The sequence below is a fragment of the Harpia harpyja genome, chromosome 15 (genome assembly GCF_026419915.1).
Source record: "Harpia harpyja isolate bHarHar1 chromosome 15, bHarHar1 primary haplotype, whole genome shotgun sequence".
NCBI lineage: Eukaryota > Metazoa > Chordata > Aves > Accipitriformes > Accipitridae > Harpia > Harpia harpyja.
In genome coordinates, this window is record NC_068954.1 from 16276184 (window position 1) to 16534988 (window position 258805).

General features: G+C 42.6%; 4 protein-coding genes and 1 long non-coding RNA gene across 6 annotated transcripts; 3 read left to right on the forward strand and 2 right to left on the reverse strand.

The window, feature by feature from the left end:
• Positions 1-14933: 14933 nt before the first annotated feature.
• On the reverse strand, positions 14934-17456 carry KCNF1 (potassium voltage-gated channel modifier subfamily F member 1). The gene has a single exon (XM_052809584.1). The coding sequence runs from the start codon at positions 16762-16764 to the stop codon at positions 15301-15303; it is 1464 nt and encodes a 487-aa protein (XP_052665544.1). The 5' UTR covers positions 16765-17456; the 3' UTR covers positions 14934-15300.
• Positions 17457-103244: 85788 nt separating this feature from the next.
• On the forward strand, positions 103245-118297 carry PDIA6 (protein disulfide isomerase family A member 6). Its single transcript, XM_052809503.1, has 13 exons — positions 103245-103345; positions 106235-106376; positions 107583-107640; positions 108414-108540; positions 109040-109146; positions 110580-110713; positions 111137-111251; positions 112192-112332; positions 113513-113597; positions 113691-113763; positions 114843-115001; positions 116985-117081; positions 117821-118297. The coding sequence occupies exons 1-13, from the start codon at positions 103312-103314 to the stop codon at positions 117887-117889; spliced, it is 1341 nt and encodes a 446-aa protein (XP_052665463.1). The 5' UTR covers positions 103245-103311; the 3' UTR covers positions 117890-118297.
• Positions 118298-119368: 1071 nt separating this feature from the next.
• ATP6V1C2 (ATPase H+ transporting V1 subunit C2) lies at positions 119369-140449 on the reverse strand. Its single transcript, XM_052809504.1, has 13 exons — positions 140345-140449; positions 140031-140188; positions 138398-138465; positions 133011-133096; positions 128193-128287; positions 127419-127510; positions 124307-124405; positions 123149-123217; positions 122040-122132; positions 121521-121614; positions 121114-121211; positions 120581-120710; positions 119369-119761 (listed from the first exon to the last, which is right to left on the reverse strand). Exons 2-13 carry the CDS (start codon positions 140157-140159, stop codon positions 119666-119668), a joined length of 1149 nt encoding a protein of 382 aa, XP_052665464.1. The 5' UTR covers positions 140160-140188; positions 140345-140449; the 3' UTR covers positions 119369-119665.
• LOC128151821 (uncharacterized) lies at positions 140110-144476 on the forward strand. Its single transcript, XR_008238472.1, has 3 exons — positions 140110-140207; positions 140292-140907; positions 143498-144476. It is a non-coding gene; the product is annotated as an uncharacterized LOC128151821 (long non-coding RNA).
• A 2263-nt stretch (positions 144477-146739) lies between these two features.
• NOL10 (nucleolar protein 10) lies at positions 146740-201723 on the forward strand. 2 transcript variants are annotated; one of them, XM_052809391.1, is made up of 21 exons: positions 146740-146845; positions 147341-147386; positions 148155-148253; positions 149051-149128; positions 150981-151018; positions 154838-154974; positions 155717-155782; positions 157231-157291; positions 157807-157892; positions 158239-158317; positions 159534-159683; positions 162005-162071; positions 168284-168336; positions 187243-187369; positions 188858-188937; positions 189108-189206; positions 189848-189937; positions 191682-191855; positions 192251-192498; positions 197841-197943; positions 201295-201723. In XM_052809391.1, exons 1-21 carry the CDS (start codon positions 146780-146782, stop codon positions 201412-201414), a joined length of 2067 nt encoding a protein of 688 aa, XP_052665351.1. In that variant the 5' UTR covers positions 146740-146779; the 3' UTR covers positions 201415-201723. The 2 variants fall into 2 exon arrangements, with proteins under 2 accessions (XP_052665351.1, XP_052665352.1); XM_052809392.1 differs by lacking the exon at positions 149051-149128 and having other exon boundaries at positions 146744-146845.
• Positions 201724-258805: the final 57082 nt, after the last annotated feature.

Here is a 258805-nt window from a genome sequence, read left to right on the forward strand (position 1 = left end):
AGTCACTGCGCTGCAGCTTTGATGTTTCTGTTCTTCCTAGTGACACATCAATGATGGTATCTTTTCTGCAATATAACACCATACCAGGCAATCTGATGGAGGGATAAGTTCACGGCATTTTAGTACCCAACTGGCACCAAGTGTTAATGCTGTTTTGACAGTAGTAAAATCTGTGTCTGTCACTCCATCTGTAATAAATGGGAGATGAAGTCACACCGTTTCTATGCAGGGGCACAGAGAGGACTAGAGAACTTGATGCTAAGCATATGTGTGGCACTAAACATCATGGAACTACACCATTACTTGAGCTTCATCTGATTCATCTTATGATAAAAAATGAGCATGCAATAATGGAATAAGTGTTTGCAAATATTTTGCCACTGAATTTAAATCACAGATTTACTTCAATAATAAACATAGGAGTGCATCTTGATAGGTTGTTAGTTGAATTGTGTGGGTGGTTAGTCTTTTATTTTTATTCAGATGATTCGGTGAAATCACGTGATTTAGTTATTTTGTCTGTAGTAGAATACTGAACTCAGTCATCAGCTATACCAAGCGATCTTCACTCCTATTGAAATCATAGGACAATAACATCAGAATTATTATGAGTTTTGTTTGTTCAATTTAAATATGCATGAGAAGCTGTCCAGAGAATGATAGGCAAGACAACACTTTAGTTAAAATGTTAAGAAAAAAGGACTTTGCAGAGTCAGAAGCAATCTTTAAGCATTGTAACAGAGTAAAATCGGGTGCTGAGTTAGTTTATGAAAATACCGTTTATCAGTCAGAAGTCAGTTAATGATTTCTGAAAGGCTTGATCTAGTCTCATCAGCTGGAAAGCATTAACCACACTGTTCCCAGTCATTGTGGAAAGAGCCTTGAATTTACATTTCGAAAATAGGAGGTGACAGCACAGTTTCTAATGCTGTCTCCTTCCACATGAGGGACTGAGGATCCGAAGCTCCAGGCTCTTCAGGGTGGCGGAACAAAAAGGGGAGCTGTGCTGAGGAATGATTGCTTTGTCAGGATTACAGGCTGCAGTCAAGGCTGGAGGAACTGCCTGAGTGTCGCTTGCATTTTGGAGAATGGTCACCATTCTGCTCCCATGGTTGTTTCTGTTTCAGTGCCAGAACACATGGCCCATTTCTGATTTTTATCTCATTTTCAACTGACACAACTGGCACAAGTCCTCTTTTGATCTGTGAGATCAGAAACAGATGTTGGGTATATTAGCTTTGTGATTTGGGGCAGGATTTACAGGCACTCCAGCAGTCAGATCCAGGTACCCCCGGATCTAAACCAGAAAGGTCATGACATCATGCCTGTGTCACAGACTGTGAGACCATCTGTTTAAGGTACTTTTATTTATATGTAATAGAATTTTTTTAACCAAGCAGCAAGGGAGAAACTCATTCTATGACTCTTTTACAAAAGAAGACTATTCACCTGTGATTTTTTTTTAGAAGAAGACCATTCACCAGCTGTGCCCTCAGCAAAGTCCTCTGCACCTCACCACAGGACTTTTACAAACTCAGGAAGCAGACAGCAGACGTACAGGTTGAGGTCAGGGTTAAGACTCCCAAGTACTGATGTCTGTATGTGCGCTGTTTCAGTTCCCTCTAGAGTCAGTGGAGATCTAGTCAATGCCAACACTGGAGCCTAGCATGCAACTGAAGTTGCATGGAACATGCTCAAGCAGACACAAGGGGTGGGATTCACTTGCCCAAACAGAGACATCTAGTGTGGGTTCAGGTGCTATGAAGCACTTTCCTTGGTCTGCATGCATTTCAGAAAGGTTCATGTGTATATTTACCCTCCCTTGCAGATGTCTCAAACACCTTAACCTGTCTGGATAAGGTCCTGGACAGCCTGCTCCAACTGACCCTTCTTGAGCAGAGGGATTGGACTAGGTGATTTCAAAAGGTCTCTTCCAACCTAAATGATACTGTGGTCTCAGCTGGCAATAGATGCCAGCACACTGGGTGCCTGAAAGTTGCTGCTCTGCCGAAATCTCTGTAGGCTCCAATGACAGTGCTGCCTCCAGCTCAATTCACCTGAGGATGCTTAGGAGTCTAGTACCCCATGAGATGCCCTACACCTGCCTGGGACTGGCAGATACAGAGCAGCACTTATGGGAAATATGCACCCTTTCTGTGGCAGGCCAGGTGGGACACCCTCATCATCTCAGGTACACTGGATACTAACGTTTGAGTGACTGACTTCTCAATGGTCATGTCTTTTGGAATATTATGTAGCCAAGAGTCCAGATGGCAAAGTCTGCCCATCCAAAATGAGTTGCTTCCATGGTAAGATAACTCCTTGCTATTATATTATGCATCTACTTTGAGTATGCTTCACTTCTGCATTTTATGCATTTGTCTGTTACTTTAACAAGCCCTCAGCTACCTGGAGTTTCCTTGCTCTGCTGGTATTTGATCAAGTCATCTCTAAACCATTTCTTGGGCAAACTAAAAAAAGACTATTAATTTTCTTTTTTTCATTTAAGGCAGATTTTTCATACCTTAATTCATTCCTGCAGCACTTACTATAACAGTTGTTGAGTCTTTAAAACCATGCACGGTGGTATACCTCCTCTCCACCCTACTACTTAGTAACTGTAGCATTGCACCAGCCATCACATACCACATTGTGAGAGAATTGTCCTGCTTCAGTTGTCCTGCCCAGTAACTCATCTCAACTCTAAGTGTCTTTCACAATCACATATCCAGGCTCTCATTCTGTAAGCATAAACAGCCTGTGTGCAAACCTTGCATTCAAATGTACTCAAATGGATGATGCTTAAATGAGACCAATTTACCACACATTTGTTTCTTGTTCTGTCTTTATCAGTTTTCACCAGAAAATAATTTACTTTGATTTGTGTTTGCATTTTTGTTGCAGTCTCTGACAGCAACAGTGGGGCTTTTTTCCAGCTCATTGGTGGACACTGATTAGCAAAGCAGGACAGTGAAAAGCCTTGAAGTGTTTTAGTAGCATTTTGTGACCAAAAAAACCCCCCTAGACCCGAACAGGTTTGAGTTGCTTTTCATTCATCTTTGAGTTACATTAAGGGACACTTCATTAAGTACTAAAGACTTGGAAGATCCCTCTCATGCCAGAGCATGTGGCTTACTGGGATGGTGGGTGCCTTTTGTTACTGTATTGGGTTTGTGTGGCAAGGTTTTGGTAGCGGGGGGGGTTACATGGGTGGCTTCTGTGAGAAGCTGCTAGAAGTTCCCTTATGTCCAACAGAGCCAATGTCAGCCAGCTCCAAGATGGACCTGCCGCTGGCCAGGGCTGAGCCCATCAGTGTCGGTGGTAGCGCCTCTGGGAGAACAGGTTTAAGAAGGGAAAAAAAAAGGTGCTGCAGCACAGAAATGGCAGCCAGAGAGAGGAGTGAGAACATGCGAGAGAAACAGCCCTGCAGACCCCCAGGTCAGTGCAGAAGGAGGGGAGGAGGTGCTCCAGGTGCCGGAGCAGAGATTCCCCTGCAGCCCGTGGGGAAGACCATGGTGAGGCAGGCTGTCCCCCTGCAGCCCAGGGAGGTCCACGGGGGAGCAGATCTCCACCTGCAGCCCGGGGAGGACCCCACGCCAGAGCAGGGGGATGCCCAAAGGGGGCTGTGACCCCGTGGGAAGCCCGCGCTGGAGCAGGCTCCTGGCAGGACCTGCGGCCCCATGGAGAGAGGAGCCCACGCTGGAGCAGGTTTGCTGGCAGGACTGGTGACCCCGTGGGGGACCCACGCTGGGGGAGTCTGTGCCTGAAGGACTGCAGCCCGTGGAAGGGACCCACACTGGAGCAGTTCGTGAAGGACTGCAGCCTGTGGGAAGGACCCACGTTGGAGAAGTTCATGGAGGACTGTCTCCCATGGGAGGGACCCCACGCTGGAGCAGGGGAAGAGTGAGGAGTCCTGCCCCTGAGGAGGAAGGAGCAGCAGAGACAACGTGTGATGAGCTGATGGCAACCCCCATTCCCCATGCCCCTGCGCCACTTGAGGGGAGGAGGTAGAGAAAATCAGGAGTGAAGCTGTGCCCAGGAAGAAGGGGGAGTGGGGGAAAGGTGTTTTAAGATTTGTTTTTATTTCTCATTACCCTACTCTGGTTTGATTGGTAATAAATTAAGTTGATTTTCCCCAAGTCAAGTCTGTTTTGCCCGTGATGGTAATTGCTGAGTGATATCTCCTTGTCCTTATCTCAACCCACGAGCCTTTTGTTGTTTTCTCTCTCCTGTCCAGTTGAGGAGGGCAGTGATACAGCGGCTGTGTGGTGCTTAGTTGCTGGCTGGGGTTAAACCACAACAGTTACGTGGATCAGAATGAGGCAGATGAGCTAGCAATTGAATGCTGGTGATCTTTCACTGAAGTAACTACCATTTTGCATTTAATCATAGCAGTGCTATTGTCTGAACAGGAGAGAAAGCAGTAGAATCAAATGAAGGATGAAAAGAGCTATTTTCATTTTAGCCTCTGTTTAAAAATGAAGCAGTACCCAGAGACACTCATCCCAAATACCCATCACCCTCCCTATTTGGCTATTCAGTGGGAATCCATCTCATTTTCTTGTGCAAAACATCCTCTAACAAACCCACAGTGCAGCACAGGGAAGTCCCTCATACATTCCCTGAGCAGAAGACAAGCTGCAGCACTGGGCTGCAGGTTGGGATCCTTGTGTAAAACCTTGCTGTAAGGTACATGTCAGTCCTGCAGCCTACTGCCAAGGTCCTTTGCTGCACCTACCGCAGCTGGAAGTGGCCTCTTCCCATCACAGGACTGATGTACAGAGACATCCTTAACGTTTTGTTGCAGCTGCTATGATTACAGAGCATCATGTGTCTTGAATTGATATAACAGTGAATTAGGTTGAAATCTAGGATTTTAGATTAGTTTGTTGCACTGCACTTCTAATTGCAGACTGCCCAAGAATCAGCAGTGTTGGACTGCTCCATAATGTGTTTGCCTTGCTACTCAAAATCCAATTTTTTAGTCTACAACATGTACCAATTTCGATGAGCAAGCTAAACCCGGAAACATCAGAAGGGAGCATACCAGCAAACTATCTCCCTCTCCCCCACCTCTTTGTTGTCACTGTAATCTCATTTACCCTGGAACAGTAAGAAATGTAGAGGAACCCAGTTAGCTTGCTTTATTTCCCTTGGTGGATGTGACAGAGCTGCTCACAACCTATTGAGCTGCTCTAACATATGTGCGGATTTCAGCAAACAGCCAGTTTACTTACAAATAGTTGCAACTTCTCTAGTCATGTTGAATAAGACTTTATTGTCTTCTCTCTAAAAATCCTGAAAATTGAGAGCTATGAGCTTTTTCAGGGTGGCACACGTTATTATATGACAGGCTTAGCCAGCATAGCCGAGTGTTACTGTTACACCTAGAATTATAGAATCATAGGGTTGTTTAGGTTGGAAAAGACCTTTAAGATCATCGAGTCCAACCGTCAACCCAACACCACCATGCCCTGCAAGTCTCAGTCCTGGACCCAAACATTGTCACACTGGGACTGTCTACAACCCTATGACTAAAAAAGTATTCCCCTCCAAAAACCCCTTTGGCATCACTTGGATTTAGCTGAGGGAAGGATGTTGTCTCCTAGGCTGGTCTATTCACCTATTACAATGTCTCTTCTACTTGGAGCCTCGTATTTGTGCAATGGTGGTTTTCTGTATAGGGAGTAGGAAGGGACACACCTCTTCGGGGCAATGTCAGACACAACAACCTTTTGCCACCCACCTGCTCACTGCAAACCAATTCTTAGAAGGCAGCCAGATGACTGGAGGGAAGAAGAGAGACTTGGGTGCCTCACCTGGCCACCCTTAGGTAGCTGAGCCAAGAACTGCTCCGGCAGCCTGCATACATTCCCTCCAGCCAGCTCCTAGCTGCTCACTGAGGACATTTATACTCTCTTTACACTTTTTTTCCAACTTAGAAATGTTTTGCAGTCACTTTGTGCAGACAATTCACATCAGATATGGGAGCAGCTCACTTTAATGCATCTTTGAGTTGCTCAGGTCTCATGTGAACAGTCTTGACGGTAAGAGCCCCAGCACAAGGCAGACAATAACCGCTCCAGTGTGCAAGGATGAAGTCCAGCTGGCAACCGATGTTCATTCCTCCAGCCAAGGCAGTATGAATGTGCCCTATGTGAGTCACAGCAGGGATGATGTCGTACAGCAGCAATTAATTTGCTCCTAAGGCAAATGGGCCCAAATGGTAAAGGCTTTTGCAAATGGAATTTACTGTTCCAATGCAAATAACTAACTGGCAAACAACCACTCCAGCCTGAAAGCCCGGCCAGCAATTGGTTGACATTTGTGCTGCAGAGAGTTTACAGATTCCCCGTAAGTTGGATAGGAGCTGTGTTTTGCAGCAACAGCTGATTTATTACTGTGACAACCAGTAGAAATAGAAGGACCTGCTGGCAGGCAAGGATATGGTTTCTTCCTCTGCAAACAAGCAAGAGGTGTCCAGCTGGCCAGTGGCCATTCCCAAGCAAAAGCCCAGGAGAGGATGCAGGTTTTATCTCCTCTCTGCTTGAGTTTTGCCTGCTAAATAGTGAAGGAGTTAGGGTTTTTTTATAATGTACCAAAACACATTTGTATTTGGTAATGTTTCTACAAAGTGAGTAAGTCGGGGGGATGCAAAGGTCAGGAAATATCTTCTAGATATTTAACTTCTCAAGCAATAGGATGACACTTTATCTGTTATTCATGAACCGAAAATCATTCTCATTTATGTTGCAGCAGCCCCTGTAGGGACCAATCAAGGTCCCATTGTGCTGATGCCTGATTGGTGGCCGTGAGCAGAAAATTGCTGGTGCCTGCTTGGATGCAGTTCAGAAACATCCATTTTTTGCCATGTAAGGTTTAATGTGAGCACATTCTGATCAGCAAAGCATGCAAGCACACGTTTAAAGCAATCTCTCTCCAGAAAAATGTTTCAGAGTGTTTCAGTCCTCTTGAAGAGAGGGGAATTTAAACGTGTGAAAACGTTCAGCTAAATCAGACAGGGCTGCTGCACATGGACCTTGCATCTTTTGAGTGTTCCACATATAAGAGAGAGTTTTCTTTTGATGCATAGAGAGGTTTTGGGGGGTGGTTGGCCAACATGTCCAAATGAAGTCTTGAGCCAGTGTGTTTTCTCTCCTGGGCATGTTCTAAGCCTGCCCCAGTGAACTGACACAGTGCAGAGAGCTGCAACTAGTGGGAATGCACTAGTCATCTGCAAGTGTGTCAGGTGTGTAAGCAGCAAGGGAGATGAATCGTTTCCATTTTCTGAAACAGAACAATGAAGTGTAATAGACTGAAGTTAAGGTATGAAAAATGAGGCTGAATGAAAAGAAAAATATGCCAGTGACAAGAGCTGTCCAATTATGGAGTAAATCGTGATGGAACAAGGGAAGAAACCAAAATGGCATGTAGTATTTCATGGTGGTTAATCTGGCATAGACTAAGACAGAAGGGTGAATTCTTCACTGGTTGATAATGGACAAGCTGAGACATCAGGGATATGAGAAGTTAAAATCAATGTATAACAATGAATACATCATTTATGTGAATACAGCAAAGAATATTTGTGGTATACCATTTTTGCTGTAAAAATAATATATAAGAAAACCCAACATTGACCAACAGCTAGCTACAGCTACTTCATATTCTGGGTATTGTGTAAAATTGCCATATCTTACTATGCTAGTAAGCCTACAAAACACTGACTTTGTAAAGCTGATAACTGTAATGCAGTGGAAACATTATTTGGGATCAGTGGAGTGCATTGTAGTGATAAAGAATTTCCCTGTAATGCTGTTATAGTAATTGAAGCTGCAGTTTGTCTCCTGCACAGCAAAGCAGGCTGAGGCTGCCAGAAGGTTTTCTAAAACTTCCTTTTGCAGCGCAGAGCAATTTGCTGCCTTCGTCCAGTGATTGCTCACCTGAGTTTCCACCACTTTGTGAGCTCTAACACAGGATTTGTGAGCTCTAACACAGGCTCTAATGAATAGAGGTAATTTTCATTTTTTAAGACATTTAACTGCTACGGAGTGTACAGCTTACTTCCTTATAAAATAGGGAATCACATTTTGTGCTTAAACCAAAAAACAAAGCACTAGGGTCTGCCTTTGGGTGCTTCATTTTCATTGAAATCAGTAGAGTGATGCTCTGAAAATAACAATATTTTTGTAGGCATATACAACATAGGACATGCGACATCCTTTTAAGATGTCCCTTCCTTTCTGCTTCTATTGTATATCTTTAACTGAGCAGGATGATTTAACAGTACTTGACTCTCAGCATGTTAAAAAGATATTCAAGGCTCCCCTTACATGGGAAGACAAAAAGCAGCCTTAAGACGCTGGCAGCTTTCTCATCTACATATGAAAGCAACAAGAAAAGAAACAATTAAATGGCACGGCTTCTTCTGGAGCTCTCAGACCTTTCTATCATCTTCATTTTCCTCTCAGAGATTTACGTGAGCCTGCCTTGTGCATTAGCCTGGCTCACTTGGCTGCATCATTCCCCCCAACACTCCTAAGGCAGGCAGAGCTCCCACTGAATTCAAGCCTAATATGGTTCATTGCAGGAAGAGAAACTAATTGCAGTTTTAGTGGGATAGCTCCGGCTGAAGCAAGTAAATTTAATATACATTGCCCTGAGTTGACTTTCACACTAGTGCTATGTTGCTGCAACTTTTGGTGAAGGTTGATTTACATGAGGCAGTGCAGAACTTATTCCTCACATCATTAAGGACCATCTGTCTCAAAGGGAAAGTGTCTCCTGAAAGCTGGTGTGGAAGGAAATGTTGATATTCGCGAATGGACAGTCTAGGCAAAATGCAGTAATATTTGAATGGACAGCAAGCTAGATCCTCAGAAACCTGGTTGGGTAGCAAGTGCGATCTCCTGTGTGTGTGCCTGGTAATGGTCCTACCTGTGTAAGTAAGAAATTGTGAGGTTTGTCAGTGGTTATAGGACTGATGGCTGTGTTGACAGGGAGGAGGGAGGAAGCACTTCTGCCTAGCATAATTCACAGGGGACGCTGTTCTATTTGTTTTAGCACATCTGGCAATGCAGATGTGTCTGGAAGAGGGTTGGGGGTGGGGGGATGTGTCTTTCAGTATGGTTAATTGTTCATTGATATCTCTTAACCCTTACTTTTATGGACACTTGAATGCTCTGTTTCAACAAACACCTGTTTGTCACTCATCCAGTCTCAGGTGAGCGTTTGGGGTAGTTATTTGAAAAATCAGTATAGATTGACAGAATACCTCAGACTGAAAACAACATGGTCTTGGTTTCTCCTCTTAAGTGTTTTTATTAGGTAGAATCAAATAGCACATTAGGCAAAAAGAAAACTGCCTAAAGGGTTACTGAAACAGCATCACTGCCAGCTTCAGCTGCAAAAAGGACCTTAGCAATGAGTGCCCTTAGCACTGACGGGGACAAATGGGCTGTGCTGCACTGTCCTCGGCCCTCCTCCTGTTTAAAAGGAGCTGCCTCCACATGTTCATGTTCCCCCAACCCATGCACACACCAGAGAGGACATTTCAATTAACTCTGTGTGGCAGGTGCCATACCTGCAGCAAGGGGCAACTCTCCTGCACACATCACAGCACACAATAGTGGTATTCTAGTATTTCCCTGAATTGCGTTTGTGTGGCAAGGTTGTGGTAGCGTGAGGGTTACATGGGTGGCTTCTGTGAGAAGCTGCTAGAAGTTCCCTTATGTCCAACAGAGCCAATGTCAGCCAGCTCCAAGATGGACCTGCCGCTGGCCAGGGCTGAGCCCATCAGTGTCGGTGGTAGCGCCTCTGGGAGAACAGGTTTAAGAAGGGAAAAAAAAAGGTGCTGCAGCACAGAAATGGCAGCCAGAGAGAGGAGTGAGAACATGCGAGAGAAACAGCCCTGCAGACCCCCAGGTCAGTGCAGAAGGAGGGGGAGGAGGTGCTCCAGGCGCCGGAGCAGAGATTCCCCTGCAGCCCGTGGGGAAGACCATGGTGAGGCAGGCTGTCCCCCTGCAGCCCAGGGAGGTCCACGGGGGAGCAGATCTCCACCTGCAGCCCGGGGAGGACCCCACGCCAGAGCAGGGGGATGCCCAAAGGGGGCTGTGACCCCGTGGGAAGCCCGCGCTGGAGCAGGCTCCTGGCAGGACCTGCGGCCCCATGGAGAGAGGAGCCCACGCTGGAGCAGGTTTGCTGGCAGGACTGGTGACCCCGTGGGGGACCCACGCTGGGGGAGTCTGTGCCTGAAGGACTGCAGCCCGTGGAAGGGACCCACACTGGAGCAGTTCGTGAAGGACTGCAGCCTGTGGGAAGGACCCACGTTGGAGAAGTTCATGGAGGACTGTCTCCCATGGGAGGGACCCCATGCTGGAGCAGGGGAAGAGTGAGGAGTCCTGCCCCTGAGGAGGAAGGAGCAGCAGAGACAATGTGTGATGAGCTGACCCCAACCCCCATTCCCCGACCCCCGGCGCCACTGTGCAGGGGGGTAGGTAGAGAATCCGGGAGTGAAGCTGTGCCCAGGAAGAAGGGAGGGGTGGAGGGAAGGTGTTTTGAGATTTGGTTTTATTTCTTATTACCCTATTCTGGTTGATTGGCACTAAATTAAGTTAATTTTCCCCAAGTCGAGTCTGTTTTGCCCGTGACGGTAATTGGTTGAGTGATCTCTCCCTGTCCTTATCTTGACCCACAAGCCTTTCGTTGTATTTTCTCTCCCCTGTCCAGCTGAGGAGGGGAGTGATAGAGCGGCTTTGGTGGGCACCTGGTGTCCAGCCAGGGTCAGCGCACCACATTCCCACAATTTTAATTATTTTTTTTAAAGTGTCTTCAAATCATATATGTATGGCAGTCCAGCAATAAAAACCTAGCTGTAGATGGCTGTTTCTGCCTGAATCTGAAGCTGTCTCCAAAGCCAAGGTGGCTGTGACATACCAGCCAGAGTGTGGCATGAGTTGACATGTTACATGCCTATCACTTCCCCCAGACTAATGCTGTGTGTCACTATCTACTGCAGCCATCTCCCACACTTCTAAAAGCAATTTCCACTCTATTGAGTTCTACCCTTTATGGTGTCCAGGAAGCTAGAAACAGGCTTCATTTTACCTACAGTCTTAGAAATTGCCACCAATGTACCTTTGGGTGAGTTATTAAATTAAGGCTATTGAATCAGATTCTGCTGGCAGCTATTCGATGTCAAACCTGGACTAATCCCAAATTTACAGCTGAAGTTGATGTTAGGAACTAAAAGTCGGTCCCTTCAAGTTTTAATTCTGTACATTGCAGGCTGTATTAAAGGTTCAAAGTTTTCTAGAAGCAGCCAGGGCTGGCTGCATAGGGCAGACGTCCTACAGGATAACTTCTCAATAGGGTATTTGGACATGCTCACTGTGCTCTGAAATTTCCTGCACAGTGAACCGAGGAGATTCTGTGTGAGAAGGGTTGTCAACTAAAAGTTTAGTAGCTCTGTTTTTTTCTCCATAATTCTGCTCAATGGGTTTTCTATAGAAGAAAGTACTACATTTTCTTCCCAGAGCTGTCAGTTTCGTATGAGAAGGGTGACACATTTCCTTCACACAACTGGGAGTCCAAAGAGGAGTATTTGAGTAGCAGGGGTATCAGGAGAGATCCAGGAGGTTTATGCAGATTTTTCTGCATTTGGACATTTTCAGGCCGTTCCAGTCCTGGTTCCCAGGTGAAGGGTATTAAATACCAGGGGCAGGGCTCCCCCAAGAGACAGTTGCGTTACAGAGCTTCCCATGTGCTGCAGTTATTGGGGAAGCTCGATGCAGTGGCTGATGCTGTTTCTGTGAGTCTGGAGATGGGCTCACTGGGAATGCGTCCCATTCATTAATTCAATTGTACCAACTCAGCCAAAGTGTCCACAAAGTGCTCAGGAAGAGCCAGACGTGGGGAAGTCACTGGTGGGTTGGAGGGGTGCAGCCTGTGCCCACCTCACCCAGAGCACAGGAATAAGACTTGCACCAAGCATGGTGCAGTTTCCCCCTTGAAAAGACTTCAGGGCCTGTCCTAGCTTTGGAATTGAGAAAGTCCTGTGTCTAAGAGTGGGGGACCTCGACTCAGCCAGAGTCTTTGGTTGGTGTCGCTTCTTCTCTGCGAAGGGACTGCACTAAACACTCCCCTTCCACCCCTCAGCCTTCCAGTCTTTTAAGTCCTTTTCTTTTTTTAGATTAACTTGTAATAAAGGAAAATCAGCTATTCTGGGTTGTGCAGAGTATTAAAAAAAATTGAAAATAAACGTTCCCTAGCTCACTCTATCCCTTAAGGGGCACAGCCTTCCCTCCAGACCTCATATCAAAGCCAGTGGTTTATGGTAGTTTCTTGGTCTGTGAGAGGTGTTTCCCCTGGGGCCCCAGAAAGCCTCTTGCTTTCTACCATCAGGGTTGTAGCTGTGTAAGGCCCCCCTGCTCCTCTCCAGTCCCGCCATGTGCTGCAGGCTGCCAGGCTGCTCTGTCTCTCCATCACTGCCCACATCTCCCCTTGCTCCTGCAGGGTTCCCACACCTCCAGCAAGGCAAACATGCAGGGATCCATCCTGCCCATCCACAGCCTTTTAAGAACATATAACTTACAGCAACGAATCCAACAAATACGGTCCCTAGTGCAGCAAACCACATGGAGCCTGGCTTGAGACCAGCCTGGGCTGGAGTGGCACCAAGGTTGTCTCAAAGCTCTTTCCATACTGACATAGCATAGACAGACCCCTGTGCTCAAAAGCATAACTCATGGGAGAGATTAGCCCATAAAATTATTTCTGATAAAAGAGGCTTATTTTTATTTAATGTCATGTTAAATAAATTGCAAAGCGCAGCAGTGAGGATTTAGTACTTGCGGTGCTAACCATATTACTTAGCATTTATACAGTGATTTCCTCATTCAGGAAAGCTCTTTTGCTAACTTAATTCACCCTCAGCCACCCTCTGCACGTCATGAGGGAAGTCAGGAATATTTAATATCCCTGCTGATAGGTAAGGCATATGGCTGGAACTGGCACAGCTTTGTTACTTTTGCTCTTCTCCCACCCTCAGCATCCCACCCGAGTTGATTTTTGATGGCCGCAGCCCATACTTGTGTTCTGGAAGTCGTCAGCAGTGCAAGGGGCATGATCCTGTCCCTTTGGTGAGAGCCAGCTACGGTTCTGGCCGGGCAGCCAGCAGGAGCGGAGCTGAGACTGGTGGCAAGCAAGGAACAGGTCTCAGCAGACAAGAAGGATTGACAGAGCAGGTCTAGAGGCTGAGAGCTGGGACCTGGGATGCAGAGGGGAGGATGGGGGTGAAGGGATGCTTGGGCTGAGGAGGTCACTCGGATGGGCTGTTGGCCTTAGGCAGGAAAGAATATGGGACAAAGGCTGGCAGAAGGATTCTGGTACAGAAAGGTTTAGAGGTTGCTTTGAATTATCTTACCTGATGGGGGTATGTAAGGCAGGACATGGTAACGGGGTTGTGGAAGAGGACAGTAGGTCTGGCACGGGGCTGGGGCATGGGGATACAGTGTAGGTGTCCCTGGGGTGGGCAACGTGGGGTGTGAGGGGTAGTGCCGGGAAAGGGCTTCAGCCTGCGGGAGCTGGGGGTTGATTTCTGTGTCAGGAGACCCGCAGACAGAGGGAGCAGCTGCCCATCTCCGCACACCTGCCTCACCTCTACACACCATCACTGCTCCCTGCTCCCTGCAGGACAGGGCTCTTCCCACCAGCGGACACATACCCCTTTGCCAGGGGCAAACAAGGTGCCGAGGGAGAGCACAGAGCCCACCCCTCAGCTCGGTGCCCCTCCAGTCACTGCTCCTGTGGGGTGGAAGCCACAGCCCCATCGCTTGCCCAAGTCCCAGGAAAAGAGTCCCAAGGACCTGCGTGGGGGTCTTGGGCACGAGGTGCCTGGGGACGGATCGTGGCCCGTGCTGCTGTGTTTCATCTGGGCAAGGGGCTGCTCAGCACAAAAGGGAAAAAATAAGGACAGCTACTCTAGCCCTTTAATCATTTGGGATCCTACTTTTAACATATGTAAATACATCTGTGTGCCAGTTCTCCCCTCCCCTTTGAGCTGGCGTACCTCCTAGTTTCAATGGATTTCTCTGGTAGAGACCAGACCCACATATTGCAGTCATTATGCGAGCCAAAGTAATGCTCACATAGACGGCACTTACTTTTGGAAAGGATAATAGCTACACACTGGTGTTGATTAATATGCTGATTAATGAATAAGATACTGATTAGTGCCTACTACTTCTGTAAACTGACATTTACAAAACCAAGCAGTTATTGTAGGGGTGGGATGTGCTTTTTTTCAAAAAAATAACCTAGTATTATGTTCATTCAGATAGATATTTTTACCATAAATCAATTGGAGATTATACTATTTTTACTGAAACTTTCTCTACACTTACTTTCAAAGAGTTAAAGTTTCTTATTTAGAAGTAATCAATCTAACTCCCCTATAAACTTCTCTTGCTTTAATAGTGAATTAAAAATGCTATGAGTTAACTTACAGTTTCAAAAATTACTTGATTATAAACACTTCCTGAAAGATTCCTGCATATATAAATTATTATGTTGTAATTAAAAGCTAGAAGAAATATTTTTTTTTAATTTGCTCCTTAAAATACATTAATTCTGTTCTATATCTCTGCCCCAAAAACAGCTTCATGTCCCATTGAAAATTATATTCTTTCTGGAAAGAGGAACAGATACCTATCCAAATAGTTGGCCCCAGATTACATTTTACAAAACCAAAACCATTCATTGACTTTAATACTCTGCATATGGTATATGCTCATACTTCCAGTATCTCTAGGCTGAAACTGCTCATAACGTTTTGCTGTAAACCTGAATCTAATATGAGTGAGAGGCTGCTTTAATTTTTTAAGGAGCAGTTCTCCTAGCTGCAAAGGCATTGAAGACAGCCCGGAAGACACAAATCTGTGCGATGCTGCTCTTTATTGTCACAGGTACAGAATTCTGATGTGGCAATGCTGCACATTCAAGTTATCAAACATTTACCGATCAGGAAAGACTTTTCAGTCTCTAAAATGGTTACAAATGGTTTTTGTCGGAATGCACTCATTATAAGCAGTCTGATCTCAGTGGAGTCCTACTATTTTATTTTGGGTAATAACAGCAAAGTCTTACCAACTGTTGATGGAGATACCATGGGGTTAATTTATATTCACGTTGGAAAAGCAAAGCAGTGCTCCCTCCCAACTCTGACAGAACCCGTGAGTCTTTTCAATAGTTGATTGTCAGGTTGTCCTGATCTATAGCTCAGCGCTGACAACAGCTCACAGTTTATTTGCAGCTTTGAAGCCTGGTCCTATAGTGTTTCTCTTCTGACAGGAGATGAATAAAGGTGTCACTGTGGGAGACTTTTAGCCGGCTGCTGTAAAAAGGACCCTCCTTGCCTTCCCTCGCAAGATCCTCTAGTTCACTTTTGGAGCTTGTGGCTTTCCCCTCGGCTGAGTTTAGCTCCATCAGCTCCAATTCATGCTTGGCAGCTGTTTCTAAAACTCTCTGTTTGTTATAATACCTGACAAAGTTGTTAATGATGGGATGGATGGGAAGGGCAATTGCTATCACCCCGCAAAGAAAACTGATGGCAGCATTCAATTTTCCTAGAGTTGTTTTAGGGTATATGTCTCCATATCCAACCGTGGTCATGGTAATGATTGCCCACCAAAATGACTGAGGGATGCTTTTAAATAAAGTTTCAGGGTGACTTTGCTCCATGGTATAACCCAGGGCAGAAAAGACAAAGATTCCAACAGCTAAGTACATGAGGAGCAGCCCAAGCTCCTTAAAGCTGCGTTTCAGGGCATACGTTAGAGTCTGGAGCCCCGAGGAGTGCCGTGCAAGCTTGAAAATCCTCGCGATCCTCATGATGCGCAGTGCCTGGACAGCCTGCTGGACGTTGCTCAGCTCCATGAGCTTGGCTCCCAAGTGGGTCAAGGTCAGGCTGACATAGAAAGGAAGTATTGCTAGCACATCGACAATGTTCATGAAAGAGACCGCAAAGTGGAGTTTGTTGGGAGAGGAGATTAGCCTCAGCACATACTCCATGGTAAACCAGCCTATACAGGCTGTCTCTATGCTGTCCAGGGTCGGGTGCTCTATACGGTTCCCCTCCGCATCTACAACCTGCAGGTCTGGGATGGTCCCCACACACATCACGATGGAGGAGATCAAAATAAACAGAAAGGACAGAACAGCTATCACTCGAGCTGGGTAAGACGACTCTGGCTTCTCCAGAAATTTCCAGATGTATTTTTGGCACCTTTTCCAGCGACTTTCTGAGGCATCAACTCCCAAGTCATCCAGAATCAGTTGCACCCTTCGGGCTATTTCTTCCAGTTCTTCCTTCTTTTCACTTAGATGAGTTTTGCAGCAGTCATCCAAAAATTTCAGATCCACTTTCCAAAATTCCATTTCATTCTTGAAACATATGGGGCATATTCCTTTCTTCATGTGAATTTCTCCAAAGTAGTACACATCAATAATGCATTTGAAAGCATCTGGATCTCTGTCAAAGTAAAACTCTCTCTTTCCAGGATCATAGTCATCACAGAGGGAGAATATGCTATCGTATCCCCCCGATAAACAGTTGATCAGCTCTGCCAGCCGTGTTTCTGGGTATTGATTCAGGTTACCTCCGTAGAACACCTGCCTTACCCCACCGACATTGACTACAATCTCCGCTTCTTCAGTTTTTTCTGATCCGTCAGTGTCCACATCTGGAAACCTAGAGTCACCTGCCATTTTAATTGGATTGGATTTTATTTGATTTTTAGCCTATTGTTTGGTTACAAAGCCTTGTGGTTTTAATTTCTCATGAAAGCAAATCAGCACCAAGTCAGCTCTATTACAAATGTTACCAAACTGACCGGAGTCGTGGTGGGAAAGGTTACAGAAATAAACCTGCGGTCAGGAAAGCCTCGTGAGGTATGCAACAAGCTGCAGGGAAAAGACAAGTCATCGGGCTGCTGTGCCTGCAAGCAGGATGTTAGAAAGCTCCAGCAGATATGAAAGAGAAGAAACCATTTAATAAAACTCACCCCTCTTTTCAGTGCTCGAGAGTCTTTTCAGGTCCCATTCTCTCTCTAAAATTGATATTTATTCACAGGTTGGAAGTCACGGCAGAGAAATAAATCCTGTGCTCTGATTAATGCAATGTGCAGTGAGTGACAGTTCTCAGAGAGACAATCAGCAGGGTGAGCCCACAGAAAACTGTTGCGGTTTCTCTCTTCGATTCCACAGATTTCCCTAGAAAGCTGCTTTTGAATTTTGTTTCTCTGTCCGTTTTCTTTTTACTTTAAGGTCTTCCAGAGTTTGTCTGCTGACTCTTGCACACAGTCAGTCGGTGCAAGCGTGCAGAGGAGAAACTTGTGCTTGTTTTCCCTTTGCTGTTTCCCAACACAATAGGGAGCCCAGGCTGCGAGGAGTCCTTTCCAAACTCTACCCTCTTCTGGTGAAACCCAGCAAAGCACCAGCTACGCAGAAAACACAGCTCAGCTATTTATACACCTGCCTAGCTGTAAAGTAACGTGTTTCTTATACCGCCATGCACTTTAACGATTTTTAAAAACATTTTTTTTAAATCAAATACAAAACATAATCGTGTATAAAGTCATTCAGAGCCGCAGAAAGACACCCAAACATTCCTCTGATGGCAGAAGCCAGAGGAAAAAATACTGTGGTTTGGAATAAATGCACGACAGTAATCATGCTCTCAGCGGGACTGGAGTAAGTCTAGAGTAATTCTCTTTCAGGACATTGAGTTACTGTAGATTTGTACTGCTGTCATTGAGAACCAAGCAGAGACAATGAATTTTTTGTTGCAGCTGTGGAGCAAAACTTTCCCTGCACTCTCTGCACATTTCCCAAAGTTCTGCGTCCTCAGTTTTAGCCATGTTTTCTTGATCTGCAGTCAACTGACCCTGATGAGGCTTTCAGTAGTTTACATCTAGGATGATTTCTCAGTGAATGCTACTTACCAGCAGTAGTGCTTTGTACTACATCCAGCACTTAACAAGTAGAATAACAAGCATTTCCGTTTAACTTTTGTTTTCTTCAAATTCCGGGATGTGATGGACATTTGTTCCCTGGACCCTTACATGCAGGAAGGCCTACCACTGTGCTCTTAAATTCTTAAATCTGACTATACAGTTCATTTTAATGGGTCCTGAGGGCTCTGATCCAGCAAAACCCACAGTTAATAAGTTAACTGTTTCTGATCACAGCAGAATGATCTATACCAGCAGGGTTTGATCTTTTCCAATTTACTGGCTTCTGAAAAGCTTCTAAGTGGAGGGGAATAGAGAGGGGCAAATCCAACTGACAATTTTCTTCTTTAGGCTTGTGTCCATCCTGGGAGAAAGGTGAGAGCTGTGATGTGCCTGCTGTCCTCGTGCTTGTGTCACCCAGCAAGGGGGACCCTGGCGAGTACACTGTGCTCCATTTCCACTCCCTTGATGGAAACCTATGGGGGATTAGTACAAGGTTGTGCACCAGACCTCATCTTGACATGGAGCATGCATATAGCCTCACATACCTTATGAATACCCCTTGGAGATAGTTCATGACACTTGGGGGTGTACAAAGCCATGAGTTAAAATCACTGATGCAGCCCCCTCCCAGACCTTCCAATGACCTTCCTTGTCCCTGAGCTCTTGCATGATTGAGCAGAGTGAAAATATGAGAGGAAAGAGGTGAATTCGTAATAGAGGAAGACTTGCATGAAAGCCATGAAACAGAGGAACACAGTCCTTTCTCTTTGTGTGTCACATACATCCATGCACAAATTTGTAATGCAAAAGCTGAAGCCAAGGGAAGTGGGTTCTTGCTGCTCTGTTATAGTCACCGAGTAAATGTAACACCCAGTCTCACAGGGAGCAATAAGCTGTGCATGAACCATAGCTTCATAATCTTCTTCAAATGCCTGGGCTGTGTCACTCATATCCTCGCTGCAGAACAGTACGGAGGGCAAGGAACAGTAACTGCAGGGGCTGGTTGCCTTATTCAAGTGACAGTCCCAGGAAAAGAGTAATATCTATTAGTCTACACCTGAGTCACACTGTTAATCTCTGGAGGCCAGTGTCACCTTCACATGTTCCTGAGGGTACTGCACAGTGTGGGTATAATACAAGATGTCCCTTGAATTTTTTTGCAGGCACATATAAGGTTACTGAGACTTGCAAACTTCTTGGGACAAGCAACATGCCTTGGAGATCTGGAAAAAACCCAGGTTTCATGGGTTCAGCAATAAATATTTACCCCCCTTGGGACTTCCTTGCCCACTAACATTAATGGTTTAGCTTGATTCTAGCACAATAAATGTTAAGATGTCAATAGCAGTGACATGCTTGCACAGGGGAAAATGCAGACGGGATTACTGACTACCAGTTCTTGCAAAACAAAGTGGGAAAGTTAGGTTTAACATGTTGTCAGGCTGCATCAGCATAGGGAAAAGAGTTCTTTGGGTTTAAATCCTCAGATTTAACCATCTCAGACACCTACTCTCTTTGATCAATGATTCACTGCAGTGACCTTTTGGCTTTTCTCCAGGTAATGATAAGAAATCAATGTATGGTCCAGCATGACAGATACAGAAATCACCACCTTCATTTCCAAAAACGCTTTTCTCCCCCCCCGTAATTTTACAGAACAAACACCTACAAAATAGGCACATGGGTTTAGTATGTACCTTGTTTAGTCTGAAAGGTGAAATCAGCTCCTCTCAAATGATAAATCTCAGCACATTCTCGGAAGGTTGGGAAGAAACTATTTTTGAAATGGCAGATCAGTCCTTATAAAGACTTTACTTAGTGCCGCTGCTAAAATCCTTGTGCTTTATGCTCCCTTGTCTTGCACCTTTTCAGAGTTCTTTACACCTTTCAGTGTGCCTGTCAAATGTTAGAGATCTGGTAGCATTTTAAATCCACTTTGACAAATGTAAATGATCCAAAGAAGGGTCAGGGAAAATCATAATGAATTAAAACCTTGGGTTTTAGCTGAAAAGAGTGAGACAGGCTCACTTGATGAATGGTTTTCGTCAGACATATTGCAGAGCAGCAAACAACAGGAGCGGAATGAATAATTTGCAGCAAATAATTTATTTCACTAATTTAATTTTTCATCCATGAAAAGAAAGCTTCTCTAGTCTAAAAATTTCAATAGATAATTGTTGCCCTGTAACTCATTTATATGTAGTTTGCTGCAATTATTAGGCCTTCTAAATTCAACTTCTGTTGATTTATCTGGGCTGGGCAAACAGGTCAAGCCGTGTTCTGTGTCTGCTGGAAGTGATGCATGCTGGCAATCGAATTCCTACAGACCAAACAAGAAAGAGGGAGGGGGTTTCTTTCTGTGTCAGTGCCTTGGCTCAGAGAACTACATGTGGATTTGAGCTGACAAATGTGTTACATTTTGGTTTGTGGTTCAGACTGGCTCCTTTGGGGAGGAGGAGGATGCTCAGCCAGACCTCATGCCCCGCAGCCCGAGGGAAGGACTCCCGGGTTGCTGGGCACCCACCCGCCAAGGGCAGCCCCAGTCCCCACACGGATGCCCAGGATCTCCCAGTGGGGCTCAGGACCCCACGGGGCTTGGTCCACAAGGTGTAGGTGGAGCTTGAATATGGCTCCCCAGTGGCATCAGGCCCCACATGAGGGATGCGGGTGGCACAGAGCGCCCACAGCTCACTGCCCGGGGACCTGCAGTGACAGCAGTGCTTGGAGGATGCTGGAGCTGCAGGTTTGGCTCCCTCGTTTGCCAGGTTTTGGGAAAGGACCTTCACCACTGGGTGGCTTTGTGCCAGTCTGGGAAGGGGGATTGCTCCTCTCGAGCTGTAGTCTGGATCATACTGCACTCCCGAAGCCCAGCCAGCACCTCCGCCCTCCTGGCTGATGCACCCAGCTGCTCCCCACAGAGCTGTGGGCAGTAGTGGTGCGTGAAGGGGCGTGAATGGGTTAGGAGCCAGCCCTAGGGAGATAAGATCGGACTCCATGTGGAGAGGGGTGTTTAATGCAGAGGCAGGAGTCAGGCAGCCTCTCCGCAAGCAGGCTGCGGTGTAGTCAGCCCCCCGCACTGAGCACAGCCTTGCTTTCAGTGCCGGGGACCATGGCGGCACCTTTGGCCTCTCTCTCCTCCTGGACCCTACAAAGTGTTTAGTGCTGTGTCTACATGTGCAAGCCCAAGAGAGTTTAGGGACCTGACTATGACTGTCCAAGCAAGAAACAGTTAGAGTATGTCTGGCACAGATCTGGCCCACACTGACCAGCTAACACGGACATTTCCCAGCCATCACGTGGCCATCAGACACCATTCCCAACAAGCAGTGTGCAGGCAGCCACCTGTACTGGAGACTAAAAGACTTCCTAGACCAGATGGAGACCAGTTGCCAGTTGACCTCAGTGCCCAGAAACATCCTGGGGCACATGTAAAACTGGTCTAGGCTGTACCGAGTTGTGCTGAGTCACCTGCTGCCGCAGGGCACCTGCTTTTTAGGTACTATGATTTCTCTGTTGTACACTGTTGTGTGGCCCTCAGAACTAACAGCAGGCTTGGAGGGATGGTGGCTCCGACTCAGTGTAACCCCCTCACACACTTCTTCTGCTATGTCGTATCTGTCTTTTAAATGACACTTGCAAGACCAGAACTGTGATGGATCCAGCAAAAGATCTCAGCATCTAACACACAACTTATTTTCAGGTAGATGCAGACTATGGAAAGCCACTCAAGACAAGAACATGTGATGAAAATGTACTATAGAAAAGTCAATCAGAGACCTAAAGGAGGATGGGGAATGGAAATATCTTATTCTTCCTCCTTTCCTCGGGGCATTGTGGGGATAAAGCTTGCAGCCAGCTGCATGGGGACTGCATCAGCAGCTGATAGCACAAGGTTCTGTGTGGAAGAAACGCCATATAATTACTTCGTGCCAATCACAAGAAATGGGAGGCAGATAATCTGGAAGAAAGAGAAGCAATGAATGATGACATTGTGGCTTCAGAAAGAGCACGTCATCCAGAGCAGCTACGCTGATTACTTTACCACAGCCAGCTTTAGTAAAAGGAGCAGGAAAGACTTTGCTGTAAGACTCCTTCAGGGTTTCCAAATCTAAGGCGGCTTCTAGTATTTAGCGAGACAATCTCACAATCCCACTGGAAGATCCAGCACACTCTCTTTGGCAAATTAATCCAGCTACTGTGCTGTTTTACCCTTTGTAGCTCAATATTGCAAATTCATTTTCAAATCATACCTTCTTTTATCCTTATAACTTGCTCTGCAATAAAGCTGGCTGTTTTGACACTCCCAGCATGGATGTGGGGCCACTGCCGTAGCACCAGCACCAACCCCACACACCTCCCCAGTGGATCTGAAGGGCAACAGTGCATGTTGACTTGCTCTCGTGGACTGTAGCACGAGGGTGTGGGGGGGAGATGTGTGTTGTGGGCACTCACTGTCAAAAGGAAACCTTCCTGATGCGCATGGTAGCAGCTCATGGTCTCAGCACTGATGCATGTCTTGTGTATGTAGCCATGAGCTAATGGAGGGAGTCTGAGCCTCAGCATGAAACATGTTCATCGCTCACAGCTTGTTATTTCTGGCAATGGGCGAGTCTTTCAAATCCCTTGATGTGGGAAAAGAAGGGTTCATCAAATGCAGAGCGAGTGAAACAAAATCTCTACATTTTTTAATACATCTCCATGTTTTGTGTGATGTTTTCTCAATACGTTAGGCTTCAGATTGCTATGTCAAAAGCAAGAAGTTATCCGAACTGAGATGGGTATCTGGACTGTACCAGATAACTTCACCTTGTGAATCTGGTTTTATGTGTCTCTATCTCCAGCATATTTATGTATTTCTCCATGACTATTATTTCAGATCAGACAAGTCCTTTCCCAGTTTATTTTCCCCTCTCTTAGTTACTTTGGTTCCTTTTTCAAGTTCAAAATTTATACATAGTCAGACACTTTATTTTAGCAGATCTTTTAATTAATTCCCTATTAAGACACTGGTAATAGCTTGCTGTAAATTTTAATAGGCCTTGCTTTCCATTTGACATTAATGAGTCTATTTTCCCATACAATTAAGCCTGCATTAAGTGACCACTCAGGGGACCAGCCAAATCTCTGATTTAATGTAAATGGCTTTAAATAAATAAGACGCACCCTCCACTGCAAGCAGCTAACAGCTGAGTTCAAATTAAGCATATCAGGGAGTCATGAAGAAGACGGGAGTTGGAGATGCTGTGAAAGTTTTAAGGACCTTGCCTTGTTTACAGTCACTGTGTTTTGAGGAAGGACTGGAAGTCTGCTTCCTGCCCTTAAACACTGTCATCAAAAGCTTTCAGCTAATATTTCTCCCTTTGAATATTGTTGCACGTACAAAGAAAAGAGAAAAACTAGGTGACAAAACTTCTTACAGTTGCAGAGACAATGACTTAAAAATTAAGAATTGCACAGCTAATGTTTTGCTGGCATTGAGTATGGCAACAGTCCAAAAAATTGCATGTGTACATGTAATTAGGGGCTGTATCATAATGAATATGCACAAGGTGGTTGAATGCAGTTTGCATGGGTGACCTCAGCTCTGGCATTTCTCAGCTTCTGAGTGTCTGGCTCTGCAAACCCACTGGTGACTTTTATCATGACTTGCTCTATATACTTTCTCTCAGGACCCCTGTCGCACTGGTGCTGCTGCCCAGCAGCATCCCTAGAGCAGCCTCGCCAAGTCGAGCGAGGGAGTCCCGGACATTGACAAAGAGATGTAGATGGTACTAGGGTGAGTGCAAGAGGGGTCCTGGTAGTGGCACTGGTGAAGTGACCGGGCTGGCCTTCCTAAGGGTGGACATTCCCATCGCTACTGAATTGTATCTGTCCCAATAATTAACTTGAAGGAAAGACCAAGACGACACCAGCAGAGAGGGAGATGGCAATGAGCAGACTGTTTGCTAAGTTTTGGCAGCCAAGACATGAAGCCACTTTCTAAGCCTGCTTGGGGAGAGATTTTTAATGTGTTATAATGTGTCTTAATGTGTTTCCTTTAAAAAAACCCCAACAATGCAGCCCTCTACTGTGTTTGGAGTTGGAATAATGATTAATAATACTCTGTACAAACTATTGTTCCTAGTTCTTTGAAAGGAGAGCATGTGTAGTAATTTAGCGTGTACCTTCTCACAATAGAAGAGATTTCCATATGAACTAATATTTTTACTGTGGGCAATCAAAATAAGGAATATAATCAAATAATTCACAGTAAACATGGTCAAAAGCACTCCTATATGGGTGCTGAAAGAAGCTGAAAAAGTATGAAGTATTTTCTAGTGCGAAAAAGCTGTAAAGAAAACCAGCGGAAAAAAACCACAGAAAACATTTCATCAGTGTGCTGAAACAGTAATAAAAAATAAAATGCTTTCATTGATCCTAGAAAACATTGTAACACTGAGGAAAATACAGGCTTCAGCAGAGCCTGCAATTCTCACAGGCTTTTGTAAATATAATTTTCCTTCTTTCGGTGAGTGGTACAGGACAAAAGAGAGGAAGGTGTGTAGGCAGTAGCAGAGGCAGAGTTCATATCTTCACAAATATGAAATTACCCATGCCGTACCCACAGAGGAGTCCTGTGGACATTTGACTTCATTAAATCCTGCAGGACTGAGGGTTGTGGGATGATGCCCCGGGCACCTCGCTGACGCCTGCCTCCCGCAGCCTGCGGGCTCTTGGGGCTTTCTCCCTCCATCCCCTGTGGAGAGGTGATGGTCGCAGTCCTGGCTGTGGCCAGGAAGGCAGTTAGGGGCTGGAGGAGGTGGTGTTCGCTGGCCAGCATCCTGCTTGCACAGCTGGCATTGAGTCGAAGCATTAAAGCATACAAATTTGGGGTGGTGAAAGTCATTTTTTATCAGGGAACCTTTGCATTGTAGATCAGGCAGAGAGGAAAATCAGACTTTGTTTCCTGCAGTGCCCTAATCACGGCTTTGAGAAGTGATGAGGACCATGTTCTTACCCTTGCTGCCTTTGAAAAAGAAGTCCAAATCTCTGTGTGATCCTACCTTGAAAAACTGGTTTCAGTATCTCCATTTTTTCCTGTGTTCTTTAGCTTTGCTTAGCAAAAATGTTTGCTGAATTCAAGTGGCATTGACAAAGAGTTTTAAGTCAATCAAAACTACATTCTCTGGAGGACAAATGATGTGTCAGAAATAATTTCCTGGCCCTACTCTGGATCTGTTGTCCACCATTGGGCAAGTTGTTTACCTTCTTGCTACTTTTCTTAAGCTGTCTGGCAACACATCATATTTCTTAACAGATTACAAACAAGTCAAATCAAAAAACATTTTTAATTTGGCAAACAGATTACAAATAAGCTTTTACATTATCTGAATGGCTCTAAAGCTAACCCACACGTTTCTAAGTGATTTGTCTAGACAATGGGTGAGTCAAGCCTTTTATCCATTCTGTTTTATACAATAATCGGTTCTGCTCAGTCAAGATTTCATTTTACTTTACCAAATTGAATGCCTTTCATTACTATGTGCTGTTTAATTTAACATTGTGTTGACATTTTGCATACTAATTCACTTTGCTCAGGGTAGAGTCATAAGCCTGTTCGAACAACACGATACGTAAAACACAGATTCATTGTATGTACTAGTAGTGTCCTTAAAACGAGATTACAGAATCCAAGATATCCCATTCAGAAAAAAAATAGGCTAAGAAGATGAAAGGAAGTTCAGTGATGAATGGGAAACGCCGCTGCTGAGATCTATCTTTGTTACCATTCTGTGGCATTTTCAATTGTTCTGTCCTAATGAGTAATGAGGACTTCATCGCTTTTGCTAAGCTTCACTGCAAATCGCTGCTGTGATGAACACAGGTTAATCCCAGGACAGGCAGGGGCTCCCAGTTCTGCAATGGGAAGATTTCAACCATCCTCTGTAGTTACAAGGGATTCTCTTGGGTGACCTTGAGAAAGGTGTCCCTGCCTATGCCAGCAATGATGTTAGAACTACCCTTAATGGAAAACATCTCTCACGTGCTCTAGCCCCAGTTCTAACTCATCAATCCTCTCTAATCTTTTCTTTAGGCTTCTGTGCACAGTTAGTGAGGCTATGCAGTAGCAGAGTGTACAGCTGAAAGACTAACCACCCACCTGGTCGGGATATCCACAGTGATGTTTTGTCACAAATCACTGGGACATGTGCCACGAATGAGCATAAAAACTCCTATCCTGACCAAAAGTTTGTGAGTACACTAAAGGTCAGGGTAGAAACCACGGTACCTCCTGCTCTTCAAATCTAAAATCTTGCCCAGTTATGCTAAATACTCTAGGATTTAGCTAGTCTTATGAAAAATAGCTAGTCTTATAAAAAAGAGCTGAAATCTCTAAGCAATTTCTCCAGATTTCCTTCAGTTTGCAGCAAGCGTAGATACTATCATACATTTGGAGTCAGGGGCTAGTTGCAAACATCCCCATAAATGTGACCAGAATACATAATTATCAGTTCATATGCATCCAAATGGTAGGGGAATTAATTACCTATATTTGGGAATGGGCTTTGCAGCTTATGGATGAGGTTTTAAAAGCAGCTGGCAATGTCTTATCATAGGAGGTTTACCTTTGGCTTATTTGAGAACAGAGCTGGGTACAGGAACAGTAGCACCATAAATATTCTAAATAATCTATCAATAAACAATACATGACTAGATTCTTCCCTCATATTGGTCTTAAACTGGTAGTACACCAAAGGCAAAATCAGGTACTGCATGTTTTGTATATTTTGCAATAAATTCCTAATACATATGCATGAAGAAATAAATGATCACACCGCATAACTGGGGAGCTACAACCCTGCTCCCCAGCTTCATGGTCTGATTGAGATTTCTGTTTCAGAGCTTGTGACAGATCATTTACTAATCAACCATTTACTGTTTGTTCTTCACTCATCTCTTGAAGTCTACTTTTTCCTTGATAGGATTGATTAATATTAATTAATTCTAACTAGACCTGTCCAGAATACAGAATATTTTCCAGGAATTTCTGATATCCTGACATTTTGTTGAGATGCAGGAGGAAGAAAAAAGTAATCTGTATTTTAAAATTTTGCTTGCAACAGCATGTCAAACAAATCTAAATATAGGACATCCAAATCTTTAGTTTAGCAACACTGAAATTTTACATTGTGAAAACGTTTATACACTGTATACTAAATATTACATCCTAATATTGTGTTATAAATACAATGCTGTTAGTGCAATACAAAGCCAAAATAAAAAGAATTGAAATGACAAACCACAATTAAACACTTTAGCTACACAGATAAGTATATTTTGACACTATGAAAACAGTTTGTTTCAACATGAGGATATATCTCAATTAAGTGTTTTTATTTCACATTTTGGCAACTTTCAATATAACTGAACTGCATTTATCTGACATCAATCTCTTCTGCCAAAAAAATTATCGGTTCTATTTCCAGTGTACAACACCAGCAATTCTAACACTCATGAGATTCTTCACATTTCTTTGCCAGACCCTTTCTTAGAAATTAGAAATGACAGATGGGATTTGTGAGAGAAAAGGATACTTTCTGTACATACAGCCCAAGGGCAAGAGAAAAAGTCAACATCCTCCGCACGGATTTTTACTAGGTATTGCCTTTGTTTTCTCTGTAGCCTCTCTCATCTTATTAAGCCTGAATCCTCTTCAATTGCTCTCCATGCGTGCATTTTTCAAAAGGAAAGAATGTCCTTAATAAAACCTTTGGGAAGCCCAGGGGTGTGATGAAAGTGCTCTTTACATTAATCAAACAGTAACAAAGCTGATCCATCCACCACGCAGGGACTCAGATCTCAAAAGCAGCCGAAAGTCTGTAAAACACCAATGAAGAGAATTTATTTTGTGTCAGTATACGAATGTAATGAAAACCAGAATTAGGATCTTATAAAAAAATCTTTCACTGTTCCAACCAAAACTAGTTTCTAACTGCAGCACTGCAGTATCAATACCTAATATTTACAGTATGCAAATGATACAATTGTAAGCCCAGAACAAAAACAGAGATACCTCGCACATGACACATCTCTATATGTTAAAACACCTTGTACATTAATTTATTTTTTACGGGAACATCTGAATTTCATCTTCTAGAAACTGATTCCTTCTGCAGAACCATAGCAGAATGGTCCACCACCCCTGCATATCAGTTTAATAATGTGTATCAGGCTTCGATCGTATTTAAAACTCCTTCTGCATTCATTCCTCAATGCACATTTTGACTCTTAGCTATTTGAATACTGCTGTTAATTCCTCAGGTTTTTTTCTTTTCCAAATTTGACTGTGAAGAAATTGGCATTTGCTGGTTTTTGGACTAAAATCCAATATTCCATCAAAATGGGTGATTTTTGACAAACTTATAAAATATGTAATTGTTGCAGACACATAGTGGAAAATTTTGTTCTTTAACTGAGTTATTTTTTAAGCTAGCAACAATCCTGCTCTATTCCACAAGAATTCTGTATTGGGTTACTCGCTGATGATAGTAAGTTGGTTTTCAAAGGATGCCAAAGCTTCCAAATCAGCATTTCAAAAAGCAGGTAAACATTCTGTAGACTGTGAGTGCAGAATATAAACACAAATGGGTCCAGACAGTGATTCACCTTGACTTGCTGCATATGTCAAATAACTGAGAAAGTGATTTTTCCCTTGTATGCTTACCATAAACTCATTACAAAGACTTCTCTCAACTTAATTTAAATGCAGAAAATTATTGTAGTCATTTTGTTCTTTTTCCTGCTTACAAATTGCTTGCAAGCTGATCCTGGTTTTCTTCAAATATATTCACTATCTCTACTTATTATCTATCAGTATTACTATTATGCACACAGGTACCACTGAATCCTTTTTTTCAGGTAGTTGGGAAATTATTCCAGCAATGAGCAAGAAGCAGCCAAGAATGAATAGTGATCAAGAGCAGGGACAGAGCATTCATATGCTGATACCTTTTATCCACATTGTTACCTGTAATATTTTTTGCATGAATTAATTACAACCATTTCTTCATCTTGTAAACAAAAGCCATGTGAGTGTGTGTCTGCAAGTAGTAAAGCAAAGGGGAGATGTATGGATGATTCCAGTGGCTCTTTGGAGTCAAATAAATGTGGATGAATAAATATTCCCAAGACCAGCACTGATACTACATATTTTAGAGTTGTTGAGTCATTAGAAATTCCAGGTCATGAGGATAAATGTGAAAACACCCATCTGACGTTGCCCCTGGGACAGCACAGTACCCTTGAGGATGCAGCCTGCCTCTCACTTGTCGCTGGGCTCGTGATCCAGTCCTGCAGGGTCTAGCTCCGCAAGGACTCGTGTTTTACTACTGTTCCCCATTTAAAAGAGATGTCTCATGTCACTATGATGGGCAGAAATTAGCATCAGGGCCTATATTCTGTGGCACAATGATGCTGTGTCTCAGATTGCCGCAGCTGCTCTGCACACTCATGGAACAAGTCCACCTCTGCTCCAGAAGGAAACAGAAATCACTGTTTTCCTCTTATAAATAGGAAGGATGGAAGCAGAAAGGAGACTCAGCCCAATATTGTGCAGGTCCTTTGACCCCACCTAGAGCCCAAACCAGGTCTGCTGCTGAACTCACCATTCCCCTCCCCATCCATCACTCAGGTGAGCATCTCCTTTCTCCCCAACCTTCCCCGAAGGTTCTCAGCAAAAGTCGTCACAGCTGCCTGGGAAAGGAAAAATCAGCAAAACAAACACTGCTCTCACACATCTCTTACCTGTCTTCCCACGTGCAGTGCACACTAGGGAAAGGATTCTTCTTTTGTTGGATTTGGAAAGTTTTTTACTTTTTAAAATGTAAGGCTTGATATTTACTATCAGCTGTGGGATGTTTCAGTTGAACAAAATAGGGTTTTTGTTGGGGCTCTATAAATAACCTTGTCGATTAAGTGAAAAACATGAAGCATACGTTTTATCCTTCCCCAAATATGTACACTTCTTAACATTAGGTGAACAACTTTATCCTATCTGGAATTAGCACAGCATTTCCTATTGTGTGTGTGGTCTCTGGTGTAGAAAAATAGGAAATAAAAGTTAGTTAGAAGAGATTTATTTTTCCAGATTAAGCTTGAAAAGTTTTTCTCCCCTAAAAATAGAAATCCATTTATTTGGTAATTGCTTTATTTATTTTTCTCAAGTTACATGCTGTAATCATAGCAGTATTTTGGAAGGAAATCTGGTGGTATGCAGACATTAGCATAATAATGTAGCTTTATTTCCTAAATCCTCTCTGAAAATTCAGGTGTTATAGTCTCAGCATTTCTACGGCATTATAAATTCCCCAAGAGCACCACAGGGTTTCATACCCATCTATCTTTCTGCAGGGACTCAAAATCCTGCCAAAGTAGGAACTGAGTAGTGAAAATATTTCCCTTTTCCTGTTTCATGGTCTCTAGTTTTGGCCCCCTCAACCTGCTTCCCCTTGTTGAATGAACTTACACTGATTTAAAGCTGAGAGGATGCACTGCAGAAGAATCCAGATAATGAGCTCGACTACACTACATAGTTTTACCACTATCCATTCTAGTTAGGAATTTTTTAGCCACATTGATATACTACCACCACTCCAAGTTTGAGCAGAGATACTCCAATATAAAGCTGCTTATTACCAGGATGACTTGACCTTCTCACACAGCAAATATTCTTTTATACTAATACAACTGCAGAAGGGGAGCAGCAGGGTCATTTGTAGTACCAACTTTTAATCTTGGAAAATGCTGCTTGATGACCAGTTATTAAATCTCTCTGTAATAAAGAAAAACTAATGTGATGGCACCTTATTTTTTGACATGAATTGGGATTTGCTCGTAAGTGCAGCTATTTAGATTGCAAACTCAGCACTTGGGTAGAGCATCTGCCAGATCACCCTCCCTACCACCACAGCGCTTGCTCAGAGTCAAGCACAGTAACAGCTACTTAAAGTAGCACATGGGTTAAATACGCTGAGTTTTTCTGGCTCACTCATGGCAGAATCTCCTTTTGGTACTTTCCTAGCTCTCATTCCAGGTGGACCCAAATAGTGGTGGATGTACCAGTTCTGCGCTCAGGCGTGCTCTCACTGCCCTCCTGCATGCCAAGGACATGAATTACCTAGGCAGGCCTGCAACTCTGGCTTCCGCATCCTACTCCATATTGTGTGAAGGTACCAAATTTGCATGCTTTGGCTTGAGGACCAAACATTGCAAGTGATAGCAAAGTCTCCAAAGAAAATAGTTGGGGACAGAGGATGGAAGGAACAAGAAGAGTGAGGAGCTGACAGCTGTCTGCAGCCTCACCATGCCATTAGTATACAAAAAAACACCCATTCATTTTGTCTTATCTGCCAGCCCCAGCTTTATAGTCTCTGGAAGCCAGAGGAAGGGATCAATAGACATTTGCTGACAACTGAGATTCTGTTTTAATCCACCAACAAATGTCTATGTTTTGGCAGCAGAGGATTTTATACAGGTCTGAAATCATAAAGAGAAGGCGAGCTAGCCCTTTACAGGACTTATGGTTTAAACAGCAGAAATACTGCTTGCTTCATAGCAGACTTCCAGTTTCCACTGGCAAAGTCCACCCTGGTGACCCAGACACAACTGGCTGAAAGAAATTTATTCTGCATGTAGGCTTGTAAAGAGAGGTGATGTCATTTATTAGCACAAATTACATGCTTGAAGAAAACAAATAAGCTTTCAAGGACATAAAGTACCTTCTAAATCTAGTAGCCAATGCATGATGAATTGTGTGTTTGTAAACACCACTTGGAGCCTGGATGTTGAAGTTACTGTGTAGAAATACCAGTAGTTTTAAGAAGTTTACGGTAAAGCAGTATCCAAAAGCCAATGAATTCACATGAATTCATGCCTATGCTGTGTTCATTTGGTTCTCTTTAGGGGCAAGTACACAGCAAATTTCTATCAGTCCTACATCAGGAGGAAACTGCTAATAACTAAAAGAAAACCTTAGCCAGAGAAAATCATTGGTTATGTGTGTCCAAAGCATCTGGCTACATTTGTGATAAAGAGATGACGTTCCAAGCAAGAATGAGCAGAAAAAATAAAAACTATCTCAAGTCTTTAGACCAGTCCCTTAATGAACCTACCTCATCCCTCCTGTACTCTAAAACCTTTGATTCTAACCAAAATGGCAAGCGAACATAGTCAACTCAGCTTCACAGTCAAGCTATGGACAACAACACTTGATGAAACCATTTAAGATGATCACCCAAACTGCTGGACCTATTTTATTCAGCTGTCTCTTACAGCTGTGTTTTGTGCCTGTGTGTTTATAGGGCATCAGTCACTGTGATATTGTGGGCTGGCTGAACACCAAAGACAAGGAGTATTTGAAATAGGTATTTCCATTAAAATGAAAAGTTGTTTTGTTTGTCCTCCCAGCTGGCTCTCAGTCTGCCTCAGTTGTAATACCTATGCTTTACCTCCTGGGCTTCAGTTATATTATAGATTTTTTTTTTTTGCTAGACTTTTTAGGTTCCCAGGCATATTGCCATTTTCTGTTATTTACATTTACACAAAAGCCTCTATAAAAACCTCATTCTCCAATCTTAACACTCCTTTGGGCTGTATGAGAACTTTCATTCCAAATTTCTCATTTCAGTAAAGGTACTACACAAAAGCTGTTGAATTATTTAGAACTATATGTAACTGGTATAAATTCTCTAGGCTCTGTCTAGTTTAATTAAAGGTAAATCCCAGCAGACATTGTAATTACAATGAGAGAGTAAACACAAAAAGTTAAAGACCTGTAAATGGAAGATAAATAAAAAAAAAAAACCTTCTGGAGATAACTGTTCCCCTACATTTATATCAAAGCATTCACTGGTGGGTTACCTAAATTCTTGCTGTTAATTTAGAACAACCTATGCTATTACATGCAGGACCGATCTTTATGACGATATAGCAGGAGTAGATGGTTAATTCACGGCTAGCTTGTCAGAGTAACAAATTCAGCGAGTTACTGTTTCTCTGGTGCCTGGTGTCCCTGTGGCATAAAAGCTGGAAGTACCTGCCTTAGGAAGTATTCTCCATTTGGCTGTGTTGCAGCTGGGAAAGATCCTGCCCCAGGATTACAGCAATGACCCTGCCAGATCCAAGACATGTAGACATCTCAGTTTGGGATGTTTTGTCTCAGACTGAATCCCACCACCTTTGTTAGTGTCAAGAGGGACTGCAGGACTTTCCTGTGCAATTGGCCAGGGACTGGGGGGAATATTTACATCCCAAAGCACAGAAGCCAGAGAACCGTGTGAGGCACAGCTGACTGTGAAGAACAGCTACGAGTGTTACCATCAGAAAACTCAACTGAACAAATAAAACTTCTAACAACTGCCATAAGCAGGTGTTAGAATGAGGATCTCTTGGAAAATGTAAAGCAAATGTTACCTACAGTATGCCGACTGAAATGAAATATCTAGTCATGAGCACTCTTTGGCTAAGTCTACCATGAGATAGAGTTGGGTAACTACTGAAAGCAGTTACTCAGGAACTTTACCCTTTTATCTTTGATAATGTGACTTTTGATCCCGTTTCCTGGGATGTTTGCATGTGTGATGGCTTATCCATTCAGCTCCTGTGCGAACCTAGACCAACGGGAAGAGTTGCCTTCTTCCAGTGTCATTCATGCAGGTGTCAATAGTATGGCAGAACTGAATGAGCACTCAGCCATGGGTGGAACCAGGCCACCTTCACAAAATGAAATTCATTTGGGGCTAGGCAGGGCCTTCTCATGCTGCCTTGAGAAGATGGCATAGAGGCCTCATGATCCCAAAGTAGCCTGGGAAAGCAATATTCGTACCCTGTTTCTCTGCTGGCAGGATGAGGGAATGGATTCTGTGTTGATTTATGTCCACAGCAAAGCACAGTGGCCTTCTTTTCCAAATCCGGTGTCACGCTCTGAGTGGAAGTTGGGTGAAGCATTGCCAACTCATCTGACCATCTCTCACTTGTATTGAGTTTCAGGCAGAAGGACTTGGTTCACTTGTCCACACATAGGCACCTGGAGCCATTTTAGATTCTCTGTTGTATTCTGCTTGACTTCCAGCTGCCAGAAAGGCACAGATCTCCCAATGGCCCTGTGTCATCCTAGCCAACCCCATGCCAGTATCTCAGATGTCCTTGGGCTCCTCTATGCTGGCAGTAGAAGTGGCCCCCAGTTTAGAAAGGTTAGGTATTCCGTAAGAGGACAGAAACCCTACTGAGTAGCTTAAGTGATCTTTTATAAAGCTGCAGTTCCAAATTCTTGATATTAGAAGCATTAAACAGCATTCAGGCTAACCCACTGTTGAAAGCTCAGGAGCTAAAGTATAAATGGATTTGCCCAAAATATTTATTAGATTATTTCAAATTTATAAAAACTCTATGAAATGAACCTATTTAGGAGCAGTTTACAAGCAGAGTGAGGCATCCATTTCCTGATGCCTTGGAAAGAAGAGTACTCAGAAAGAAGACCGTAGAAGAGGAACAGAATCACAGGTCATGTCTCAGTGGTTTGTGAAAAAAAAAAAAAAATCGAGTGGTGTATTTCCTTCTTTTAAGGATGCTATTGCCCTACAAGGTGCAAGATTTGGCCTGGTGGGCAAGACTACTGCTAAGATCCTCAGACTTGTAATGAAGAAGAGAATTCCCCACGCACTGAAATTTTGGATCTGTGTTTGTGGTAACCAAGTGATAATGGATGTAAGCAAGATTTGGAATACACTGAATAACTGAAATGAATGCAGAATGGATTGTTGCTGTCCATTGACAATTTAGTTATAATTTAAGCAATCAGGCAGGGACGAAGGGCAGGACTGGAACTCAAGAGACCCCCTTCATACAGGGGATATGTATCCATCATTTTGGAGCAATATTTGACAACACAAAATACATTTTTCACAGGCTGCTTTCTCCCCATCTGAAGAATGAAGTAAATGACATTTCTTCATCTCAGCTGTTGCCTTGGGATGTATCAGAGACAGGGTCCTTGGGACACAGGCTAAAATTGTTTGGGTTATTTATTAGAGTCTGGTTTTTAGTGGTAGTTAGAGCTAAAAAAAAGCTGTGCTTTTTGAAGTGTGATTTTTGGGGAGTTAATGTTTTCTTTTGAAAGTCAGTAATTCTGCAATAATAACTATTTTTATCTGAACTAATGCTACAAGTCAGTCCTATTGACCAGAGCTATGAATTGTTCTAGCAATCACTAGCATTGAAATTCTGGCTATCTATTATCACCCATACTAGTACTAGAATGAGCATGTGAACTCACATCCATTTGCATAGTAGTGACCCTTAACTGTATGGTGTCGCACCATTGTGTTGGACACAAACATGGCAGCTAGTGTTTTCAAATACATGTACTTAAAGGCAGATATCTAAAATCCTTATCTAGACAGACAGAGCAACAATCCAATTCCAAGTAGTCTGCCATTGACAGTTCCTGTACTAATTAGGACATCAGTCTGCTTTTACCAGACTGCCAAAATACAAAGTTAAGTGTGCAGTTTCACATACTTGGGTATCAAGACTTTGGCTTCTGCAAGTCTGATTTCTTTCTATGCAAGTAAATAGCTTTACCTCTTTTGTAACTTTATGTAAGTATTAAGAGGTACAAGGAAAATAAAGGTGCAAAGCTCATGCTTAAAGAGCTAGATGACTAGCGTGTCTATCCTGATAGCTTTTTAAAATCACATATAAACACTTCCCCATCCAGTTTTCCTGTCTGCATTAGTATATTTATGTTTAAACTTAAGTATCTGCATTTGTAAATACACATGTTCTCTCATCTTGTAGAAGTGCTGGAAATGTTCCCATACATTGCAGAGGAATACAGTATGTGGGTGGCAATTTTCTCCAAACATTTTATCAGGCAAATTTCAGACAGCTTGGATTACAGATTTTCTTACCTAGCTAAAAAAGAACAATAGTGCGATTAAAGCTATCAAAAGATAATAGCTGATACCTACAGAGCTAGAGAGGGCTGAGAAGGTGGAAGAAAAATGGTTCTGGTTTAGGCAACTGAGCCTAATCCTGTAATGCGCTGAGCTATCCCAGCTCTTCTTTCAGTAGTGGAAAGAGCTCAGCACCTTGCAGCCTAGACTGGCTGTGGTAAATGAGCATAAATTTCAATTACTGGTACCTGATCACTAAGACATGGCTGGCTGCAACAAGTCTAGGGAATGGCCCTGGGTTAGCAGTCTCAGAAACTCAGGCTTTATCTATACAAGGAAAGTAAGGGAAACACGCTGGGTGCAGACAGGTTGGAGATGGCTCTCCCCACAGATCCACATCTCCGCAAGGGCAGGTACGGAGCAACTCAGCTGGTTGCATGGCCTGAGACCAGCCCAGCTACGTCAACCTGAGCACTGAGCAGCTTTTGCATGAGCTGGTACATCCGCACGGCCCAACGCAGCATGGACTCGCCTTTCGGTTTGTGGTTCTCTGTGACATTCTCCTCTCACATTGATCTACTGCCAGTAATGGAAATACAGATAGAAGTGGTTCACCCATGATCACAAAGGACAGTAGTCAAGATCATAAAAGAAAGTAATGAGAAGAACTAAATCCCAATCCCCTGGGCCTCTGGCTTAACCAAGAGGTGGCCCTATTTCTAACATGTTCTTGTTACTATTCATTAATAAAGATATAGAAGACACCCAGTTATCAGATGTATTAGTGAAGAGTGAAGAAGTCACAAATTTTCCAGTAAGGCTGGTATGAAAGAAATTGCCTTTGTTGGTGTTTTATGACAAAGGAATTATCAAACAGGTAAAAATAGCTTCCTGTATTGGATTATTAAAATAAGAGGTCTGAGGAAGTGGGGGCATGGAGTAAAAATATTAACTGCGAATAGAACTTGATCAAGAAGGAAAGGAAAAAGCCCTGCGGTATTTTTCAGCTAGTAAAGCCATTATACACCTCAGCCTAGTAACAGCTTGTACGTAGCTTCTCAAATTCTGCAGTTAAAACTAGGAGCTTAGTGCAGTTTCTTGCATAAAAGCATCTAGCATTCTTTGAGATGACCAAGGGTACTCCTCTTGGTTCAGTCCAGAAGGACCTAGGTCTTGGGTCTCTGTCACACCTACGACCCATGCGTAGGTCTCAGACATCCCCAGGCACCTCAAAGGGCACTCGATGCCAATGTCTGGCAACGGAGTGCGGCCCTAAGAATGGACCTGGAAGATCCTTCTTCCAGCTCTGCTACAAATTTCCTGCGGTGCTTGGGTTAAACTCCTAAGCTAATTCCTATAAAGACACTCAGTTTCCATTGACTTCTGTGGGAACATTGATTCTTAAAGAAGAAGAGGTGCCTATTATGGGATTCAGCCAGCCTAATTTACATACCTTATCTGGGCCTGCATTTTAGATGCCTAGTGAATCAGTCCTCCAGAAATCCAGGCAGACAGGATCTTCCTTTGAAGACATCTCACCACTGACTCTATAGGAAATATCAGATCTTTTTTTAGGATGACTGGTTTGCTTTGGTATTTAAAATGTAGCACATTAGATGTCTGCAGTTAGATAGACTGGATTTCATAGTTTTGGTACGTGGATGTGAACTGTATAATTTAAGTTTTTAAAAAACAAGATGCACAGACTTTGTGGTTAACTTGTACATGCATTTCCAAGCAGGATGTACCTAACTATGGAAGCTGTATGTCCAAATGTCCACTTGAGAAAATGCAATCTTTTGGCTGTGCAGATACCCAGATTATAGGAAAAAGGGCAGGGAGTGGATTTTATGGCAGACCATTGAAGCTGTTGACATTAAGTTACATCATCTGTTTAACTGATATAATATTCACATGATCTAATTGCAAGATAAACCAATGTTTAGGAAATAGACACATCTTAAGATAGAAAGTGAGCTATTAACTGCAAACTATTACTGTAATTTAAAAGCACCATCTGTGTTCATCAAAATAATTAATTTTTTTTCTTCTATGATCCTAATTCAGAAAAATTAGGTATGCTTCTGTGTCTGATGGAAGCAACATGAAATTTTCAGTGTGTAAAATGATCTGTTCATGAGCAAAAAGCAGACTAAAAGTGCAGCAGAAATGATTCAGTGAGTTAGACCAAGTAACAAATACATCTGAGAGAACCATGATCTTCTTCCTGGAACATACAGAAACAAGATGGAATTCAACAAATAAATTTCCCAGTGTGAACTGGTCTCCTAGCTGTACTTGAAAGTTCAAAAAAGACTAAAGTCTAAGCAATACTACCTCACCAAAATGTTCTCCAACACTGCAGTAAACATAGGTGAAAGATTTGGACATTTTATTCTCCATTCTCATATTAAAAGTGGTTGTTCAGCCTATGCAAATACACTACTCTTCAAAATTTGTGAGTGGGATTCATCTCACCTAGCTTTAGACATTTGCAATCTCAACAGCTACATCTGAGCCCATCGCCTTTGGCTCACTTTGCACTCAAAGGAGAGCCATAGGTAATCTAGGGTGCAATTCAGCTGTCCTATTTAGGAGGCCTAATTTTAGGTTAAGATGAATCACATTTCAGAATTGTCTACGTCTCTCCATCGACTGGAATGGGAGCTCAGATGTGAAATTTCTGCCTCTTATTTTTTCTCAGTGAACACCGCTTTAGAAACTCTGAATCTTAATGCTCACAGACTTGATTTTATGCTGTGTAAAAAGGGAGAAAAATAAAGTTGAAAAAAAAAAAAAGAAAGAAATCTTAAGGGGGCTGGAACAACTTCAGAAGACTAAAGGCAACTTTGAACCTGTCTGGATCAAAAGATAAGCTGGCATTTAGTATCACACTGACAGAAAAGGGAATTCCACCTGAAGAGCCCTTGGATGGGATTAGTTTATGCAAAGGCTTCTCAGTCATCAGGGAAGCTCCCCCCATCACCACACAGTAGCTCTCTGAGCTCCCAGGACTGCTGGGAGCAATTTCGCCTTCTTTCTGCATCGGTGTCAGCGACAGGCATTTCGGATGAGGCATCAGCTGAACGGGAAAACAAAGGGCATAAATAATCAAAGCCCTTCAGGAGCTTGCTTTACAACTTTCCCATAGATCTTTTTAAATTCTTCAGTCTAATTACACTGGCCCAATTTTGCCCCCAAGTTGCTCCTATGTTGAACACATCTAAATAAAAGGAGAACTAGGCATATTCTGCTTAAGCTTTTTCATGGATGAGTTTTGCATTTTTCTGTTCTTCAGGTACACACTACAGAGGAATATTCTGAATAGAAGAGAAGGGCTGACCATGCTCCTACAGCTGCTGCATGCTGTACCCACCTCTGTGTGTGGAAGGTGGGGGAGATGGGTGATGCTCCATAGCTGGGACTGAGGGAGAACTAAGCATGGCAGAAGTACTGAGTGTAGGCTCTCCTGTGGCCAAAAACAGTTGAAATGGCAACAGAACCTAATCAAATCCTTTTCTGGATGGGAATGAGGCTAAAGAATAGCTTACTGTCCATGCAAAAAACTGGAAAACCCAGAAATTGCATAACTAAGAGTATTCTTAGGCTACAAGTAAGCAGCACTAGTGTCCTGTTGCTGACCGATTTGTTTCTAAGCAGCAGCTCTGCTCCTGTCTTTACCAGACTATGTCCTTTTTGTGAGAAATGGGCAAGTATGATTGAGTTTTACAAACCAAGGCGTGTATTTGCATTGGCTGTCAGTGCTGTAGTTCTAGCTTTTCTGCCTGTAGCTGTTGAATGCACGGCCTGGTGTGAAAAATGGATACTGCAACCGCAGTCAGGGGAACTGAGTCCCTTCCAGGAATAAGCCCAGCCCAAGGAACAGCAAAGAAACACTTGACCATCTCAGCAAGGAAAACGTTGTCCCTGTGCTTTTCATTCTTTTTCAGCCAAAACATACAAAAACTTTGTTTTTCTGATACATAAAGTACAACTATCAGTGATAAATGCCATTCCACCTATCTTCTTTCCATCTTATCTTCTAAATGATCTATTCTATTTTATGACCCCCAATTACAAGTTCCTGTTATTCTTTGAATTGCTGTAAAAGTGAGCAGTCTCCATATGTTCAGAGCAGCTTGCAATTAGCATACCCTGAACTTAGAAACTGCAGTCTATTGAAAATATGGACATATTAAAGCATAGCATCTGGAAACCTGCATATGTTCATCTCGCTCAAGGGGCTTCAGGTGCCAGGGTCAGAGACTCCTTGCTATCCCAGAAAAGAGCTTATATGCATCACCACTCAGCTGCAGAACTTCAGAGAATCTTTATACTTTCTTGGAAAATATTATATTATTTCACACTTACCTTTTACACTGTTTTCACATTAAAAAGATAAAAAATGAAGACATTTTTTAAAAAAACTAAGGTTTGCTATGTTATAACCACTCAGGTGGATTTCTCAGTTAGAGTTACAGCCACAGCACCAATAAAACTACGAAGATATGAATATGAAAGTTTTAATCCAAATTCAGATGTATTTTGCTATGCCTGTTGTCTCATTTTGTGAAGTTTCCATCAAACCAAGGGCCTGCTGAAGAGCCATTTCTGCTTAAATGCATTTTTGTTCTATCCCATAAAAAGTGTAAGGAGTAATGCTTTCGCAGGAATATGAAGTAGAGATGAAGATTGGGCTTATATCTCTTCTAAAAATGAAAACTCCTGAAATGGACCACATAGTTTTCCTCTTTATATAGCTGTCAAGGCAAAGACAGCTCTCTGTTTTATCCAGATTCCCATTTGAACAAATGTGCTGCACTAGCTGAGGGCTGTTTTCCATTTTAATAGCAAATATTCTGTCGATAACAACCTTGTACATGAAACGGGAGCTTTTCGATATATGTTATATTAATCAAAGTAATTGAAGCACAAAAATTACTGCTAACAGGTAGACACAGGGCAATAGATTCTAGCAGATGCTTTTTGTAAGTGGTGCTTCTGAAGTAAAAAAATTTCAATGATCCATATTGCTGTGTACAAGACTTAAAAGCAATATTAGGTGACAACAAATTCAGCTCAGTGCCTTCACTTGGCTATCTGAGGAATGAATTTGGCCCAAAGGCTGGGATTCAGCTCCACATTTAGACACCTCCACTGTAAGAGCAGGTGTTCATAGGGAGGGCAGGTGGCTAAACACTGTAGTCAGTAGAGATTCAGGATAGCTGCATCATGCCCATGGCCCAAGCTGGTACAAAAAATGAGCTAAGAAAGATCTGCTCCTTTCTGCTTATAGCTGCTGAGGCCAGGAGGGTATCCCAGAGCATCTCAAACAGCTCTCAAAACCTATGTTTAGGCAAACGAATATTGTTTCTTAGTCAACAGAGTCAGTGATGCTTGACTGAGCAGATGCATGTGTCCACTTTAGGATGGGATGAGTCACCCTCTAGATTCCTTTGAAGGTTTTGAGTAGATCTCCGTTGATTATAGTGGGATCTTACACACCTAGCATATAGGAAGATATCTATATTAAAGATGCCTACATGTATGCATCTGAAGTCAGTTAAATTAGTCCATATATCTTTCCTCTAAATACAGAGAAAGCTTACCTCATTCGCTAAAACTGGATACCTGATACATGAACAGCCAATACAGTAGTCAAACCCCACAATCTAAGCTTGCCATATACTTTCCAGTTGAACATAACCATCCATTATATCAGGCACACTTCATGTAGAAAAGAGAAATAAGAACATTGTTATACTCTAGTGAAAATATAATGGAAATACTGTCTCGTACCAGAGCAAGCTTGGTTCAAAAATCCAGAAGTTGATTCAACCCTCATGTCTCTGCTGGTACCAGGAGTCTGAATTTTTGGTTTAGAGATAAAACTGGGAAAAAAATGTGTCCAAATGCCGTTAATATATTTGTTAGTAGTAGGTCGATTTTCTAGATGTTATTCTATAATAATCATGGTTCCATTGTGCTAGACAAAACATAGGTGTGTAATCAAACTTTCTTTTGATCATAATATAGCTATTGCCAGACTTTTTGTTATTATGAAATACCTCCAGAAGAGTAGTCTTCTTCATGTGATTTTCACCACTGAAGATAATCAGGAAAACCTGGAAGATCTGTTATCTGACATCTTGACTTGAATTACTCCCCACATACTGCATTCACTCTCTCATAGACCTGACCGACTAAGACTATTTTTATCTGGATGTTAAAAATTTGATGGAGTGCCCAAGAAGGTCTGTTTTCTCAGAAGGTTTGGCAGTTGCAATTAGTTGGACCTCAATGACTCTGCAGTCTGCTGTTTACAAACAAGCAGTCTGAGTGGCAACATGTATTCTCCATACCCCACATATCTTGGTAAAATCATTCCAGTCTTTCTTCGCAATCTTCAGCAATACTTCTCTGATGCTTCAGCTGCACTCTTTCCACGTCATAAATATTTTGACAACATCCTTTAGAGTATCTCAGCCTCAAATCTCAGTCAGATTTGTCTGTCATTTACAGGCACATTTGGCTCATTTGCTTATAATGAGTAGATTGGGTGCTTTCAGGAACAGGTGTCGTTAGAAAATACCAGTATGACCAGAAAGCAGAGAGAAGACAGAGAAGGAACATGAAAGACAGGATTGAAGTAAATCATATCAAGACAGCTATGGAGACCTCTCCACTCTTTCTCAGAAAAAAGTGAAGTCAGGAGAAAAGTGACAAAATTGAGAGGCAGAAAATTTAAAACTGGCTAGAGCTGTTTTTTCCTCTAGTTTCTAAGTAATTGCTGAAAGATGCTCTTTACATGTTTTTCCATGTTATCTCTATTATGTGTCTGGTCCTCAATGCAGAGGTGGTTTCCCATCCATTCGGAAAGTGGATTGCATCCTGCAGGCACCCTTTGCAAAAGACAGTTAAAAAAATGGGTTAGTTTGGTTTAGATATCCATATGTTTAGTAAAATATTACATGTCATTCAGGAAAAGAATTGTCAATAATAATTAAGAAGATGCTTCATCAGCAAACAGAAGAATAAGCAATAAGGACATCTTTACAAATGCCTAGTGCTGACTGATATGAGAGATGGTTTATACTACTGCATAAGTAATACCTGTTTTTGCTTCTTATTGCTGTTCACTGGCAGAACAGCCAGTGGCACGCCAAAGAAAGAGGAGAGAAAAAACCACTTAGAAACGATTCTCTGGAGTCTGCAGCCATCCACTTCACTAAGGAATAACTCATCTGAGAGTACAAAACATTCCTGCTCCTTGCGTCATTACTGCAGATACTAATGGAGTTATAAGTCTTTGCTATATATCCATTTTCCAGTATGGGGTCATTGCTTTTTCTGGGCAATGACAATGTGTTTTGAAATTAAAAAAAGAAAACACTTTCTCTCTTGACTGCTTGCTGAAAATGTAACAGAAGGCTAGATTTTGTGCTCACTTCTATAGGGAAGTAAGTAAAACCAAAATGCTACTCCCCTGTATTTTCTGCACCAGTGATCAAGCTCCTGGGCAGTGAAACACAAAAATTTGCAAGGTTACCTATTGCTTATCCATTCTCAGAACAGGAAAGAGGGTGCAATACAGAACAGACAGAGCACTGAATCCATGCTTTGACTCCTCACCCTAAGACATGCACCAGCAAAAGCCAGATTTATTTTCTGTACAATATATTTATTCCCTCTGCTTCCTGTAACAAGGAGGAACTATGATTTCATGCATCAAAGGGAATGACAATAGCTCCAGGGCCATAGATCTGATGTTTTGCCCCTGATCTGTGCTACGTCTGAGGTCTGAATCTAGCTCATCGTGATGGGTTTGCCGTTGTCAGAAACGCTGACCGTGCAGTGTCTCCCTCTACTCTCCACTTTTACGAGCCAAGTTTAAGCAACAAAAATATTAAGAGGAAACAATTTATCCCAATAACTTAAAGGTTAATATACGTACATATGAATGCTGGGTGTCACATGCTGTCAGTAACTTTTTATCTCAATTCAAAAATGATTGATTGCACTAACCCAGTTGTTGAATTGCATTAATATCCCCAAGAAAAAAAACAGATATATTCAGGATATTGTAACTGTGAGACTTTGGAAACTAGAATAAAGGAATTTACAAGATTTTTGAGAGGGACAAGCCTATGAGTTGACCTGAGCTACCTAAATTTTAGACATATATTTACATTCACATATAGATACAGATGTAGAGCAAATTACCCGTGAGTACAAAATGCTTTCCTATCTCCAGCATGATGATCGGACAGATAATGATAGATTCATATTCGGGGAGGGGGAGAAAAAAGAGGTGGTGGAACTGAACACACAGAGTAAATATGTCATATGTGTAATTAATATACAACACTAAAATATGGAGTTGTATTTTATATCACATTCTGCATGAAAACAATGCTGATTGATAGCAAAAAAAACCCAATGTAAGTTTACTAAAAAATATGAACACCATGTCCTAAGAAATTTTAAGTTTAAAAAAGTTTTAAAAATTAGTTATTTTCATTTCCATATTCAGTATGATTAAACTAGTCACAAATAAGCATTGACCCACTGCTAACACAGATCTGAGCCAATGACTGCCATGTATTGGATGCATCATACATACATGTTACACAGACTGTGACAACCAAATGCACACTGTAACACAACCTAGAGAAAAAACTCTCTTCTTTAGCAGTGATGCTAGGAAAGGCTTCTGCAAGCAAACTAAGACTATCAAAATTATCTACCTCATAGCAATCAATATTTCTATATTTAGATCTCTGAATCAATTAATTTGTCCATTTGTTTAGCAAATCAATACAGAGAATGATATATTTTGAATTATAACAAAAAGTTCAGCACTGGAGATAGTAGCCTAATCTTTAGGATACAAAAATATATCAGTTAATCTGAAGATGTGAATGAAATATATGAAAATAGCATTCCATGAGCCTGAACTCTTCTCTTTTTAAATGAGTCAAACAGTAACAGTGCAGCTTCCCACAGTTACCATATTATTATTATGATTTGTTTTGCTATCGCTGAAGATGTGTTTCAGCTACACAAACTACAACAAAGACATAGTTCTGTTCCAGAAAGATTACAACGTCTGACACAAAGACACAAAGACATGGGGAAGACATGATTTCCTGGAATTAACAAATGAGGAAAACAGTTTGACTTTTATTAAATCACTTAATGGGATGAAACCATAATTCACGGATCAGACCCCTCCCGATCTCAGTCTGTGGGACCACCAGAGAGTGGGTTTCAATCATAGTCTTCTCTACTGTCATGCCAGTATCAGTCTGATGGAAAAAGGAGGGTGCTTATGAGGGAGCTTCCGTGAAAGAGCTGTACAGAGATAGGGCTAAAATTAGCGACCACCCTCCCAGCCCCGAGGCAAACTCTCATGTCCATGTTTCTTCTTGGACCTGCTGTGGATCCCCACCCGGCAGCATTGCACTGTCCTGCCCGCTGCTGCTCAGTGTGCTGGCTCACCCATGCACCCCGGGGAAGGAAAATTTCCCACAACAGAGTTTTGGTCAAAACAACCGTGATGGGAATGATCCTTCCAAAGGCATGAAGGAAATATTGACCAGTGACATTGTGAAATATAGCCAGGGACTATAGTGGAATGTACCAAAAACTACTGAGACTGATTTAAGGATGAGGGGTCTTTTTATGGGTTTTACAGTATTTTGGCCCTTAGGACTCATGTTTTGAACTCTTCTCTGAAATCACCTTCCTCCCCCTCTTTATTTCATATATCAAAAGCAAACAGCTCTCACAATCCCCTAGCTCCTGAAACCAGGATTGAAAAATGCCACTTCTGAGGGTCACATGGAAAAGCAGTAGCCATGCCAAAGCAGCTCTGGAGAGCTATTGATCCATCCTAAAATAAATGTCCGAGGTAGGCAGATGAGATCTCCTCCTAAAAGTACGTCCACTAACTCTACAAATTGCTCAGTAGCTACCTGGGCTAGACCCCTATGTTTTAGAAGGACAAAGTTGGGTTGGAGGAATCCCACCTCCAATTTCACTAGAAAATACAAATATTCTCAGAGTTTACACAAACAGTGAGACCAGGTAAATCCTGCACCTTTGCACAATATTAACATGCGATTTTTTTGACTTTTGCTTAAAAACAAAAATATTGCTTAAACATTTGCACCTGCCCACCACACACAGAGAAACACTCAGTCTCTGGAGTGCCATTACCACCACTATTTTTTTTAATGGGAGAGCGGGCCAGGTCGGGAGAAACACAGCGGACAACAGTGGTTATTCAGCTTTCTCTTTTTCTAAACATGTGCGAAATAAGACAGTCATTTCACAAGCCTATTCTGTGCCTTAATAAATACTATGTGATTTGAAATTTTAGCACTTATGCATGCGAAGGTTGGTTGAAGGAGATAGTCACATGTGGGGCTTGATTATAGTGTTTTATCACTCAGCCGAACATCTAATGTTTAGCACAGTAGTTTGAGTGCTTCTTTTCATGTCATAACAAAGGTTGCCCTCAGATAGTAATTACAGCCTTCCTAATAAAAGGAAAGGCGGTTTGGAACTGCCTGAAAAGTTCAGAAGCTAGAGATGAAGTTTGGAGAAAGAGTTTGCCATCATTTTGCATGTGGCAGGTAGTTTGCTGCCTGAGCTGCTGTGCAGCAACGTGGCAGATTTGCCTTGAAAACATTTCCTCAAAGCTGGAGACATTAAAAAAAAAAACTAGCTGGGGAAAAAGAAAGTCTCCAGGATTACAAAAAAAATCACAGCAAAGTTAATGGCTCTGTAAAAAATGTACAAAACCAGTTTGAAGAATCACTATATGATCTTTTAAAAGCACAGAAAGGCGTAGTGAAATGAAGATGCAGAGCAGAGCATATTCAGTGGAGTATATTCAGAGCAAAGCCGCCGCCACTGGCTTCAGTGGTTAAGCATTCATAGCTTTGCCCAGGAGTAATATGTGCCAATATGGGTTATATTTTCTAGTAACATTTCTGAATGCATTTTATCGGGGCTGTCATGAACTGCTGATTGTGTATGTCTCTGCTTTTGTACTTACAGCATAGCAATTAGGTTGATCAAAGCAATTTGGGGGGGGGGGGTTTAATGCAGTTTAGGGCACTAAACCACAGATATGCATCTCTCTTTCTTCTGTCTTTGAAAATTCCAGGTGAATTTTATTTCTGATCTTTTGAATTTCTCTTTTTCTGTTCTGACTTTCAAAACTATTTATCAGTCGTCAGCAACCTCATTAGCAAATGACTTATAAATTGCAGCGTAGGGATCTGCTAGCTTTACCTTTGTAGCTTCCGAGGCATTCTCTTTCATTTTTAAACTAACAGTGGAATTAACACTTTTAAGGCCTCAAATTTTATCATCTGCTTCACAGTTGGAGAGGACTGTCCATGTATAATTTTTATTTTCAGTACATTTATAAGTACGAGTTTTCCTATTTCCCTTAGCTGGGTAATAACTTACTCTATTTTTTGCTGCCCATCTCCTTTCCCTATAGACATCAAGTGACTAAATATGCTTTTCCAGCCTCTATTACTGTGCAGGCTCCTTTCTATTTTCCATGGGTTTGCATCCACCTTTTTCTGGATTGCAGCGGTGTCTTCAAATTAGGGTGTCAGATTTTGACATATTTCTATAAGAATAAACAGGATTTTCATTTTCTGTGGTGTCTAGACAGTAACACTATGCCATGGCAGGTACTACTTGATCATAAAATTGGATCTTCCTACCCTTTTCAAAAACATGCCTTCCTTCATGCACAGCCTCCACGTCTCCTGCTAAATAAAGCTGTGTGGTTCTGCACTAAACTGGTTAGCCCTTACAACTTTATTAATTTATGTGGTCACAGAGATATTTTGACACCCTTCAGGAAATCTGAAGACTGTTTGCTTTTTGCTGTTGAGGCTGAAATATTCACCCTTCTGTTATTAGGTAGCAGATGAAAGGTACTTTCAGATGCTTTGAACCAGTGAAGAATGTACCATAGGAAACATCCACAGGGGAAGAACGAAGGGAGGAATATAGGCTGCCCCATCAGAAACAGCATAAGGCGAAGCCTGCTAGTGAGCAATGCACAACATTTTTCTTGTACATTCTTGAGCCAGCAAGAGCTCGTGTGTGTCTCCTTATCCATGCTGATAGCACATGTTCCCAGCTGCCAGACTGGGAGGGAGGGAGAGAAGAATAGCTGATACATTGAATTTCTGCCATCTGGGAGAACAGGGATAAGCAGGAAAAGCGGAGCCTTCCTCTCAACTTTGCAGCAGCCTGTTTTCAGGTGTTACTGGTATTATGGTTTGGGAAGCTCTGGCCTTCAGATATGCACAGACACACATATATGTATGCATCTCTTCATGTGTAAAGTCCTGAAGATACTCAGCTCAGCTGATAATTGCTGGGCAGTTTGGGACAAGTGCAGAAGTCCATCCCCACCACCACCACTGTGTTCTTGCAGTCTCCAGACATGGGGTGGCAAGTTTAGGGGGAAGAAAACGAGAACAGACTATGCAGCAGATTGCTGCTTGCAGCCTATAACATTATAGATGTGTGGTCTAGCAGAGGCTTTGTTTTTGCTGCACTGTGGTGAGTGTTGTTCATGTTTGGGCACAGCCGCTTGCCTTTAGTTGTTGGCACAGGTAACTTCTGGGTTTCAAGCTGCTCGCTGCAGTGGTACCCTCTGTGCCTTCCTTGGGCTCTGATCCCGGTGGCTGCCCCTGCCAGCATCTCACTGGCTGAAAAGCAGCTGTCTGCTTGGTAGAGGTGGCCCATACCTGCTCAGGTGACACACAGGCTGACACGGTACAGCCACAGACCACTGCGCACTCCCTGCCTGACCGCAGGCATCGTCCAAGGTACTGCTCTGCATTCATGTCACTTTTACGAAGATTTTATTTTGTATTATCCCATGCCCTTCCCAGTTACCAATCACCTTTCCTGACAATTTGGAAATACATTTATATGCGTGCATACACATACATGTTTGTACATACCAGACGTTGAGATGCTGCTGGGGGGTTTCTTCACAGATACTTCTCTACCACCTCTGCAGATCTTCTGCCCAACAGCTGATGAAGGCACATGGCCGCATGACAGGGTACATGCATTCCTGCTGCTCTGATGGTTTTTTCTCGCCTGTGCCCCCACATCAACTCTCAGAGGGGCCCCAGGCCCTCAGGCAGTGCAGAATGTTGAGGTGGCACCTAGCAGTGTCTCACACATCTGGAGTGACTCTATCTGTCTCATGCCAAGGTGGAGCATGCTCATTTTATGTGGAGATGGGCTGACATGCTGCGGTGTCTGCAGTAGTTGGTGATGTGATTTAATGACTTAAAGAAATCCCTCCACTTGTGTATTCCCATGTTAATGTGGAATCTGACTAATCCATAAGCATTTGCTGGCTTAGGAAGTCCTCTCCCTGACCATCATGTGAAGGACTGGACATCAGAAACCTAGCTGGCTTAGGGTCATCTTCGCAGCAATTAAATCATTCACCTCCGACATAATTTCTGAGCAGTAACTTGGGTTTTTGGACAGGATAGATATGAGAAAAGAGAAGAGGACCCAATTATTTTACTGCTGTCCTTGTGCCTGATGAAATATCTCATGTGCAAGAGGTTATTCACCAGTGCTGTATATTTAGTCCTACCTGGAATGATGAACATCCAAACAGGATCATAAATAAGCCCTCTGTTTTTATAGCAAGGTCACATTGGTGGGGCTTTGCCATCTCTGACAAATTCAGCAGCTGTTGGAAGGGCTTTGCTGGGAAGCCCTGCAAATCTGCCTCGGGCAGCAAGTGGCAAATTCCGCTCTGCAGAAAAGAGGGGCACAAGACATTCAGGACTTGCAGCTGTTTTGTCCCACGGGTTTTGTTCAGTCTCATGGAGTGCTTCTCACATATTCAGGCTCAGATTCATCCTCCCTGGAGGCAGGTGCTAAGCCCAGGTACTTCAGTGAGGAGCACGGTCACCTCTGGTGCCTCTGTGGTCAGTGGAAGGAGGTGGGTGCCCTGGGGACAGCACAGATCTCAGCGACTTGGACCACCTGGTGCTGCTGGTCCCTCTCTGCCCATCGTGAGGAAGCCCCTCCAGGGACAGCTAGCTCAGCAAGGGGAGATGAACATGTGACAAGCACTCAGTTCTGATAATCCTACTTGTCTAGTCATGCCAGAGATCATCTCAACACCATACTGAAATAGCTTCTGAAATAAATCTGAGTTCATCATGGATAAGGGTGTTATGATAAGGAGCATCACAGAAGCACTTTTCTATGAGCCCAGCATCTGGTTTTTATACTCCTTAGGCACTACACAATTCAAGTCCGGAGTGACATTTGTGCTTATGGCAAAGAGTTATTAATACACATCTTAGTTTGTCCACGTACGGCTCGTGCCAGTCAACCTGGCACTCCCTGGCTCTGAGCTGCCAGGGACGTGGCATCAGTGCCCCCCATTAACAGAGACAAACTGAGAGCTGCTGGGAGCATCTGGCCCCTGCCCATCTGTCCACAGCCAGTTTTCTCAGCCCTTGTTTCCTTGCCATTTCTTCTGATACAATGGTATTATAATGGCACAGAAAACATCTCTTCTAATGCTTGGAAAAGTACATGGGAATGTTTCTTTTAAAGCCTGCAGGCTTCAGGGCACCCTATTGCTATTAACATTTTGTACTATCTTTGACCAAAGCTGTTTCTGAAGCATGTAGCACAGCAGATACGTGGTGCACATGTGACAGGGCTATGTGTGAAATATTTGACAGAGACAAGGTGAGTCAGGTTTGTTTTATAGACCATGAAAGAGGGGGCTGAACTCATGCTGTGCCGTCAATTTTGTCGATTCGCCATTACGGAGTCACTCCTGGAGGCCGTCCAAGCCTGAGCGGAAGCTCTCGGGAAGGACAGAAAATTGGCAAGTGCCAGATGATAAATCTTTTAAGCTCCCGTTGCCTGGCCCACTGCCAGCGCAATGTCCCCGGGTGAGCGCGACCGCCGCTGGAGTTTGGGGCTGGGGAGCAGCGCAGCTCCAGCATCCCATCCAAGCGGAGAGTTATGGAGTGAAAATGCAGAAAGCGTTAAAAGCTACAAACCAGGCTGTTGTTGTCATGATGACCCAAAAGCATCATGGTAAAAATCAGGACCTTTTCATTCTGGGAAGAGGAGCCCGATTTTTGTGAATGTATTAAGTGCTGGGTACTGGCTGCAGAAGGGAAACATCTCCAAGGAATAACCGTGGGGATCAGTTCTTCAGGAAAAGAGAGGCTGACACCCACCACCAAAATTGTTTTCTACCAATAAGTCCTCCCCTTTAAGACAAGCAGTTGGTAAAAAAATTTGTGGCCATTAGGAGAAACAGCTGATGATGTCTAGTGTTTCTTTGCCTCCTGCTTGCATTTAAGGAAGGTGTGGGCTCCTCTTTCCTAGGCACAGCAGGGACCATACGGCGACTGTCTGCTCCTCCTTTTAAGTGCCCTTCAGCCAGTGCTCAGTCTGAAAAGCACACCAGGATTTTTCTCAAGGGCTCTCTCCCCAACAGCCTGTGCTGCAGTCTGGAGCAGCTTGGCTGTCTCCTCTGGTCCGTTCTGCCTCTCCCCCCGCAGCATGTGCACATCACAAAACCAGCCCCTGCCTGCCCGTGGCTTTGTGTCCACAGTGCCAGACCCCCGGGGTCGGGGTGGGAGCTACCAGAGTTTAACTGTTCCTTGCAACTCCCTAAAATAGAGGAGGGCGGGCACACGATTTACAGTAATTTATAAACAGCATACACCACGTCAGGAGAGGACCAGGAGGATGCTGTACACATAAAATAAACTGCAAAGCTTTGGTAAGTGGAAGAAAGAGATCCCTTAGAGACTTCATTTATCCTTTCTCCTCCAGACTGTGCTGTACACGTACAATTGCCTCCACTGACAAGACTTACATTTTGGATTCAGGTGTGTGCTAGCAGCAATGCACTTTACAATGAAAATAATGGGTTCAGACCCACCACATGAGTCCATTATAAAGCAGGAAAGGGATTATATAAACCTTGGTTTGCTCTGGCAATAAATTCTGCATTACTACCAGCTTGTTTTACCCTAAATATTTCTCTTATTCCTGTAGCATTGGTACTGATAAGCACACAAACCATAAAGTCATCCTATGCTTCCAACTTCTTACACAGCTGCCTTTTTAGATATCTAAGCCAGCGATCTCAGGAAATTTCAGTGTTCCTTGAAAAACATTGAATCTACAGATAAGAAAGGATTTTTCTCAGAGATAAGACAAGTATCTGTGGTCTGCTGCAATTAACAAATACCTTGGAAAAACGTTTCCAGCCAGTGTGAGGATCATTCACTTTCATCAACGTGACATTTCTATGTGACAGAGTGGAGGGTCGGGAAACCCACCGTATTTGGGCACCATAAAGAGCCCACCCACAGCATCAGGGTGTTACAGGTACTGCTCAGAAACAGCCCTGGAAGGGGGGTGCCCCAAAGCCAGAGAAGCTTTTCCCACATGGTTTTCCTGTCTCTTCTTTGCACATTACACAGATATAGGTGTCATTACCCATTCAGGGATGCATGATAAAAATAGTAAACATGAAAATGCACCTTTTAGAAGATGAACTAAAATCTTAGGATAAAATACCTTTTAAATATCATTGTCTGCTTGGGGTTTTTCTAAATTCCAACATACTTGCTGGTTTCCAAAAGCAGCTTTCCCATGTTCATTGATTAATAACTGTCGTTCTTTATGTCTTCTGTCAGACTGACAGCCTCAATATGAAAGCGCCATTATAAAAGTCACATATCCATTTGCCTAACTTTATCCATCAGGATGCCTGTTTAAAGCAGGGCTACTGCTTTAAATGCTAAATATTTTCCACTAAGTTTCATGGGGATGCTATAAGAGAATGGAAATATTGAATACAAATTTACTGGAACAGAAAACCAGCAGTGGTTTGGAAACTGCGCTTGCACTATTTGGTGGAATTTCAAAGAAAGCCAATTTCACTTGTTTTAATGTTTACATAGGTTTTGCCCCCCCTTCCTGGCATCCATTCCTGGCATGATGGCTCCCATCATTAGGATCTTCCAGTCATTCCCAACCTTCTCTCTCCTGCAGGCCACGTGCTGAGGACACAAAATCTTGGAGCAGCTCAGGTAGCTGGTGATTGCACCGACTGCACCATCTTAGTACATTGCTACAAAACGGTGCTGGAAGAGCTCTTGAGAGCATCAAATCCAAGTCCCTGCCTGCAGGAGCAGCAGATACCCACAAATGCTTTCTGACAGATGCTAGTCCAACAGGTTTCTAAGCTCCAGTGAGGGGAAACCGCAGCCTCTCTAGCCAAACTGCTACCTCGCTTAGCTCTTCTTATCCCTGGGAAGTTTTTCCTAGTGTTTAGCCTGTATCTCCCTTGCTGCAGTTTAAGCCCATTAAGAAGAATTTATAAGCAAATGGAAAGCATCTCATAATTTATCCTCTAGAGGAGAAAGTAATAAATTATTGGAATGACCTTTAGGGCTTCTCTGTTACATATACATGATCCCAGCCTCAGCTTAATACTCAAGAGCCACTCCAGTTTCCCAGAGCCAACGCTCCTGGCTCTTGAAATGCTGTAACGCTGCTGCTTGCTGCACTCCTGAGGCAGCTCTAGGAATTTAGAGGAGTCCGTTGGAGCTCAGCGGGGGTAAGCGGGGCCGCTGGGCTCAGCTGGGGAGGTGTCTAAGGCCACTGTGCCCAGCACACACTGAGGTCATTTAAAAAAAGAAGAAAAAAAAGTCAGAGTGGGACAGACAGCTGCATCTGCTCTCCCGGTGGCTTCTCTGTGCCATGATGCTGTGCCACAGCCCAGGGACCAGCTCACGCTGTCTCCATGACACAGGTTGTCTGTAGCCCTTCCATCATGCCACACTCAGATTTTGTCTCCCTCCTCTGACACTGCCCTTTTTGGTCTTTTCTCCAGCTGCCGTCTCTCCCTTAGCAGCACAGAAGCTGGGGGTGCTGGGGAAGCCCTCGGCAGGAACATTTCTGCTGATCTCCACAAGAGACATCTTCCTGTTGCTTCTGTACTTGGATGTGCTGTGAATGCCCCTTCTTGCCCCAAACCCATCACCACAAGCTGTCACCACTGTTTTCAATGGGATCAAGCCGTGGCTTTCACTACTGCAGTTACCACAGTGAGGAACGCAGCAGATCCTTAATCTGATTAAAACCAAACCACCAGGCAAAAATCAGAAACAAATTGCCTCTTGTGACTAAAATCACGAATCAGGCTAACTACTTTGGGCTGACTAATTTTGGTGTCTTAACACAGATACTTGGCTCCAGTGTGGTGGCGGAAACAGGACAGGGGGGTTGCCCGATGAAAGAGCTCAGAAGGAGACAAACAAGCTGCTGCCAAGCTGACAGTGAAGGAGGGAGCCAGGGGATACGCGAACCAGGCCCAAGACATGCAAATTCCTGCCCGGTCCTACTGATTCAGAGCCGCACACTTGGTGTCTCCCCGTGCCCACGGCATGGAGGCACTCGGCAATGGCACCGCTGGCTGCCTCAGGGTAACACCCCTGCAGTCAGCACACTCGCATGGGAGGTCAATAAGTTCAGCTGAATCTTACCCTGAAAGTCCCTGTTTTTCTCCAGTTGCCTCCAGGAGGTGTTACATTGCAGATCTCCGCAGGACTGAGAGAATTACACTTTCAGAGGTGATGGGACAGGGAGCCCAAAAGGGCAACAAATAGGCAATGCTCTGCTGAGAGTTTTGCTGCTGCTGTGCCCCAAGTGCCCCAAGCTTTAGCAATTTCCCTTTTCACTTCTGCATACAACAGAAGCCCCAGCTATGGGCAGCCCTCACTCATCTTTTCTGGGCAATCCTACAGGATATAGGCACCATCCCTGATCACCAGCAGAAGCAGCGGCCAAGACTATAACCATCAGAGGTGGAAAAACGTTCATCACTTTTTGTGATATAGGTTAAACCCTCTAGAAATCCTTTTCATAATTAGGCTAAGGACTAAGACTGCTGCCAAGGAGGAACAAGCCTCAGCCACTACATTTAGGAGGCACATTCCAGGGCCAGGCACTTGTTTGCAGGCATCAATCAAGTGCTGAGTTTTCCCTCAAAGTATTAGGATACCTTAAAGGTAGTAGATGTAAAGCAGTTCTAAAAACAGTAGTGGGATGTTTTGGTTTCCATGTGCAGTGGTGGCTGAATGTCAGATATAGTGTGATCTAGCATTTTTCCCTGATGCAGGTTAACATAATCTTTGACTTGGAGGTTCTTTGTTAATTTGCAGGTCTTCAGGTGGCTAAGTTGAATCTCCTTCTCTTCCTCCAGGGTGTGGCAGATGTGGAGTTCATGTTATAGCTGAAGCTAGACCTTTAACTACAGTACTGAGATGTGATTTTGGGTGCAGCTGGTGTCACAGTTCATCTCCTGCTTAGGTGCTACCCAGTGGAAATTCGGCAGTTTAGCAGCCCCATTTTCCACAGAGAGCCTGGTGTACCTGCTCTGCCAGGCACAAAAGGTGGATGAGGTCTCAGGGTGAACAAGGAATCTTCAAAGCTGCATAGAACCAGACATGCAGGTCACGGCATTTCTAGCAGACCAACATCAGCCCAGCATGACTATCCAACATCTGTCCGTCTTCATCTTGGAGTAACAGTGCTTCATCAGTGGAAAACTCAGATATCCAGTAAGTCCAAAGCACCAGGAGGAAGAAATTCGTTGGGCTGTAGTGCATGATGTAGCAAATGCTCCTCAGTCTATATCACCCCCCTATCCAGACTTTAAAAAATAGTATTAATTTTAGCTCTACCCTTATGCTGCATTTATTGAGGAGCCGGGACTTGTGGAACACTTTTTGTTCTGTTTATTCCCATCTTCTCATTAAAAATTGAAGCTAGGCTGCACACTAGAATTAAGTGTGTTGCTCTGAAAGGCCAAATCCTGCTCTCTTTTCTGGCAGTGACAAAATTCCCATTAGTTTTATTGGCACAGTACTGAGCCCTAAAGCTAAAAGTAGCTCCATGAGTGACAGAACCATTGCATTCAAAATGAAATGCTCCTCCTAATGCAGAGCTGGGTTTCTTTCTTTGCTGTGATTAGTGAAAAATAATGATGATCTCTGCAGATGCCACCCCTGCAGGTCTGTGCCTTCCCCCCAAACCCTTCTGTGACTTGGATTGCTTGGCCACCACCACAGAAATGCCAATAAGCTGACAGTGGCACATCCAGGCCGCAGGCAGTTGGGTTACGCGGTGAAGGAGGTGGCCACAAGGTCAGCTCAAAGTCTGGGTGCGTAGCAAGAAGGTATATAAAGGACTCCTCTTACCAGCAGTCCTAGGATATGGAGGATGTTTCTTTCAAATTGCAAGAGATGGCAAGATTTACAGTGCATTTTCTGGTTATTTCATGCTATTTTTCTTTTAAAATCAGCTTCATCTACCCAGCTAAATCTTGAGGAAAGAAATACATTGTTTTCTTTCCAGATGAACTGTTTGATCAGTTCGGGGAAAAAAGTCATCACTCCGTGATGACTTTTATGAGTCTGTCATGTACCTTGTAATTTAGTGTCTCTCGGAAGGACCCAGCTGATGAAATAGAGAGACTGCATAGGAGTGTCAGCTTGCACTTCTAAAGAAAAGGTTGGAAAAGAACTTTAAAAATACAAATAAAGTTTAAGCTTAAAAGTAGAAACCTGAAAGTTAAACAAAACAAATAGCAATGGACTATCTAAAAATGATCTCATGCTTTTTAAAAAAAATCTCTTGATTTTGGAGCCACAGGTGTGATTTTTGATGCTTGTAAATCATGGTCATGCAAATACAATATTCATAGCATCTGCTTGTCAGTAGCATTGGCTTTTTGTTAAACACTCATATATTCATGTTCTTCCCCCCGGCAAATATGCAGATGTGATAACGTGTGCTAAAAGTAGTAATCCAAGGGTTTGTGTTACGTGCTGCATTTAGCTATGGCAGGACAGCTGACTGGACAGAAAGTCCTGGACAACAAAGCCTGCTCCCTTTGAAGCTGGCACCTTAGTACAGCTGTTTTCATCTCCTTCCTGCTAAGCTTTTTGATGGCTGTAGCTCTTGGACCAGATGAGGGCATGAGCAGTCAGACCCCCTCCAGCATGCACCACAACACTGTGGTACTCCTCCACACGGTCCTCGTGCAAAGCTACACCTGGGAAAACAAATCTCCCTCTCTTCTCTCGCTTGGGGCATTGCTTGGGCTGCAGACTAACCTGCAGACTAAGACCAGGTAGTCAAAACCTACAGCCAGTACCTCATCCCTGTTTGCAGGCTTGTTTACGCCATGATTCTGTGCAAAGAACTGCTTGAAACCTACTGGTAAGGTCTAGCCCCGGAGAAGGCTTTCAAATATCTAATTATCTCATTTAAACCTCCTTCTAAAATACTTTATTCCTAAATTATGAAGAGGTTTAATAACAACTTTCAGCTTCATTAACTGTTTTATATTACCAGAATTAAGAATAACCACAAAAATCTTGATTAATTGCCCAGCAGTGTTGTCTGACACAGAGTAAGGTTTACACCAGTGTTAAAGTGTTTCTGAGAAATTGAATTTTTACCATGCAACGTAAGGCTGACATGAAGTCAACGTCTAGTTTGTGAAAATACAGAAAACCCATCCCATGTTGTATTCCTCCTTTTCTGCAAAATTTCACAGAGCAGCATTTTGGCTAAAGAGCGCAGTGATGTGTTCAGCTAAAAGACAACCTTTTAAAACTATGTGAAAACTGCAGCTTGGCAGTATTTCACACATATCTATCCAAGGTCAGAATTTAACCTAATAGCCATGTTTTGTTAACAAGTAGCTATTCTTCTGATGTGGAAATAGCATTAGATGCATTTGCATAGTGTTTAAAACATAGCAGTGCGAGTGATTGCCACATATGTGATTTCTAAAGCTTTTTGTTACTGCCCGTCACCTCTGCATTTTGAGATGTTCAACACAATTTGGACTCCTCAAATGGTCTGCTTTACATGCAGGAACTTTTCATACTCAAAAGCCTCACTCCAGTCAACATGCATTTGCGGTGCTTGAGGAATAGAAAATGAGTAAATAATGTACTGCCAGTTACCATTTAGTCAAACTGACCGATCCATTTAAGACTGGGAGTGACTTTCAAAGACACCAGCACAGTATTAATGTTGAGATTTTAAGACATTTTCTTTGACAAGAAAATGAAGATAAAAGTAGCAAGATGTCAAAATGCATGAATTGTGAATGACTATTTAATATTCCAGTGAAGCGACGTATGAATAAAGACAAGGGCGCCTTGCTGCTAAAAATAACCCCTTGTTTTTAATGTTGATCTGCAGCTGTAATGAGAGTGTTCAGCATTTTTCAAGTCTATCAATTTTTAAATCTAGCAGGTTATGTTAACCTGAGAGAAGAAAAACTTGCTCTGACTTTTAGACAATATGGGGTTTTCTTCTAACTTAGCTCTGATTTTGGAAACAGAGTATATCCCCAAACCAAAGGCAAACCAAAGGCAAGCTATCACCTTGGTATTATGCAAAGCATGAAATCACATCGCAGTGAAGAGAGCCCCTGGGAGATAAAAAAGTACTTAGTGTCAGGACTACTTCAAACAGTGTAGGATCATCATCCCGCTCTATTGTACAAGTGGGCTTTCACATGTAAATCTGCTATGATTAAATTAATATTTGTGAGCTTAACTCTGATCCTTTCTCCCTTGCTCTAATGAAGGACTAGTTCCATTGAAGCCAAAGGAATTGCACGCATGTGACTGAACCCAGAATTAGGATCCATACATGGTTTGGATGATTTTTATGTTTTGGGGGGCTTTTTTGAACCTGCCCTCCCAAAGCCCTCCCTTCTTCCACGGAAGCCCCTGACAACATTCAAAGGGGGCTTAAAGTGAATTTACCAATGGGAAAAACATGCATTTATACTTGGACTCTGTGGGAGAAAGACCCTCTTCTCTCGGGAGCAAAGAATGTAGCAAATGTCATATTTCTAACAGGACATCGCCATTTCATAAGTTTTTGGCACAAGTTGGCATAGCGTCCAAATACATTTGCCACTGATAAGTAGCCTGTTTCAGAAGTTTTAAAAAAAGAAAGATGTTAGGCAATGAAAAGAGAGAGAGGAATACAACACAGAATGAGGGAAAAAAGAAAAGAAGGGAACTGTGATATTTTGTTTGAATGACAAGTAAATTTTCTGTGTCTTCACTGCAAGAAAAAAGAAGGTTTTGTGACTGAGAGGCATTTCAAAGGATCTGTCACAGCACAAAATCTTAGCGGAGACAAGGCACAGGTCCCTGGTACAGCTAGTCAAGGCAAGCTTTATATCTTTATCTCACAAGTTACAGTGAGAGAAAAACCACAGTGCCTTGTTTCTGCAAAGGCTGCGTGTTAACATAGCTATCTTGATGTCAAAGAACATTTTGCTTTTCCATAAGAATAGCTATGAGACCAAATGCTTTTAAGCATTCAAGCAGAATACCCATCTACATTATTTTTATAGGCTCAGGATTTACCAAGCAGATACTTCAGAACACAAACTTGGCCTGCAGGCTAGGGATGAAGTGGGGGTTTTGTGGCAAGTTCATATTTGTACAGTTCTTGTCCTATCTTCTCCAGCATGGAGCAACTGTTCACAGCCCTAAAAAAGATGCAGGAAATGTACTGTCTTGCCAGTTAAATCTCATTTATTCTTTCGGTTCTTTTTTCTTCACACCCTATCACTTTTCCAGCACCTATGCTGTAGCTCTGTAAACAAACATGACAAAAAGGCTTTCATACCCAGGCCTAGAGAAAGTAAGTTAATAGATGTAATTATATATAATTATACATAATATTGACTAGACTTAATTCCAGAGCGTAGCAATGTCAGAAAAAGAACACATGACCGGTTCAAGATAAGCACTATATCACAGAATCACTGCATGGCTGAGGTTGAAAGGGACCTTGGGTGGTCACTTGGTCCTGCCCCTCTGCTCAAGCAGGACCACCCAGACACAATTGCCCAGGACCATGTCCAGACGGCTTTCAATTATCTCCAAGGATGGAGACTCTACAGCTGCCCTCAGCAACCTGTGCCAGTGCTGGGTCACCCTCACAGTGACATGGAGATAGCTCATTCTGGAGAAGCATGTATTGGCCCTGGGGTCAAAAGACAACTTCTGCTTCCAAAAGGCTGTTCAGACCCACTGGAACCACAGTGACAGCTGTGATGGAGTTTTTTATGACGAGTGGACTTATTCCTAGTGTCCGCTGCGAATTTTGGATCTGCAGGCATCAAACTGGTCAGCAGACACCTATATCTAGGGAAATGAGTGAATTTTTTATCCTGTATTGTATGTCCACAGCTATTACTGTGCAAGAGTCTTAGCTGTCCTGGGAAGCTTCAAATTCCCATAGGTTTAGATAACTGAACCCACTCTAGATCTACTTCAACTATAAAGGCTGCTTAGGCACTTTAGACTCCTGTAGCTACAGATATGCAGACACATTAACGTAGTTATCTCAGCCTTGATCTGAAACCCATCCCATCTCTGTTCACTTCTAAGTAAATGATTATTATTGACTACTCCACACCTGAGTGACTTACATTTCTGGCACTGACATAAAAATAAAATTCTACTGTTGAGAGTTTTTAAAGGAAACACAAATTTAGTTTAGTCTCAGCTCTTTTACCTCTTCTTATGATCAAATGAGGAACTTCAGAAAACTGAATTGCAATGGTGTGTTTTCTAGATGCAAGTTTAGAGTAAACAGGGCTGCAGCTTAGGTAGTTATTAGCTTAGGTGATTCCCTGACACATGTTACTAATTACTGAAGGTGGAATTGGCTAAAGCCCCCATATGCTATGCAGATTTCTTACTAATCCCATTTTGGGTTCTCTGTAGCATTCCCTGGGCCAGCCAATTCAATGTTAAATGCTCCTGCATCTAGCTTATTATTGAATCTAGATTTACTCCTCTCAAAGCAGGGTCTACCTTGGCAAAACCATTGTGGACCACTGTATTATACCCTGCCATGCCACATTACATCCTATTGACCCTACTGTCTGCTGGGACGTAGCATGACATGTGCCACAGCTTAGTGAAGAACTAAACCACAGGGTCCATGTCCTGCCCTGCAGGTTATGAGGGGTTTACATGAGGAACTCTGCAGCCACTGAAACAGTGGCAGTTGCTGAGCAGAAACAGAGATACTATTTGTGTGCATTTTTGGAGAAACGGAGGTACGGGGCGCTCAGCTTTCATTGCAGAAGGGCTAAGAAGGAGAGCCTGGCAATAGTGTTTGATAGGTGGTTTGAGGCAATGCAAGCTTTGATTCCCTAGAAATTCCCACTGCGGCTCAGCACACGATGCTGGGACCAGCAGCCAGCTTGCCCATCCAACACCTGACATCATTGTCACACAAACGGTGTTAGACAAGGTCCAGCATGTCCCACATACCCATACTGCAGAGGGCCCCTTGCTCGTACCTGGACCACCCCTCTTCTCCTCAAGTCCAGTGGATGTGTGGGTGCAAGGGGCAAGCTGGGGCGAAGCATGGGCTCTGGCTGGCATGCAAGGACATAGGAGGTGCACTCAGTGGGCTGATACTTCACCCCTCATCTGTCTCTCAGAAATTTCATCCACTTAAACATTTCAGCAAAGTTTTGCCTTACTAAAATAAGCAGATGTCTTCAGTGTTTATTTCTTGCCACTGCCAAATGTTTTAATACCATCTTTCTGTTTTAAGTGAGCTAAGGAGCTTATTTAGCCCTAATCAAATAACTGCAGGTTTCCCAGACGCAGAAAAGCTAAAATTCAGTGGTTTCAGGCCATCCACAGAAACATCAACAAAATCTGAATATCTTATTATTGAAATGATTGATTTTATCTGAATGTCACTTCCCTGCATGTTAATTTTGATCTGGTTAGGAAAGTGAGCAGTTATTGAGGCTATTAAGCAAATGTTCCCTGAATCAAAACAATAGGCTAATTACTTTTAGAAGCATATGGCTTTTATTATGCATTAATTAGTTACTAATTCACCCATCCTGCATTTTAATATTCAGCTAGCAAGCTCAGATTGGTTTTACAGAAACTTTTGTGTTTTCCCAAATTGAGACCTCTACTGAAGAGTTCCAAACAGTAAATAAATATTTCATGAGATCTTGGGAAAAGCATCCTATTTTATACTTTTTAAAGAAAACAGTTTATTAAACAGCAGAATAAAATCGGGAACTGAACTGTGTTCTCTTAAAACCCAGCCTGGAGCCTCGGGAAAAAAAGATGTTGCTTTAACACATAGTGTAATTTGCTGGTGTCAGAAGTGGAAGGGCTGCAAGAGCCTCAAGCCAGCTAACTCCAATTGCTTCCCCCTGCGAAGGGCATGCAGTCACTGGTGACTCGCAGGGTGCATGCAAAAGAAATGAGCCATGTCTGTAACCGGGAGGAAGAGTAGGTGGAAGGGGGCAGGAGGTTAAAAGGGAAATCCTGTCTCTCTACATCTATGGGAAGAAACCAGAGCTATGGGGCTGCAAAAATCAAAGGGAGAAGCTGGGTCTGGTGAAGCAGAGGAGTGGATGGCTAGGAAGGAGTAACAATCCCCATTTGCTTTTGTAGGAAGACACTGTGTTCATTGTTAGAGAAATGCAGCCGTAAATTTTCTTGCCATTGTCACATAAAAGCTTGACAACAGTGGTAACGATATCGAAATCTTTATGGTTGTAATTTTTTTATAAACTTAGGGAGCAAAAGATAAGTAATTGATGTAAATCGCTTGGGTAAGTAACTCTTGACAAGGCAATGGAATAGAAGGAACAAATTGACCTAAAACTAGAAACCAGAAACTTTAGTGGGCTGGTTGCCCAAGAAGCTTGGCTATACCGCATGAAAACATTCCCTTTAGGTGAACTTAACTAATTATAATACGAAGACCACATCTCTAGAAGTTAGGATTCCCGCCTCCACCTGAAGACCCTCACCCACTGAGCTTGCGCAGTAAAATTATAAGACACTGCACCTTTAAATGAAGACAAGGCACTATACACCAATCAGCTTTAAAATATGGAATTATGGGCACCAGTAAAAGGTTGATAAACAATGAGTATGATAATTACGCTAATTTACAATGTATAAATGAATTACCGTTTTAGTGCTGGATGTGCTAGCTTTGCGGGGATACCTCCTAGCACCCTTTTCTGCACAGAACCAGCAATAAATAGCTAGTACCTTGACTCTGTGTGTTATTGGCTTGCACACTGGGTGAATGATCCCACAAGTTTTGGTACAACAGTAAGGGGCACGTGATTAATAAACCCTGACATTTTGTAGGGACTCAAGCTCCCCAAAACCTCCCGCTGTAGCTTCTCCACTGGCAAACAGTTAATTCCAGAAAGAGTTCAGCAGCAATAGGAGAAAATGCAGCTCACGTCTCCAGGTACCTGTGGTAACTCTCACCAGGAATAAAAGGCAGGAGATGACAACACCCAGGTCCAGAGGAGGGCTGGGTGACACAAGTCCCTCTCAGCACGGCACACGGAGGCAGCTCCGCTGCCTCTGCTGCACCGTGGGGCAGCGGCCCCCACTGTGGGGCTGGCAACAGCGCTTGTGTAGGGCATCCTCTTCTTCTCCGTCACGGGGACGTGGGCCACGGTCTCGCCCCAAAGCAGCCTCACAGATGTGACCTGCTCCATCTGCAAAGCTGACCGCCAACATATGGACCACCCCTCCCTGCTCCACAGGGCCGGTGTCTCTCCAGAGCTGTGCTTGCCGCAGTCATGTGGCACTGAGGAACTGCCTTGGACATTTATTACAAGGGAAGAAGAATGAGATCTAATGAACCAAAATACAGAATTTAGGATAAAGCCAGCTAATAACTTGGGAAACCTGACAATGATATTTTGTCCCTGTTATGGAGCCTTGAGGATCATTTATTTCTTTATTTTTAATGTGTGCTTTGTACTATGTGTTCCTCTCTCAGAGGTGATTTAAATCGTAGCAGGTGTTTCCCTTTAATAAAGTGGTATTGAAATCTCCTCAAGCCACTTTGCAAAGTTTCTGGTTACAGATTTTTAGGGATTGTGAACATTATGTTCCTGTGTCATCTCCTCAGACCAGGATGTTTGATAAATCACAGCTGCAACTTTTTGTCTTTTTATTTTTTCCTGAAGCCTAATGGAAGGTTGCTGGAGTCCCCGAAAGATCACAGGCAGCAGGGAGAAGCAAAGTGCTTTGTCAGCAGAACTGTCAGAGGCACCCCAGTGTCATTTCTGTGCCCAGCCACCGCCAGCACTGCTGACTGGCACCAGAGGTGGTCGATGCAGAGGACAAGTGCTACATACCTGAATCGTATGCTTAAAGTTGCACAGATGCTTAAGAACTTGCTATATTGGGACTTCTCCCTCGAGGGTGCAGTGCCATGTGATGAGTCCTTCAGTTCAGGCAAGTCCTGCCCAAATTCCAGCTGCAGCATCCCGTCCACCGCCTCTGTCAGAGGTTGCCCCCTCGGTTACACCAACTCAACATTTGTGTGATCACACTGTAAGTCGGATCTCTGAAACTATCTAGTTCTTCAGAAGTACTTTTTGGGGTGATGTCCCCTCACAGATGTGGGCCGTGCAAAAGAAGGGCATCCCTTAATACATCCACCTAAACCCCAGGGATTTTGTGAATGCTGAAACTCCAGCTCCTCTCTAGTCAATGGAGAGAACCAGCACCTCCAAAGGGAGATCCAGCCCCATGCTTTGGGATGAGTCAACCTCTGGAGATGCCTGCTTCTCTCCACCGACATATCCAGCATGATTGGTGTACACTGATAGCTAACCAAGGCTTTTGGAGAGGGAACAGAGGATGGAGCTGCACCCAGTAACAGACTGTGAGCCATTCAGTCTGATGTTTGTATGACTTCTTCAGATGTTGTCACAGGGATAACCTTGGTCATCTTTAAGGGCAAAAATCTCAGCTGCAGCTCTACAGCCATAGAAGATCCTGTCTCCAGCAGAAAGCGGCCTACAGCCTGTGACTGGGGTGTATTGGGTTTGTGTGGCAAGGTTTTGGTAGCGGGAGGGGTTACACAGGTGGCTTCTGTGAGAAGCTGCTGGAAGCTTCCCCTATGTCCGACAGAGCCAATGCCAGCCGGCTCTAAGACGGACCCACTGCCGGCCGAAGCTGAGCCCATCAGTGACAGTGGTAGTGCCTCTGGGAGAACAGGTTTAAGAAGGGAAAAAAGTTGCAGCAGGCACAGAAACAGCAGCCAGAGAGAGGAGTGAGAACATGTGAGAGAAACAGCCCTGCAGACCCCCAGGTCAGTGCAGAAGGAGGGGAGGAGGTGCTCCAGGCGCCGGAGCAGAGATTCCCCTGCAGCCCGTGGGGAAGACCATGGTGAGGCAGGCTGTCCCCCTGCAGCCCAGGGAGGTCCACGGTGGAGCAGATCTCCACCTGCAGCCTGGGGAGGACCCCACGCCAGAGCAGGGGGATGCCCGAAGGAGGCTGTGACCCCGTGGGAAGCCCGCGCTGGAGCAGGCTCCTGGCAGGACCTGCAGACCTGTGGAGAGAGGAGCCCACGCTGGAGCAGGTTTGCTGGCAGGACTGGTGACCCCATGGGGGACCCACGCTGGGGGAGTCTGTGCCTGAAGGACTGCAGCCCGTGGAAGGGACCCACGTTGGAGAAGTTCATGGAGGACTGTCTCCCATGGGAGGGACCCCACGCTGGAGCAGGGGAAGAGTGAGGAGTCCTGCCCCTGAGGAGGAAGGAGCAGCAGAGACAATGTGCGAGGAACTGGTCGTAACCCCCATCCCTGTCCCCCTGCACCGCTGGGCGGGGGGGTAGGTAGAGAATCCGGGAGTGAAGCTGTGCCCAGGAAGAAGGGAGGGGTGGAGGGAAGGTGTTTTGAGATTTGGTTTTATTTCTTATTACCCTATTCTGGTTGATTGGCACTAAATTAAGTTAATTTTCCCCAAGTCGAGTCTGTTTTGCCCGTGACGGTAATTGGTTGAGTGATCTCTCCCTGTCCTTATCTTGACCCACAAGCCTTTCGTTGTATTTTCTCTCCCCTGTCCAGCTGAGGAGGGGAGTGATAGAGCGGCTTTGGTGGGCACCTGGTGTCCAGCCAGGGTCAACCCACCACACTGGGGAAAGGTGTCTGGCACTAATGCAGCCCAGACACATTGTGTGGTGCAGGAGGTGGGTGTCTTACTGTGCTCTGCTGATAGTGCTGCCTCTAGGTCCCTCTCCTTCAGTTGAAGATACCTAAGAACAGGAGTCTCTTCAGCAAAGGATGCCCCCATTCCAGCATTCACAAATTGTTCCACGTCAGAACAAGGGACAGCTTTTTGAAATTTCCCAAGAAAAAGAATATTGTATTTGGGATCAGTGGAAAAAACTATACCTCTTCAAATTTTATATTGTGGGAAAATTGCTACATACTTAATAGGAAATATGTGTGCTATTAAAATGAACATTTCAGTCTAGTAGTCTAGCCTGCAGTCTAGTATCCTAATACACTGATAAAGTTGCAATGAGGAGTTTCGGCTTCTCCTCATTGAAAATATTAGAGAAATTGATTTGTTCCCATGAAACATTGTTTCAATTAAACAGCATTTTTCATTGCAAGCTGGTTCTTCAAGAATTTTCAGGCAGCTCTATGACAAAAAGGGTGTATGAATTACAGATGCTGCTGCTGGTCTGAATTTGTCTCCTATATAAACACATTTCCTGTACCATGCTGCATTTGCAGATAAATCCTTTTTCCCAACATAAAAAAGGGAGAAAAAAATTCAGATTAAGAGAGATGATTTTAATGTTAGAACTGTTAGAAAATAGATTGATGTGTTGTCAGAGTGAAAAAGAGACCCAGAGAGTGAAAGCTAGGGCTGAAAATGTCAGACTTAAAATAAATCTAGCCAGGCAAGTTGAATTTCAAATTGTTCCATAATGCTACAGTGACACTCTGAGCAATAATTAAGTTCTCTATTGTTTGCATTCAGTGAAGAATCTTTTAATATCCTGCAATTTATCATTCTAAAACTTAACAGCAATGTAATTCTCTCCATTCTAAATAGAGCTGTAATTGTTAAAGAAATGGTAAAATGCATTAGTAATTCACCCCAAACTGCTGGCATCATTATTCTTGGGACATGGTTTGGTAATTTGTTGATGAGATATTGAGATTGCTTCATTAGGAGGCAAAATTTGAAGGATTACTAAACACTGAGCAGAAGAGAGACCCTCAGGCCTTCTGATGAGGAGGTTTGGGGTCTCTTTGCTCTGCCTCCTTCGGACACTGGGTGTTTCAGGGTCGCGGTGTGCTCTTGGTTACACTGGCGCACAACTATGTTTATTTTAGCAGGGTTATCCCAAGCGCATGCTGGTGTAACTAAGAGCAGAACTGGTCCCTTGCAGCAGCATACCGACTGGTTGCACACCACGAGCCGCTCGTGCTCTGTGCTGTTTGGAGCTTGCTACCCAAACTGCGCAGGTGAGATCAGCGACTCTCCGTTGTGGTGAGGCAGCTGGTGGGATGGAGTCCCCCCCCCCATCTTTAGCCACCTAAAGGTTAAATCCTTAGTCAAGGGTCCCCAGGGAGTCACATGCTGAACTTCCATGAGGTTATTCTGTTGCACTTAAATATCTGAAACATCACTAATTTCACAAACACACATCTGAAAACTGAATAAAGAATGAATAAGATGTGTCATAAAGTAGCAAATGCCAAGTTAAACAGTAACGCTATCCACAAGCCAAAGGACAAGATGATTTTGGTTATTTTTACTTCTAATTTCAAGTTAATTTTTAAGTTTTAAGTTTTAAATTTTAAGTTTGCCCCAAAGCTTACAACTTAGGTCTTAGGACTCCAACATAACGCTACAGCACTTCTTCAAAGCAGAAGATACTTGAGTTAAACAGCTGCTGACAATTTCTAATTCAGTTGTTTTGGATCAGGAGAGAAGGTCATCATCTCTAAGGCAAACCATTCTTTCACTGCTAAAATTCATTCTCTCTTAATGCATACAGATGAGGCATGTCATTTTAAGCCTCCTCAGAGGAGCAGATCTCCTTCATCGTCCCCTTACCAAGCTTCATCAGTTTCTGCTGCAGAGACCTGCCGGCAGTTTTTGTTCATGGACCACCATGCAGTGTCCATTGCATCAGGAGGCACTTTTTAAGCTGTTCCACTAGGATGCAGGTAGTCTAGATACACAAACCTTTAAGCTGAGAACTAAATGCATCCTCTGCAGGATGGGCTGGTGAATGACCACGTGATGCCAAGTATCCCAGAACAAGGCAGGGAAAAAAATGTGAGGATGTCAAAATCAGGAAGAGCTGCTGCCTCCCAGATGTAAAAGATGGAGGCAACCCACTGATGTATAAGGCAGGGGCTCCTTCCGAGTTCCCACAGTGTTATTTCTTCCTCAGAAAGTGGATGCATGCAAGCAGTGGCCCACAGACCCATTTCACACCGTGGGGAGCCAAGCCAGAGGCTCTTCAGAGGCGAAAGCTGCAGGATGCCTGTCCTCAGGAGGGCCCCCGTTGTGAAGGCTGATCTCTGGACAGGCAGCGCGCAGGAGAACGGGAGCCACAATGCTGGCATCACACAGCACATCACACACTGCTCCTCTCCTGGGCATGAAATGGTCTATAGGCAAACTTCCATCTCGAAAGACATGGCCTTCAGAAAGCACCTGTGTGCGGAGAGGTGGTGGAAGAGAAAAATCATGGAGCGATGAGTGGTGCAGGCAGCTGCCCAAACCTGAGATATGTAAAAACATGGACTCTGGAGACATGGTTAAGAAAAAACATAATCTTGTTTAGCACAGGGTTCAGTGAGTTGCAGACAAGGGTCTTTGCTTTCCTCACTTGGGAAGGAGAACATAAAAGAACTGAACTTCCCACAACGAAGCAGCAAAGAATTACTTTGCCTTATTACCCTGTCACCTTCCTCTCCCCCTCAGCCCTCATGAGTCATCACTCATCCCAGCGTCAGTGTCACTGATCTGATAATGAAAACCACATTCTGCTGTTGGGGTAAGCCCAAGACGGCAGTCCTCAATGGACCAAGTTCTCCTCTGAGCCAGGTAGGAAGAGCAGGGAATGAGCAAACAGCTCCGAGCACCCCTGGCTCTCCTCCTTGGCCCTGGTTTGGCATGGCCAATGTGCAGGCAGAGAAACCAAGGGCAGCAGCTATCCAGGGTGACTGCAATGCCAGGATGCAGGAAAACCAAGGAAAGGCAGGTAACACTAAAGAAACTGTACGAGGATGCAGGGTTTTTTTTCCTCTAAACTCCCTGATATCCAGACTCTTTGGGCACTATGCTTCCAAACTCAAGCTCCCATTTCTAAGCCATTTTACTCATTTCTATGATTTTTTTTCCAGGAGAGAATCTGGTATTGTAGAAAAAAACAAGGAATGCTCCTAGGATTTTGAGTTCTTTCTCTTTAATTCCACAGAAGTTACCAGAGACACTAATGAATGAGACCAGGGACTCTAATCATTATTATTATTCTTCTTTCTCATTATTGTGTCTTAAAATATGGAGTGCACCCATACTTGTTATAAACCTTCAGCTGTTCCTAACTAACCATACAGTTTAAGGACACAAGCAGAACACATGGATAAGAAGTGATTTCCCCCCATACATTTGCAGTACCACAGGTTTCTGAATCTCAGCAGTATCAGAAAGCTAACTATTCTACCAGTTTCAAAAGCTGATTTATTACTGTCTCAGAAAGAGAAGCAGCATAGTTAAAAATGCACAGTAATTTGCTGCTCTTACAATCAATCAACCACAGCCAGCACTGGCTGTTCATGAGCCTGCCCGCTGCACCAGCTCCAGGATTGCTGGCTGCGATCTCATCAGCCTGGAGACAAGCGTGAACATTGCCAGCCGGTGTCCCCATGGAGTTTGCAAAGATCAAGCTAAGAGTGTCTGGTAACTCAGAGGCAAGCAGAGAAGTATTTAACACTTTCTTAGTATCTTTCAGAGATGCACAGATGAACTGGAGGTTGAAACCCTGCAAAAAAAAGGGCAGCTGGGAGCTGTTAAGATGAGAAGAGCTTGACTTCAGAGGACCAAGGGAACTGTCTTTGTTGCGAGTGACTCACAGAAGGAGCTGGGGAAAGGAGGGAGGGTTTCTGCTGTTCTTGTTTAACCCAGGTGATGTGGGTTAAGCCAGTGCTCCAGTGCTGTGCAGCATTGCCCAGCCACCACCACTGTGAATCCCTGGTCCCCAAGGTCACAGAGACCATATTTCCTAGTGCTCCTTCATTCCAAGGGGACATTTGAAATAAGGGACCACACTCATCATGGCTTTCTGCGCATGAAGATACTGAGTTCTGTTAGCAGGAACAGTCACTTGGTATCTAACATAGGTCACAAATGTCGTTAACCCTCAAGCCCAAACTGTAGATCACCTAAGCAAGAAGCCCTCAGATGACAGGCTGAAACCATGAAGATACTTTTAACCAGGACAGTCTGCCAACCATGATATAGTACGTAGTGCTGTTTCATGGCTGTCTTCTCTTAACCTGCCTTCCCAACAAAGACATTGTCAAATCCTTTGCAAAATGGGGTCCGTTTTCTTTGACTTCATCTGTATTGATGAACCAAACAATGCTAGAGGCCCTTTTCTACCCCTAAGGTCAACAGACACAGTTGGTTGGCATTTTTATTATTAAAAAAATGTGCTGTGACCACATCCCAGTTGCCTACTGGGAGAAGTTCCTGGCTCATGCTACTTTTCAGACCATGCCCAGGAATCCTTTTGGAGAGTTCTAGTTGGTCTGGGATTAAATCACACCATGTTTTTCAGTGTAAACCCATAAATGATCAAGTTTAAGGGCCTGTGCCTACTTAATTTAATAGTCTAGAGGTCTAGTGTAAACCTGTGAAATCTTCATGCTCAGTGGGAGTTTTGCTACAAAAGCACTAAGAACTACTCTGGTAAGAGATCATTTAGTGTTTTAGAAAGTTGCAAAAAATCCAAAACATAGAATGTAAAACCCTTCTCTACACTTTTTCAGTGTGAGCCTCATCAAATCTGTAGCAGTTACCCTATCCTTTACTCTAAAACGAGTTTACTGTGAAATAATGGTCTTGGAGTCATCTTTCCGTATTGTGAGAAGCCACTGAACACAGGGACACAGGAGTCTTCACAAATAGTCAAAACTAGCTAATGAGTTGTCCCTATGCAGTCTAGGGACAAAAGCCTCATATGGCAGCATTCCCCAAAAGTGGGGAAAAAGAAAAAGGAAGAGGAAATTTTAAATATTATTGTGCATTCTCAAGGAAATTTTAAAATATGGAAAATTTAAGGGAGGTATACTGTTGATTTTTCTTGGTTTAGTCTTTTGCTGGATTTATAGAAGTTATTGGTTAATGCATAATATTCTCTGCATAGGTACCAAAGCACCGTGGTGATGGCTGTGACATAGGAGCCAAGATAAGGAAAATGAATTTGAGGCTGTGGCAGACTGAAAGGTCTGTTAATCTGCAGGAAAATGATATCCTTGCTAAAATAAGTATCGTAACCATGACATCCTTGCTACAGGGATAACATTATCCATCCTTCCATGAACCTGCAGGATAGCTAAAAACCTTCAGGGCAGACATACTTCTCTATTCAGCTCCAGCTTTTAGAATATTTGTGTATAATAACCAAATAGTTATGGGTCAACTCTCAACAAAACACCCAATCAGTGTCACAACTGCATTTGTATTACCTCAGAACAATCTCCCCAAAAGCACATCCTCACTTACAACTATAGGAGATATTTCTCTAAACCGCAGCAACTTGAATGCATCATCTCATTCATCTCTGTATTCCTGATGAATTAAGTCTAGACTACCAGTCAGGGGGTGGGGGAGAATCTGCCTCATGCAATTATCCACATTTAAAAAGTGAGTGCAGACATTGGGACTAAACAGCAGGAAAAGGCTCTTACTCAGACTATGCAATAAAGGGCAATCACATTTGTGATCTGAGTTTCTTGTCTCTAACTTCATGAGTCAGCTTTGCCATTACTATTACCAGACAGACCAATGGAAATATTTTGAGTAGCTCACTTCTTCACTTTATGATGAATTGGACACGCCCCACCCCGTCCGTCCGTCTGTCCGTCCCCAAAAAAAAGATGTATGCTTAATTTGATTAGCTACTAGATGAGGTTTCAGGTTTTGCCCATGCAGGTGGTATTACAGCTATCCAATTTTAAGCAGAGTTTATAAGGGGCTCGACTCTTAACTCTGCTACATTAGTACCAGCTAGTGATGGATGTGGTTTTGTTGGGAGCATTTAGATTTGCCACATTATCATTGCTGCAGATCCAGCCAGGCTCAATTTACAGATTCTGTTTGTCCTTAGGAAAGCTACACTAAGTGTGCTGAGCAAGAGGTTGGAATATTCAAAAAACATTTCCCCGGAGTGTGAGTGAGTGGCTATTTGGCAGGTATGAAACTGGCAGCCTGGGAGCCAAAGTCTGTAAAAGTTTTGAAACTAAATGTTCTCTCATCCCTCAGATTTCCAGGAGTGCTTTCACACACAGCCACGAATGGAAAATATTTTGCAAAGGAGTACAGGAATAGTGAAAAAAACCCCTACCACAGTGTTCATCCTACTTTTATTAAGTAGAAGTGTTACCCTGCAAGGATTGGATTCCGTTCTCATCCTTACTTTGCACCATGAAATGCTATGACTTCTGTGATGCTCTCTTGACTTCCATGATGATCCCCACAACTTATGTCCTAACCCAAGTCCCTATGATTTAATAGCAATGTTTCCACTAACTTCAATGGAGCCATTACAGAGACCAATGTAATAAGCAAAACTGAGACTTCAAAGCCTGTATTTAATTTAGTGTCTTAATAACTTTTCTTTGCTGTGGAAACTGAGGACAAAGATCTCAGTCTATCAAATAAAATCTTCCTTTAGCATTTCTCTGCCAAACCAAAATCAAACAGTCCAGTTTAATCAATGAAAAGCAGACTGAGGGGAGTGGTTAAAACAAATAACTTATAGACATTCATCTTCTACAACTTAAAGAAACGGGAAAGCATACGGTGTTAAGCGGTGCGGTGAATGCTTTGGCAGATATTCTAGAAGGGATAGTAAAGCAGGGAAGGAGACAGCAAAACATGAATACCACATATAAATGTTTGGTGTTGCACTTTATTTAGAATGAACCAGCTCTTAAAACACAGTTTCTTGACATCAATTTTATTTGAAAGTTTTTAGCACTTCTCATAACAGGTCTTTTTTTTTAATGCAGTTAAGTAACTATATTGCACAAATCCCTAGGAGAGCTGAAAAATAGCAATGTCTGGACTGAGTCATTAAAACCATTTTATTGTCTGTGCCTTGTAATGTCTTTCTGCTGGCCTGAAACCCCAGGTATCTCAGCAGCTCAATCACAGCAGCTTTACACAACTACTGTAAGCTGCTGCAGGCCCCTTGGCTGTCCAGCAAGAAGTTACCACCAAAGGAACTTGCTCCTGAGGCATTACAAGAGCTCACTGCACATGAGCTTAACTAAGGGTGCTAAAACCTGCTAGGATGTAAAACAAAACACTTGCAGGCTCAGAGTAAATTGCACTGTCTATGCTGATAACAGGGCAGGTTGTACAATGTGCATGATCCCTACAGCAGATTGCTGTTAAAAATGGCACACCAAGTGCTGGCAGTTATGTAAAGCACTGCACAGCGGGAATTAAGTAGGGAGGACAAAGTTGGGCTGGTTCATCCCTTCTCCCATGTTCTTTGAAGCTGCAAAAGCTGTCCCTGGGGGTCACCACAGCCAGAACATCACGTTGTCTCACAAGATGGGAAAGCCCCTTTTCTACATTCCTTGGGAAAGAGATGTTTGATCCAAATGACTAGAGGTACATGTGTTCCCACATCACTTGGGACACAACTAATGTTCTTACATGCATTTTGGAGACATCCCATTCACGAGACAATCTGATAAAACTCTGCAATGTGCTGTGAAACCCTTCACAGAAATCATCACTACCAGCTCCCAAAGGAGTGTTTGCTATCAGCATCACCTCAGCCACCGCAGCTCCCACAAGGAGCTTGGCGCAACCAAAAGGGTGGTCAGGAGAAAGCCTGGCAGCCTATGAGTACTGCAAGAGGGATTTTACCAAGTTTTCACACAAGGATGGAGGAGAAGCATTTCCACCATTTCTCCACTTGCACAGCTGTGCAGGGATTGGTACATCTGGCCTCATGTCTTGGAGCAAACTTCTTGCCCTCACGTATGCCTTGAACGGAAACCATTTGCTCAAATCCAAAGAAAAAAATTTGGTCTTCCGTTTCTATGTATCTGTGAATAACAGAGGAGACCTATACACTGTATGTTTTGCCTGCTTCATATGTCATCCTACCACATGGCTGGCTCAAAGACCTGGTCAGAAATAGAAGTGGAAAAAAACAGACAGGTATAAGACAGCTATAAATAAGTCACACTGAGGCAGAGAACAGCAACCCGACCATTGGTTAGAAAGATACTATTTTCAGCTGCCAGCTATAATTAAATAACTTGTTTTCCTAAGGCAGAAGATCACAAGCTTCCTCTACAGAAAAAAGGTTTTGGTTTCTAATTAAGTTGCCAAGGAGCTGCTCTCACAGCCAAGCCTGAGAGATCTTGAGCTTGTGGGGTCTCTCTGAGGCGGTTAGATATGTCCACATTTCATGAGAAAAACTATATACTTTAATGAAGACTTAAGTGGGCAGCCTTTTAGACATTTCACCTCTTTTCTCTTCTTGCTGTGTATCTTCCTTATAGTTATTTGAGTAGAGATGCTTTGAATTACCGTGGTCTGGTCTACCGTGAGTCACTCTCTCCCAGAAGGCATTTTCCCAGCGGCGAGGAGCTCACCAGGAGCGCAGGTGAAGGTCAGGACCCCAAGGTGGCCGGAGGGGCATGGGAGGAAAGAGAGTTGGGATTGGAGTCAGGGAGGAGCACAAGTGGAGGTCCATCCATGGAAGGGCCTCTCGCGTCGCCCGTCCTGCTGGGACCAGCTCTCCTCTGCAGCATCACCCACCACCCAGGGCAGCCACCCTGCATCTCCCTGTCACCTCCTCTCTCCAAGGATCAGGAGCCCATGGGCACCCCTGGACAAGCTATAACATAAAGCAGGGCCATACCCCACACTGCCGCATTTGGGCAGGATACCACAGGCGAAGAGGGAGGGCAAAGGAAGAGACAGAGAAAAACACCGCTGCACAAACCCAGTGTCATGGGTGTCTGCTGATGTAATGTTATTTTCCCTCTCTCTCTCTCCCCACTCCTACCCTTCATTATTTACTCTGATTTTATTGTTCAGATCTCTAATTGCACTATTCTCTAAAGCATTTGTCTAATAGTGAGCTAAACAAAGCCGTGTTATGCAGCACAGTACTGCTGCCTTGAGCAGAGCTCTGCAGTAAGCTCAAAAAAGCTGGGCTCTCTTATGCCCCAGCAATTCTTCCTTTTCCAGTAATGTTTAAAGTATATCACTCTGTGCCAGATAATGAGTTACCTTATTTGACATTTGAGAAATGCCAGTGTTATGCTTCCTTGCATGGTCCCGCAAGAAAGGCGGCACTTCTGTGAGAGCAATATGCTGAAATGCAATGCTGCTCCAGCCAAGGGGTGCTGCTGGGACCATCTCCAAATGCTGCTCAAAGCCCTCATGCATGGCATGGAGGGCTGAGGCAAGATTAGAAGCATGTTTTAGAGTTGTTGTGTAGGCTCTGGTTGGTGAGGGTCAGAGAAGAGAGGTTTACCTACTCAGAGACCAGCTTTGCACAAGGTATGGAGAACATAACTAAATGAAACTGGGACATTTCTATCTGGAATTACCAAAAAATCTTTTTTGCCTAAAAGGAGACAACATACTGCAGTTCCAGTAAGGACAGAAATGTCTCCCCTAATTATTTCCAAGAACCCCCTATTTTTTCCAAGGAAGAAAACATTCCCTAAAAAATATGCTGCCTTCCAAACCCCAAATAAACCTTTACCCTATACTCATATTCATCAGTCCCTCTGCTTCACCTGATATCCTTTTCCCTCGTAACTCCTGCCATGTCCCTTCCAGTCACCACCATCTTATAGCGACTTGTTGTCCGATAGCAATGGCAACTAAGGTTGCCAAAACTGATGACGGCAGTCAAGGCATCCAACAATCTCTATACGTGATAGGGGGAAAGGAGGGCTTTTTGTGTTCTCCTTACCTTAGGTAGCCTGAGTCCTCTACTGGGTCTGCCCATGGGCACCTTGTGACTGGGAAAATTCAAAACTTGGACCTTGCAAGTAAGACATAATTATGAGGCTTTGTGTGATTTTGCTTGTATTAGAAACTTGAAATTCCAGAGGGAACACTTGTATCTCTTCATCTGTCTTGTTTTACATCTTATCCCCGTATATATAGGTTTCTTTCTATGGCAGCAACATTAATCAACAGGAAAAAAATGCTGCAGAAAGAAAAGGCATTTATTTTCCTGTAAACCTTTTACACACAAGTGTCTCCCCCCTTGGCACTCTACTGGGAAGTGGGACAGCTTGAGTTATCTAATAACCCCCGTGTAGTCTGTGCATTCCTTTGAGGTTGTCTATTTCTAATACTTTCTATCTCTAAAGAGAACACCAAACAAACTCAGCATATAAAGTGCATCCAGTCACCACCTGATTTTTAATGCTCCATTTCTGAAGACTCTTTTCTGCCCCATGGATTTTTAAATATACGTTGGTACTGGGTGTCTGGAAAAAGAGATGGCTCAGTGACAGCTAAATCTACTTAAGCAGCCATTTGCCTCCAGACACAGAAAGCTTGTGCAAAGCTTGCAAAGCATTGCTTTGCACCTACCAACTGTAAAAAGCCAAGGAATTAAGTGGGATTCCCAGACCTAGAGCTTACTTAGAAAGGAGGAAAAACAACCACATTTAAATCCTTAAAAATGTGAGGATGGCCTGTGTCAGATGTCCCTGTCATCCAGCAACTTGTCTCCAGGCAGACGACGGGTGGACAGGATTGAGGTGTGTATACATTTGATATTCTCACAGAATCTGTCAGGCAGATGTTTATGGACTTCCTGAGCCAGAGGCTACATCCAGACAACTATGTTTAATAGTTCCTGATGGAGCTGTCCTCCACTAATACGTATAATCAATCCCTTTCTGAACCCATTTCCATTTGCTGTGCCCATGATGTCCTGCAGCAATGAGTTCCACAACTCTGACTGTGCTGTAGGAAGACACCCCTGCAATCCATCTGATAAAGTCACAGGAGTGCCGGCTAATTTTTGTAGCATACCTCTCATCTCCCTTCACTTACATCTTTCTGTTCTCTACTTCTGCTGTATCTTGTGAGATTAAGGGAACTTTTGACTCCACTGGGTGACAGCGGGTGCAGCCAGTTTTTGAGATGTGGGGACATCACCGATTCCTACAGCACCTAAATTATTATCACTGTTTTGTTCTCAGGTTTTTTTCTTAGTAATTCCTAATGTTCCCTTCGCCTTTGAACTTGAATATGAGCTCTTTCCTGAGTGCTAGTAGCTAAGTAAGGGTCCATGGCTGTGTGTGTTTAGCTAGGGCCATTTCCTCCCCTGTGCATTACTTGCAGTCACTGACACAGAATTTCACCTGTCATTTTCTTACCAGCTCAGTCAGTATCACAAAGTCCTCACTGCAAGAAGAGCGCTAGACTCCGAATCAAAAATTAAAGTTGAAAACAAACCAAATTTGTCTGCTGAAGTGGTGAAAATGAGAGAAATGGCAAGACGATTGCACATTGCTTTACAGTACCTCATCTCTAAGAAGCTGCTGTTCAGCTGCCTGCTTGGTAGCACAATTTTCAAATCCCTTTTTCTTACCAGAGATGAACTTTTCCACCCTGCAAAGGATCAATGTACACATACTTCTCAGGTTCTTAACACAGGCCTTAAGAGGGGCTTAAGTAGTGCTTAAATTTTATACTGATCTCAAGAGCAGGAGCATTCAGTAGGTCCGTATTTGCTCAAGGAGCTGAAGACTTCTGGAAGAAACCCCTCTTGTATCCAAGACAGAGGGCACCAGCTCCACGGAGGCTCTGGCTGACACCACAGACGGTGCCCGGTTGATCTCCGTACCTGCGACCTGGCAAATGTCTCGTGGAGGTGACATCCTGCCAAGGGTATCACGCAGGAGCCCTAGGAGCTGAGCATAACCCTGTGCTTTCAAATAAGTGAAATAAATACGAAAGCAGTCACATTTTTGAGCCACCCTAGAAAGAATAATAGACAGATCAATTTTGTTTTGCATGTTAGTTAAATTATTTAAAAAATCGACACTGGAAGATATAATGCTATACATAGCAGAACCAGAAAGAAAAAAAATGTTTCTGTGAGCAAGCATAAATCCCAGGAACTACAGACTCTGGCAGCTGTAATGGCACTAAATTTTTAAGATGGTCTTAGAAGGTAGAGGCTCTACGTGTGGAAGTCATATTCTATTTAATTATTAATGTCTCTGTGGAGTAATAAGAAAATGGAGAGATCAACCAGATATTTAACAGTGCGTAGGCACTGGGACAGAAAACATACTCAGTAAAATAAATTCAACCTTCTCTATGTGTGTGCACACTTATATGTATGCTCACATGCATTAGCAAAACTATAAACAGTGTACATTCACAGTCTTTAAACAAAGCATTTCACTTTATAGCTTGTGCTGGCAATGTACTTTCCTGTCATTAGTGTTCAGCACTCAGGCACTTCTGGCAAGGAAATTAAGAGTGAACAGATCATAGCCCATACCTAGGCACATAAATAAGCTTTATACTTTCCAAATATAAGGAAAATGTACTTAGTGTGAGGCACAGGTATTTAAATTTAACTACATTTGTATCTTGATGACCACTGGTAAAAGTTTTTTTCTATATAGTATGTAAAAGCATTAGGAATGCTTATTAGATGTCAGAATAATGTTTGGTAATTGATCTATGTTACAGCTTTAGAAGGCAATTTTGTGCACATAGTTAAATATAAAAAGACTAAAACTATAATTTACTTAATATATAGGATTCCATTTGCAGAAGCATTTATCTGTTCTGTATGAGTTTGTGTTTTACTTTTTGAGGTTGACAATGAAGGATGAGGTTTCATTTTGGTCAGAGATGGAGTGCTGTAAGGTGCTTCTTTCTGCTTTTCCACAGAACTGTTCTATTCTTCTGAACTTAAGCATGCTAAAATTTTTAATCTCATGATTAATTATATTACTGTAATTCTAAATAACATTATACAAATATTTATATGGAAAAGTTCAAAATGAGAATAAGCAAAAAGGCTGCTTTTGTTCAGAATTTAATTTGGTTTCTTTCCAGCAAAATAAATTGAAATTTTTCACTTTTCCTTAACTTTTCCTTTTTGTTTAGATATTACTCATTTCAGACTTTTTAATCAAAAACCTCTAGTTTCAGCACATTCTAGCTATTTTTATTAAATCTTTTAACGTACATCTCATTTGACTAGGTCTAAATAACTTGCTGAACTAACTAAAAGACCAGAGATCTAAGGAAATATTGTTTCCCTGAATTTAATTAGACAGACAGGCTTCCTCTGGAGGTCTTCAGAGACATCCTCCTCTCCACTAAGTACTTTCTGGAGTCACTTCACTTGACTTCTATGTTTTAGGTGCAATTTAAATGACCAGATTGTACAGGACACTCAAAACACACAATAATAGAGCGCCAGACTTAATGACTGGAAAGTAATTGGGCAGTGGTTATTCTAGATGCTTGTATAGAAATGCATTTTAAAAAACAGATAAATAATATTCACCCATATTTCCTCTCATATATATCCAGAACTTGTTGCATCAGCTCAACAGCAATAAGCCCTTGCTAATTACCTATGTCCCCTCCATGCTGCTGTGAGAAGAGGATCGCTGCAGTCTCTGAATAAATGGGTTTCAGCCATACCTTAGACAATGGGCTTTACATCCAGGATATGGTTTAATTATCCTGTAGTATGAGAGTCAGTTTTCGTATTTTAAAAGTGTGGATTGTGTACATGCAAAGGTATTTAGATGTTCATTGGGACTTCAAAAAGCATCTAAGCGCTTGAAATTTTCAGGAGTTAATTTCTGGTACCCAACAGCTCCTACACAACCTTCATGGCACCCATATGCCTTGTTAGGCACTTAAATACTTGTTAAAAACTGGCCCCACAACTTTACTAAGGACAACTTTGACCCAGAACTTGTTTTTCAGCCATTCAATTTAACGTGATTATTTTCCCAATATCGAAAAAAAAAGCTGATCCACCTTCCAAAGTACTGCTAGAGGTGAGAACCCATTCTTAGGATGAGCTGCCAGCCTGAACACTGGAAGTGATGGTGTAGCGTTAACATAACTTCAAACGCCAGCCAGAAATAGCCCAAACCCATTGCTGTTGGGCTCACCCTAAAATTCCTAACTACTGTTAAAATAGACTCTTCCCTGCTAAAGTGCACGGGGAGATATTATTTACCAAGGATGTTTCGGGGTTTTTTCCACTGCGTAGGAGTTTTGCCCCACTGAGAGCACTGACAGCTCTCTCAGCAGTAAGGCATGAGCTAAGCATGAGGCTCTGACTCCTATTTGCAGGTGGATTTAGCCAAGATGGCTGAAAGAGTCATTGCCCTGCTGCTCCTGAGGGGCTGCTGCCCACGGAGCCAGCGCAGCACGATGGCACGCATGTCCGCCCTCCTGCAGTGCAGCACAGCGTGTCAGCTCGTGAATCGGCACGACGTGAAAGTGGAGGCAGTTTGCACTAGCACGTCAGGCTGTGAATCGTGGCCTTTGGAGGTGGACAAGCATCCTGTTTGGCTTTTCCTTCTCTGGGGATACCAACTGCTGCAAGAGGAGCGGTGCAAACAGTGGGGACTGCTGCAGCTACCCTCATAGCTCTGCCTGTGAACACAGGCAGTAAATGCAGCTGGAGCACTGGCAGGCAGGGATGCAACGACTACCAGACTTCAGAGATATGGCTAAGAGGAGGTTTTTAAAAGCAGAATTCCTGAGAACAAGCAAAAAGTCCAGAATGAGAATGAGTGTTGTAAGTGGCATGGAGCAGCTCCCTCTCCTGCTGCCCACTGTGATGAAAAGGTGGTGAGAAATAGCTGCCATCTGCAACACTGAATGGAGGATGAGGGACGTTGTGGCTGTGGCTGTATTAATAACTTAAATAAAGTTGGAGACCAATCTCTGGCCCTAAAAACAACTGGAATGGCGTTGCAATGTTCCCAATGTTAAACTGGATCAGGAGACATGCTAACAGTTTAACTGCATAGGTGACTGGGTTGCAGTGCTTGAATCTATGCCATAGCATTTGTCGATTTACTAGTAGGAACATGGTCCGCACATAGTCCTATACTGATATTCCTCAACGGGCACTGGTTCATGGGTATTTTGCAGCTCCAAAACCCATTTTCCTCTTGGTTTGGGAACTGTCTCTGGTGTTTGCTATAGTCATACCTTCCTGGATTTCCATGAATTTCTGCAGAAATACAAACTCTAGGTGCTGGCACTCCTGTTGCTCGGCCTCTGGAAAAAAAAACAAAACAGCAAACTACAACCCCCTCCACACAGCAGGGCCTATCATTATCTTCCTAATCAAAGCAAGCACTGTCAAAGGACCTGCTGAAAGAAGACTTACATATAAACGTCAAGCTTGCACCAATTAAAAAATTGCTCATTGCCCAATTCATTAAACAGTAGGAAGTAGAAATGAAGCTTTAAATTTAGCAGAGATGCTACTGCTAATTATTAACCACAGTCTCTCATTAAGCAGTTGTCTGTCATTCTAATGAACAGCATGAACAAAAGAGGATAAAATATAATCTACTAATCAAATTGTAATCTAATGATACCCAATCGAACAAGTATGTGGTCATTTTCTCAAAAGATCAACTGGTGGCTTTATCTTGCTATTGCTAATTAACTGGGGCTTCACTGCTCGAAAATAACATGGATTGTTTCCATATCACATTCCTTACTGTCACAAATAAGGACGGAAGAGTACTCGGCACTTGAACAAGAAGCACTGCCGCGGTATGTAACTCCATTTGCTATATTTGTGCTCCTTTACGTGATCAGGGACAATTATCTTCAAAGGACAAAATCTCCCCACGTGACTCCAGTTTGACTCTTCTCATGGCCAAAGGAGTTGCTCTGTGTAGATGTTACATGATTTACCGCTCTATGTGCTGGGTTCAAAAGCAAATTTGAGCAACTCTTACCTGCCATACTCATCAAATACAAAAGGCAGATTGATATCCAATTGCTGTCTAGGTAGCAAGCTAGTCATTTCAAAATCACCTATCACGGTTGTGTTGAGGCCAGTAGTTTCTCCCTGTGAATGATGAAATTAAGGTAAATGCCGCCTTTGTGAACCTCGGGATAATAGCTGAAGGCAATGCTTGCAGTTGTCACCCTTCCCAAGAAAATGTAGATTATAATGGCACTTCTTTTTCCTGTAATACTTGAATGAAGCTGAATCCAATGAATCAGGTTTTTTCTGTGGCTTTTCAGTTTTTCTACCTGGCTTTGCAAATCTGAAGTGGGTACTGGGGAAAAGTTATGCTTTGTGATCTCTGTGAAATCCTGCCATTGCCTTGGCTTAACTCAAAGGACTCCTAGGAAAGGATATTCAAATTTGAGCTTGCATCTAAAAATACACTAATGACAACTGTCTTCCTCTCAAATCCATTCCCGTCTCCTACCATTAAGGAAATCAATTACAGAGGATCCCAGTGTGACAAACCATGCAAGAGTAAAAACGGTAGGATTTAACAGATGTAATTCTAGACATTGGAAAGTTTGTTGCCTGTGTGTCAGCTGCTCAGCCATGGTCACTTCACAGTCAAGAGGCAATTGCAGAAGGCAATTTATTTGACCTATGTATGCAGCTATCTTAGCCTGAGAGAACCTGCCTCCTGGAAAAGCCTGGTTGTGTCCACTGACTACAAAGAATGTTTCAGTTAATTAGCTTTGACTTGGCCACCTTTTAGACACGTAGTTAAGCAGAGATGAATGCCACCTTACATCTACCACTCATGACATAAAGATAATATTATGTATTGATATCATTTGCAGTATGTAAGAAATCACAGGTTTGGGTTTCAGGTCTGCACAATTATTTTCTAGGCTGCCTCTTTGATCAGGACCTCAGCACCTGACAGGAATGAACTTCACTCGATTCTCCTTTACTTTTCAGCACCACTGAAATGCACCAATATTTGAATCCGGGTTTCATAATATTTGGGGCTTTTAACAGGTAGCTTTAAAAAAAACCTATCCTGCACTGCTTTGTTTTGCAGTTCTGAGCACACCGCAATTCAACACTTCCTGGAGTTAATTAAGGGTTATCATCTTTCTTTGCTCCAGAGGTTCATTTTAAGACAGATCCAAAAATGGCTAAAAGAGCACTTGAAGATGGTCTTTTCTGAAACAGATTGCTAATTAACCTTCCCCTTTTCTGTGCTTGCTAAAACCTGCATTGCTCTTTCTGCTAATTCCTCATCTCTTAACTTGTCATTTAAGTCTGTGCCCTTGGCCTTCAGATCCAAATCTTCATCTTTCTTTGGCAGATGGGTCAAAGTCCTGGTCCTTTAGTCCTTTATATCCCCCTCCCAGACTTGGCTACAGGGCATATTTTGAAAGCATCTGTGAACTGTCAGCATTCTCCCTGGTTACTGCCCCTCTCCTTCATTATCAGTGAACTTCAAAGGTTTATTATTAGTGCAACACCTTAATTTGTATTAGATTTTGTGACTGTCTAATTAGCATTAGCAATTTAGTACAAAGCTATTCAAAAGGCAACATTCATCTTGACAGGACCATTAAAGGACCAAAAATGAAAGAATTTGTCTTCAATTACCTACTACAGAAAGATTAGCTGTGGATGGTGCATTCCCAAATTAAGATATTCCTACTCCTTTCCTCTAATGAGTTAGCACTACAAAAGGCTGTCCTAGTCTTCCCAGTCTGTTTTAATAATGTTTTCCTGGAACACACTGCAAAGAACACAACCCAGCACCCACCAGAACCTTTCCTGCAGCTTTCATCCTCCACGTTCTTCTGCCAAGCTCTCAGGTTTGCTCCCCTTGCTGCCTGCTGTCTTCATCTGGCACAGTTTAAGCCACAACCAGTCTCGTTATTGCTGATCTCATCACAGCCTGATCACGTTAGCTTGTGATTGACTTTACCATGCTGCCCACAGCCTTGGGAAGTAGCTTATTGTCTCCAAAGTCCAATACATAATGGGATATTTGACTGTGTTTTCCACTTAGCCGGAAAAGGCTACCACTGTTTTTCAGCTCCAGTAACTTTGGAGTAACACCCCATTTGGTTCTAGTCTCACCACATTTGCGAATAGCAGCATTCATGTATTAGGTCTGGAAGAAACATTAACAGATGATGTCAATGGTAAGAAGACTGGACAGCTAGATTATAGAAACAAATCTAGGTATTAAAAAGTAGGACCTTTACCTTTTGAAGTGAGCAGGAGTGTCTTCATGGCTGTCAGTGCCTCTCTCTGCAGTAGGGACAAGATTCCAGCTCCACTTATACTCACACCATGGTCCTGTCTTTCTCCTTGGCCTCGGTGGTCCTACTTATGGTTTAACACTATGGCCACTGGGTCTCTGCTCATCAAGGGAGGAATTTGTCTAGACTAATGCAGGTGGTCCTCCATCCGAATCAGTCACCTGTGCTGTCGTCATCAATGGAGAGGCATGGAGAAGTTTTAGGCTGTGATTCATCTATTTAGATGTCTACATTAAGATGACATGAATCACATCTTAAAACTACCTGTTTCTCACCACAGAGCTGAGAGTGACAGTGATTTAAATGCATATTGTAGGCATCTATACTCAATCAAACAAACTCCTGTAGAGGTAACATCTATACTAATGTTGTAAGCAGTATCAGGGCCAGCTGGCAGCAGCAGGCCAGATAAATGTTCTCTCAGCCTCCAAGAAAGGGTGGCAATGTGCAACCTGCCCAGTGGAAAAAGTCCCTGGTCTGGGATCGCACCTCAGTTCTTCTCAAAAGCGCTTTGGGGGAGTGCTCGTTGAATGAGACCAAAGCCATGTCAAGGACTTTTCTAGCAAGTTAACAGTGTGGACAATCAAGTTCCCAGTCCTTGGTCCATGTCTTGGCACTCTTTACCTAATATATGCACCCAGAGTGTCATAGCTACTCTTTAACAGAATCCTGATATTGTGTTTCTCCCTCAGCTTTAAGTGCTGAAACAGACTTATGATCAGGAAATTTTGGTAAATGTATTATTTCTCTCTTTTCTCAGGACATCTAGGAATTTCCAGAATCAACACCTTCTCACAGACCGTATTGCTTTGTTGAACTGCTCTACTGTTAGACAAATCACAGTTTAGCATCACATGCCATCACCCAGTAACTTAAAGGACTGCACACATCACCATCTGTTATTAAATGTTTATTTATGCCTGGAGGGAAGCAGGTGCCCACACACATACATAGGCAAAAGGCATTATTCTGTGATGCTGTTTCCATACAAGAATCATTTACAGAGCTCCCATCCACAGTAGATACTACCTGTTCTGCAGGACTGGAACCAGAGCTTCCCTGACCGCACTAACTTGCTGCCTGCTTACCCTGCCCACTTACCAATGAAACGTTCCAGCCTACTGTACAAGGAAGAACAGCTTTGATAGAAGGGGTTCAACACCCTCTCTTTTTCATTCCAAACCACATAGCTCAATGCTTAGTTTCCCTACATGCTATTGTCCTGCTCCAGCTGTGGTGATCAGGCACAGGGCTGCCCATCGGGTACTCCCAGACAGCTCCATTCACAAGATTTGTGCCATCTGTTATTCCTTTCCCCATTTCTTGACACTCCTTTTCACCACCCTTGTACCTTCCTTTCTGCACCTCAGTCTTCTCTTAACAAAATCATCCCTAAATGCTTTCTTCTCATTGTCCCAGTTTTGCTGCATCTGCACCCAAACTTGATATTTCAATACTATTGCTTAGATCACCTTGGATGTACAGTGTTGTTGACATGCTTCTCTAGGCACTGCTGGACTTGCAAAATTCTGCTCCCCAAGAGGTCCCAAATACTCCCCAAAATGCCCCTCCATTTATCTGTGAAGCTCGGTCCCCCATAACGACCTGTGAAATCCAGCCTTGCCTCACAGTGTGAGCTGTAACTTTCAGCAGTCTTTCACATTGCCAACTGCCACATACAGCAATTTCTCATGCCAACGTCCCATAGTTTTCCACATCCCACTCAGGCAGCCTCACCTCAGGCCAGCATCCAGTTGGTAACCTGCAGTCCTAATGAAGTCCATTACTCATAAAAAGGTAAGCTCATCTTGGGCCAGGAGCAGCTGATAATTATTTATTTCATTATTTGGTGTTTATTGCTGTTACTATGAAAGCCCAAGGCTATCTGTTCTAGGAAATAGTAATATTCCTCTCCAAATCATGTGAAGTCCTTTCTTAAATTAATGGATGTTCTTCGGCCCTGAAAGAATGAATGGTGTCATGGCTGAGGTGCTGGTAGCAACATCATAGCAGATGTTTCACTGAAATTTGTAATTAAAGTAGAGCTAAAATCCCTCTAGTTCATTTTTTTATGATTGAATTTTGTCTCCATAACTCCTGCAGTAACTCTTCAGGGGAGTATTAAATTGTCTGTATCATATTTTTAGAAAAATATTCCCCCAAGTATTGCTAGGGAACAATTTAAATTTCTCCATCCTGGATTTTAGCCTCAGCTTCAAGGATTTCTTCTCATCATCTGCAGCCCAACCTACATGCATTTTTAGACCACTTCTTCAAATAGAGATCAGCTTAAAACTCACCCACAAGAATGTGACCTCTGTATGTTTACCTGACATAAATCCTAGACAAATTTTTCTCTGCTGGGAAAAGCTCACATTGGGGAATCACTGCCTTTCTGACAGAGCAGAGCAGCAAGTTCATAGCCTTTGTTATTTTGAGACCTCTCTGTCCACAAGAAGTTCTCTTGTGCTGCCCTCCTGCTTGGCCTCGGGGGAAGGAGTGAAGAGTCAGGATTTATCCTCCACCTCACTAGAAACAACTCGTTCTCCTGCTTCTGTGGCTTATTCCAGGTGCAGCCTGAGCCTGTACCAGCACACAAAACTTGCACTGACCTGACCTAGGAGGTATGAACAAGGAACGGAAAATAAGACTAGGGCAGGGGGATGGAGACAGTGGTTGCAGCCAAGCCTCCATGCTGACTCCCATGCCCCTCTCCCTTTGCCCAGATGTCCCGTCTGGAGAGCTCTCTTCCCCGGCTCCTCACAGCATGAACAGGATGAAGTGGTTTTGAATGACAGCTCTTTATTTCCTTGTCTTTAGAGTCTGCATTAATGAGATATGCAGATTAGCAAACCAAAGTTAATTATTTTTTGACACAAACTAGGGGAGGTGAATCACTGATGATTAAAGCAAGTTTAAGGTCTCTCTTTGCACTGCTTATGTAAAACAAAGGGGAAAGTGGCAGTCTTATACAGCTCTGGTGGTGCCTGTAACACCCCTGAGGAAGCAGGGGTAGATGTTTCCACAAGCATGTTTCACAGCCACCAAAATTATTTGAGTTTTCTGCAAGAGAAGGTTTCCAAAAGAACCGAGGGGTTTGCCATACGTGGGCAAAGTATCTGGAAGAGCTAGTATTAGCCATAATGGGCAGGAATCCACTTGCTCAGGTTTCGTCTACCTGAAGGTTAGATATTGCATTCACCCAGGTTCTTAGTACAGTCCCTGGATAGAAATCTGCAACTCACCTGACCTATCTAGATACCTGTTTTGGTATGAAATTAGTAGTTATCTCTTTTTCTTAATTACAAATGCAGCCTAAGATCCCTTCATCATCTATGTAACTCTTTGACATGGAAGTCAAGCAGATGACTCCCATGCCAGATGTTTCTTTTTCTGCATTTGCCCCCTGGGCTTTTCTAATCAGAAAGAAACTCACTTCAACAAATGGCTTTAAAAATATGGATTAAGTGTTTTTAGTAAAAAAGTTACTGGGTTTTGTGGAAGGTAAAGAGTCACATGGAAATTTTGCTTTGCATCTTGTCTCCTGGCTCTAGAATTCATGTAGGGACTATGCCTACTTTGGAAAATAGAAGCACTGAAACCTATAAGACTACATTTGTACTAATAAACTAAGCTAGAGGTGTAGGCCTGGACACTTCATTTTCTAGAGTGGCTATATCATTAGAATAATCCATGGTACAATTTTGTCCCAGGCCAACTAGCACTTTCCTACACAATGCTCAAGTACAGTTTTGGAGTTAATGCAAGCCAGAGATCAATCCAGATGCACATAACATTTTTCAAAAGCTAAAGAGCTCCATAGCGTGGTAACGGTCAGACCAGGCCAATTGGCCCCAAGGCCAAAAAGGGATCCAGGTTTTGCTTACTTTACCAGTAGCGGTATAACTGCAGTATATCAACAGCCCAAAGCAATGAAGCCAAGAGAGTCATATTCTCCCCTTAACAGTTCTTCTGTAATTACATTGAACTTGATCAATTTGGTGGTAAAAAGAGGAAAATTTGCCTTAGATGTTTAAGGCTAAAAATATAACATAAAACTAACCATAAATTATTCCCCTTTGTGAAATCTAGACTCTGGATTTTGCATTCACTGTTGGTGTTACTGTTTTCATATGCAGCAGTGTAAGGAAAGCACCTGGGTTTTTTGAAGGGTTTAACAGAAATATTCTGGGCAGGTTACTGAGAGGGCAAAGAGCCAGGGTGTAACACCAGAGCTGCACAGGGTCAGAGGTTCAAACACAGGTTCTAACAACAGTGATACTTGCCCAAATTATATCTTGCCTCCCAGTAATGCGTACTTGCATATTGGCCTTTCACTAATCACACTGCTATGTGTGGCCAGCCAGTATGATCATACTATTTACTTCTTATGAGGCATCTCCAGAGGCTAAGGACATAAATTTGAAACTTAGGTGATAAAAGGCAGACATTTAAATCCATCCAATTTGTCTACTGTATTGCTGACCTGTCAGTGTGATTTCAGAAGAAGCTTTAGCTATGCAAGAGCTGTGAAAAACAAGCCTCTCCTTCATGTACTGAAGCCTTGGCATCTAAGCCACCCCAAACTGAGCACAGTAGATCTGGTGGCACATAAAATCATAGTCAGCCTTTTCTCCTCTGCCCTGTTGAAGGGCAGCATATTGGTGGCTGCTCACCTAAGAGCTCAGTGTAGTAGCTGCAGAGCTCTATGAAGCCCAAAGGTGAATACATGCCAATAAACACAAAATCAGCATTTTGTGAACAACTGTGGCACTCAGGTCTCAAGTAGTGAAACGTCCTCTAAGTTTCCTTCAAGACTGTGCTTCAGTCAGTACTGGGAAAAATCAGCTAAGTACATAAATATTGTCTTTACATCTCACCCAAGTAACGCTCATAAGCGATGAAGAATGCTGTGTTCCTAAAACTTCACATTTCACAATGGGAATACAGATCAATTTTGGTAATCACATGTACATGAACCTTCCCAAATGGGTAGTATTCCGTTTGAATAAAATGAAGATGTTCTGAAGCAGTCACTGACAAATACACTCCTCAGTTTCATGAGTCCTCCTTTTGAATCTCTTAGCATCCATACAGGACCTTGTTCATTAAACAAATGTCTTTCAACATTCAAGAAACCACTTGTTCCAGCTTTTAGTAATGTTGCAAGGACATGTTCTTGCATTCCCTTTCATTACCACATTGTGAGCCTCCTAAATTAACATTCAAGATCTTATTTCCCTGTCATAGACTGAGCTGACAGGAGAACTCGTGCTTTTTAATTTGAAACATTGCCCTGTTCTCTGCAAATAAGTTTATTTCTCTAAGCTGGGTGAGAAGGAAAATGTCTTACTCTGCTATGTCCATTTCCCTTACACCTGGTGACTCTGCACTAACATTTGCCTGATTTAGACAGAGTGTCCCTATATGACATTGATGATGTTAAGATTTGTAACAGAAATTTTAGGATGGGCCCCAGTGGAGAAAGAAGAGAAATGTCCGGATGTGGATGCACCAGAATGCATGGAAGAAGTGGAGGTGTAAGAATGGCATGTGTTGATGGCACCTAGATTAGTACGCCATCAAGATCATAGCATATCTACCAACAGCTTCTGCATGCTTCACACTCAGGTTGGCAAAAAAAGGAGAGCCTAAAACAAAGGACAGCCTACATCAAGACTAAAACAAAGACTCAAGATGTTACAAGATGATGGTGAGAAGATGAGGAAAAGGAAATTCCATTTAAATGTAAGGAAAAACTTTTTAACTGAAGGGGTGGTCAAAAACGGTAGTTGTGGAGCCTCCAGTCCTGGAAATATTTAAACCCCAACTTGACAAGGTCTTAAGCAACCTGCTTTGGTTAACCCTGCTTGGAGCAGGGGTATTGGACTAGACAATCTTCAGAGGTCCCTTCTAACCTCAATCATTCTGTGATTCTAACAGGGCTGGATACTTAAAATCCCCTCATAAGGAGACAAAGGACCATGAGTAAATTCTAATGAGTGAGATGCAATGGGATGGTGAGGCAAAAGATCAAAGGCACCATCAGCTTCTATGGGTGCAAAAAAGCTTATCCAAAACTATCAAATTGTCATCGACCTAAGGAGAACCCAGGAGACATGATGAGTGCTCAGTAATCAGAGTCCTTTGTACATTTTTTTACCACAAGGAAGATGGACCAGACCACCTTGTCCACCTGATCCACCAGGTCACCTTCTAGATGCCTGAATGCTGGGCAGGCTACTTGGACACATGTGTCTTGGTGCTTGAGATCATGCAGGTATGAGGATGGGACAAACTGTCTTTTTTTGTAAATAAAATAACCTTTCCCTCCATATAACAGCTGGCTTTGAGCTTTATAATATTGTTTCTACAACAGCGCAGCATTATTTCCTACAATGACATGATGCAGTATGAAGCAATGTGAGCTTTTTCTTCTACAGAAGCACCGTAAAATTCAGTGCACAAAATGTAATGTATCATTTCCTCAGCTGGGATAAATTAATACTGATCTAACTCTTGATTTTTGTTCATCTTTAAACTGCAGTTGTCTGCTTGCCTAAAAGATATGGACTAGTTCAGACAGGAATTAATCTGGGGAAGCCTGAAGACCTTTGTTTTCACCCAGGTCAGCCTAGACTAGCAGAATGAACCCTTCTTGCCCTACAGTTGATGGCTACATCAACTTATGAGTACTCAGTTAAAAAATATGACACAGTATGTCTAATTTTGCATATATGAGTTTCAATTTTAATGTTAGCAAACAACACAGCTTGTCATGTTAATGCAGTAGCTCCAACTAATCTTACTTATGTTATCTTCGATCAAAAACGTAAGGATTCTGACTCGCTCCTGTTCACCCCTTTTTACTCTTCTCCTCCTCCCTTGATCTCCATTCTCCAGCATACAACACCTGTATGAACTGTTTTGACAGTACCAACAGTACAATGATAAAATATGCTGTATATCAAAGGCAAGCAGCACCATCTGCCAGCTCTTCTAGAGCACTGCAAGGAGCAGCAGGCTCAGACTGAACTTGGGCAATCCTGCGGTAGCAGCGGGTGAGAAAAGGAAAGATCATACTCCCCATGCACTCCCCACTTCCCTATAATGTCCTATAGTAAAGATATCTGTTCACGTGCCATTGATTCAGTTCATGACTCAAACTAACCAAGAATTTTTGAAATGCACCAAACTACAACATATTTTTCAGAACATTTTGATTTGTTACAATAAATTCAAAGTAATATGTTAGTTTAATTTAAAGGATTTGGGGGCAAAGTTTTCTAAGGTCCAAGACAGATATCTGGTAAGAGAGACCCTGCCTCCACCTGACCACAGGCATTCATAGACAACCAATATTATCTTGTCCCAAATGATCCTCTAATTTCTCTCCCAGAGAATCTCTAAAATAGAGCATGGGGGGGGGTCTCTAGTCCATTCATTTCTATTCCTTCACTCCCTCCATTTGCCCAGACACATCCCCTTCCAGATGTGTGAGTATCTGAATGAACACGCCTCCCTGCACAGGCACAGCTGGCTTTCCAAATATTCAGCCTCTTAAAACTTTTGGGAAGCAATGCATTTTCTGGTAGTACACAAGCAGGCTAGTTAGGAAAACAGCCCCCAGGACCGCTCTGAGGACTTGATCCAAGTCATCCTCCCTGATTAAAAAAAAAAAAGGAAAAATAAAAAAAGGTAAAAATGAGATAGTCCTTCAGACCTCTAGCTTCCAAAGAATAAACACATGCCACAGCTCTGCTCTCCTTGCAATACCCTTTCCTCAGCCTGGTCTTCTGTACAGTAGTGATAATTAGCTTTCTCATGAATGACATGTTTTAATTAGTGATGATAGCAGATTGAGTGAGAGGAAAAGAAGATAAGTTAGTCTGCAGACTTGTAAATTCTGGCACAGAAAACATGTGGCGCAGCAAGAACTAGAATCCAGCAGGATCCAAACATTAACACAAGAAAAACACATGCCTTTTCAGATGCTTAATACAGATTTCACATATTTCTAAATGCCATCAGTTGAGTCCAGACAGAGTACCAGCTGGTGTCTAGAGATAAGGTGCTTTGATTTCTTGCTTGTCATTCATTTGTCACTCAAATGGAAAACTGCAGAACTCATAAGACAACTGAACCAATATTTGAAAAATAAAGGGCATCACTCCAGAGAAAGCCTGGATTCCACCTGTTAAACCAACAACTGCAGGCAGAGGAGCAGCACCGAGTTAAGACCCCAGCTGGTTCTAGTCATATACCATACATCAAGTTATTGGAATACTAAATAAAACAGAGTAACAAAAACCACACATATGCACCTGGGATGACCAGCTTCTGGCTTATCACACAACCAGGCTGCCAGCTGCAAGACAAAAGGGACCCCTGTAGCTTTGGTGGTGGTTCTGCATTCTGTTGCAACCTTATTCATGCTCAGCCCCTCTTTCTGCTGGTCTTCTGCAAATTGCAATGTTATAACACCCAACTGACTACATTTAAATATTTTTGTACAGGAAGGACTCAAGTTAAACTGGCTGCTGTTTCATTTTAGCATCTTTCCTGAGAAATTCTGTATCTGTATCTGACATCTTGTCTTTGTCACAGTATCAAACATACATGGAGCTGCCATACAGGCATGTGCCTGCACTGTAGCCCTCACTATCCATACCCCCACAAAGATGTGCATGTGGCAAACAAGGCTAAGAGCAAAACGGAGTGCATAGCAGAAAGTCACAAGACCCTTCAGAAGATAAAAGCCATTTTCTTCTGTTTTCCAATGTATGACATTTACATATTGTCATCTTCTTAGTATTAGCTTGATAATGAGTAACCTGTACTGTTTGGTTCTGGGGTTTTTTTTGCAGGTTTGTTAAGTTTTGCAAATTCTCTGGAGCTCAACAAACGTGTACACCCACACAAGCCTATTACAAAGTTTTCACCAGCTAAAGTGAATTAGAGGTGCTGATTTCATCCCCATACCTAAGTGGTCTTTGGCCAACGGCTCAGCCTAGTGTTGGGTGCTGAGAGACAGAGACAGCCCAGAGCTGCAGCTGGGGTGGAGCTGGAAAGGGGCTGCCAAAGAAAGCTCAGAGCTGCAGAAAGATCTCTCCCATGTGGACTGTTTAGTTGGAGGAAAGGCTTGAGTACCTTGTCTCAGGTCCAGCCAAAGATTACAGTTCAGTTCAGAGCCAAGAGATAAACTCAAAGCTACAGCTGTTAGGGACTGCAAAGTGTCTTTCCAAGTAAACTAAGGGCTGATGCCAGAAGTCACATTGGAAGAGTGCCGTCAGCCCTGCTCCTGCAGCTCCAGGCTTTCTCTTCCTCTCAACCCAACACCGAAGTAAAGCATTGGCTTTACTAGAGCTCTTATCCGAGGAATAATTAGTCCCTGGAATGAGCAAGGTCTCTGGTCTATGGCTTAGCTTATTGCTAGGGTCAGGATTAGGTCTGAGAGCGAGAGCGAGACCACAGTTGGAGCAGGGCTGGAAGAAGACAGAGAGGGCTGCAAAAAGTATCTTCCCTTGGACATGGCGTAACTGGGAGAAGGTTTGGGGTGCCCTGTCCGAGGGACACTCTAGGACTAGGCTTAGGGTCAGGTTGAGAGAAAAGGTCAGCACAAAACTACAGCTATAGAGGGACAGGAAAGTATATTCCAAAGCAAACTAAGGGCTAATGCCCTAAATCTTCTCTAAGGAATATTTAGCCCAGGGGAAGCTCTTAGCTTGGGGATAGTGTGGTTTATCCCCACCAGAACTTTCTAAACCTCACTAAAATCTTCTGATTTAATAGTGATTAAAGAGGTTGCATACAGCAGCACCGGTAACATCACAAGGAGGTAACATGTCACAATGGAGGCAAAATGAAGCAATGTTAAATAGATGACAATTTGCTGCAACACAGAAGAAGGTGCCATCTATAAGGGTTTTTTTAATAATGCTTACGTGCATCACAGAGTTCATGTGCATTTGTGCCCCTACTTGGTAGCCCTAAGTGAGGATTGTACTGACTGTCCCCAAGCTCACAGATATGGGCATGTGGCAACTCAGGCTGAGCACAAAGAAGAGCTTGTAGGAAAATATTACAAACTTCTTATAAAGTAATGGCCACTGTTGTATAACAACTAATCTTGTTAGCATTACCTCAGTAACGAATAACCTACCCTGTTGTTTTCTATGACAGTGTTGTCCTAAGTCTCTGTTGGGTTATATGCACACAAACCAACTCACACACTGCCACTGAGAGGACCATATTCTGCTCCAGTCTACAAAGGGCGTGCAGTCTTAACACAGATTGAGAAATGGCACAGTGGCATCTAGTGGGTATTCATTGCATTAGCTGATACCTGGCAAAAATTCTTGATCCATTAGGGCCATACCCTGCACCAGTGCTGAGACAGAGGAGTATAAAACCAGCTAAAGGGCAGGGGAAATCCGGAGGTCTGCCCTCCTGCCTCCCTCTCCACGGCAGAGAAAAACCCTGGCATCAGGGGCCACCCCCCAAGCTTAGCCGTTCTCAGTAGCTCTTCCAATAAACAGCTTCCATGAACTCATCCTTAATTTCTTCCCACCTCTCTCCTTCTTCTGCTTCCACATACTCTAGTAAAAAACTTCCTTGATCACCTGGATATTTCTACTATACAGATATTTGTCATCTATTTTCATCTACCTACTCAGCGTTTACTCATTACTTAGGAAATAGGTCATTCCAGATCATCTTTCTAAACCTCTGTCACCTTGATGCCCTTCTCTGAAACAATTTCAATTTATTGTTTTGGTTTTTTTAGCAAAGCATTTTCAATTTTTTTGCCATGTTGCGAATAAATGCAGGCTTATATATTATTCAGCTAATGAGGGAATTTCTGTTGTCCATAGGCAACTCAGGCTAAGAAATTACCAAAGAGCAAACAGGCTTGGTGGTAACTGCTCTACACAAGCTTTTTCCAACCCCATCCCCAAAATAATCAACTTCTTAATGAAAGATAGATAAGCATTTGACAACACAAAACAGCACTATGAAAGCAGGCCAAAAAGTCATCCAGCACTGGACCTTGGAAGAAGGTAATAAGAGGAAAAAATAGATACATTTTCCCAGCACAGTCTCAGCCCCCACCATTTTGTTGTTAGGGGACTTTTCAAGACAGGGTTCATGGCTAACCGGCCATGAGTGGCTTTTCTTTCTATGACTTTTTCAGTCACTTTTTTAATCCATTTAAAATTTTACCATGCAAAAAATCCTGCAGCAAGGAGTTCAACAGTTTCACTACCCATAAGACAAAGTATCTGCACTTTTGGTTTTGAACCAAACATCTATTTTCATTAGTTTCTTCTTAATGACTAACTCTAGTTCTTATATTACACAATAAGCAGCTGTTCCCTATCCACTGTCTCCGTGCCACTCACAAATTAACTCCTTCATTTTTACTGTAAGTTAAAATAAAACTTCTCAAGGTTACACAGAACAGCTTCGTACCACCACCTTAATCTGTAATGTATCAATGTGTTGCTAGTGAGGCAGTAAATTACAAGTTTTAATCACTTATTCTTCATCTGAGTCATGTCTCCTTCTCCTGGAGTCGTGTGGGAGCAGAAACTAGCTCATCTTTTCCAATCCATACAGTGCCTTTACCTTTGCTTTATGTTGGCTGCTCACCAGAACTAACTCAACAAAAATCCTCTACTAAAGCCAGGGGAAACTTGCGATGGTTTGTAGTGGGGTCAGGATTATACCTCCAGGTATTTCTAGGCTTTGATGGCTCAGAGTGCCAGAGGTTCAAGCCAGTCTCCCAGGCAGACTGGTCTGCAGTTCCCCAGACTCAATCTCACTGATCTTGCTGATCATTCCCATAAGTCTTTGATCCACTTCTTTGTAGTTAGCAACTTCTTCCAGAATAATACTGCCTGTGGATCTCACTGATGCACTTTGTTCCTTGAGTTCCTGATCCTGGTTCTAACAGGATATGTTTCTATTTTATTGCGACCTTGCCTGTACTGTCTACAGCCTCACAGCCAATATTCAGGCTATGCTTTCAAAACAATGTCTCACGTAGTTTAGTCCTGATACCATTTTTTTGAGTCTGAGCTTCCCTTCACTGTCTTTTATCATTTTTTACGGCGTCCTATATGCATTTCCACCACTGCAATAGATAAGCCACGTGGAAAAGCCTGTGCCTTCAGGATGAGACAAGGCAGAGCAGTCAATCACAGTAAACACGCAGCCTGCTGGCCAGCCAAAAATACAGCCTGCCATTGTGCAGAAATACTCTGGTGGAGTGTACTGCCATCCTGGACTGACCAAGGTGAAAGGAGAGGAGCAGGACGGGGCTGCAGGACCCTGCCCAATCAGCCAGCACCCCCAGGGACACAGGTACCACTGGAGCTGGCTGGCTGTGCAGGCTCCCCCTTCCAGCCAGACTGGGCTTCTACCTGCCCGACACAAACAAGCTAGTGGAGATCTGTGTCTATAAAACCTCTGTAACACTCCCCTTCACTGCCACATTTGGTATTTTTCCCTTCTTTTTACAGTTTCCCTTGGTGTACGTACACTGCTGTATTTTTCAACTTCCTCAATATCTGCTTTCTCTTAGTCTTGTTCCACCTGATTCTTTACCCTTCTCAATTAACCTTTAAAATCAACACTTCCGAAAGCTCCACTATAACACAGGCAAAGCCAGGCTGGCCTTATGAGATGTGTTTATCAGGGTTTAAGGCAAACTCTCCTATTCAGGGGTAGAAGAGAAACAGTAGAAAACTGGGTTTCTATATTAAATGACTTACTTATTAAGCAAGACACCAAGAGAGGGAGCTGAGGTGGACTGGTGAGCTGTACATGAGATGTCTGAGAACGCAGATTTCTGCAGAAATACATGTTGTAACAAAATTTATGTAGCTTCAGCTCTTCAGGGACAACTAGAAATCACTTGGTTTTTTTTAACTTATTTGCATTCCCTCTAATACAATCTGGCAGGAATTTTAACTCAGGTCTGTGGTGGTGGCTTTTAGCTTTTCAGTGGGCTGATGCTTTGACTTTATTGAGCAGAGATGTTCAGTGGCCATAGATATGCTGTGCATACACATGCAGTGCTTGTCTAGCAGAGTTATAGTGATTAGATGTGTAGAACTATGCACGGCTATTAAGCAAAAACCCTTGGGTGGTAAAAGCTTACCTCATCAGAAAGCCTTGCACAGAAATACAGTTTGTCATGCAAAAAAAAGCTTTAACTACGGTAGTAATGCTGTGTTCACTGCACAGGGCAGATGGCAGGGATAGGCCTTCTGAGAGTTAGTTAGGACCACTGGAGGTGAACTTCAGAGCTAAAGTTAAGTCTGGTTGCTCCGGGTCACACTCAACTGAATTGTAGTACCTCTAGGGATGGAGGTTCCAAAATCTCTGTGCTCCAATGTTCAGTCACTCTCAAAGCGAAAAATATTTTCCCAACATCTAAACAGAATTTCCCTTGTTGAAATTTTCTTTGGTTGCAACATTTCCCCTGGTTCTTCCTCAGGATAGGCATAGTGGGAATTCAAGCTGCAGGACTGACGTTCTCCTCACCAAGGAGAACAAGCAGTGCTCACAGGAATTCAGTGAGCTCCAAGGCTTTTCTATACAACAAGTCAACCTATATGTGGTATACTCAAATCAAACCTATTTTTCTTAACGAAAGACAGCTATGCTTACTTTATTACAACAGATTTTTCTCCTTGCCACAACGGTCAAATAAAACAAGCCAGCCATTAAACCGAAAAATGACAAGAAGCTTACTGGGCTTCCATAACATTAGGTATCTATTATACCTGTCTTTTCTTGACAATCCAAAGGTGACTTGCAAAGCAACAGACAGTCTGACCTTCTATACAACTATATACAATTTAGTCGGCCCTGAGATCCATGAAGAGACTGGACTTCCATGTTTAGCACAAAAGTGAGGCCCAACTGCAGTAATGTTAATCACCTGGAGGTATTCCTACAGAATCCTGTGGTCTGGGGTATGGTCTCCTCCCCACCAAGCATCATGTTACTTCCTGAAAAACTTACTGGCTTAGTTGAAATGGTTTTGTGTAATTTTTTCTTTTAATCCAGGATGTTCTGGTATATCTGTCAGGAAGAGGCTAAATATTTTATTTAGCTGCTGAAAATGCTGTTTCTGTGCTGCCAAGCCTTGTTAGATACTTCAAGCTAGAAGGTTTGAGACCTGCTGTGTTTACAAGTAGCTCGGTCAAGCTGAAGAAAACAGAAATGGACCCACAAGCTCCTCCAATTTTTTTCAGCCAAACAGAATTCGTTTTTCCATTCTGTTCCTACTCCCTGTTTGGAACTGCGGGCACAGGAAGCATTGTCATCATGTACTCTTCTGGACGAATTTTGGAAACTCTCTCTCATGTATTAACTAACCGAATTTGAAAAGCTTTCATGCCTCTGATATTCCAAACTGGATGCTCATCTTCTATAATCCTCTTCCTCCCATAAGGAGTTTGCAATAGAGAAGGGTTCTACCCTCTCTTCTGGTATCTGGTCTGAGAGATCTCCTCCCGCATCATCCACTCCCTTGCTGCTCACAAGTTTCCAAGCAGCACAGAGGCATCCTCAACAAACTAGATCCTTATTACCCATTTTCCTTTTGCTGCTGAAATCTGAGGGTTCAGTCTATGGTATCTTAAGCTACTAAAAGTCAGGACTGTTGGGATCCTGCCAGACTCTTGCCCCTGAACCTGTACCTTCCCTTGTGCAGCTGGCTCAGGGACTTGAGATGATAGATGAAAACGAACACTGCTGAAAATAAAGCCATTAGCTTTCAGCTAGGTGTCCCCACATTCCTGCTGTCACTGCTTCCAGAAGCACCAGCACAAAATGGGGCCAGACTAGTAACTTTGCCTCCATCAGCACTGGTCACTCCTCCCAAGCTGCTTCACGGGCAACAGTAACACTGGTCTGGCAGCTATTAAGGTTGTAAGTACTAAGAAAATAGAACCTTGCTGTTGTTTTAAAGGAGTGGATGTGTCCTCAGATATCTGGGTAACAGAGGCTTCACAGCTCAAGGGAGGGACCTCTAACGGGTATACTGCAGCAAACAAGAATCTAGAAAAGGCCACTGGAAATCCTTCTGAAGCATGTTGCAATCACGCTGCCTCTCACGTGGCCCAGCTGAATGGCAGGTGACTGTTTACGGCAGTGTGTGTCATTTGCTATCCAGCTCATTTGTTATCAGGATATAACCTAAGAAACAAGACATCTGGCACTGGAAAACACGATGCCTTCTGCTGCTACGCATAAAGAATAAAGCTCGTATTGGTGCACTATGTGATGTGGATACACGATCAGGTAAGACTAGGTGCATCTCAAACTACTGTTTTTTCAATGCTATTTTTAGAGTCCAGAGGTGATTATAAAATGGCTGTGTAACAGGCTAATCCCAAGTAAGTTATGATACAGAAAAGGGAAATAACGGGTCCTGCTGGGGACCTGAATGGCCATGACAGTAAAGATGGGAGAAAAAGGCCTGGATCTGAATAGGTGAAAGCTCCATTTAAATAACAGAAGAGGAAAGGTGGCTGATTCCAGCTGTGGTGGGGATCAGGCTAAAAGAATCATATCTGGTTTAGGATAACGTTGAAGCCTGATAACTGAGTTCACTCCATGTGATGGCCTCACCCTGATCAAGGCAAATGGGCTCCAAAGCTGACAATGTCTGTTGCATCTCTGAACAGCAGATGCTGGAGCCTGGAATATCTGTAGGGCTACACCTGCCAGTTAGTGAAGGCCCCTCAAAATTTTTGCTGCCTCCGAGTCTTCCCCTCCTTCTTTAAACATGGCCAGTTCTCATCATGTGTATCAAATCAGCCAGCAAAAGGCCTTTTTAGAGCTTCCAAAACCTTCACCCCAGTCTCATCCTAAACAGGTAATAAGCCTCATTAAGCAGAGAATAGCTTGTCTTAAGCTCCATCCATCGCTCCTTCTGAGGCTGTGCAGCAGCTGGCTCCCCTCTGCTAGAAACAAAGCCAGTTGTTCCAGGGAGCAATCCTTATTCCTACCTCTTTTTACTAGCTCTAAGGCTTCCCCTGTTTTTTCTGTCTCCAGTAAAAGCTTCTGTCCACTGCCTTCTGGTAATTACAGGCCACTAAGATTAAATGCATGTTAATAACACAAATGAAAAACGCTACTTCAGGTGAAGCTTGCTTTACTGTGCACTGCATTCCAGGAACACTCAACCATGTCTCAGTTTTGGAGTCAGAAAGTACCCAGAACTTGTAAAGTCACAATCCCTGTGCGTTATACTCCTCCTACTCATCTGCCAGGGCAGGAACCAGGCAAGATCCCTGCAATACCAGAACATTCCTTACATTTATAACATTAATCCTCTCCTTGTCTTTTCTGTACAAGTGTTCTTCAAACACTGTATTTCCTTTCTCTGGTAACTGATGTCAGGTTTTGTATCAGCCGGCTCCCCAGCACGCATCCATGAGGTCTCACAGACTCATACACAAAACGGTTTCTGCTGCATCAGTGTGCTGACCTCAGAAATCTGCAAAGTCCCTTCTAATCCTGTCCCTACAATTACCTATACATTTTTAAATATAGACTCAATAACTTGTCTCATTAACCTCTGCAGACAAAGTATCTTTCCATTCTTCCCCTTTTTATGTAGCCATGAATCACATGAGGTTTTTTGCCAGGAATATCACAGAAGTTCATGCTGCAATCGAGAAACAGCATCTAAATCTCTTTCAGAGACTCCATTCAAGTACCGTCTTCACTGAGATAGTAAAGCCTCACGCGAACTCATTAAAACCCTTAAAAGCGTTTTGTCTGAAGGCAGCTCATTTATCAAATACCCTGTATCATTGCCCTATTTTCATCGTTATTTATCACTGTACTAATATTTGTCTTGGTGCAGGTTTTATCAGCAGTATCTTAGGTATATTTCCAGAACACACATAAAAATGTTGACTTGCTCCTGGTATAGAATTTTTTCCTGCAGTAATTCACTAGGAATTTACCGAGTCAGTAAAGATCTGTGTTAAAAGCTTCTTATTCAGCAATAGGTACTTTAACACAGGTTTCTTGGTGCTATAGAAATGTTAAACACAGCCACTCAACTGTTGCATGACACTGACGCAAAATAAAATACACTACCTCTACCCAGTTCCTTCTATTAGCCACCCACCCCAAATTATCAACTTTCTCTGCCAATTTACATGCCATAAAACTATCCTTTAATTATTTCTGGTTTTGAGGATTTTACCTGGAGCCAATGTCATGCTAACTGCTCAATAGTGCCCCAAGGTGTCATGTTTATTTTTTTCATCATACTGGTGAAACTTAAGAGAAATACTCATTTCCTTGGGAAAGATAGTCTGCAGAGCAGCTCCTGTTTGCTTTAGGAGTCACTAAAATACTAGGTGAGGTATGTTTTATCTTAAGATCTAGGAATCGCCACAAACTTGAACCTGCCTGCTCAAAAGGCTGCCCTTTTATGGATGGAAATGCCAAGATATCAGTATTTTATAGCCATTCTGGTTAAAACTTTTATTTCATGCATCCCTGTTCCTCCATATCTGAAACAACTTTAAGGTGAAAATGGCTGCCTGTTCTCACTACTGTGCTAACAATTTCATACTCTTAAAAAGCAGGACTTAATCGTACTGAAAAGCGCTACTTGTGAGCATGAAGCAATGGGCGTATGGATGGGGGTAAAATTTAGACCACTTAAGATCCAACTGCTGAAAAATTCTATTTCAACGGTACATTAAGTCCAGCTACTACCACTACACTAAAAAATTGACAGCTCACTTAACCGCTGAATCCTAGCTTTGCAAAAACCTTTTGTCTGCATCTATGCCCACCAACAACATAGCCCCAAGCTCTAGTACCCTCCTACAATGTGTAGTCATGGGGGGCGGGGGGGGGAACAACAACCAGCTTTTTTAATCTGTTGTTGCTGAAGCTTTTGAACTGGGATCCTGATTTTTCATACAAAATAGCCATATACACATTGTGCTGCTGGACCCAAACTTTCCAAGTCTCTGTTGGATACAAGCAGGTTATCTAGGTTTTAACAGCACTCGTACCAACATGCACCAGCTGCCCTCTCCCCCTACTTTTATTTCCTTGGCCTACAGCAGATGCAGCTAGGCTAATTTCTACTTTTACACGGAAGCTTGTGACTCGCAAACAATTTAATTTTTTTTCAAACCTAGATGCCCGCCTTGGTTTTCACAGTGACACCATTCGGACTGTCAAGTCCTTGAGACTTACGTTTGCACTGAGAAGCGGTACAAAAGAAGCTCGGGCACTAAACAGGACAAAACACTGGCTTGCCTTCCTTCTCCCTGAAGGCTTGCGTGGGTTTCAGCCCAGACCCAGACACCCACCAGGGCTGCGAGGCGGGGAGCAGCTGAGGGCACTCTGACTGCAGCAGGACCCTGGGAAGCCGCTAGGAGCAGGCTGAGAGCGCTTTGCCCGGGGCAGCCTGCTGGCAGCGCTCACCAGGCACACCTCTGCCACCCTCCTGCCCTCGGCAGCTCCCGGCCAACCCCGGGACCCCGCTCCCGCTCCCGCTCCCGCTCCCGCCCCGGCCCCGGCCCCGGCCCCGGCCCGCCAGGCCAGGCCAGGCCAGGCCCCACCCTCCTCCTCCGCCCCTCAGAGCCTCCTCCGGCCACCCGCGCCCAGCAGCGATTGACGCGGCCGTCGCCCATTGGCTATGCCAGTGCGCGAGCGCCGGCGCCGCCAATGGGCGGCGGCCACGGCGCGGAACGCGCGGCGCGTGGGCCGGGGGGCGGGGCGGACAGGCTCTAGTAGCGGCGGCCGAGGGAGCGGGGGGCAGCCATGGGGGCGCGCGCTGCGGGCCGTCTCTGGTGGGGTAGGAGCCGAGGGGACCGGGGGATGGGGGGCTGGCCGGGTGGCGTGAGGGGGCGGCCAGCTGGCCACGGCTTCCTTCGTCCCGGCTTTCCGGTGTGGGCCCGGCCCGTCGCGGCGGGCGGGAGCTGGGCGCCGGGCTGAGCGAGCGAGCGGGCGGGCGGCCGTCCGGCCGCTGGGGAGGGGCTGGGAGCCGCCGTGCGCCCGTCTCCCGCTCGGGGATGGGGTGAGGGCTCTAGGCCGTGCGGGCCGCGCTCCGGGGTGGCCGGCGGGTGGCTCGTGGAGTGGGGGGGCAGCGCCTGCAGCCGCCTTTCGGCCGCTGCCGGTCCGAGCCGCTGTGCCCCCGGGCCGGGGGGGGCACGCCGCGCCGCCCCCGGTTACTCGGTGGGTAACCGGAGCGCGGGTAGGCGGCCTAAAGATCCCAGCAACAACAACAAAAAAAAGAAAATGGTGGTTATCTCTCACCCTAATTAAAAAAAAAAAAAATCCGAACCGCTTTGATTTCCAGTAAATGGTGATGTTTTACTTGCCCGGCTGCCCTGAACTGGGATCTAGTGCTGTAAGGGCAGTCAGAAAGTAATGACTGAAGACAAAGGGAGGAGTCCGTGGGGAATTGTACTTCCTCTTCCCCTCCCGCTGCTGCTGGGTCTTCTGTGCCGAATAAATCGGTAAACCTGTTAAGTAGTCCCCCGCGGACCCCTTTATAGAAATACCGAAGGTGCAGCTAACACTGCACGGGGCCGAACGGGGAAGGCTCTCGCTCACCGAGCACAGATGTGCAGGGACGGGTGAACTTCAGCACACCGAGCTCTGCTGCAGAAGGGGTGGGTATTTTAAGGAGGAAGTTCACAGAATCATCATCCAGTGGCAAAAGCTTTTTTTAACAAATCTTAAGAGTTACAATTTGGCTTTTCGCTGAGGACTAGCAATACCAGCATGGGGCTGCCTTAGTTGGTTTAACCGTGCTCCTGTCTATCTAATTTGCTTACCTTAGAAAACAACTTTCAAAATCAGATTATCTGAGATTTTTTTTTTTGCTTTAATGTCAAGGACAGATTTGCATTTTCCTGGCTTAGATACTTGTAGGAAAATGAGCGTTTTATTTGCTAAAGATGAATTAAATCTTGAAAATTATACTATAGAAAGGAAAGTTATGCTACCAGTTCATGAGTCATAGCTTAAACAAAAATGCAGTGATACGTGACTAGGTGAATTTCACCACGTGCTTTCTTTCATGAGTTCTCTTTAGGTGTTTTTGCATAAGCTAGAACTTCTCTATTTGAAGTGACAGAAATGGCTGAGTGAACTCTGTTCAGCTTCTGAATGTATTCTGCCAGAGATCTCGTTAGGTGATGCCACAACATGCTGGTTTCGATTTAATGCTCTCTTTCCATCTAGAAAAGGGTTTCTCTCTTGAGAATGACTGTAACGTTCAAGTAGTTTTTTCCATCCTTGTTTTCTTACTCTACCCCAGCGGCAGCGGCTACTGTAGGTCACTGTAACATGCTGTGACAGCCACAGATCGCCTTGGAAGTCAGTTGATCAGTGCTGTTTGTGTGGGGGCATACTGAAGGGAGAGAGCCAATCTAATGTGTGAATCTGGTGGTGGAAACCAACTGGGATCACGCCAAAAGAAAAGGCTTGGGTCCTAGGGCTAGAAGAAGCCATTAGGAGGGGGAGTGGTGCAGTGGATAGGGGACTGGGTTGCAGTGTGGCAATTCACTCCTGATCTCTGGCAGAGTAACCTGGAAGATGTTATTTGTCAGCTTCTCTCACCTACAGAATAGGTGTAATGAAACTGGCTTTTCTTGAGCAGGACTGATAAAGTGTAGGTGATGCTGTGCAGTCTGTGTACCATGTGCTGTAGGGTTTCTGCATCACTGAACTGTATCTTCCTCTCACATTCAGTCTTGAGAGAGAATGTGCAGCTTACCATGCAAGTTATTAACCGCTTGCAGCAAAGCCAATTGTTTTTTGCCTAGTTCGAACTGCAGTGTCTGAGCTCTTACTTCCTCCAGTCTTTGGTGGATTAGGAAAAGTCTTTTGCTATGTGAATTTTGTTACAGAGATGCTTGTCATCTTTCATCAAGTCATCTCTCAAGCTCTCTGACTAGGTAGAAGGAAGGATTACAAGGTTTTATGTGCAAAGTTGCAAGCAATAATAAGATCCTGAAGTGACCAGAAGTATGAAGTCTTCTTAAGAGAAAGCAATTTCCTTGTACCTTTTAATGATAACTTTTTTTTTTTAGCATTCTAAGAGTGCTGGAGTTGTGAACCAGAGAGATTTAGCTGTTGTTCTCCAGTCTGTTGCTAGAGAGATGAATTACTGGTAGACCAAGATCCTTATGACCAAGAATGAAGGAGCTCCTTACACTACCAATGCATCAAGTGCTGGTCCTAAAATCACCGTAACTGTACTAAGACTAGTTGGGACAGTCCTGCATTATGTGATCCTATAAAAGATGTGTTTGAGTGCCTGCTGTGCAAGAGGTGTGGACAGTTGGTTTAGGAGTTTCTGTGAGAAAGAACTGAAAGAAAACATAGCTTATCACGGGGATCCCTGTGGAAGTTCTGCTGGTTTTGTACCAGGAGTATTTAGGGTAGCAGCTTTGACAAAAGACTGTCTGGAGGGCCATAGCAGGGGTGGCATAATTCCAGCTAGCTTTAGGCACAGAGAATATATTACATGATCCTGTGGAATCAGGATTTAAGTGAGGAGGGAAAGCGTATATCTTGCCTTAAGTTCCTTTTTTTCCAGCCAAACTGGAATCCCTTTCCCTGATTTCCTCCCCCCGCCGCTGATTTGCAGGCAGTGGGGAGGTGATTTAGCCATGGCAACAGGAGAATCATAAATGTTCTGCAGGAATGCTGACTGCTTTGCTTTTTGTTCTAGGCACAGTGAGCTGTACGTTATTCCTGGCAGTTAACTGTTTATATTCAGCCAGTGATGATGTGATAGAGCTAACACCAACTAACTTCAACAAGGAGGTCATTCAGAGTGAGAGCCTGTGGCTCGTGGAGTTCTACGCCCCATGGTAAGAATTACAGCTGCGTACTTATTTGCTCTTATCATGGAGGAGCAGCATAGGAATCTGCTGCTGATCAGTCCGGGGTTTCATTCAGTTGTTGGCAGTACAGTTATCAGTTTGATGGCCTCGTGACTAGCCAAATAGCTGTAGTTGGGATTCCTATTTTAAATATCATCAAGAGGGGAAAAAGGCAGGAATTGGTTTCAAGTTGGCAAGTAGGGTCTAATAACAAAAGCCTGTATGCCATTTTACTACTTCAATTTCTCTACTGAAATTAGTATTAAAAATGACTGATCAAAGTGGTTAGTGGATCAATAAGTGAGAAGGCTCCTCGCTTCTTTCTTTCTGAACCTGATTCTGATGTGAAAGCACAGATCTGAATTCACACTTAGAATTTCCCATTTCCATTGAAAAATACTGGCTTTGTGCATCTTAATTTAGCACCTCTATCTCCCATCCTGCTCATGTCCAGTGTGTGGAATCTCTTCCATGTAAATTCTGGTGATGTATATTCCATCTTTGCACAAATCCTCTGTGCTATTGCCATCCAAAGCTCCACGTTCTGTAGAAAGGGGCCTTTCATTGACTGCAACAGCCTGACTCTGGACCGAGAGGTTTAGGGGAAAGCTTGCTGTGCTGCTTCTAGTGTTGTTGCAGTTTTACAGGCAACAGAAAGCTCTGTTGAACAATGGTAATAGTGTAGAACTGGTACAAGTAAATGAGCAGCTCCTCTTTCTCTACAGATTTGTGATGCTGTGATTATATGCTAGTTGCTGGCCAGCTGTTGGTCTTTTCCCCTAGACACCTCCAGGAAATGTTGTGCCACAAATTCTTGCTAGTTAAGAAGTTACCTCTAGAATAATTTTTTCAGGCCTCATCACAGGTCCATTTTAGCTTGCAACAAGCAGACTAGTGTGCATATCTGGATTTTGGTGTGCACATTTGCCTCTGTGTTAGGAAAGCCAGTTAGCTTTTTTGTGTGTGTGTGCACTTATGTAATACACGTGGAGGTTTCTCTTCAGAAGTCTGAGTGATGATGTGATGTTGTGGCATAGCCTCTTCCCCTCCTCATGAGTAGATCTTAAGTCTACCACAATTTGCTGTGAGTGACTGTTCTGTAATTGCAAACCCAACAAGACCACTCTACTTCATGAAATAGTTGTCAGATCTGAATGACAATTACTGTTGGTTTTGGTTTTGTTTTTTTTAAAGGTGTGGTCATTGTCAAAGACTAACCCCTGAGTGGAAGAAAGCAGCAACAGCATTAAGAGTAAGTTTAACTTTTGAAATGTGCTTGTGGCAGTGGATTGAGGAGAATTTGGCTGTTTGTCATCTGGCTTGGGAACATGGAGGTGGGGTTTGGTCCCCAAAACCATATCACTTTAATCGTACTTGTCCAGTCAGAGAAGTGACCAGTCAGAGGCACTTAAAGTCAGATTTTTGTGGGTTTTTTTTTTTTTTTTTTTAAAAGAAGCCATTGAATTGTACAGGAAGCAAGTCAGTTCTGTCCCTGTGAATTCCTGTTACTGTTTTTCAGGGCTGCTTTTAACAGCACCAGAGGACATTAGAACCCAGCCATCCCCCAAAATAGCATGTTTCTTTTCTTCCTTGCTGTTCTGTCACCTGCCTCTTAACAGAATGAACCGAATAGTTGAAAACAGCTTTGTAAGCTGTTGGTGATGAGTATTTCTTTAATTGCAGAAAACTTGGTCATGTAGTGATTTGCTAAACTCTTGCCTATGTAAAATATATTTCCCTTCTTAAAAATAATAAAACCAGAAAAACAAAAAACCCCAAACCAACCAAACAAAACCCAACTAAAAAAAAACCCAAACAATTTACAGTTTTGTTTGTCAGGATGAAGAAAGAAAGGGACATATATGGTGTTCTGTAGTTTAATGCTTTTGGGGGGATAAACGCCTCTTATGGTGACTGTTTTCTTACCCTCCTAATAACTCTTTTTCTCTCCAGCGCGCACAGAGTATACAATGTGTTAAATCACTGTAGAAGTCTTGTCTTAGTTTTTGGTTTTTATTTCCACAGGGTGTAGTGAAAGTAGGTGCAGTAGATGCAGATAAACATCAGTCCTTGGGTGGACAGTATGGAGTCAGAGGGTTTCCGACTATCAAGATATTTGGAGCCAACAAAAACAAAGCAGAGGATTATCAGGGTAAATGTGGTGCTCTTTCACGTGTTGCATGCCTAAAAACTTCCCTGAATACAGTAATTATGGTAGCTGTTAATGCTGTCTTGTGTGGTGTTTCCTTCCTGTCTAGTCCTTATAGTAACTGAGAGGCAGATGGGTGGGACTTGTTTGACCAAATTGTGCATGTTGTAGCATGCGCTAACAGTCCCACCTGCCGTTTGTAGTTGGTGGAGGTTGATAGGCAGATCCAAAGAATTATTCCTTTCTTCCTGTTTACTGGGAGCTTGCCAGAGTCACCCACCCCATCAGATAAGGTGAGTAGTTGAAAAGTGGAGTGAAGTCAATCCTGCTGCTTGTGTTTAAGTCAGTGATGTCCCACCACTACTACCATATCACTTATAGCCCAGTCCTGCTTTTCCTGAAAAATCCTCAGGGTGAAGGAATATTAAGTTTGTAATTAAGTCAGAGGCCTACCTTAAACTGGCCTTTTGATGCTTTAATCGCTCATTTTGCTGTGTTGCAGGTGGTAGGACAAGTGATGCTATTGTTGATGCTGCTCTAAGTGCTCTTCGGTCCCTGGTGAAAGACCGTCTTAGTGGCAGAAGTGGAGGATATAATTCTGGGAAACAGGTATTTGAGGGAATGTATGTGTTTGTTTTCAACTGGAGACTGTCCTGTACAGGAGATCGGAGCTTGTGCTCCTGACTCAGTTCACAGAATAGGTGAAGTTGGAAGGGACCTCTGGAGGTTGTCTAGTCCAGCCCCCCTGCCCATTGCCGGGTCAACTAGAGCAGATTGCTCAGGGCTGTGTCCCATCAAGTTGTGAGTATCTCCAAGGACTGAGACTCCACATGGACTGCACTCTTTGGGCAACCTGTTCCAGTGTTTGACCACCCTTACAGTAGAAAAGTTTTCTCTTATGTTTAAATTAAATTCCTGTATTTCAACTTAAGCCCTTTTTGTCCTGACACTGGGCATTGCAGAAAAGAGTCTGCCTTTGTTTTCTTTACTCCCTTCCATTTGGGTATTTATATACCTGGATAGGATCCATGCTAAGCCTTCTCTTTTCAGCTGAGCAATCCCAGCTTTCTCAACCTCTTGTCATATTTCAGATGCTTAAAGCCCTGAATCAGCTTTTACCCTTGGCTGGACTTGCTCCAGTGTGTGTATGCCTCTTATACTGGGGAGCCCAGAACTAGACACAGCACTCCAGGTGTTTCACACAGTGCTGAGCAGAGAGCAAGTTCACCTCCCCAGACCTGCTGGCCTAGTGCAGCTCGGGAGACTGTGGGGTGCCTTTGCCACAGGGGTGCAGTGCTGGCTTATGCTCAGCTTGTCCACCAGGACCCCCAGATCCCTCTCTGAAAAGCTGTTTTCCAGCTAGTCAGTCCCCAGTGTGTACTGGTGCATGGGGTTATTCTTCCCCAGGTGCGTCTCCCTTTGAGGTCTCTGTGAGCCCCATTCTCCAAATGGTTTAAGTACCATTTGTCTAGTCCTAGTCTAAGCTAGATGGGTGAGTTTTTTCTGATTTGGTAGTGTTCTGATGTTGGCTTGCTGGATTTCTCCCTGAAGGTAAATCGAAAAGCTTCTGGCTCCTACTACTGTTTATAAATCATGGAGCAAGTATACTCCAACATCCTCAGGCTGGCAAGATAAAAGACCTAGGTGGACTGTACCCTGTAGTGTGTATTGCACTCACACGTTTGTTTTGCCTGGAAACCAGGGCACAGTGGGGTGGTGGGGTCTTAGAGAGCACTTTGTTCTTGGACAGATCAGAGCATGAAGAACTGGGGAAGTGTTCCCACATCTTGTTAGTCATTTTGACTTGATTTCTCTTTTTTTTTTTTTTTGAGAAGGTTCACTTGCTGTTTCTTGAAAGTGCTCTGGGAGTAGGCTGAGTGTATTGTCAGTTCTAAAATGGGAAAGTTGTACGACCTAATACTGCCTTTTTTGTATCTCATTCAAATAAAGACCATATTGTATGACATAACACACAGGAGAGGGCTTGTGTGGGAAACCAATTTTGGTTACATCTTATGTGAGGGTCTGTTTGTTTCTTACAGAGCCGAGAGAGCGGAGGTGCAGATAAGAAGGATGTGATTGAGCTGACCGATGACAACTTTGATAAGAACGTCATAAATAGTGACGATGTATGGATGGTGGAGTTTTATGCCCCATGGTGTGGGCACTGCAAAAAGTAAATGAGGTTTTTCTTTGACAATTCATTTCCCATTAGTGCTTAGTTTTGTGCGATACCCTTAATCCCCTAAAAGAGACCTTGCATCTCTGGTATATCGGAAGTGGGGTTTTCTGTAAGGTGTTTTTAACAAAAACATGTGGGCTTTTCCTGCTCAGGGCACCTTGGTGGTGCTCTGGCTGCATTCCTCCTTAGCAGTAAAATTCCCAGTTACCAGTGGAAATAAGATCCAGAAGTTTTATTAACCTTTTCATTTCTTCAGTTGCAGGACTTCAGTCTCATTTGGAATAACCCTCCTAGCTGTCATTCTCTGCAGAGACTTTATTTTTTTCCCTGAGTGGAGTATGCTACAGAATGGTGGAACGTAGTATACTTTTGCTAGCTCTAAGAGAGCTTAGAGCACTTGTACTCTTTGTTTTTCAGCCTGGAACCAGAATGGGCAGCTGCTGCCACTGAGGTGAAAGAACAAACAAAGGGAAAAGTAAAGCTGGCTGCAGTAGATGCAACAGTCAATCAGATGCTGGCAGGCCGATACGGGGTAAATGTCTCTGCAGTGGTTACAATTTCCTTTCCATCTCTAGCATGTCAGATTTCCCTTTAATGCTTACTGAACTGTTCCTTAATCTGATACCTCTTAAATGTTTTGTGCTAAGAATAATGTTAAGTGACACATACCATTTTTCCGCAAATAATTCATTCCTGAATGTTAGTAACAATATAAGTAAATGGAGTGAGAAGAAAGGAATAAATCTGGATGATGCTGATGAAAAAGGCTGTTCATTTCTGTAAGATCTTGTATACCTTTATCATCTGAAGTGAGAGATCTCTCCTTTCAGACTGTTTGTGCTGGCTGAGCATCTTCAGGACCCCCACATGTACCTGTACATGTTGGAGCCAGTTATCAGGGATCACTCCAACAGTATTAGCTGCCCAGATCAGCTATGATGTGTGCCCAAAGTGAACTGATACTCTTGAATTTTTAATACAGTACAGGGAACTTAGTGTGCTGCTTAGTTTACCTTTAAGTGTACGTGGCTGGCAGTCGGCATGAACACTGAACAAGTTTTACTGGAAATGTAGCAGAGGGAGCTTAAGATCCACTTGTTGCCATGTAGCCACAGTGCTGTTTCCCTACAGATAAATTGGGAAACTAATGTCTAATAAATACAAAGAGTTAAGATAGTCCTCATGGCACTTAAACCTGCAGTGCTTGGTGTGTCTAAATTGAGGTGACACCATTGCTGATTCATCAGGCCTGAAACTTAAAACAGTGTTTCAGTGTGTGTTAGCTTTTGTTTTGAATTGTTGCACAAGTAGCAAGCTACAAAATTGTTCAGGTTCATTTATAACCTGCTGTGAGACTGAATTCATGTAGATGTTCTCTCTCCCTTTCTCTTAATCTAGAACACATCAGAGTAGCAGATAACTTCCACCATAAATATTCAGATTTGAGCTGATGGCTTAAACTTGTCTTTCAGATTCGTGGATTTCCCACCATTAAAATCTTCCAGAAAGGGGAAGACCCTGTTGATTATGATGGTGGGAGAACTAGATCTGATATCATTGCTCGTGCTCTGGATCTGTTTTCTGATAATGCACCACCGCCTGAGCTCCTGGAGGTACCTCTACATCCTTTTTTCAAAGTGCTTTTCTGTCATATCCTTTGCAGCAGTTTTTATAGGACTGTATCAACTGTAAAAACAGCCTAAATATGCTGCTTGCACACTGTTTTGCAGCAGGTCAAGGATGACAAGACTGATCATTCAGCTTTCTGTTATTTTTTTACTGTGAATTTGTTGTTGACTGAAAGATTATCAGAATTGATACATTGAAGGCACTGACAGAATGGTGCCAGAGTGTCTGAATCCTCTCTTGAGGAAGAGTCAAAATGTTGGGTTCTGTGCCATGCCTTTTTTTTTTTTTTTTACAAGAGGGCAGGGTTTTGTCATTTGTAAGCCATCCATTAGGAGATGCATGATGACATCTTGCTTGTTGGCCAAAAAAATCCACCCTCTGTATGGTGACTTCTAGTTTCAGCTTGATGTTGGTAGATTTGAAATGGTGATCAGTTGTCTCCAAAGTGGGGTGTATGCAAGACAACCCACTGGGGTGCAGGAAAAAAAAATTTGTACCATTAATAAAGATATTTTAAAATGTTTATTTCATCCTTGTTATCCTTTTAAAATGTCTATTTTCTGTATGCTTTATAATGTATATGTTAGTACAGTAGTACATGTTTAAAATACATATATCAGGGCTGCTTGCTTAGAAATTTTTTTACTGATGGGGTGCACAGTCAAAATTTGGAGACCACTGATGTAGATAAATGGGTTGATTCCTTTTTAAGGTAGATCACACAAAAATGGTATTGCTCTGTTAATGTTGATGAAATGTCCTCATCTTCAGCAAATGCTGCACCCTGCTGGCTCTCCTTATGCTAGTAGCACCATGAATGAAACCTATAGGCATATGCATAGGTGTGGGCGTGCTGTTTCTAGCCCTGGTCCAAGGACAGGGATTTGGAGCAAGAAGTGACATCTTACCATGCTCTCTGTAAACCTTATTTGGTACTGCTTATTTCCTGTTGCTGCAAGTCTCAACAGAAGATTTTGTGAACTCTTTGTAATCGGTCTTGTGTTGGGGGACCAGTGAAGTAGGAGAAGCTTGTAAGTTTTTGTGTCAAGTTGCTTCAATGCTTATTACCTTGTAGAATGGAGTTGATAGGCTGTTGGAGGGAAGTGCGGTCACAGCTGGGTAACCAAGTCTTACTCTCACTGACTTTCTGTGGCTTTCTTCTAGATAATTAATGAAGATGTTCTGAAGAGTACCTGTGATGCTCATCAGCTCTGCATCATTTCTGTCCTGCCTCATATTCTTGACACAGGTAGATATACAAGCAAGCAGACTTCTGTATGAATTTGTCACTTGAAGCATTTAGTTGTGGTTTTTAACTTGTCCAATTCTGTCTAACAAACAGGAGCTTCAGGGAGGAATTCTTACCTCGATGTCATGTTAAAAATGGCTGAAAAATACAAAAAGAAAATGTGGGGGTAAGTGTCATTGTAGACTGGTCCTCTTGGAAAAGATGTGAATGTTTTTAGAGATAACAGGATGGAATTTGTATGAGTGATTCATCTGCAGATAAGAGTTGTTCCTTGTTCGGGACGGTATATGTTGGTATTCCACTAACTGTACTGTGGGAGGGGATGCTGTGGCTTTAGAATAAACTGCTGATTGGTTTTTTTCATTTCATCCACCTCTCAAATCCTGCATTTACAAGTGATATCTAAGCATTAATGAGATCAGGTTAAGCATCTTTTGTTCTGAATGCTAAAATATTTTAGGGCAGTATTTATCCAGTTTCTTTTAGAGTCTTTTGCTGGTGGGTAAGTCTGCTGGTATGACTGCTGAATTCTTAACAAAAAAAAAAGTAAATTGCAGTTTATTAACAAGTTTCGTGCTCTCAGAGAAGCAGGCCAGCAGGTTTTGCCTTTTCTCCTCCTCTCAAATAGAGGTTAAGATCTGTGGGACTTCTCTGGGAAGTGAGAGTTGTTCTGACACACTGACTGCTGTGAAAAGGGTGTGAAATGGCTTGAAAGCCTGGGGGAAAATGCTGAGATTGGCTGATTCCAGAGGTCCTTCAGGGGACTTGCTAAGCATTGCAGGAACTGAGACCTGACCAGTGAGGCACTAATACTGAGTGAAATAGTGGTATTTCAGTCTTTGGCCAGAAATCCTCTACAGTGTGCTTTGGGCAGTACTTTGTCATGTTTAGATCTGTGACTTGAGCCATTTTAAACCTTGCTTAGTATAGGCTGAATTGTAATTCGTTCAGATTGGTAACGTAGTTCTTTCCCTGGACTGTCTTTCACGGCTGTTGTTCTGATCCAGCTTTCAGTGGCTGTGAGCATGGAGTTGGCCTAGAGGTGTTGTTGAGGAGGGGCTTTCTTCTGTTACATGGTTCAAGATTGGGACCCTCTGGTCCCTGCTGACTTCAGTAACAGTTGACACTGTCAAGGGCAATTCAGAGCCCAGCTTGAACTCTGCAGAGTTGCAGGATATGTGCAACTTCAAAATGATTGTAGTGCCTATCCTAATTATTCATTTTCTATTTTATCTTTTCCTCAAGGTGGCTGTGGACAGAAGCAGGCGCTCAGTCAGATCTTGAGAGCTCTCTGGGCATTGGAGGCTTTGGTTATCCAGCAATGGCAGCTGTTAATGCTCGGAAGATGAAATTTGCCCTTCTGAAAGGATCGTTCAGTGAGCAAGGGATTAATGAGTTTCTCAGGTATGAAATCTTTAAGTGACTTAAATGTTTCTGTAACTGGGGCTGAGACTGTTTAGACCAAAATCAGGCTCTCCTGGATCAGACAAGACTTGCACAGTTAAGAGAATTGAGAGGATGAGCATTCACTGGAGTAAGGGAATGATTTCAGTGGGGATTGCAACTACTAAAGCAGTCGCTACCTTTTTGTGGTGGACAGAATTAAGTAGCTGGTCATTTAGACTTAAATGGTAATTTTAGCACAACTTTTGAAAACAGAAGTGAGCTTTGATCTTGAAAAATTCTGGTTCTCTGGTAGCTCAAGAAATTAATGGGACTTGGTAATCAATACTAATTAATTCAAGTGGTGCACTCTGATTAGTAATTGGGAAGTTCCCAGTTTGGGAATCTGAATGGGTGCTGTTGAGGTTCTGTATGTTGCTGTTCATCTTTCTGGTTCATCTGTTCCTGTCTTTCCCCTCCCACCCTCCCCTTCCCCATTCCCCTGGCATCCAATAAGCTAATTGGGAGAGCTGAAGCAATCCATCCAAAAAGTCAATAGCTCTCTGCTCAGCTCAAGTTCCCTGAAACTGCCTCTTGCGTAGTTGGGCAAGAGCCAGTGCTGAGAAGAATTGAATGGGGAAAGGAAATGGACAGGAGCATAGAAGGTGGCAGCAGCACTGAAACAGAGCAGCTAAACTTAAACTGTTACTTAAGCATGGTCAAAGTGAAGTGGGAACTCTGCTTCTGGATAAAACACCAGCTGCCTTAAGGTATGTAAGAGCCTTTGAGAGCTTACATTAGCAGTGTTATTTCTATGTCCTTGCTTGGAGAATGGCAGAGGACAGTCAGAATTGCAAAAGCAAGTACAACAGTCTCTTTGCCACCTTGCCACAAGCAGCACGTTAATTCAGCCCTGTTCCTGCTGGGTTAATGGAAACAGTGCTATATTCTCTTACCTGTGTAAGTGATCAGACTTTCTTCTTAATGCCAAAAAGGGAATGTTCTCAGAGCATCAGCTAAAATTTAGGATTCAGATGCAAGAAGAGTAATACCAGGCAGTCTGTATTAATGCGTGTGAGAGAAACGTCTGCCTTTCTCAGACATGGCAAGTTCCCTCTAGTCTACAAAATCCATCTTAGTGAGGCCTTTCCTGGTAAGGATGGATGGTGCTTCCAGGACACAACAGCCAACTTAACAGCTTATATTACATTAGATAATTGGTTTGGTATTGTCTTATTACACAGCAGTACTTGCTAGAATAATCTCTTACTTGACACTTCAGTGCAGCTGTGCTGCCGAAAGAAAGCAGTACAATCACAGTCAATGTAGCTGGCTGTTAACTCAGCTTGCTGTGTGCAGCTTTTGTAACCTAATAGGCAGTCTCAACAGTGTTGACCAAAAGTAAGGAAATCGGCACTGAGACGAGCATAAAAATTCTAGACTCCATCTAAGGAGGAATGCTGATGCAGTCTTATTTGCTTCTGAAAGAATGCAAAGGGATTAGCTCTTCAGGATTTTAATGTTAGGCTTTTTGAGCAAGCCTAACTAGCAAGTGCAAGATGGAGTGTCTCAAATACCTCATACCCATTGTAACCTGTGGAGGCTTAGTCTCCACTAAAAAAATCACTAGTAATTTCAAGTTAACAGTTGCAGGTGACTTTCAAAACTAGAATTACAGACTCCTTTTGGAGTTGTCTTAAGTGGTAAACAACATACTGTTAAAAGGGCTGTATTTATCCATGATTGTTACACTGCTGAAATACAAAATGGTGTAGCTCACATAGTTTGTCTCTTTGGATCCAGTTGTAAATCTGCAATGCTGCTTTAAGGGATCTATCATTTTCTGCTTCTCAATTGGAAAAGCTTTTGCTTCCGGACAGTTTAGATTTGCCTCAAGAGATGAGATCTCAAAGCTTACTTCCTTTTATGTGAAGCAGGTGCTGTTGCAGGTGGATGGAGACTGGAGAAACTTCTTAAACTTAACTGTAACTTGTTTTTTCTCAGGGAACTATCTGTTGGTCGTGGCTCTACAGCACCAGTGGGTGGTGGAGCTTTCCCTAAAATTCATTTAGTTGAACCTTGGGATGGCAAAGATGGTGAGGTAAGAGGTGCTCCATCTCTAAAAGTGCTGATGATTTGCTAGGTTCAGAAGTGACTGGATAGAGTAACTAAGAACTGGCAGTGTGAAAAATCTTGTTCTTCAAAGATTGTGGCAAGTTGTGTTGACAGTTTCCCATTATCTAAATCCTGCCACCAGACCAAACACCAGATTCATCATCTGATGTTGTGGACAGGTACTCCTGCCTAGCTGTTAGGATGTAATCTGAAAGTTGAATCCCTTGAGGCTGAAATGTGTTATTACCTGTGCTGAGTAAAGGAGGTGGTAGTGTATGCATTCAAGACCCGAATGGCATGGAGACTTTGGTTCTGCAATATGCTGACATTACCGTCAAAGTCTTAATGTCAAAGTTTGTAAGATAAAGCCTGTGTAATAAACAACACAGTGATTAAGTATGTTCTTAAGGTTCAACATTGCTGTAAAAAACAAAGTTACTACAATCCTTTGATCTACTTCAGATGGAATTAAAATATAGAATATGGTAGTTTTGTTACATAGTTTATCTGTATTTGCCTTTGTCTGGAGCATTTTTATTGGTAGAAAACAACCTTCTAGTTTAAACTCTGATCACTTGCCCTGTACTTAATAAATTTGAGATTTCATGAAAGAGATGACAGGAGGGAGCTTTACTCTCAGGATGAAGTAAGCATCTTTCAAAGTTAGTGATGTCCTGGTGTTAAGCATTTCTAAATGTGTGCTCAAAACCTTCCCCGTTTCACAGCTTCCAGTTGAAGATGATATTGATCTCAGTGATGTGGATCTGGATGACTGGGATAAAGATGAGCTGTGAGATCTTCAAGAAACTTCTTTTCTTGGGAGAGTTTGTGCAGTAGTTCGCAACCTGGTTCACAATCGGATGGATATTCCAGTGGCCTTTTTATGGAGAAATAGCACCTGACACACTGTGCTATCTGATACACTGCAGCAGTGAACTGTACGCATCTCAAGAAAACATTGCAGAAATTCTATGAATTGTCATAACCAGTAAACTTGATTGATTGTATTCTGTGTAACAAATATTTTGAGGACAACATGGATATTTCTTTGGAACATCTTGGTTTTTATTTTGTTGATAGTGTGCTGTTTGAGTGTTACTGGAGGCTGTTAGTGTAACCAATTTTAAATGTGATATTTTTTTCATGGAGGTGGAACCTGGTCAGCTTCTGTTTCAATTAAAGAATAAAACAATTATTTTTGACATACAGTGTTAGTCTTGTATAGAGTAACAAAGGTGCACATGATAAAAGCTATCCAATTTTGGATGACTTTTGAAAAATGAACAGTAGAATAGAGAGGATGGTGCAGAGGGGAGTCCTAAACCACCCCCTTGCTGTGAATGATCTTGACAGTTTGGCCTAAAGCCTGATTAGACAGACAATCTTGGTTTAAATGCTCTTCAGTCTTCCTTTTCCTATTCCTTCTCAGGGCCTTTCTCCTTCTTTGTGCCAGAATTTGTAAGATCATTAATACAATGGAAGTGGGGTTGCTGCTGCAATTGGAGACACTGGGAGCTGTTGGTCTTTTCCCCAGGATTAGCGGTGAAGCTAATCCCTGTTTTAGGGCATGAGGACTTCCAGGTGCTAACAGAAAAACACCATGGTGCTGTCTCCAGCAAATTGGGTAATATTTCTTCACTTCCCATCTGGCATTGCTTTGATTTGAAATTGCTAGTTCCTTGGAAGGGGAATCGGGACTGGGAATGGGGATGGTTACTGCTGCTTTTTTTTAATAAAAATACTACTATATTTTGTTGCTCTCCATGTCTTGTGTACTGGTGTCTAGTGAAGTGACCCTCATCTGATCAGCTTTATAAGTAAGGAATGAAAGAACTGAAAGTTTCCCCTCCTTTCAAGGAAATAACTTAATATGGGTATTTGTCATCTAGTATCTGTAAGAGATTGCCTGTAGCTCATACCTATGAAAGGCAGTGCAAGAACCAGTGGTAGCCAACAGTAACTTGACTGCTGATTTGGTGCAGGAAATGTGCTCCAGCTCTAAGTCATCCCAGCAGATGAGATCTAATGGAACTGTTCTAACTGAGATGTCTTGGCAAAAACTAAGCTTACGAGTACTTGGGACTACAAGTCATACTACAATAAGTTCCACAGCAATTTTGAGGATCTTTCTTCTTACGCTTTTCTTTTTTTTAAATTAAAAAAACTTTGGGTTTTGCTCTGATGCTTTCTACTTTTTTGGTTTTTGGCTTTTTTAAGTTTGCTTTGTTAGAAAACCAGGACTGTGTACACCTAGCAGATCCATTAGCCACCACACTTTTTAAATTGTTTTATTTCAAGTCCAGTAGATATTCCATCTTTGTAACTTCCAAAAAAAAATAAATACTACCATAGTACCTCCTGCCTCTGAAATATGTTTTTGTAAAACTATGAACAAGAGAGACTTATGTTGAAGTCACTGTAAAAATTACTGGAAGCAGTAGGAAGATCTTATGCAATTATCCTGCTACAGCATCTGCATTTTAATTTTACTTTCAGCAGCTAAAGATTTTTTTTTTACTGTAACACTAGGGTCTTGGAAAATTAATAGATGAAGCTTGAGCAATTTTTCTTTAACTGCAGTCAAGAAGACTGAGGTCAATCTTGAAATAGACATAAGGATAGTATTCTTGATTACTCAGTTGTAAACCAGGGATGTCCATGCCAGGCTGCAAAAGGAAACAATATGACTTTAGTACCAGTAAACAAACGTGCAGAGTTCCAAGCTACAGCAGATTGCTTTTGTGCTCCCCTTCCACAGGTGGAATGGAGTTTTGTATCTGCTGTGCTTAAGATGGGGAATTTGCCACTGAGAATCTGGCGTTTGCTTGGTGTTTTCAGGCTACCTAATACAGTTAGCATTGAGAATTCACGCTTTGTTGCAACTTCATGAACGTGTATTGTAGCATTTTTGTGTGCTTCAGCTCTAGAGCAACTAATTTCTTTCTCCTTTCTTCATGCACTGGGAATTTTGTGCTTGCTGGTTTAATGCCTAGCGGTTTATCCTAAATCGCTTGTACACTCAAGATATGGGGTGGGAGAAAGCAAGTACTGCTTCTTGCTGAAGGCCTAGATTGAGGTATTTAGTCAATGACAGCCTTTTACAGGGGATAGAGGTGTCAGAGTCCTAGCATTTAGTTCTGAATTCATTTGTCTTGCTTGTGTTGATCTGAATGTTTATAGAAGAGTTGAAGCTTTTTACCTGGAGGAACTGCCATAATTGAGCAGACCTATTTCAGTCTGGTAGCTGTAAACATCAGATGTTTTAACAGAAAATGTAAGCAATCTCTATGCATCTCCATCATAATCTGAGCCTACCTGTTACCCTAATCCAGTCTGTAACCACCGCAGGGATTAAAGGTGCATCCAGGGCTCCTCGCATTGCAAGATGTGAGGAGATGCATGCTCTAGCCCCTGGATGGTGAAAATGTTCATTTGTCTAAGCTGAGACAAGATAGAGCACGTGCACTTGCAGTCCAAATACATACGTCCATTATACTTGCTGCTGCAACTTCATCCAGGTGTTTGAAGACCACGTTTAGGACATCTCTGAGGCGTTTTACAGACTTCCTATTTGGCTGCAGCAGCATTGCTTGGAAATTCACTGGGAGGCCATACCTTGAAACACATCAACATACACAATCATCTGCTGGGAAGGGGCACACCTTTCTGCTCCTGCCCTTCTCTCTCTCCAGTCTCCTGGCATGCTAGTTGATGGTGCATTGCAGAAACAATGTCAGTGGTGGTGTGCTGCCTCCTTATCTGAAAGCATTTTGGTTTTGAAGCTGAAAGTCAACTAAACGATGTCTTTGTTTTCCACTTCCCTGTAAGTGCCCCCAAAGAACTGTTCATCAACTTTGTACGTCACCTTTTTTGTGGTCATCTGTATTGTCTCCTGTTAGCTCCTGGAATGAAGTGTGTAAGGGATGTTCCCTCCCACAAAGAAACTGCTCCAGGAAGACAGCTGTGGATTTTGACTTCTACAGGAATGGCTGCCAGCACTGCATGTTTACCCACTTACCTCAGGACAGATTCAACAAAAACTCTCAAGGCTTTCACATGAATCCAAGCCACAAATGCTTCGCTGAAGTTCACTTTCAGCCAGCGCAGTAACGGGCCCTATGAGAACAGATACAACAGTGCTGTGATCCCCTTGCTGTGTGAAGCAGCTCCATAGCTAACACCGCTGAATCTGTCATGGGCTGCTGAGATAATTCTCAGGCAGCCTGTTAGTGGCTCCCAGTTTATCAGAAACTCAAGTGACCTTGGGCAAATTGTGTTATCTATCCTGTGCCTCAGTTTTCTGAGCTAAATGGAGCTCACAGGAGTCTGTTGGAACCATAAAACCATTTCTGAGTGAGAGGTGCTTAGGCACGCTGGTAGCAGAGGCTGTCATTATGTGGGCCATCAACTTCGTGTGCTACTTACATATTGTTGTTTCTTATCGGAAGCTAATTTCATCAGCTCTTCCTTCTCACATTTCAGTTCCTTCTCATCAAAATAAAACTCTCGAACCATGAACCTACAATTGAATGACATTTGCTCTCATAAGCCATAGTCCAAGCAATACGCACGCTCATTTCTTTTTTTTCTGGAGAAGCGGGTACGGGATGTTTCAAAGTTGCTAGCCATTTAACCAGTTCAGGTATGTGGAGGGTGGGAGTTGAAGTCACCCACAGAAAGCAAGCTTCCTGCTGTCAGTAGCATGAGAGCAGGAAGGACAATTCCAGGATCTGTAGTCTGGTGCTTAAAGAACAGGATCGCTGCTGTATCTACTGCCACAGCTCCTTCCCACCCTGCCTTCTCAGTGGCTTTAGGACCAGCAGCAGCCCAAACAGTAAAGAAGTCCTGAAAACCAGTGATGGATTCAGCTGTACTGCACACAGAACAAGCCTCACCTTACATCTGCTTGCTAGCCTGTGCTGCCTAGCAATTGGTGCTTCTTACCTGTTCTCCCTGGCTTTAGCCTTGAAGTCATCCATCACTTTTCTAAACAGGGTCACAGTGAAGAGTCCTCCCTCTGCATCCTCAGCAATCATTCTGTGGGAGGGAAATCCACTGCTGTGATTTGACATGGCAAATCCCTCATGCCGCCTTTACCACCTTCTTTTGCAGTTCTTTTTTTCATTTATGATACTAAACAACACCCTGCTTTTCAAGAACTGCTGTGACTGAAATAGAGAGCTAAGTCTTTACTAACACCGGCTATGCTATCTCCAGTGTAAAACTCCCATGAATTAAGTTCTTGAACCCATCGTAGTACACACACATTCTGCCTGTCTGATTTTTCTGTGTTTCCTGGTAACATTCCCCCACTTTCCATGCACTTCTGTTTTTTGAGACAGGCAGTAGGAAACAGCTTTCTTCTTTCTCTGTGCTTTTCACTTCTTCCATTTCAGATAATAGCAGTCACCTCTTGTGCCCTGGATTGGACCTCATGGTGTGCATGAACTGAGCAGTGGAATGTATAATTCCTAGGAAGGATTTTTTTACTCCAGGTGACAGGATAAGTTAATATGGCATTTGCTAATGCAAATGACACTACAGTTAATTATCCTATTCTACAGCAGGAAGCAATTAAAGATGCAAAGATAGTGTTTGATCTTTGTAAAAAGTAGTTTCTATAAAGTTGTATGTGATTGCATGTGGCTGAATGTCCTGGGTTCAGCTGAGATGATAGAGTTAATTTTCACAGGAACCTGGGAGGGGAAACCAGGACACTGAATTATGCCTGGATTACTGTAACAAATTGTTTGTCTGTTTTACACAAAAAGCAAAGGCCCTGGTTGAAAGTAGAAAGAACTAGATTACTGGAAAAGGGAACAACAAGCTAATTGTAAAAAAAACAGTAATTATTTTTTTTTCTTTAATCTGCACTTCCCTTCAAGAGAGTAATTTCTGATTTCAGTTGAGAATGAGATTGGGCAAATCTATATGTTAACATGGAGCCCATGGGTTAGACAAGTGATTCCTTCCAGGATCCACCAATTTGAGGGGCTGAAATATGGCAGGGATCTCTGAAACAAACAGGGACCTTAATTTGGAATTTCACTTACTTGGTGGAGCGAGGCACTACCATATCGGAGAGGGATTCATAGGTCTTCTGCCACTGTACGTAGCTTGACCTTTGAGCAACACAAAACAAAGCACAGTAAATAAATACTATATACCAGAAAGCAAATGTGTGGATAAATAATTAAGCTAATGGCTTAGGGTAGAAGGGTTGGAGCTCATTGTGCTGGTAATGTGATTAAGATACATTAAGCCTCTCCTATCCTTCCCTCTCCTAGTCACCAGCTACGGAGATGTTTCCCTCAACACTGCACCCTCAATCCTCACTTTGTGTCTTGGCATGAGGAAGGGCCCAGAGCAGGAAGCTGATGGTGGGAAGAATGTGGCTTTTGGCACGTACTTCCAGGCTGCCACACAGCATCCCATGCTCCAGGACCCCTGCACAAGCTGCCCCTGATCCACGGTAGGTGTGGTACGTCTGCTGTCTGCAATCCCAGAGCTGATCCGGTGCTACAGTGCAAACGTGGCAAGTGCCAGCGCTGGGAGAAAGGGGTCAAGGGGATGGTAAGAGTTTGCAAAGTGAGAAGTCTGTTTATAGGGGGAATCTGAAAGAGTGTGCAGATAATAAACTCAACAAACTTACCTCAGATAGCTTTTTGTAACATGGTTTTCAGACAAAATAGTGATGGAACTGTATGTGTATGTTGGGACAGAGCTATACGGAGAGGAAAAGTTTTGTGTAGGCTTCTGGGAAGGATGTTGTGTAACTTCACAACTGATGGTGATGGCAGTCATCCTATTTGCAGGCATTTACGAACACACAGCCAGCAGAGGCCTTGTGAGTTTGACAGGTCTAATTCCTTTTATAAACTTGGCTAAGCTCCAGTAAGAATCTGGTTTTCTCTTTTTTTTAACTCATACTATTCCTACCAGGAGGCTGTTTGAGAACGCACTCTGTAACCATTAAAAACCTGCATCCCAATTCTGTCCTGCTCCAAGTTCAGAGCAGTCTTTGTCTCTTTCTTTCATGCCAGCACCACCCTTGGCAGAAACTGTTCTTTCCTCTTTGCTAACCGCTCCACCCATGCCCCAGTCAGGGTGCTGATGGGCTGCCCCAACCTCACCCAGTATTGCTTGGATCCGGTGCTTAGACCTGAAACTCAATGCCACATTGAGCGTGTGTGCACGCACTATTGCCTTACTTTGGCACCACAACGAGCAGCGTGATAAGATACTCGGAATTCAGAACAAAGTCTTCTTTATGCACAATGTCTGCTAGGGTCCGAGTCAGCAGATTTCCCCTACGGTGAAGAAGACAAAGGAAAAATAACATTAGCAGGAACCCAGCAGCAGCACACTGGAGGTATCGTGCTGTGGTTATAGTTGCTAATAGTATATACTGGGGTAGAAGGCAGCCAGGAAGGAGGTGGCTGAAGGACACGTCTGCACTTCTAAAATGGCTATTTAGTTATTTTTACTGCAACTAAAAAGAATAAAAAAGCAACTACTACTAATGGCAGATTATTGGTGACTAGCACTAGGCTAGTTTATGCCCTTTATGTGAAATTATACCATTCTGCTGCTATTGTTTCTACATTAAGGGTGTAGATGCTTGGGAAGCGCACATCTGAAGTTACCATCCCACTCCTGGTCATCACTGCATCTTGCAGGAGGCACCTGCCTTCTCAGACTGCCTGTTGAGATGCCTGTGTGACCGAGCTTCAGTCAGAGTAAGCAATGTTAGTATGGACCGAAGCCATCAAAGCAACCCTGGCATACCTGGACTGCCACGGACAAGCACACAGAGATACCTCCAGCTGAAGGACAGTGGGAGCAGCAGTCTGGTGCGCACCAGGGGGGACCTGCAGGAGGTGGTCTCTTCACAGCCCAAGCCCACTTGATCACATTGAGTCCCACTACTGCTGCACACTCAGGAAGTGTAGACGGCTGGGGCTGGCCGGGCATGGCTGGTAGGCACTAGGTGTGTGTGGGAAGAGAGCAGCTGCCCTCCCTGTCGCAGGGCAGGAGTGAAGAAGGACCTAAACCAGTAGGTTTTGGTTTGAGGTTCTCTGTCCCAGTCTAAACACTAATTAACTGGCCAGTAGCATCTTATTAGATGTTTGTTCAAGCCAAGCTAGCTGGCACTGGTAGTCACCAGAGAAGCCAGCATTTAAAGGTGGATGGGACGGTGAGAGGACAATAGACCTGGACCACAAAGTCTCTGTTCCTCTCCCTCATCACCTTGCTGGAGGCCTGGCACTGCTCATGTTCCCCACACAGAGCTTCTTCCTCTCTCCAGGTGCTTAAAGCTGACATGGAAGCTGGAGAGATGCTGCAAGAGTGGGCTGGGAATACAAATGGTGCCAAGAAAAGAGAAATGGGAGCTAACGTCCCCTTGTCCCTCCCGCCCATGATTATCCACATGCATGCAGCCTGAGACAAACGTGTCTAAGACTGTCTATGTCAAGCTGGAAGCACAGGCCAGTGGTGCTGGCTGGCGGTGGTGAGGCATGGACACAGGAACTCAGCAGAGAGAGAGGGAGATGTAACTGTGACCTGCCTCTGCTGACCCTTGTGGGCACTGCAGTCCCCATGTTGAGCAGGTCACCATAAGGGATAGCGGGTTTTTTGACAAACTCGTTCTGAACCACCACCTGGAAGTATTTTTTTCTGTGGTTTCTCCTTGGGTTCAGTGGAGTTGGTGCCAGGCATGCTCATTTTAGCTCCACAGTCAGAGCAAAATTCAAGCCACTCTGGACTTTGGTGTGAGCCTCTGTGACTATCTGCCTTGGGTAAAGGCTGGTTTCTAGGGAGGCTGCCAGCCTGCCTGGCTGCAGTGCCAGGAATCATAGAATCATAGAATGGTTTAGGTTGGAAGGGATGTTAAAGATCATCTAGTTCCACCCCCCCCCCGCTATGGGCAGGGACACCTTCCACTAGACCAGGTTGCTCAAAGCCCCATCCAACCTGGCCTTGGACGCTTCCAGGGATGGGGCATCCACAACCTCTCTGGGCAACCTGTTCCAGTGCCTCACCACACTCACAGGGAAGAACTTACATCTAATCTAAACCTACCCTCTTTCAGTTTAAAGCCATTACCGCTTGTCCTATCACTACATGCCCTTGTAAAAAGTCCCTCTCTGGCTTTCTTGTGGGCCCCCTTTAAGTACTGGAAGGCTGCAGTAAGGTCTCCCTGGAGCCTTCTCTTCTCCAGGCTGAACAACCCCAACTCTCTCAGCCTGTCCTCACAGGAGAGGTGCTCCAGCCCTCTGATCATTTTTGTGGCCCTCCTCTGGACCTGCTCCAACAGGTCCATGTCTTTCTTATTTTGGAGGCCCCAGAGCTGAACGCAGGACTGCAGGTGGGGTCTCACCAGAGCGGAGCAGAGGGGCAGAATCCCCTCCCTTGACCTACTGGCCACGCTGCTTTTGATGCAGCCCAGGATACGGTTGGCTTTCTGGGCTGCGAGCGCACATTGCTGGCTCATATACAGTTTTTCATCCACTAATACCCCCAAGTCCTTCTCCACGGGGCTGCTCTCAATCCACTTATCACCCAGCCTGTATTTGTGGAAGGCGAGGACCTGTGTCCTGTGTCCAGAGCAAGGGGCCTGAGTAGGAAAAAGTGGCACATATGAGCATGTGTTGGGCAAGGGCTTGCACAGCATCATCTAAGTTGCTTTAAATTTACTACTTACTGGAATTTACTATTCTCCCCGGTGATACCCTGGAAAAAAATCCAGGTATCAGCACTGACATAAGTAAAGACCACAAGCAGTTGAAGACAGGAGAGAGAACATTTGGGGAGCCCTGACAAGGCATTACCTGGACCAACAGAATGAGACAAAGAAAAGAAAAATGTAAGTGGGATGCTGGTGAGGTGCGGCAACAAGCAAGACAGAGCTGTTTCCTATGGGAGCTCTGCAAATGCTGTTCATAACATAGGAAAGAAACAGTTCTGTCCTGCAAAGGAATCCACCAGCTGACCCAGCTCATCTAATTTCTGACTCCCTGAAATCTCATCAGAACAGTAGAGCACATTTGGTTTTGACTCTTTCCAAGACTGTCTGCTCACGCTGCCAATAAAATCGTATTAGGAACTGCAGTCTCCCTGAGCTGATTTTGAGACATGCGGATCACACCAGCTCCCCACCTCCAGCTTTCGCTGGGTCTGTAGATGCTCAGCATGCCCCAAAGCCAGAAAAATTTGTTCCCACCAGAACACACATGCTCCACTGTACAGCAACGGTGCGAGCACTGTCCTCAGTTCAGCCATGTAGCATTCCAGATGCAAACAGGCATGTGCTATACTTACACAGTTTTTTTCTCCAGGCTTTGCAAATTTCCTTTAATGTTGTTGTATGCAGCTGATCGTGTCTTTAGGTCTGTTTCTATCTGAGTCACTTGCTATAACAAAGTAAAAAAAGTGAGTCAACTCAGTGCTTGAGGCATTGTCCTTGCCCCCCTCCCACTACCTCTGCACCTTAACACAGCTGTCAGCCCCTTGTAAAACCACCCGATTGTGGCCAAGTCGGAGCCGGTGTCAGAGCTCCCCTGGGGCAAAGGCAGAAGAGTAGGATTCAGTTAGCTGTTGCTTTGTGTGTTATAGCTGTACCTAAGGAGCAAGTTCACGGTTTCATTTGTTATCTATATTGAACAACACATCACGCCTTTCTGAATGGACTGACTGTGTAAATAATTCATCCAGACTGCAATGGGTCTGATTTAATGTCAGGCCAATAATTTCACAAAAGAACTCCAAAATGGAGAATAATATGGCGGTATATAAAACCAATAAAATATTACAATGAAGGGGATTAAAGTGCAGAAAGCATGTCAATGTACCCTAGTAAATCTGATAAAGTGCCATATACTTACAGACTGGATAGGTTTAAATATATGTACCGTTATTATTACAGTAGAAATTAAAGTGATATCAACTGCTTCAGTACAAAGTATGTGCTTCTGAGCCTGTTCCTGCCCAAACCAAAGGCAAAGCTCTCACTGACTGCCATGAGAGGAGAGACCAACAACTGCCAAAAGACATGCTTCCCCATGCTGACATCTTAAAATTTGGAGTACAATTTACCTTTGCTAATGCTTCTGATATATTCTTCAGCGGCTGCTTTATGGGATATTTGGCCATGTCCCACTCAAACCGTGTCAGGTAGCTAATTAGGTCAACTGAAAATGCAAAGAGATGCATGAAAGCAGATAGCTTACCAGATGGCAGGTCAAAGTTTGGGTAGTAGTCCCCAGCTATAGCCTAGGCATAATTTTGTCTGACATTAGAGACAGGACTGAACCAAAAGCCCACCTCTGAATCCTCATAGAAATTTGATCTAGATGAAATCCACACAGATCATATGCCCAATCTAATCATCTTTCTAAACCTCCCCAAACACAGAAGCTGAAACAGAAATCTTTTCTGCATTACACCTAACAGTGTAGAACAAGCATTACTGTAAAATTAGCTGTATCAGCAGGACACAGCAACATGCAGCCATTCTTCACAGTAGAAACAGCTTCTCAATGTAATCTCAATCTTGATTATTGCAATACGCCTGGATTTAATCCCAGCAAGAGCTACCAGAAAAATACTTTGTGCCCAGGACCAGCAGTAATACTCAGGGTTGTTGAGAGTTTGATCAAAGGTATTAAGAGCGTAGCTGATGTCATTTCTCTGTGATTCAGTCAAGTGCTCACTAGAAATCAAACAAATTCAGGTGCAATGAGGAATTCCTCATTGACTTTGCACACAGAGCTCCCCATCTCGCACAAAGCTATATGGTATTTCTCTAAATGGATAAATCCAGTCACAACAACAAATTCACAGCAAGGCCCCGTGCATGCAGCCCCACAAAACAAGGCACACTCAGACTGCAGGGAGCCATGGCTTCTGCCCAGAATTGAGGGGACATGACACATATGTCACCCAGCTCCTAGAATAGGATCATGCCGTTTCACTCTGAAGACCAAGGCTCCTTAACATTAGAAAACATTAAGGCTTGGTACATTATGGTACCAAATAGGGAATTCTTGTCTAGCAGCTCATGAAATCAGACAACTCTCTGCCTGAGTCTTGAGAGCCCTTAGGATGCCAAACACACCCCTACATAGTGTTCTTGGGCAACTTTATGGGATGGGATAAAGTCATGCATCCTGCCACAACAAGCAGAGGGGCTGGGACTGCCTCCCTGCAGGTTAGGGAGGCTAGAGGAAGGCAGCAGGCAGGGTCTCAATGTCTAGACAAAGAGGCCAGAGGCACGGTCATCTGCAGGGTGCGCTTCCTTCCAGACCAGAAGGGTAAACATGGAGAATATCTGGGAAGTAAGTTGCTCTGGGGAGATGGGGAGCAAAACAAGCTCAAGGTGCCAAGGAGGGGCATGCCGGGGCCGTTCAGTGCTCTTTGCTGCCTTGTCCAGACAATTAATTCAGTCCCACAGCGAGGTCTGAACACAATTTCTTGTGGGCTGGACTTCCAGGGTGTGGGGAAAACTTTATGAACCAAGATGCATGAGAAGGAATGTGAAAAGTTGTATAATTGCCATACTACCAGGCTGAGGGTTCTACCCTGTCTCCTGTGATACCGAATACCCTTGGCAGGAGAGCACTATCCTTTCCATGGGCTTCTCTCACCCCACAACAGAGTCAGTTTACCCTATTAGATTTCCAAAGCATGGAAAATCTTATGTTAGGAGGAAACAGGCTTCTTAGCAAGGGATAAACTGCCTGGGAGGCAGAGAGCACTGGCATGACAGTGTTCTCCCCCTCTTTCTAAAACCACAGCTGTGTAAACCTCCCCCCCATCCAATGGACAGTAGTCATGAGGCAAAGATCCAACCCTTCCTGCTAAGGTCTGATTGGGAATCAGCAAATTCCCCTGCACAGGAAGGGTATGGAACGGAGGCAAAACTGCAAAAGGCAGGGAGAGCTATCACACAGCTCCTGTGTGTGCAGCTCTCCAGCAGTGCTTGCTCATGGTCTCTGCAGGGGAAGGCAGGGAGGTCAAAAATATTTGAGCGACAAAATTCATTTTCAGCATGGGGTATGCGACGCAAGGATTTCATCCCGCTGCCCCTCTTCCAAGCTTTCTTGCTTAGGCTTTGCTAAACTCAGTGGGACTGAAACCTGCAAAGAGCATGTTATTACTGGGCTGTGTGGAGGAACAGTATACTCACAGGCTCTTTAAAGACAGACACTGACCTGTTTATAGCTGAGGAGATATGAAAGTTCCCTGGAGACCTACACATGCCCCTTCTATCCTCACATTCCTTGAATCTCAGCAGAATTCAAATGTCAGGCAGTTAAGCACAGCATGTGTTCTCAGCCTGTTTTACAAGTTCACTCCTGAGCAGTGCTCTGGCACTGGTGCAGTTTAGTTAAGCAGCCTGATCTTGGGGATGACACAAACTACTGTGAACACACTAGCAGAACCGAGCTTAAAATGCCAAGCAGTCCAAGCACCCTGATGCTCCTGGAATGGCACTCCTCATTTATGGAACCTGTAAAGTCAATTCTAAAAGACTTCACATAGCTGCCCATCCAGGAGATGCTTCCTACCTACCCCAACGTGCTCACAGCTGCCCAGGAACCCCGCAGCCTGAGTATCTCGTAACTCTAATTTATTCACCTAGCTCTAAGAGGCAATATTAAATACTTCCCCTTCAAAATGCTTAATTCTTCAAAATTGTTATGCTTCCCATTTTGCTTTGTTTTGAGCTCATTATAAAGAATGAAGTTATTCCACCACTTACCAAATTTTAAAATTCATTTGGGTTTAATTTTACTATAAATGGAAGAGAGTTTGGTCCGAATCTTTAAAGAAAAGGTTTACTTACATTTCACATTTCTTATTCTGTCATAAGCAAGAAAGCATTTCCTGCTGTTGTGATATACTAAAATTCCCTTTATTACACAAACACACATTTCCCTCTATAAGAGAGACATCTCCACATGGCTGCTTCCAAGTGGTGCCCACTGGAAAGTAATGTGTGTGTTCACTTAACTAAAAGTGCTGTATCTTCTAGTACTTTGCATTTTTCTTCATGTAAATCTAACCATACAATTGTTAGACACACAGCTACCACCTTCATCAGTTCATGGACCAAACTACTGTCAGGATTATATACAACTGAGCTAAAATGAGAAAACTTGTATAGTGCAACTTAAAACAAAGTTTGAGTGGGGACAGACTAATAGTCAAACAGGATGATGCAGCAAGAAGTCATGTCTTATAATTTTGTTTCTGATTTCACAGCCTCAAGGAAGTCTTCAACATAAGGTCCTTTTGCTAACCAGAAAGGGGAGGAGGAAGAATTAGTACAGCGAAGTTGCTGCTGCTTATGAAGAATGACGCTGGAATATATTACGGGAATTCTTATATACTAAAGCTGACTCAATTTTTTAAGATGCAGTCAATAAACTTGGAAAAGTTAATGTCTTAGTTTAATATGATTTGTTTGGGTGACCAAATCCAGACAGAGGACAGAAATTAGTAACACATACAAGTAATTTCCACATCCTTCTATTACAACACATGCAGAGCTGATAGGAAAGGAAAATGGTGTAAAAAGAGGAAACAAAGGAAATAAGTGAAACCTGTTGTTTCTCAAGTCATAGGGATATCGTGATCAAGCTACGAGGTTGTTACTTGAGAAATCCATCGTAACCTGATCACTGTATCTCTACAACCAGACCAAGACTTGTCTCTAGCACTAATACACACAAATGCATGCTTGTAGCACCACAATCATCAATCCTCAACATACTTTTGAGACATTTCATTTTATCCTTTAGCCCTGAAATACAGTAAGTGGGATTATTGTACTCGTCAAGCAGTTGCACTCATCAAATGTCAGTCATATGTCATGCAAGGAAGACATTTCTGAAAGAACTTCCTCCCCATCCTTTACTCATACATTTCTGAAGTACAACACTGCAGGCAGTCAAAGGGTGATGGAGTGTGCACTCTTAGTTTTTTTAAAAGTGTCATTCTACAAGCCTGTAATTAGCATGTGTAACACATCCAGTTTTGTTGTACTTTTCCAGGAGAGCTGGGGAGGAATTTGCTCTGAAACACACTCAGGGTCTAATGAACTAGGAGCCATCAGTTTCTAAACGTTAATTTTGTCCTTGACACAGGCTCCCTTTAGGGCCTTGACTACCATGGTAGATAATAAAGGGGGAAATTTAGTTCATGGAGGTTATAAAAACACCACATTGACTACTTAGAGATGGTGTACGGAGCATACAGTAAGGCGGCATGTCCGAAGCGTGCCTGTTGTCACTGCCTGCTCTTCTTTGCTACCCAGCTGCTGCCAGCCAGGGCAGGACACCACCGGAGGGCATTTCTTCCTAACTGGAGCAGCACAAGCACGTCCTGCCAGCCCCTGGAACAATCTTGTGAGTGCAGCCCCGGCTTCATGGTTTGGAGCTGTTGCCTCACACGTCCACCCGTGATGTCAGAAATCCACAGTTAACAATGCAATCTATCCCAGCACTGTAGGAGGGAAGGCAAATCACTAACAGATCACTGACATATGTCATGCAGCCATACAAAATGAGATTTAGCTGCCTGTAAGAGATCCAGCCCATACAGGGCACAGGGCTAGGTCATTTTAGGAGTGAGGAAGGATGTCTCCTGCTTTCCTCTTCACTCCTCAGCTCTGGTATTAGAAACTAGTTCAGTACCAGAGGCTGAACACTGTCCTGGAAGCAAAGCTGGCGCTGGATAAAGCTTCTGCTAACTTTGAGAAAAATGGGAACAGGCTAGATGTGTTCTCAAAAAATGTTGCTGATGGTTGTCCTTTCTAGTATGTGAGTGTTTCAATTCCACATGTTCATATTCTGAAGCAAACAAAGGCAGCAGCAATGCATTAAAAAAAAACACATTCACAGAACCTACCTCCATTGGCCAGAAGATTTTCCTGGACTTTATCTTTTGAGTCCTCCATAACTTCTCCTATATACTGGGCTATTTTCTTTATTACGCTTAGGTGTAACAAGAGAAGCTTTGTTAGTGAAGAAACAAAATGCATATAAAACAGTTGCCACAATAATCTGATAAACATGGAGATGCCCAAACAAAACACTTCTGAAGCAGGGCAGGTTAATTTGCAATTCAAATGATGATGAACAATCTATGGCATATTGCAGAACTAAATGCCTTATTTCTCAATACACTGATCTCCACAAACATAGGTAATATCATCTCCCCAGTGCTTTAGACTTCCAGAAGATCAAGATTCAGTCTTCTGTACACTCAGGATACTCATAGCAGAAACCCATGGCAAGAAGAAGGCAAGAAACCCATGTTTAAAACTCCAAAGGTGATGGAGGAGAAAGAAGCTACATACAGACAACATTGGCTGAAAATCTGTTTCATGGGATGCTAAATAAACCCTTAGGGCTTGCTGAGATAAGGTTGTTACAAAGTACTCAGGGGAAAATGACAATGTTCTTTTGTTTGACAGGAAGAATTTCCTTCTTATTCCTCTTTAGGGAACTCCTCTCTTCAGCACGCTGGACAAGACACTCCTTCAACATGTGGAAGAACTAGATTCAAATCCTCCCTCTGCCCGATTCAGAGCAGTGATTTGAACAGAGCCCTTCCTGGAGAACATTGTCTCCATGTAGTTGTTATTTATTCTTTGCTTATTTTAAAAAATGGATTCATTGAGTCTCTCCAGCAGTAGATCCCCCTGGCTCTAGTCAAAGCACCTACCTCACACAGGTCAAGAGCCTTTCTGGTTGTTCTAGTATCCTTCTGTACTCAGAAATATTCACGGAATTTGGCGTTTAGTTCCCTAACCGCTCCAGGCTCACTACACATTGTTAAAAAAAAAAAAAAAAAGCAACTGCTAAAAAGTAACTGCCTGATCATGAAATTGGCAGAGAGATGAAGTGGACATAATCCTTGGTGTGGTGACAGGGAGTGGAGCATAATGGCAGGCTTCATCTCCCTGTCCTTCCTTACAGAGGGGAGACTACTACAGCTGCAGATTTGCTGAAGACTGAAAGGGCACCTACAGTGTTTGGACAATGTGTCTTGTGACATCCTGTGCCTTTCAAGAGCTCAGGAAACGACATCAGGCCAGGTACAGATACCACGAAAGATTAGAGAAAAGGATTTTCTTTATGTGCTGCAAAGCAGTTATACAGGCCATTTAAAAGCAATAATTCATAGAGGTAAAGATTCCCTCTATCTCCACTCCTGTGAAGAAACTTACAGTCTTTGGAAAGGTTTTCCTGTCCTGTGATAGGGAGGAAAAATCTGAGATTGCTGATGCTGCCAAGAGTGCAGTAGTCAGAATTCCTGCTGTTTGGGGTCATTTAGCCTAGACAAGAGAAGACCGTATTGTGGCCTTTCAGTATATAAAGGGGCCTTATAAGAAAGATGGAGAGACACTTTTTACCAGCATCTGTAGTGACAGGACAAAAGGCAACAGTTTTAAACTGAAAGAGTGTAGATTTAGATTGGACGTGAAGAAGAAATTCTTTATGATGAGGGTGGTGAGGCACTGGAACAGGTTGCCCAGAGAGGTTGTGGATGCCCCACCCCTGGAAGCGTTCAAGGCCAGGCTGGATGGGGCTTTGAGCAACCTGGTCTAGTGGAAGGTGTCCCTGCCCATGGCAGGGGGATTGGACTAGATGATCTTTAAAGGTCCCTTCCAACCCAAACCATTCTTCTCATGACCCTGGACAGGCGCAGTTCAGCGTGCCTGTAGGAGCAATCTACACCATTGTACTCTAGTTCACATCCCTTTCTCAGGACTGCCACAGTTTTTCACCATCTGGCTGCAGCCACTTAGGGACCCGGTGCCAGCTGAGTGTTGGTAGAGTACAGCGTGTGCTGCCCACACTCGGGCTGCGGGGAGGGTGCAGGGATCCACACAACAGTTCCCCATCAGCTGCAACCTTGCCAAGCACTTCAGCAATTTTCAGCTGGTAGATGCAGCTGGTTTTTGGCTCCTTCACAATGCTCAGGGAGCCCAAAGGAACTTGGAACAAGGCAGGACTTCAGCCCAGTTGGTAAGAACAGTATAGCAGGAGGCTAAAGACATTACAGAGAAAGCAGCCAACAGGAAAGTGTATAAACCAGTAGCTTTTCCAAGGAGCCTGAGCTGCTTTCATTAGCATTGAGTGCAGCTGGTGGCTAACCTGATAGCTGGGAGACAGTTAGCTCTGGTCTCTCTCCATAGGTATAGATGGTGAGACCGGTATTTACTCTCATGTACCCGACAGTCCTAGCTTCCCAGGTGAGGCTTGGTTCCCTTCCAGCCCACACGCCCCAAGGTCCCTGCAGCAAGACACAGCCAGAATGTATGTATACGCTAGGCCAGAGAAATGTTCTCCAGTTCTGGCTTAGGCTCTGTGCCTTGCCTTGCATCCTGTGAAATGCAAGTGGGATTCACTCATCCAATACATTCCCCATGCAAAGACAGAACACGCACCTTGCACACCACTGATGTCTGAGGCAAGCGAGAGGAATCAGACCCCCAGAGGAGCCCCATTGACTATAGTGACATCCAACAGCAAGCAGCTTTCACATCCAACCCTTAAACCTCTGCCTTTAGGTGAGATGAATCCCACCTTAAGCAAATATCATGCTCAAATGATGCGTTATAAAAGGAGAGGGTTTCAGCTAAACTGCCTCAAGAAGTAGTAATAAAAACCTGTAAAGAGAGTAACTCCATTTAGCCTATTATTATGGCTTGGAAGACTCTCACATTTTGCTTCTGAAATTGCTGCAATGCCATTCCTTTAACAACAACAACAACAACAACAACAAAGTCTAACACTCTTTAAATGATACTGTGTATTAAAGGGTGCTACCAGCTAGGCCTCCAAAATACTGCAGGGAGCAGAAGCCCTGCAATCTGAGGCCACTGCAGAATGCTGCACCGACCAAGGACTGGGGAGAACCCCCAGGTAAGAGTGACCGAGGGGACTGTCAGCTTGAGAGAGCTCCATGCTACCACACGGTGACATGGAAAAACACTCTGCCTCCCTGCGTAAATAAATAATAAAAGTATGTGGAAACAATAGATCCTGCAAACTCTTGCCCCTTCTCTGCTGTCCTGGCCGGAGGCAGCGCTGACAGGTTTGCACTGCCTGGCCTTACTGGCAGCTGTGTTTATCTAGCAACAGTTCAGCAGGTAGCTGTTTCAGAGGAGCAGGAATCTAAATGCTCAGGTCATTTGTACAGGCTTGTAACCCTCTGGATGCCATTTACTTCAACGAAGTGTGAGTGCTTGGCATTTTAACCCTTGAATCACAATTTAGACTCAAAACCCTGGGCATTTATTTAACGCAAAATGCTTTTGTATGTCCGCGTGGGACTTGATCTGCTAATACATGTGTTGATTATTCTCTGTTATTACTCTATTCTAATGCATTTTTCTTATTTTTCAACACATTTTTCTTAGTTTTAAATCTTGTTGATCCTTCTTGGTTACCTAGCTCGATAGGCAAATGAGACAAATAGGAAGAGTCCTTACATCAGCAGGTCACGGTGGAAGGGCCTCACAGACCCCTTTGCTCAGTGCCTATAGCATGTCATATAGTAAGAGTCATTACTGGCATTAAATAGACTGTTAGTGGAGTAAAGTGGCATTCAGCTTGAACAAGGATCTGTACCATGTTGTCGAGTTAAGACAAACATAACAGAAGGAGCCAGTGAGCCTAGGGAGCTCGTACTGACATTTCACTTAAAACTACCCTCCGTGATCTTACATGGATCCTACAGGCAGCTTTTCGGAAGTCCTAATTCTTCACAAAGCTGGGAATTAGTTCAGCCCTTCTGAAAATCAGTTCTGCATGATTTTTGGCAGCCCTCAAACCCAGATCACACAGTTGCTTGCCTGTCTGCTGCCCTGGCTAGAGACACCTTCCTTGAGAACAGATAGTAGGTGTCGGCACTGTCTCTCCCCAAATTTGCCCCCATTCCTACTTCATGAAGAATCTCTGCAGTAGGAACCAGAGGCCTGAACGTGTTTACAAAGAATTTGGGGCAGTTGTTTTTTGGCAGGGTCACAATGGAGAAGGTTTTCTTGATGAATTAAATTGCTCTGTCCTACTAAAAATCCCGAAAAAAGGGATATGGTTTAGTTTTAGGTAGTCCCGTGAGAAGCAGAGTTGGACTCAATGATCCTTATGGGTCCTTTCCAACTCAAGATACTCAATGATTCTAAAAAGATCAACGTTGTGTGCAACCCAGAGTGATCAAATGTAATCATCCTAATACAGCCTTGCTGTCGCACCAGTGACGTGTAAAAAAACCCAAAAAACCTATGGACAAATGTATTCTAGAAGACTTACTTTTACCCAAACCGCCTAGCATAGATGTAAACAGTTTACATCAGTGTTTCTGTATGTGTTTGCCAGACAAAATCTATGGAAGTATCAAGCATATTTAGACAAGCAAATCCTTATCAGTCCCAGCTGGGGGGAAAAAAGGCAAAAAGCCCCAGAGCTAACACATGCCTCTGTGACCAAGACCACAACTATACGTGAGGTATGTTTCCAAAGCAAAAAAGAAAACCCCCCAAAAACCCAGCAGCTTATACTTTCATTGCCTCAACGACAAAGTCGACTTTGTGCCATGAAGTATCTTACAACCTGGCATTTTCTCAGCTTGCTGTACTATATTATTCTTTGTACACCCAGGTCAGTTTGGCCCAAAAGGGACGCTAGGCAATGATCATCAAGGAGATCATGTGAGCTTTTGCATAAGTAGGTTTGATACAATGTGAGTCAATATTTTGATTTTCAAGGAGTTTAAAAGCCTGAGAGGGAGAGCTCTGAATTTCATTCAGAAGAACTTATTCCTTAGAACTCCTATATCTGGTTGAAAAGGGGCAGAAGGCTCAATAGAAATATTCTGGGAAAATAAGATTAGGGAGGGCTTCATATTCTTTAAATGCTGTTTTATTAATTTAAGTTTCTGGATGGGGTGGGAAGATGTTCTTTAAAAAAAAAAAAAAGAAAAAAAAAAAAGAACCTTTTTAAGCAGTTCCATTTCAAGAAACAGCTTCCCTAGCACTGCCACTCAAATGGATTGCTGTGCACACAAAACTATCATGGACCTAATGCAGCTAAATTTTAAGGAATGAGCCTTTCTTTGTGATGACTCCATGACGATCAACACAAGGGTTAAACAAAGCCTATCCACTTCAGTCCAGTTGTAGTCTGGGCTGAACTGAGTCAGACCGAGGTGAACACAAGGACATACCGTTCCACAAAAACAATGTCTGTTTCTCATTTGTAGGTAGTAAATAAGATCTATTTTACCTTTCAGCAAAGCTATCAAGTTTTCCCAACTCATCTGACAGACCAACAAGAGCATCCAGTGTCCCCACCTGTGCAAAAGATGAGAAGTAGGTGAAAGATGCACAAGTCTGTCTAAGGCTTCTGTTGGCAGAGGCTTAGGGAGACCGACTTGTGTTTAGCACTTGTGAATTCAACTGTTTGGCAGAACTTTATATACTTGGTGGAAAATAGTAGCAATTCCTTTACCCAAGACCTAGGGCATAAAAAGCCTTTTCCAATAAAGGAAAAAAGTATGTGTAGTCTCAAGACTACATGTCAGCGTCTTCCTTCCCGTTTTCATTCCCGTATCATCAAGTTGCATAGACTAGTCTTTAACGTGATAAAATAGTGACTAGAAATGCACACAATATACATACAAACAAATCAGATGTACTGAGAGAACCAAGGGAAGCAGCACTTATTTAAAAGGGGGTCTCTGCATTCTTTGCTATTACCAAACACTAAGCCTCTCACAAAGCCATTCCCTCCAAGACCAACATCTGCTTTTTCTATGACTCTGTCACAGTCATAATCCCATGTTTATGGCATTGCAATATATTGCCAAACCTTTTCTGTAACGTTGCCAGCTCAACATTATGAAGGCTCAAGCTGAAGGAGAAGAAACAAATTTTACCTAGAACAATTAGCAGAATATTAATAGGCTGGTTGCATTTTTGAATATTACAAATGCTTTATTTCCTTTAACATTAGCAGACTCACACCAACACTGGCTGGGTAAGGCCCATAGATGGTAGAAATCACATCAATCTCAGGTGAACATGCAAAAAGCAACATTCCCAGTCTGAAACATTCATATGACAATTCAGTAGGTTATTACTTGGGAACAGGCCACATTCCCCTTTTACTTGCACCCTTATGTAATTGGAACAGCTCAAGTTATAACTGTTAACAATCTTTTTGGATTAAAGCCAGACCCTGGATGCACTAAGTTTAGCTTCGTTAAGTGATGGGTGATGGCAACTCCCCAACGAACCAAGTTCTACATCTGTGGTAGCTCCATTGACTAATGCAGCATATTTGGATTTTTAATAGCCACAAGTGAAATAAAAATAAGGTGCAGATCTTATAAAATAAGGATTAAATCATGCAAAGATATTAAAAAAATCATGGATTCATACTCTTCCTATTTATATGATGATATGAAGCTGGGTAATGTAGCTGAATATACACACACATCCATTTCACAAGGAGTGATGTGGGTTATAGCACTGTTTTCTCTGTCAGCAGTCTTACTGCCATGGTTCTAGATACTTAGCTACTCTCTTTGCATTAGCGATCCAAGATGTACAATGCTGTATGACTTTCATGACTGGGCCTAAATGGTACATTGAAGGCAATAGATTAGTTATTTAACTCATCTCACTCATGTTCACTCCTTATACACATATCCTTCCACTGTGAAGGTCAGCTTCAAGCACAATGACTCCTTTTCTCTCTGATCAATTTTCAGTTGACTGAACACAACTCAACCCCCAGCTGCAATGTTCTTCTACTCTCTGCATATTACCCCCAAAATAAATCCCACATTTATCCCAAAAGTCATTAGTCCCTGATACTTTTGTATTGCCCATGCACAAACCCCTTCCTCATTTACCTTTAAGTCTGGAATATGGAATTTGCTGTTGCTCGACAGGTTGGATTTAGACGTCACTGTGTTCATTCTCTCCCATGCCTGCAGATTTGCTTTATCTCCCGGGGCAGAAATTAGCCAGAACTCCGACATGATCTAATCTTTCCCTTCGCTCCTGGACACTGTAGAAACACAAGGCAGGTAAGTGACTAAAAGAGCACCACACAAAATGTGTTCTTCCCTAAGAGCAGAAAGAGTTGGAACGGATGACTGATTTTTTTTCAGAAACACCAGGAGAGTGAGTCAGTCCTGCGTCTCAGGCTGAAATGGAACATGACCTTCTCCAGAATGTCACGGAAAGAGTGTGGCCGTTCGTCCTTTCTCAGGGTTGTTCCATCCAGTTTCTGAACGAAGAAACGAAGCTTCCTCCTCCCCTTTTCCCTCCCAGCCTCTTCCATTCGCCTTGCGCTGTAAGTCCAGTTCCATTGCGGAGTTTGGGGACTTCACTAAACCATCCAAGCGTAATTAAGGATTTCTGTTTGATAAATATCGTCACTCAGATTTTTGGGCACTTGTAGGCAAAAGTGAAAGCAAGATGTAAAAAGCCCTCTGCTGAACACGCAGGCTGCAAAGGATGCCACAGGCATGATGGAATATTGCTTTCCCCTGTGTTTTTCTTCCCAGGTTGGATAGGAAGGAGCCGGAGGAAGGCAAGTCGCGGTGCAGAGAGACGGTGATCAGCAGAACAACATAGACACAACAGTCGCGATAATCCACGCGGGACAACCACACCGGCGTTAGCCGGACAGAGCGGGGCAAGACAGCGAGAAGCAGAAACCGCGCAGCAATCTCCCGAGGCTCTCCCCGGAGCCTCCCCCGCCCGGCACGCCTTTGCTCTCAGGTGCGTGGGTCGGGGAAGATTTGGCGCTTGCCCTTCACGCACCCCGCGGTGCCTGGCCGCTGCCCGGGGCCGGCAGAGCCCCCCCCCCGCCCCGAGCACCGCCGCGGGGGGCGGTGGTGCGGGCGCTGCCCCGCTCCTCGGTACGCGCCGGGCTGCGCAGCCCGAGCCCTGCCAGCGGATGGAGGCGGGGGGGGATGCTGCCGGTGGGGGGGGATGCTGCCGGTGGCGGGGGGGGGTGCTGCCGGTGGGGGGAGGATGCTGCCGGTGGCGGCGGGGGGGATGCTGCCGGTGGCGGGGGGGGGATGCCGCCGGTGGCGGGGGGGGGTGCTGCCGGTGGGGGGAGGATGCTGCCGGTGGCGGGGGGGGGGAGCTGCCGGTGGCGCGGGGGATGCTGCCGGTAGCGGGGGGGGGCCCGCCCGCAGCCTGTCCGCGCCCGTACCTGCGCCAGCTGCCTCCCCCTCCCCGCGCCGCCCCGCTGCTGCCCGCCCGGCGGCGGCGGCGGCTCCCGGCGTGGCGGGCGCGGACACGCCCGGTGAGGAGGCGGGCGGGAGGGCAGCCGCTGGATCCGCGCCGGAGAGACGGGGGTGGGCGCCGGGGCCGGGGGGGGGATTCTGCGCTTGGCGAGACAAGCCCGTAAAAGCCCGGTAACAGCTCTGAGTGGTGCAGCTTTTCATCGTTCTGCTCTCTTTGAAACTCGCGCGGATAATGCAGAGGCCATTCGTTTTTATTAAACGCTGACTGCCTTCAGCGAGTCTGAAGGGTTGGGAATAATTAAAGAAACTTTTAGGAAAGTCTTGCTTCTGGGACTTCCCTGCGTGCTTTATTTAACAAATCCTCACGCGGTGCAGCAGTCGGCAAGGTAGCGATGCTTCCTCCCCTGGTGATGCTTCTTCCTTGGCTGAATGATAGCTGTGGCTTTTAGTCCTTACTGAGCCTCACGTTTGCCTTAAGCTTGGTTAAGATATTGGGAGTTTCGTAGGTCAAAACGTTCTCCGGAGCCTTCTAAACCAGACAGGCTCTGAAGGAAAAAAGCGCCTAAACAACTTCGAGTACCTGCCTTTGAGGGGCATCTCTGCAAGCAGGAATTTAACCCCCTCATAGAGTACATGGTGCATCCAGTTCTCATTTTCCAGTTGAGTGGTCTAATCACTCTGCTGCCATACAGCACTTAGGCAATCTCTCCTATTACTGGTGTTTTATTTTCCTCCAAAGTGCATTCTTTGCTCATGTTTCTGTGTATCAAGTGTAAATGAAGCCCCACAAGAAACTAAACAGCAGGATGCTCTTGGTTTTCCACATGATCTGTCCTAAACTGCAAGGGTTTGAGATGCTGGGGCCAGGCAGCTCTGCTCATGCACAGAAGCAGAGCTCTTGACACTTCCAAGAACCTCAAATGAAGACCCCTAATGGGTTTAAGTATCTCCAGCACTAGGTAGAAGCAGCTGATGGAAGACATCCTGAATCATAGCCTTGGACTTGGACTGTTCCACCCAAATCATGCTTTAGGTAGCTAACATGCAGCTCAAGGTCTTAGACTCTAAATTTATAGGCTCTTTAGATTAGCCAAGGATTCATCTTCCTTTGCTTCACTTGAACATTTTTAGTGATATATAAAAAAGCAATATATGTGTGGAGGAAGAGAGTCTCTACTGAAAGCTCTCCAGAAAAAGACACTGAGAAGATTTGTAGCTGAAATAACCAGTCTATGGGGGTTTTTTTTGCTTGTTTTTTTTTTTATTTATTCTTTTTCCTTTCTAGGCTAATTAAACATTCAGTGTTCATAACTGCGATTATTCTAGTTCTTTTCAATCATGGTGTCCTCTAGGGCATGACAAAGGACTTTCCAGAAGTTATGCAAAAAACCTAACATACTGATGTGTGTGATGGCATTCAAAGAGATAGTGATTATTGGCTAATCTTCCATTTTTTTGTTTCTTTAGACTATGTGTTTTAATAATGAAAACACAGTCAGCTGATGTTTGAGTATGTACATCATGTATTTCTACCCACAGGCCAGTGGTCTGAAAGGTATAGTAAACCTCACCTAGATAAGGCAGTTCTTTCCCATCTCAAACCAAGTACAGTTTTCACTGGACCCTTGCTGCAGTCTCAAGCCATGGAAATGCTTTGCATGATTGATTTTAGAAATGTTATGTTCTCACAGGCTTCTTAAATTTAGAATTGTGTCAGTTGACACTAGTGTTAACAGACAAGAAATGTTACTTGCTGCAGTGGCGCTAGCTGTTGGGGATGCTTCTGTACACATGGATATTATATTGAATAAGGTAAAATCCAAGCTGAAGGGTTGTCAGATTATTTCTAGATTCTACAATATATGCTATTTCCTTCCTAACTGTTTTTATTGAAGCAATGTCATTTTTCTTATTTTTTCATATAGAATCATTTGCTTTGGTTACTATTATTAAAGTGGAAAGTATTTTGCTACTTAATTTATTGTTTTAACAGAAAAATATCAAGGAAACATGATGTTAATGCCTAAGCAATGTCCTATTGAATGTTTTCTATTATCACATTTTCTGGTTTTACTGTGACTTTTTAACCTTTTTTCCCCCACTATACATTTTTTTAGGCTGGATGAAGCAGCAGTGAAGGTGGAGGAAGGAAGGAGCCTGCAGCACGACATGCCATGGGATATGGAGAGTCTGCTGCACACTCTGGTGGTAACACAGCTATGACAGCTCCTGTCTCCCCTGCCATTTCCCTGGCTGGTCCTGCGTGTGGTGCCATGTGATCTCAAAGCTCTCTAATTCCCTCATGATCATGATGTGTCTTTCTGCTCCCTTTGATCCATCAGTGCAATGAACCTTTCCATGATTTTGCCTCTCTCTATGAGTACTTCTTCAGATGTCACACTAAGGAGCAAAACTCTGCCTCCAAACAGTCATTAAGAGTACTGAAATATCCTACCTGAAGTATCTCCCAAGGCAAATTAGTCTAACAGATAACCAAAATTAATTACCTAGACAATTATGACATTGATACTAATGGGAAAGCTTATGTTTTAAGCTTGCAAAACAGGAACCACAGAGCTGTAGTTCTCTATAAAACAATTTATACATCTATTACAGGGATTACCTGTTTAGTCTTCTAGTAATGTGGTGGTGGGGGGTTCCCTCTGCTTAGAAAGGATCTTTTAAATCCTATTTCCTATTCCTGTGTGTTTTATTATTACTGTAGCAATGTATTAAAAATTATTGTCTAAAATATTTTGATGAAGGAACTCTTAAATAACTTGATAATGGATAATAAAATTTTATTTAAATGAAAACATTTTTTCTGTGTTCTTTTAGAGACTAGTGTGCAAACTACTTCTTTATCATAATTCCTTAGCTGTGTATCTATTTCTTAATTATGTTAAAGAATATTGGTTATTCACTCGCTCTGTACTGTGAAGTGCAGCAGAACCTTCCTGATGAACTGCTTTTATACACTGAATGTGAAATGCTGTTTCAATGTGAATGTACCTGACAACTCATACCTAACATAATGAAATGTATGTCCGTACTGAAGGGGCACTGTCTCGTTGTCATTAAAATCAGTAAAGGTAACATTCGGTTTGCTTATCACCACGTTGTTTCACTGCACCACCATGTCTGTCACCAGGTAACGCACAGAGCAAATTCTGACACTAGAAAAAGAAAAAGCAAGCAAAATGATTTGCTCTTGGTTGAAAGCATCCTATATCACACCTATTTGCAGTCAGTACACCTACCTGCTCATCTATATTCATTTGAATGGAAAATCTAAGAGTATATCATTACTACATAAAACAAAGATTCATTATATACAAGAAGCAAAATGCTTTGTCAAAGCTTCTCCTGCATCATTCAGATCCTGACTTTTTTAACTGTTATAAGTGTAACAGGCAGATTTGGCTACTTTTAAGTTATCTGGATTGAAATGTTAATAGTCCACATTCTAGTTGATCTTTTCCCCTTTGATTTTCTAAGAGGTCTTAAATGTATGACTGGCCAGGCTCAGATTTATCAACTTTGTCTGAAAACCAAATTTGACTGAAAAGAACAAAAAATTAATTTCAAGCAACTTGAAATAAAACACTGTTTCCTGCTGTGCAGGCAGAACCTCTGGGTTCTACTGCACTGTGCATTCTTTGTTTGCACTGTGGTCAGTTAAATGCTTCTAGACAATGGACAAGAGGGTCAGGAATCCTTGAGCAGTCTCACCTAAAGAAAGTCACATAATTCTCCAGTCTGTAAGAATCTCCAGTGTTTTACACCTCTAGGAATTCTTTGTAGGTTCAGTCCTCCTGACCCTGCCTAATGCCTTTTAAGGTGCCATGGAACATCCTGTTGGGCTTCAGCTGTGCTTCCAGAGAGGACACTGGTCTTCTGTGCATCTTGCATCACACCAACTAACCCCCTGTGGAAGTCTGGATTCCTTAGGGCATCCCAAATAGCAGAAGACCTCTATGTGTGGCCAAGTGAATTCAACTTTAAATGTCTATTAATAGCTAGTGGTGGTCTAAGTAATCGGACAGTGGAACCTAGAAATGGTTGAGCTCACCCCGAAGAAGTCACCTAGTGGCTACCGCGCTATATTGCTCCTCAGGCTTCATTAACTGCACTTGCCAGGGATGAGATCCAGCTGCTGGAGCTTCTAGTGCCACTTGAGATGTCCTTGCACACCCAGCCTGGCCTCCAGCTCGTGCCACAGAAGGGCATGGGTTTTCCATAGGTCTTGTGTCAGCCCCATCTAGGTGTCCTGGATACCGTGTGGCATCTCAAATGCCACTAGACAACCTACATTTAAACAAGCGAAGCCTTAGGTCTCTGAAATGGGAGCTTAGACATCTAGCACCCACCCGGGCACCTATATTTAGGTGTGCTGATCTCCCATGAATCTCAGCTATAATGCCCTCTAATACAAACTAGAATAGAGTCCTTTCTAGTCACGATATTGCTATCGTCATTGTTGAGATGCATCGTCCAGGGAATACCGTATGTTAGACTTGTTTGAAACAGCTTCAGTTTGCATCTTGCACCAGAGTTATGTATTGTTGTGATTAAGAATTTAGTTGTGATTTTCATTGTTTCTTGGATGTATATGGATTGGATATATATTTTTTCAGTCCTTGTTGTTGCTCTTGTAAGTTAGAATAGGAACGGTCAGAACTTTGCGTGTCCGTTCTTTTTTAAATGGTGGTGCTACAAAGCAATACAAATGGGTCTTTTTACATTTGCTGGCAAGGTGCTCATCAACCAAATCCCGGATTCGTTGTTTTCCACAGATAATGGAGACGGTTTGCCGTAGGGCAAGAAAATCAACCTCCTCCACCAGGCCTGCCAAAGCAACTCCTGCCTTTGTGATTTAACCGCAAGGCCGGCCAGAACGGCACCACGGCCGGCCGGCGGTCTCTGGGTGTTACCAGACTGGGCCTCGCCTGCCAAGGAGGAGAGCCGCAGGCCTGTTGCCTGCCGCCTCCACGGACTTCGACGCCCGGCAGCGTCTTGCCCAGCGGCTTTTTGAACGTGAGAAACAGCCGCCTGGGGAAGCCGGTGGCAGCCGAGTTGTTTGGCTACGCGCACTGGCGCCGGCAAAGCTCGCTTTCCCAGGGACCGGCTTCTTCCCTATGAGCGGGAGGGAGGGAGGGAGGGAAGGAAGGGGCCAGAGCCGCCACCACCCGGGCTGCTCCTTGCCGGCTGCCCGCTGCTCCTTGCCCCTTAGCCGGCTGCCCCCCGCCCCGCCGACGAGCACGGGCGGTCAGCCCCGCTCCGGCCCACCAGCAGGCCTCCGCCGCCGTCGGCGGGTGGAAGCAGCCGCGGGCCGGAAGCGAGCCGCCTTCCGCTTCCGCTTCCGCTCCGCCCGGGAAGAGGCGGGCAGGGCCGCGGCCATGCAGGTCTCCAGCCTCAACGAGGTGAAGATCTACAGCCTCAGCGCCGGCAGGAGCCTCCCGGAGGTGAGGGAGCGGCGGGGCGAGGGCCGCCGAGCCGAGCCGGGCTGAGCCGAGCCGGGCTGAGCCGAGCCGAGCCGGCGGGGCCGCCCGGCGGGTCCTGCAGCAGCAGCAGCAGCCGGCTTTGAGGGCGGGCTGTGCGGCCTGGGCCGGAGCTCCGGGCCGGGCCCGAGCGGCTGGCTGAGCTGCCCCTCCGCCACATGCGCCTTGTGTGGAGGGTGGGGATCGTTAACTACAACCAGCTCTAAGGAGTTTCTAAGGTCAAACTGCGGCTTGAACGCGCGCATCTCTAACCGTAGGTCTGTCATTCTGCAGGCCCTTAAAAAACGCGACTTTGTAACTTTTCTTGGTGTGGAGTGGCTAAACTTCGCAGTGGAAATTTTAAAATAATCGAGAAAAAAAAGTTAGCGGCCTAAATGTCTTATTCTTCCAAACTTCAGGCAATTCTCTAGTTCCTTTATGAATAATGAGCTCAAGACTGATTTATACATTTCCTTTCAGTGGCTCTCAGACAGGAAGAAAAGAGCTTTACAGAAGAAAGATGTGGGTGAGTTTTCCCATCACAGGGCCCTCGCTGATAGTCGGCTACACATATACAACGTGCGGGTCTGGAGGGAGACACTTTACTAACTGATATGAGGAAGTTATGCATAGCTTGCATTTTAAAAACTACAAAGTCAAAACTAGAAATAGTTACTTCAACAGCCTGTGTAGCTTTATGTGAACAGAATATTACCAATATTGTTTTAAATTTCAGACATTAAATATTGGGGTTGTAGATTGTACAGAAACATGATGGATGGACTCCATCTATAGCTTATGATAAAGTCCAACTATAAACTCCTCTATGGTATTATGCTAATCTTAGAGTGCAGGAACACCATTGTTTTAGCCTAAACTTGTTATACAAAATAAAAATGGCTATTTACATACCATAGGAAGTGTTGTATAAGAAACTCAACCAACAAAAAAATGCATAGAGTTAACAGGAGGGTGGAATACATTATACAACATGTTAGTTGTGTAAAATATCTGAAAAATATTTGCTACTACGTTATATAATAATTTGTTACTTAGTTACCTCAGAACAGACATTTATTTTGCATGGAGGTAGCCTGCTTCTCAGGGTTAACAGACTGTATTAATCTGCTTGTAATGTGCTAATTATACTTAAAAGTTCTTTATACTTTAAAAGATCTTAAAAGATATTCCCTATATTCAATTAACTCAGCATGCTTCTGTAAGAAACCATTACAGTTTTTTGGACTGATACAATTGCGCTACCTTTACAAAAAAATTTTTTTTTTCTTTATAGATATCCGTAGAAGAATTGAACTTATTCAAGACTTTGAAATGCCCACGGTTAGCACAAAGATTAAGGTATCAAGAGATGGACAGTATGTTATGGCAGTTGGTGAGTTAACAAAGTGTCTCTCTGTAGCAGAGGCCAAAAGTGCTAGAAAATCTTGATTGCAGAATGACTTGGTATTTCAGGTAGAATTGATAAGAGTTCATTTTTAAATGCAGCATTGAACAGAGCGTTGGAAACTTAGTCTTAAGATGTGATTGAGTGGCTGTCTTGGTAGGGGTATTGTGAAACACTTCTTTTTGGAATACAGATGTTCCTAGAATCATAGAATGGTTTGGGTTGGAAGAGACCTTTGAAGATCATCTAGTCCCAACACCCCTGCCACCGGGGGTTTATAATACAATTAAAAACTGAACCGTTTAGAATACAGTTAAAAATTAAGTTCCTAATTAACTTTATGCTATGTACATAAATTTGCTTTAAATAACTTCTGAACATCATTGTTTGAGTATTGTTTTAAAGGATGGAGGATAATGCTATGTTTTGTAACTGTCAAAGCAGGATCCAAACATGGATACTTTAGTAGGTGTTAATAGTGTAAGGAGACTTGGTCTTTCAGCTTACTGGAAGGTATTATTAAATTCTGTATGCTGTATCTGGTAATCAGAAGAACCTACATACAGGTAGGGTGCTTTCAGGTGCCAGAGACAAAAAACAGGCTGTAAGGTTGTGTTACTAAGAGGTGTGTTTTTCCAGTCACAGAGACTTTGGTAAGATCAGAATACTTACAGTTGAAATGCGGTAAAGCCTATATATGTAAGACATATTTTAAAAAAAAAAAAAAAGCTTTAATGTTATCTTTTTGTTTAATTTTTTTATTAAAGATCAAATTATTCTTTCAGGAACTTACAAGCCAAGGGTCCGCTGTTTTGATACCTATCAGTTATCCCAGAAATTTGAAAGATGCTTAGATTCTGAAGGTTAGTATAAGCTATGGCTGTTAGTGCAAGACACCTTTTGTATACAATTCAGGTTGGACTTGAGTAGAAATTTCCCTGCCTGTGCTGAGGGGACAGAATGTACTTTGGGGAGCACAAGAATCTAGAGTAAAATGTCACCTAGTCTTTATCTCTGTATTTTTCCCTTTTCCTCCTCCTTCAAAGTTCCTTCCTCTCTTGGAGTGGTGTGAGGAATGTAAGATTTACCTTGAGCCAGTAAGTGTGGGGCTCAGAGAGTAAATGTGGCTAAAGTCTGCACTCTGTCTGGGGAATGTGATGTGGGTACGATGGCTGGGTAGTGGCCTTATCTCCTTTCTTTCCCCTTCTGTGAAACAGTAAGGTAGGAGAATGCACAGTGGTTGCACTATCGTTACTGAAATGAGCTCTCACTGGAGCCAGAGCTCAGTAGGTGAGTTACAGGGTAAAGAGAATTCCCTGAGAGTGGGATGGTTTGTTTCTTTGGTTTGGTTTTTTGTTTGTTTTCTTGGGAACAAGGTACTTAGGGATAGATGGTAGCATGGCCAAGGCCCTAATTACACCTTGTTTGCTACTAATTTGGAGGGAGAACCGCTATGGTGAGGAAAGCAAGGAGCCATCTAGACAATGGGAAAGGGAGAATCTGCTGGCAGTTAGACTAGGGGAGGAAGTCGGAGCTGCTGTGGCTCTTGAGTTTTAGGGTGCGTAGATTTGGTGAATGGTGTGGTGGGGTTTTTTTTGTTTGGTTTGGTTTTTGTTTGAAGTCTGATGGCTGAAAACTGGAATACAGGGCTGACCGAAGCAATGAGGGAATGAGCATAGAGTGGCAGAAGTCCTAGTCATTACAGAAGAATGAAACTGGTCTAGCTGTGATGTGTGTGAAAGTGATGTGAAAAATTAAAATTGAGAACTACTGCATTAGGTCAGGAAAAGGGGAGTAGAGCGTGGTGGTGGTTCTTTACCCTGTGCCTCAGGACTACAAGGAGCCATGTAGGGTGAAGGGACAGTGCTACAACATAGTAAGGGAGGTGGTAGGGGCAGGGGTTCAGAGAGGCTGGGGAGAGGAAGGTATGGCAAGAGTGAGACCTGCTTTAAAAGAGTAGGAGTCATTGTAATAGTAAATGCTTGCTGGTAATTAGAGCTTAAAGTAAAATTTTTTTTCAACTGGCATCTTACTAGACTGCAAAAGTATGTTTAATTTGAAATGTAGCATAGAGTCACTTCAGGTAACTTTAAATGAGCTACCTCATTTAAATGGAACAATTTAGCTGAAGCAGCTACTCCCTTATGTTCCCAACCCAGCTCATTTAAAACTAGGCAAAGTTCAATATGTTGCAGTGTTCAGCACAGATAGTAGCTTTCAAATCTGTGATTTTTTTTTTTTTTTTGTGAGCCTTAAAACTTTTTCTGTGGAAGTGCTGACCCCTTAGAAGGATCACATGTCTAGGTTTGTGCGTAGTATGTCCGAACTCATGTCATTTTTTATCATCCTTGATGGATTACCAAATGTCCATGGACCACACACTCACTGAAAACCATGTGATTAGACCTTCCCCAAGCCAATAAATACATGGTTGAGCATTGTGCTGAGGAACGTGTCAAGTACACAAGAATGATAAAAAGATTACAAGATGCTTCATATGTTTCTAAAGTTTTAGAAAACTACTTACTATTTTGCAAATAAATATATATAATTAAAGATTTTATCACAATGCCTGCATTATGCATTGACACCTGTGGGGAATACTTACATGACTAAAGGTTAGCATGAGTGTAAATGTTTTCAGGATTTATGCCAATGTTTGCAAATAAGTTTGCTTACTTAGTTGACTTAAAATTCTCTTGCTCTCTCCTCTAGTGGTTACGTTTGAGATTTTATCAGATGATTACTCAAAGGTATGTTTAATGTTTTCAATGTATAAATGAAAAAATTGTTTAATATGTATATTAAAATGCATTTTCATATATAGTAAAGGCAGTCAATCAACACAACTTTTGGAACAGAAAAGTTTTTTTTAAAAAAAACAAACAGGATAAACATTTTTGGTAGCTTGAAAATGTTGTTTGTTTTCTTTGCCTCTTTTTATTATAATTTGCCTTACCACTTTTAAAGTCTTTTGTCTGTACTAGAGAAAAACTTCAAATAATTATCTATCCTACAAACAAAATAATGTGAAAAACGGAATTAGTTATTCTTTCTAGAATGACATTTAGTCATAATCCCTTGTCACAAGTGATACACAGATACACCATTTTTGAGAGGTGGGATAGCTATAGGTAAGTTAATAGCCTGATTTTTTGGTGATGTTGTGGCCATGATGATTAAAGCATATGAATGACCCCAAAATTGTGGAGAGAAGTAATGTCTTTTTTTTTTTTCCTTTTTTTATGAAGTGCTGTACCTGGAGGAAACAGTTGAGTTCTTGGGACCATCAGCCCTTTTTCAGGCCCAATACCGTTAGCACTTCTAATTCTGTTTCACACCTGGCTGTTTTCTTCAGCTACAGCAGTTGGTGTGATAAAAGGATGTTACCTCTTTCTGTAAACTTTGCTGATTCATGAAAGTGTTATGTTCCAAATTAAATATGAAATTTAAGCATACAATTTTGCTAATTTCATTAGGACAAGCTTTTTTAAATTTTTTTTTTTTAATTTTTTTTGTTAAGTGGTTATTTTAATGCTTTTTTTCTGAGAAGAGACCTTAGCATTTCTGGTACAGGTTGGTTTTAATAAATATTTCTATTTGATCAGGGACATTATCATCTAGCCTTCTAGCTTTAGTCTTTTCAAAATTTACCACCGCTGAGATTTCCAAGAATGTGCATGAATTCAAGTAGCAGAAGAGGGTGACTGATACAGTATAGTCGCCTCCCACTTGTCTGTCTGTGGGAGAATAGTTCTGGTTGTACAGACCAAACAGTTATTTGGGAGGCTGAGGAACACACTGTGTTCTCAGATATGTTTCTGACTGCTTATGAACAGTAAGGTTTGTGTGTGTTTTCCAGCTGAAATTGGTACTGTATTTCAGACTGAAGCCCTACTTTCACAACTTAATACAATGTTGTTTTCAATTTTATTTTCCTAAAACTTACCAAATCATTAGAAAGAAAACTAATTGCAGGCAGCTGTCATAATGTTTTGAACATGTTAGAAAGAGGGAACAATATTTGAGAAATTACACTTGAAATGCTTAGAATCATAAAAATACCGATTGGAAGGGGGCCTTCAGATGTCATTTAATGCTTGAACAGGACTGTCAAAAACCGCAAGCGTGGCAGTTTCACAAATTCACTGAATAAATTGCTGCAATGCTGCACTACCTCATCATAAAGAATTTTTCCTTTCTGTCCAACCTGCCCAGGAAAATCTGAAATTTTCACTGTTGCTACTGCTAAGAGTTTGACTCTTCAGTTGCTGGCTGCTATTAGGTTGTCCTGCAGGGTGCTCTTTGTCTGACTAAACAAGCTAAGATTCTTCCAACCCTTCTTTGTACGTTTTGTGTTCTGCCCCTTGTCTGTCTTGGTAGCCCTCTTGATGCTCTCAACATCCCTCTTGAATTGGGTGGCCCCACACTAGACACACTGCCTCATGCTTTAGTAGCGCAGGGAAAATAGCTTCTCCCCAGTCTGCTCCCACTATCCTCAGAAGGTTGCCTTTTGAGGCTTATTTGCATTTTCACAGTGAGAGCATGCTGTTGGCTTTCATTCATATTGGTATCCATAAGGCCAGTTACACTTCTGTGCTTTCCTAAGTTTTAGACTTAAAAGTTCTAGACTTGGACTAAGTTTCAGACTTAGGAGAGAGCGATACCTCTTTTTCCACAGCCTTTTGCAAAAAGACACATATTTCTGCTCAGTATTTTTGCCACACATGGGTGACTATACTTCTGCTACCCTAAGGTTGTAGTTTTCTGAGAGTGACCAAAATTAATTTAGTATGAAGGAAAGACAAACATGATTTACAGTGAGTTGTATCCACTGCTAATGAAAGAGGATACAAATATCTTCAAGTCCAATATTGTAGAAATTTGTCTTAAAACAGAAAATTATTAGAGGTAAGGCAGTCATTAGCAGAATATTTGATTGCTTTTGGCAACCTTCAAAAACTTTCTAAAATCTTTTTGGAGGTAGAGTGAGTGAGAAGAAAATTTGCTTTTCTCATTGAAACCAAACAGCATCTTTTCCTGGTAACAGGTTTTTGATGGCTTACTGGTAGTGAACTAAGAGAATGTGATATTGATATTTTTAAATTAAATATGGTTTAATTTTGTGTTCTCACAGTTCATGTAGTTTAGGCATGAAGATGCAGACATTTCTTGTTTTGCAATGATGATGGGCATTGCTTCAAACAGATTAATAAAGAGCTTTGCTTGTTGTAAACCTCCAGTTAAAAGCGTAAAGGCATTAGGCACACAAGGGGTTTATTGGGATGTATATGAAAAAAATCATTCTATAACATCAACTGTGCAGCTGCATCTGTAATCTCGTATGAAATCGTAGTTATGCTTCTGAAAGATGATACTCTACTTGGTCTTAGATGAAGATGAGCAAGTCCATGAATAAAAGTTGAAACACTAGGGTTTCTCATATCAGAAAAAGCATAAGTAAGGGAGGACTTAATGATAAATAGGCATGAAGTCCTAGCCTAGGACGGTGCTTTATCCATGTCTCATAAGGGAAGAATACACAGATATATAAATAAAGATGACAGATTCAGAATAACTTCTGTACCTCACCTTTCCTGAGCTTTGCATCCTTATTTGCATTGCTAACAATGTAGTCCAGCAGTAGGAAATTTAAAATCTTCCTTATCTACTACTTTTAGAAGATGCATGGACTATACATATTCCAAACTAAACTAGCACTTTTCTAATCTAAGCTAAATAGGGATGAGGCTCAGAGTCAATAGTTAGCCTGTGATTATCCATATCATTTAATTGTTTGCATGTATTGTGGCATAAGTTTGGGCCAGGCCAACTGTTCCTCCATCCGACAATGCCCGGGCATGGTTTGAGGTACAGCATCAGTGTAATGGATGGTGTGGATGATACTGTCTCTGTTTGGAGTGCAAAGAATTCCTTCATGTGGATATGAGTTGTGCCATGTTAACTTGCCATCAGGACTATAGGGGCAGGTTCTGGCCTATTTTGTTTACTAGTATAGGTCTAGCCTTCTAGTAATGCCTCCCTGTGGGCTCTTCCAGGACTGAGATGTTTGTCTAAGTTTCAGAAAGAAACAATGTGCTTATTCAATTGACAAACAACAAAAAAATGCACAAAGGTCATTGGTGTCATTTATTGGGATGCTGCCGTACATCAGGATGCGTAGTTGACGTGCTTAGTACTATGAACATATTGGTGTCTGCGCGACATTGTACCTGGAAGAAATGATTAACTCTGGTGTCTGAAAGAAGTACAGGTGTTAATTTTGGTGCAGCACAACACTGAGATGACTATACTGCTTCTGTTTGCAGAGTCACTTTCAGGGTGTCACATACACTCTTGTGAATATTAATTTAATGTTTATTAATAAAGTTCTTTGCTGTGGCTAGTGAGAATGATGCACTAGTTGATTCTGTCATTTTAATGGAAATTATTTAAATGCATTGTGATAGATCTGTGTGAGCTTGAAAAAAATAGCTGGAGTTTGTGCTGTAAGACAAGTTGAGGAGGTTGTCTGCTTCTCTATGTTTCAGTGCTTTCCATTTTATTTTCAGATTGTCTTCTTGCAGTGCGACAGGTTTGTGGAGTTTCATTCGCAACATGGCCATTACTACAGAACAAGAATACCAAAATTTGGTAGAGATTTTTCTTATCACTATCCATCGTGTGACCTGTATTTTGTAGGAGCAAGGTACTGATTAAGTGGGTTATTTTGTTTCACTTTTGTTAGCAATGTTTTCCAAGAATAAAATGAACATTAAAATACCAGAAAAGTTAAAAATTGGAAGAAGTGGCAATTCCTTCCAAATTAATAATGGAGACTGTTTGTGAAGAGTGGAAAATGTAGGAAGACTAAGATTAATTCAGTTTCCTGTACTGTTTAAAGACTTTTATACTTTGATTCTTAAACCAGGTACATGATGTATTTGCAAATTTGTTATAAAAATTGCAATTCAATGTACTGTTTTAAAAAGTGATTGGCATCTAAGTAAGGAAAATTAAATAACTTTTTCTATCCTGGTTGGTGCTTTGTTGCTGTTAAAGTGTGAGTCAAATCACATAAAATAATTAATTGAGTTTGTGAGAAGATGTAGTAAAAATAAAAGTAGGTCTTTAGGGTTTCAAACAAAATAAGTAGCAATTCGAGATGTAACATAAATCATAGGAAATTAAAAGATCTTAAGAAAGGAATTAATGCATCTTTTCCCTGGAAAAAGAATAATTGGTAAGATATTGCAGTGTAATAAATATCTTTGGTGAACATGCACATTTTTCTCTGTATTTTTAACACTGAAGGATAGATTTGTCTTATGTTTTAGATCGTGAACTCTGAAAATTGTCTATGTGGTAAAATTAGGCTGTCAGCAAGAATTTTTATAACTCCTTCTAACTTACAACAGTATTTTCAGTAATTTTGGCTTTTTCCTTTGTAGTTCTGAAGTATACAGGCTAAATTTGGAACAAGGAAGGTTTCTGAACTCCCTGCAAACTGATGCTTCGTAAGTTATCTGCAATGCATGACGTCTATCTGTCTTCTTTCCACCAGGTGGAAGCAAACTACTAGCATGCTCGCCATCAGTACTGTGTCTGAATACTGCCCAAACACATTGTAGAGTTGAAAAGGAACATATGCCGACTCTGAGACTCATTTTATTTTATGTTCTGTAATTCTTTGTTCTAGTTTTTACGTTTTAATTGAGTTTCTTTTGTGTATATTTTAAAATTGCTTAATATAGACTTGTAATAAGTATTATATAACTTGATCTTAACAGCATTTCATTAAAACTTTGCCATTATTGCTCAATTTAGCCATCATATAGAGATACACCCACAGGCTATGTACTTCCCCAGACATGTCTTTGTCCTTCTGCTCCTGGAGTAGCCCAAAGAGAATTTTTCTATCTCCAGCATGTGTCTGATTCTTTTGAAAACACTACCAGAGCAGGAGCTGGGCTTCTTTTATGTGGGGAGAAGCAGATGAGAAGAGACTTAACTAGATAAAGTGGCTAGTTGGTGGGCAACAGCTGGTGCTCAGTGGGTGGGATAGCTTAATGGTTGAAGCAGTATTTGGGAGGGCACAATACAGAAACTGAGCAGCAGGAAAAAAAGGGGGAAAATCCTGCAGTGGGAGAGCTAAGGGTGTAGTGTAAAATCTGAATTAGAGGGATGACACTTGAAGTTGTGAGAAGGTTGTGAGGTGGGGGAGTTGGATGAGTTACAGAATTAGAGGTGGAGGGCTTTGAATAGAAGAAGTTGGACAGCGCCGGCATGAGTGGTGTAAGGAGAAATATTTGTACTTTGGAAGAATTGTTGGAGAAATACAGGGCTCTTGGGTGCCCTGTTGAGAAATAGGATACTTGGGTGAGAGAAAGGAAGACAGGCCATTCATCAGAATATGTTGATGATGTAAGCTTCAGAACATAAGTAATCAGGAAGACGCTTTGACATAATTGAGTTGTTTAAGAACGTAGTGGAGCTGAGTGGTATGGCAAGGCTTGGTGGTAGGTGGTGGGTATGGGCAGAGAAACGCAGAATCATTCAGGGTGGAGAGAACCTCAGAGCCCACCCTCCTGCTTAAGGCATGGTCACACTGAATTCAGATGAATTTTCCCAGGGGGTCTTGAAAACTCTGAGGATGGGAATTCCACAGCCTCTATGGGCAACCCGTTCCAGTGCTTAATCATCCGCATAGTGTAAAAATATCCTTATATCCAGCTGGAACCTTACCTGTTCAAAGTAATCAGTGCTGTCTCTGATGGCTCCAAATTCTTGGTGAGCTCCTCTTCTGTATGTATGGGAAGCTGCTATTACATGGCTATCCATCCTTCCTTTCCAGCTTTTGCTTTTCCAGGCTGAGCAATAGTGTACATGATTACAGAAATCTTTTTAGTTGTTCATGTGTTAAATTATTCTGAGGTCATTAAACTTGCTCCTTTTTCTATTTTAGAGAGAGTAATGTCTGTGACATAAATCCTGTACACTTCTTGTTTGCTATGGGGACGGCTGAGGTAAATGTTTACATTCCTTTTATAAGAAGGGCAGTAGTTCTTGTTTCTTTTTTATATTAGTTTACATGAGGCTAAGAAGAAATTGTGACAGGAACCTAATTAATTAATTTGATCTTATTTGCTATGTTAAGTATAGATCTGTTAAACAAGATGACTTCTTAGAGCATAGTGCAGGTATTTCTGAGCTACCTTGGTTTCTGAAATGCTTGAGATTTTGCAGATGGGAGAGAAAATAATGTTATCTTGCTTTACAGTATAGCCATCTGAAGAAATTAGCTAGCATGTGTACCCTATTAATCTTCGGAAATTTAGTGTTAATGATTTTGATTCAGATCACATTTTTAAAGAATATAAATGAAATGTGTGGAGCTTGTATGGCATTAGAACAACTCATGTCAACCTAGGAAATTTGATTAATTATTCATAGATTAAATAATTCATAATTTTATTTAAACATTTTCAGAATACCAGACATCTGTTGCATAAGCTTGAAACCTATTTTCTAAACTGTTTAGGGTAAAGTGGAATGCTGGGATCCTAGAACTAGAAATCGAGTTGGGCTGTTGGACTGTGCTTTAAGCAGTGTGACAGCAGACACAGAGTGAGTAAAGGCTACCTTTTTTTAAGTGTGTTCTGGGTTTTTTTAGAAATAAATCCCACTTTGCATTAAAATGACCTGCCCATGGTCTTCTCTTCTCATTGCTAGTGTGAATAAGGGGTTTTCTTAGTCATACAGGAGTCTCTTAGTTATTGATCTCAGTAGTAGTGGCTAATTTTCTATACAACCACAAGTTTTGAATGTAAACAATGCAGCTTTTTGAAGTAGTATTTCTGAGTGATATCTGTAAATTAATTTACATTAATTATCTTAGCTATTTTTAACATTTAAAAAGTTATTTGCAGCCTTTATTGAGAGAATGTCTAACTATGAGCATTGTGCTTTGCAGGATAGATGGTCTACCATCCATTTCAGCACTGAAATTTGATGGAGCTTTGAATATGGCTGTTGGAACATCTACTGGGCAGGTAGACTTAACTTCATCTACAACAGTTCTTAGGAGATCCTCTTCTTGCAGTTGCCAGTCCAAGTCTATCATACATTGAGTGCACTTGTAATGTAAATAGATATTAATGCAAGTATTTAGAAGAGCATAAATTACATATAGAGAGTAGTAATAGTCATTCTTAAACTGCAGATTAATTTTGTCAAATGATCTTCTCTTCAGAATACTGTAGGGACCACTTAAAATCTTCACAACCTACATACTGTATATATAACTTCAGATTCTACAGTTTTCTTAGGACCTAAGAGTCAAGTATGCAGGGAAATTGCTGCTTTTTGAGACTGTATCAGTACCTTCTCAATGCAACATATATGCTCTTCCCTTATCTTGATGGGGCTAAAGAAGCAGAAGTGATTGTCTTTCAGCTATTGTTTTTACTGTCTTATCTTTCTATAAAGGATCATTTTGATTCATTTATTCATTATTGCCATCATATTTTTAAAGTGGAGTATGGGGATTTTATTCTGCCTTCATCAGTCTTTTCATGGGTTTAGAAAACTGTAGCTTGCTCAAGAGCAGATACGTATGTAAGAGTTGTATTTGTGATAATGTTAGTATACATGCCAGGCAAGTTTTATTGGAGATTATATTTTTTATTACACAAACTGATAATGTTTTTTTCCCCAAAATTATTAGTATTCACACTTTGCGTGTGAAAGGTTTAAGGTCTTTCTCAAGTTCTGTAGAAAACTTTGGAGATAAAAATGTAGGTTTCTGTACTCTCTACTTTCCTTAACAAAAAATTACATTCTGTGGTGTTTCACTGAATGAAGGTCATACTCACTGAATGTGGAAGGGAGACTGAAAATGTAAATCTTGTAAGAACAGCACAAGAATCTGAAAGTGAAATATTAGTTATTAAGAAATACTAAGAGCCTTGAAAACAGTTTGTTTTTTCAATAGAAATTAAAAAGACTGTAGAAGGATGGTGAACTCTTAAATTGGTTCTTATTTTTTCTAGACTGAAGCATGCTGAGGTTAAAATATATTGCCAGAATAAACTGGGCTCAATTAATAAGCTGTTTTCAGAATTTAAAATTATTTTTTACATAAATCCCGTCCATGTATTTAAGTAAAAAAATCCCAAGTTTAGTTAAATCTTTAGTGAAGATACGGTGTGCATGACTTCCCCTTGATCTTGCAATATTGTAAGTTTAATCTGTCTCTTATTCTTAAAGGTTTTGTTATATGATCTCCGGTCTAGTAATCCATTAATAGTCAAAGATCACCACTATGGCCTGCCTATTAAGTCAATTCAGTTTCAGCGTCAGTTGGATTTAATTATCTCTGCAGATTCTCGAATCATAAAAATGTGGAACAAAGATACAGTAAGTGTTTTTATGTTGCTGCACTCAGATTTTTTTAAAATTTTTACTTTCTTTTTGTTTTTTCATGCAGCTTGAATAATAAAGCTGAAATTCAGTGTAGGGAAGTTGGGTTTTTAATGTGTCCTAATTTACATAGCATTTTGTCCTGTCTGACTAAATAAACCAACATCTGGGAAGTTATTCAACAGCCTGTCAGGTATAAAGATATAGTCTTAGGTATTTTTTAGCTGTTCGTACATGTCTGCCTAAGATGCTTCTTTCAGTAGAAGGATTTAAACATAAAAAGTAGTATCTTAGCTATTGCCCTGGTTTCTGTATTTCTCACAGTGTGCTTGAACACATCCAGTTACAATTTTTCATCAGAGAAGACATGGTCTTTCGAATTCCCTGCTTAAAGAAGGGCTAACTTCAAAGGTAGATCAGTTAGTTTATGACCTATTTAAGTTAGGTGGTGCTTATTTTCACAGAAACCTATTTGGGTATTGAAGCAGATACTATGCCTAGATCCAAATAACAATGTGCATTATGCTGTATTAATGGATTATGTTGCAGCAGGCAGCATCTTTATCCCTGCCTTTTGCAACTCTAACTGAAATTGAAATCTAATTTTTATAACACTTACTTTCATTATATTATGCTGTTCTTTTTCTTACCTTTCCATCAATGAAGCTTGCACAAAATATGTTACCCCACAGATTCATAGTAATACTACTGTAACTTGGTTCAGCTTGAGGGACTATCTTTAGTCATTGTATTCCTTCTAAAAAACATGCTTCATCTATGCTTTTCTAGCTTTATAGTGAAACATATCAAGAGCAGTTGTAGTAGTTTAGAGGCACTCTTTTCTGACTATTCACGCAGCCATTTCTCTATTGTTGTGCTGCTTCATGAACTTTCAACAGCCTCTTTTATTTTTTCTGTGATCGCAAGCGTTTTTTTGTAAGCTCCTCTGCAGTTATTTTTTTATTGTTTAAAAGAGCAAATACATTATTGGTTATTATTTAAAACATCTGCAGTGGCCTCTCTCCATTTTTCCTAGGTATGTGTATTTCCCTCATTGAGAATGAAACACTGTAGGTTTGTCAGGTGGCCTCTACAGTGGGAAAAGGGAGGGTTTCTTACTGCTGGAAGGCAAGGATAGCTTTGGACTCTTTCCTAGAGTATGTTCCAGCTGGCTCCACCTCTCCCAGATGTTGGTTCCTGACTATCTCTGGCTGGGAACCAACTGCAGAGGCAGACTGTGGGGTGGAGAGCATATGGCTTTGATACCAGAATAGCCCCATGCTGAGACGTGCCTTGGGGTGGGGAGCATGAGGCTTTTGTCTGCTAAGACTGGGGTGGGGGAGGACTCTTATTAATCATCGGGGAGAGACCAGAGGTGGGTGGGGTAACAGCATGTAACTGGGAGGGAAAGGAAGGGCCCAGAAAGGTAGGTGGGATTGCTGCAGGGAAAGAAAAAAGAGGAATAGGATCAAAATTCGCTGTGTTCCTGTCCCTCATTTAGAACCGTGTAGGCATGTACTCTCATGCTTCAGATTCTGTGGCCCAGTTCTTAGAGACTCTTCCTTTACTGGCTGTCTTGTGTGTTGGCTTGTAAGAGCACCTGTATTTTGTCTGGGTTTTTCAGACTCTGTTCCAATTCTATTTTTTTTGAATGTTGTTTCCTGCTTTTACCTCTTTCTTAAATAACCTTTATAACTTCAATTCTGATCTAAGCTAGATACCACTGGATGCTTTTACTACTTTTATTTTATATTTAGACCTCTTTAATACTGAGTTTATAAATTATAAATAAAGTGCTGAGCTATATTTTATTTCATGTAGACGTGAGCAGGGTAGACGAGCCAAGCTCCAGGATCAAATTCCACTCCCGATCCATCATTTCAGCTAATGATACTTACCAAAATAAAATGCTTTAAAACTACCACGGAGTTGAACAAAATGAGGGTTACACTGAGAATGTGCCAGGAACTTAGGGACCTCACCCCTGCCTTTTGCAAGAAATAAAATAAAGTAAATCTGACACACGTATTTTCAACACAGAAGCGTGAGCTGAGAAATTAGAGATGCTGCTGTACATTGTTGTGTCTTCAGTAACCAGTAAGCTACGTTCCTTGTAAGAGAACAGAGACAAAATACAATATTGAGTTCCTTGTGTTATGTTCAGATACTTCAATAACGTTTTATTGCTCTGCAAAATCTGTTCCATCTTTATTCCATCATATTTCTTAGCTTCTGTAATGGCTATCCTTAATGTTTAGATTTACTAAATTTAATTATGTTTGGAGTTCTTTGTAATATTTTTCTTCCTACAATTTCAGGGGAAGATATTTACTTCAATGGAGCCAGAATATGATATCAATGATGTCTGCCTGTATCCAAATTCAGGTACGTTAAATATATAAATGTCTTGCTAAGTTCAGAAGGGAGAGCTCATGTAACCCAAGCTGTGGTCTTTTTTCTGTTTAGGTGATACAATTGGGTCTACTTTCCTCCTGATGACAGAGCTAGGAAAAAATGGTTACTTGTTAGTCAGTGTCATTGTTTCCTCTGTATCTGTATTGAATCGGAGCCTCTTTGCAGTTAGAAGCTGCTGTGCTGTCAATTGAGTGATTGACCTCTTTTGCTCTTTCAGATATCTGAGGTGTTTTATAGGAATAGGAATTTTGGCCTTTTGTCTCTTGGCTAAGTCCCAGATGAGTTAGAGCTTGCTTTCTAGAGCTAGGAGAAATCTCTTTACAGCAAGTTTACAAATTTTTACAAGTGTTTACAACTATTTGTGCCCTCCCTTAGACTGAATACTTTGGTTTTAAGTGTAGATTCCCAAGTGCACAGATTTGCATGCTTTTTGTGACTCTCTTGAAATTTGTTGTGTCTCATAACATTATGTTTAGAGGTCAAAATTGATGGTCACTTTTAACCAAAGTTTCCAGATCCTACCTTATAAGTAAAAATATTTTACAAAATGGTAGTTGTATGTGCACATGTGCTTTGATTGTACCTCAGATTGCAACTGACCTTAATTTTCCCTGCTTGATCTGAGTTGCTTGGTTCTTAACTACTATGTGATACCTGCTTCCTTTTTAGAAAGCAGTACTGAACAAGATGAAATAAAAACTAGGGCCACTAGCACGGCACAGGGCAAAATTCTTGATCCCCAGAATGCCTATGTTGCAAACTCTTCTATTATCTTAATTTTAGCGAGAGGTAGCAGTGAAGATAGAGCAACTTGGACTTTGGTTCATACTAGCAGCTCAAATTCAAGATTGTAGATAAGTGAGTTTGAGATTTCTAACGAGTTAAAACTTATCTTGTCTTTTCTGCCAGCTTCAGTTAAGAATGTCTCTCTCTCTCTCTCTCTTTTTTTTTTTTTTTTTTTTTTTTTGGTAAGATGAGCACTTAAATACTGATCCCTGCTGAGATGCTGGGCATTTTTGACCTTACGCAGCAGCAATACTGTAATGGTCTGCAGGACCTTTCTGATGAAAATATTAACTTATTTCCATGCTGCTCAGGTTCAGCCCCCCTCTGAAGCAGAATGGTGTTTTACTACTTAGGAATTGGGCTAGGTTTTTCTGAGCCCTCAAAAAGACATTGATACCATTTTTATTTGTGTTCCATATATTTGTTTTTCCCAGATTAAAGTGCCAGAAATAACATAAGCAAAGAATCGAAGCCTGCCAAAACAGGGACTATATGGCATGGTGCTGAGGGTACATCTCGTGTGCACTGGTTGCGTGTATGAGTTCATTTGGGTGTATTTGAGAATAAATGCGTGGTAACAGTGTGGACTGTGCAACATGGAGGCAGATAAACCTGATCTTCTCTCATCTGTGGTAGCTATAGAGAGAGGTAATTGGAGTGAATTATCATTACCTTTTTGTCCAGGTTTTACGTTTGATGAGTTTATTGATTTGATCCAAAAGAGAACCCAGGAGTGAATTAACATCCATGCAGCCTTGATAACGAAGGGCTCGTGACAGGGAGTGAAACAGAAGTTAGTTACTTGACTATGTAGAATCTTAGCATAATTCAGGTTGGAAGGGACCTCTGGGGGTCATGTATTTCCTGCTCAAAGCAGGGCCAAACTTGAAGTTAGACCCAACTTCGAAGTCTGATCATGTTGCTGAGGTCATAACCACTCAAGTTTGAGTATCTACAAGGATGGACATTACTCAACTATGGACGCTCTGTAGCCTCTGGGGTAGGTAGACACGCCTCAAGTGCTTTTGCAGAAACTATTTTCATGATACTGTGCAGGAAGAATCTTGTAGCGCAAAGAATTGAATGCACATATCTCCCAAATGTGCTTATTGGATGTTACTTTTTCATGTGTCTGTGCTATAAATTAGTGATCTAGATTGTGTGTTCCAGTCCTGTCCCATGTCTCCTCCTTAAGTCAGTTCTGCTTTTCTTATTGTTCTTTCTTTGACCATGTCTGTAGGGGGACAGGCTGATGTCTTTTGGTAAGAACTGTTGTCGGATGAAAACTAGGTTGTATTTTATAATCATATGGAGACAGAGGGGAAAAACTAGCACATGTTGCAGTGGAAATTAAGATATTTAAGATAAGAGGTGGTGCATTGCACGTTTGTCATAAATACTCTTGCTTCAGAATTTAAGATGCCTAGCACCACCTCATGCTTATTCAGAATTTAAAGAATAATAATGATTGAACTTCTGAAAATGAGGAAATACTTTCAGTAATATGAGCTTGCAGTTGTGGAAAGCTGGAAATATAATATCATTTAAGTACCAGTATGGCTATGGCTCAGTGCTCTCATTGGTGCCCCAGCATTCTGAGCACCACTGGATGTTGGTGAAGCCAGCGTGGCACAGGAAACCCAGGACATCTTTGCCTAGTTTGTGTTTTAACAGTTCATGTGAAACTGCTGCTCAGAAAGCCCCTACCCTAATCTCACCCTTATGAAATAGTTTTCACACTGTGTTGTCACAATTAAAAAAAAAAAATTAAAGAATTGAAAAAGTGAAACTACATTGTAACATAAAACATTCTGAAATATTTCTGAAATAGTGACTACATCAGTGGACAAGGGAAGAGCTATGGATGTCATCTGTCTGGACTTCTGTAAGGCCTTTGACACGCTCGCCCACAACATCCTTCTCTCTAAATTGGAGAGAGGTGGATTTGATGGGTGGACTGTTCGGTGGATGAGGAATTGGTTGGATGGTCATATCCAAAGGGTAGTGGTCAATGGCTCAATGTCCAGATGGAGATCAGTGACAAGTGGTGTCCCTCAGGGATCCGTATTGGGACCAGTACTGTTTAATATCTTCATCAATGACATAGACAGTGGGATCGAGTGCACCCTCAGCAGGTTTGCAGATGACACCAAGCTGAGTGGTGCGGTTGACACACCTTGAGGGATGGGATGTCATCCAGAGGGACCTGGACAAGCTCAAGAACTGGGCCCACATGAACCTCGTGAGGTTCAACAAGGCCAAGTGCAAGGTCCTGCACCTGGGTTGGGGCAACCTCCAGTATCAATACAGGCTGGGGGATGAGGGGATTGAGAACAGCCCTGTGGAGAAGGACTTGGGGGTACTGGTGGATGAGCTGGCTGGACATGAGCTGGCAATGTGAGCTCGCAGCCCAGAAAGCCAACTGCATCCAGCAGGTCGAGGGAGGTGATTCTGCCCCTCTGCTCCGCTCTGGTGAGACCCCACCTGCAGTCCTGCGTTCAGCTCTGGGGTCCTCAGCACAGGAGAGACAGGGACCTGTTGGAGCGAGTCCAGAGGAGGGGCACAAAAATGATCAAAGGGCTGGAACACCTCTCCTATGAGGACAGGCTGAGAGAGTTGGGGTTGTTCAGCCTGGAGAAGAGAAGGCTCCGGGGAGACCTTGTAGCAGCCTTCTAGTATATAAAGGGGGCTTGTAAGAATGATGGAGAGGGACTTTTTATCAAGGTCTGTAGCAATAGGACAAGAGGCATAGGTTTTAAACTGGAAGAGGGTAGATTTAGATTAGATATAAGGAAGCAATTCTTTAAAATGAGGGTGGTGAGGCACTGGCACAGGTTGCCCAGAGAGGCTGTGGGTGCCCCATCCTGGAAACATTCAAGGTCAGGTTGGACGGGGCTCTGAGCAACCTGATCAGTTGAAGATGTCCCTGCTCACTGCAGGGGGGGTTGAACTAGATGGCCTTTACAGGTCCCTTCCAACCCAAACTATTCTGTGATTCTAAGATTTATGGTAAACTGTGGATCAGTATAATGTGAATTATTTTTTTTCAGGAGTTTTGTAGGAGTTTTGTTGTAGCTGTTGTTTTTTAGGTTTTTTTTTTAAATTAAATTATTTTACCAACCATCTTCAGTATTATTACCTTTCATGGGAAGCAAATCCTTGTGTAGCTTTGACCAAACTACTTGATGACAAACTTTAGTGGATCTCTTAAACTAGTTATGAATCTCTTTTCTGTGATCACACATGCACAGAGTGGGGTTAGGGGAAAAAAGGTTTACCACTTGCTGAGTAGCCATGACTCAGCTTCAGTTAAGTTATAGAATATAAATGAAACGTAACAGCATCTTCAGTGTGTAGAAATCTGTGTCTCAATTGTTTCAATTACTGTAAAAAATTTTTTAAGTTACAAATTTGCATTTTTTTAAAACTGCTTCTCCCATTTACTACCACTTCATACTCGTGTTTTCATTCCTTTAAATTTATGATACTGTATTGCAGATCGCTTTCCAAAGATGGTCTTACTAAAATCTCTTCTCTGAAAAAAAGAGTTCTCATTTATTTCCCTTTTAAAGTGATCAAACTAGGCTGCTGTGTAGTTTGTTAGGGTGTGGTCTCTCTTCCCATAAAAACTAGTTAAAACTAACAAGCTGAAACAATGAAAATGTGTGGAATAGACTTCTCCTTTCACAGAGTTGTTCCTTTTTTTTATTCTTTTATTTCCCTTGTATTATACGCCCATGTACTGTTCCGAAGTCTGTTTTTCCCTCCGTTAATTGTTGGTGGAAGACTCTCAAAGAGGAGGTTTTCCCTTTACTGTCATCTTTGAAACACCTGCAGAATTAATTTCTGTCCTTTTATCTCTAGTGATTCATATTCAGTCAATGGAGAAATACTTTGTCTCTTGAAATAGTAGTGAGCATGCTGGTATGTTAAGGGAGCATGTAATCTATATACTGTGTATATATATGTGTGTATATATATGTATATAGTATAAATTCTTGATTTTTCCTTAAATTGCCTGGAAACCTTTCAGGGTATGGCTTTTAGCCTCAGTTTGCTGACTAAGCTTTCACAAATTTCTTGCTTTGCCAGGAAAGCAAGCCCCCTTTTCTTCTGACATTTTAAGTCCAGCTGCATTGTGTATTTTTAATAAAAGGATTAGGTAGGAAGGATTACTCCACCCATGTTAATTGCGTTCCTCTAGTTGGGTGTAAATTATATTTCTACCCTCTGGGTGTGTAGTAATTGACCCAATTATTCATAGTTTCAGTGGCATATGTTACAGTACTTTAGATCAGAATGTTATCTAACTTGATTGTTCTTTTCTTCTCCATATTCCATCTCTTGTATTACCTGGTGATCAGCTACGTTGGAGAGACAAAATTGAGATAAACGTAAAAGCATGTGCCAAATGTCCTTCTTACTTTCTTATGTAGAAGGAAATTGAGAGTATTTTTCATTTTGAACGTAACATGAAGTCTTGTGGCGGTTGGAGATTTTTCCATGGGTTTTAATATTTCTACAGTAGTTTTTTATAATCAGAGTATTTACAACCATTATTCATGGTGTTTCTTAGGTGTATTCATAGATTTTTCAAATTCTACATTTGCCCTGGTTGGCTAGTATCACTAAGATTACTGCGTTTGAAGCCACAATATCCTGTCTCTCATTTTGTGTTGAGAAGCTACTATTGTGTTGATTTCCCAAGATGAAATACGAAGAAAGGTGTAAACCATGTTATGAATTATGACTTTGTTTAGAATATAGGTGTGTGTTTAAAAACAAAACAAAAACCCAAACCCCCTTGTATTAATAATACAAGTTTATGCCCAAGGTAGGTTTTAAGTGCAATACTAACTGGATTTGTTCTAAACAGTATTACGGGATGAACTATTTAAATTTGTTACAAAAATTGGCAGCTCACAGTTGTCAGGACTTAGGCTTGCTTGAACAGTTAAGATAGAGAACAAAAGGGGATAAATATGTAGGAAACAAAGCTTCATTAATTGTGCTGCTATCAGACCTTTCTTTTCTTGGCATTTGATGCAAAAATTTATTATGGGTCCCAATTAGCTGTTCCATTGCAGGCCAAGAATATGTACTGTATGAGCGACATACAGGTAATGTGATTTCACCCCTCCTCCTTTAACCCATGAAGGGTTTTTTCCCTACAAATACTCAGGTTGCCATGCTAATGTTTTTTGGTGGTTTTTTTTTTTTCGGTGCCAGCAAATTTTCCATTTTTTCTGTTTCTTTTCCTGGAAAGATATTTTAAGTCCTATGTACAAATCTACTTCATGTGAATTAACTGCCTCAAATATATACATTTTTTTTTTTTAAAAAGTAGTGTTATCTTCTTGTGACCAATATTTTTAAATGTGGAAATCTCTTTTTAGGAATGCTAATGACTGCCAATGAAGCCCCTAAAATGAATATCTATTATATACCAGTAAGTAATACACATTGTTGCTGATATTGCTCTTTTAAAACTCAGTTGTTTGGTGCCATTCAGGTATTCATGTTGGAAAATTACTTCTGCAAATTCATGTCTACATCCTCTGACTTTTCATGATAAAGAAAATTCAAGCTAACCATAATTAGTTAATGTAACATATTGAATTACTGAAAAAACAGCCAGTAATTTGCCTTTTGCTACCAGTTCCAAAACTGGCTGGTGGCAGTAGGAAATTCAAGTGGAGCTTTGCCAGAAAAAGTAGGTTTTTGATAGCTGATCAGAAAAGAATTCTTCAATAGGGACTATATAGCTTACTTTCAAGATGATAATTTTGCTTTGTTGTGAAATAGTTCATTACTGTCTTTAAAATGTGATATATAGTGACAGAGTCATGACAGTAAATATTCCCTGTTCTCGCAAAGAAATGTTGTTGTGTGGCTTCAAGTGTGGCTCTTGGCTGTAGCTTCTGCTCAGTGCCCTACTTGAATTGCAGCTTTTCACTTGAGAAGCTCTTCACTTGAAGGGCTTAACTGTAGGTTGTCTCTATGTTATATCTCTGCAGGTTGGTTTTAGGGAGACTTAACAGCAAGCCTTCTGGTGTTAGGGTATGGTACAGAAAACTACACCTGCATTTCACTCTTTTGTTTTTGATTCTACAGTGCATTCACTAGGGGGTTTTTGGCCTGGTAGGAGATAAATAGTAGGATATATATGCGAATGTTATGTGCAGAATAGCTGACCAGACTCTAAAAATATGTACAGTTCTTCTTAAGTCATTTCATTCATATTCTGGACAAACTATAAGAGTTGTTAATTTTGAACTATTTTTTTAACTGTTTTTTAAATCAGCCAAGAAGTCTTCATTCAGATCATAAATTTTAAATTAATTGTAAGTTAATTTTCTTTAGTTTATTTCTGGGTCGTTGTCATCCGCCTGCCCCCTCCCCGCCCCTGTATGATCTTGATTACGTTTAAGGCATTACAGTGACCACACCAAGCTGTGTGGTGCGGTGGACACGCTGGAGGGAAGGGATGCCATCCAGAGGGACCTTGACAGGCTTGAGAGGTGCGCCTGTGCAAACCTCATGAAGTTCAACAAGACCAAGTGCAAGGTCCTGCACATGGGTCACGGCAATCCCAAGCACAAATACAGGCTGGGCAATGAGTGGATTGAGCAGCCCTGCAGACAAGGACGTGGGTGCATTAGTGGATAAAAAAGTGAGTATGAGCCAGCAATGTGCGCTCACAGCCCAGAAAGCCAATCGCATCCTGGGCTGCATCAAAAGAAGTGTGGTCAGCAGGTTGAAGGAGGTGATTCTGCCCCTCTGCTCTGTTCTCATGAGACCCCACCTGGAGTAACTGTGTTCAGGTCTTGGGCCCCAGCATAAGAAGGACATGGACCTGTTAGAGCAAGTCCAGAGGGGGGCCACAAAAATGATCAGAGGGCTGGAGCACCTCTCCTATGAAGACAGGCTGAGAGAGCTGGGGTTGTTCAGCCTGGAGAAGAGAAGGCTCCAGGGAGACCTTACTGCAGCCTTCCAGTACTTAAAGGGGGCCCACAAGAAAGCCAGAGAGGGACTTTTTACAAGGGCACGTAGTGATAGGACAAGGGGTAATGGCTTTAAACTGAAAGAGGGTAGGTTTAGATTAGATGTAAGTTCTTCCCTGTGAGGGTGGTGAGACACTGGAACAGGTTGCCCAGAGAGGCTGTGGATGCCCCATCCCTGGAAGTGTCCGAGGCTGGGTTGGATGGGGCTTTGAGCAACCTGGTCTAGTGGAACGGGTCCCTGCCCATGGCAGGGGGGTTGGAAGTAGATGATTTTTCTTTGTGGCAGAGGCACTATATGCCTGTTGTATGTACATGTCTAAACGCAACAGTATACCCCTCTGAACAATTCTGTAGTCTGGTTATGTTTACTTGTATTATTAGATTTTTGCATTTAAAGAAAGGTAAAATTTTATACACGAGTTCTTTGTGTGTCACTTGTGTTGGGTTGTTCTTCGGATGTAAATTATCTGTTTCTCTAATTCAGCTCTAACCAACTTATATTTTGTTAACTGGAGCTGTTCCATACTTTGGATAACAAAGGGCAGGGGGACAACAAATATTTTTGTATTTAAGACGAAGTATTAGCTGTAGTTAGAAGCTGAACACTGTTTCTATTTACCTTGTTCTTTTTAAGGTTTAAGGAATAGCTCTCCAAGCATTTTTTAGTCTGTCGTCTTTTTAATTAATGGATTGAGTAAGACAAACTCCCAGATTTTCAAAGTCTGATGAGTTTTTAAAACTTGAATGGACTAGTTACTCAATTTAAGTAATTCAGACAGAAAAAGCATTCCTTCTGTCACTAAAGGTAAGGTTCAGCTTCTCTCTGAAAATTGTGCACTGAGATTTTTTTGATGCAGGTGTGCGATACATGAACTTTACAGCTATAGTACTTTATAGGTGCATATCCAACATTGCCACTTAGCCAAAAAATTATTTCATTGTCTTGATTGTCACCAGCAATGAATGTTTGTTAGAACTTGTTGTAGACAGTAGTATTTTGAGTATTCTTGCATATACTGTAAACCAAAATGAAAAATACTTTTTACTCTCAAAAATCTCACTCTCGTAGAATCCTTTGTGAATACTGAATTTATGTTTCTGAAGTCAGATAAGTAATTTTTAGCTAAGAGATATAAAAGCTCCATATTAGATTTCAGATCACTTAACAGACACTATTGAAAACCTAAATATTGACTAATACTATCTAGTAATTTTGTAGCATGCAGGCTATTCTAATGAAAATTAACACAAATCTTTTCTTAAACCATCTTCCTTTGTCACCGTTCTCTGATTATTGGTACCTGAATCTGCCTGAACTTGTTTGGATCATACCTTTTTATGGGTTTTACATTCACAGTGACACATGAGTATACAAACGGACCCAAATGATGAATGTTGAAGCATAAATGCAGATACGAGTTCTATTTTTGAAATACTGTTGTGTATAATAAAATTATTAAATTTGCTTTTTGAATAAGCTAAACTCCTGTTCACATCAATGGCTTTGAGTTTGAAGGCTGCTGAAGAAACATATCTTAAATACTGGCATGACTTTTTTTTTTTAGTCAACAATCTATAGTTCGTTTCAAAACATGGATTGCTTATTTTAGACAATAGAAAAGTTAAAGGTAGAAGTGGATAGGTGAGAAGAAGTTACTCTGAAATAGACAGAGAAGTCTCATGCTCTAGTAAGTGGCTTTTTTTATCCTGTCTGCCTTTTCACGGGCAAGACTGAAGGGGCTGGCACAGATAGCTTTGTATAATTGAATGGTTTCTTACTGCATTTCCTAAAAATCAAGTATGTAGCTCACTAAATCTGTTTTGGTTGGCTGTTTTGGTTTTTTTAATCTTCTTTTTAAATGAAGAAAATATAAAATGGAGAAGTTGTGTCAGCCTTAAGCTGCTCCAGGGCATTTGTTATTAAGGAAAACTCAATGTTATTAACGTGTTCATGTTGCAGTTTTATTCCTTGATCTTTTGGGCTAGTTATTTGAGCTCAGAGATGCACACCTGTCCTTTGGTTTCTGTGTCAGTAGATTAGTAAGACATGGGTTTTTTCCATCCTTGGAACACAGTAATTCCTTGTACAGGCGAAGATGAGTTTAGTTGCATGTGTCTTTGGAGCAAAACTTTAAAGAACTAGTGATTTGCTGTATTACCTGATCTCTTTTCATAGTCTCATTTTCTGGCTTTTTCTAAGAACTAGGATTCCCTGTTTTTCCAATGAATAGCTTAATTTTCTATTTGTTTGTTTACTTTGAGATAGACGTGAATACTACTTAAAATGCGTCCTCTGTTTTTGAGATGTTGACAAGAACTGAGTTATAATTCTTGAATTCCACAACAGAATAAATGCCTGGGGGAAGTGCTACTACTATAAAGGACAGTTGTGTTTCAGAGTTCTTGGAAGTACTTTTGTGTAAATAGAATCCATTCGATTGCCCTAGACCCTCATTGCCCTGTAGTGCTACTAAATATTCTCTTTTTTTTTTTTTTTTTTTTTAAGTCTTCGCTGGAACAGCTACAAGGAATTAACCATGGCTATGGTCAAGGAGGATACTTAAAATCTCAAATGTATGGTGCTGTGCACTAGCCCTCTAGTTTACAACCTAAGAAAAAAGTCTTCAGGAGAAGAGATGCACAGAAGTCGGAGTCTTACAGAGCAGGAGTGCATATGTACGTGGATGGGTGCAGACAGACTCAGCATCCTCTGTCCTTGATTGAAGTTGGCCAGACAGTGTAGGACTGTGCCCAGCCTAATATACCCTGCCTCTCAGCAGGTTTTATTAGTGTGGGCACAGTGCTGTGCTAACACAGCTACATGAATTGTGAACTAGAGCTGGCTCATGTCCGGCCAGCTTGGAGTACGGTCTGACTGAGCTCATGTCTGACTGAATTATCTGTGTACATGTGCCCATTCTCTCCATTGTTAATGCCAAAGCTAAATTTCCATTGCAAAACCAAAAAATGACTCTTGAACTTCAGGATTATAAAAGAGTTGACAACGGGTATCATAATATTGTCTGTAAATGAAATGGCATGCATCAGCTTTTCCTGCAGAATTTTCAACAAGATAGGTATGACATTTGAGACTAGGAATGTCTGAGAGAACGATGCATTTCTTAAAAAAAAATTTAAAAAATCACCCCAGTTATTTCTTTTGTGTGCAGAGCTGTTAGTAGAGGGGAAAGAAGGTGATCAGGTGATTTTTGGTTTATTAGAAAGGACAGGCAGGTTTGCTTTTAAATGGCAAGAAGATGCCTTATGCAGGTACACAGTGCAGAGAGTGAGTAAAAGCCAAATTGAGTCTGACCATTAAAATGAAATGTTTGTTTTACATAGGTAACATCTTGAGTGGCTTAGCTTAGAGACTTTGTTTTTGTTTTATTTTGTTGGGCTTTAATGAGGGCAAGTGCCTCTGACTGGAATTGGGCTGTTTGCCAGTAGTTTAATAGTTAACTTGCAGTTTATGCAAACATTTGGAACCTACTTCTTGCCAGCTGGCTTCCTGGTCTATCACTTTGATGTGTGCCTCGGGAAGGTTGAAATGAAAGTTGTGTGTGCCTTGGGATACTTTTCAGTCTACTGACTCAGAAATGTAAGTTGAGTCAATAGTGCAACCAGGTCCTGGCCAAAGAAGTGAAGAGAGGAAGAAGCTCCACTGACTCATGGTGGTCCACTGGCCTGGGATCTAAGATGTGTCAGATTCTCTTAAGTTTAATTGAAGCTGTCAGCTTCCATGGCATATAATGTTCTCTTTTCAGGTTGTACAGAAAAACCCCTACATGTTAGCTCCTGGATGCTCAGGGTGGAAAGCAAGGGCCATAGGTGTTATTTATTCTGAGTGTTTACTACTGGTTACATGAACATGTCTGATCTTAGCACAGACATTTCAAATCAGTCCTGTCTCCTTTATTGGACTTGAAACTTTGGGCTACATATACATACTGAAACTGAAACTTGCTCTATTCATTAGGCTGTTAAAAGAAGAGAGCAATTAAGCGTGTAATTAATTGAGTGTAATATTCTGTGTTCTGGATTTTTTTTACTTTCCTGCAGTCTTGGCAGAAAACTCCCTGTTGAGGCTAGAAGCAATGTACTTTTGGTGTAGAGAAGATATTAAGCTCCTTAAGAAAAATAAATCCTGGAGCGTCTCTGGCTTCTTTTCAGGTGGTTTTGGAAAAATCATTTGATATCCTAGCACTGTCCTAGTTCAGGGTTGTTGGAGTTATAAACTGGAAATGTTTCAAGGGCAAGTATTTCTTGCCTACTCAATGATTCAGTTTCTCCAAGAATATCTTTATAATGGGTCTGGTTTCTAATACAATACCTGCTTTGGATATGTGGATCTCTTTATAGCTAGAAATATTTATGAATTTTCAAATTGGGTGGCTTTTCAAGTAAACCAGCCATTCCTGGTATTTCTTTCCTTTCATACATGCTATTTTAAATTATTTTGTTTATCCTTTTTTTAGGTCCTCTACTTGCCTGGTTTAATTACTATTTATCACCATCTTTTTGTTTTGAATATGCCTCAAAAATGCTCATTCTTAAAAAAAAACCATGGTTTTTCCTTAGATTTAGAAAAGAAAGTTTTAGAAAAACTGTAGAAAAAGCTAGTTTTTCCTTAGTAGTTAATCCTCAAGTAACATAATCACAGATTAAGGCACCAAATTCTACGAACTTGTACTGAAGGAGATACAAGTGAAGGCAGTTTTTTAATACCTTAGTTCACCCCCTTTATTTCTTTCTTGATACTAGTTTGGAACAATTCGGGATTGTAAATTAAGGATGAACATGCTTTGGTTCGATTGTAGGCTTCCAGGTTAGCTGTTTCTAAACCTGCTTGTGACTGAATTGACCAAAGAGTTGTGTTCAGTTCAGTCACAGACAGAAAAAGCATTTATCTGAAATAGATTAGTATTTTCTCTCAGCCTGGTGACAGAGTGCTCTCACTAGTTCTGTACAAGGGGTTATGATCATCAGATATCTACCCTTACAGCCTGTCATTTTTCACTTTAAAAGATGTGGGAGGTTTCTCATGTGTGGCACGTTCCACGCTTACCTCTATGGTCATAGCCTTTCAGAACAATTTTATCACTCTAAGTCTTAACTTTCTCATCCTTTCATTATTTTAGGGTCTACTGATTGTCTTTTTTCTCCCTTGTGTCTTTATATGGTAGGGATACAATTAGAGAGAAACACCTATCCACACCTTGTAATTCATGCCCTTAAGACCAATTAGCTGTCATTTAAATGGTTTATGGGTGCTGTGAAGAGTTACAGAAAGATATTCTGAACTGATTTCTGGCTTCTGCATGGCAAAAGCTATGATGCAGATGATGCAGTTCTTTGTATATTTGTGGCTGGCGTTTTGACATTAATAGAATGGATTAGGACTAGAGTGTGAGATTTTGATTTCTTTTAGGACGTTTTCATGTCTTTTGATTGGCAGTATTAGGTCATTCTGGGTTACTGCTGCCTCAACTGTCTTCTTGAAGTTCATATGATGAGGCTGTATTTTTTAGGAGACTGTTGTTAATCTCCTTCAATACAGCCCTTACCTAAGAAGTTTTAGGTAAAGTGGAAAGCAGCCATGAAACTCAATTGTGCTAAGAGATTTTTTTTCTATCCTGAAACAATATATAGCGTAGAAAAACGTTTCATTCCCTGGGAAAAAATGTTGTAAAATAGAAATATAGTAGTCATGACATAGAATGGGAAATGTTGGTCTTTAACCTTAGCTTGCTCATTTTGAGAACTGTGAAATGACTGGAAAGCAGGGTTGTTAGGAAGTAGCATATTACAGTTGTACTTTGGGGCTGCCAAGTTTAAAAGAAAAAACTTTCCATTAATAAAAGGACACTTGAGTGCATCTTTGGCCTTTAAGCTAATTCTGAGTTTTGGTATATCAGTCTTTTAGAACTGTGTGTTCCATCCAGAACAGTCTAATCCTTTACACAGAAAATTGTGCAAACAATATAAAAAGAATGCCTGGTGAATGATATATTACCTATCTCTCAGTATTTACAAGCATAGGAAAAAAGTTGTTTATCTTCACACACAGAAATGTGAGCTTCCTACTTTTAACCTAAACACTTTCAAACTGGAAAGTAACATGCTGGGCTTATTCCCAACAAAGGATATCCTCCATTTCCCATGCACTGGCTGAGAGACACTGTACCACTTATCACGCATATATAGAAGGAAAATACCAACGTGCAACAATCAGGAAACAATTTCTGATCTTCCTGTAAAACTTGTTTGAGATGTTTTTGGTGCTGATGATGTACTAGTTCAACATCATGTATAGATTATGAAGGTGTATGATCCCTGCTTACTGCTGTTGTGGATGGTAGTATGATAGGCAGTATGTCTTCATTATTTTTTAATAGATAGCAGCATGCTGACTGTTAAGTCCATACTTTCTTATAGTTTACATCATACCCTTCATAGAGCAGGGGAGAAAACTCTTCAAAGCAGTTTTACTGAATTATGGTGATTGCTCTGCCAGTTGATTGACTCACAAGTTTTCTAGTGTTGTGACTGTTTCACAAGCAATTGGTAGTGTGGGACCCTCTGTTCTTGAGTTCCTATTTTAAGAAAACAGGTTTCAAGGGGGGAGTGTGCTCCCCTTTTTAAGTGGTAGAAAATTTAAGCCTTGAGTATCTGAAAGGTATTTTTTATTTCTTAAGTTGCGCTTGTTCCTTCCTTTGGGCCATCTATTCTTCACCTGGTTTCTGAAAACTTAGAGGTACAGTTGCTCAGCTTCAGTCAGTGAAGAGAGAAGCAGTCACAGATAATGAAAAGATGTAATTGCTGAAAGGAAGTTTTATACTATACTATGGTCTATCAGTGTGTAATAAGAATTACTGTCTTTTTTTAGCTTTTGGATCAGAAAAGACAAAGCATGTGAGAATTTTCTCTGTGATAATTTCAACTAAGTCTTTATTTCATTATATTTGAAAGCAGAGGCAAGTGACTCGTGGCTTATCTGTATTGTAATCTGTGCTGCACTCAGTAGTGAACCAAATGTGTTGTAAGTTATGACTATTTTATACAAAAATACTAACAAAGTTGTGAGGACTTAAGACTTCTATCACACAAACCTGAGAGAGAAATAAAACCATCAAATACATGAAAGTTTTCAAATATATATTTGAAAGATGTTTCCTACTCAAAGAAAATTACTTCATACATTATATGAAATTTCCTCTCTCTAGCATTATGCTCTGTAAAGAGTAGGTTGGTTTATGCTGAGGTTATCTTCATTATCTGTCTGGAGGAGTTGCACATTCCCAACAGGTAGTTGCCTTTCCTTCCCTTTGTGTTGTCTGGCAGTAGTTGTATAAACTCACAGAGCAGCCTTCCTCCCAGGTTTGCAAAGAGCAATTAAGCTGCCATGGTAGGGAGTTATTAGAAGCTCACACGTTCCTAGATTTCTAGTAGTTTGTCAGTTATGTAAGGTAGATGTACAGCTGGATTTGCTTTTACCTTTATATCCGTAGCATCCTTCAAATTTCTCTAAAATGCAGGTCATGCTCTGAACTCCAGTACAATAAGTTTTGTTTTCATGACTGTAAAGATATTTATGCTGCAACATTCCTTGGCATCTGGCTTGTACTGTGAGAGCCCTGTTGTTCCTGTCCACTTAAAAGCATGAGAGGCAAGTCCCCACACAGTGTGACGGTTGGAAATTTTCCTGTCCCGTCAGAGAAGTGGAGAAGGGGACTTGGCAGGATTTTGCATTTCTGGCTTATTCTTGGTTCTTCTTACTTGTTAATTTAGATTGCAATTAGAGGCTATTATTTACATACAAAAATCAATGAATGTGTTACTCTCATCTCTATTAGTAGTGCAAGTTTTTGTCCATTGATGGCCCATGCCCTTAGTATTGCAAGAAGTGCTATTATATTTTGAGAAACAAATTTCTGACCATGTTGGAACAGGTGAAAGCTGTGTAGAAGTTCTCTCCTTGTGTAAGAAAAAGGCCACGACAGTTACGAAGTCTCCCACTTGCCATTGCCTTTTCTGCCTCCCCTGCAGTCACAATTGTAAATGCAGGGGGAGAGCTTTGTGAGGGATTTATTCTTCAAAGAGTATCGTGATAGGGTGGGGCTTTTTTTTGTTAGACTTCATATAAAATGTGGAGGGGTGTGTGTTTGTGAGGAGGGGGTTGTGCTGGTTCAGTGCCATTGAGTCACTGAACAGTAAATTGGCTTCATGAAGGGTCTAACAAATGCCAGAACCTATGCAAAGGAATTGGTAAGAGCACGTAGTCAGATGTGGTAGGGAACGGGATGTGTGGATGGCCAAACTAAAATGTGGTTGCTGCCTTTTATCATCAGCAAGACATTAAATGAGCTGATCGTACCTGATCTGCACCTTTTTTTTCCATGGATAAAGAAACAGACCATCAGCAGATGTTCACAGCTAAAGAAATCCTGTGAAGTGAGTCTCAGCTGAACTTATTGCACAGTATTTAAGTGTCTCTATTATTACAGCAGATATGCTATAGAAGCTGCTGTATTAGAACAAGAACAGACTTTCAGGAACTTTTAATTCATTTCCAGCTGATATTTATGGGAAAGTGCTTGAAGCGGGTCGTGCTTGTAACACATGCTTTGAGAAGTCACTCTCTCCTTACCTCTTGAGCTTCATTTGATAAGTTGACTTAATGCGAAAGTAGTGGATTCTTGTACTTCAAGTTTCTATCTATTTTTCTGACCTCAAATTGTCTCAGCTCCAGTTGTCTAAAGATCTAAAATGTGCAGGGAGTCTGATAAAAAGTTCCATGGCAATAGTGACAAGTGTTTTATCTTTTATGTATGTCAGCATGTCAGAACATGACAGGGACACTGGTGAAAGCATCAGACTCCTTACTCTTAATGCCACAGCTGGTAAGTTACAGATGGCTTGTGAGAAGTGTCCCTTTTTCTTCCTGTCTTGTGAGGAAGAAAACTATTCTGCTAAACTTATTTACAATTTTAAGGAGTAACTTTCTTTGCTGAAATATTATTTGTTGTTCCTGTCTTGGAGGGCATTTTCTTCCCCAACAATATGAGCAATAGGACTGTTGCTTCCTTTGAAAGATGATGGCTTCACCAAGAAGACTCTTACAGTGAGAGCAGACCTGTGACTGGTTAACAGACTGTAATACCTGTCAGACCAGAGAATATGAGATTTAAAAAAAAAAAAACCAAACACAACACTATAAAACCAAACTGCTTAGGATTAGAAAAAGAAGTACTTACTATCTGATAACTACCAGGGCAGAAAGATTTAGTATCTCATTCCTAGAAGATGTGTGCAAGTTCCTGCAGCAGTTTTTGTTTAACACTGGGAAGATCTTAAAAGCAACGTTTCCTTGAACATGCTCTCTAAGGAGTAAAACCTCTAAATTGTTGATTTGGCAGCTTCCATAGCATAGTGAAAGGTAGGAAAACCAACCTCTCTGATTAATGAATCTGCCAAAAATGTCTGGATGTGCTGGAGTTAGGATGAGAGAAAGAGCCAATTGGTTGTATAGTTCAGTAAAATTTATGAGTGTGTGGGCTTAAAACCAAATGCAATGCTGTTGTCAGTAGTATGCCAAAAAAGAAAAATGTGCGGCTCAGTCTCTCTTGGTCATAGCTGTACTCCAGTGAGCTACTTGATGGCTATAAAAGCATCAAATCTACACCATATAATGTAGGGTGAATGAAGGCATGAAATTATGAAAAATGAAAATATATGGGAGATTTGTTTGGAGTTTATTCCCAAAACCTATTTAATTTAGAGAATTAAAGAATTTCATTCAGTACACTAAATGGAATTACTCATGAGATTAACAGGGCACAATTGGAGTTGACTGTAGACCGTTCATAGGGAGAAAGTAGATTAGAAAGGAATGGCAGAATAAAATTCAAAATCACAAATTGTTCGGAGCATGTTGGTTGCTGAGGGAAACACTGTATATGGAAATGTAGTAGATAAAAACATAACAGGTAACGTGATCCCAAGGCTCCTTTCTAACACAAGCTAATTTCCTGGGCTCTCTGAATCTCTTGGGCTGGGTATGACTGAAGCCCAAAAGCACAGAAACAAGAACAGAGAACCACAACTTTTCATGCCTACAAGCTAGAAATAATCCATCTGATTTTTGAGAGTTACCAATTGCAATTGATGTAACCTTGACTGTTAATGAGGTACAAAAAGGTGTTCTTTCTTCTCTTGCCTTTTCAATGCATATAGATGGAAACTTTTCAAAGTTATTACATATTGAGATCGGTCTAATTCTTAAAATGAGAGAACAAAACATTGAAAACAGTACTCTTAAAATGAATAGTAATTAATTACTCATGTAATTGCATTAATTAAACTTGGCTATGCAATTAGGGAGCTAATTATGTTTAAAACACAATTGCACATTTCAATCACTGCCCACACCCTGGGGATCACCCATTTTTTCCTCCTCCCTCATTAGACCTTCTGTAATCTCCTTCTCCTGTTAAATGGTGTGATTGAGGCTGAGAACATGCATGCATAGATGTGCATTTGCTTTCTGCAGCAAATGTGTCCTGTTAAAAGTTTAAAATGCTTTTTATTGTGCCATTTTATTAAAAAAAACCCACCAAAATTAGTATTTTATTATTATTATTCTTTGTTGCCTCCAAAGAATCATTTTTGTCTCCTACAGGTAAATATGTACATGAAGTCATTGAGTCATATGTATAAAATATATTTAATTTAAAGAAGTTATAAACTAGAAAAGAATCTCTCTTTGTTAAAGTGCTTTAAGTTTGGGTTTGGTTTTTTGTCTTTGGGGGGGGGGGTGGGGGTTTTGGGGGGGTTTTGGGGTTTTTTTTGGTGGTTTTTTGTTTTCTTGGGGGGTTTTTTATGTTTTTTGGGGGGGTTGGGGGATTTTTTTGGGTTTTGGGGGGTTTTTTGGGGTTTTTGGGTTTTTGGGGTTTTGGGGTTTTCGGGTTTTGGGGGGTTTTGGGGGTTTTTTTGGTTTTGGGGGGTTTTGGGGGTTTTTTTGGTTTTGGGGGGTTTTGGGGTTTTTTTGGTTTTTTTGGGGGGGTGGGGTTTTTGGGTTTTTTTGGGGGTTTTTGGGGGGGGTTGGTTTTGGGGGGGGTTTGGTTTTTTTTGTTTTGGGTTTTTTTGGTTTTTTGTTTGTTTTTGGTTTTTTTGGTTTTTGGGGTTTTGGGGGGGTTGGGGGTTTTGGGGGGCATTTTGGGGTTTTTTTTTGGTTTTGGGGGGTTTTTTTGGAGTTTTGGGTTTTGGGGGGGTTTGGGGGGGTTTTTGGGCGTTCTGGGGGGTTTTGGGTTTTGGGGTTTTTGGGTTTTGGGGTTTTTGGGTTTTGGGGTTTTTGGGTTTTGGGTTTTTTTGTTTTTTGGTTCTTGGGGGGTTTTTGGGGGGGGTTGGGGGGTGGGGGGTTTGGGGGTTTTGGGTTTTTTTGTTTGTTTGTTTTGGTTTGTTTTTTTTGGTTTTTTGGGGTTTTTTAAATGGGAATAGAGAAATGGAGGAGCTTGCTTGGATCATGGGAGTCTAGTCCCATCGTGTCACAAGCAATCAGATTGTATAATCTTTTCCATGAATATGTCAGATTTAATCTGAAAATTAGTTGTTTGTTTCTTCCTCATTATCTCTATTAACAGGCTGTTCAAGAGTCACATTCCTCTGATGCTTAGCTAACTTTTCTAATTTACAGTGTCACTGTGATAACTTTGCATGTATTTACTCTTGTGCAAGCATTACTGTTCCAGAAATCATCCTAGCAGCCTTTCCTGTACTTGCTACAGTTTGCATTCACGTATGCTGAATATTATTGCCTGGAGTTGTACAAGATATCTCCACTGAGTCATTGTTCCTATCCTATGCTAATACAATGGCTTTATATGACTATTTTATTGTCGTGTGATCAGTTGGTATCATTTTTTCCTATTCTGTTCTTCACAGCTGATGGCGATTGGCTATACATTTCCTCCAATTTGCAGCATCTTAGTTTTCAAGGTCGCTTTTTTCCCTGAGAGATTTTGACCCTTCTTTTGTGCTGTGTCATCAGCAGATTTTATTGGCATTTTCCTACTATATGTGGCAGTCATTACTGAAAATATTTAACAGGATAGTCCTTGGAGTTTCACTTGCAACCTACTTCTTGTGCAGTAACACCCCTTTCAGCATAAACTATTTCTCATTAGCCAGTTCCTATCTTGCCTTACAGTCATTAAAATTCTTGTCTTACTATTTTGCACAATACACTGTAACCAGAGCTCTGTTGAAGGCCTTAAAAATATGCTATTTTTGTTCTAATTGACATTATTCAAATAATATGGCAGTGAATGATTTAACTAGTACATTTTTGCTACCTGATAGAGGTCTTAGAGTCTAACTTAAAATCCATAGGAGGTACCACAACAAACAATTTGAAGATTTTTGAAAGAAGGTTTTACTTCCAAAATACATTATGAAAGAGCAGTGTTGTGATGTATTTTCATACTTATTTTTTATTAACCGTATTATTATGATATGGCATGATACGGCATTAACGTTAATTTTTGTGAAACTGGAGTTTCTCTGATGCTGCCTGTTGCTGTCTTGTACAGCCACGGCAGCTTATACTTCTGCTTTCCAAAGTCTTTGGAAGTGTTTCGTTGAATGATGTCCATATACATTAAGTTAGTCTTCTAGAGGGAATTCAGGCAGTGTAAACTTTGCAAATTCTAGTTAATTATTTTCAAACCTGATTTATACTGTCTGTGAACATTTTGCATATTTTTGATTGCTAAAATACATCAGTGAAGGTTGGGAGGAGTTTCTGCTGGTTGAGTCTTAATATATTTTGACATCTTATTTACAGCTGATGAGTTTATCACTGCCTCGTATGAAATCCTCCAGGGACTTACTATTTAATAACCTGAAAAATAGATTTTGGAACCTGTTTTGACTCCCTGAGAAGAAAAGAGCAACTGTTCACTGGTGTAGAATTGGTCCCTGAAACCTTCAAACACATACTTAACATACGTCTGTATGTGCGTTCAAAGTCGTTTAATTTAAATCTCGTAACATCTGACTCTGGAATCTCCTACACATCCTGGCCTTCTTTTAAGTCGTTGAGCATGTTTAATACTAGTTAGGATTAGACTCAGTTTTTCTGTGGCTCTAAGGGCTCTGCGGAGCTGGCTGTTCCAGATTCAAGATAAGGAACATCTCTTGTGGGTTGGGAGTAATACCTACTCTGTCCTAGGGTTCATTAATTTCAGGGGAATTACGGGCCAATGACAGGTTGATACTTTTTACAGAATTGCTCAGGAGTTAGGCATGGCTGTAAGTGCAGGGCATTGCAGAGCTGTGCTGCATAAGATTTGTGGTGCTACAGGACTATTAAGTTAAACGTCTTATAAAATAGAATACAAAGAACTGTGGTTTTTGAAGTTATTTTACAATATTTTAAAAATATTTTTCTGTCAACATTTTTCTCTCCCTTTTCTTGAACAGTTTGGCCTTGCAGTTGTCTCCGCTCAGTTGCATGCTTGATTACTCATCATATTTTGTGTTTTCTGCATCTAAAGTTAAAGAAAAAAAGACATTCTAATGTGTACTAACAAAACTTTGGCATTAGAAGGCACAAAACTAATAATTATAAAGTCCACATCTTTACTTCTTGTGCCTTGGTATAAGACAGGAAAGGCAATGGCGAGGTGTCCGTGTTGGCTGTGTGCCGCAGCGGGAAGGCTCCTGTGGTAAGTCCGGCCGCGTGGCTTGCCCGTGGGGAGGAGAGGGCTGCGCTGCCTGGCTGCTCCTCGTCTCCAGCCCGGCGTGACCCATCTTGCAGCATGGTGGTGGGACACGATGTGGGATAACTGTGTTTTGATCACCTCATGGGTGCAGTTCCCAGTCGGTTGAGGAGGAGAGCACCGGGAGGGGAGAAGAGCAGGAGCAGCCCACCCAGCTTGCTGCCAGTGGAGTCCAGCCTGCAGGTGAGGCTGCTCTGTTCATAGGCAAAAATATTTTCAAAGGCGGTCGTCTGGACTTTCACCAGCAGTTGGAGGAAATTGTCTCGAGAAGTGGTTATCCTACTAAAAATAGAATAATAATGAAAATAGCAAAAATATAGGTTCGGTCACTGTTGGTGATGATGTCTGGTTTTCCTATCCTAAGAAATATTTGAGTAAAAGCCGAGTGTAGATGTGCACTCATTTAATAATGATTTTCCCATTAGCTGTGTGCAACTTTTCTAAAACTTGCAGGGAAACCTATTTGATATATCATAAATATTGTAAAAATGAGATCTGTCAGTTTGGTTGCATATGATTACCTACCTCGATAACATTTTCTTATTCTTGCTTTGAATTCCAGTGCTTTTTTCTCCCTTAGATGTGGTAGAATTGTACATTCCCAATCAAAATCGACAAGTATATTAATTAGCCTACCCAAATTCCACAACTTTGTGGCTGTTTGCTGGTTTTGGCGGGTACTGCACAGCAGGCTGAGGTGGTGGCAGGGGTCCCGAGGGGTCCCACCTGTGCTGCTGCGCACCCGCTGTATGGAAACCCGGGAACTGGGGGGGGAGGCAGGTTTCACCCATGCGCCTCATCCTTGGTGGCCAGGTGCGGACCAGCCCTCTGAACTGTCGCATTTGTACCTGGGCACAGGAATGGTGGAGCCTGCCGTTTCAGACTGCTCTCGGCACCGTCCTGGGATGTCTGTTGGTTGACAGTGGGTGAGAGAGGAGCATTAAACTCCGCAGTTAAAATGCAGTGGCAGTTAAATTCTGTGAAGAATTACTATTGCAAGAGAAGGACATTTCTTGTTTATGTTTTTGTCATTGTGGCTGGTATTGTTTGCCTTTTCTATCTTTAAATTTCTTCCTAAGCTTTAAAAAGTGTTCTGTTTTAACATACAAAGCAAAGCTCCTAATGTGTCTTAAAATAGGTAGGCAAGTGGTTTCAGTAGGGTGGGAGAGAGGGAAATAAGGCAATAAAACATACACAGACATCTCTGTAGGGTTTTCCTTTCTGTCAGTTTACATGTGAAATTTGAATAATGGTTGGACTTTCTATTTTTTCCTGGTATTCTGTCACTGCTTTTTTCCGTTAATTATTTTATTTCCCACCCACCCCCTTGTTTTCTATGATCTGATCATCCAACTCACTCCACAGATTATAACGAATAATCGGGTCTTTTGGTTTTATGTGTTTTTTGTGTTTTTCATGGCACAGGTTACGTGCTATGAAAGGCTTTACTCTCAATATCAGGTTTTGAGTACAGGGATACTTGGAACAGTGAGTGGAGCTACAGCTGAAGAGCAGATTAACTGTTTTCCCCTTATTTGTGAGACTTCTGCTTTAGTTATACGTTCAAAGATTTACACCAGTCAGGATCCCATGGGGGGATTACCCTGACTGCTTGGAATGGCCTGAATTCTAATGAGTAACGTGCGCTTTGTAAGGCTTGAGCAGGTAGTGTCATAGACGTGGAAGTGATGAAAAAGGTTTATTGAAGTGATAGAGATCTTTACATCATGTGTCAGCAAGATGGAATGAAGGGGAACTTTTTATTTAATGGGAATGGACATGAGTCAAGGATTCTCTAATCTCATTTCTAATGATCTTCAGCAGAGAAACTTGTACTTAAATTTTGTTACAAGCGAAGTTTTGTTTAGTTAGTAAGCAACTTCTTTTTTGTAAGAAGGACAAACAGTTTCATCCAAAACAAAACTATAGGTAAACTTTAGAGAAGATTCCTCCACCCCAGTCATGCTTTGATGTTCTGGTAATGAAGCACAGATAACTGATTTCTTGAATGGCATGAAAACCAGTGGTACATTTAATATATCTAGACTGCTTTCTTATTAATATGAAAGTTTGGCGTTTAGATTTGAAGAAGTGGGTTTGGGGGAGATAACTGAAAAGTTTAAAATCTGGATGGAGAGAAAAGCTTCTGCAATGTTGGTAAGAAATCAGTATGAATGTTTTAGAGTGTTTAAGCTGAGTATTACTGGAGCAGACACAGGGATTTGGTTAATTCATTAAGTAGGTAAAGTCTTTCCTGTTAGTGACATCTTGGGTCTTTCCTTAGAAGCTCTTACTAATTGGAATAAACTATGCAGCACTGTAAAAAAGTGCAATTTTTCATTTGGCATGTTGTGGTTCTCAGCTAGTTCTGAAATCTTGCCAACATAAATTGTACTTGATACATAGACAATAGTGGTCTAGAATACTGGAATGTTACAGTCTAGAATATTATGGTCTAAAATACAATTTTTACAATTTTTTGTGTATAGTTGTCTTCAAAAGAAGACTTTTGAATGAGTAGTAACACACTTTTTTAAATGAACAGCATTATCTCATACTGTTACCACAATATCATGTCAAACTATATGTATTTTATATACATAAAATCACTTCTGCTTGTTTCCATAACCAAATAGGATCTTAAAATGTTGTTGTTGAATCACAACCATTCTTGTAGTTGTGTTGACTGCAGAGTTTTTAACGTAAATTTTTAGCAAACAAATCAGAAGCCTCATCCGAAGTCCCACTCTAGGAGTTAACTGGCCACTTTATGTTCTGAAATGTCAGATGATTTGCTCTAGAGAAAAAAATGTAGCATTGGATTTTTCCATTCAGCTAACTCGCCTACTAAAATAATAGTACTGGAACAGCTGAGTATGGCTGCATGCATCAGGATAGAGAGGAATTTCAATCAGAACAGTGGGAGGGAAAAGTGAAGGGAGCTAATTGTTAACTTGGGAAATTGGAGGAAGCTTATATGGAAAAGTACATTGATAGTGCAACATAATATTGTTCAAATAAATCCTTTGCCTCATGGTGGAAATATGCAAGCTTTTTAGTATTTCCTATTTTCTGTTTGTACAGTCTGGGTTTATTGTTGAATAAAAATACATGAAATATACCTGTGGTGGTTTAACTAAAATAAATAGGGCAGAATAGCATTTAACATGATTGCATAGTGAACCTAATGAGTTCAAGATCCAACAGTGCTTTACAGATTAGTTACTATCTAATGCAATTAGTTCATCATTTTATCTATAACGTTTGGCTCTGAGCTTTTAATAAATTAATCAGACTGGGACCACTTGAAACAGTTAAACATGAAACCTCTAGATCGTTGGTCTCAAATAAATGACCTAAATTAAAATAACACTTGCATGATTTATAGTACTCCTTATTGGTAATGCAAGCAATAGGTTTAATTGTGTTCTCTGACTGCTGTTGCTTTTAAGGTCTGTTTTAATTTCAGAGGGAATCATTCTCTATTCCATTACAGCACAGTAGCTTGAAAGCCTAACTGTAGGTTTTTTCTCTAAGAATATACAATGTTGCAACTTTCTATAATATCCACAGGTTTTAGGACCTGCCCCAAAATGGTGTTCCTTCTTGGACAACTTGACTGAAGAACTGGAAGAGAATCCAGAGAGCACAGTTTATGATGATTACAAATTCGTTACCAGAAAAGACCTTGAAAATTTAGGTAAAACAGTTGAATATCCTCTTTAGCTGACTTCTTTGTTCAGTTTTTTATTATTTACACACATAAGTTTTGTAATTTTGATGTGACATATGAGTGTGTTGTGTGTGCTTTCAGACACTAAATGAAAGGCATAGGAAGAGAAGTTGGTTTAGTTATCAAAATATTTTTGAGGTACTCAAATAGTGTGGTGGAACTCACAGCAAAATCTGCCAAAGGCTATCCTATTTGAATGTAGTGATTTCCAGAAAATACAAATCATTCTGGGGCTAATAGAAACAGAGTTTCAAGGAATTAGAGTGCTGAAAGTTATATAGCAGAGAAGGTAAGCGTGCTTCTCCCAAGGTAGTTAGTCCTTTTCTGTCCGCTGCGTGTTTTGATTGCAGTGCTTTGCTCCAGTTTAATTAACCTCTGAATATGGGAGTTGGGTTTGGCCTGGCAGGACGCCATACAAGGAGGAGGTCATCCAAAGCACCTGCATCTTCAGCATTACGAGTTCTAGAGTAGATGGTCTGAATGTAGCCCACAGACCCCTATCCCAGTCGTAAGGGAATAAGGTAATGTGGTGTTATCTACACAGAGACTTGACTGGGAATACTTTTTCTGCTTTAAATTCGCTATAACTTAATCAAATTCATTTCCCTATAGATGCAGGCTTTCAAATGAAGAACCAGCTTAAGGGATATTTTATATTTCATATGTTAGGGTTTCTTTGTATTACTCGCCATTAGCTGGAGGTACTCTCATTTTGAAATACGCAGGAAGATTGTTTCCTGCAAACAGTTAACAAAATTTTTAGAAACAACTTTGCTTTCTGAGATGCAGAGCAGTTTCTCACTTCTGGTTTTTTGCAATTAGTTCTAGAAGAATTTTGTTAATTCTTAATTTCTAAAGATTCAGGGTCTGTAGAGGATATTTTGCTTTTCCTTTTCTCAGTCCTGGAATTTCGTGAAGATACATGGAAGGAAAATCAGAGAACTGTTAAGTATTTTCATTTTTACTTAGGTTAGGGCCTAGGGTGACAGTTTTATGACCTGATGTGGTACTGTATTTTTTTCCAACATGTTGGTTCTTCAAAGATAGTGACCCAAGGCAAAACTCTTTAATTAAAAACTTCTCTATACCACACTAAAAAAAGTGATTGTCAAACACCTATGGACTTTCAAAAAAATCCTCTCAGAATTTTTCTTCATGAACCTTTAAGGAGCATAGTACGTGTGGGCGTTTTTAACAAGTGCACAATAACAGTTATGACAAGAAAAATGGATTTTCTTGCTGTGAAGAAGCTCGAATTTCTTGCTGGCCAAACTGATTTTTTTTTTTTTTTTAATGTTTTTACTTAGTCTTTATGTAATGGATGTGACTCTTAGATTGATGCGTTGCATTAGCAGTGCTTGTTTGTCTTGAATCAGGTAGGTGAAGTGGCTAGCTTGAAATAGCAATTCTTTGTATATGAAAGCTCTTTGAAATCCTCTGTAACTTTTTTCCCAGGCCTTTCTCATCTCATTGGATCATCATTGCTCAGAGCATATATGCATGGCTTTTTCATGGACATAAGACTTTATCATAAGGTAAATAAGGCTGATCTTTGTCAATTTTTACTCTTAACGATAAAATATGTGTGTTGGGTTTTTGGGGGGGGGGTGGTGGTTTTTGTTTTGTGGGGGTTTTTTCCTCCAAATAACAGACTGTCTCCTGTATTAATGGTATTTTCTTTTTACTTCCTCCTGCTTGTTCAAAGGCAAAAATGATGGCCAACCCCTTTGCCTATGAAGAATACAGAAGAGAGAAAATAAGGCAGAAGATAGAAGAAACACGTGCACAGAGAGTTCAACTAAAGGTAAATCCTGTAAACAATGAGTATAGTTCTGGGAAAACTATTCACAAAGAGTAATATATTCTTAAGTGTATCTCAGAGATGTAATGACTTAGGATTTGATTCTGTTTATCATCAGAGACACAAAGTAATTTATAGAACTTTTTGAATGGAACCGTAAAATTCCCATGCGTGTGATCCCCACAGATGAGAAAGCTGTAAAAGAGCAGCTCTCATCACATTTGCCACTTGAGTGAGTAACCCACTGGTAAAACTTGTAGTTTCTACTTCTGTCATTGAACTAAATGATTTAAGCCATTAAAACACTGGATAACTCTGGAAAGAGAATATAAAAATAGTATCGCGTTTGTAACTAGTAGCTTTCTAGATTGAATTTGTTCAACATACAAGGAAAAATAGTTGCTTGTAAAGTACTAAAGCTGATGCATTACAAGGAAAAAATGATACAGAAGTTCTGCTTAAATTTTGTCCAAGTGCTGTTGCTTAACTAATACCTAGAAATATTTGGAACCAGTCAAGGAGCTTTTCAGCAAGAGTTAGAAGAATGAATAATACCCTCTTCACCACACTTACGAATGTAATGCATATAGGGGTTTGCATGTGTAAAAGAGTAATTTACTGATTAATTGCTTTCCTTTCTTTAGAAACTTCCAAAAGTCAATAAAGAACTTGCACTCAAACTGATTGAAGAAGAAGGAGAAGAGCAACAGGTTACTAGAAAAAGGAAACAGAAGGTGAGCTTTTGTTTTGGAGACTTCTCTAACTGGGATCACAGAAATAGTAATGCTTACAGTATTGATTTTTTTGTTGTTGGGGCTTTTTTTGTTATCTGGCCAAACAGATTCAAAGTTCCATTGTTTCTGTTTCTCATAAATAACTTATTCTAGTAGGTGGCTTTAAGGTGTACTTCACTGTAGCTGCAGCACCAAAAAGGCCATGTAGTAACTTAAAGCTTAAAATGATGAAATATTCACTGTGAAGTGATATGGGCTTCACAGGACTCCAGAAGCTAGCTAAATGCGGAGTCAATACCAGAGTTGTTCAAAAAGACCTGTTGTTTGCATTTGTTGGTATCTTGGTGGTGGCCATGACAAGATAGACGTTATCTGTAAAACTGAAGATACAATTGCCTGTCTTTGTGCGCACAGTTGACTACATTTTATAAAATAGCCAAAATGGTTTGCTCTTATGCAACCGGAATTCTTCCTGATGTTCAAAATAATCAATCTTTATCCTAAGCGAAGTCTAAATGACCAAATGAGTTAATGTTTAGTATCGGGGTGTGGGGGGGTTCTGTAAGTAGCACTTCATAGGTGCTCATTCTCACAGGCCTGTAGCATTTGTGAAAGGCAGGCATTAGCTTCATGTGGCATCTAATGAAATCCTGTGTGTTACAGTTACTAGGAATCATGAACTACTGAAAAAGTAGGTGGTGGTAAAACCTTAAATGCAGACTAAGCCGGTGTTATGATGGAAATATGAGTTCAATAAATGGGGCCTGATTTGTCTAGGAGTACATATAAATTGTATTATTAAGTGGACTAGAAAGAGTATATGTAAAAATGCATGTTCTGGTTATTTTCCTGAAATGGCATTAGAGTCTTATGAAAAGCAATTTATTTTAGGCTTTGGGATTTAATTTTTGGCTGTGTGACTGCAAGTCACACATTTGCAACAGTTTCTGTGTTTGAAATCTACATTTGTTTTCTGTTGCTTCCCCCCCCCCCCCCCCCCTTTGGGTAACAAGGAAAATTCAGTGCTAGGGTGGGATAAATGTGCTGGTGTAATTTTGGCAATGTTGAAAGATCAGCTTTTTATATTAAAAAGCTATGTACTTAATGATTTTAAAATGATGACAACAGGTATTTGCAGAAGCTGAAGTTGTAACTTGAACTGTTCCTAATTCAACAGTAGCATAATTTAAACTGAGTTCATTTTATTTTGACATGAATGAAACTGCCTTTTTCATTCCATATGTGAGGGCAGTGAAGAAAAAGTGTGTAAGGTGTATAGAAACACTTAATCTTATGTATTTACAGTAAAACAGTAGTAGCATTGCATAAAGACATGTTTACCTTGATAATTTGTTGTACATGTTGTACAATCATCCCCGTCAGGCAGGGTATTTACCTTGGAGGTACTGCTGATTAGTGAATATCAACACGTCTCCAGACTAGCTGGCTTGAATGTATGAGAAACATTAATTCAAAAATATTAGTAATTGTGTATTTAAGGTGTCTATAGTATGCATAAAGAAAACCAACCTGTCTTGCTTACAGGTAGCTTAGAATGATGTTTATTTGATCTTTGTGAAAGTCATAAAATATAATAAACATAAATCTTGATTTTATATGACCTGGAAGGAACTGGCATTTCACATGCTGCTTTTGAGTTTGGTTTAATTAAAAAGGTGTTACTTACTTTACCAATGTCCGTTTCAGAATTTTATAACTCACTCATGCTTTGCTTCTTTTCCAGAATCTGCCTAGCCTTCTCAAAGATGATCGTTTTAAGGTCATGTTTGAGAATCCAGATTACCAGGTGGATGAGCAGAGTGAAGAATTTAGGCTACTTAACCCACTTGTTTCTAAAATAAGTGAGAAAAGAAAGAGGAAGCTGAAGATCTTAGAGGAACTGGAAGCACAAGAACAGGTAAAACATTTTCCACTTGGATTAGGAAAAATCCATAGTTTTCTTTTCTTTGTTTCAAGCATTCAGATTTTTCACCCTAGAAAGAAGGAAAGATGGAGGCAATGCAAGAATGTCTTATCAGCTGCAGTAATTAAGTGTAATTTATAATTTTAGTCTAGTTTTTAGATGTGAACAATATTGTGTCTACATTAATGTAGGTTTGAAAAGCGTAAAATATGTAGGTGGAAAAAATTTTATAATGTATCTTCTGCTTCATTTGCTGTTACTGCTTTTGTTCAAATTTTAGTTCTCTTCAACTGTGTCTGTGTAAAAGCTGTCACATACTCTTGTTGCAGGAATGGTTTGAAAAGAAAATTAGTTGATGATTTCTTATTTTGTACTATTTTTGTCTGCAGGAAGAGGAGGAAGAACCAGAAGGAAAAGCAAGTGATGCAGAAAGTTCTGAGAGTTCAGATGATGAAAAAGGCTGGGTTGAAGAGGTCAGGAAACAGCGCAAGCTTCTACGCCAAGAGGAAAAAGTAAAGCGGCAGGAAAGGTTCAAGGAGGATCAGCAAACATTACTGAAACCTCATTTTTTTGAGATTAAAGAAGGAGAGGAATTCAGAAGCTTCAAAGACTCTGCCAAAAAACAAAAATTAATGAAGTAAGACTAATGTTCCTGTTTTAATAGCTGGGGGTGGGTGATTCTCAAGTATTTCTCTACAGTGCAGGCCAGTGGCATTTTGGCTCGGAAGCACTTACCAGTAAAGCCACATCTGGCGACTCAGGGATATAACTTAAAGCGACATAGTTGTTGAAAGCTTTGTTTTGTAGTTAAACAAATATGATGTTTAAAGTATGGCAGAGAGACAACACAAATGAGATGAGTAAGAGATTAATATTCTGAGCCAGGTTTGGGGATCCATTAATCAGTGCTGTTGAACTGCTGCTCTCACAAACAACAACACTGATGTCTGTGAGACTGGTTATATTTGTCCACCAGTGTCAGTATGAGGTTGACAGGCTGGATGTTTTTCATCTGACCCTCTAAAAAGATGTAGAATACTGCATGACTAGACACTGTTTTGGAGGAAGGATCAAGGTGGTAAAAAAGAAAATATTGTTTTGTCTGGGAATTTTTATGGCATCCAAAAAGTTTCAAAAAACTGTGCTGTCCTGATATTATCAGTTTTTACTATTTCTGGTTTTCTTTTTGCAATATAAAATAATCAGACTTTTTTCTTTTTTTTTTTTTTTTAATTTGGATTTCCTTAAATTGATGATCAGCCGAAGTAGTTGGGTACTGTATAAAGAGCACGTCAAACTAAAGGACTTGCCTTTGAGGTGCTTAATGCCTGCAAATCTCACTTTTTTTTTTTTTTTCCTTCTTTTTTTCCTTCAAAGATGAGATTTAATAGCCTTTTATTATTTGGAGCACAGATGCTAATATTGAAACATTGAAAGACAATAGCTTCAAAGCTCTTGCAGCACAATGGATACAAAGCAGAATTTTGACTAATGTTGGAAACAAGTTGCTGGGCTAGATGGATCTCGTAATAGCCATTATGTCTTTACTTAGAATGAAATGATACAGTCAAAGAAAAGGAAATGAATAATACATATAATGGGGCTGTTTCTTTATGTCAGTAATGACTGACTCTACAACCTAGTTGTTTCATGATCGAAATTTTCTGGAGATATGTAAAGAAACATTTGATAAAAAATTTAGCCTGTCCCTTTAAATGTGCAAGTTTTTAACTGGAATTATCGTGTAAAATGGTCTTCAAGTATTACTGAGGATTACTGAGTATTACTGTTTTTTCCATGCTGTACCTGTAAGACCTCTTTAAATAGAAGTAGTAGTTTTTATAAATTGGCATTTATAGCAGTTCTGCAGAACTGATTCCCATGTTTTCCTTAGCTGTTTTTTATCAGCAAGTGTTTTCACACAGGGATTTTTCTTTGTTCTTTATATTGAGTATACCCATTCATTCTGGACTGTAACTTTATTAGATTTCTCCATCAACTTGCTTCTGATTATTTTTCTTTCTTTCTTCCAGAAGATGAAACAACTTCTTGCTTTTGTCAGTTTTTGTTCTTTGTCAGGAGAAAATCCACTCTGGACACTCTGACAGAGTATTGTAGGTTAAGGATATTTTTTACATTGTACTTAGATTTATAGTCATGTTAACAAGTGACTTGAAAGGAGCCTGAGACACTGGTCAAATGGCCGTGTATTCTTATTGCCATTTAAATACTTCACTAAAAGGCAGTATGGCTGCAGCCTACTCAACGTACTGTTCTTTTACACAAATTCAGCTGCTGACCTCTTAAGGAAATTCTCAAGGACACTCAACTTGAAGTATTAAGATTTCATTTTGTTCAAAACATGGAAGGCTTAAATGTGAACAAGGATACTGAAAGTTAAGTAAATAAGCCAAGACAGGTGTAAGGAAGAGAAACATTTGGAAAAAATTATTACAGTGTAACACGGGACAAAGTAAATTCTTTCATCTGCTGTGTAAAGGGAGAAAAATTATTGCTTCAACTTGGGAAAATTGAAATCAAATACCACAGACCTGTCCAGTGAATGGAGGAGTATCAGTGATGACATAAACCATGGGAAGACTTTTAAAAGACTGCTTTTAGGGAAAAGAGAATCTGTCTTAAGATTTGCTGCTAATTCTCTGCAGAATATTTTGCAAGGTATGATGCATAATTAGGGTGGCTTAGGTTAGATACCCTCTGCTTGATAGGTGCATAGATGGGATGTAATGTAAAATGTTAAAAAAAAAAAAAAAAAAAAAAAGAAAAAAGGAGAGAAAATTGAGGATAGAATAAGATGACAAAAAAATGGATGTGACAGCATTACATCCTTTATGTTTTTCTGAGTTGCTGTCATTGAATTGTCTTTCCATAATTTATTTTCATCTAAGCAATTGGCTCTATACTCACTGACCCCATTTGTGCTCATCCAAGCACTGTTCATAGTGCAGAGTGTGATATTCCTCAAATTCTTAGAAGAAATTAAAAATTAATGGCTGATATCTGTTTCTTATAATGTATAGCTGATACGATTCTGTAATCATAATGACTTAGTCTGTGTTGTGAGCTACTTGTTTGGTTAATAAACATTTTTACATATTATAATTTTATGAAGAAAATACTTAAATATGTTTTCTGCTGGCCTTATTCAGTGTTAAGTAGTCAGCATAAAAATAATTAATTCAAGTAATGTACTGAAAATTGGAAAGACTGTAGTGGCATGTACCATCTGGTGAGGCTGGCATGTTTGTCTTTGATTTGATTTATCCAAGTTATGGAATGATGGTCTGTGACCAATATAATTAAGTACCTTAATACCTTCACTATGCATTTAATGGCTAGGTGTTCTTTTTTTCTCTAATCATATAATGTTCTACCTGAGGAAACAGTTTATGACTTATATAAAACTGGGTGTTTCTTTCAACGTGTTCCTGACTCAGCACGGCTCCAAGCCCAACTTCTAAAGCAGTGGTGCATACTATAAATTTCTTCATAGACCAACAGTCTACGCATTTCTTTGCACAGGAAAGCTGCAAAATTTAGTCATGGTTGTAAAAAATGCCTTGTCTCAAATCTTCTACATTTCATTTTCCCCTTTTTCACTCTTAGGCTTACACATGAAAACTTGTGAAACTTTGCTTTGTTTACTTCCTGCATAAGTTCCTTACATAGTAACTTAAAAGGGATCCATAAAAGGAAAGGGTTTTTATCAGTGTGCTGAGAGCTTTTCTGATTTTCTTGATGTCCCTTTAAAAGGTTTGTTATTGAAGTTAAGAGCATGTCAAAATTAAAAACTACAGTAGTCATAGTTTATAAAGTATGACAGTCAATGTATGTATCTTCAGAGGTGGCCAAGAAAGTCAACAAAAGCCAACAAAAGCATAGTTGACATTCCTAGGTATTGCTAAAGTAAAAGAGCAGGAAAAGTCCTGAAAAACTGTTCTCTTTATAACGAGGGAAAAAAAAAAAGTGCCTGGGCAATTTTTTTGTTTGTTTGCTTTTTTTACTGTGGGGCAGGGGAAGTTGCTTTTAATAACACTGTTAATGTATCCCTTGAATCAATTTGTTGAGGATGATTTAAAAAAAAAAAAACCAAAACAAACAACCCAGCCATTTTAAGTGTTTGTGTATCAATGTGTGCAATTGACTATCATTTGAGGTCTGCACATTTTCAGATAAATTTAGCCATACCTGCAGTTATTCAGTAAAATTGCAACCCCACAGTGTTTTGCTAATATCTCCTCATTTTAATTTTTCTCCTGACTGAAGCAGTATCTAGGCAGTCATGCTAAATAATTGCTGGGTAACAGCCATATTTCTCCGGTTCACTTTCAAAGGGGAGAAAAATGGGACTTCACTTGAATGTAGAAATCCCACCACAATGTTGGTGACTGATCTTCTGCCATAGTTAGCTCTAAGGCTTAGCTTGTCTTCCCGATGCACACAGATGGAACAAGTTTTTACATGTACTCAATGAAAAATATACTACAGAAAAGAAACACAATCAAAGTACCTAGTCATGAGAAATAAAGTAATTCTTGACAGTAATTTTTCATTGTTAATCTGAACAGTCTTTGTAACATAAAATGGCTCATTAACCAAAATTCAGTGGACTTCAGAGACTTCATGCATAGGCCACCATCCATGAGCCCTTCATCCACAGTGAATGCCAATGACTTTGGTGGCTGCTAATCGTCCGTATTCTTATGATTACTTATTTTCCACTTTAAAACTTGTACAAAAAGTGTCTTTTAGCCTTCTTCAGAGATCTAATAAGGCACTAATAGCAGCATCTCAAATTGCAGAAGCTAATTTCATTTACAGTTAGGGGAATGTTTTCTAAGCGCATCACAGAGTGAGTTGTCTGATCATACAAGCCATGTCATATTCTCAGGTGGCACTACCTACTCGTAGGGCCCACATTGTAGAAGAAGGACTAGCCATGTTAGGACTCACAGGTGCCTTTAGGGAGGCTGGGTGAAGCCAGCACCATCCCTGCCTGCCTGCCTCACCCCTGTGCTGGAGGCTGTGTGGGAACAAGGTGTATTTCCACTCCTCAGCTGTTGCAATTTACAACCCAACTTACTGAAGTCAGCAAGGGTGATATTAAATATCAGCTCACAACCTGGAGCAACTGGGGCATGTCCATGTGTCTCGCTTTTGTAGGGGCATTTACTTCCAGTGGGGGAGAGCTGAAAGCAGTATCGGTTTCAACCACAATGGCTACCTCCTCCACAGAAATGCTGGAGTTCAGTGCCTGAGGGTGAGGCTCTAGACCAGCTTGCTCACAGAAGCTAACTGATGAGTACCATGAGCTTGAAGGCATATGCTCATGTGGAGCTCCTCTCTGGGGTCAGAGTCTGTCTTATTTATCACGTTCACTTGTTTGCATTGTTCTTTTATTTAGAAAACTATTTGCATTAGACTGTTACAGGCACAGTGTCCGAACGGTCATTTTTATTTGGACTAAGTAGTTTGTCTCTATCAGTGAAGTGATTCATTCAGTAGTGAATTCGTTCTGATGTACAGTCAAGATTATTTCCTTCCCTCAAAAGTGTTTCCAATTCAGAAATGATAAGATTTCAAGAAACCTTACTGGTTTTTTATTTATTTGTGTATGTATCTATTACTGCAGCTGAATATTCCTGACTTTTTCTGACATTTCATAGAAAACTATAGCAATAGAAGGGTGTGGTTTCTTTCTCAACTAGAGTCCCGTTGCTTTTTTAGCAGAAAAAACAATGAACTTTACATAAATTTTAAAATTGCTTCTACTAAAAGCAATATCTGGAGGGAATGATTTAAACTTGTCCTTCTCTTCCGTTTACTGAATGTTTACTTTTTTGACTTATGGCATTTCAGGGTTTCAGAGAAATCGAGATTAGTTTTGACTGCATTATCAGCGTTTATTATAGTAAAAAGATGGCAAGAATTGGGATTAATGTTAATTATTCTCTGCAGGAAAACTCTTGAAGATCGTCTAAAGCTTGAAGAAAAACTTGGCACGCTCAATGTGTCTGATACCACAGTAGGCAGCAAACAGGCAACATTCAAATTAAAGAAGGTGAGCTATATATATAATTTTTTAAGATAATACACAAGTAACTTTAGGTTTTGCATGAAAGAACAGGAACTTTAAAACCGTCAAACAAATGTCCCTCTTCGTTTCTTTATAAGCTGCCAACTCTTCTGTTTCTTGCCAAGAGAATGAAAGCCTCCGGTAGTACACTGTGTGTACTTATAACTCAGGCAGCACTCATAAAATCTTACGTTCCGGTGGAAAATACTGGCTTCCATCTTTTAATAGTTTATTTGCAGACATACCATCAGAAGCTTGTGACCTTACCTGACTTCTGTGCCAGGACTGATGAGGTCTTGGTCTGCAGGTCCAAATGTAATCAGGATGCTGTAGGTGACAGGCTTTCTCTTGGTTGATAATGTTGCTAGGTCTCAGCATGATAAGAACAGAGCTTCTAACCACCTTTGTCATTGAACTTGTGTAACACAGATCACAAGAACGAGCTCTGGTCCTGTTTTACTTGCCAAATTCCATTTGAAGTGTGTAGTTGACTGCTGCCTATCTACCATTCCCAAAGGGTTTTGATTTCCCATCCTAAGGAATTTTGTAGATTGCAGGCAGGTGATTACTTTATAGTGTGGGTAGAGTTAAATGCATGTGTGCATCTGCTACTGCTGTAGAACACTTAGGGAATTTTTACTAGAAAATTGCTTTAGAACTGAGGAAAGGACACATTATAAAAGCTGAAGACCGATATTAATTGATACTTGAGCTGACAAATGTACTTCAATTAAAACTGGTTTTCCTCAGGTAAGCCTCTTTGCTGTAATACATTTCTCCTTCCCAGTGGTCAAATATTTTTCTCACTGGTAAAACTGCTGTCACAAGAACGACTAAGTAGTTATTTGATTGTCACATTGGGTATGCCTGAAAAAAAAATTTTAAATAACAAAATTTATTGGACTATTTCTACCTTACTTGTTTTACCTGATTATTGTCTGTTTACAGATGCCCTTTTTCATCTGTTTTTGATTCCTGTATTGCTGGAATTTAAGATGTGGTGACTTTAGAATAAGTCACAGATTCCTCTGCAGTGCTGTGTAGGATAACCATTCTGGGGATTTTACCAGCTGCTGTAACTGATTTGTTAGTGTCTTGCAGCTAATTAAATGGGCTTTGCAGGGCTTCGAAAGCACAGTCTTTTTTATAGTAGCTTTAAATTAGGAAGCACAAAGCCACAAGGTTTCTTGCAATTGATGGTGAACAATAACCTATGACCTTTTGCTAACAGCTTTGTGAAGATTTGGGAGTAAGGTGGAAGAAGACAGAAACTGCAGTGGTTCAGATTGCCATTTTTACTTGATTCCATCAGATATGCTATAGCTTTTGTTTTTTTTAATTAAGTTGCTGCTAACTTATATGGATTTTTTTTTCTCTGACTGTTAACTGATGTTGCTTTATTGAAATACGTACGTTGTGCTCATTTGCATTAAAAAGACTTTTAAAAGTCTAATTAAAAGAAAAATAATGCATCTACAGTGGAAATCTTTTCTTCTATCAACAGAATAGCAAAATAAGACTTAAGTCTTCTCTCAAATAAACAGACCCTGTGTATATATTCTGAAATCCCAGGAAATGGAGCACGCAGAGCTGGGAAGAAGGCACGCTGTGCAGTATGCTGTGACTTGACACTTGTTTTCAGAGGATGCGGAGATGAAGTTGGCAAGCTAAAAGGGATTTTAGTGTTACTCTGATCATCAGCTTCTACTTTAGTGATGCCCTTTCTTTAAAGTGCAGGTGTATTTAGGAGTAGGTAGAAAGATTTAGTGGGGGAGAGAATTGTGCTTCCATGGGACTGATGTCACTCAACCTTGTAAATTGGTGGAATTGAGACTAAACTTGGCTGCTGCAGTTGTGGTATGTTAGCAGCCTCCCAAATGCCCAGCAGCCACTGACAGATCCAGCGCTGAAATTCTTTGTCATTGATATTTCAGAGTTTAGTTTTCAGGGGATTTTTGTATGGTTCCTACAGTGTGGTATCCTGTTTTTCAATTTCAGCATGCTTTATGATAGCAAATAGATACAACAAAATAGAAGGGTTTCTAAAATACCTAAGTACTTACAATACTGGGGAGGTATAGAGGACATATTTTTAAAAAACCCAAAGTTTCAAATGCAAATCAAGATCATTCAATTTCAGTATACTAGTGGTAGCAGTCATTCTTGTAATTACTTGTATTCAGTAAGATTTCTCAAGACCATTTCAGATGAAGTCTGGAGACAGAGAGAAACTACTTACTTTTTCACATAGTGGATTTCTTGTTTCCCTACTTGTAGTGGAAACAGGAGTCAATAAATTTCAACAATGTCTAAAGACCACTAGTTTTTATTACGCTGATGCTGGTATGGGCTTATTGCTGCATTTGGTAAATTGGTTCATATCTCACCTCAGTCAAAATGTTGTCTATGTGTGCAAATCTTTAGCTCAAGTTTAAATGGTACTTTAATGGGAGATTCAGGAAGACATGGGCTGACATATGAATGCTGCTGATTACAGAATTAGATGCAATGGGGATACTTTTGTCACACTGTGAATGCACTTATCCTGTGCTGCTGTTGAAATTGTTCTAATTGCTTGAGTATTTTATCGCATGGATAGTTGCCTGAGCTTGGCTAGTTCAAGTTGGCTAGTTCCAGTTTATGCTTAGTCTGAAGACAAGCCTTAGTCTTCCAAAGAAAATAGTAGTTTATGGCTGTAAGAGCCATTTCATCTATGTGGTATGTAAATGAAACCCTTTCAGCGTGTTTTTGATGAAGAGGAGAAACATTAATAGAGCGTGTGCCACAGGAGCAGAGATTTTAGATGATTTTTATGTGGGAAGTCTTTCTAGAATTGCATACAGCATATCAAACACTTGCAAAAACTTCTAAGAACATTTTTTAGAAAACCTGTATGTTTCCGCAAATTTAACTAATTGTTCTGTCTTTTTAAAATCCATTTGTGCAAATATTAAATGTGGTAACACTAGTTAACCAAAGTAGATACTAAATAGCCTCAAATTGTGCTCTACCTTCTTAAGGGCATTAAAAAATAAATTCTGGAGTGTAATTTTACAGTCTGTTGTTAGACACTGGTTTTCATCTGAAATACATGATTTTATTCACTGTTTTTTGATATCTTTGTCTAAAATGTTTGCCCTGAATTACTTGGGATGATAATGCCTAGGGATACTTAGAATCAACAGGTGTGGTATAAGACAAGATAGCACGGGGCCATTTACAGTAACATTCCCAGATTTTCCTAATGGAATTCTGACTTGATATATAGATACTTGAACAGTGAGGTGATACGTAAGTTTACAAGAAGCTAAGTCTATTTTTGTTTTAATATTCCAGTCAGAGCAACAAAAGAAACAGCAGGAAGCTGAGAAACAACATCGTCAAGAGAGGAAAACTCTTAGGCGTTCTGCTAGTCATCTCAAGAGCAAGCGTGGAAGAGGACGTCTGTTTCATTGATTTATTTTGTTGTTTTTTTAAGAAACTTCTTTTATCTCATTTTTCATTTGAAAAAGGGACTTTTTCAAATTGGGACACAGTACCAATGTATTTATATTTTCATTCATTGATGAACACAAAAACCAGAACTTGCTAAACCCTGTGTTACTTATTGAAAAGTTTATGAAAGTAAAAGTATTGACCAAAGGACACTACGAGTATGGTGTGTTATAAACTACAGTGTGAACTGTATTTGTGCGGAAATAGCCAGCAACTGGTTATTGTGTAACCCTGGATGTTTTCTATATAAGAATTCATGTATACACCAAGGCTGCCTATCTTTTATTTAACTTAAGAGCTGTGCGTTTTTGCTTTCTGAAATCTTTATTTGTGACTGCTTAGATAGAAGATCAAGGGTAAGTTATTTTGTCTAAAAACTTATCTATACAAGGGCACAACAAATTTTTCTTTTATGGTTCTTGAAGTATGATGCACAATTATGCTTTTCAAAAACTGACTTTATATTCTTGGGCTTTATATTCTTGGGTCGCCTTAGTAGCCAGGAGGAGGTACAAATGGTCATCATGAGGGCAATTGAGAATGCCTGATATAAGTTCCTCTAAGTCACTCTATAAGGAAACCTCTTGCCACACCGACGTACAAAGGGGAATCTCAGAAGGATAGTCTTACTAAGTTAAATTTTGTGAATATTGCCTTTACTCAGAATCCTTAGGACCAGGTTTAACATGTTTTGGTAAGCCAGCCGTGGTTCAACATAGATCAAGTGGCATATGTTCACATAACAAGCACGTTAAGGCCATGCCAGTAGCCTCCTATTCTTCAGAAAGTTAGTTTAGTTAAATAAGAAACTAGAACCTATGATAAGGAGATGATTGATTCTTTCCTATGTCTTCTCTTTGATTCCCAGAAGAATGCTTGTTGCTAACCAGGATACAGCATCTCTTCTTGATTTTATTTTTTTTATCTTGCAAACCCATCATTTACATAAGTAGTTCACTACTTAAGCAAAGAAATTAATTTTTACCTTTGATCCTCAAGGAGCTTTTTAAAAGGCTGTATAAATTGTCTCTTTGCTAAATCCAAGAAACTGAACTTTGGATCCAACAAGAATCAGTGAATCTCCCCATCACTGTAAATCTCTTTAAGAGACTTGGAGGTTCTTAAGTGTTTTGCTTTATAAACCAGAGAGGTTATTAACCTGGTCAGGTCTCCTGGACAGTATTTACTGTAGAATTTTTTCAGTTATTTCAGTAAAAACTTTGGCTTCTCATAGCCTGATGCTTTTTTAAAATTTATTTTTTTGTAGGTGGTAGAATAATCAGTCACATGGTTAGATTTATTTTCTTCTCCCTGATTTAATTTTACCTGCTTTAATTCCTTGCTTCTGATTTTAATTATATTGTTTCCTTTAATTTAAAAATGCCTTTTGCACCTGGTATTTTCATCTTTAAAACATACATTGTAATCGTCACCTCTGTCTTCACATTCAACTAAAAGATGAGTGTCTCAATACCTATTTTTTACCTCTAGCTGTCAAATTTCTGCATTGTCCATAAGCTTCTCATGCTTTGTATTTAACACAGAACTATCCAGTATTCAAATCTCAGTCTCACCCATGCTGTATATGAAGAAGAACCATTATTTCTCTTTAGCCACTGAGAAAATGTAATGCAGTTGTGGTTGCTCCAGGGTATGTCCCTCTTTTTGGAGTCTTGTCTTTTGATAACATTCAAGCCTTTGAAATCCAAATGCAATGACAAGTTAAAGTTTGTACTAGTGCAACATCTTTCCCCTGGAGCATTGTGTTATCTCTTAGAAATGATCTCCATGCAATTCAGGTGTGTTTGCTTTGTTTTGGCTATACTGAATGTGGAAAGATTAATGGTGGAAACTTGCCACGATTCTGGTTGATACAGGGAGAATTGGGGATTAGGTGGACAGAACTGGCACTGTAAGAACAGGAGTTTGGAGGAGTTTGCTCCTTCTCATCATAGGCCTAAATCCCATTATGTTTGATCAAGAGCTAGAGGTGCATTTATGGTTTAAGGCATCCTTATTTCAGCAGTGATTTTGCTGGCTGGCAAGAGCAGTAAAAAAAAAAATCTGGTTCATCTGCGGGATACTAGTGAACTGGGTTTGAAATGGTTAACTTTCAGCTTAAAAACTGTATTTCTTCTGTTTTGAGTATCTCATGACTGACACTGGTTTAGGTCAGCGTATGCTTTGTTTTTCATACACTTATGGAGTACCTCATGATAATACTGATCATGTATTTAGGTTGGAGCATGTATGATAGAGCCATATACTTCATACTGCTAGAGAGAAGGCACATGTAAACTGTACTTAGCACACCATTTACTTCATATAAAGGATATTTGGCATATACTTGAAATGGTGCTTAAATATACTAGGCATAATCAGTGAGATGCCTGGAAAAATAGGACTGTGACTGTGATTAAGGCTAATTAGAGATAAAAGTGTAAGTAATAGATACCAGCCATTCTGGACAATAATCCTAGAGAATTGGAGGTCACGGGTAGCATTTGTGAATGAAAACATTAGAGTTGGCTCAAGAATCTTGAGTATTCATGGACAGCATATGTAACAACTGGTTGTGATGTGCCCTCCAAGGAGGGAGACTGTACTGCGTTGTAAATTCGCCTGCTTGTCTTTGCCTAGGAATACCTGCCTTGTGGACAGTTCTTCATTCAACAGTTTCTTCATTTGTGCACTGGATTGCTCAGGGCTTGCATGAGATTGTGGTGGAATAGAGCATTTGTGTAAGGTAAAGAAGAGGCAAAGCTCTGTGCAGCCTCCATCATAGCTATGACTGAATTTGTGCTCTACTAGATAATCAGTGGCTGATGGAGATTTTGAAAGACCAGAGAGAATTAAGCATAACCAGGTCTGTAGTGCCAAAGGTGTTTTCCTGCTGCAGCCATGTTCCTGAAGGAGAGACATGTCGTTCTAATACAGGCAGAGGGATATCCAGCATGTGTCTAAAGCAGGAAGATAGTATATAATTTAAAAATTCATACATTAATTGAACTAATAATTAATCTCAGGCTACTTTTCCCCCATGAAAGGGCAGCTGTAAGAATCAGCAATACCCAGAAAAGTGGGTTTCCTAGCCTTGATCTGACTATTAAATATTTGAAAGAAGGCGATGTTCTTCCTATTGTTGCTCACTTTGGGTCAGGAGAGGTGTTTGATGTTTGTATTTTGCAAACAGTGAGACATGGCTCTTCAGTGTGTCCAGCACTGGAACGCTGGAACACAGGTGAGCTGTAGTTGGTGGGCTGTGCCAAGCTGCCTGGCACGCATTCGAACCCAAGAGCTTTTTGGTGGAATAGGGATGAAGATTCCTTGCGAGCCTTGCTTTTGAGGTATTGGGGAGCAGCAAGAGTGGGCAGCGCTGTGAGGGAAAGCAGGCTGGGAGCTCAGGGTGACAAGGGGCAGGGGCAGTGACCCCCTTACAGGAGGTGCAGTCCTGCAGTTATCAAACAAGAAGAGCAGTAGGGTGACAGCAATGAGGCTCAACCAGCGGACACACAGACCAGTCCTTAAAGACAAGGCAGGTCCAAGGTCAAATGAGCAGATGAGGGTCCGTGAGGTACTTGGGCAGGCATGGGCACACCTGCAGCATAGCTTAGGCAAGGACTAAGGGTGACGTGGCTCCCAAGCAAAGCAGGGGCAGGTCTCTGGCAAAGCCGCTCCGGGCTCTTTCTCACACAGCTCTTCTCATAGCAGTCTGGTCCCCAGTTGTTTGGTCATGCTGTTGCCACAGCTGGCTTTCAGCAGAGACAGCCAAACCCTTGGCAAGGTGGGGGCAGAGGTAGCAGAGCCCTAGGGTCCCACATAAGGACCTGGCATGAAGCATGTTTAGATTCTTGAGACTGATAAAGCAGGTTAATGTGCTTGAACAGCTGTTTTGGGGAAGATTTAAGATTTTTAGTAGTAGCTGACATATTAATGCAACATCGTTGCAGCCAATTAACTTCATAATGCAACCAAAGCAGACATTTCTGAGGTATCGGCCTGACTACATCAACTTTTTTTCAGTCAACAGTACTTCATTTGCTGTACTGCAGGAATCGGTACTGATCCAGCATTGCCATTCCTAGAAGCTGAGCAGCTGTTGGGATCCTTTTTTACATTTAAGGCTCATACTCTAAGGCAAGGGTGATTAGATGCTGTAGCCTCATGGAAACCCTGACTGTTTCACACTTGTGAGAACGTAGTGGTGAGAATCAGTTTAAAAAGTCCTTATAAATTTACAGATAGTGGTTAAATGTGAGTGAAATACTAGCAAGATAAAGAAAAGACCTGGATCTGTTGTCACCTATACTTAGTACTTTCTTACTCCACAAGTAATATAGTTTACTTGAGATAGGCTATTAGTCCTTGAACAAACAGTGAACCAAAACTATTTGTGTAATATTCTTTCCAAAATGCTATTACCAAGCCAAGAAGCATGCTGTGTTCCTGTGGCTGGCATAATTGTCTGAAATTGAGAGCATCCATCAGTTTATACAAAACAGCGAAAGAGTTTATGGTACCACACTGCTGGCTTTTAATATCTGAACAAAATAGCAAAATATGATTTTAAAATATTTCCCTGCATAAACAGCAAGTGTATATAAAACGTACATACACATTTTTATACTCATGGGGTTCGTTTATGTATGGAGCTTAAAGTAGGTATGATTTGAGATTACCAGCTTCAGGAAGTGTTGTGAGGAAGGGTGTAACAGTTTTCAAATTACTCCATGTTGCTTTGCAGCAGCCTTTTATATTTGTGTTCTCCCTGTTTCCAGATGGGAAAACAAGTAATAGACTTGAATTCTAGGAAGAAAGGACCAACTTTCAGATGCAGGACAGTGAAGCAGTACAACAGCTTACCTGGGGACATTGTGCAATGTCCACCGAAAGACTTGCAATGACAGATTAAACATCTGCAGGAACCCCACAGGTATAGTGAAGCCTGCCTTGAGGAGGAGGAAGGGATTAATGAACTTCAGAGGACCTCACCAGCCCAATGACTATGATTGGTTGTACGGCATCAGGAAGAGGCATGCAGCATTAATTGACTGGAGTAGTTTTCCCCCTTTGTCCCATCTTTCAACTGAATCACTCACTAGTTCTATCTTTTTATCTCTTTCATGATGATTAAATACTTTGCTTGTTTCCATAGCTAACATATTTTGTCTGATCTTGGGAAGTATGGGGGTTTTAAGCTGAATGAAAGCACATAAATCTATTAATAAACTTTAGCTCTTGATCATTATCTCTGTGTTTCAAAGCCCATTTTACTCAACAACTGACTCTTTGTGATGAACATGAAGTAGTCCTATCACCAAAACGAACAATTTATAGTACAGCCTGCAGAAAATAATCAGATTTAGCAGAGCTTGTAGTTTACACAACCAGAGGAAAAAGAATTCCTGCATTTTAAAGATTCTGTAGATGGATAACTGTAAACCTTGCAACGTGGTTCGTAAGTCATTCTCTCTATAAAACTGCGCATTGCTAATTTCCGCACCCATTCCCCCACCTTTAATTTAGGCATTTTTCTCACCGCCCATTCCTCTGATGACTCTGCTTATGTTAACTGCATTTTAGTATTGCTTCCTTCCTCCTTTGTTTTTTAATTTGGCCCAGATCTTTGATCCACATGGGGCCTAGTGGCAAATTTCTATGGATAATATGTCACATGTTACTCTGCATTTGTACTGTAAGCGGCACGTCTGTACAAAATACTTGTGAGCATCCCATGGTACAGACAGTTTGCACACTCACATCAGCAGAGGTAAAGGAAGCTGATTTCTGTACAAGTGAATGAAAACTGCAATGACTGTAATTCGTCCATACTAGTGTAAATTCAGAAATGTATGTCTGTTGCTGACTGTGTTTTTCAGCCTCTCATCTTCTATTCTTTGCTTAGTGTTTTAGACTGTGGTGCATGTGCAAGGAGTGAAGATTGACCCAGAGCATGTTCAGAAAGGAGTAATTTTTCTCTTGGAGTTTGAAAGAAGTAATTACAGAGAGAAGTGCTGCATTTCCTTTGAGAGTTACATTCAGTTAGAGTTTAAGTACAATAATTTTACAGCAAGATCAGGTATGAGTCTAAAATGCTATTGTTCCCAGTGTGGTCGTGCTTTACAAGTGACATTTGGGTCAGTTTACCTGTGAAGGCAAGTCCTTGTTCCCATTTAATTCTTCACTGAGTGGGGCAAAAGTGAAAATCCCATTTCCTCATTAAAGAGAAAACTAGGCAGTTGAAGTGGGAAATACCAGCCCAGCCCTAATCAAAATTTATACTCCCAATTCCTGGAACCACCCTTCCCTTCCCTACAGCGGTTTCTGCCAGAGCTGCTCTGTCTCTCCTACTTATTATCTCTTCTTTTAACATCTGGCTATTTCTTGTGGGGTGCCTGTCTCTACCCACCAGTTTTTCTATTAATATCAGGATCTATAGTACAAATTTGTACAGATACAGCACAGATTTGAGAATGAGTACTAAAATGGTAATAGATAGGTTGTGTACAGACACATCGTGAGCAGAATGGATTTGTATGAACTTGGAGATGTGGAGAGCTGTGACATCAAAGTGCATGGTGGGGGTTCAGAGAGCTGGCACGCACTCCTGTGTACATTGTTGGTGATAGGCGGGGGGAATGACCCCAAAAATTTCCACTCTTACTGCTCTGTGTGCATCTGTACCGCTGTGGTAGCTCTACTTCAGTAAGGGTCTGGGTGTTTTGAGTGGGGTGGTTGTGTTTTATAATTTTTAAGACTTTTACTATTGCATTAGTACAATTGCAATGTACAGTTACATACATGGACAATTACATTATGTACAATTACACAAAAGGTGCAACATTCAAAAGCATTCAAATTATATATCATCTGACTTCAGTAATGAATCTTATGTCTGTTCCATTTACCAATATTTCTTCTGTAAATATATTTTCTTATGTATTTTAACCTTTGTAATATTGCAACTTTATATCACAAGTGGAGTGCATACAGTAGGGGTCATAAAAGACCACATGCTTACCTGTAAGGATTTAATCATTTTATGCAAATGAGAATGTTGTGAAAAGTAATTATCTTGTCTATTAGGATTTTGCTGATATTCTTGTAAACTGAATCAAAAGGCAAGTTTGCAGCACTCCTGTCATAGCTACTGTGTTTTTCTCCTTTCCCAGATATAAACATGAGATTGCCTAACGGGACTGACACTGTTGCACTGAAAATAATGAGGCAATATTTTAAACAGATCTCCACAGCAAGTAAATATCCTCTATCTGAGATATTTTAGACAGGTTACAACAAATCACTTTTGCACAATGCCATGGTAACTACATAGCTGCAATTTAAATATTACTAGAAGCAGAGCATGGATGATCATGCTCCAGTGCTTAGTATGGGGCCTGACGCTGTTCAGTTTACGAGTATGGGCATGGGCAAGGACATTGTGTGTAATATCCCACATATGCATGTAGCTGGCAACTAGTATCACTAAATTAACTGTAGTTTAGCCAGGTAAGGGAAGAAATTAGAAGTATTGATAAGTTTAGAGAAAGTTATTTTAGGAGAATTCAAAGGAGACAATCCTTTATTTCCACGGTCAGTCTCAAACCATGAGAGGTTCCAGTCAAAACTGGAAGAAGATGGAAACTTCTCCAGAGCAGAGATTAGGCACAAGGGTACTTCAGGTATTCAAGAAACGCTTGACCTCCCTGGAATGGTGGGAATGAAAGCTGACTTCAGTGGTGGCGTTTTGGATAGATGTGAGGGCAGGGCTGCTAGTATGTGGTAGATATTTAATGTGACCAAAGCAAGGGAGATTTTAGACCCAAGTGGAGAGAACAGTGTGCCTCAGGGGACCAGAGGATGAAATAACCAGACAGTCGAGGCAGGCAGATCCTTCTCTCCACCATTTTTCCAGAGGATCTCTCTTTACTTTCCCTTGTTATATGATGTATACATGATGTCTACTGAGGCAACTTCTAGAGAGTAATGTCCAATGGTGGATGTCTTTCTTGGAAAAGTAATTGACCATTTGTGTCAGTTAAGACATACTATTTCCCCTTGCCTCTGAAGAGCTGGGGAAGCAGTACCCCTTCCTTCAAAGAGGCCACCACTACCCATGAAATTAGAGGAATTTCTCATAGGAAGAGATAATTTGGAAAAAGGAGTAACTGTCTAGTAAGGCAGTCAGTAAAGCAGATGGTAAGGAAAGGAGAGAGGAGAGGTGGAAAATCATTTGAGATCTGGCCAAATGTTTCTCCTAAAACACTTTCCAACAGAGAAAAGAGCTTATCAATGTAAATGTCAAATTTTCAAGAGCTGAAACTAATCTGTTCTGGTTTGGGGTTTTCAATGAGGACTTTTTAGCTTTTAATTTTACTACCATTTTCTCCTACAGGGTACAGTCCTGTCCTGACCTGCTCTGGTTTCTTGCACTTCAGTGTCTTTTAAAAACTGGATTCCTCCAGCTAGCATGACAATATTACTAGAACTGGTCAGGTAGAAATAGTAATGCAAACTCTTTCAAACTTTTTTTTCCTGGTTCCCCACTCCCCCAACATCTGGAGTTATTGGGGGTTAGGTAATTGGCCACTATCTAATCACAAGGCCTGAGTCAGTGAGTGCCCATGTTGAGCAGCAGTCCGAAGTGCCTGCAGCTTGTGACTGCTGAAGTGTTAAGCTGTCCGAACCCTTTCTATCTCCCCTTCCTTCTCAGTAGGCATGTTTAGACACCGACAGCATCAAGAAAGTGACCCACAGCAGCTGTCAGCAACAGGTTTCCCAGCCTCTGTTCAGCTGATGAAAAATGGTTTTAGTGAATACTATTCAGAGGACAAAACGGATATAGGAAGTTTGATAGATAACCTCTTCATTTCTTCAAGCTGTCTTTAGCTGTTAACTCCTAACAGTGAACCAATTTCTGCACTAAGTAGGAATAGTGAGGATGAAAATTATTATCAGTGCTGATGTGTTTTCCCAGTGTAGTTGGGATTTGGTGACAACTAACTGATAGGAGCTAAGTGGAAATAATTTCTTAATCACAGGAAGCTTTGGAGCTTCTGGCTTTGAGACAACCATACTTCTGGCTTACTTTGTGCATCACTTCATCTATTTCAGCATACCGAGTAATGCATTTTAGGGCATCTAAACTAACACATCACGATACAAACCAGGCTGAAGAATGAGATGGGCTGAAGAAGCTGTCATTGTGTAAGGTACTCGTATGGCCAATGAACTTCTACTGTATTAGACTGTGTAATTCCCATAGGTCAAAATTTCTGTCTCTTGGCTAAGGCAAGAATTCGGACTGGCGTCCAGGCTTGCTCAGAGTTCAAAGGTGCTTGAATCCAAGAACATAGGCCTATCCCTGCTTTGACCACAGCTCAGAAATCTTCAGCACAAGGCTGTCCTAAGAGCTTGGCTACAGCCATGCTTCTAGCCTTCCCTCTACTTTGCATTCTCTGAACAATCTTCCTGCTCTTTCTTGAAAACCTTCAGTATGTTCATGCATTTTGAGGCCAAATGTATCTAGAAATATCTTCAGTGTTTCAGAAAGGTACCACAAGCTCCCTGTGGGGCCTAGGCAGTGTTCCTTACCACCAAGCTGAAAAGCAGTAGAACCAAAACTGTCCATAGTAGATTTTATTTTCTTCCATAAATATTAAGGGTGTCTGAAGTAGAGCAAAGCTGGCCACTGGGTTCAGAGAAAGGAGGACTAAGCCCTAAGGCAGAAGGACATAAATAAACAAGGGACAATAACAATTCTGAGGCATTTCAGTGTCAATCTCTCAAAGCATCTGATGCAAATGCCTCAAAATAAAGCAAGAACTTTGAAAGCTACTCAAACAGTTTTCTTTGAACACCCTTTTGCATGTGGATTTCAAGCATTGAAAGAGGGAAATTCTGTTAGATCAATGGGATCTCTTGTGTTTTTATCAGAGAAGCAATGATACCATGAGAGCTAGCTATGGTGACCATGCTCGAAATCCCTCAACAACAGATCCGTAGCTTGTGTTGACTAGCATGTGATTGTTGAGGAAGTCTTACTTTTCTCTCAATTAGAAGTTCTTACTTTGGTACATAAGTAAAGCAGCCCAAAGGCAGAGAGTTAATTTGAACGACTGGTACTTAATTTGTATTGGCTCTTGTGGATGCTGCCTTACGTTAATTACAGGGAACCCATTGCACAGGATGAACTGTTACTGAATGATTTCTTAGATTTATTAAGCATAAGCCAGCTTTCATCCCACATGCAGGGCTTTGAACTGTTACTGAATAATTTCTCAGTTCATTTTCTCTGGGCTTTTATTCCACCTGCAGGTCTTGTCTTTTCCACCTACACAGCCTCCAGAACAACGGGGTCAATCCTGCTGCTTTGATGCAAGTGACACTCTCGCTGACATCAAAGGAGTTTTGCCTGTGTTGAGATGGTGTTGGTCATATGTTTACTGTGACAATTGCAAGGTACCGCCTGGCTTACTGGTTGCCTTTTGGTTTGGGTTGTTCTGGTGCATGGAGTTGAGGGGAAAGAGTATGTAGTATTGGGGTAAGGGAAAACAGCTGTTTAGGTGTGGTGAGTTCACTGTCTCTAATGGCTGCTGCCCTGACCCCTAACGATGGCCGTGCAGAGTAGCCCATGATTCCTGCTCTGCGGCAGAGGCCAAAGGTGAGTCGTGCACACGTGTAGCAGGGTGCCCTCCTTGGGCAGTCAGATCTGCCATATGCTTTGCATAGACCCAGTTCCTGGTGGCCACATAATTTCCCAGAGTGGAAGGAGGATGCAGGAAAACACTGGAAGCTCCGTAAGGTTTCTGCTGCTCCCTCGCTTCACACTCATTCCCAATGTATGTGCTATAGTGGGTCCCAAAATCAGAAAGGATGAGATGAGGACTGTGTCTCAGAAAAGCAAGGGGAAAGTTTCTGAATCCACTGAGTGGTTCTGTCAGAGCACTGTCTTAAGTGACGTGGGAAGGAGCTGAAGTTTTGGTCTGCTCTGATGGACAAGACGTTTTACACCTTTGCTTTGATTTCCTGACAGTATGGTACATTATACACCAGGAAGGTGGTTAAATGCAAATGGTTCTGTATTACATGGAAGGCAGGAAAAAAAAAGGTGCATTCCCTGCTCTGAAATCGGTGATTTAATTAGAGACAGTATTTGTCAAAACATCTCAGTGACCCAGTTGCTGTTGCTAAGGATTTAAACCAAAGACACACTTTACTTCAAGAAGATAGAATTTGAGAGGAAAAAAAAAAAAGAATCTTCAAAAAATATTTATAAATAAACAAAACAATTCACTGATTTTTTTTTTTTTTCTTCTTCTGTTTTACTTCTGATGAGCTAAGGGAGACCTACTTTTGTGTGCTTTGTGCCCTACCCCAGTAAACCTGAGTAGAAGAAAAAGCAACAGCTGTCACTGTGGCATGCTGCAACATGGCAGTGGCATGTCGGCTGTGCAAAGTAATAGACACAGGCAGGAAAATCCAGTCAGCTGCAGGGACACAACGGTGAGCTCTCAGCTTGTTATTGGTATACAGGAAGGATCTTGTCACTGGAGAAAGTTCTCTGAAAACATTGATTCAGTGTTCAGCAATAGTTAAATGTTATTGGAAATGAGAGGAGAGGAAGAGAAAAAAAAAAAATATATCTGTGCTATACATAAACCCCCAGAGCTCCTGTATCTTGGGTGTTATGTTTAGTTCTGATCACCTCACTTTAAGAAAGGGTGTGGTACAACAATGCACTGAAGAGAAACAGCATTTTTTATAAGAGACATGAAGAGCTTCCTTGCAAATAAAGATTAAATAGTGTGGGACTTTTCGGCTTGGAAACAAAGACAGCTGAGCAGGCATAAGATAGAAGCCTATAAAATAGTTGGAATGGTGTGTAGAGGAAGGTTACAAAACTACTATTAAATATTCTTCATAATGTAAGATCCAGGTGCCATCAAATGAAATTATCAGGTAGCAGGTTTAAGACAGACATACGGAGTATTTATGTATATGATGAATACATACACTGTGAAGCTAATATCTTAGGCTATTACAGAGGCCAGATGTAGGTACAAGCCCTAGAAGGGGTGAGATATGCTCACAAGTGAAAAATCTGCTGAGATTGACTGTACCTGAGAACCTGGATGCCATCTCCAGCTCAAGAAATCCTTAAATCAGTAATTGCCTGAAGCTGGAAGCATGTATTGAGAAAAAGATCATGCTGTACTTGTCCTGCTCCTTATAGCCTTCCTTATGTGTCTGCAATGGAGCAGGTAACTTTAGTCTGCCTGGATTTGTATGTTGCTGTGAGCATGCTGAAGGCTGTGAGATTACCATCACAGGAGCTTAAGAGCGGATTAGCTAAACGTCTCTCTGATGCAGGGTAGGTAGAGCTTATCCTGCTCCAGAAGGGAAACTAGACTCGGGGACCTCTGAACGTCACTTTGATCCCATTTCCTGCAATTTTATGGAAACAGTGAGTGAAAGTGCCTATTTGTCCCCTTCCCACCTCTGGGCTGTCATCAGGACGTGTCAGAAAGGGGTCCTGGGTGCTAAAGGGAAAGAAAGGCTGAAACAAGGGCAGAGCCTGCAGCCAGCATCTAATCTTCCCACCGTTGCAATCACTGTGGAGGCTGAGGGTGAGTTATGCCTCCAAAGTCCACCAGAGCAGACACGCCAGGATGTGACTCAAAGGCCAGGCTAAGCCATAAGCCGGGTCTGTAGGCGCTGGAGCCAACATCGTGTCAGTCTGCTCTGTTACGGGCAGACTGCCTACAGAGGAGTGCAAGTGGCAGAATGAGGTTGCTTCAAGCCCTAGGAGAAAGGAATTGCAACCACTGAGCCTGTAGGTATGAGCTGTTGTTATAATATCGCAGCAGAAGTGGTGAAGACCCAGATGAGGTGTCTAAGGAGTAGTTTCACAACGCTTCTGGCCCATGAGCTTTCCATGGGAAAAAGGACAGAACAGGAATGGGCTTACAGGACAGATGGCAGTCTTGTCCCTACAATACTGCTCTTAGTTTCTCCTTTTGGAGTGATTGTGGCTTTGGACTGTAAGCTAACCTGCACGACCCTGTTGCCAGATGCAGGGTGATGTTGGTGGTAGGGAGGGCAGCTACAGCAGATGCTGATGCTCATGCATTTCAGAGTGCACGTTCTTCAACGCAATGCCGTGGGGAAGTTACCACTGACTGAGTCTCCCTCCCTCTCCTCCAGCAAAACCAATCCCTGTAGATAACATTGAAAATGGACAGCAATAGACTTGAAGAGCTAACAGATTATGCTGGGAGGAAAATGTGGAAAAAAAAAATCAAGTGTTACATACTTGCAATTAGAGATGAATTGAGCTCCCAAAGAACTCAAAGAACATAGCAAGAACTGGCATTTGAAAATCACAGCATGCAAGAGAAGGTATAAGCAAACAGTGAATTAGTGCATATTCCCCTACGTCCTCTTTAAAAATGTCCGAAGATTTATGTGAGCTACAGCCTTTTTTTCCAGGGACTTACTTTGAGGTCCTCTGTTATTAACAGACAAGTAATATTGCCAAGAAGATAGCTGAACCTCTAACTTTCAGTCCAGCTCATCGGCCCTCAGTCCAGGAGACTGGAGCTGCGTCTAACCACAAATACCCAAGCTTGGAAATCCCTTCTCAGAGGCAAAACAGCTTCCAGGTTCTGACTAGCTATTGTGAAGAAACCTGAAGATGCTTTCCATGGCCATATCATGCATGTTATGAGGCTGAGCAGTCAGAAGTGTTTGATGGCTCCTGCCCAACTCAACCTCATAGTGTCTACCACATATAAAGTACGAGTAACAGCCAGTCTTTGAACCACAAGTAAACCACTTCAGTGTGGTTCCATTAAGGTGTGTTCTACAAGTAATAATTGCAAACAGCTCCCTGCAGTCCATAAATGTGTTCCACCTCCACAAGCCCTCTCCTTTTCGTATGGGGCAAGATCTTCCCCTAATGCTTTTGAAACCAGAGCAACAAATGAAAATATTTCCAGCTTGTTTTTAACTGTTGCTGACAACTTCTGAAGTGATTAGAGACCCGTGTTTCTTTCATTTGTTTATTTTTTGTTATGTTATTTGCATTCATTAAATGCAGGCATAGCACAAAAAATTAGAGCGTAAGGGACGTGTTTGTGGAATAAAACCTGGTTGGAAGAATGCCAGTCTGACTGCTAGTAGTCTTGAAGGTGGCACTTCTGTAATCCTGCTGGAAAATAGAGCCTGACAGGACATAACCTCTGCCATTCCAAAAGTACTTCTGTATTTAACATAGGTAGACCGAAGGAATCGCATCTATTTTAGATAGGCACATCTTGGAGCCACCGCATGATAGTTGCAGGAGGGAGATGATGAGGTATCAGCCCATTATTGTTTGTGTGTCCTTATGAGCTCCCAGCATTAGGGAAATCAAAGACTACATTGCAACATCCTAACTGGGATCCTAATGAGTGTTTATAGGGAGCAATTTTTTTGTTAAAAAGTGCGGGTTTGGCCTGTTTAAACTCTGACCTGAATTCCTGAGATTTTTTAGGCCGGGCTCTTGAAGGATTTGGGCACCACTCACAACAGGGGCAAGAGGACTGGGGTCTCTTACACAAGCTGACTAGAGAAGTCTTCATCTCTGAGGAGCAAGGCATTTTGGGGGTAGGGCTCCCCTTCCTTAGCAAGCAGGACAGGTGTACTTTACACAAAATTTTAGCTTGGACTGCAGAAGGAAACAAGTACTCTGTAGCTTATGGTTAAAACATTCCTCTATGAAGCGTTGCTCATTTGTGCCCAAATTCGTATTTAAATATTTTGCAGATCCCAGGACAGCTTCATCAGGTGAGGTTGGGATAACTCCACTCAGAATGGTGTATGGAAGTGATTAACACACACCGCTCAGAGGGAGGTCTCTGTCCACATGCCTGCTCTCACACAGCAGAGGAGACTCTAAAACCAATTCTCTGTCATGTCTCTTCTTCCTCTCTGTACTAGCTCTGACAAACCTTTTGGATAGGTTTGTCACCTGCAGCTGTGAACTCAGCCATTGGCTTTCACTGCAGATAGAGCAGGCCAAACCTGAGTTTTCCATTTTCTTGAAATTAATTGAAGTCAAGCATGTTCTGTTTCTAGCCTACCTAAAATTATTTGTATTCATTTTTCTGTTCAACCCTGCAAGCCCCTCCTCTGTTCCCTTCCCCAGTAAAATTTGCATGTCCCTAATCCTAGGATTTACTTAAGCAACTACAGAGGATCCTGAAATGGCTTCTCCTCCAACTGCTTTGTCTCCAGCTGGAGACAATTACCGATTTGTCCAATTCTCACCACATATATTATTAAGATCAAAGGCAGACCTCAAAACATTAGCAACTAATTTCAGTGTTATAGTTCTAATAAAATAAAAGCGGGCCACTATTAGGCAACAACTCTTTTGTATGTGGTAACTTCTTCATTGAATTCTGAGGTTTTCTTCCTTCCCAGATAGAATTAATCATAGCTGCAAGGATCTATGGATTACTGCTGCTTTTAAATTTGCAGCAGGGTGGCAGATGGGAGCAATTTGGGTATGTCCCTGGCAGGAGCAAGGAGAGAGGCAGAATAGTGTTAATAATTCGGTTTTTCTTATTCTAATAAAATTCTGCATTCAGTGTTAAAGACTCTTTTTGCAAGGGTCTCCTTTTATCACAAGGCTTGGTAGCAGATGTTGATTTGTTCTGTATCAGTGCAAGCAAGAGGAAAAGAGAGTGCTACAGTTCTGTCTTCTGGACAGCAGATTTGGATGAGCCCAGGGAAGAGTTGCCAGGTTTCAGAATTGAGGAGTGCTGAACACGGAAGGTGAAAAGAATTAAGGGGATAGGGAATAACGAGTCTCATTAATATAGGAGACAAAGGCAACCGTAAATCATTTGCCCTCACTGAACTAGAAGATAAGAATAACTGCTTTCTTTTAAAGTATTTCTATGTTTAGGCCCTGCTTCCCCGAGAAAACATCTACCCTTTCAGTCTACAGCTCTGGCAAAGAAACTCGATGGCCTTCAAGTCTGGACTGAGCAACCGTCTATAAGGCACAGTGCTGTGATCAGCCCTGAGGCTTCTACTCTGACCCGCTGCTAACTCAGGGACTCTGATGACGATGGAAGGTCTGAAGCAGAGCCTGCCAGCATGCGGCCAATGGATCCCTGGCCCTACCAGCCTGTCTTGGGACACTCCACCTCCTGCTCGTACCCCTCGTAACTGGAAAAAAGCGTGAAAGGAGGCAGAAGCTGGTTTTACTGTGGGGCTCTGCTGCAGAGACCCAGAAGTCCGAAGCACAGGCTGCAGAATGGGTCTGGAGAGGGAAAGGTGAGCATTAATTCCCTCTGTGGTACAGGTCTCCTAAGCTTGAGATTTGCCACCAGTTAGCGCAAGCAGACAGGTAAATCAATGATGATGAGAGGACTATGTCTGAAACCACCTCGTCTGTCTTGTGTCCCAGTGCTCAGGTCAAGGCTGGAGTAGGACCGCTCTTGCCAGCAAGATTCATTGCCTAAGAGGAGCCTGTCCCTGGGACTGTTGGATACAGCTACCCAGGAGCGAGAGGTGTTAAAGGTGAAAGACACAAGTGTGGGAGCAAAGCCTAGAAGCTGTGAGAGCCTAGAATCCATCTTTCCATCTCTTCTGAGGTGTGAACTAGCCTCTGAACTGCTGCACAGAAGGTGCTCGCTGGCATTTCCTCTGGATGCTTCTCCTCTTTTGTAATGAATGTGGCTGCTGCTTTTTGGGCTGTCGGTGACCTCCGTTGTGGGGAACCCCTCCTGAGTGGGACTTTCCAGGAGCCGTGGGTACTAACAACACCGTGTTAGCAAACCTCAAACAGCAAGAGGTGTGTGCCATAGCTCTCGGCTTGGCCAAGACGATTTTGTCACTGAATTGCTTTGCAGGGCTGTCCTCCCCGTCGTCACCCCCTGAATTGTCATCCTGGCCCAGGCGATGCCTGAGGTGACATGGTGGCAGAGCGGTGCAGGTGCCTTTGGCTGGCATTGGTGCCTGTGTGGTGGACGGGCTAATGCCCTGTGCTGTGAGCTGGGTAGCCGGGGTGCAGTTCTGAGCCCTGTCTGTCTGGATGTGCTGCAAGATAAAGGGGATGTCTTAAACCACCGTGACAAAATTTGTTAGAGCTGCTCTGCCAGATCCCAGAGTTAAAAGGGGCCTTTTCCCATGTAGTCATGCCAGAAGAGATGATCACAAACAACTGGCTGTCACTGATCTGCTCTGAAGTCCCAGTTTTTGCAACACCCCCATTTAAACAGTTCCATCCCCCAGCAACTCCAAGGGTACCAATCAACCAGTCAAAAAGTGTCCTGCTTACAGGGAAAGCTTTGCAGGAGGGACTTGCATCTCAGAGCTGTATCTGCGCCGTCAGGGCAGCACAGAACAACACGGCCGCTGCTGAAGTCCTCGCTCTGGCTCCCTGCATCCGCATTGCCTGGGGTGGCCCTTCCGTCACTTCGTGGTCGGCAGTGGTGCAGATTGATCTCTTGTGATTTTATTTGGAGGTGAGCTTGACATCACTTTCATGTGACAACATTTTTTTAAAGCTGAAATAATACATGGACTAATAATGTTGTAAAAAAGTATGGGTCTGAATTTTTCCCCTGCTTCACGTCTGCAACACCGTAGATTTGATACAACCTACCGCAACCATGTTGTGTACACTGCATAATACGTCATTACAACTCCAGAAGGCCTCTCAAAGGCTAATCTGAAAGCTGGTTTATGGCAACCCGCCTCAATCCGTAACAGCCATTAGCTCACTTCTGACACTTTGCTAGGTTTCCTGACTTTCTGCCTGGTTTATTTCGGAAGCAGAAGGGAAAGATGGGATTTCTGTTGGATATAGGCCAGCTCTTCAGCTGGTCACTGGAGCTTTGCCAGTTCTTGCCAGACGGGGATTGGGCACTGGCTTTGTCAGATGAAATAATACCTAGCCAAGATTTAGTGGCATCTGGCTAGACATTCTTTGCTTTCTGAGAGATTTTCTGTTACTCATCCCTAATGCTTTGGTCTTGGATCTGGTATTATCTGACTATAGCTTTTCCTCCAGCTACTTGCAGTGAGGTATTTACGTACACACAATCACAGCAGATAAATCTCTTATAAAGAGATAATTGTAATCTCTTTAATCAGCACACTATAGTAATCCCCCATAAACAAACAGGCTGCAGCAAACATTTTACTAGGTCAGTGTCACCACTGGTATTTTCTCTCTTCTCTTTTGTCCTGTGTCAGCTGTGTAGCAGGAGGTGTTTCAGAGAGATCAGGAAATTAAATGATCATGTGTACATACAGGAGCTGATAATATGCATCTTGCATGCATATGCTATTTGGTGATAACAAATCTGAGAATAGCATGCAAAGATGAGTAGGAAGAATGCAAACACGTCTTCACTGTGATTTAGCACATGGCAAATTCCAGTGACTCCTACCTTGGAGCATTCCCTACTAAACCAGCATTTACAACGTGCTTTTGTTTGCTCTTCGTTCCCGGAAGCTAACAATGCTGATGACACTGCAGAAGTTACAGTTATGTGTCTTGTCACACATGGTGCACATACATTACTGTAAATGTTCTTGTATGAATGAGTTATTGAAATAGCAGGGAACGTGAATTGGATGCCTGCCTCCAGCAAACTCCCCTCGTCTGGGTTTATTCAGTTGCTGTAGGATCAGTAAAACATTTCTAAAGGAAAAATGATTCATCCAAGGAGCTCTAGCAAGAGGTCAGCTCTGTTCAGACCCACTCCAGAAAAAGGAGGGGAATGTCTGACCAGAGGAAAGCCAGTGGTGTTGCCTGCTCACAGCCCCCTCTCCGGCCCTTCTCACCATGCAGGCATTAACTCTTTTGCATATACTTTTTAAAGATTGTTTCTAAGTACATGCTAGGGGGTTTAGCATGTTGACGACTGCACTGGAGGGCCTCCAGGTAAAGCAAGGAGAGCAAATGAGGTTTGGGAATTGGGGGGGCTTGTCTAAATTGTCAAACGATGTTCTCATTTCCGGCAAGGGCGCTGGAACTCCCAGTTTGGGGCTGTCTGGAGAGAGCAAGGAAGTATGGTGGGAAAGAAGGGTGCCCCAGGCATCCCAGGGTTTTCCTTAGACGAGAGGACAGGGTAACCTTTAAAGTTTGCTTTCTTTCCCGATTTGCAGGTCAGCTTTAGCAGGCCTGCACGCACTTGAAAAAAAATGACAAGCTGCGTCCAGTCCCATGGGTCTTACTCATGGGACTAGTCCTTACTCATCGAGTCGGCCCCCGCAAGGTCGATGATGCTGCTTGTATGATTGAGCCTTTTGGCAGAAAGGCCTGTTCATTCGGATGGGGATCTGTTTGTTCTGCACACTGTAAAAATGCAACCGTCGCTGGAAAGCAGCAGGAATTTTACCTGTGCAAGCTCAAATGCGCAAAAGGTCACAAGCTCACCTGGGATGGTCCTGCAGTCCAGGACAGCCCTGGCACCCCAGTGATGGTCTTCAAGAAGCCACCGTGAATGTGCATCCAGGCACAGGAATTTTTTTCTGTTTCCACGTCTCATCCTGGAGTCCCCAGAGCTTCCCTATTCCCAAGGCTGTGGCAGCAGATAGGGCCCTTGTGTCTTTTTAATTGCTATAGGATTTATGTCATTTAAGTCAATTGAGGAAGGTGGGAATGGAGGCAGTGTTCCCATTCATGTGATGTGTTGCAAAGGACATTCTTCTTTGTCCCTTTTTTTCCCCACAGAACCAAAAATGTTGCCGCTCTCAACTACGGAGCAGCCAGGGGCCAGGAAATGGGGCAAGCTCTGATCCGGGCAGCTAAAGACTGTAAAACTCTGCATAGGAATTGGTCCAGGTGCAGAGACCCCCTCAACCCTCATGATCACAAACAGCCCGGACATCCGTTTCAATGTGGCGTCTTCATCAGCAGTGTCCTTGGTTGTGGCAGCTGATACTGGCTGGATTTTCACTGCAGAGATGGATGTGTGGGGATTGCCCATCTCAGAATAACAATGGTGCTTCCTGCCCTGCAGAGCAGGCAGCGATGGGGCACAGCAGTGCTGGAAACCTCTTTTTTACCTCGGCTGCCTGTTAAAGCTGAGCTTCTGGAAGGAGGGATGGTCTTACAATTAGGATACTGGACTGGTAGGACCGAACTGCAGTAGTAGTTTCTACCTGCGCTTTCCCATGTGATTTTGAAAGTCGCTTAAACTCTGCTTCATTTTGTTGCATTTTAGGAACAGGAGTGATTCCCTATTTTGGAGGAGAAAAAGTCAGGAAAGTTTGTGGCTTAACTGGAGAATATGGTCATGAGACCCTAACAAGTACCAAGTGTGAGAGAGGAGGAAAAGCTGGTAGGCTGTGGCACTCGGGGATCCTCTTTGATGGTGGTAAAGGTATCACGGTGGCAGGAGTCCTCTGAGTTTGGTGGGGGTTTTTATTTTTCCTGAGGTGTCTCCTACAGACACCTGAAGTTCAGCTTTTTGTAGTTAGGGAGATCTTTGGAGTGTGCAGCCTAAAAGCAAGGAGACACTTTACTTTGCTGTGTATAACTTTCAATGATCTCTGTGTAGGCACATTTGCCCATGAAGAAAAGTCCTTCCTCACGGTTAGCACGAGGCTGCCATGACCGTACATTCCTTCAATGTTGCCATCACCAACAGACAGGCCCAGCACTTGCTAATCTGTTTAAAAGCACCTATTTTATGTCAAACTGCTCTCAGGAGCAGGCCTCCAGAACTGCAGCGCAATCAGGCTGGAGACCAATTAGCTGATTTGTCTCTGCTGCCCTCACTGCACTACTGAGGACACGGTGAGGAGATGAGGATGCACCTCGGAGAATTGCCCGGCAGCCTTGGATGGCATTTGAATTTCACGATTAGTAGTTTTGATCGGGCTTTTCTCATCTGTGTTTTTCACTCGGTGGAAGGTGTTTTTAAGCAGGGACCTCTGTCCCATTCACTAAAACAGCGCTGACCAGATCGGAGCAGGGAAGGGCTTTGCTGCAGAGACAGGGCTGGAGCCCAGAACAAAAAGCCAGAAGGGAAGGCGTGTAAGCAACTTTGGCTGGGGGATCACAAGACCCTTGGGACCAGCAGTGGGCTGCTACAAAGCCATACTCTCAGCCAGCCAAAGCTGTCGGTGCTCTTCTCAAGTCAGCTGTTCTGCAGACTGCGAGCATCTCTCTCCAAGGAGAGGGAGCCAACAGCTTAAAAACATTTCTTTTCTGAAGCTTGGTAGGAATTGATAAAATAAGCTAAATTATCTTTTTTTCCTTTAGAGAGGGCTCCTTAAGTGTAAGCATTATAGCTTGACACTTCAGTGTGATTTATGAAGATGGCCCTCTCATTTGAATGAACTGGCAGCTGTATTCCAATGAAGCTTGACTGAGAAATTCAAGGTGCTTTTGCTCCCCAAGCATAAGCCCAGCATTACAGGTTACACCCCTTAGCTGCTCCAGCAGGCAGTGTGACATCCTAGCTAGGGCTCCCTCTGCAAGCAGACCAAGCCGCAGCAGCCTCCTCTGTGCTTTGAGGAACACAAATGTGCTGAATTTGCCAACACGGTTACTGCCAGAGCAGTAACCTCTCGCAGAGAGGTGGTCAGCTGCGAGGGGCAGGCAATTCTGAAACTGCTCCTGCTGTTCCCAAAGGGAACACATCTTTTTGCAGTTAATAGTTAAAATTAGGTAGCCGCTCTATTTTAGCTGTTGCAGTTCTACTTTGGCTTTGCTTAAACCTGTGTTTTCAAGGGCTCTTCTACATGCACAAATAGCAACAGCCTGCTGACAAACCAGGGAAGTTTTTTGTAGAAGCTCTGAAGCATCTTCCACAGGCAGTTTAGCACTGATTTAACTCCTACAGTTTAAAGGCTGTTAATTATTATTTTCAAATTGGTCAGGTTGCTGAAATGAATTTGAACGTGGTTTTGCTTGAGCCTTTTTCTAAACCAGTCCTGAAAGCACGTCATTACATTGGTGCAGAAATCTGAGCATAAATAGTTTTTTTTGTTTCTTTGCACTGTGTTAGACCAGCTTTTACTTGGACAACAGTGACAGTTCAAATCAGAAGACAAAATACTTCTTTGATACTTCGAAAACGAATTCGGTAAAATCTCAGATCTTGTCCTTTCTATTTAAAAATGTGCCAAATAAAACTGGGGAAGATGAGCTTTAAAAAAGCTTTTTTAAAATAAAACCAGAAAATATCCACCCTTCTTCATATGCTATAGAGCAGCAGAAAGACCTCATAAGTTAAAAATCCTTTCACGACACCATTAAATCTATTTATCTTTTCAAGGTCCAATGTTTCCTTTTTGTCAGTGCACTTTGGTTATGCTCCTTTATGATCTCTTTCCCACTTCCAGCCCACAAGACTAAACGTGCTTTATTTTTTTTCATGGTACATTTCCCCCTTCCTGTTCTTGCGTCCTCACACTCAGCCCCAGAGATCTGGGATGGTCTGAAGACAAGACAGAGCTCCTGCTGTGTCTAAAGATAGCTCTTGGGCTGGATGGGTAAAGCGATATGGAGCCTTTCACTGTCTGGGTTGCTAATTTGGCTATGAATCGGATCGGTCATGACTGAAATAGGCTGTTCTTCAGTAGCTTTTTAGTGGTCTGTTTGATATGATTTATTCATGTTCATATCAATCCAACCCCATTTGTCACAAATCACCACCACAACTGAGCTTAACCTGCTCTCAACCTGATCCCTGCCAAGATGGTCTGACCTGTCTGGATTTTCTCCTTGTGTTGTTGTTGCCCATGTTGTAGCTGCAACAGTTCTTTTTACAGAAAAACTGACCCAGTGCTTTCATCAACTGGAAAAGACAAGTCAGTGCCCCAGCAGTGAGGGCACAAGCAAACCCTCCCTTTGCTGTCGGCTGTGCCATTTGAAGGTGTTATTGCCTCTTCAGGGTGCAGGTGACTGTCCCTTTGCTGGAGGTGACCACTTCCAAAGCTCCAATGCTGGACAAGACCATAGAAACAGCCTCTGATCAGCTTCAGTCAGCCACATGGGTTTGAACAGTCGGCACCGGTACGTTAAAATAATCTAGCTGATTTTGACAGATTTGATTTGATTTGTGTGTGCACTCAGAGCTGGACTGGGCACGCTCTCCAAAGGTGGAGGAGGTTTGCTGCTGCAGCTCTTGTGGTGTCTGTGGAGTCCCGTTGACCTGCTGCTGCTGTGCCTAGCATGGTTTGGTCCTGAATCAGCTTGGACCTCCAGGCAATGTCCAGCCCATGGCTTGGGGATCAGCTTGGACCTAGTCTTACTAAGCGGTTCGGATGTGGCCACCCTGCTGCGGAAAGTTAAGCTGGACAGATGCGATCTGGTGGGCCATTGACCTCAGGATCAGAGAATGGGTCTGGGCCCATTTTATTTGCTGGTATTACTGTCCCCTCTGTGCCTTGCTGTTTGTCCAGTGTCTGCACCCCAGTTTTTCTAAATCCTAAAGATGTTATTGTAATGCAAAGGCACGACCTGAAATAAGAGTGGTCATTTAATACCTAGGGAGACATGTCTTAGGGTTTTCTGCACCCCAGAGGTCACCCTGTCATTCCAGTGCTCTCAAGGGACACAGGAGATGGACTTGATTAGACAGGCAGGACTGGAGCGATGTGGTCTCTGGTCATATTTACAAGTAACTTCACTGGAGTCTCTGCTCTCGGTGCACCAAGAGGTAGCAAGACCAAAGGAGCTGAAACATGAATAGGAGCTGAAAGTTTGGAGCTCTTTTCTGGCATGGCAGATTTGCTCTGTGGCTTTCGCCAGATTTCTCTAAGCTTCAGTCTCTTGGCATTGAGACTGGAGAAAATACTTTACTCCCATGGTGGCTGCAAAACTCATTGAGGAGCCATCAGCAGAGTTCTTTAGATCAGCAGATGGGAGGATTCGTGTGGTATTTGTTATTTGCATCACAGACCTCCCTTTTTGTCTGATCAGGAGGGCTTTTTGCCTGGGTGTCTTTTTGGAACTGCCACCGGCATCCTGGTTCTGGGCACGCACAGCACATTCTACCTGCTCTCTGAACATTGATCAAAGCTTCTGGGAGGAGAAGCCAGCAACATACTAAATACATGTCAGCTCAGCTGTTTTCACATGCAGGGCTTTGCTTAGCCTGCTAAAGCTCATTGTCTCCAAGCCAAGTAATTGAAGGAGCTGAGGCCCTATTTAACCTTTCAGGAAGAGCTGATGCTTTGACATCCACAAAGAACTTCTTTGTTTGAGAAGCTAAGGGATCTTTGCAAGGTTAGGCTCGGGTATTACAGCCCAGCACATGGTCTCTAGCTGTAATGAGTAAGGTAGGTGGTTGGGGCCGGGATGTGGGAGACCTGGGGCTTGACTGATTCCTCTGCCCGAGGGAATCTGAAACTGCACTTCCCACCCGCGAGGACATTGCCCTAGCCAGCAGCTGTGAGGTAGCGTACTCTTGAGGGAGCTGAAGATATCACGAGCACTCTCAGTCCCTCATGTTGGATCTTCTGCTTTCTATAAGGTAACTTAAATAATGATTAATCCACAGGAGAAAAAACTATCTCCTAGCCCTTGAACAACTAATTTCAGGCACTGGTTCCTGCTCCTATGAACAGGAGGGACTGTGGGTTACCCACACCAGGCTACCCTAGAGTTTGTTTTGTGATGGCAGACCCTCAGTTTGAAACCTTGTGCTGCATAAGACAAAGAGTGGATTTGAAGCAGGAATGTCCTAAACCCTGGGTTAAAGAGAGAACAGTGGTCTTCCTCAGTTTTTGAACCTGGGCTGTCTGTTGAATGTGATGAAGAATTCAGGGTAGAGCAAACCAACTTTTTCCAGGAAATATTCCGCCTGAGATCCCAGTCACCATCCTGCAGGCAGTCTGCCTGTGTAAGGTGGGGTCCTTCACAGGAGTCAAGGTGATATGAATTTTAACCCACAGTCATCCAGCATTCAGTTATGGCTGTTGATTTGTATGTCGTGTTGCATTCTGCTATGAAAATGTCTATAATGAATAAACCTGTAATGCCTTTTTACATTATTCAGACTATATTCATACAGCAGTCATTTTATCTCATTTTTTTTCTCTCACTTTTCACTGCTGCTATTTTCTGTGCTTCTGCCTGTGCTGGAAGTGAATTTGGACCAACACACTAAAGAACTGTCATTCCTTATCTAGTAGCAATCATATTCAGCAACTCTGAGTTCAAAGTGATGTAGTTAATGGGAGGAAAATTTAATTTCACCATCTTTGTTTAATTTTCTTTATTTCCTTTGTCCCCTTTGGGATTGTTACCTTGGCATATGCAGTTGCAGACTTGCCCTCTTTTAACTCAAGTCACCCTCTAACTGATCACCATCACTCTGCAACCTGGAAAACCATGGGTCTGCCTTGCTGCAAGCTGAAATGCACCACGTGAGGCATTTCTCCAGTGTCATGCCTGGTATTAGCAAGGTACTCTAGAAGCTACTTTGGCATCTTCACCCCTATAAATCTGTCCAGTATAATGAGGCTCATGGGTTATTTAAGGTGGAGGGCTGTTGGCTAAAGTGCTAAAGACCCGTCTTTTATCCGCATCCTTGTGTAAGCAATTTCACATGTTTGCTGTCCATATGGGCATTGCAAGAACAGAGAAATCCTGCAAGAGCACTAAATTACCTTACGTTACATCAGAAACCCATTTGACTTGCTAAGTTCTGCAATAATCGCATTTTGTAGTTGATGTAAAATGAACAACAGTATCATCCAGGTCCCACATAGTGTAATGAATACATTGACTGTAGTTAATTAATAACATGCTCCTTTTTATTCCAGAGCATGGCCAAAAAGCCAAGTGTATCATTAGCACCTACTGAGGGAGTAATGATTAATTGGGTTTACTATTTATGTCCACAAGAAAGCCAATAACTGCTTGGCATGTTTGAGCGAGCTGTGGAGAGGCACTAATATATATCCTCACACTCCTACAGCTTATTTTATATTGCGCACAGAGGGGTGATTCTTGCTGTCCAAACCCTGGCACAAGCCATACAAATCTACAAACAGCTGGGCCAGTGCTTTTCAATTACACTTAACTTATCCCCTGTTGATGCCTTGGCAATAAGCCTAGTGTAATGTGAGGCACTGCCTCATAACCCTGAACCCATTGACTAAGAATACTTAGAGGACTCTGGTCCACAACTGTAGAAATGTTTTTTCAAGAACAGTCTTCTTTAAATATCAATTACTAGAAGTGAAATGATTCAATGAGCTGAAATGACTGCAGGTTGGATGCTGCTGCATTGCTCTGTTTCTCGAGGCAGCTCCCTGCCCCTCTCTGCCTCCTGTTCTGCCTGTGGCTGGTGCAATGCTACCAGCACACAAGCAGCTCTGGACACACTGCGATGGATGAACTAGGCAGTCTCCGAGTCACCTAGGCCTGGCTCACCTATTTTCCAGCAGGTTCTTGAAGCTGGGTATGAAGCTGTTTGCAATTCTTTTTGGTGGCCCTAAGTCTGCTTCTTATCTGGTCTTTCCAGAAGGTCTTACGCACTTATGATAAAGATAAAAAAATTCAGGTGCTTCTGCCTAGTGAGTGGTAGACAGCCAGCCATATGCCCAGAGTGTACTCATGCATTGAGACACAGGACAGAGGTTCTGGTGGCCCATTCTGGGAGTGGGCACACAAACATTGCTTCTTGGGGAACACCTGTATTTTGGCCACGTGGTGGATGTGCACCCAACTGTGTGAAGAAGGTGGAGCTAGACAAGACTCTTTTTTTGTCTCTCTAAGCAGTTACAGAAACCTTCTTGGCCCCCCAAAATTTTGAGTCAATGAGAAAAAAAAAAACCCCTCCTACCTCCTCCAAAGGAATGTGAGGCAAAAGCATACTATTGCCTTTCAGGTACTAAGCAGGGCTCTGTGGTTGACCACTGCTGATTGCTGATGCACAAAGTCCGGACTCTTGAGGCTCGAGAGCAGTGTGGTGCTGGGAAATCTCTGCCCCACCAACCACCTACTGTTTGGCCTTGGGGTAGTCATGTCATCTCTCTCTGCATCTCTGCTTCCTTTTCAGAATATGCCTTGTCTATGTACACTGGGTTCTCTGGGGTAAGGACCAGCCCATGACATTTATTAATATAGTGCTTGGCATGCTGGAGCATGACTCCACTGAGGTCTCCAGTTGCTACCGAAGTGCAAAATAATTAAAAGAGAATGTTAAGTCTTCTTTTATGTAATGCTGTCATCCAGACAGTTGATGCTTGTTAGCTTCTAGGTAGAGATTGACTTAGACCTCAAAATTGTGTGTCTTCCTTGTAAGATTATTTGCTTGCTGTATGCTATACTGTCATGGTTACAACCACTGGAGAACCCCTCTGTATGTGGGAGAGTAGCTGAGCATTTTTCCCACAGGGCCCTTAGACTGGAACTTGTCCCTACTTGTCCCAAAATAGCACTCAGTAGAAAATACCTTCACAAGCATTTTAGAAAGCGATCTCTGATTTTGGGGACCCACAAAGAGACACCTTTGTCTACCTCAGAGGTCTGAACAGACACAAACCAAAGCACTCAGCAGATCAGAAACCCCTCCACTAGGCACATGAGCCTGGCTCTCTGAGGATCTGAGTCCGAGACTGAGTATCAGTCTTTTGCAGATTGACATGCCACAGAAAAGCTCTCCTGCCGCCAGCCAAGCCAACTCCTAACTAGAAGTCAAGTCACTACGGTTACAGCGTACGTGAGCTTTCTGCAGCTGCGTAGCCCTGGCTGCACCTGGTTTGCTTTGGCCCCACTCAGAGCAGGAACAGAAGTCGCTCATGTCTGGTGTGAAAGGCTGTATGGAAATACCCCACGTGTTGTCTGACATAAAACCAAGTCAGCAGCACCGATAACAGGAGAGCCCAGAAATACGTTCCTTTCCTGAAAGGGGGAGATGAGATAACCTTTGAAGAATGGGAGCACTCCCTTTGAGACTATTGAACAAACCGTTAACAAGTGCTGGGATATGTACTAAGAGCAAGCTTTTAGCTCTTGTGCCACATTATTTCTGGACCTTTTACCCTCCTCGGCAAGTGGCAGTCTTCCACATGGTGCCATTCGGCTGTGGAGTCCTCTGGTGTGACCCAGAAGAGGGGATGCAGGACAGTTGTGGGTCCAAGCAGCACTAAACTTGCAAACTGTCAGTAAGCTCAACTTTGACCTTCCACCTTCACTACGCCTGGCAGTTTACCTTTCTGGTGCAGATGATGTAGCCCTGAAAAACATGCTCTGCCACATCACACACACAAGCAAGCAATGCAAACTGCAATGAGATGATAATCCCCTATGAAGGAGCACAAATTAGAGAGGAAATGCTCATTTTCAGTAAATGGCTTTCAAATAAAACAACCATGACAGGACAGCTTAAAAAGCCTTTTAATTAGTCAATTTTACTTCCGCTGTTTAGTGCCTTATGACTGCTAAGCTTTTTATTGCTTTATATTTCTGTGCCAGCTTGTATGGTAACCCAGTAGCCTACATCAGGCTCTAGCAGCAGCAAAATCTGTTGTACCAAAAGCAGCTGACAGCTTCTTGAAAGTCACCTTAGGTTTTATGAAACGAAAGTGCAGTAACTTCGGGCAAAGGGATGGTCAGGTACACTGTCTTTTCCTGTACTTCAGTTTTACCTGACATAGCAAGAAGTAAGCTTCATTTGAGGAGGACAACACTGGAAGAACACTATGCTAAAGCCCGGTCCTACACAACTGCTGTCTTTACCGCGGGCACCTGTCAGAAATGCAATGAATCAGGAATATTTATGCCTTAGGTTTGGGTGGTATTGGGGTAACAGGCAAGCAAATCGCTTGAGGGTGGGATGCGGTGCCCAGGAGATCGTGTATCTGTCTGGAAACAATGGAGCTCCCTGAGACCAGGTAAAACAATGAAGAAAGGGTTGATGGTAACTTGCCTGATAACTGACTCCCCTGAGCTGATCCTACGTAGCTGATGGGAATGACCTTGTTTTGTTCTGAGTTAAGGAAAGATCACTTCCCATGCTGTGCTGCGCTTAGTGACTCCCAGGGCTGGTGTATGGTAGCTGATGCTGCCGTGGCTGAGAGCCTGCCTTGGCTCTGCACATTTCCCCGAGGTGAGGTAGGCTGCTCACAGCCTGCTCCTGCCGCGCATTTTTTGGTTGGATTATTTCCTCCTGGTGTCAGAAATCCTGAGCAAATCCAAAAGAGGGGTGGGATGGATCAGGCAGGTATCTGGACCATGTTCCTCTGCTGCCACGGACTTGCCACAGACTTGCAAAGGCAGCCTGGTGCAGATGCCCAGCCCCACACATGGTCCATAGCAAGGGGTCAGTACTGCTGGAGAGAGATGCAGAAAGCCACTAGGCTATGCTGGAGGCTTTCCAAAGCCAGCCAAAATGAAATGCTGAGCATGGGGCTGTCTGAGCTGCTGCCTCTCTCCTGAGAATGGGCACCTACCCAAGGTCTGCTGCCTGGGACTGGGTGCCAGCACTTCATCTCCTGGTGTTGGAATACGGCCCTGGAAAAGCTCCTTTAGGTAGATGGTTTTTGGGCCCTTGTAGTTGGATTTGCTGTGCTGGACCTTTCTTCTCTGCTGTTTCTCTTGTTCTGAGAAGGCTGCAAGAAAATCTTCTTCTTCACCCCCTTTAGCACTGGGACTAAACACTGGATTTCCTACTCACTACAACCCTTTCTTAGAAGAGGGCCCAGCTGCCTCAGGCTAGTAAAAGCTCCAGCCCTGGGTTTGGATTTCACATGTTCAGAGATGTGTGAAAGAGCCATAACAGACATTGTAAGGACTGTAGGCAGACAATCAGTGTATACTGAGCTATCATGAAAAATACATGGTTACACAGGACATATATATATATATACGCGTGTGTGTGTATGTACGTCCATGTGTGGTTCCATGTTCAGTTTCCCCTGGGGTATTCACTGAGCTAAGGGCAGTGTCCCCTGACTCATTAAATCTTTCTTCTGGGAGAGACTGCAGTGATGTGGCTGGTCCTCTGCTACGATATCATGCCCTTCCCCTCCTGGGACTTGTGGCTCCTTCTGAAGTCTCCCAGAGCTGCTCGAGAACTACAGTTCTCAAGAAGCAGAACTAATCCTGTTGCTTTGTTCTTCTGCGTTGGAATTACTTGGCAACCCCCATTCTTCTGTAGCAACATCAGGATAATAAAACATTTGATCTACTATGTAGATATGTTCAGTCCAAAGGGGAGGCTTTAACTGTCAAAGATCCTCTTTGGTCTAGGAGACATGGGTGACACAGCCTTGGCAGTGCCATGGATGCTAAGGCACTGCGATTTGATCTGATCAGCCTGAGTTCATGAGTTGTGCATGGAGAGATCCCCTGCGTAATCACAGGGAGTCCATCAGGTCACAACTTACAATATTGGATCCATTTATAGGTACCAATCAGATACGTATGTGCTGCTGTTTTGTCCAAAGCCCATTTTCAGTTCAGTGGCCTCTCATGAAAATGGTACAGTAGACAAAATATTCTGGACAGAAATCTGCTGAGCAGGAGAAATCCTTAGTTGGAAAGTACCCTTTCTGCAGTCTCACCCAACCCAAAACACTGGCTTACAAGTTTGAAATTGTATCACTTTTTAATTAAGTACTGACTGATGTTACCTTTAAAATCATGGGCTGGAGACACAGGATGCTAATGATTAAATATCTTGATCCCTATCCCATAATCCTAATGTTCTGCCAGTTGGCTATCAAAGTATGTCCGGAGCAGAGCAAGCGCTTGGCAACTTCGCAGACTTCAGTGATTTAAGAAAAACCCCAAATGACTCTTTAGTTTATGTTCCTATTTTAATCTATAAGCAGTATCTACAGCTGCTAAAGAAAGGCTGTTCAGCATTTCCTGGGTTTCACAAGCTTTGAGGAACAGTCATGATGAACTCTTTTTCCCAACTACAAAGTGCTTGGTAGTTTAATGACAGGCTTTGGACAGGAAGACCAAATGCTTCTCCAGGGAGTGACAGTAGAATTCAATGCAATAAAAAGGCCTTAGTTACGGTCATGTACACACGGCTGCAAAGGCACGCTCATGGCTGCAAAGACATCACCTTTGAGGGAGTTCATGTGGTGGACACAACTGGAAAATCCTTTGCCATGGTCCATCTCCTTCAATGACAAATTGCTTACGATTTTGTCCCGACTCTGTCAAGTTTCTTGAGCTTGTTTGCTTGTGTGGTATTTGAACCCATTCAGAAGTCTATAGAGTATTTGGATTAAAAATGGAGCTGTATTTCTCAAAGACACTTACCTGGTACTGTCACAATGCCAAGTCTGGCCAGAGGGCAGTCAAGCAGCCCGCAAGTGACCTAAAGACAGTCCCTCCTCTGACAGACAAGTTTTAATGGTATTGTATTCAGCAAAACAAAACCAGACAGGGGTAGGTAGTCCTTCCTAGCAGGACCTCACCCATCTCTGGCCAGACATGGTGGGAGCTGGAGCAAACTGGAGACTGAAATCTGTCTGCAGGAGTGGCTTTGGCTTTTGTGCTGAACCTCTCTTTTGTAGCTTTTCCAGAGATGGATAACCCCTCCATTTGCTTCAGTGGTTGCTGTTCTTACCCCTTTCTTTCCTTTGGTTTGGTTTAAAGAGGCTTAAAACAAATGATGCAGCTCTCCTCATTATTTGTTTTCGGTTTAACCACAGATTACTTACCCTAAGCGTTGCTCTTATCAAATACAGGCAGCTTGATGTGAAACACTTTGTTTTCCTGAATATCCTACAGTGGGTCAGCCAAAGTTTCCAAAAAAAGATTCATTAATTGCCTGAATTTAGCTCACTTTTCCAACAGATGTGAATCCGGGTCTTTCTGAAAAGGGAGCCTCTTTGAGATGCCACAAATGGTATACAAGAAAAAGAGGCTGCTCCAACAGCTAGTCTCTCTTCAAGGACTTGCCCTCATCCCCTGTTACAGGTACACTGTACTGTGTATTTATTTCATTCCCACCCACTTCATGCGTTTCCCTGTTGCTATTTCCTCCTGAGGATTTCTGAGCTGAGGGCAAAGTCAAAGCGTGAGATCTCTCTACCGTGGCAGTTTCCATGTGGTGGTTGAAGGCATCCTGCAATGATGCCACATCCTCTCCTCCTCTTCCTTGCTCTGGTTTTGAGGGCCCTTTGGGCTCTCCCTGCATCTTTTGGAAGGGTGGGAAAAGTTAATAACACTGAGGAGTGCAACTCAGTGATTTTCACCATGCTGAAACCCAAAAACTGTTTCATGCTGAAAACAGTGTGAAAAAAAGTTTTTCGCACAATTTCATTTCACTCGTCTTCCAAAATATAAAAAACGGTGAGAAAATATCCATTTCACCTTGGAGCTCCATGTGTCTTACTGCTGTTAGCACACTGAGGCACTGGGAATCGCACTCCAGCTGTTAATGAGGTATTTAAGGGTACTTAACATGCATTTCATTACTAAACCAACATTTCTGCTGTTGCTGCTCTGGTGTTTCCCAGGCACCATTATCTGATCTTCTAATTATCACAATTTTATTCTTGTGGGGGTAATTAACAGGATGTATCAGGTTCTCTGTGTAAAATGCTGCGTTCAGTTTTTAACTTCTGAGCTTATTTAAGACGACTTCAACAAGGTCCTGTAGCAGTGATCGCAAGTCGCAGTTTTGGTGGTGGCTGAGGCAGTGACAGGCATGATCTGTGGGGTACTTCGAGAGGCCACCGTCCTCAGCTGGCCATTGGCCAGTGGTCACCATCCTGAGCCATTTTTTCTGGAACAGGGATTGATGCAAGTTTAAATTTAAGGTACCTGGCACAAACTCTGTCAGCTGAAGAGTCAATGTGCTTTGGCTAGAGTGGCAAGGGACAGTAACACCTGCTAGAAAATAGTAAATGGCAGAAATTTCTTATATCAGCCCATCATGAATTTGTCTATAGGAGTACCTGTTCTCATTTGTTCCATGTTTTCTTTAACCCAACTCAATGCCAGAATCCACTGAGCCAGAATTAACCCCCATGAGAAGGAGTGATGTTCTCCATCCACCTCAGAGAGGGCAGCATGAGGCAAATGAGCTACCCATACACCGCCCAGGCAGAGGGGAGGGAGGACAGCTGGAATAGCATTCTTGGATTTTTTTTCTTAAATTCAGCAGCCCTTTTGGCTGGATTTTTAGGGCCAAACCTTCAGGAGGTGTAAATTTGCCACAGAACTGCATAGATTTGCACTGGGAGAGAGTATGGCTCTGCAGGAGCAGACAATGCAGCAGAAATGTAGTATCTGGGAAGGGGGCATATGTCTAAAGTGCAAGATAGACTTTGAAGAGGACCCTAAAGTGCTTTCATAGCATCATGCCAAATTGGAGCAAGTGCAGGAGGGACCAAATGAGATCACAAAAATGGAGAAGGCTGTAAACCAAAGCAGAAAGACCAAGTTTTGCACAGCCCGTGCTCTGCCCGATGTCTGATATAGGCTCAAGCTGTCATACTGGGTATGGGTACAGCAATTGCAGGGAACATCAAGAGCAAGGATCTTTGCTCTTCATCACTGTCCCGTGAAGGCACAAGTCTTTTCCTGCCCTCCTCCATTCGCTCACTGTCCCCTCGAAGGAGTCACCAGTGTGGGATGATGGTTCCAGTGGCGTTTCACCTGCTCCCTGGAAAACAGCTATGAGGGCCTAAGGAAACCTGATTTTCTGCATGGAAAACAGGACCGTTACAGAGGGGAAGGGAGGCTCGGCAGCACAGCAATGCCCTGCTGCCTGGCCCTTCTCTGTCTGCAGTTTTGGAGTCTCATCACCAGTCATTTAACATGCAGCTCTGCTAACCTTCATCACTAATCAATTTTCCCATCCCTTGCCCCTGATTGGCTTTACTGAGATTTATTCACCCGAGGAACATGATGACAAGAATGAAAAAGTGATCATTCAGAAGAGGTAAGAGTAATTCTCCTGCGAGAGGATGCACATTGAGCTGTCAGCCTCATGGGAAAAGCAGGTGAGACCTTTCTGTTCCCAAAAGTCAGCCTCTGAAAAGCCTTCACTTGGTGATCCTGTCCCCACGTCTCCATCCTCCACACCACAGATACTGTCCCTGTGCACTTTTTGTGAGTCCCTACATGCATTCATTCCCCCCTCAGTTACACTGATTTCTACGGAAAAAATTACATCCCTGTCCACTGAGTCACTAACCATTACGTTTTCCAGCACCCTAGGTGGTGAGCAGGTCGTGACACTTATTTTTCCCCTCCATGCTGTTGACATGCACTCCCTCTTCCATTTGCAAGCCCTAGCTTTGCTGTTGCTGGTCCCAGAGCTGCTGCTGCCCGACTTCTCCCCTCTGGTCCCCACACAGCTCCTCTCCTGTGCTTTGTCCTTGTGCCTTGCATTTCCCCCGGCAGGGAGGCGCGAAGCCTTTTCCAAGCAGACAGCTGGGTCACAGCAATGCCTTGTGAGTAGGAGGAAACGACCGAATGTGCCTACTCACTCATCAGAGATCTTCAAGAGGAGTTTTCCAAGCCTAATTCCCCAACTGCATGGAATGGAAAGTGAGGTAAGGAGGGGAGAGCTTGCCTGCCCTGCTTACACAGCATGAACTCAACATGGAGCTGTGGTCCATCCAGCCTATGTCAGGCTGTGTTACTCCTCCGCTGAATGCTTCCCAGTGCGGGCTGTGGCTGGTGGTGACGTTGGAAAGCAGATGTTTCTCTCCCGAAAAAGCTGTAGCCGAATCCTGAATTGTGTTTACATTCCCAGCAGATATGCAATGTGGAAATGTCTTGAAATAGGAAATAGTGTCCCGGCTGAATGAGTAAAAGGCATGAGATTAAAAAAAAATCACTATCATCATTTCCGAGAGACTTGCCAAATTCCTTGTTTCTGCGCTTGATTTGCACATCCTGCAGATGTGTCTGCTCAAATTTCCCTTCTGGTATTTTCCTCTTACACGGTATGTCAAGCACAGATGCACATTCACCTGAAGGAAGAGCTGGTTCAGTTAATGATAAGTGAAATACCTACTGTCAGTGAGAGAGCGTGAGGAAGGGGATGTGACCGGGTGCACACACACGTGCCCGCAGACTGCACGGCAGTGGATGAGCACATCGTGTGTTGTTCTTACTTTTCTAGGTGACCACAAATGGTTCACTTCTGGGGAAAGCTGAGGGTTTGCAAGTGAGGAACAGTATGTGCACAGTCCTGCGTGCTGCTATGTGTCCCCTGTGGGATGTTAAGAGCCACCTCTATTAACGTAAAGATGTACATTTGTGCCTTATACTGGAACGTGGCCTGGTGAGATTTGGGGACCATCCTGCAGAAAATTTCCAAGTTGATTTCCAAATCTTGTTTAAATGGAAAACGTCCTTCCTCCTTGTCTCTCAGAGGATATCAGCTGCACATTTAGTTGCAGGTAGGGTTGGGAAATATTGTGAGGGAACTGAGACAGGCTAGGAAAACAAGTGGTTTTCATAAGTATGGACTGGTTTTAAGATTATGGTTCTGATTATTACTTTTTTGTAATAACCTAGGCCCAGAAGACCTGGTTGTGAGTCTCCATGACAGCAGATTCTATAAAACACAACTTCTACCTCCCACCAGGCCAGTCTCTGACCCCAGCCAGATGCTGACTCCCACTTGCTGTCTCCTGTGGTTTATCTAGGTTGATTGAGGTCGGAGCAGGGGAGAGCTAAGTGGTCACCTCGCGTGACACATCTAACAGGACCCTGACCTCATTTTGATACAGAGTCATCTGCTCAAGCAAAAGTGACCAGTCAACAGGCTTGGGACCATAGGGCCTTGAGCCAGGGCAACAAAATACCATCTTCTCCTTGCAGGAGCAATATCCCCCAATCAGGTAGATGACACCAGAAGATCAGTGCTCCCAAAACACTGCTTCCAGACTCCTGTTTCTTGCAGGGTCTGTTCTTTTCTTACTTCCCTGCACTGTGTTTTATTTGGAGGGGCAACAGCGCTGCGAGGAGCTGCAGAGGTACCAGGTGAAGGCCAGGTTGGAGTGGGAGCTCCCTGGTTTGCAGGGGACAGCGAGGACATGGCTGGAGTGAGCAGCTGTAAGGAAAAAGGGGAAACTAACACAGTCCTTGCTTTTCACGGCCCAATATCATGTGCGCAAGCAGCTGTGGTGGGATTATCATGCAGGACAGAGCTGCCTGGCACGGCAGATCCGTGTGGGAGCCGTGCAGACGTCCTCGGCAGCAAGCCAGCAGTGCTGGGCAGGCAGTGCAGCGTCGGTGACTCTGTAACAGACCTGGTGATAGGATGGGATTCCCCACATTTCTCTGAAAATGTGGTTGCAGGGCCTGTCAACGGCAGGAGATCCAATCTGACAGACCCGTGGAGTGATGTGGTGTAGCGAACCCCATCGTGCCTGCTACTGCTGGAGAAGGGGGAACTTTGTCAAAACCGCCGCGGTTATCATGACAAAGAGATCGCCAAGAAGTTTGGGGAAGACAGTATCAAGGGAAGGAGATGAAGTAAGGAGATGCATTTTGAATGTTAAATTTGAGTCTTATGGGCTGGAAACATTGAAACTAATATCGCCTCAGGGAGCTGAAGTGCAAGTCCAATGCCAGCCACGAGTGGAAATGAATTCACGGGGTAGCTCTCTGCTCGTCCCGAGGAAGCCGTGCACCTCGCCGCAATTAGTGCTCTGGGCTGCCAAGAGGCCCAGGCCAGGAGGAACAATAGCGAGAAGAGATTAAATTGAGAGATTAAGGTCTTGTCTATACAAGAAAAGGTGTATCGGTTTATCTAGGTGGATTTGGAGCGATGTAGTTAAACTGGAGAAAACCCCAAGCGTAGGGGCGCGTAAGCTCCGGCTGCAGTCGGTTTAACTCCAGCTGCAGCGCGGCACTGCCTCGGCACCTTTGAAGCTCTGGGGCCAGATGCCTATCTAGACGTCTGAACGCTCCTGAAAATGCCTTACCCTCGGTGGTGTGAAATGGGGCAATACCCCGCAGAGGTGGGGTGAGGACAGACGCGCTGGAGACGGCAAGAGACGGAGGTGCCGCGTGGGGTGGCGGGGACGTGCCGGAGCGGGGCTCGGCCGGCAGCACCGTCCCCTGCGTGCCGCCGCTGCAGGTGCTGGGGCCGAGGAGCCCGGGGTGCTGCAGGACATCTCCCTGTCCTCCCACCCAGGCACGGGGACTGCGGAGCAGGCAGCGAAGCACAGCATGGGCAGCTGAGAAGGTGCACGGGGAATTTCCGTGGCAAGTGCTTTCATGCCATCTGGCTCAGGTGCTAGAGACTTTTTTTCCTCCTCTGTCCACGGAGGAAAATGCCATCAGAGCGGTAGAGGATCAGGCCTTCCTTGGGATGTGGTCTGAGCTAACGTTGCCCTGTTTGGGGAAGTTTCCTCACATCTCTGCAGGCCTTGTTTCTCGCCCTTTGTGGCTAATCCACTGAAGGTTATTAGGATTTTATTTTGCTTTTCAGGCTACCTAATTAATGAGTTTTCCTCTCAAATTCTGCCCAAAAGGGCAGTAATTTTGCCTTCAGAAATCATGCACCAGCCATTAATTTCCAGCAGCTGAGCCCTGATGTGCTGTTACAGTTATGTTATCTAAACGCAGTGTGAAATCTGCAGCTGACAAAGGGGACAGCACAAGTCACCGAGGCTTCACTGACAGCTCTGCATCACTCTCAGAAAACAAATCGCTATTTTTCTCAGCCTGTTGCAAAAAAAAAAATACTATTTTTGATGGGCTTGATCCTGTCAGATGCTGAACACACATTTGTGTGCATGGTGCTGAGTGCCTGCACCTCTACTGACATTAGTATGAAACTAATATCGATGAGAACATCGGTTTGTTGGTAAATCACCGAGCGGCACTTGGCTCTGTGCAGAGGCCAGCACCCTCTCCACTTGCATGCACATACAGAGCTTGCATAACTCCTTCACAGTGAAAGCAAATGCTATTATTAGTTTATAAAGCAAGTTTTGTTGAATTTGGCAGACAACGTGCATGTGTAAATTCCCCCAAATTAATTAAAACGTTTAGAGCGATGGTGGAGATAGCAGCACTGCTCATCTAATAGATAGTTTTAACAGGTTCACAAATGCTTTTATGTAATTAATTAATGCTTGGCTACCTCAGGTGAAATAATCTGGGCATGCATGTTTCCTTAAATCAGAGCAAAGGTAGAGGGGCAAATTCATGCTCTGTTTAAGCAGCTTCCATCAAAGTTGGTCTGAAGCCCATTGAGGGCTCTAATTTATCTCTGGAAGACAAAATGTGATCTGAACTGACTGTGTGAGCAGAAGAAAGAAAACGCATGAAATAATAAATAAGGCCATTGTGTTTGCCAGGACTGAGTGCCAGAATTTTCTTCTTGCTCAGTTTAGCTCCTCTCCTTTTGCAGTTGCAGAGTGAAACCAGGCTCAGACCCGGCCAACGGGGACTTGTGCCGACCCCGTCACTGGCAGGCTGGCATTGCGGCGGTGCTCGGCAGCACGGAGGAGGAGGAGGCACGGTGATACACGAGCTGCGGAGCGTTGGTCGCTTCCTGCAAGTGAAAGCGTGGGATGTTTTGGTGCATGAGCCACTGCAATCAATTTGGTGAACGAGCCACCTGAATTTAATGGGATATATCAAAAGTGCTCCAGACAGACAAGGACAGCTAATAATGTTAATGTGAATGTGCTTGGGAACACTGCAAAAAGAAGATGGCTAGCTATAGATGCCATGGCTCAAATGGAGCTCCTTTGCCTCCTACCCAAATTCCCAGGCTTGGGACTTTAGATCCGGACCCAGTCCTCTGTCTGCCTTGTGCGTGGGGACACAGGCACATGCAAAGCTTGAAACGCTGCAACAAGACGAACAAAGACCTCTCAGAGAAGCAAACCCAGAGCTTAATCTGAAGAAGGTTTTCTGAAATGACTATGTAACTCTAGTGTGCCTGTGAATGTGGCTGAGGAAAATAACCTTTTTTTCATCAAATCCGTGCTATCTGCTGATCGCTGTACCATATAGGTATACACTTACTCACTTTTTGTTAACACTCACCGTGGACTATTGCCCCTGCTCGAATAGGTAGAAAGCTGTATTTTAGTTCTTTAGTGCACCATCAGAATAATTCTTTGATAAATGGCTGTCTGTTTTCCCTGCACAAAATCAGGCAGAAATAATGACCAGAGTATAAAACAACCACCTGCCTCCCAGATTAAGGTGAGTGGAGAACCTCCCCCTCATTTTCCTCTGTAAGCAGGGCATATCTGATCTGAGTCACTGAGGGAATCAACTCAGAGACCTACCATCCTGTTTTCACCTCCTTGCTTTTCAGAGCAGCATCACACTCTAAAAATCTCCCTTATACAAAGCCCATCCAGGTACCTGAAATGCAAAGCTATGCTGCTTCCAGACAAGAGGGAGGTACCCAGCTGACTCAGACTCACCTCTGTCCCGCAAGCCTGCATGGAGACCAGCTAGGCACAGCTCAGTAACAGATCCAGCTTTCCATCAAATGTGTTTCCAAGTCAAGTGTAATCCGTCTCGGGGTTATAGCCCAGCCTAGCTCAGTCCTCCGATGATGAGGCTGCTTCTCACTTCTTCATCTTCTGACCTTATGAGACTTGCAGTCCAGGCTGCATGTGGCCCAGCTTTAAAATATAAATATAAATAAATATATATATATATATATACACACACACACTTCTTTCCTGCCCTCTGAATGCCAGGGATATGGTATAGCCTGGTGGCCAGGACAGTCTCCTCTGTGTACAAGAGAGCTCATACCACGGAGGCTGGTGATACTGGAAGCCAGGTCTCACTGGAAGCCGGGGGTCTGCTCTAGCCACAGGGATATTACCCAGAAGTAGATAAAGCAGGTTAAGAAGTGCTCTGGACTGACTTTAATGCTCTTGCTATGGGTAGGCTTCCCTTGAGCAGACCTGCCAAATCAGACCCATTCAAAGTTTTAGGGGCTTCTAGTGCCTAAAGCTGAGTCCATATCTAACCTTTTCTGCATCTCTGTCCAGATCAGGACCTCTTTGAGCATCATCTTAGGAACTTCAGAACTACTGGGTACATTCCTAGTGAATGGTCTCCAAGGCTGAGTGCTGCTGCAGAGCAACTTTAGGTGGTCTGCATTTTATCCTGAGTAGCTTGTTAAGGGGACCACTGCAGGGAGGCTGATGGCACTTTCCCTGGATGGAAGTGGCTGGAACTCCTTTCGTTTCCACACAGGTAGTCACCTAGGGATATCTCCTCCAATTAACTTTGGTACTGAATGGATGCTAAATGAGAAAGCCAGCATTGTTGCTTCCTGCATCACGTTCGGTATTTTCTTTTCCATGACTGATGCCTAACGGACGAGCTCCCACCCTGGAAAAAAGGCTTGTAAACTAGATATCCTGCACAGCTGTATGTGAGAGTACTTCCTATTTATTGTTTAAAGAAAATCTCTGGAGTAAATTGTGGAAGAAAAACACTGGAATAAACGCAGGTTGGGCTACTCCCTTGTAAAAGACACAACACTTCAAAGGGTGTGAAGCAGAGGGCTTGTGTTCCTCCTTTGTTTCTGCTTTGCTTCCTTTGACAAAATCCTTTTCTTGGATTACATAAACCTTATACATTGCTGTCCTGGTTTCAGCTGGGATAGAGTTAACTGTCTTCCTAGTAGCTGGTACAGTGCTATGTTTTGAGTTCAGAGCGAAGAATGTTGATAACACTGATGTTTTCAGTTGTTGCTCAGTAGTGTTTAGACTAATGTCAAGGATTTTTCAGCTTCTCATGCCCAGCCAGTGAGAAAGCTGGAGGGGCACAAGAAGTTGGCACAGGACACAGCCAGGGCACCTGACCCAAACTGGCCAACGGTGTATTCCATACCATGTGACGTCCCATCCAGTATAGGAACGGGGAAGTGGGGGGGGCAGGGATTCGCCGCTCGGGGACTGGCTGGGTGTCGGTCGGCGGGTGGTGAGCAATTGCACTGCGCATCATTTGTACATTCCAATCCTTTCGTTATTGCTGTTGTCATTTTATTAGTGTTATCATTATCATTATTAGTTTCTTCTTTTCTGTTCTATTAAACCGTTCTTATCTCAACCCACGGGTTTTGCTTCTTCTCCCGATTTTCTCCCCCATCCCACTGGGTGGGGGGGAGTGAGTGAGCGGCTGCGTGGTGTTTAGTTGCTGGCTGGGGTTAAACCACGACAATTGCACAGAAGATTTTATCTCTTCTCACACAGGTACAATTCTGGAGGAACTCCACTGGCTCCAGCAAAGTTGTTCCACATCTGGGGCTGTGCAAGAGACAGCAGTCAAGTACCTGTTCTCGGTGACCACCTTTGGGCATTGCTGTAACACCTTGCAGGTCTGAATCTGAATCAGGGCCCTGTAGTGTTCAGCACTGCTCCCTCCTCTGATGGAAGGGAGCATCCTGGCCACATGGGATGTACCATGTAAGTCAGATTTACTTCAGTTACTCCATGGCTTTCTTGCCTGTCTCTTAACTGTTCTTTGTTCTGCCTTTTCTTGATTTTCCTCATGTGATTTTCCGTCTTTTATTCTCTCTCATTTATACAGATAAGCATATTTGTACATACATATGTATGTGCACACGTGGAGGTACGCGCTTTCTGGCCTCTCATGTCTTATGAATGAATCTCATTCTAGCCAAATATTTTCAAGACACCATTCTTGCAATGGAAACTGGATTTCTGAAATGTCCTGGCCTTGCTTAACTTGCACATCAAAACTTCAGTCAAGAAACAAGTAAACACCACCTCATTGTGAATAAACTGAATCCAGCCTTTTATTTGTCTAAACATGCTTGTAAGTGTCCACCTGTGCTCACCGTAAAGGGATGTTTGTCGATAGGCGCAAGCTTTGCTGGTGGCCGCCTGTTCAGTGGAGTCCAGCACCTCATTCAGCAGGGTTCAGTTTTCTTCCCAAGGGGAATGGATCTCCATAGCAGAGCTGGGAAGTTCAGTATGATGGAGCGATTTGGAGGAATAAAGTTCTGACTGTTAGGCTCAGTGGTTGCATACAGTCAGTAAGCCATAATGACCCTCCTACAGCTACAGGGTAGGATTATTGATTTTTGATGGTTGGGTATCACTTGCACCATCGTTACAAATTATAGGGTCGTGGCCAGGTCTGATATGTTTGCTGCTCAAAGCCCATCAGTTTGGCTATATGTGGAGGAATGCAAATTGCACTATCTTTTTATAGAGACATTGGCATTAAGGAGAGTTTTTTTAAAATATATACTCCTCAACCATGGTTTTGATCTTAAAGTTTGACATTGAAAAAGTCACTCTTAGAACAGCCTGTGCTTCCTTAACGGGTAAAGAGGAGAGTCTGTGCTACTTTTGGATTCTCTTCTCTGTGGCAGCAATTGAATTTGGCCCAAAATTATGGTAGTCTGCAATTAGCAGAGGAAGCAGATCTTCAGGTTTCTTTTTATTGGCTTTATAAATGGGCCTGAACAGTGTCATTCAGATAGCAATACCATCCATGGGCAAGGTGAACATTATACAAAAGGCTGTGTTTTAGCCTTACGGGGAAAGCCAAGGCAGCCCTGAACATGGGGAAGCAGCCATTTCACTCTCTTCACTGAAAGCCTTCCAGAAGAGAGACAAACTGTGGCCGTGTCCTGGAGGGAGACCTTACTTTTGTTCTTTCTTGTTGTGTTCCTTCGTATAAGCATACCCAAGACTGAAAGTATTTGGCTGTTCTTCCCGTCTGGAAACATAACGGGAGTCATGATGATTAGGTAAGTTAACTGTGGGGGTGATGCATCTCACTGTCTTAGCCACCTGGCAATTAGGCGTCTTGGCTCTACAAGTTTTCTTGGCTTCAAGAGCCAGGGGAAGAAAAAAAAGGCACCTTTGCCGGGCAGTTCAGCCCCAGCCTTAAGCACCTGTCTTAGGACGGGACAACTTACTCTCTGGAGGTGTCTGCTTCTCTGCCTTACCTATAGAAGGAATGTATACAACCAGTTCAGACTGAATGTATGATTTTCGGAAGGGTGGAGTTAGCTGTCCCTGTATGTCTAGTCTCCTAGTCTGTGCTCCCGCTGTGCTGTCGCTGTGAGTGTTGCTGCTTCACGACCAAATTAAGGCTGCCACAGTCATCATTTCTGTCTCCAACAGATTGCTGAAACGAAATGTCCCATCTAACAGGGACACACTTCGCAGGCAAATTTTCCACACCTCTTATTTTGCACAGACTAGTACGTCTCTCTCTTTTTTTAGCATGAATACTTTATGCAAGGAGTCTAAAAACCTACCAAACAAGGGTGAGGATTCACTCTGAGCTGTGTCCTGGCAGCTCTGTGTCAAAACTTCCCCGTATGTAGTTTTATCAGCTGTTTCAAGGCTGTTGTTTTATATCTAACATTGTTATGCTTTGGGACAAAGATACAGTGGCGCCTCCTGGACAACTATTTTTATGCTATTAAAAACAGAACTCCTTTTTTCCTTCCCTAAAAAACCAGCTCCAGTAGAGGTCTCTTTAAAAAATAGATAACTTGCTGTCTACTTCTGGTTAATGCTTGATTTACGCTGTTGTTACTGGGCCTTGTAAAAAAGGGCTGCTCCTATCACAACATTTCTAGATACATAAACAATCAAGACCAGCCATTTGAAAGTCCCCTGCTCCGTAACCCAATATTATTTAGCTTTTGCTTTGATCTTGCGCCTGGAAAAAATCTTTTCCTTGAAACCCTGAAAGTTTTCACAATTCTAATAATGCATCAAAGCCGAAACAGTATGTAGTTCGGCCAATCTCCAGCATTAGCTCACTGCGTGAACCCAAATAAATATCTTTCCCCCCTTCTTTCAGCTTTAATTTCGTGTTTTCTTTGCAGTGATTCTGGGGAGTAGTGTGTTGCTGGTGCTTGGGGAAGCGAGAGGGTGAGAGCGCTGGGTAACGCCAGGCACAGCGCAGTCAGATGCTTCCTCCCAGAGGACTGCCAATGCCCTGAGCACCTCTAGACGTCTCGTGAGCACAGACTGCTGCTCCTGCCAAATTGCGTGGTGGTTTTGGGGATGGAGACGAATATCCATTGAGTATTTACTTGATGCTATCAAACTCATTTGTCTCGTAACCAAAGTCAGAGTCCCTAGAGGTGAAATTCAGTGCATCAATCCACTGCTCCATCTACCCGTTTTTGAAAGGAACATCATTAACATGCCTTACACATGAACAAATATGGCTTTGTTCCATGTTACTTCATTAATGCATTATTTAGGCTGATAGATTTGAAAGCCAGAAGGCACCTTTATGATCACCTAGTCTGATCTCATGAGTACCACAAACTAGTAATCTAGGCAGTAACCTGTGGTTGATCTATATCACGTATTTTAGAAAAATAGCCAGTTTCCCATGGCAGTTTGGACTCATCTCCCTAGATGTGCTGATTTCCAGCGAGTCGATTGCCAAAGGGAGAGCAGAGAACACAATAGCAAAGCTGGTATTTGCTGTGCAGATCTGGAAGAGGAGTTTCACCCTAGGAAGCCAGACAGGCCCAAATACAAACAAAGATGGAAACAGCAGCATTCTGTAGATCTGAATTTAGATCTAACCTTTGGCTGAGGGCCTATTTCCCCTTTCAAGTCAAAGTGGAAAGCAATCTACTAAAGGAAGAGAATACCATGGGTGAGCTCTGAAAAAAATGCAACCTTTTGGACTTGGTGTGGGGAGAAAGATTTGTTGTTCTGGAGGAAAAGAAATAACCCTGAGAAATGTTTGTAATTTTATGTTTTCCTTTTCAATTGAGAAGTCTGTTCTTGTTGTTGAGTGCATGGTCAGAAAAGACTGACCTATGTAAATTGTTTCAGTGAGGGACTGATGAAACACGCTGAAGCCCGTGAACCTTCCTAAGCTTTTTTGCCAGGTCATTTTGTGGGCTGCTGTGAGTACAGGATTTTTTTGAAGACTAGGGAAGACTGAAGGAGCCAGTGTCCATCCCTGGAAACAGCCTCCAGGAGGTGGCTCGCTCCTGAAGGACTCTGCCGGCTCTCCCCACATGACATAAAAAAAGAGCTGATAACTGGCATGTCACCCTTGGAGCTGGACATAGGAGCACACCATCTACCTGGTCCCAGCCCTGGTCTCACAAGTGTGCCTGGGGGAAGAAAGAGATGAGCTGACTGCAACACAAGTGGGCTTTGCCATGTTAAATGCTGGGTTAGGGACTGAGCGGAAGCACCCTGTAAAGGGGTGCTCTGTTTAATCTGTATTTGAGAGCAATGCAGTAATAATATACTCCAGCGAAATTCCAGGCAAGCTGTTGCTGAAGTGCTGCAGAGAAGTAAGTGCTGGAACAAAAGGCAGAGGCGGGGGGGGGGGGGGTGTGCTGTGATGATAAAGTTCTGGGAAGATTATTGATTTATTGAACGAAGGTCAAAACTGCTCAGCAAAAAGGCAGGAAATCTTAGCACAAAGAGGCTCAATGTGGAAATGAGGAACTTTAAGATCGAGCAGGAAAAAACAGCACACACAAGTGTAAATGAAGCATTTAGAAAAGCTAAATAAGGAAGGTCAAGGCTTTCCATGACACACATTGGTTGGTACAGTGCAGCAATAAGCAAACACATCTCAACAGAGGTGGCTGGCAGTGTTGGCCCTTGCATGATGGATGACAGGCAAAAATGGAATGACACATGATGAATTAGCTCAAGTGCCAAAGGAGGCTGGAGCTCCTGGGCTAAATCTACTCAAAGAATAATTTCTTTGGGCCAAGGTCTGGCCTCTACTGCTGGAGCTGGCTAGCATGGCCATACCGCAGCCTCCCTGCTAAGCTCTCGGCTTCCAAACCACAGTGGCCACATCCTAACTACCTGCTGGGAATGAGCTCTTCCCCAATGCAAACTCCCAGCCTGTGCCCAACTAGCGCATGGGAAAGCACTAGCTGGCCTGGGTCAAAATCATGCCAGGGATTATGTTAATGATTCTGACCAGTTATTAGTATGGACACAGGGGACAACGAAATCCAGTATAAGCCCTCTGCCTGCAGCATGCTGATTTGAGGTGTCACCAAAGCTGCTTCTCTTCTGTGCAATTCATGAAGTTTTCCTCATTGCCCAGTGTGACCGTGTGGTTTGTAAACCAGGATGAACCCATGCATCCACTCAAAAGCGAGCCAGGAGAACACCAGTGGATTCCCTCGATGCTTAAAAATGGCAGAAGTTCCAGGTGCCTAAACCCTCTCGTAGTCTCCTTTCTGCCACCCATCGGCTCTCAGTTTCCCAGGCTGTGGCTTTCCCAAAGTGAAGGTGTTGGACAGCCATGGGAAGGCGGCTTGAGAGGGTGGTGTGGAAGGGCAGCACCAGAGGGCTGGGGTTACGGGGAAGCACACAGACTGTTGCAGCATTTTGGCATGTGGCTCCTCATTCACATCTTCTCTGTTCTCCAAAAGAGAGACAGACAGTGTTAAAACCTCTGTGGCTGCTCCCCCCAGCAGTTCTTGAGATGGGAGCTCATGGCTCCTGCTGTCTCCCTGCGGCGTGTGGGCTTCTGCTCCACCCTACCCTGTCTTCCTCTCGGCTGTCTGGTTATGAGTGCGGCTTACCTGGCCACAAACGTGTCTGTGTATATGCAATCATTCATTTGTTTGTGTGCATTCATGAAAAGACAACAGAGAAACCAGTGCTGGCACACGTGGCTCGTGCTGGCTTTAGAGAAAAGCTGTGTGCATTTATTTGTTTGTGTTTTTTGTTATGCAAACAAAGTTGTAATGGAGAGGCTGAGCTGAGTATGGAGCAGTTTGCCCGAAGATCCCTGTTGCGAGACAAGAAGGAGCAAAGCTCTAGAGGAAATTTTCTTTGCAAGTGCTTTTTACTAGAGCTAGTAAAGTGTTTGTCAAAATGCTGCTAAAGTGCCTCATAGGAGTGTAAGAACAGCCTTTGGCTGTCAGAGCTGAGAGCCGCCTAGCCACAATGAATGCTCAGGTGAAGAGTTTAGGGTCCAGAACACATACATGGGACATCTCAGTTACAAGCAGTCAGTGCTTTAGGGACTCGCTGTTGCAGAGCTTGAGACAATTGACCCAATAGGATGGGTGGATTCGTCCCCCATGAATTTGTGTCTCAGCCACTTAGGAACTGCAAATTTTAAATCCCTGCATTGAACCCTGCTTTGGGCTCTGCAGAAGCCTGTGGTAATGCATTCCACAATGCAATTAGTCAATGGGTAATAACGTGCTTTTGCTTGGTCTGAACCTGCTGCACAGTGATTTCTCCAGGTGGCCCTTAGTCCTCACCTTATGAGAATACTTGCTCAATACTTGCTCTTAATCCATCTCCTCCACAGGATCATCCTTTTAGAAATCTCGCTCTGTTTTCTGGTACCATTTACCCCTTCCTCATGGGGAAGCTGTTCCATACTTGTGTTCATCTTCCTGGGAAAGCTTCCTGGTCATACACAATCTTTTCACCACAGGTGACTATAACTGCATACGTATCAAACATCGAGTTAACATTTTCAGAGAGCTATCAGCAATGACTCCAAGTTATGTTTTCTTTGTGGTAATGCAGAGCCTCTTGCTGCATGTGTGTAGTTAGAGCTGACATTTCTATGCGTGCCACTTTCCATCAGCTGGCACTGAATTTTGCTGGCCGAGCTATTGTCCAATCTCCTGACACTGTGGAGTTCTTTGGCTTTTCCTCATCAGCAGCTTTAGGTTGACCAGCCTCAGTTCTTACCTCCGAAAACTTTATCACTGCACTGTCCAAAACACCTCATTCAAATTATCTTGGATTTGATGATTTTTCACTAAATCTCAGGTCAGTGCCTGTGGAGAAACTGCCTGGGACCTCCTGAGGTTGGTCCAGGGCTGGGGCAATGGAAGCACCAGGGTCCCCCGTGCTGGTGGGAGCCTGTTCAGCAGCCAGAGCCACTGCAGCTGCCCCAGGGAAGTTGTCCTTGTTGGTGCCAGTCCCGACAGAGCGAGCTCCAGAGCGCGGAGGTACTCGTCCTTGTGAAGCTGGTTGGAGAATGAGGCAGGGCACCCCCCCGCACCTGTGGCACTGAGCATCAGCCTCTGGTCGTCCCGCGGTGACAGCATGCCTGACATGGCTGCCCAGCAGGACGCGGACCAAGCTGATGACGTGCATCTCGTGGGTGAGGAGGACACCGGGCAGAAGAGGCCATGGCAGTGCTCTGCTGAAGAGTGATATGTGAGCCTGGATAAGCAGGGGAGGGGGTCAGGAGCCAAGCGTGTGATTGTCCCTCAGCGTGAGGAGCGTGACTGGTCTGTTTGCTCCTCTAGCTCTGGGCGGTTGTCCATAGCTGGGCTTGATTTTTCAACTGTAAGGTTTTTCTAATGTTCCTGTGTGGATAGCAGTACTGGAAAAGTACAGAAAGGACCACAGGGCTGATCAAAGGTAAGGAATGGCTCCTGTCCAGGGGGTGGAATAGACTGAGAAGAGAAGGAGGATACAGTACAAGTCCACAAAATCATGAGTAGCAGGAAGAAAGCACCTAGGGGATCACTGTGTCTTCCAGTAATAGAACTGGAGGATGCCAAATGAAACTCCCGGATGGCAAGGTCAGTGCAAAGGAAAGGAGGCGGTTGTGCTCCCAGGGAGGAGGTGAAGGTGTGGGACCCAATGCTGCCAGGGGTGGTAGGTGCTCAATGTTTACATGAGCTCAGATTTGTAGAAGAAATATCCATTGATAGTTATTAAATACAAAACCACAACCTCTGCTCCAGGATATCCATGAAGGCTGGAAGAACATCCTGGAGCAGCAGTATTATAAGCCTGTCCTTTTATACTCTTCCCTGGCATGTCTTTTTTGCCAGGAAGGGAAAAGATCCTGAGATAGATGGATCCTTGATCTGGCACACATGGGCATTCTTAGGAATGCAGGTGTGTTCTTCACGTGAAGGCAAAAGAAGTCTCTTTTGGCATTTTGGACAATTTGATCCCACTAATCTTACGAACTCAGTGAAACGAGGTTATGGTTAAGACAACTCCTTAGGACACCAGTGCACAAATGGCATGTCCCCTTTGCTGATCTTGGCCCAAAATGGCTGCTGACTTGCCCATGTGTAACTCAGATCCAGCAAAGAAGAGTACCATTTCTGTCTGAAGGAAAGACAATGCAGCCAGAAAAACTAGTAGAGTTTGTCTAAGATAGCCAGATGCGTTGGATGGTCCTGGATGTTAGTGTCCCCTGTTCAGTGTTCAGGCTGATCTAGCTGCATGAGATCATTCAACTTAGCAAATCACTGTGCGTCGTATTGTGTCAGTAGTCAAGTCATAGCCTTATACTCCAAAATCTGTTTCCAAATATGTGTATATGAGAGGTGCAGCAACAGAGCTGTGCGCTCAGCAATGCTGGGTGTAACAGCACTTTTTTCATAATGGGGTTTTGTTTGGAAAGAAACGCTGTATGAGATGACATAGTTTTTAGGACTGCTGAGATACTTCATGTGCTTGATACCAAGTGGATGCAACATGCGCAAAAATCAAGGTCACCCAGAGATGTAGGCCACCCAGCCTGAGAGCTTGGCTCAGCCACACAAGAGTCATTTCCTCAGCCTGCCAAAGCATGAACCAGGGGTTAGCATATGCTCGTGTATGTCATGGTGTTCATCTGATAACACTGCCTGATGATTAATCTCTATAATTAATTGCACATTAATATAGTTCACTGCAGCGTATTGAAACGGCAATGGAGATTCCCTCCTCAGCAAAACAAAGGAGTTTTATGGTTCATAAAAGAACAGGTAGTAAAAAGAACCTTATTTTAAACTTGTGATATCTGTCCATCCCTCTCTCCCCTCCCTTTTGCCGCCTCACGTGCAGGACTTGCTCATTACTACTTTGGCAACTTTGGACGTGGCGAGATTGTGGTTATCTTGGGCAGTCTTATGCTGAAAGTAGAAGACTGAACAGCTCCACCAAGCCTCCTCGCAACACTGGGCAGGAGCGGTGCATTTCTGTTGCGAGAGCCGTATCGTGGAGCTGCCATGGGGTGGGACGCTGTCCTGGCTGTGTGCAGATAAGGGAGCATGCTGAGCTCTCTGGAGGAGCTGTAAGGCTGTTCTGAGGGTGCAGGTCTCACCCCTCCCATGGCTCTCTGTGAAGTTCTCCAGGAGACTAAAGCCATGATTCGGTCATTTCTTCCTCTTGAGCTCTCCAGGTGGCAGACAGTTCTTCACTCTGGGGTGTGATAGGACTGCCTCTGGTCTGGGGGAAGGCAAAAACCTTCCTAGGCTGCAACTATTTCATCTACAAATGAAACAAGGCATGTCAGGCTGGGAGAAAGTGGAGTTCCTTCCTGCACGTGACCAGCCTGTGCTGTGGATGCACAGTCACAGCACTCTTGGACTAACAGGTTCTTGATGAAAAAGGATGGACCCAGCATGGACTAGGCCTGTGAAGAAACCAGCCACGGTACAATGGCTGGATGATAACCATTCCAGCATAACCATGGGAAAAATTATGGCAAAGCAAAGTTAAAGTTTGTGAGGAGAGACCAGTGGGACCCATGAGCAGGTTCTGTTCTGCTGCTTAGCCTGAATTTGGCCCCAAATGTTGTAAATTCTGCATGCTCCTTGGCTCTGAGTTATTTCTGGAAGGAAGGAAACCAGATGGAAAAATAGGTAGTCTAAAGCACATCTCTAGAAGCAGAGAAAAGTTAACCCGTACTTGTTCACACATAGTCAAGCGATGGATGCTGGAAGGAAAGCAGGCAAGACCCAATCACATTTCTGGCAGTAACTGCTTCTGCAGCACTGCATTGTGTTTTTTACATGAGATGGAGGACACTATCAGTGATTCTCATCTGACAGAGGACTAATGTGAAAAATGCTGAATGCTGCATGAAAAGAGAGGTCATGAGCAACAGGGTGTTAAACAGAGCAAGAAGAGGACACCTGAGCACTTGTGGTTGATCGGAGGTCACGGCTTCTTATCTGGCTGGCAGAGCCGCCACCACACTGTCCTCATCCCCAGGGAGGTGCCCGATGCCTGGGGCTGGGGCTGCCCCGGTGTCTTGCTCCTGGCTGGGGGTGGGACAGGTCTGGCTGCCAGGTCCTGCCCTGACGGACCCCCATGGCGAGTCTCCGCAGTCCCAGCCCTAAGGAGCCACTGGCCCATGCAGTGCCCTGACACAGGAATGGGGCAGAGGAACTGAATCCTCCTAAAATTAATGCGATAGGAGTCTCCTTTTGGGACACCCCACGTTAATGTCTAGTGAAGCAACTGAATTTTACTAAGCAGAAGACACCACCTCATCCAGATGAGAGCATGGACAGTCTTCCGACACTTGGGACCCCAGATACAAGGAAATACAATTGGTGCTGGTAACTCTGCAGCTCTATTATAAATTTAAGGAGGGGTTCTCAAGACTAGGCGACATTTTATTGGATGGCAGTAAGATGGAGATTTCTTAAGTCATTGTGAAAGACTTATAAAAAACATGTATGAAAGTCATGTGAGGACAGGAAAGGCCTCAGATATTTTATCCTAACCCTAAAAGAACAGCAAATGGAAGCGTTGAGGAAAGTTCGCCTTGTCAAAAACACAGAGCAGTTGAATGATAGGGCCCATGTTAGAGACACAAGAAGATGGATTCCCTGAAACAAGGTAGTGCTAGAAACTTTTGTCCTTTGATTAAAGAAGTTATGCACTTAACCAGCTGATCCTGCATATCAAATCTATTTTTGCTAAGTGTTATCTGCTGTTTAAGCACATTGCTGTGAAATACAGACTTTGACGTGTAACCACCCAGTACAATTATCCCCAGTCCAACAAGCTGGTGGAAAACCTATCAAACTCACAGGAAACAGCTGTAGTAAGACAAGGTGGAGTGATCGGAAGGCAGACAAATGGAGAATAAATATGGGAATGCTCAAGAGTTAGGAATTGGAAGTTGTCATTCTGGAAGGAAACACAGGTATGCCGTACATTATCTAAACTCTGTCTGAAACAGACTTTGTCACGTGGTGAAAGGGCTGGAGACCTAAAGGGAATGTAGAAATTCATTTGTGTGGAAATAGGGGATATGTTTTAGAGACATGTATATTGAGGAGTCCAATTTAGGTCTGGGAATACAAGTCAGGGGTAGCTTCATCTCAGAGGGACAAGTGTAGGAAGCTGCTCTTTGAACATTTATTTCTCACTTGTGAGCAGTTGCTGTGAGTAGCAATGAGTGTTTTACCTTCATGGTAAAAAACCCGAACCTGTTTCTCCCAGCGAAGGACCTTCTTTTCAGTTCTCATCTACTGATGTTTTGCGCAACTAAAACTGGGAACAACGGTGCCTGGCTTGCCAGAAGCCCAGAGCAGGGTCACTGCGCAGAGAGCTGAGACAAAAGAAGCTCCAGGAGAGCTGGGGTCCGTGGGACTGCCGCTTCTCTGTGGGGAGGATGCTGCCTTTTCGGGTGGTACAAAACAATTGCCACAAGCAGCCGTGGGGGTCCTTGGTTGGGTGAGGTTATCCCAGAGGACACATGGGAAATAGGCAGCATCTCCTCCAAAGCCAGAACAGAGAGCCCTGAGCTGGCTGCTTTGCCCAAGAAAGCCTCAGATGAGCACCAGCCACAGTGGGCTGAGACAGCTGAGCCTCAGGGCATGGCACAGCCAGAACGAGAGGCCTTCTGGTGCCTTGTAACAGAGGTGCTGATGTCTGGCTGGAGGCACCCTACATAAGAAGTTGGTATACGTACAAACTACACATGCACACACTCTCTGCTCTCTCCCATCTGGAGGAGACTTGTGTGTGGTACATCAGCCTCTAACAGAGGTCACCCCTTATATAAACTGCTGTGAAACAAGCTCAAGCAAAATGCTTCAAAAGACCGTATTTTTCAAAGAAGAGCCTGGAGTGGGTGGGGGTTTCTTTCAGAATTGGGTCGCCAGAAGAAAAGAAGAGGCTCTGAGCTCTTCTGGTTTAGATATTGAGTCTCTCTAGGATATGGCATAATTCATTTAACCATTCTGTCCCTGCTTCCCTGTTGTGGAAAACAGACAGTGAATTCTTGATGCCAAGCAACTTTATTAAGAGTGTAGATTTTTTATACCGATCATAAATGCAATGTCAGTGCTAACCATGACTGTGGAATGGCCTTTCTCCCAGTGTGAACATCAGCTCTAAGTAACTAATGTTTTTGAGACTTCTCTAAGCCCCCAAATTCACATGGGAACAGGGAAACAGGAATGCTAATTGTAGAACCATCAGCAGCTTTGCTGGGCAAAGCAATGAACTCCTTCAGTTTCTCCATCTGTAAAACTGGGATGTCTGTCTGTTTTACAGTCACGTAGTGAGGATTGATTTATTGTTTAATGTGTGTAAAGAATTAAATAAGTGCTAAGTATTATTATTATCAAGCCAGGAGGGTGAGTCAATGACCCATTTCCTATCTGAGCTTGCCTTCAAGGTGTTGATGTTTCTGGCAGATTACAGGAATTGAATATCTGCCATAGGTTGTATTCATATAGCGATGCAAATAAAGCACTTTTTGTGGGCATTATGTTGCTTCAGGCCTTGTGATCACAGAAGAAAGATGCATAGATTAAAACTGCTTTTAGATGCACAGCATCTCCACAGGCTATGCCGTTCAGCCTCTCTGGGAATCACAGCAGGAGGTTCATACATCCACATGAAGAGATGGGTCCATGGGGCAGACAAGCATTGTGGAGAGGATGTTTGGTTCAACTCCTGCTCTACCGCAGATTTCCTGTAAGTCTTTTGCAGGTCAGCTGGGAAAATCCTCATAGAAACACTTTAGAAAAGCTCAGATGTCATCCATCTGCTACAGCTGTTAAGGTAAGACCAGGTAACTGGAGTTTACCCATGTGTCATTTAGGCAATACAGAACTGCTGACTTCTTATTTCTTGACCGTGACATCAAACAGGGAGCTCACCTACCTTTGCCGTTTAGTCACTGAGTGCAGCGGTAGTGCCAAGGCCATTTATGTAAATTATTCATTATTCACTGAGAAGCATCATTGTTCTAATGTCCATCATTAAATTTGCTGAAACTGATAGGATGTTGTCTTAAGTATACCAACCCACATGCCCTCCTGAATTCACCCCAAAGAGCTCACCAGTCAAAGTTTGCATTAATTACTCAGCTATTCACTGGCCTTTCCCCTGTTTTCCCTTGTAGGCATGTCCATTCTGGTCGAAGTGCTGCTGATGGCGCAATCTTGTCCCTGTTGAAAACAATGGGATCTTTGCCACTGACTTAGAAGTGAATGTCCTAAAAGTCATACTGCAGAGGGAATTTATCTGGATTAAGGTAGATTGTGACATTCAAAGCAAAACAGCCTCTTTCCAGAAGAAAAGTACCCTGTCTGAGTACTTTTATCCAGGGGCAGCTGAGAAAGAATGTTTAATTTAGTTTTACTGTTTGAGAGTAGGACCTCACAGAAGCTTCTCAGCAGATACTGTTGGGATATTATTTCAAGACGCAAAACCTCCTCATTTGTCAATGAAACAAATCTTAAGGATTTTTGTCAAATTTTTTTTTTCTCAATTGTGAATGTCTAAAATGAAGTCCTGAAGCCATTTCCTACTTATTTGGGTAGCTAAATAGATTGCTGAATACTGTCCTTTTCTAACAGTCTACTGAAGATGAGTTCCTGCTTTTGAAACTCTCATTAACTGTCCACTTGCACCTTTTGGCACTAAAGTACCTGTGCAAAGCTGGCCCACAATTCCCAAAGACAAGAGAAAAGTGGAAGTAGACAGACCACCTGCAGCTTTTGTAAGATCTCTTCATGCATCCTTGGTGCTGCGAGCTCTTCATTTCATCAACGTAACCAGGTTCTGTTTAGAAAAATATGAAACTAGGTGTTTCAGAACTGACTTTTTGTTCTCTTTCTTTTCAAGGCTGAATTTAAGCTGTCACTCAAATACCAAATTTGGAGGCAAATGTCAATCCTTGTCAATGGGACCAGCACTGGCACACAATCTCATCTGATCCTGTTTCCTCACACTCACCTGTTGCCCGTGTTTCCTTTAACCACTCCCTTGGCTTTGTGTCTCACTGCTGGCTTGGCACCATCATTCACACACTTTTTTTCCTAGAACAGCCTCCCACTCATGCCTGTCAAATGCCCACCATCCCCCCATCAAAAATACCTTTATCCCAAACAAAGCTCCTTCTTTGCAATCTTTCCTCAATGTGTTGAGGTGTGATCATTGCTTTAGTGAGATGGTATCTGTCTCAATAAACTGATGTATCGTCTGTGCATTGAAGTCAGGAGGAGGTTAGCAGGACTGATGCTTACTAACTTTGGGCATAAGTGTATCTGTAATGGTCTTGCTCTCCCATAGGCCTGGTACTGACAGTCTGTGATTAAAGGCAGCTATTTGCCATAATGTTCTGGGATTCCCATTAATTTCTTTGCTCTGTTATTGCTGTTGGACAAGAAGAACTGCTGAATTCTGGTGTTGCCTCTTTCCTGCTAGGAATCACTCTACACCAGAATGCTTCCACCATTACATAGAAGACACATTTATGCCCCGCAAATGCTTTTTGTGTAGTATAACGGAGCTTTAATACCATTTCCTGGTATTGAATATGTCAACATCAAAACCATTAGTATAACTAATCACAAAAAACAGAAGGGAGAGCCATCTCATTTGGGAAAAATTGATGGCAACTACAGAGGCAGTCTTAGAAGTGACCCTGAAAGACAGAAAACAACGAAGTTGGCTAGATACAGAACCTGCTGTCTGCATCTTATGCTTAAACAGGCAAAAACTGTTTAGATAGTAATGCTGCTTGATAAAGTCAGTGGAAGAGAAGACTTAAGGATCTTTTGGGTCCATGGAGACTTGGAGCCAAGGACAGAACGGGGACAAGAATCTGAAGAAGTGATTTTCATCTTCATTGTCTTGCTTCCTTGGTCCATTTCTAAATCTACTTCAATAGTCGTACTCATTCTAACCAGATCTTCCACACAAATGGATTTTTCCGTGTGGTGGTGTTTCATCTATCCTTCTTGTCCAGGTCCATCTGTTTGGCATGTACCTGTGAATAATAAAGGCAAAGAAGAGAAAGACACCAAACAGTAAAAGAGGAAAAGAGTTGAAGAAAAGTAGCTAACACCAGCAAAACAGAGAGAAAGAAATGATGGAGACAGCGAGTGACCTGCAGATGGAAGGAAGAACAGAAAGATATCAAAAACCTATGACTTATGTGTGCAGGCAAAAAGAAGGTCTATACAAGTGGGCACTGCTAACGAAGAAGAATTGCTGTTCTGGTTGTCCTCATGTTTTCAGAGAACAGCAAAGTATGTTGGCTTGCCACATAAATTGTTCTGGGACTCATTTTTGACAGCAAGTTTTAACAGGTGGCCAGAGTAAATCACAGACCTGTCAAGCATAATGCCAGACTAGGTGAGATACATGGTGTTAGGAGTTAGCAGTAAGCCTACAAAGCATGGAAGAAAGCATGGATCAGCAAGGAAAATGGTGTCTGGACAACTGCCAAAACTCAACTGATTTCAGCCTTGTAAAATTGATTGAAACAAATGGCAGAGTTCTTTGCTCTATAAATAAAAAAAGAACAAGGAAGAGGAAGCGGTTCTGCTTTGCAGTGAAAAGCAGTAGAGATGAAAGATAATAAAGGTTTGGCTCCAAAACTAAATGAGTACCTTGCTTGAGTTTCTCATTAGGACACCAGTATAAAACCTGTGGGCAAAGACAACTTGTCTAACAAGAGAGCCTCTATGTAAGTTGAAACGATTTTAAAGAACTGCTAGGTGAAATTGCAGTTACAGTGAGGAATTGGACTACCGAATCCAGCTTGGTACATTCTGGCTGGAGAGTTGCAATCATAGTGCTTATTTTGAAGGGTGGATGAAAAGCCATCTGGGAAACTTGAGTCATTAGTCCGACCACAGAAGCAAATAGGCTTTTTAAAAAAGTGTGACTGAAAAACTAATTAAAGTCATGTGGGTAAATGGAAATGAAAAAATGCTATAGACATTTATCTAAGGATGAAGATTGTAGAAATAATATGCTGTCTTTCTAGACAAATGATACCTTAGGGAACTACAACAGATCTAGTCTACTTGGACTTCAATAAGGTCTTTGTTATTGTACCAAATGGGATAACATTAACTATAATAGGGTGAAAAAGAACTGGTTAAAAAGAGGATGGCAGCCAGGTATGTCAAATGGGGAGCTGATGGGCTGGAGGGAGACGACCCTCCACAGAGGATGAGAAATCGGATGGGAAATACTTAATATCCTTATGAATGACTGCAGCAGGAATGGCAAAGATCCAGAGTACATTAGTGAAATACGATGATGGCCATCACCAGTGCAGACAAGGACACTCCTAATACCAAGTTAAATTTGCAAATTTGCAAATACAATTAAAAAAAAGCATTTTTTCCTTTAGCCATTTCTGCAAGCTGGTTAGAGCACCCTCCCATTTCTAAAGGGTCTGTCTTTGTCTCCAGTGACAAAG

What these genes read in the sequence shown, in the direction of transcription:
- NOL10 (XM_052809391.1), top strand. Translation starts at nt 146,780, where the DNA reads ATGCAGGTCTCCAGCCTCAACGAGGTGAAGATCTACAGCCTCAGCGCC. An exon ending in AAATGTGGAACAAAGATACA is followed by an intron (nt 159,684 to 162,004) that starts GTAAGTGTTTTT and finishes CTACAATTTCAG; the next exon opens with GGGAAGATATTTACTTCAAT. An exon ending in CTGCCTGTATCCAAATTCAG is followed by an intron (nt 162,072 to 168,283) that starts GTACGTTAAATA and finishes ATCTCTTTTTAG; the next exon opens with GAATGCTAATGACTGCCAAT.
- KCNF1 (XM_052809584.1), bottom strand. Translation starts at nt 16,764, where the DNA reads ATGGCAGGTGACTCTAGGTTTCCAGATGTGGACACTGACGGATCAGAA.
- PDIA6 (XM_052809503.1), top strand. Translation starts at nt 103,312, where the DNA reads ATGGGGGCGCGCGCTGCGGGCCGTCTCTGGTGGG. An exon ending in GTGGAGTTCTACGCCCCATG is followed by an intron (nt 106,377 to 107,582) that starts GTAAGAATTACA and finishes TTTTTTTTAAAG; the next exon opens with GTGTGGTCATTGTCAAAGAC. An exon ending in AAGCAGCAACAGCATTAAGA is followed by an intron (nt 107,641 to 108,413) that starts GTAAGTTTAACT and finishes TTATTTCCACAG; the next exon opens with GGTGTAGTGAAAGTAGGTGC.
- ATP6V1C2 (XM_052809504.1), bottom strand. Translation starts at nt 140,159, where the DNA reads ATGTCGGAGTTCTGGCTAATTTCTGCCCCGGGAGATAAAGCAAATCTG. An exon ending in AGCCTGGAGAAAAAAACTGT is followed by an intron (nt 124,406 to 127,418) that starts GTAAGTATAGCA and finishes TCTTCACCGTAG; the next exon opens with GGGAAATCTGCTGACTCGGA. An exon ending in CAGCAGCAAGTATAATGGAC is followed by an intron (nt 119,762 to 120,580) that starts GTATGTATTTGG and finishes TTCCTTTTGCAG; the next exon opens with CCTGGCATGGACATCCCTGG.